We start from the raw sequence: 288,358 nt of genomic DNA, 5'->3' as shown, positions 1-288,358 counted from the left end.
AACTTATTGGGTATGCCTGGTGCTGCTCCTGGCATAATAAAATGTGAGGCTGGATGAACACAGCAGGCCAAGCAGCATCTCAGGAGCACAAAAGCTGATGTTTCGGGCCTAGACCCTTTGCTCTGATGGAATACAATTTTGCTGTGATGGCCCAGTCTGTCCCATTTAACAGAGTGTCGCACAAAATGATTATAGATTATTATTCAACGTGAAATCTACTTGCATTGATGTTTTGATAATTTTGGTTTCATTGTTTTACTGTTTTTATTCATGATGCAAGCACTTTTGCAAAATCATTAGGAGCTGTTGGTAGCAACCTTGTGCACGTTGCTTCATGGGATTGTCATCTTTTTGCCAAGTGTTCTTGCTTATTGCCGAGAATGAGAATATTATGAGATACGACATGCCGACTTCTTGCAACAAGTGTTTGGGTGAGTTCAGGTTCGCTAGAACTTATCCTTAACTATTCCACCTGATTCAGATTGAAAGCATTTGCAGGGAGTCAAACCTGTGGTTCTGACTACAGGTCATTGAATCAATGTTGCCACTTTTAGTTTTACATGTTTGGAGTTAAAAGGATATTTATATCTTCTATTATCTCTCCAGTTCAGACTCTGAAATTATTGGCTATGCACTGGACACTCTTTGCAATCTGATCTCCAATGAGGTTGAAGAGGAGGAGCCAGGTACAGTAGAACATTTCAGTACTCCCGTCACTTGCCAGCAAAACTTGCTGATTATACCTTTTGTAGCTCTTTATTTTCTGTGAATTCAATGTGTAATTTCCTTTGCAACTTACTTCATTGTAAATTTTGGAAAATAGACAATTTCATAAGCCTTTAGCAAAGATCTGCCACATGAAAGGTTAAGAAGTTGGACTAAGATTGTTAGGCCTGTGTTATCAATGGCTGAAATTAGGATGAAACCAAGCTGAAACAGAATTTGGTTATTTTTATCTCATACATCAACTGATATCAGCTTCTTCATGCTTTCCTTAATATAATAAGGCAGGCTGCTGTGGTGTAATGTTAGTGTCCCTACTTCTGAATTAGGAGGCCTGGGTTCAAGACCCATCTGCTGCTGAAGGGTTTATTAATAACTCTAAACAGGTTGATGAGAAAAAATATCTTAATATAACTGAACGTGTGGAAGAAAACTTTGTGATAGAGCTGGGTGAAGTATGGCTTCTTTAATTGGACGTTGCATAAGAGAAACTTGCAGGCAGAATATGCAGTTTGTTAAAGTTGAATACAATGAGTAGATATGCATGCTTCCAGGTGGGCTGGCATTTTTGTGTCCATCTAAAATCATGAGGCAATGTATGACTAACATTATGAGGGGTCATCTAGACTCAAAAACATAGTTCTCTTGCGCTCGCTCCCTCTCCATGGATGTTGCCTGACTGGCTGTGAGCTTTAGCATTTTTATTTTCAGTCTAGACCATTTGACTAGTCTGTGTCAGATGAAAGAATGATCCACAATACTGTCACTTCCAGACACTTACACCATACCCTTGTAGGTTATAGCTCTATAAATGTGTAACCGAGTTTTTAAGAACTTAAGGATTTCTGCCTTACAAGCTGTAAGTTCCAGACCTCCACACTGTGTAGATGATCCCTGGTGTAGATTTATGCAGTGCCCACAGGGATATAGGAGTCAGCCTTTTAGAAGTCACTTCATATTGTGATGCAAAATGGTTCTTGGATTAACAAATTCCAGATCAATACTGTACATCTGTTTCCCAAATATGATGCAGCAAGGCAGAATTTGTGCTTTCTACAATTCAATGAAAGGCAAGTTTAAAGAATGTCTTTCCATCAATTTTTAGGAAATAATGTTCCTAAAGAACAAGGGATTATCATACCCAGATGTAGTGTTGTGCATTATACAATTTTAAATTTCACTCATTACATAACTTGCACTAAGTTTTGGAAACTGAGGAGAGCAGAGATGGAAGCAGCACCTGAGAGTCACAGTCTGTGAGTAAGTCCTCACAAAGCGGGATGAGATGTATCGAAAGGGAGTATGAAACTCTGTTTAGGTGAGTGTTGGGAGTCTGCTCTAAGGTCTCTTCTACAGCATTTGGGCTGGATTGGGTGAACCAATCATGAAATTTGTAGCCACACTTGACCTAAATGAGGGCTGTTAAAAAGGACCAGAGTAAACTTGTCGAAACAAGTGGGAGAAATTCAGGGATTAAAAGCCAGGCAACTGTTGAAATTTTGGTTTTTCAGTTTAAAGGTGTTAAGCTGTATGTATTGATAAAGTTTATAAACACAAAAACTGTAGTATAAAGCAATGACTCAACTGTGATGCAAAGAGTAAGAAAATGATTAGCATTATGTTGACCATTTTAAGCATAACTGTCTTCTAACAGTAAAATAACAATGGTGTGTAACCTGACCACATGGGAAAAGCATCACTGAGTGTATGCAGATATTCAAAGACAGACCCTTTGAGATATTTTGTTTGTGGCATCTTTGTACACAGGCAAGATCTTATTCATCACAACCTTCTCTTTTATTTTGTTCTTCAAATCAGTTAGGTACGGAGCATCATGATTTGCTTGAAATTCATGATCCCTGTACCGTTTGCCCTGTTAATTGCTGACATGGAAACCTGGTCTTAAATTGAGAACTTTTGTATATAACTACCAGTGTATTTTGCCACCTCATTAATAGCTTTGAAGACTCCAGTTTCATTAAGTATAGTTTCTTTTCTGACTCCACATCACCACTCCTTCATCAAATTGAATTTTTTGAGTGTTTATTTTGGAATATGTCCATTTTAGTGCAAGAAATTTCCTGCAACAGATGTTAGTTACGTGGTGTAAAATATCTGGTTTATTAATAAATTCTACAGAAGGGAGATTGCTGTTTTTGTTTGATATTGGGATTTCTTGCTCGCCGACATAATAGCAATCCAAAATCAGTGAAACTGGAATGAGGGGTAGCAATAACACCGCCGCCCAAATTACTTTGAGATTGTGACTGACCGAATTTGAACGTTTCTTTTGGGTTTAATTTTGCTGCTGGGAATCAAAGGATGGCCAAGTTAAATGTGTAAGAAGACTTGAGCCAATTGATCTCTTTAGGGTAACCTTTTGTCTCAAGCAAAAGACCTTTGAAAAATCATTCCCTAAAGAAATGTGTGCTTAACTGTACTATATTCTTGGAACAGCATGTCCAGGTGGTTCCTTATGTGGATAAAATTTTCATGTCAGAATAAAAGTTGATCAGAATTTTTTTAATCCAATGCATCTTTTTTAAAAATTTGTATTATGGCATGCTTGATCGCCATATTTTGAGCATCGATGCTTTAGCATGTCTGTTACGTACAATGCTTTGCATTTGTGACAATCTATTTGTCTCAGTTGATCTTTCTTCTCTTTCATGTATGATTCAGCAGATGAATCTGAAGGTAAACTTTTATTTTTGTATGACACTTCAATTAAATTTACAAACAAAAATGACACTTCAAATTTAACAGCCTGCTCAAAACTTTAATGTGCACTCATTTGCTGGACTAATTGCATTTGTTTTTGAAGGTGAGAATGCACTTAATCCTTAATGTATTGAACTGTTAACAACCACATGTAAAACAAATTTTAATTGGCATGCATGTCACAGACAACTTCTGAAAATGCTTGTTTATTTCCTCATAACAAAATAATATTTCTGCACTGCAAGTCTGATCAATTTAACCAATAGTTTGGAAAGCAAAAGCAGCTTAATCACTAATGCTGAAGCAGAACAAAACTTTCAACACAAATCAAAGCAGATATAGTTTGAGAATTTTGCCTTTGCTTTACTGGCACACTGCGTATGATGGCTGGCTGCTTTCAATTTTCTTTTTCATTTTTCAAGTATATGCATAGGGTGGAAAACAAACTGAGCAAGAGAAGTGATAATCGGAACTGCAGATGCTGGAGCATCCAAGATAACAAAGTGTGAAGCTGGATAAACACAGCAGGCCCAGCAGCTGAGATGCTGCTTGACCTGCTGTGTTCATCCAGCTTCACACTTTGTTATCTTGAGTAAGAGAAGTACCTTTTTAAGTTTGAATAGCTATAAAACTGAAATATCCTAGCAGCACAAAACCAAGAGAAAGCATGGAGACTTTGAGATTTAATGCCTTTGAAATAAATTTTGATTTAATATAGAAATTAGGAATAATTCATGGAATTTAAAAATCTGGTTGAACAGAAACACTAACATAATCGGTTTCTGGTGGATAAAAGCTATTCAGTTGCCGGTTTATTTTTCTTACCTTCTCATCTTTTGTTTTCTCTCTTCTTTTAACCTTATTATTTCTAATCCTTTAAATAGAACACAATTACTGCTGCTGAGTGTTAAAATTGTTGGCTTTAACAAGATTACCTTGTTTTTGATCAATGACAAGCCAGTAAAAATGATGAGATTTATTGCTGGCTTGTGGGTAAATGGTACATCTCTATGTTGAGATGGAAAGTTTGGAACAATGTAAACCTGAGCCAGAGTATCCTTTCTTTAGAATACAGGGGAGTTGTTAGAATTGCCTAAGCCTGTGCAATTGTCCTAATGCTGGTGAGACCAACCTTTGATTATGTCCCTATACAATTGTATACAGTAAAAGACTGGAGAAGCTAAAGCTCTCGCTAGTTTTGCTTTTGTCTATCCACACTCCATGATAAATCAAAGATCAGGTTAGTTGATGGCATATGATGTGTGGAGAGTTAGAGGACATGTTTCACGTGTGGCTGCTGGTGGTTGGTGAAGAGCAAGAACAGGGAACCTAACAACATCATTGCCCAGTCTAGAGAAGATTTCTGTTGGGGATGTTGCTTACCAGGGTTAGGATTCAAGGAATGGGATGAAGATTTCCATTGGAGGAATAGGATATGGATGGCATTGGAAGGTGGTGAGATGATGAAAAAGTGTGGCAAAATGATGGAGAGGATTTTTAATGCAACCTATTCAAAAGCTATTTTGTGTTTAAAAATGAAGATTCATTAGACTTGAATGAAAACATTTGAGGACAGCTGTCGAGTGAGTTAAAAGAATACATCAGCATTGAGTCTACTGATGACAGCATTAATGATTTATACTCCAGAGTTCCTACACCATTTAACTCCAGTGAGCATGTGGACTCGAGGACATAGCAGATAGAGTTCCTACCAACATGAATCTTAAACCAGAACTTTATTATGGAACAAAATTAACAGTTAGCAGTTTTCTATATACGGAAATTACAGCCAGAAGATTTTAGGTAAAGTGATTGTTCCTCAATGTTGAAGCCACCAGATGAAAACCCTCCTCTTCAATTCAGAAGAAAACTGTCACGATTAAACTTTCATATTGTTTGGCTGTAAACAAGTTACAAGGCCAGACAAAATTTGTCTGTTTTACTCACAGATGTTATTAGCTTTTCCAACAATAAAATGTTTTGATTCAGTTTGCACCTTTGAAAGAACAAGTGCAGCAGTATTTCTTCAAATACTGTAAGTCTAATATGAGCATAGAACATTACAGCACAGTACAGGCCCTTCGGCCCTCGATGTTGTGCCGACCTGTCATACCAATCTCAAGCCCATCTAACCTACACTATTCCATGTACGTCCATATACTTGTCCAATGACGACTTAATTGTACCTAAAGTTGGCGAATCTACTACCGTTGCAGGCAAAGCGTTCCATTCCCTTACTACTCACTGAGTAAAGAAACTACTTCTGACATCTGTCCTATATCCTTCACCCCTCAATTTAAAGCTATGCCCCCTTGTGCTCGCCGTCACCATCCTAGGAAAAAGGCTCTCCCTGTCCACCCTATCTAACCCTCTGATTATTTTATATGTCTCAATTAAGTCATCTCTCAATCTTCTTCTCTCTAACGAAAACAGCCTCAAGTCCCTCAGCCTTTCCTCGTAAGACCTTCCCTCCATACCAGGCAACATCCTAGTAAATCTCCTCTGCACCCTTTCCAAAGCTTCCACATCCTTCTTATAATGCGGTGACCAGAACTGTACACAATACTCCAAGTGCGGCCGCACCAGAGTTTTGTACAGCTTCACCATAACCTCTTGGTTCTGGAACTCGATCCCTCTATTAATCAAAGCTAAAACACTGTATGCCTTCTTAACAGCCCTGTCAACCTGGGTGGCAACTTTCAAGGATCTGTGTACATGGACACTGAGATCTCTCTGCTCATCTACACTGCTAAGAATCTTACCATTAGCCCTGTACTTTGACTTCTGGTTAGTCCTACCAAAGTGCATCACCTCACACTTGTCTGCATTAAACTCCGTTTGCCACCTGTCAGCCCAGCTCTGCAGCTTATCTATGTCTCTCTGCAACCTACAGCATCCTTCGTCACTAACCACAACTCCACCGACCTTAGTGTCATCTGCAAATTTACTAACCCATCCTTCTACGCCCTCATCCAGGTCACTTATAAAAATGACAAACAGAAGTGGACCCAACACCGACCCTTGCGGTACACCACTGGTTACTGGTCTCCAGGATGAACATTTCCCATCAACTACCACCCTCTGTCTTCTTTCAGCAAGCCAATTTCCGATCCAAACTGCTATATCTCCCACAATCCCATTCCTCTGCATTTTGTCCAACAGCCTATTGTGGGGAACCTTATCGAACGCCTTGCAGAAATCCATATACACCACATCAACCGGTTTACTCTCACCTACCTGTCTGGTCACCTTCTCAAAGAACTCAATAAGGTTTGTGAGGCACAACCTTCCCTTCACAAAACCGTGTTGACTATCCCTAATCAATTTATTCTTTTCTAGATGATTATAAATCCTATCCCTTACAACCTTTTCCAACACTTTACCAACAACTGAGGTAAGGCTCACTGGTCTATAATTTCCAGGGTTGTCTCTACTCCCCTTCTTGAACAGGGGAACCACGTTTGCTATCCTCCAGTCGTCTAGCACTATTCCTGTAGACAATGACGAGTTAAAGATCAATGCCAAAGGCTCGGCAATGGTATCAAGTTGACTGTATGTGTTTTGTGGACTTCTAGTTTGAAATAAAAACTAAAAATATTGGAATCACCAGAATTCAGGGCATTATCTGTGAAGAAAGTCTAACCATTCAAGTAAATTATCAGAACCCACTTTTGTATACCCTTGCTATTTATTTCATTTTGTTTACATTATTTAGTTTTAAATATATCATGAAATAAGTATGCGCATGCGCATACACACACACCCCACTCCCTCTGCCATTTCTCTGTCCAGCTTTCCAGCTGCATTCTTTGATATCCTTCCTTGCTATCTACAACTCCGTCAATTTTCATGTCATCTGCAAAAATACGAATGAGACCAGTGCCATTTTTGTCCAAATCCTTCTTTGATACATATTATCAGCAGCAGGTCCCAGCACTGGTCCTTGTGGCAGATCACTGATCACAGACCTCCAGTCAGAGAAATACCCCTCCACAATTGTTCTCTGTCTTCTATGATCAAGCCAATTTTGTATCCAACTTAGCAAGTCACTGTGGATTCCATGTGATTTGATCTTCTGGACCAGTCTTGCATGAGGAACTCCCTCAAATGCTTTAATAAAGTCTATGTAGACAGCATTTACTGCCTTATCTTCAGCAATCATCTTCGTCACTTCTTCAAAAAAACTCAATCAAGTTTCAAAGACAGGTCTTCGCCTGCGTAAAGCCAAGCTGACTATCCCTAAATAATAAAATGTGAGGCTGGATGAACACAGCAGGCCAAGCAGCATCTCAGGTGCTCCTGAGATGCTGCTTGGCCTGCTGTGTTCATCCAGCCTCACATTTTATTATCTTGGAATTCTCCAGCATCTGCAGTTCCCATTATCTCTGACTATCCCTAAAGTCCATTCTTCTTCAAATGTAAAGAAATTCTATCTCTAAGGATCATCTTCAATAATTTCCTGACCACTAACTGTCAGGCATACTGGCCTATAATTTCTGGGTTATCCTCATTGCCCTTGCGCAAAGGAATAAAGTTAGCTATTCTCCAGCCTTTGAAGACCCTGCTTGTGACTAAGGACGATATAAATATCTCTGAAGACCTCAGCAATCTCTCCCCTTGCCCCTTACAGGACAGACCTGAGTTATAGACTGGAATCTGATCAAATATTTGGGGGAGTTAATGTATAGAATAACAGATCCTGGGATTGACTGATAGATCACGGTCTAATCAATGTGGTCAGAGTGTTCATGCATCAAATGTTGGGTACCTGGGAGTGTGATTTGGTCTATCTAATCAAAGGGTTCGGGGGTTTATTCTCTCAATTCCAGACACCATCGTAGAAAGGGTGTGTAGGTGTTAGAGTATACTGAGCAGATTTTCTGGAACAATACAAAGGATAAGGGAATTCAATTGTGTGGAGAAATGAGCCAAACTGAGATTAACATCCTATAAAGAAGATAACAGGCGGTTAACATATGCTTCAAAGTTAAAGATTTACATAAGAGTGAGTAAGGAGATACTGTTTTTGTTGGCAAGAAGATTCTGGTCAAAAAGTAAAATGGTGAAAATGAGAATTTGTTTTATACAGTGCAATATGATCTGGGATGGGCCACCTCCAAGCTGATTCAATATTAACATACAAAGGAAATTTGAATTTATATACTTTAATTGAGACATTGTCTCTTCCTCACAGCAATACATTGTTTGGGGGGCGTGGTGTGGGTTTGGTGGTATGGAGAGAAAGCAGGATGAATCAGTTCTTATGAAGAGCTGCCTCAGGCTGAATGGCCTTTTTCTGTGCTGTGATTTTGATGCATGTCACCCCCTGGACTGGTAGCTATTGTCTTAATAATTGATCACTGGTAAACGAGTTCAAACAATCAGCATCTTTAAAAACATTGAAAACAATTTTACTGTACCATTTAGAGTTGGTACAAAGTTTGTTTTCATTTTCCTGGTGCTTGTTATAGTTAATGTTAGAACTGCTAACTTTCTACACCAGAGATTATAAATGTAAGAATGTTTTAACACAAGCTTGACTTCCTCAAACTTAAAAGTTCAGACCTTCATTATTACAATCTGGAAGACTATTGTGTATTGCCCCTATTTATTGAAATTGCCAACTTTCTGGGCCTTAATATTCAGTATTTTTCACATTGCTGTCACACACTTAATTTTTTTTAAATAAAACAGCTACATTCATCTCATTCCTTGTGGGATCCAATATAGTGTTCTAGCTCAGTGTGATTCAGATTTATGCATTTGGATTTCTCCCCTTTGTTTTGCAGAGGAGAATGTTCAGAAGACCAATTCTGAAGATCTGGCTGGACAGTTTGCGGAGATTTATATCAAACAACAAGACAATCTTGCCTTGCTGTTATCCTTGTTGGAGGTCAGTTTCTGTTTTGATTTAACTCTGGATTAAGAAAATCAAATGTATGTGAAAATACTAGGGAATTTGGGCTTGCACTGGGAGAATTGGCATGGCGAAATAGGTCTGACCAATTGTGCGCGGAGAATGGAGGAAAGTGAACTCTGATGTCTGCTAAAGATAAAAACTAACAAATGTTAAAATAAATGAGAGTAATGGAGAAAGGGCAGGAAAGTAGGATTAGTCAAACTGTACTTAGAGAACTGGCACAGACTTGGCAGATCAAATGGTTGCTCCTTTAATTATTCTGTTTCTGCAGGAAACCCAATAATCCCGAACATTACTCTGATGTGGGAGCATAGGAGTTAGGAATGGGGGTAGGCAATTTAGCCTTTCATCAGAAACATATCTATTTCTTTCTTGAATCTGTTGACTTGATTCTGCCTCCACTGCGCTCTGGCAGTGAGTTCTACAGATTCACAACCCCCAGCGACTTTTGGCAATAAATCCTGGTGTTCCACTTGCGTTATGTGCAGCACTTGCGTACTCACCTCCAGTGATTCTCACACAGGTATGCCCAGATCTGTCTGTACTGACACACTTTGAATCTGCTTCCCGTTTTCAATAATAATTAGCCCCTTTCTCCCAGTCAAAATGGGCAACCTTGCACTAATCCGTATTAAACTCCAATTGCTATATTCTGGCCCATCAATATCCATCTGTAAGTTCTTGATCTCCACATCACTGCCTGCTTTCCCACCCATTTTAGTGATATCTGTGAACTTTGCTATGTTAGGACTTTGACTATGCTGGATTTATTTCAATTGCTTAGGTTTCTGCAATGTGGGTGTTGCTGGTTAGGCATCATTTATTGTCCATTCTGATTTACCCCTTGAGAAGGTGGATGGTGAGCTGCCTTATTGAGCTACTTCAGTCCATGTGGTATGGTAGACCCACACTACTGTTGGGGAGGAAGTTCCAGGGTTCTGACTCTGTGATACTGAAGGACTAGTGATAAATTCCCAAGTCACGTTAGAGTGTGACTCACGATGTGTACGTGGTGTTTCCTTGTACGTGCTGTCCTTGAAATTCTAGGTGGTAGAAGTCATGGGTTTGGAAGCTGCAGTCATGGGAGGCTTGGCAAGTTGCTGAATTATATGTTGCAGATCGTAGACAGCACTGCTGCTGCACTTTGGTGATGTGTGCCAATAAGTGAGGCTGCTGTGACCTGACGGACATTGATCTTCTTAAGTTTTGGAGCCGCTCCCATCCAGGCAAGTGTAGCATACTCCATCACTCTCCTGACTTGTGCCTCGTAGATGGTGGACAGGCTTTGGAGAGTCAGGAAGTCATTCCTAGGCATTTGCTGTCACTTAATGAACCTAAGCCTCTACATTTTCAGGTCTTTCCGAGTGCTGGCATGGTCCACTCTGAGAAGTCATGAATGGAATATTAACATCCACATTTGGGAACTTTATAACATGAAGCAAAGTCATTGATGAAGTAGTTGAATTGGGTTCAGCCTAGGATATCCTTCAGCAGTATCCTGAGACTGAAGAAATGTGCCTGCTCATCACTCTCCAGCGTCTGTGCTTTTGTCTATTTTGTGCAATGCCAACTCTTCAGTCTGTGCTGAATCTGTCTCCTTCCCTGAGTTTGTCTCACTGATTTTTTTTAAAAAAAGAGCATATTATAGCCTCAGCACGGACTGAACTCAGACTATACAAATCCGTAGATTTGGCCACACATCTGGATGGTGCTGAGCCATAGGTCCTTTGCCACCACGAAGTATGCCTTTCAGAGCAATTCCAAAAGCAGCCTCCACGATATCTTTAGGTCTTCTGGTAAGAATGTATCTCAAATATTGAAGTCCGAGAAACAGTCAACATCACCAGCCTCAAATCCATTCTCCTGTAAATCTAAGTAGCTTGGGTATTTTAAATTGCCCAGGTGTGTGGTAATCACCTGCTGCAACATGTGTTGTGTGGAGAGCTGACCACTTTTGAAGGGAACAGAGCCACCTTCTGCATGTAGTTCAGGGACTCACAGAAAAAATCCCTCTATGTGCCAGTTTTGACCATTGCCAGAAGGTAGGCCACAGATAGCGATGCGGCATTAGGTGTGCTTCAGTCACGATTGCAATTGAACTCGAGCTGGCATGACAGAAAAAAGAAAGTTAGGTCCAATTGTTCACAGCAGTGACTCCACCTTCACTTGCACCCGTTGAGGGAGAATCTGGCTGATCATCAAAAGACCAGAATATCCAGCACTGGATCTGCAAAATGAGTGCAAACTTCCTACAATCTTCATCTTATAAGGACCAGGTCTTTTTGATTTGGAGTTTTTAAAAACTGTGGACTGAAATGGGAGAACTATTCTAAAAGCCAGTGTTATTTGTTACTTTGAAAGCAAGTAACCTGAATTCATTCAGGCATCCTAAAAACAACTGTGTGAAGAAGCAGTAATTGGGGTATAAGCTGTAGAGAATTTGGAGCTAAGGTGGTGCGCAGATGCAACTTTTGCTTTCAGCACCAAGTTGATTTGTCAATGGACTAATGACCACTTCTCAACGGCAGAGGTCTTTTTTGCTTGCCAACGGTTGTGAGACTGGTTCTCGGGTAACTGGACAGCTTAGAGTTTGGAACAAGTTAACAGAGAAGTGTTCAGTTCGTTCCCTGCCTGGGAGCAGTCTCTCTGTTCTCAGCAGTTGAAAACTGACAGTATGCCTGAAGAAAATCAGTTTGTTCCCTACAACAGTTGTTGTAAGCTGACTTGTACTGATATGTCAGAGACCTTTTTAAGGGAATGGTCACCTGGTGTCTCTCATCGACCAGTTGAAGCATACAGAGAAAGCTTACTAAGACGACATACTGACCGGCAGAAGAGTCACAAAGCTCATCTTTCTAACAGAACCTGGGAAAAATGCGACTGAATTTCTTTCCAGTTTTCCCCTCTGACTATAACCTATTTATCCCTGTCTGTTTGTGTGCCCGTGTGTAAGGGAGAGTTTATAAGGGGATTAGAATTTTATTTCGTATTATATGCCAATAGTTTATAACTGTTCACCTGTAGCCAAAGTCTAATTTCATGCAACAAATAGGGACTCTTGTTCAGTACAGAAACCTCGTCCAAGTTTCAATCTGAGTCTGAAACTCTGGTCAGTTAAGGAAATTTTTGTACTTAAAATGTTTAACTTCTGTGATGTCTCCAGGAATTCGATTTCTGGTGCGTTACCTCCAGGAGGTGTGACAATCTGTAAAGGAATGCCCAGAAACAAAATTGTAATGCTTTTAATTGAGTATCCATTTAGTCTGTAACTCTGTGATCTGAAGAGGATACATAATTGCTTTGCTTCACTCCTGCCTGTTACTTTGTTCCTACTGTCTCATTGTTCAGCACAGAGCCCATTACTCCAGCTACTATTTGGTATGTCCTCAATTGGCTACAGTTAAAGCATCTTTAACCCTAGCCTGAAAATACTCACAATTTGTTTTATGTTACCTTCTTGAAAGATTTTCCTATCTGTGCTTCATTTTACCATTATACGCCACAAACAATTTTAAGCTTTTTGGCATGTTAAAATTAATTTGCTTGTTTTCAGGAATTTGATTTTCATGTGCGCTGGCCTGCAGTGAAACTTCTAACTGCACTTCTAAAAAATCAAGGTCCACAAGTTCAACAGATTATCCTTGTCAGCCCAATGGGTAAGGACATAGTTTGCTCTTGAGTACTGCATAAGAGGTTAAAGTTGGAACAAGTAAAGAAATTTCATAAACCCAGGATAAAATTAAACTGAAGCACATTACTAAAGTTTAATATTTTCCATATTAATGGTCAAAATCTAAATATTCCTTAATTTTGAAACACAGAATAATTGATAATTGTTAAATTCTCTGGAGGAAAAAGGAATTTTATGAAAGCATCAAAAAGGATGGCCAAACATTTAGTAAAAGCAGAAGTTGTTTCACTGTTCATCAAAAAAGTTATACATTCTAGATGTGGCACTGTCTATGACCTATTTTCATGCCAAAATTTTTTGCTAAATGGTACATGATATACTCAAATGTACAAATAACCCTAGATCTTGCAGCTGTGAAAATTGCAAGTTGTTGTAATCAGTCTCCAAATTCTCTGGTTCTTGACTCAGTAACCTTGGACAAACACCTCATGCCACATTTTGTCCATTCAGTCAATGCAACTGTATTTCCTTGCTAAATTCCTTATGTCCTCATCACAACCAGCCCTCCCACGTATTTTTGGATTGTCAGCAAATTTCTATACCTTAGATTCTGCAGCATCCTTCCAAGTCATGAATATAGAGAGTAAGCGATTGAGACACGAGTTGTTTTTCCAACCTGAAAGCTCTGCGGCTCATATTCCAGCTCATCAGATCTGAGCCCAAGTTCCTGCAGCAGCCAACACTTGCTGCAAATGTGATCACCGTGGATCACACCAGTGTACACCAGCTCCCACGTACAACAGATGCAAGATATCGCTGCCCAGGCATCTACATTCAGTTTAATTAAAATTTAAAAAGTGAATTTCTTAACTGCACTCTTGAGCATTAATAAATTACTTCAATCACAAGAGGCACAGGAGTAATACTCAGCTACCTGTTTTCCATTGCCTCTGACTGGTCGAAGGGACTCTCTGCCACTGTTGTTAATCTCTCAGGCCCGCTTCACGAGTCTCCAGAAAGAATCAAGAATTATTCAAGGAATTTAAGACATTTCTGGAATGAACAGAAGTAAAAGTATTGAATATCATCTTCTGTGCTTGTAAACGTTGCAGAAGGGAGTGTCTACGCTCAGTGTGAATGTGTTCAATCAAATATGAACTGGTTGGGAGAGCCTATAGTGTGCATTAGGTAATATTCATTTCTGAAGATGCTGCTCAATTTGTATGAGGTATAAAATTGCTAACTCTTTTTAGAAAGTTAGTTACTCTGAATGTTAATATACAGGTGTGTCCAGGATGATGGATCTGCTCGCAGATTCGAGAGAAGTGATTCGCAATGATGTAAGTATCATCTACTGAAGTCACGGCCTTGAACGTGACAGACAAAACTAAACATGAACTTTACCAAGCGTGCATTTGCTAATGTGGTTAGCATGAGCCCAGAGTCATGTTCCATTTCTAATAAATTATGACAGACATGTGTAACTTCAAAATGTAGGCAGCATGGAAATTATTTAGCAGCAAGATGACCTTGAGACTATTCCTAAATTTCTGTTTGTGGGTTTGAAATAGAAACTTGGTTTAGTTTGTTAATCTTTCCTTCAATGATGCAGGATCCATTGCTAACATTGCCTGCTGTCTTCTGTTTCTGAGGGGTCTGCCTTTGAAGGCACACATTCTGACCACAATGATTCAGTTGCACAGAGCCAGAAATGTCCATGATGAAAGCCAGTGACAATTTTGTATGTTTCCTCGAAGAAATAATGATCCACATTTAGTTTATCATATAACTGGAGTTTTAGTTAGCTTGTGGAAATAGGTACAGCATATTTTAAACTTCTTTTCAGGAAAGATGAAAATAATTTCATCACTCAATACAGGGTTTGCATGCTTTGGCTGTTTTGTGTGGATCATGCTGGAGTTCTGAATTCCATGTATGTGATGAGATGATTTGATGATTTTTGTACCATACTGGTGCACTGTAAATGCAGAGATTATAGATTGTTGGCTGTGCACCTTTTGCTACAGAAAGGCACAATGCTGACCTTGCAGAATACCAATGGCTATAGATCCTGTTTCTCTTTCTGTATTTAGAAAGCTCCTTTCAGCAGTGTTCAGTTGTGGCTGTGTAATGGCCAACATTGTAACACGTTTTGCTAATTGCAAGATTTCTGATCACCTAAAAGTTGTAGTTACTTATTGAATGTTAAATATTTTCGATAAAGCAACCAGTGACGGAAGATACTTGATATTTTATTCATTACCTTTTTTTTTCCAAAATATAGTACCCTTTCCCATGTTAGTTCATTTCTTGTCCATTCAAACTGTACTTTTCTACTATCTTATGTGGGATAATGTGCGGAATCACCTGTTACAAACGCTACACCCAGATTTGCTCATTTTTGTTCTAAATTTGGCTCAGAACCAGGACAAATCAATGAAGCAGATATTGTCATTTTGTGTCTCAGTTGATGGGACTGCTAAAATAGAAGAGGGAGAGAAGGAAGTAGTCAATGCATCTTTTTATTCCTCCCAGGGTCTCCTCTTGCTCCAGCAATTAACAAAAGCAAATGCAGCCATTCAGAAGATTGTAGCGTTTGAAAATGCCTTTGAACGCCTGCTGGATATTATCACTGAAGAGGGGATGAGTGATGGAGGTATTCCTGAATCTAAGCAGAAACAATTACTGAACAAGCAATGTTTGTTTTCCTGAAAATACAAATGGCGACAGATTGTTTTTCAGTTATAATTACTGAGTTTCTGAAGTTATGATGCATAGTTTGTTTGACAGTTTACCTTACATTTCAAAATTTAATTTAACAGAATAATTTACTGGAAGTCATTGCAATTCTGATGCATTCTTCTTTTTCCATTTTCAATTGGAATATTTCTGATTGAGAATCTTGAAATTGCTACAAAACAAGATTTGCCTTGGTCTTCTCATTTGCTGAATCATTACTGCATATTCTGTTAATGAATTGTAAAGTAACAACCTCGCAGAAAATAAGGAGATAGCAGACACTAAATCAGAACTTCTGCCTCGGTCTTTTCCAGAGGAATTAGACATTGCAATTGCAGAAACATTTGAAATGGGTGAGGAATTTAGTTGAGGCTTTAACTTTCATGGTAAATAGTATATTGCTGAAGAAGCTATTCAAACTTATCACGAGGATTTGATGCTTTACATCTGAAGGAATTGTGAGAAATGGAGGAAGGTCCAACTAAACTTTCCAAAATTCTGTCAAAAAGGAAACTTGTGACATCTCTCTTCACAAAGAACGGACATAATAGGCCAGAAAAGTTTAGCTATAAAATGACCAAGTATTTGGAGTGAAGTTAATCAAGCCTGAACATTGCTTTTGAAAGGAGTTTCACATTTAAGTAGCCGTACAGAAGCCTTCTAAAGAAAAGGAAGAAATGTAAAGAAATGAAGCTGTATTAATTTTCACCAAGTGCTTAAGATGTCACAAGATACTTGGTGACAAAGTCAATGCAATTTAGTGAAGTAGACCACTGAAGAATAAAAAAGTCTAGGATAAAATGACTGTATTGATGAGGGTCATTAAGCTTTGATTTCGATGTAGCTATTACCATTTACAAAATTGACCCAAACTTGGGAGTTGACAAAGCAGTATCAAAATATGTTGCTACTGTGTTGGAAAATTTTGTATATTGATTAGACCTGTAGAAAAACACCAATAGTGTAGCCAGATTGAATAATGGACGGCAGTTGAAATACTGTGCAGAGAAATTTGAAGTAATACTTTTTGCCTTGAAGAATACAAGAAGGATGTGCACTTTAAAGGGGATGGAGAAGCATGGAGTCTTCTGTAGATTCACAGTCTAAAGATAAATCTTAAAATCTTAAGTAGGTAAGGACTGTAAAAGAAAAGATTGATTTTTGTTTTTATTCATGGGATCTGGGTATTACTGGCAAAGCCAACGTTCACTGTCCTTGGAAAGGTGGTGATCAACTTCCTTCATAACTGACTGGATTGCTAGACCATTATAGGACATCATGAAGGTCAGCTATATTGTTATGGGTCTTGAGTCACACACAGGCTGAACAGCAGTGTGAGCTAGTCCTCAACTGATTCCATTACAATTCTATACATTGAATAGAGTATACTTTAGGACACTTTATAACTTAAACATACTTAATGACAGGAATTTTATTAATTGTCTTGCATATTTCAGGTATTGTTGTTGAAGACTGCCTTTTGCTGCTGCTTAACTTGATGAAGAACAATAGTTCAAATCAAAATTTTTTCAAAGAGGGTTCATACATTCAACGCATGAAGCCTTGGTTTGAGGTTGCTGAAGACAATTCGGGTTGGTCTGCACAGAAAGTAACAAATCTCCACCTGATGCTACAGGTAAAATTTTTTAACAAAAACCTCAACACTTCAAAAGTACTATTTCATTAATTGGTCACTTAAGTTGTCTCTGTCATTAAGTACAGCAGATTTCAGACAGTAATCATGCAAGTATGTAGTTACTCCCTTTGCATCATGAAGGATGAGTAGCAGCCAAGACTTTGGGGGAAAGCTCCTGGCAGTTCAGAAATGCCATGAGATCCTTTCTAACAGCCAGTTGAAAAGGCAGGTCTAGGTTGGCCACAGCCACTGATTTTGAAAACTAGCACTTCCAACAATAATAGAGCAGCCCATTGGTACTCTCCTGCAAGTTGGGTTGGTTCCTTCAGCCCTACCGTTGTTGAACAACTGGACATCTTCAATCCCCTGATTCATGCCTATTACTTTCCTAAAAACGAAACTGTTTTGACTGATACCTCATCTGCCACTTTGATCATGGTGACCTCGCATTCTGTTTCTGTTCCCTTTTTTTTGATCATTTTGCAGAGTAACAGCTCAGCTTCTCTTATAGGTCTCTTGATAATTCATTTGAGGTGTGTGGCTCTTTCACCGGCTACGTTGCCCATCTTGAAATCTGTCAAATAATCATCAGACGTTAATGACTACTGACCTGTTTTTTGTTTACATACTTGTGCTTTTTTTCAAAAAAGCATAGTCACGAGAGAGAAATTATATCATTGTCCTTCTATATTGATTTTACTTTGGCCATTGTTGGTTCTGTTACTTTAATTGATGTTGTCATTGGATAATTCCAAATATATATACCACGTTGATTTTTAAATTGATGCAATCTTGATGTGTTTCTCTCTCCATAAAATTCAGAACTGATAGCAAGCCAAAACTCAAACTATTTGAGTAACTATTTTTAATGTCTTTTTGAAGAGTTTTTTAATGAATTTGAGAATTCAGAACATAGCAAAATACCTTACAGCTGATTAAACATGAAGTGACATCTTTGTTATAATTTAGAAATCATGGCAGCTAACGTGCACAGGTAAAACTATATTGACAAGGTAATATTTTCATCATGTTAACTGCCCTGCTGGTCTTCACAATTGTGCCTTGGAATCTTCTGCATCTTCCTTGAGCATCAGTTTAACATCTCCTCTGAATGATGGCAGTTCAGAAAGTGCAGCACCCCTTCATACTTCAATGAAGTGAAACTGAAGTCCTGGAATGTGAATGAAACTAAGTAGTCACTGATTCAGAAGTTGGTTGCTAATATCTGAACTGTGGTTAACACTCATCATGTTACCCTGTCATCACAGTCCCATGTGAATTTAGAGCCCAGCCCTGACCACCAACTTTACTACAACTACCAAATCCATACTTGTACCTCTAGAACATAGTTCTTGAGTGACCTGGTAATATCTTCCTCCAACCAGTTGAAGTGCTGTATTTGCTAATATATTTAAGGATCAGATCATTTTGAACTTTATGCTTCAGTCAAGACATATAATTTAGACTTGTCATTTGCTTGGGAAATTTAGTCATTTTCGCATGATGGGATGCTGCTTGCAACTAAAATTTCAAAATATGTTTTCTGCATTTTACATTATGACTGGTTGAAGGAGCAAATTCTGTTCAAGAATACATTTTGTGAAAAGAGAACTTAGCACAACTCTCAAACTATCTTTCTGCCTGTGGAGTTAATTGGTGAACTTTCTTCTGCTTTTTGATCTTAGCTGGTGAGAGTGCTGGTGTCCCCTGTGAATCCACCTGGTGCTACAAGCAGTTGCCAGAAGTCAGCATTCCAGTGTGGTTTGTTACAGCAATTGTGCACCATCTTGATGGCAACCGGAGTTCCTGCTGACATTCTCACTGAGGTGAGTCAGTGCTGGTTTGAGTCACAAATGGCAGGACATTCAAACATAGCAGCTCCACGTAAACTTCCTCACATCCTTAAGTCATTTGATCAACATATTCTATACTATAATATGCAATCCAATAAAGAGGCAGCGTCAGCTAGAATTGGAGCCGAGCCTCTGCAATTATAGGCTGGTAAGTCGATAGTGATACATTCTATGTTGTGTACCTCCAAACCAGTGTCAGTCTGTAGCCTGCTCCTAGTTATAATATATAACCATCCTAGTTGAAGCCCAGCATTTAAATATAATTAAACACATAATTAATATACAATTCAGTTATGCATCTAACTTGCCCTTTTAGAAGCATCTATGCCATTTGTCTCAGTAATTTAATGTGGGCCTGACTTTCCTGTTCTCACCACACTCTAATAAATAAGTTTCTCCTGAGTTCCTTTATTGGATTTGTGTGAGAGTATCTAACTTTGATGGACTCTGAGTTCGCTCTCTCCCTCCAGTGGACACATTTCTATATTAACCCCATCAAGCATCTTCATTACTTTACTTTAAGGACCTCTATTAGGTTATAAAAGGTTGTGGTCCAAATTAAAATATGAAAATTTAAATAAAAACTGTACTCATAGGGACATTCCTGAAAATTGCCAGGATCTGAGTAGTTTACCAAAGGGTGATGTTGAATGAGCATTATTTGTCATTTGAGTATGGTACTAAAATGTTAACAACTGATTTAATGCATTACACACTGTGAGGAAGATACCTAAAACATTAAAAGCATAATATTTAGTAGTGGTGCAGCTGTAATATTAGATATGTTGCTGTTAATATTTTTGAACAGCTAAATTATTTGTAGGGAGGTGTTAGTTAAGAGTGCAACGAGTACAGAGAATGCTGCAGAAATTAGTCTGGCGGCATCTGTAGAGAGAAAAACAGTTAATGTTTCGAATCTGTTATGAAACGTCAGTTTAAAGTGCAGAAGAGTTCCTTGAATTTTCCCAAGGGAAATGTGGGAACACCTTGCGTATTCTACAGTTATGTATTCCCAGAACTTGGATCCCAGTTCCAGTCAGATGTAACTTATAAAATGCATATTCTATTTACCTTCGCCTCAAGGCAGGAGAGAGATGGGATCAGCTGGGGTAATCTCTTTCCATCTTGTAAAAGGAAGGTGTCACTTTCTAGGTGGGTGTTGGCTTTTGAATCCAGGCTAGACTGATGGGAACATAAACAGGAGTGGGAGTATATTGTCCTGCTTTTATAAACTTACTGTTCTGTGGGAGAGATTGTCTGGCTACAAGAAATAATTTTGGGAAGTCTTGCTTTCCATTGGTCAGAGCCAATGTAGAAAACTTGCCCGATTTAGTATTGTGCTAAACTCACTACTCAAGATCACTAAATTACTGGAGGAGGTAAATGGCATATCATGCTGGACTGTTAACTCTTCTCTTGTGATTGGAGCTATACTGTATTCTTAAGATCATGCCTGACCTGTTTGTGTTCCATATGCCACATTGCTGCAGTAATCTTAGATTCTTGTTATTCAATGGAATGAATCTCTCTCCACCTTTAAAAATATTTAATAATGCTGCCTCCACAGTCACCTTAGGCAGACACTTACAAAGATGCACAACCTTATTGAGAAAAATAAGCCCCTCATCTCTGCCCTAAAGGTGACCCCGAATTCTAGAGTCACGTACTTCTCGGCTTTTCTAGACAATAAATGTTTTTTCCACACATACCTTGTCAAGACTGCTCAGGATCTTGTACGTTGCATTAACATTGCTCCTAACTCTTACCTCCATCCTTAAATAATGAAACAAATTACACACAGTACTTGAGATGTGGTCTCACCAGTACTTTGTATCACTGAAGCATAACATCCTTCATTTCATGTTCTGTTTCTCTTAGAATAAATGATAGCTTCCCATTAGCCATGTTAATCACTTGCTGTTCCTGCATGCGAATTTTTTGAGACACAAACTTATAACACTTGCATCCCTCTGTACTTCTGAAATTCTGCTGTAGTTCACCTTGCAATTGCTAGAGGTGGTAAAGAGGGCAAATGGTATGTTGTGGCCTTCATAGCAAGAGGATTTGAATAAAGCAGTAGGGAGGACTTGCTACAAATACAGAGCCTTGGGTGAGACTGGACCTGGGACATGATGTACAGTTTTAATTTCCTTAGCTGAGGAAGGATATAAGATGCTAAGGAGAGGCCATAGCGACAGTTTACCAAATTGATTCCTGGGATGGTAGGACTGACGTGATGCAAAAATAAATTGGTTAGGATTATGTTTGCTGGATGATAAAAGAACGAAGGGGCTATCTCATAGAAATGTGTAAAATTAGACAGCGTAGGAGGAACAATGTTCTGATGGCGGGTGGGTTCAGAACCAGAGGCCACAGTCTGATGATATAGGATAAACCATTTAGAACTGAATGAGAAATTTCTTCCCCCAGACAGCCTGTTGAATTACCATGAGAAAAAGCAGTCATGGCCTAAGCATTATATGATCTCAAGGTGGTGGATATAGCACTTGGGTAGAGGGATGAAAGGAATTGAGGGAAAAGCGAGATCAGGCTGTTGAGTTGGATGATCAGCCATGATCACGATGAATGAGTGAGCAGGGTTGAAAGGCTTACTCCTTCTATTTTCTGTTTGCATTCAAATAATACTTTTTTTTAAAATTCTTCCTGTCAAACTTAGCAATACTCACTTAACTTTTTTTCTATATGATCTGCATCTTTGTTACATCATCTTCACAATATACTTTCCTACCGATCTTTGTGAAATCTGAAAATGTAGCCAGCATGTCTGTAATCCTCTCACCTGAGGTTCTTGGCATCTGTGTTGCATTTGACCAATGGATAGCTCATGTTGAGGTTAGAATTAAAAATGTACTTTAGTAGTGAACAAAAGCACATCACCTGCATCACAAAATATATTTAAAAATAGAGATGGCATTTAAAGGCTGGTTATTGGTGTACGCATTGCATTTATAGTACCTGTGACATTTTTGATTTTATTTATACAGACTATTAACACAGTATCTGAAGTTATCAGAGGATCCCAGGTAAACCAGGATTATTTTGCTTCTGTGAACGCACCCTCCAATCCGCCAAGGTAAGCAGGATATGGAAAAATAATCAAAATTTTAATTTTACCCTCATCTCATTTGTTGAGGTCTGCAGAGCTACTTACCATCTTGTAAACAGTTGGAATTTAGTTCTGCTTTGAACCTTCGCTTGCCGTGCCTGAAAATTATAAGTCAGAATACGTGTGTATGTTGTTGGTTTGACGAAATTCTAGTGACTGGACATTGCAGTGCATAGTGTTGTCAATAATGTTGCTATATCAATTGAATTCAGATTGAATTGCTTTTGTAAGTCAGTATTATTGATATCGTAGGCTTCTTTCAAAATGCAAACAAAGTTCTGAAATTGGAAGGGCACACTTATGCACGGCTCTGGCATATAGGAAAATGCACATTTCTGCCAGTAGCAATATGATTAAATCCCATTGTGATTTCTATTAATGCTGTGATCTGAACATGTTTTTTTGACACAAATGCAAGTTCTGGACATGTTGTAAATATTTAGAAAAAGCTCTGGACTGTTTGAACCTAGGCCCGAAATGTCAGCTTTTGTGCTCCTAAGATGCTGCTTGGCCTGCTGTGTTCATCCAGCTTCACACTTTGTTATCTCGGATTCTCTAGCATCTGCAGTTCCCATTATCTCCGGACTGTTTGTACCTCACTAAAGAGCAAAAAGCAGCAGATGAGCCCTAATGGGTGCAATTACTAGAGAGGTGCAATCTGAACTTAATGCACTGTTACCTTGTTAATGCCTAACTACATTTTGAATCAAATTTCCACCAACATTTGAGTTTTGAAAGCAGTGTTCTTAAAAGCTCCCTTTTTTATGAAGTTCATCTGATTTTAAATAAAAATTACTTATCCAACACAGGCCTGCAATTGTAGTGCTTCTGATGTCCATGGTGAATGAGAGGCAGCCATTTGTCCTGCGTTGTGCTGTGCTATACTGTTTCCAATGTTTCTTGTACAAAAACCAAAAAGGACAAGCAGAGATTGTTGCCACACTTCTGCCAGCAACTATTGATGGTAAGTTTCCACAACATACTATAGCCGAGAAACTTCAGTGTAGGTTGAGATATGCAGACCCTTGAAGTGAGAGGTCAAGTTACTGAAACTGTTTCCTTTTCTTGGGAGAGAATGCAGTGGATGGAAGAATTAAATGGCCATAAAGTAAAAAGCTAAAAGGAGGAGCAAAGTTGTTACATTAAATAATTTGTCTCCAGTTTTTGGAAGCATTCCTCTAGGCAGGATGTCAGAACAAAGGGTGGGTTTAGAAGATAGTCAGCTTGATGGTAACCATGATGAGTGCTCCGTTGTGAAGACACCGTAATAAACAGGTTGCTTACCTCTCGAACGTTGCAGTTCACAGAAGGTTCTTGGGAATGCTCAGAATTACATTGGGCTTTGGTAAAGTTATTAAGAACAAAACCATTTCCACTGAATCATAGAACCAAAGTTGGTAAAGTGCAGAAGTTGGCCATTAGGCCAACATGCCTACACTGGTTTTCCAAACAAGCATAAAAACCGAAAGTCCTGGAGAAACTCTCCAGGTTTGGCAGTTAACAGTTAAAGTTTTGAGTACAGTATGACTTTGTATCTTTGCTCCAAAGAAGAATCATTGGATTTGAAACATTAACGCTGTTTCTTGCGCCACAGATGCTACCAGACCTGCTGAGTTTCTCCAGCACTTTGTTTTTATTTCAGATTTCTAGAATTCAGTGTTTTACTTTTGTTGAGCATCATGACTTAATGCTATTTCCCACTCCATCCCTGTAACCATGTGCATTGCTTGTACGTAAATTATCATTTAATGTCATTTTGAATTGAATGTGCCACCTCATTTCTAGTGATGGACCCCAGATCATAACCCTCAAACACTGGTTCATAATTAGTTTGTTAATTTTGGGATTGACATTAAAAGAGCAGGTTTTATTACAGAGGATTATTTAGACCGAGGCCCTACTAGCAACAGTTATGTGAACAGATTTAAAAGGGAACTGAATGAATATATTTTTAAAAAATAAATTGAGAAAGACCAGAGGCTTAGGGTCATTGTGCTGAATAACTCCTATTTGTAAGAATTTCACTCTTTATACTACAGCACAGGAGCAGGTCTTTCAGTATTGGAACTAACTGGTATTTCTCCCTGTCCTATTTTTTATCTTGCATTCTTCTGTAGTTAATCATGTCATGGTATTTCAAGTGTTTACACAGTCTTCTTGAATATAAGTCATAGCCTCATCAGTGTGAGCAAAGTTTTTTTTTGAAGTTTCAATTGAAGTTTAAAAAGTTATGCATTCTGCATTTATAACAGCATTCTTACTAATAGTTATTTGCTTTAGTGAAGTTCTGATAATGTTTTTAGTGAAAAATATTTGCTAAGAAATATGTTGTCCTTCAAGAATTCCATTCTTGAGTATTACTTCCTTTCCATGATGACTTGTTCAAATTTGGGGCTTTTTTTTTGCTTTCTTTGTTTAGCCAATTCCATTTCAGCTGGCCAGCTGCTATGTGGGGGCCTCTTCTCTACAGATTCCCTCTCTAACTGGTGTGCAGCTGTAGCATTGGCACATGCTCTGCAGGATAACTCCATCCAAAAGGAACAGCTGCTCAGGGTACAACTGGCAACCAGCCTTGGCAATCCTCCTGTCTCTCTGCTACAGCAGTGTACCAACATCTTGTCTCAGGTATGAGATTATGGGAGTTACTGGCTGAAATTTGAAATCTGGTAGTGTGAACTATGGCCCATGTTAATGGCTGTGACAATATTCATCATTTTATGAAATGAAAGAGTCACTATAGCAGAGTGAAGTTGTTGAACTGTGTTCACTTCCACACAGTTTATAAAATCATGAGGGGTATAGATCAGGTGAATAACGAAGATCTTTTCCTTTGGCTTGGGGACTTGGGGGGTGGGGGGGGGATGTAAATGATGTGTTTAGGTAAATAGCTGAGTTGCATTTAATTAGAAGACTAAAAGGAAATTTACTTTATTAATTTAATCAGATGTGGGTATGCAGGCAGGACCGGTATTTATTGCCTATCCAAAGTTGGCCTTGAGAAGTTGGAAGTGAGCTCATATGAACCAAACAATCCACTTTGTGTAGATATACCGAAAATGCCTTCAGGGCCAGAGCCAATGCCACATGACCCATTCAGTTTCTTCTTCTTTATTTTGTTTTTTGATGCTCTTTAGCAGTTTGATACAGCAGAGTGGCACTTACGGCCATTCCAGTGAACTGCTAAGAGCTTGGATCTGGAATCACATTTAGGCCAGATTAGGTCCGTCCAGCAGATTTCCTTCCCTAAACAGCAATAGCAAGCCTGATGGGTTTTTTATGATGGTTGACAAGTGGTTTTATGGTCATCATTAGACTTTTAATTCCAGATTTTATGGAATTTAAATTCCACCACCTGCCATTAGAATTTGAAATCGGATTCCCAGATTATTGCCTTTGTGTCTGGATTGCAACAATAACACTGTACCATTGCCTCCTCTTAAGTGAGGGAGGAAGGGTTATGACCTTATTCAGAATTACTTGATACACGAAAGGAGGGAGCTCATATGGAACACAAGCACCAACATGGGCCATTTCAGATGAATGGCATGTTTTTGTGCTGTTAGTTCTGTATTTGTGGGTTATACAAAGTATAATTTGCAAATAAATCTCATCTGAAATACTGGATTATGTAATGTCACAATCACAGTGTAAGTAATCTATCTGATTAATCCATTTCCCTGAAGGATGAAGCTACCCATTGTATTAATGGAGCTTTTGCAAACACGAGTGTTTGTGACACAAGCTGCAGTTTATATCAAAGACCCCTGAGATTGAACTACTTGTCTTTTTGGAGAGAAATATTCCTGTTGTGCATTGATAAGGAAGAATAGTGTTCTTGGTAAATGGCAGTTTCTGAATGCATATAATGTTTGCAGTTTGAAGATGAGAAAAATTTGGAGTTATTGCTGATCATAAATTTAAGGTATGAAAGAAGTAGTAAAGGAATGAGTTGTGTTTCTCAGAACTAAACATGGAAAAGTCTGACCCATGCACACCTATTCGAACCCCACACACAGGTTTGTAGGTCTGAAATAAGAGCACCATCCTGTGCATTAAAGGTAGTTCCTAAGCATTCCTCATCTAATCTCTCTTTATTTTCTTACTGTGTAATCCACATGTTCAGAGATGCTATGACACTCCCCTGGAGCAGGTGGAAATTGAACCCAGGTCTCCTGAGGCAGAGGCAGGGACATTACCATTGTGCCGTAAGGGCCCCTAATATCTCCTTGTAGATATAGGGTGAATTGCTTGGCTTGTTCTGTTAATCTGACTGGCCAGGCACATGTTTATTTAACTGGTTAAGATTTGATTAATCAGCATTGAGGTAATTATTTTCATCAGAGTGACATGTTGCTGGAAGTCCGTGGAAGGTGAAAATCTGAGTTTGGTAACAGTAAGTGAATTAAGAAATAAAAGGACGGTAAAATCTATCAGCCAAATGCAATAAAAGCAGAAAGTTCCCAACAATTGAGTGAGGATGGAACTGGGAGACAGCAGAAAAATCCACTCTAGAGTGGCACCCAGTGGCCACAGGCTGTAATTGTTTGGTAGCAGAAAGATTGGAGAAATTGAATGGGAAATAGCATCAAGTCCATAATGGTAAAGGACAGGGGCTGATGTAGTGCCGTGGTAGTGTCCCTGCCTTCAAACTAGGAAGCTCCGTTTCAAGTCCCCCTGCTTCACAGGTATGTAATAATATCTCTGAGCAGGTTGATTTTGAAATAGCTGTAATGTAAAGGACAGTTGGGAAGCTTGGGAGAAGTGACCAGACAACAGGACTTTACAAGATAACAGGAACTGCAGATGCTGGAGAATCTGAGATAACAAGGTGTAGAGCTGGATGAACACAGCAGGCCAAGCAGCATCAGAGGAGCAGGAAAGCAGAAAAAAATTTCCTGCTCTGATGCTGCTTGGCCTGGTGTGTTCATCCAGCTCTACACCTTGTTATGTCAGGACTTTACAAGTACACTTTATCCACAATTCTAGACTATTCAATCTTAGTCAAAATATAATGGTTCAACCATTTGTTCCAATGCACCCACATTTCTTCAGCTCGTCCCTGTCTGATTCCAATGTGTAATAATCTGCCAGTTGTCAAGTTCCATTTTCACCTGAAACTGCCAATTACCCTTAAAACAGCTCAGAACAATTGAGCTCCTGGTAAGGTTGGAAAGTTTAATTTTATTAAATCTATTTGGACAGGTGGGGCAATTTTATGCCATCTACCAGTGCTAGTGTTGTTTGTCTATCATGGCAAAGTGTTCTAAAACAATCTTGTTAGGTTCTGCTCTGTCCAACCAGTCTGAGTCATCCCAGGTCCTGATTTCCAGCCGCTCCCTGTATCTTGCAATATGTTTCAGCAGCAGAGCCATCCAGTAATAGACAACTAGGTCAGGTTTGCTTTAACCTCCAGAAACAGGAGTTTGGTTCAGGTGGGAGGTTAAAAATTTCAAAAATCAAAAGCAAGCCAACTGATCATGAATAATTTAAATGAAGGTCAGTTGGCTGGGGAAGAGAACAGAGAATGAGTTTATTCAGAGGAGACTTTGTTTGTTGAATCTTTCCAATAGGCTGTCCATTGCTATTTTTAAGTGTTATTTAGACACTTTCTAACTCCCCATCCCTGTGTAATTGCACCCTGTCCAATCACTGTCTCCACTGTTTAGTATTCATTCTATCTAACCACCATTCTCCAATGTAACCTGGTAGCTCTGTATTCAGATTTTTTGTTCCACTCGGCATTGTGTTTCATATGTACCCCAATGATTATTAAAGAAAAGCTTGCATTGATATATCACCTACCCCACTCAAATTAAGGTCACTTGAAGTGTTACAGTTTCAAAGATGCTATGGCCAATTTTTGTGCACAGCAAGATCCCACAAATGACAGCGTTATGACATTGTTGGTTGTGCATTGTCCTAGCACAAATGTACCTGACTACTATTGGTGTTGTGCACTTTTGTCAGTTATAATCAATTTTTTTTGATGTAGATGTGATTGCTGAGGGCAGTGTAGGGCCACTGAACGAGGCAGTTGTACATTAACTACTCCAAGCAGCCTTGTTCTGCTTATACAGGAAGGATCTTCAATGGCAGTGTTACTGTCCCATGCTGCTGATGTTGACGGCAGCAGGAATCCTTCCAAACGGAGGGTTACTCTTGTTGTAGCCAAGTCTACAGGTGGTGGGAAGGGTCTAGGCCCAAAACGTCAGTTTTCCTGCTCCTAAGATGCCACTTGCCCTGCTGTGTTCATCCAGCTCTCCACCTTGTCTCAGATTTTCCAGCTTCTGCAGTTCCCATTATCTCTAAACTGTGACTGTTTGTCTTTCTGACCCAGACCAGTATGGCCCTTTGTAGCTCTACCCTACAGCCAGAAAATTAAAACACTTGTACAGACTAACAAATTCAGCAGTGGCATAAACTGCATGTATTTCCTTTTGAAAACTGGCCAAGACAATGAAAGTGGAATAAAAAGAAAGTGCTGGAGATATTCAACCAGGTCAGGCAGCATCTTTGGAGTGAGAGACTCTTTGAAAAACTGGCTCTGAGCCAAGATCACAGACCTGAAACGTCAATTCTCTCTCTTGCTGAATATTTCTAGCATTTTCAGCTCTTTGTTCTTTCAGATTTACAACAATGGATATATTCTGATCAATCTGTAATCAGTTTAAAGTGGATATGTCTTCTACGTGGATTTATGTGGTCTTTAGCTCACTAATTAGACTTTCAGTGTCAATGTATTGATAAATAAATCAGTAATTGGTGAACAAGCACTCATCTACTTTAATATTGACTGTCTTCAAGTTGAGATTACTTCCGGTCAGTCTTCCTTTTTGAAACAGGCAATACTGAATTCAGTTGGTACTAGATAGCTTCTGCTGTTTTGAGAGAATGGGACTGTAGCACAAGAATACTGTGGTGTCACAAGTATTAAAATATTCTGGGATGACCGTTTTTGACATTTTTGTAGCCAGGGTCAGTGCTAACAGAGGAAGGAAACAGTTGGAAATATTCCCAAGATCAGACAACATGCTTCGAGAAACAGGGCGATCAGTATGTGTTAGAGGTCGAAGATGTTCAGGCATGAGAGTGTTCAATCCTTAAATGTTAGGTGTAACACTACAAAAGTGTTTGACTGAAATGATTAAATAAATTATATTGCTCATTTTTGCTGTATGATTTACAGGGAGATAAGATCAACAGACGGGTAAGTTACTTGGCACAGAGACCATTTGCTTGTTGCAGCAGGGCTCTCTTCTTTTGCCTTGAATTGAGCTGTTTTCTCTAACTGCATTGAGTGATTGAAGCACTGTCCTGGGTTTCTCTCTGTTTCATGTTTAGGTTGTTTGGGTTCTCTGTAACATGGGAATTTACATTGTTTCCTTTTCTGTACTTATGAGCCAAAGTAGATTGTGAGAAAGAGGACTTGATGTTCTCACTGATCTTCCTTCCCTCAAGGGGTCAGTGAGCTACAAGAAATCTTTTCAGTTTTTTCCACCATTACTGTTGCTGTAGGGTGGAGCAACACATGGTTGTTGGTGGGGTTGGGGACTTGGGATGCAGGCTAATTTGGGCAAGGATCCAATGCAAGCGTGAAGGTCTGAGCAGTCCCCCTCTGCTCTAATGTTCCACTCTGTGGATGATGTCCCCACTCCTGAGCACCTCAGATAAAGCCTGGTGCTTGAAATTGATGCAGCAGTCTTCTTGTGTCTGTACATTGCAGACTTCACTTTACGAGCGATTTAAGGATCCATGGTCCTGTATGATTTGCTTAAAATCTACACCATTATCCATGTATCTGAACCTTTAATTGCTCTATGTGCAGTTCACATGCATTCTGGTTTAAAAATATGCAATGAATTAATTTTCTGATTGTTGATACCAATTAATATCCAGTTGATCTTCCTCTCCATTTCCCTCCCTCCCTCTTTGTGCGGCTGGTTCATTCAAGTTGCACCACTGCAGCCAAATTTAAGCATGTAGCTTGCTGATAAATTCCAGTGTTCTGCTTTTTCCAATTCCCAGCACAGATTGGCCAAGATTTGGTGTACCAATATTGGGGCAGTTTCACTCAATAGCTGTTTTGGGAAATGAAAGGAGGTTGCACTGGTACTGTCCTGGAGGTTAATGCATGTCGGGCTCATGTAGAGGGAGCAGTCCTCTACAACCCATCACATTATTGATGTGCAGTTGCTTGATACAAATGTGTAACACAAGCTGCAAAAAGTTACTTTCCTCTGCACTAACATCTCACTTAAGTCCAATTTTGAAAGTATTTGGTGACTATTTAATTTCCCCCTTCCCTGTGGCTGGGCATGCAATTGTATTTGTGACAGTCTGTGAGAAGTATGTGAATTTTGAGAAGTCTCTGCTTTAGTGATTGTAGCAATTGGGTGTGTGTTGCTTGTGACGCAGTCTTCCCTTCTGGGCAGCGAAGGGTAGCAGATTCATTGCTGCTCACAGTATGGTCAACCGACTGCAAACCACTGCTGCTTCAAATTGAATGCCATGCTTCACCTTCACATCAAAGCCAGTTTTGAGACTTCAAGCTGCTAGTCTGCTTGCGCATTCATATTGCTGGGAATAGGTGGTCATACTGCTTCACTGCTGTCCTCCACTGTGCTGTCCTTTCATTAGAAATGTGGGAAAATGTGAAGGAAATTGTTTATTGAGATTGAGACATTAGAATATCTGGGAAATTACCACTGCAGAAAAATCTGGGCCATAATATTTGGGTTTTAATGGCAGTGAGAAGCAAAAAGCTGTTATTGAGGGTTTAACTTGTGGTTGAACATTACGTAACTTCGTACACACCAGTCTTTTTGTAACTAGCTCAGATATCTCCAACTACTTTTACTCAGTTCTTGCGCAATAACTCTGGTATGATTAATGTACTTTCAAAAACATACTACAAGGTGACCTAGTTTCAATGATCCAACTGAACTTTTCTCTGACGACTTAACTTCCTGTGCTGCTCATTTTGCCGAATTAAAATGAATTTATCACTCAAATTGTTTTGTTTAGAAAAAGTCTTTCAGGATTGGACTACAGAAGCCTGAGTCAATAACAGAAGCATTTCAAAAACAGAAATTGCTGGAAATCAGCAGGTCTGGGAGCATCTATGGAGAGAAAGCAGAGTTAATGTTCTGGGTTGAGTGACCCTTCCTCAGAACTGGGGAAGAGTCACAACCTGAAACATTTAACTCTGATTTCTCTCCACAGACCTGCTGAGCTTTTCCAGCAGTTACTGACTTTGTTTCTGATTTACAGTATCTGCAGTTCTTTTGGTTTTATTATAGAAGCTGTTTCCACTATTTCAGAATCTTGCCAGCTAACATCTTTCAGTCTCATGTTTTGAAGCTCTGTTCAGGAGACAAAGCTCATGGCAATCTCTCGGAATGGCATATGGTATAAATTCTACAAATTTTCTGGCAAAATTAGAAATTTTTTGTCCCTGCTAATGTAAAATCTGCATCCCTGGGAGTGAAATTTATCTATGCTCTTATTGTATGTAATGTGCTGTTGTTTACCTTGCGCTGACAGACTGTGGATGAGCTCGTTCTCTGTGGCTGCATGTAGAGAAAATGGGTATAGGTAATCACAGACAAAAACAAAGTTGCTGGAAAAGCCCAGCAGGTCTGGCAGCACCTGTGAAGGGAAAAGCAGAGTTAACGTTTCTGACGAAGGGTCACTGGACTCGAAACATTAACTGTTTTTTCCTTCGCAGATGCTGCCAGACATGCTGGCGTTTTTGTTTGTAATTTACTGCATCCACAGTTCTTTCGGTTTTTATAGGTAAACCAGGGTTTCTGCATTGCTCAAGAGATTGGAACATGAGCACATTAATATTTTCAGGTTCTCCTGTTTCAACTATGACCTGTTTCAGTTCGAGCAGTGCCATATTAGGGTGCAGTTATATTGCATTTAAATGTTATTTTAAAAGGACCTCTACAAACTTGGTGATCCATTCCACTTGTGGTTCCAAGACTGGTCTGCACGTCAGCCTTGTAATGTACTATATAATGTATCAACAGTTAACTGTTATGATCTAATTCAAACTATTCAGTATAAGCTTTATTCAGCTTAATATTGGAATTGACAATTACATATGTGTTAACTGACTTGTAATCTCTTCAAGGATGATTGAATTTTACAACTGGCACAAGGTCACTAGGTCATCACCACCCATTATGGAGCAGAAGTAGATCACTTGTCCCTTTTGAGTTCACACCACCATTCGATAAGATTCTGGCTGAGCAGCTTGTGGCCTGAACACACACACTGTCCATTTCTAGTCCTCATAACTTCTGATGTGCTGTCAGTCAAAAATATCTCCAATTCAGCTTTGAATGTAATCAAAAAAAAAATCCTGCTTCCACTACTCTGTGGAGTTAAGAATTCCACAGGTAGATGGTCCTCATCCTGATCTTATATGGGAGACCCTTTAGTTTTTAAACTGTGTCCTCTATTTCTGGAGAAATTTCTCTGAGAAAATTTGAACGTCTGAATTGATTAGAATTTCTTTTCCTAGCCAAAAGAGCAGGAATAGAAACCTAAGCTTTTAAAAACTCACTTACAATTAATCAAGTTGTTTTTAAAATAGTTTGAAAGAGTGAGCAAGGTATTGATAATACAAAATTTAACTTGAAGATATGAAGAGTTAAATGAGGTCAACCTAAACTTATGGAGAAGTCAAAATCCAGAGGTCCTAAATATAAGACAGTCAATGATAAGTCCAGGAGGGAGTTCGGAAACTGTTCCATGCCGTGGCTGGGGGTGATATGGAATTTTCTGCTATAGGACGTAGTTCAGGTGAGTAGTGTCGATGCATTGAAAGGGAAGCTGGATGAGTATAGAGTGATGAAGGATTAGAAGGATGTGCCAGTGGAGATCGATAAAGAATGGTGGAAGGTGACTCACTTAAGTGCCAACATGAACCAGTTGGGCTGAGTGCCCTGTTTCTGTATTTACACTTAACCTCATTCATTTAACCTTGCAGCAGAAGATTAGAAAACCAAAGTGTCATTAGAAAAGAATTTATTTGCCAAGCAGCATGAATCTCTGTTAGTTGAATGCTTAGAGTGGTTTGTTAGCCTGGATTATTATATAAAGGTAAATGGTGTTATTTGACCAAAGTTAGCCTGAGCATATCTGATATTCAGCATGCTTGCTGATGTGAAATAAATCTGCTTAATTGGTGTGGTGAGCTTTGCTAAATTCTTCCTCAATCCAGATGCAATAACAGATTCTGAGCCTTCTGATTGTGGTCAGAGAGCTGCTGTTGCACCCTTGGATTACTCTTGTTCTTTAAGATATTGGCGATTTATGGGTGCACACCTATGAGCAAGGTCATTCGAGGAGAGACAGCTACATCTCCAAGGGTATCTAAAGTTAGGTCCAAACTTTCGATACACCTCCTTCCTTTAGGTTTTGTGCAGTTTGAAATCAATGTGTTTTTTACCGGACCAGCATCATTTGTTGTCTTCACAGCCCCGTAGCACTAAGAATTATGATGACATTCTTTGTATCACAGACTGAGATAAACACAAATAACATTTCAAAACTTCATTTCCAAATTAAACATAACGATGTAATGTCTAACTTTTTGCCGTTCAAATTCAGGGGAGCAAAGTGCAAACGCGGGTTGGCCTGCTGATGCTGCTGTCTACGTGGATGACCAACTGTCCAATTGCTGTAAGCCACTTCTTGCACAACCAAACCAATGTCCCTTTTGTATCCTTTTGTGGGTGTTTTCATAAGTTGGAGCTAATAATTGGCCTCTCTTGAGGACAAATATGGATGCGAATGGACTAGCAACGAAAGTACAATTCTCCACTGCATAGGAGATTAAACATAATTATTTGAATGCTGGTCTCTGAATTGTTTTCACTCATTAGATTTTTCAAGGTTGTACCTGTGAATGGAGGTGAGGATCAGTTTCTGAAAGGATTTTTATTTTTGTGTATTTGGTAGTTTTACGTTGAGTGTGAAATCTGTTATCCACTGTCACATACTGCTGTTTTTTAGTCACAAGTGTTTCATAATTTCAGTTTTTTGTGTCAGTTATCATTCAGAAGAAAAATGTGCATGACGTTTAAAACAGATAGTGGCAATGAAAATGGTTAACTGAAAATAGAATTCCAAATATATTTTGTATGCTACATTTGCTGATAAGGAATACTTCCAAAATAACCACTCCAATTTTTGGTCACTTACTTTGCTAACGACTTTGTTTCCAAGTTATTAGCTTTAAGGTTGCCTTGACAATACTATTTAGCTAACAGCACAGATATCGGAGAACCTTGGGGAAGAGGAACAACTTGTGCAAGGCCTTTGTGCACTTCTACTGGGCATCTGCATCTATTACAATGAGAATTCTCTAGAGAACTACACTAAGTAAGTGATTCTACAATTCCAGGGTATGTAGTTTCATGGAATAGTTGTAAAGAGATGATATGGAACACTTTAGGAACAAAATGGAGCACCAGCTACCACCTGTAAAGATTGTGGCCTGATAACCTAGTTTTTTAAAAACTGTGGCTAATATTGAAACATTTCTTTTGCATGCTGCTAATTATTTAATCAGAAGAATGGGGATGGTTGTTTGCTCTGCATTAGCTAGTTCCCAAGTCATCTTTCAAACCATATGCCTGATTATCTGCCTACTGCCGAGTGCAGCATTAATTATATTTTTGATTGTGGGATATGGGTGTCAGTTGCTAGGCCAGCATTTATTGTGTGCATAGTTGCCCTTTTGAGAAGGTGGTAGGGAGCAACTTGCTGGCTCAGCTTCATCCATGTGGTGTAAATAGATCCAAAATACTGTTAGGGAGGAAGCTCCAGGAGTTTGACCCAGCTACGCTGAAGGAACAGTGGCCATGTGCTTACAGGTCAGGATCATGAGTGGCTTGGCAGGGAAATGTAGCTGGCTATTTCTTCGTTATTCTTCTGTATTAGAATGCAGAAAGTTTCTAGCCTTACAGCATGCTGCAACTGCATTACCCATCCTGTAGACTGAATTTAGTGGACGTGGAAATTTAATTCCCCAAAATCCAAAACTTGCATTCCTCCCTGAGCCCTGAACTACTGGTAATTTCAGATGTTTGAGAAAGCTGATGTATTCTAGAAGTTATAAACTGAAGACTGACCATCAACATAGAAATAGTCTTCATGTGTCTTGGTAATTGGGTTATTGTTTCCTTCATGAAAGGTTTCCAGGTGTCGAATAGCTGCTGCTTGTGGACAATGTCAACAAAACCCAAATTTACAGGTTTTTAGTGGTCTTTAGCCACTTGAGGTTGAAGTTATCTTTTACATCCCTTAGAATCAATTCCAGTGTTGAAGCAAATGCACCATATCTGATACCCATTGTTTGAAAACCATCTTAGTAGTAAACAGCAGTTAGAGGTGGTGTAGTTCAGTCACGGTAGGTATCAAGTGGCCTGCTTACTGGTGTACTGCTTGTATGATTATGAAGTAGTCAGGAAGGAGGCCGAATAAATAGTCATGTGGATTTACAGAGTTCGTGGAAGTGCACTCTTGTTATCCTTCCCAGAATGGTAGTCTTTAGTAAGTGGTCTTCAATGTATTAACTACAAGGTAAGTTAAACTTGTGCTTCTCTCCAAACAGGGAAAAGCTAAAGCAACTCATAGAGAAGAGAATTGGGAAAGAAATTTTCATTGAGAAGCTGGCTTACATCAGCAAACATGAACTTTACTCTCGAGCTGGTCAGAAACCCCAGCCCAGCTACAACAGCCCAGAGCAAATGCTATTTGACCACGACTTCACCAAATTAGTTAAAGAATTAGAAGGTAATCTTCACAAACTGAATAACGAAGCTCACTGTTACTAGTATGAAGCTGTTCTGCTGGACATCTTCACTTCATACATAGCGCCATCGTCTCTTTATTTCATTCTGTCACCAAAATGGCCAATTCTATCTTTCTGCCTCAGAATTGAAGAAATGTTAACAAAGCTTCTAATGAACTCGACAAGTCCCCCTCACACACAGTCACACTTGTACAACACAAAATTACCAATCCCTGCAGGGATATTGAACCTTTCCAAAAAAGGGGAAGAATCAACTCCCGGGCCAAAGAATAACATTTGGTAACTTCTGAAATTTGAACATAGAACATTACAGCACAGTACAGGCCCTTCGGCCCTCGATGTTGTGCCGACCTGTCATACCGATCTCAAGCCCATCTAACCTACACTATTCCATGTATGTCCATATGCTTGTCCAATGACGACTTAAATGTACCTAAAGTTGGTGAATCTACTGCCGTTGCAGGCAAAGCGTTCCATTCCCTTACTACTCTCTGAGTAAAGAAACTACCTCTGACATCTGTCCTATATCTTTCACCCCTCAATTTAAAGCTATGCCCCCTCGTGCTCGTTGTCACCATCCTAGGAAAAAGGCTCTCCCTATCCACCCTATCTAACCCTCTGATTATTTTATATGTTTCAATTAAGTCACCTCTCAACCTTCTTCTCTCTAACGAAAACAGCCTCAAGTCCCTCAGCCTTTCATCCTCCTTATAATGCGGTGACCAGAACTGTACACAATACTCCAAGTGCGGCTGCACCAGTGTTTTGTACAGCTTCATCATAACCTCTTGGTTCCGGAACTCAATCCCTCTATTAATAAAAGCTAAAACACTGTATGCCTTCATAATAGCCCTGTCAACCTGGGTGGCAACTTTCAAGGATCTGTGTACATGGACACAGATCTCTCTGCTCATCTACACTACTAAGAATCTTACCATTAGCCCTGTACTTGGCCTTCCGGTTACTCCTACCAAAGTGCATCACCTCACACTTGTCTGCATTAAACTCCATTTGCCACCTGTCAGCCCAGCTCTGCAGCTGATCTATGTCTCTCTGCAACCTACAGCATCCTTCGTCACTCTCCACAACTCCACCGACCTTAGTGTCGTCTGCAAATTTACTAACCCATCCTTCTACGCCCTCATCCAGGTCATTTATAAAAATGACAAACAGCAGTGGACTCAACACCGACCCTTGCAGTACACCACTAGTAACTGGTCTCCAGGATGAAATTTGCTGAAATTTCTGGTTGATGTAGTTGAAATCCTTTATAACTATAGATCGATAAATGCCTCGTTCTGATTCTAGCCAACTTGGATTTCAATTTTTGAGAATTGATCAAATCCACTACTTTGGGGTTGACCAGATAGATAAAATACTGGTACTTGGAAATGCTGTCAGAGGAACTTCTCTTAAGAAATAGAATTTTACAAGAGACTATGCCTTCTGAGGTAACAAAGTGTGAAGCTGGATGAACGCAGCAGGCCAAGCAGCATCTCAGGAGCACAAAACCTGACGTTTCAGGCCTAGACCCTTCATCCTCTCTGATGAAGGGTCTAGGCCCGAAACGTCAGCTTTTGTGCTCCTGAGATGCTGCTTGGCCTGCTGTGTTCATCCAGCTCCACATTTTATTATCTTGGATTCTCCAGCATCTGCAGTTCCCATTATCACATCATCTGAGGTGTCTTTTCTACTCATTGATTTCTGGATCTGCCAAAACAGAGTTCTAAGACCTGAGAGGGATGCTGGATAACTATTAGCATTAGCCCCTTCTTCCCAGTTTTTACCCCCAGTCAACAAATCCCATTTCTTATCATCTTGCTTTGCTGTTTATCAAAACTCAGTTTTACTTTAGGAAAAGTGAACCTCAGAAGGCCTGCAGCCACGTGGCGCTTTTGACTTCAGTAATTAGCAGTTAGGTCACAGGTTACATAGTGCTGAATATACTTCCAAGTATTGCGATCCTATCCATCCATAAAATCTCGACTCCATCTGTTTCAGTTTTCTGCAAAAACTTTAAATCTAGATATGTATCCCCAATTATTATAGAAAAGAGTATTGACTGCATTTCAGCAGTAATTCATTGGCCGTGCTCTGTTTGGTGACACTCTTGGGTATGTGAAAAGGAGTACTGCATGTTGCAATCACGTATATTCTTTGTAGCAATGTAACTTTCTGCTTTTCCTGTTCCCAATCCAGTTCTTATAACAAAGGCTGTCCAAAAATCAAGTGAGGATGAGAAGAAGGAAGAGGAGGTGAAGAAGTCTTTAGAGCAACATGACAGTATAGTAAACCAATACAAGGAACTTATCCGTGAACAGGTAACAATCGTATATAACAAGGTGTGGAGCTGGATGAACACTGCAGGCCAAGCAGCATCTTAGGAGCAAGAAGGCTGACGTTTTGGGTCTAGACCCTTTTTCTGAAGATTTTCCGAAAAAGGGTCTAGACCCAAAGCGTCATCTTTCCTGCTTCTCTGCTGCTTGGCCTGCAGTGTTCATCCAGCTCCACACCTTGTTATATCAAATTCTACAGCATCAGTTCCTACTATCTCTGTAACAATAATAGTATACCTTTTTTAAAGAACGAAGTCGAAGACTGTCTGAAGGTTAGCCATCAATATAAAGTTATTGTGCCTTTTGACAGTTCTTAATAGATTTAACTGCTCGCAGCCAGTCCAAGATAGAATGCTTATCAAGGTACTGACAAATATACTAGAGTCATATAGCATGGGCACAGATCCTTTGGTCCAACCAGTTCATGCCGACCACAATCCCAAACTAAACTAGTCCCACCCACCTGCACTTGGCTTTTATTCCCTCCAAACATTTCTTGTTCATGCATTTATTGAAATGTCTTTAAACGTTGCAACTGACCCACATCCACCGCTTCCTTCCACGTGAACCATTCTCTGTATTTTAAAAAAAATTGCCCCTCATGTCCTTTTAAAATCTCTCTCCTTTCACCTTTAAAAGTATGCCACCTAGTCTTGAAATCCCCCACTCTAGGGAAAAGACACCTTATGTAGACCCCTCGTTTTCCAAACCTCTATTAGGTCACCTTTTCAACCTCCCAGCCTCTCCTTGAAACCCAAACCCCCCCCATTCCTGGCAACATTCTGGTAAATCTCTTCTGAACCCACTCCAACTTAATACCCTTCCCAAAACAAGTTGACCAGAACTGGACACAATATTCCAGGAGAGGCTCCCCAGTGTCCTGTACAACCTCAACATAATGTCCCAACTCCAATACTCAAAAGGTCTGAGCAATGAAGGTAAGCGTGCTAAACGCCTTCTTAACCACCCTGCCTGCATGTGATGCAAACTTCAAAGAATTGTGCGTTGTATTTTCTGAAGGCCTAAAAATCGTGGTTTTCCTATCCGGTGTGATAGTGGCATATAGAGCTCAGCAACCATGGGTCATGGATGTATAGGGAATGAGAAAAGAATGGCGGCAAAAGGGGTGGCACGGTGGCTCAGTGGTTAACACTGCTGCCTCACCGCATTGGTAACCCAGGTTCAATCCCACCCTCGGCCAACTGTCTGTGTGGAGTTTGCCCGTTCTCCCTGTGTCTGTGTGGGTTCCCTCCAGGTGCTCTGGTTTCTTCCCACTGTCCAAAGGTGTGCAGGCTACATGGATTGGCCATGCTAAATTTCCCGCAGTGTTCAGGGCCGTGTAGAGTAGGTGAGTCATAGAGCGTTGTGTCTGCGTGGAATGCTGGGAGGGCCGAAGGGCCTCTTTCCACACTAGGGATTCTTTGATCTATTCTATGAACCAAAAGTTCTATGAACCAAGTGAGGAGCAAACTTTCACAAAGCTCATGCTTCATATTATGACTGGCGGGGGTAATCCCAACTGATCATACCATACCATTCATGTAAATATTTTGATGTTGTCAGCAAGTTTGACATTGTCTCCTCTTTTATTCATACTACCTAGAAAAAGAGGATTTCATCTGGTTTTCTATAGATCTGAGAGAGGATTTTTTGATTAAAAACGAAAGTGATTCAAACTGGCTAACAACAATGCTGTATGCCTAGTTAAACTATAAAGGCAAAATGGGCAAATATCTTTGTGAGACACTCGATTAAACTGAGAGTAAATGGGATGTCTTCTCCTTGTTCCTTGAAATTCTGATCAAGAAGTTTGATATGTTGACAGCTGCAGAAAAATGGAAAATATTCTGACCAGCCATGAGGAAAGACAGTTAAACCAAGGTCTTTATTTAAAGAGTAGGGTTTGAGGGAATGAGACACTGATATTTGGAATGTTCCCAGAAGTACTTCAATTTTACTCTCTTACCCCCCCCCCACCGCATTAAAAAACACGATACCAGAGTCTCTTGGGGAAAAAAACAGAAACCAGCTCCACAGGAGCATTGCAAGACAGCCTCCAGCACATAGACCCAAGTTTGTCTAGCAGTTAAAACAATAAATCCCCCACCTCCTTATCTCTTAAAAACTTTGCTTGTCTTCTTTCCAAGGTTGATTTTTCGGTAATTCACAGGTGACTGCCAGTTCACATAACCTTGGACAGTTCCAAGATCTGCCTGTCCCTTCATACCTTGGTAAACCATTTTAATGTCAAACATCCAAGTAGTTCCATATTCCAGTCCCTTTCAAAAAAACACATGCATCCCCAACATTAGGATTTGGAAAAACTGCCTTTGTGATTGGAAGGAGCAGGGTTTGCAATAACTTTCAAAAGGAATTGCATAATTACTTGAAGGGAAAATGTTTGGTTGACTGTAGATCATGAGCAGCTAGGGTGGGTCTTGTTAGATAGTGCTGCTCAAGGCTGGTACTAGTACAGTGGGGTGAATGGCTTGCAGTTTTACACTATTACAATTCTCTACAATATACATAAACGTGTCTTCCTTCCGCTAAGATGGTGGAGTAGGACATCTGAGCCTGGGGTTTGTCTGCTCTCAGCTTTTCTTTTCGCTTTCTTTTCCTCTTTTTTTTTTTCTTTCTTCTCCTCTTTCTTTTCTTCTATTTCATTTTATCTACCTGATGGTGATAAACCTGGTCATGGTGATGGTGGCAGCAAGTCAGCACAGTAAAGACTCGCGCTGGTGTCGGAGACCGGGCGGCACCAGTGTCCGGTGCAGTACCTGGCAGCATCAGTGACGTCTGCATCAGCAAGGGCCAGCAAGGACTGAGTGGTGAGGGTATTGGTGAATGATGCCATAGGATGGCAAGTTTTGCTCCAGCAGCGGCAGCGATGGGTACTCACACCTGGCCACCAGGCCCCTGACCCACGACAGAGCACTTAACAAGCAGGACTGTAAAGTTGGACAGTTTCTTCATTTCTTCATTTTTCTGCCTTTACGTTCTATGTTTTGATTTATTTTTGTGTTGTAAGATGGTGCTGATAAGTGACAACACTGTGCAACACTTTTCACTGTATTTTGAAACAAGATACGTGTGCCAATAAATAAATTAAATCAATTCAAAATTATCCATCTGTTTCATTTAAATACAGGATCTGCAACTGAATGAATTGAAGAAACAAGTAACTGCCCTCACCAACCAGAATGAACAGAGTCAAACAACGATAACACAACAAATGTCACAGATTCAGCAGCTGCGTGACCAGTACAATCTTCTCAAAATACAAGGTATGAAGTATTGTGAAATATTCCATTCATCATCCTCGTTTTTTTCTACTTAAAATCGAAGACAACAAGTTGGGGGAAAAAAAAATAGAATTTCCAGAAATCTTCTCATTGACAAATTTAAAGTAAGATTCTTTTTGGACTGGGTGAGCAACAAAATTATGGAGATTGCATGACTTTTTTAAAAAAGTTATCACTGTTGCCAGTTGTTTGGTGCACGTTTTGAAAACTGTTTTTAGCGTTTGGTCAATAGTTGTCTAGAAAGTGGTGAAACGATCCACTGTTTACACAGCGCCTTCCCTCCAAAGATAATGTTTTCAGGATTGTATGACCATCGTTGGGAGGATGTTCGTCATTCAGGAGTGATATTTTTGAATTTCTGAGCTGTGATAGTTTTTCTTTGGCCTTTTTTTTAGTTGATCCCCATTTTCAAGGTGTGCTTTGCTGAAAATGAAACCAATCATTGGTAACAAAGGGTGAAGCTGGATGAACACAGCAGGCCCAGCAGCGTCTCAGGAGCACAAAAGCTGACGTTCCGGGCCTAGACCCTCCATCAGAAAAGGGGGATGAGGAGAGGGCTCTGGAATAAATAGAGAGAGGGGGAGAGGCGGACCGAAGATGGAGAGAAAAGAAGATAGGTGGAGAGGAGAGTGTAGGGAGGGGATAGGTCAGTCCAGGGAAGACAGACAGGTCAAGGAGGCAGGATGAGGTAGTAGGTAGGAAATGGAGGTGGGGTTTGAGGTGGGAGGAAGGGATGGGTGAGAGGAAGAACAGGCTAGTGAAGCGGAGACAGGCTGGGCTGGTTTTGGGATGCAGTGGGGGAAGGTAGATTTTGAAGCTTGTGAAGTCCACATTGATACCATTGGGCTGCAGGGTTCCCAAGCGGAATATGAGTTGCTGTTCCTGCAACCTTCGGGTGGCATCATTGTGGCACTGCAGGAGGCCCATGATGGACATGTCGTCTGGGGAATGGTTCGCGACTGTGAAGTGCAGTTGTTTATTGCGAACCGAGTGGAGGTGTTCTGCAAAGCAGTCCCCAAGCCTCCGCTTGGTTTCCCCAATGTAGAGGAAGCCACACCAGGTACAATGGATACAGTATACCACATTGGCAGATGTGCAGGTGAACCTCTGCTTAATGTGGAACGTCGTCTTGGGGCCTGGGATGGGGGTGAGGGAGGAGGTGTGGGGGCAAGTGTAGCACTTCCTGTGGTTGCAGGGGAAGGTGCCGGGTGTGGTGGGGTTGGAGGGGAGTGTGGAGCGGACAAGGGAGTCGCGGAGAGAGTGGTCTCTCCGGAAAGCAGACAGGGGTGGGGATGGAAAAATGTCTTGGGTGGTGGTGTCGGATTGTAGATGGCAGAAGTGTCAGAGGGTGATGCGTTGTATCCGGAGGTTGGTGGGGTGGTATGTGAGAATGAGGGGGATCCTCTTGGGGCAGTTGTGGCGGGGTGAGAGGGATGTATTGCAGGAGATGCCCAACCGTTGGTATGCAGTCTGAAGCTGAGCTGTTCCTCCACATTTGAACATAATCTGAGTACAATGACATCGGCTCCTAAAAACTGGATTGGTGCAGGAAAGAGAAAAGAGACAAATTAAAACTGGGTCATTCTATAAAATAAAAAAGCAGCTGGAATATTTCAATTTCTGCTGTTGAGACATTGCAAAACTTAACTATTGTCCTTGCTCTCAAAATTAACATCTGTTCCTGTACATTTCACCAGCATCAAGGTATCCATTCAAATATGTTAAAGACTAGTATAATAGACCTCACTTTGGTTAATTCAGGTTCAGAAAGTCTCTAACTTGTTTTGTTGCTTAGGTAAACCACTAGACAACCAACATCTCATTCATAATGAGGCAGCTCAGATCAATGGCATTCAACCTAAAGCAGACATGGAAGAAATTGGAAGGTTGCGAAAAGAAGTTGAAGAATTGAAGAAGCAGCATAATGTATTAGAAGGACAGCTGGCTGAAAAGGAGTCAGAGATTGATAAACTGGTACTAACTGTTTGATATTTTACCCATTAACTTTGTCTGTATGGGAGCCTGGTGCGATGAAATGGATCAGATTGCACACAAGCAGATGTGCAGCCCAGGACATCCTTCCAGAAGCAGTGATTTCATGTAGGCTGTAAACTGAGAATGAGTTTTTTCAGACTTGCGTAGAATTTTGAAGCATAGAAACAAGCCATTTGGCCCATTAGTCTTGTACAAGTTTTATTGCCCCAACCAAGCCTCTCCCATTTTTAATTTATCAAGAGTATCAATGTATTTTGCGATTCTACAACCATTTACCCTGCCTTCCCTTAATTGCATCTGTACCTGTTACTGCACCCATTCCTTGATGGTAGTTTCCATGTTCCAATCATTCTCTCGATTAAGTATTTTATGTTGAATTCCTTGATCACTACTGAGTCTAATGTTTTAGCTTTATGGTCCCTACTTTTGGATGCCATCCAGTGGAGGAGATACCTCTGTATCTACCAGTCAAATGATTTCATATTTTTAAAAGATCTCTGCCAGATTTCCAACAAAGAATCTAACTATCACCCTTTGACATTCAACAGCAGCAGCATCTTCACAGAATCCCCCAGTCAACATTCTGGAGGTAACGTTGTCTGGAAGCTAAACTGGGCGAGCCATGTAAATACTGTCACTACAAGAGCAGGTTAGAGTTTGGGGATCCTGCAGTGAATAACTCACCACCTCTCTCCCAAAGCCTGGCCACTGTCTACAAGGCATAAGTCAGGGGCTTGACATGTTGGAGCAGCAAGTGCGGAGTACAACACACAAGAAGCCTGACGCTCTCGTAGATAAAACAGCCTGCTTGCTTAGAAATACATCAACCAGCCTCACTGCCTCCACCACCAACGCTCAGAAGCAGCAGTGTGTACTATCTACAAGATACACTGCAGAAATTCCCAAAAGTTCCTTCCAAACTCCCAACCGCTGCAGTCTAGAAGGAAAGGGCAGCAGGTACATGGGAACACCACCCTCTTGCAAGTTCCCTTCCAAGTCACTCACCATCCTGACTTGGAAATATATTGCCGTTCCTTCGGTGTCGCTGGGCCAGAATCCTGGAATTCCCTCCCCAGGGCCACTGTAGGTCAACCCATAGCACATGGACTGCAACAGTTCAAGAAGGCAGTTCACCCCCACCTTCTCAAGGAATGGCCCATCTGGTCCAGCCAGCAATGCCCACCTCGCATGAATGAATAAAAAGAAAATGATCTACAGCTCACACGGCTGTGTTCCATACTGTAATCTACACTCATTGAGAGACTTTTTATTCACATGAGGGACATGGGCATTGCTGACTGTCCAGCCCTTTAATTATCTTTCGCTAGTTGCCCTTGTGAAGGTGATGGTGAAGGTGAACTGCTGTCTTGAATTGCTGTAGCCCACATGCTAAGGACTGTGCTAATAAGTGCGGTGTTAACATGGGAAACAGGAGTAGACCATATTCAAATCCGCTCAACCATTCAATCTCTGTGGGCTATTTTCTTTAATCAATTGCTTATACTTTCGAGAGAGCAGGTTGAGATTTTGGCAGCACTAGCTTCTCTGCATGCCTAATGCGTTCAGTTTCACTCTGGACAGTGCAATTTTAATTGTAACTAATTTTTCTCAAGTTTGGCCTGTTGACGCCTTGGAATATTTCAGCATAGTTCTGTAGAAAAGTTTTGAAGTACCGAACAGAATTGAAACTGAGATATCTAATTTAATGATTCTATAGAGGACTGCTCAGTCAACAGGAAACCTAGCTGAAGTCACCACGGATGTTGCTGGTGATCAACAAATGGATCAGCACAAGGTACGGTTTCATTCCTATGTCATGTGTTCAAGATGGTGCATATGATCATTCCAATGTGTTATATTTAACCAGTCATAATTCAGGATTTTAAAAAAAAGCATGCATGTTTACTCACCCCATATAAATCATTGGAGCTCTGTGGAGAACCTGTTAACAGTTGTACACATGATCAAAAAGTAGCTATTATTCTCTTCCTTATAAAGCATTCCTCAAAGTACAAGGGTATGATCTGAGCACAGTGCTCTGCTCCCATTACGTTCATTTTACCGATTTTATTTTCTCAGTACAAGTTAATGACTGGTGCTGCACAAACAAAATTCTTTGTTCATTTCTTCTTTCACTCGGCTGTCCAATAAAATCAGCTGAGAAGTCAAGTGGTCCACTGTAAAGTTTATGCTAGTCTCTCTGAGCTGGCCAGCATGAGAGTCGTAGGTCAGTGACTTTCTACTGCACTTATTTCAGTTTCTTGGGTTCCTCTTGGTCTTGGCTTGGTGATTTCAGAGATTGGGAGTGGAGGTAGAGGAAATGCATCTCAAAACCCATCCATTAGAATCCCATGGTAAGGTGCAGTATTTTACTCTTCCACCTGCTGTGGCAGTGTGCCCTGAAATGGAAGATTCTTGGAGAAAGTTCATTCAGGCAACATGACTACACAGAGCACTTGCACAGTGTTGCGTGGAATTTGATGAAAGTTCGAAGTCACGGCATGGCAGTCACATTTTGGATGCATCCCAAAAGTATTTAACCATTCTGTGAAAATCTCCTTGATTCCTCCTCTCGAAGAATTGTGGATACATTTTTCCATGTCAGCATTTTGTATTTGCTCAGTTTCTAAATGTGGAAAGAGCTTGTCAAGCAACTGTCAGCTATGTCCAGTCAGAACCAGTTTAAGAAATCTGAGGTTTTTACATGCAGCTGATTATTAACAGATGGCAGAGTTTGATGTGAAAAATCAAACTATCTGTATTTTGGAGGTCTGTTTGCTGTAATGGAACGTGACCAAGTGAAATGCTTGTCACTTTTTAACTATAAAAATTGTCACAGTGTTCATCTATCTCAATTTTGTCTTTCCGAGCTTGGGAAATAAATAAAAAGCTGCACAGTTGGTTAAGAAGCACTGAGAAAAGAAAGAAAATAAAAGTTAATATCTGATGTTAAACTGCTTTAGTTAATTTCTGGAGAGTCTGTGTTGACCATTGGCTATATTTGCTCGGAGCCGGGAGCTGGTGAATTAATGGCGTCATGAAGTGTTTTTATGCCATGAAAGGTGTGGGTGATCCATTCTGCATGATTGTCACATTATAAAGAGTATTGAATGGGATGTGAGCCACTCTTTGCCTGTTAGAGCGAATAACTGACAATATTTGTTTGAGCAGCCTAATCCTGTGCATTTTAACAGAAATTACTGATGATTCCTAGCAATAGTGATGACCGTTGCTATATTTAAAAAAGGCAGTTAGAGTTAGCATATTAAATTGATGGGCTTCTCACAAAGATTCAAAACCTTAAAACCAAGTGCAGAGATTAGCCAGCCTCAGGTTGAGACCTAAAGAATCTGGTAAGACAAACTTGGCAGTCTTTCCTTCAATTTTGTTTTTGCTCAGTTGGCTGTCACCTTTGTGGATGTCTAGGCCAAGCTGTCCTTGTGAAATCCTCTGCTTCAAAAACTAAACTTTAGCAATACGTTGTAGCAGCATGCCATGCCAGTTTTCTCCCTTGCTCTTTAAGATGCTTCCTCTGTCAAAAACATTTTTCGCAATTGTCTATTCAGTGTATTCAATCAGACCAAGTATTTAACTGGGAATGGCATCAGAACGGAACCAGTTTCCAACCCCCTCCTGTGCATTTTCCACCTGGAGCAGCATCATGAGAGAACTCATTCCCTTCCTAATTCCGGGGCATTTTCCTCAAGCAGCTGGCCATTCAAGTGGCACTTTGGTTTCCTGCAGCGCTTTTGCATGAATCTTTCACTTATTTGTCAACATTCACTAATCCTTCATTAGATCATATATCTCAGGGCAGAGGATTGTGTTGGCTTGAATGTATTTGAATTCCATTTGTGCCCCACATGATTTTCTCCTTTTCTCTCACCCGTCCTCCACATTTTTCCTGTGAAAACTGGTCCATGTTAGGACTGGCCAATTCATGAGCTGTGGTGTCACTCATTAAAATAAAACTCCTGTTACTGTGTCACCACCATTTAGTTAATATCCTTTAATGGTAAATAGGTTTCCTTGCATGTTCAACTCTACCTGAGGCAGGCAATTGAATATTTCTAACACCATTGAGCATAGGAGTTGCCAGCCACACATGGCAACATATAGAACTGATGCAACTGATTTTTAAGTGATTATGAATTTTCTGTGACTTCGAGCAAATTCTGTTCGATGTAGATAACTTTGTTTCTTTCACTGGGCATGAGAATCATTTGCATTTCACAACTACCTTTATTTTATTCATTCATTTGATGTAGGCATCACTGAAATTTTATTGCATTTATTGTTCATTCTTAATTCATGGTAAGACTAAGCTGTTGACCGTATAATTACGTACAGAAAGTGAACAGCTTTAGAACACCTTCCACCAAATGCAGTTGTTGTGACTTGTGCAAAAAAAAGTATATCTCGTGAAACTTTTAACTTTTTATTGATTTAGCTTATCTTCAAGTACAAACTCATAGAAAAGGATAATGACAGTATTTTTTGTGAATTAATCTGTGACAATCTAAATCTGTTCACTTGCACTTTGGCGTCATATTTAAAGCTTGTGGGCACAGCAGAAGCATCGTTGAGGGACAATGACAGTGATTCTGCAGCAGTGAAGATTGGGCAGCTTGAAAACAGACTATCAGTATTGGAGGATGAGAATAATACATTAAAGGTAAGCTATAAATTAGTCCATTGTGTCGTCATCTTACAGATATTCACTCGACTAAAGCTTTCAAACTGAAGGTGTTTGAAGCTTGAGCTATATGTTTTGGTTGTAGTTTAGTTTTAATATAATTTGTGCTAGGTTGCTTACTTATTTCAACCTGTGTGACTTTAAACCATGGTGTTATCCAACTGCTTAGCAACATTGCAAGATCAGGCCGTTATGGTGATAGCATGACCCATTGTGTTAAATGCATCAACTTCACAATCCATGATATGAACAGCATAATGGTTCACTCAGTTTTTTATGATGATTCTACTCTGGATCTCTACATTCTATACATACTACCACTAAATTATTCTGTATCAAAGATCTCTACCCGTGTCTTCAGAGTAACAGTGTGGAACTAGCAAAATCCATTTGGTTGCACTCAGTCTATTCCAGTTATTCTTTTGTTGTGGTTTTATTATTGGTACAAACTCTTCCTATCACTTTATTGGAAATAGAAGTTACTGGATTAACATCATCCAAACTATGAGAAACATTGCTGAGTAAATTTTATGCATCTCATCAGCCCCTTCTCTGACACAAGACCCTTGCCTTAGATCTAGTTATGCTGTATGCCCCATGCTCAACAGAAAATTGTTTTGTTTTGTTTGGTTTGATTTGTTGTCATGTGTCCCTGAGTACAATGAAGAATTTTGTTTGCGAGCAGTACGGGCAGATTATAGTAAGCAAGGACATACAGATCATAGGGTGCTTGGACAGAATGAGGCATATAAGGTTACACTGCACAGGAGGTGCCCAAAGCAAGGTAAACATGATTGCAGGCCATTGCTCACGACATTGCAGTACTCTGCTAGAGTGGACCCTCTTTTTCTCCCAGCATGTTCTTCATGTTTAAGCAGATATAGTACTGGATCTGCTTTTGTTAATTATCCATCGCACACTTCTTCATTTCACTGGTTTAACCACAGCCACCTGCTCAAGAACAGTTGGAGTTTGGCAATAAACAGTGGCCTTCCTCTAGATGCTCTAATCCTATGAATATTTTTAATATTCCAGATGTAACTTTTGAGCACCAATATCCAATCTCCTTTTTAATCATTTTGACTGAAGATTGCAGGGAATGTGACATGTTATAGGACTAAACTGAATGTCAAGGTTGCAGCTTCATTTGGGATTATTCTGTTTTATTCATATGTACAGGATCAGGTTAAGATCTTGACAGAGGAGAAAAAGTCCCTTGATCAACAGCTTGCATCAACAAACAGTACAATTGCCATTCTCGAAACTGATAAGAGAAAGCTCCAGCAAGAGTTGACAGAATCAAAGAAGGAACAGGATGATCTGTTGGTACTTCTCGCAGACCAAGACCAGAAAATCTTTGGATTTAAGAATCGGCTCAAAGAGCTTGGAGAGCCAGTATGTATGCCGTTGCAGTATTAATATTTTAATGACTAAGTGAGTTTTTGCTGTGCCACTTAATGTGGTTGCATTACAGTCTGTGTGCAAGTTTTATCTCGTTCTTTTTTATTTATGGTGGAAAATCTAAATTGCTCTAATTAGAATCAGGTAGGTATTTCAACATGTTTAGGCTAATACAGTATAATCACCAGAAACCCTAATTACCTTTAACTATTAAATACGCATCAAAATAAATTTGATCAGTTAATTGAGTTTTCTGGCTTTCATATTTGCACAAAACCAATTGGAAGTAAATTTGTTATTCTGATTCATAAATGAATTGCACTTAAATGCCTCTTGCATAGTATGGTCATCATTACAACAGAGCTAAAGGCTAAAGAACTTAAGGGGTTTGATTGGGCAGGATAGTGCAAGAAATGAGGGAGACCGAGAGCTGCTTGAGCGATCATGTGATGACATTGTTTGCTGAGATTAAAGTGATTCCTCCACTATTTAATCTGTAGAAGGGGCACTTCTCACCGTTTTGTTTCTCTTTGGAAGTGCCTAAGGAGGACTGTTCTGTTCCAGTGGTAGGGACTCTACAACTGTACCAGAAGACCTGAGTTCAAGTCCCACTGAGGTGGTAGAGGCATTTAAGATGTATCTAGACGGATACATGGATGGGCAGGGAGTAGTGGGATACAGATCCTTGGAAAAATGGGTGACAGGTTTAGATAGAGGATCTGGATCGGTGCAGGCTTGGAGGGCCAAAGGGCCTGTTCCTGTTCTGTAATTTTCTTTGTTCTTTGCCCCAGAGATGTCGTAGCATCCTTGAACAGGTTGATTTAAAAGTACTTTTTTTTTTTGCAGTGCATAATGGTTTTGCACTGAGGCCCCAGTGATAGAGGTTGGCTGTGTAGAGGCCTTGTCTTGTCCTGACCCAGTTTGGCAAAGACCACTCTCACCCTGTAGTTCACAGCCTGCCATTTGGTGGATGGGCTTTGTCACAAGAAGCGTGTTCATCTCTTCCTGTGATTCTCAATCCTTCATTGGAAGGAAGTCTGCTGCTGGATCTCACCCAGAAAGCTTGCTCGCTCTGCGGTACAAATATACTTAAATAGTACAGTGATTGAAGCAAAGAACATCTGTCTGTTAAAGGGAGGGCCTAGTTAACACATGAGGGAGAGAGCAAAAGAAGCATATGCAAACAGGGTGAGAAAGAAGGATAATAAAATGTGAGACTGGATGAACACAGCAGGCCAAGCAGCATCTCAGGAGCACAAAAGCTGACGTTTCGGGCCTAGACCCTTCATCAGAGAGCAGCAGCATCTCAGGAGCACAAAAGCTGACGTTTCGGGCCTAGACCCTTCATCAGAGAGCTTTGGCCTGCTGTGTTCATCCAGCCTCACATTTTATTATCTTGGAATCTCCAGCATCTGCAGTTCCCATTATCTCTGAGAAAGAAGGAAGCTGATTTGGAGAATAGACTAGTTGGATCAGTTGGCTTGTTGTGCTTTAAATTATTTTATTCACATCCAGAAAATGCAACAGTAGTATGTTAGATGTCATGTTTAGGATTGGGAATGTGAAGTTGACAGAACAAATCTTATTGATTCAAGTAAATGGCCTTTGAGGATGATTTTGAGCTAATTGGCAATTGATTTGAGAGTGCACAGTTTTATTAACCATAAAATATGATCTCCATTTCTTATCTAATTAGATATGGAGTGTGATGCTGAACAATGTTGTTTGGTCTCTCCAGGTTGAGGATGAAGATGACCTGGAGTCTGCTGACCAAGAAGATGATGATGATGATGAAGATGATCCAAACTAATTGCATAACGATGATATACAGGCAGAATGAGGAAATGTAAAGAAGGTCAAAGCTTCGGTTACCACAGGATGCAGAATATAGAAACAGTTCAGAATGTTTTGTTTTTCTTTTGGAAAGGGGTTTTGAAATAAGTTTAATTGTATCTTCTACCAGTTGCAGAAGTTTGCTTACTGGGTAGGAGAGAAACTTTTCATTTTTAAACTATTAAAATTTTAATAATGCAATGTTGTTTTTCTCCATTTAAGGGAAAAAAACATTCCCTCAAGGTACACGAAGCAGATACTTACTGTTGGAGTGAAGAGTAAGCTAACCACCCTTAGTCTACAGTTATGCCTGTATAATTTGACCTAGTGTTGCAATATCTAGAGAATGCATTATTGTGGGAGCTTGCAGACCAACCTGGAGTTTAAAAGCAGCCCTTAAGAACATGGCAAAATGTCAGGTCAAGAAACTGGGCAACTAGATGTCTTGCACAACTCTTCTGTGAGATCTGATTGAACCTTAATAGCTGCTGTTTACCAGCAATTTCATTGATTTACCTAAGCTGCTGTATCTGACAAGTATAAGGGCAGTGTGCTGCAGGAGATCAGTGTGGGCCATCTATTTTGCCGACCTTTGCATCAAGTCAGGGCATTGCCTCTTCAGTGAGGATTTCTAGGTAAATGAAAGTTCACTGGCCTTTCTGAATTGAGGCCGTGCGCTGGGAAGCAGCTGAACAGTTGTTGCCCTGATTCATGTTAGCCTGTCACACACAGAGGATCTAGTGTGCCTTTTACATTGTTCAGAAACTATGCTCTGTCCCTCAGATTCAACAACGCATTGAGATGTATGCTGTGAAGTTAATAACTGAACAATATTTAAGCAGTTTGGAATTACCGGTATTACATTAATGTTGATTATTCACTGACGATACCACAGACAGATTTATTTCTACGTCTATCAGCTGTATTGCAGAGAAATGAGATCCTGTATGATTTATATAATTTATTGGCTGTTATGCCAAATTGGAATAGAATGAGATAGTACACTTTATAGAGAGAGAATGTAATTGTGTTTTGGAAATAAAGTTCATATCTGAGAGAGTTCAGATAAATGTTTTTACTAGTTTCATGCAATGGAATTTTTATAACATTCTGTCCCATTAGAGGTTAAACAAGATCAAGTTATTGTTGTACAATAAACATTATCTGACTTACTGGAATGTTATTTACTTTTGGATGTGACCAGGAATACGAAGTGACTAACTTGATGTTGGTTGATTTCCAAACAGATTTTAATAATTGCTCTACCGAGTTGACTGTGCATTTCACTGTTTAAATGTAGTAACAAGAAGTGTTATAGCCTCTGACACATCCCTGATCTTCATTACTCCAACATGGGCATTCAGTTTCCTGAACCCCAATAACAGGAATTCCCAATTTCTCCAGCTGTTTGCCTCTCTGTCAAAAGTTGAATAATGGATCAAACCTCAATTCACCTGTCCTCATGTCTCCTGTAGCTTGGTGTTAATTTTTTTTAAAACCCTTCTCTCAAACTGCCTTGAGATGTTTTATTCTCACTATGATACAGCACAGAAGGAGACAATTTAGCCCATCATGATGTTGTGCTAGTTCTCTGAAGGAGCAATTTACCCAGTATAACTTGCTTGCCTTCTCCCTGTAACACTACACATTATCTCTTTTCAGGTAGTAATCTAATTGCTGCTTGAAAGTCTCTACCGCGTCCACCAGCACACCCTGGATCTCAAACGCTTGTTGTGTGATAATTAAGTGTTGTTGCTGCTCCTGCCAGTTGTTGTAAATCTGTGCCCTCTGTGTCTCACTCTTTTCATCAGTGGGAACTTTGTCCTTCTCTACTGTCTGGACTCCTTTTCTCATAACCTTAAATAGCCCCACCTTTTCCGATCTGTCTACATTTAATATCTCAGGACTGATCTATTAGTGCATCTGATTCAAACATCCATGATGTGCTGTGGGCCACCAGCTGCAGAACTGGTTTCAGTCATTATCTGATCTCATGGTGCAGAATGTAGCTATCTGGCATTGCCATTGAGCTGAACAAGAAGTAGGAGAGAATGCCAGGAGCAGCACCATACAGAGCACAAAGTGATCGGTCAATGTGATAAAGCTACTATGCAAGACTACCGTAAGGTGAGTTCTACAGTACACTGCAGCACTGGCATCCACCTGACGAAAGGGAAGACTGTACAAGTCAGTCCTCTTGGTTTACTGTCCATTACCAGAGAAGTGATGGAGGGTATCGCACTGAAAACACTACTTAGTGGCAATCACCTCTAACAGCTTCCTGCTGAAATTCTGCCAGAAATATTCAGTGCACACTTCATTACAGTCTTGACTCAAATTTGCATAGAAGAGTTAAACTCCAGAGATGCAAATCGTGACCTCCCTTTTATGTTTTTAACCAAGAATGAGACTAAGCAGCCCTAGCAAAACACAAGTCAGTGGGAATCAGGGGAAACTCTGATTGTAGAGGTTATACAAGGGATCATGGCTGAGACTGTTGGAGGTCTTTCCCATCAGCTCTCGGGTATAGCCATTTACACAGCTTAGCGAGGCTTCTCCAAGATCTTCAGCATCTTGCATACCAGCCATCTTATCTAATGGAAAGGTCAGGTCTCTACCAAAATGTTAGCATTTATAACAGCATTACTGGCTCGTCCACCTAATTGCTCTTGAGGATATGGTTGAACTGTTGCAGTCTTGGAGTGTAGAGTCTCATGTTGCTGTTTAGGGAGTTCCAGGATTTTGACCCTGTGCCAATGAAGTAACAGGTATATATTTCTAGCTGAGCAAGGGGAGAGACTTTGAACAATTCAAATGTGATGGTATTCTTATGTATCAGCTGCAAAGTTAATTTTGCCACCACATTGTCTGAGACATTGTGTTTTGCAGTGTATGTAATCGTTGGGCAATGTACTGAGCTGCTTCTACCTGTGCAAAGCAAACAGCTGTCTGCCAATGTAGCCACAGGAATGAGTTTATAATAGTTATTTCATTGTGCAAAATATGCACTCCTTCATGTCTAGACAAAAAGCATTTTGTGACTATCAACTGTTGGGAGTGGATAGATGTGCTCGCTATTACGGTTTACTCCTGAAATCGATCAGATTCATAAACATAAAGATTAGAATCTATATTAGAATATATAGAATCATAGAATCTGTACAGTGTGAAAACAGGCCATTCACCCCAACAAGTCCACACTGACTCACCTCCCTACCCTGTAACCTTGCATTTCCTATGGCTAATCCACCTAACCTACACATCCCTGGGCATTACGGGTAATTTGGCATGGCCAATCCACATAACCTGCACATCTTTGGACTGTGGGAGGAAACCGGAGCACCAGTGGAGAAAGGCAACTATGTTGAGTTTGCACAGAGGCCGGAATTGAACAAGGGTGCCTGGCACTGTGAGGCAGCAGTGCTAACCACTGAGCCACCTGACGTCTTTTGCTTAAGTAACTCTTAAATTCACATTTGCAAGGGGTATTTATTTGCAGGACTAGAATTAAGGTTATTTTTCCATCAATAGTTTTGTAAAAAAAATTAGTCTGTTGTAGTCTCCTCAGAATTACGTATGAAAATTTGGCGATTGTGGGTTTGCTTATTGGAGAGCCTGATCTTGGGTGTTGTGATAACTAGATGATATTCTGGATAAGTTGGCTTCCGGATCGAGACCCACCCTTTAAGACAAATGCCTATTTATGAAATAGGGGCAGAAGTAAACCGCTCATCCCCTTGAGTCTGTTCTGCCATTCAATAAGATTGTGATTGATCTGTTTGTGTTTTGAATTCCACTTTGCCACCTTCCCTCACTGACCATTGATTTCCCCTGCATGCCAAGAATCTGACCACCTCCACCTTTAGAAGTATTCCAGGACCCCTCAAACCTTGCAGAGGTGGAGCTCAGAAACTGGCGATATTACACCCTCAACATATGAGAGGCAAGATTGCAAAAGTGCTGACTGGGTTGAAGCTGAGTTATTGTCAAGGATCCCACTCTCATTAATTGTAAACTAGGTACAAGATAGAAAACAGCACTGAGTCTCTTGAACCAAATTCAAGTACGGATAGGTGGTATGCCAATGACTGCTGTGATGTAAGGTGTGAAATTTTGCATTTTTAACTCCTGGTCTCAGTTTTGGTTTGTGTGTAATTGGTAGTTTAACAATTAATATCTTAGTATCTGGAGCCAATTTTTTTTTTTAAGGGGGTGTGTGTACCTCAAGTGACATTGGAAATTTGCATTGTGAGATTGTTTCACCATCCCACTCAAAACAATGTAAAGCATTAGCTTGCTTTTGGTTTAGAAGGACTGGGAATTGTGTATTTTGCTTAGGAGAAATACTCATAGCTTGGAACATCTTAATTAAAGTTTGTAATAAGAACAAGAACAGAGATTGTTCAAAACAGTTGAAACATAGGTTAGCTTAGTGTAAGGGTTTCAGTTTTTGGTTAGAACTAAGTATTTGGTTAGAACTCTGAAGGGGTTATTTGAAGCTGATGATGTCAAAGCTCAGTTGTGTGAATAACTAAGAAGATGGTGTCAGACTCTTAGAACCAACATTGAAAGCAACAGAGATCATTGGAACTGCAGATGCTGGAGAATCAGAGATAACAAGGTGTAGAGCTGCATGAACACAGCAGGCCGAGCAGGGTCTAGGCCCGAAACGTCAACTTTTGTGCTCCTAAGCTGCTGCTTGGCCTGCTGTGTTCATCCAGCTGTACACCTTGTTATCTCTACCATTGAAAGCGACAGTTAAGTCGAGCCTTTAGATGTGAAAGATAATGTTACTCTCTCAACTATTTAATTACTGTAAAATATATCGTTAGAAATAAATGAAACTTTATTTACCATGTCTTTTGAAATCTTTCAAACTGTTTTGTAAGTAGATTAAACAAGCAATCATTTCTTTAGCATAATAAACTGGTTTTATCAATAAAATTGAAATCTGCATCAGTGTGCTTGTATCATCTCATTGAATAAAAGAAAACTAAATATGACCTAATAGACCAGATTTCAGTCTAGTACCTGACTTGTTCAATAGTAACATCATCTGGCATCGTAACATTACCAATTACAACGGGGCAAAAAATGTAGATAACCTTCGAGTCGGGGAGTGCAAGGGCATGTGTAACAGGATCAAATGGCACCAGGTCCATCAATGAAATAAAATGATACATAGAAAACAAAAGTGGCAGTTTCAACATTAATAGCAATAAATAGGGTGGAGGAATCAATAAAGTGACACCTTCAGATGTCCTAGAAAGAACATTCATAGAAGGAGTTCATAGAGCATGGAACCGTACAGGCCCTTCGGCCCACAGTTTTGTGCCAAACTTCTACCCTAATCCTAAGGTCTATCTAAGCTCCACCCCTCCCTTATGCTACCATCCACGTGCCTATTTAATAGCCACTTGAATGCACCGAATGAGGCTGACTCCACTACCCTCTCTGGCAATGCATTCCAAGTCCTACCACACTCTGAGCAAAGAATCTACCTCTGCCTCCCCTGTATCTGCCTCCACTCACTTTAAAACTATGCCCCCTTGTGTTACCTCCATGCTTGGAAAAAGTCTCTGGCTGCCCACTCTGTCTGTAGCTCTGATCATTTTGTACACCTCTATCAAGTCATCTCTCATCCTTTGTTGCTCTAAAGAGAAAAGCCCTAGCTCTCTCAACCTTTCCTCGTAAGACCTTCCCTCCATTCCAGGCAACATCCTGGTAAATCTCCTCTGCACCTTTTCCAATGCTTCCACATCTTTCCTGTAATGAGGTGACCAGAACAGGACACAATATTCCAGATGTGGCCGAACCAGGCTTTTGTACAGTTGGGGCATAACTTCACGGCTCTTGAACTCAATCCCTCCATTAATGAAAGCTAACACACCATACGCCTTCTTAACAACTCTATCCACCTGGGTGGCAGCTTTCAGGGAACTGTGGACATGAACCCCAAGATCCCTCTGCTCCTTCACACTGCCAAGGAACTTTCTGTTAACCCAGTATTCTGCTTTCAAGTTTGTCCTTCCCAAGTGAATCATCTCACACTTTTCAGGGTTAAACTCCATCTGTCACTTCTCAGCACAGCTCTGCATCCTATCAATGTCTCTTTGTAACCTAGAACAGCCCTCCGCACTGTCCACAACATGACCTGCCTTCATATTACCCATGAACTTGCTAATCCACCCTTCCACTCCTTCATCCAAAACATTTACAAAATCACAAATAGAAGAGGACCCAGGACAGATCCTTGTGGTACACCACTCATAACTGAGCAGAATGTTGAATATTTTATGTCCACTACCACCCTTTGTCTTCTAAGGGTCAGCCAAATTCCAAATCCAATCTGCCACATTTCCCCCTATCCCAAGCCTCCTTACCTTCTTCATGAGCCTACCATGGGGATCTTTATCAAACTCCTTACTCAAATCCATATATACCACATCCACTGCTCTACCTTCATCCACGTGTTTGGTCACCTCTTCAAAGAGTTCAGTAAGGTTTGTGAGGCATGATCTATACCTCATAAATCCATGCTGACTATCACAAATCAAACTGTGCCTATCCAAGTGATCATAAATCCTGTCTCTCAGAGCCCTTTCCAATAATTTGCCCACCACTGACATAAGACTAACTGGCCTGTAATTTCTGGGGTTATCCCTATTTGCATTTTTTAAAAAGGGAATGATGTTTGCCTCTCTTCAATCTTTGGGCACTATATCCATGGACAGTGAGGATGAAAAGATCATCGCCAAAGGCTCTGTGATCTTGGCCCTCTGTTCCCATAGAATCCTTGGATAAATCCCATCCCGCCTGGGGGACTTTTCTATCTTCAGCTTCCTCAGAATTCCTAGCACATCTTCTTTACTAACATCGACCTTCTCTAGCCTACCAGCCTGTTTCACTCTGTCCTCCTCTACAACTAGGTCCCTCTCAGTTGTGAATACTGAAGAAAAGTATTCATTAAGGACCTCTCCTATCTCTTTAGGCTCCGCGCACAAATGACCTTTCCAACCCTTGATTGTCCTATCCTTTCCCTGGTCATTCTCTTATTCCTCACGTACGTGTAAAAAGCCTTGGAGTTTTCCTTGATCCTATCTGCCAAGGTTTTCTTATGCCCCCTTATAGCTCTCCTAAGCCAGCCCTTCAGCTCCTTCCTGGCTAACTTATATCCTCCCTGCCTGCCAGGGACAAACATATCGAGCACACGCAGTGTGCATTCCTTAAACAATCTCCACATTTCAATAGTGCCCTTCCCTGACAGCATCTGTTCCCATTTTATGTTACCCAGTTCTTACCTAACTGTATGTAATTACCCTCCCCCCAGTTATAAACCTTACCCTGCTGTATGTACCTATCCTTTTCCATGAGTATTGTAAAAGAAACAGAGTTATGATCGCTACCACCAAAATGCTCTCCTACCAACAGGTCTAACACTTGGCCTGGTTCGTTGCCAAGCACCAAATCCAAAGTGGGGCCTCTCCTCATGTTGGTCTATCTACGTACTGTGACAGGAATCCTTCCTGAACACACTGGACAAAATCCGCTCCACCTAAATAATTACAACTAAAAAGTTTCCAATTAATATTTGGAAAGTTGAAGTCACCCATGACTACAACCCTGTGATCTCTGTACCTTTCCAGTACCTGCCTCCCAATCCACTCCTCCACTTCTCTGCAACTATTAGGGGGTCTGTAAAAAACCCCACCTAATGCGTTAGTTCCTAACACCTTAGCCTGCATTTCATGGCAGAGCCGGATATTGTACGCACAGTGAAGAGGTTTAACAAAGTTATCAACTCTTGGCATGGACAAAGCTGTAGCTTACACTCTACGCCAAATCTACTCAGCACAGCAACCTGACATGCGAACAATCAAAGAATTGTGTTCGCTGAAATCCGAAAAACACACACAATGCTGGAGAAACTCAACAGTTCTGACGACACTGTGGAGAGAAAACACTTGATGATTCTGGTCTAGTGAACCTTCTTCAGAACTAATTGTAGGTAGGAAAAGGTTGGTATGTAACCTGAAGATGGGTTGGGGGGAAGATAGGGAAGGGGGGAGGGAGGTAACAGTAAACAGATGGAGTTTGGAGAGAGAGAAAAACAGTTGGGAAGACAACGAAATGGCCAATGGTCAGCCTGAGAGAACAACTAGCTGTTAATGGGGATTATTAGTGGTTGACACTTGTGTTTGGTGGCAGCCCATGTGATGATAAGGCCTAGTGTGTGAATGTTGGGACAAGGACCTGAGAGAAGTTTGTCAACGCATAAAATTGTTGAACTTTTATATTTGTTACAACTTTATCCTGAAAGCTGCAGGGCCCCCAGGTGGAAAATGAGATACTGACATTCCAGCTTGTGCTAAGCTTTCCTGGAGCACAGCAGCAAGCCCGAGACAGAGATTTTTGCCGGGGGACAGGGTCACAGAGCCATAGAGGCATACAACACTGAAGCAGACCCTTCGGTCCAACATGTCCATGCTGACTATAATCCCAAATTAAACTAGTCCCACCTGCCTGCACTTGGCCCATATCACCCCAAATGTTTCTTATTCATGAACCTATCTAAATGTCTTTTAAACATTGGATTTATCCCCATATCCACCACTTCCTCTGGGCATTTATGCCACACATGAACCACCCTGTGTTAAAAAAGTGCCCCTTATCCTTTTTAAATTTTGCTCCTCTCACCATAAAAATATGCCCCCTAGTCTTGAAATGCCCCACTTCAGGGAAAAAAAAAATCTCCTGTCACTCACTTTATCTATATCCCTCATTATTCTTCAACCTCCATAAGGGTCACCTCTCAACCTCCTTCAGTTCAGTGAAACAAGGCCCAGCCTATCTAGACTCTCCTTATAACTCAAACCTTACATTCCTGGCAGCATCCTGCTCAATCTCTTCTGAACCCTCTCCAACATAATAATATCGGCCAGAACTGAACATAATGCTCCAGAAGAGGCCTCGCCAACATCCTGTACAACCTTAACATGACGTCCCAGCTCCTCTACTCAAAGCTTTAGGCAATGAAGGTATTCATGCTAAATGCCTTCTTAGCCACCTCCCCCCAACCAATTATATGTGATGCACACTGCGAAGAATTATGTACCTGCACCCCTAGGCCCCTCTGTTCTACAACACTGCCCAAGACTTTACTTTTAATTGTATATGTAGATCATAGAATCCCTGCAGTGTGGAAGCAGGCCCTTCAGCCCAACAAGTCCACACTGCCCTTTGAAGCATCCCAACCAGGCCCATCCCCCTATAACGCACACATCCCTAAACACTACGGGCAATTTAGCGTGGCCAATCCACCTAGCCTGCACATCTTTGGACTGTGGGAGGAAACCGGAGCACCCGGAGGAAACCCACGTAGACACAGGGAGAATGTGCAAACCCCATACAGTCACCTGCGGGGCAGCGATTGAACCTGGGTCCCTGGCGCTGTGAGGCTGCAGTGCTAAGCACTGAGCCACCATGCCATCTTGCCTTTGCTTACTTTACCAATATGGAATACCTTGCATTTATCCAAATTAAAGTCTATTTACCTCAGTTCAACCCAATGACCAAATTAATCAAGATCCCTTTATAATTTTAGATAGCTTTCTTCACTGTCCACTATACCACCAATTCTGGTGTCATCTGCAAACTTATTGACCATGCTTTCTATATTCTCATCCAAATCATTTATATAAATGACAAACAAAAATTGACATCGCACTGATCTGTGTGGAATACCGCTGGTCACAGACCGCCAACATGAAAAACAACCCTCCACCATCACTCACTGCCTTCAGCCTTTATGCCAATTTTGTATCCAATTGGCAAACTCAGCCTGAATCCCATGTGATCGAACTTTACTAATCCGTTTACCACATGGAACCTTGTCAAAGGCTTTACCTAAGTCTGAGTAAACAATGTTATCACTCTGCCCTCATCAGTCTTCTTGACTACTTCCTCAAAAATCTCAATCAAGTTTGTGAGACATGATTTCTCTCATGCAAAACCATGTTGCTTATCCCTAATCATGCCATACCTCTCCAAATACATATAAATTCTATATTTCAGAATCACGTGCAATGACATGCCCATCGTTGAAGTCACACTCACAGGTCCATAGCTCTCAAACTTCTCTTTACATCCCTCTTAAACAATTAGCAACTTTCCAGATATTCAGCACCTCACCTGCATTTATAGTTGATATTGCCCTGCAATTTCCTCCCTAACTTCCCACAAAGCCCTTGAATACACGAGGTAAGGTATTTTAAAGCTCAGAGATAACAAGGTGTAGAGCTGGATGAACACCGCAGGCCAATCAGCATCAGAGGAGCAGGAAGGCTGACGTTTCGGGTCTAGACCCTTTTTTAAAGCTCAGAGTCATTTTCGTAGGCAGAACGTAGATGTTCTACAAAGCAGTTGCACAGTCAGCCACTTGTCTCCGCAGTGTAGAGGAGACCACTTTGTGAGCAGCGAATACAGGAGACTAGATTGTGGGAAGTACAGGTAAAGTTCTGCTTCACCTGGAAGGTGTATTTAGGGCCGTGGATACTGAGGAGGGAGGGGGTAAACAGGCAGGTGTTACACCTTCTGGAGTTGAATGGGAAGATGTCATGGGATGTGGGGAGGTGTTGGAATGAAGGAGGAATATGGATGAAGTTGCCTGGAGGAAATCGTCCCTATGGAAGGCTGACAAGGGAGGAGAGGGGAGTATGTGCCTGCGGTGGCATCCTGCTAATGACGCTATTGATATGGATGCTGTTGGGATAGTAGGAATAGTAAATACATGACAGGAAGTGGGGTTAGGAGCTCAGCAATATCTGTCTCAGGTTTGCTGCAGTGCTCCAGTGAAACTCAGTGCAAACTGGAAGAACAAAGCCTCATTTTCTGCTTGGAGACCCCTGCAGCCTTCTCAGCTCACTATTGATTTCAACAATGTTTAGGGCTTGAGGCACCTTCTTCCATGTCCTTTCCCCAACCCTCACACACCAGCCTTCATCGTCACATCAGCTGCTACCGCACACAAGGAAATGTCAGTCACTAACTGTCTCCAGCAGCAGCTATTCTCCCAAGCTGACCTTCATCTCCCAACTGCTGTTCTCTCTCTATCTCTGTCTCTCTCTCTCTCTCTCTCTCTCTCTCTGTCTTTCTGACTTTCTGTCTCTCTCTCTCACTCTCTCCCTCTGTCTCTCTCGCTCTCTGCCTCTCTCCCTCTGTCTCTCTCTCTCTGTCTTACTCTCTCTCTCCCCCACTCTCTCTCTCTCCCTCTCTCTCTCTGTCTCTCTCTCTTTCTGTCTCTGTCTGTCTCTCTCTCTCGCTCCCACACCCCCCCTCTCTCTCTCTCTCTCTCTCTCTGTCTCTAGGCTCCATCTCTACCTGACATTTACTCCTCCCGCTGCCCACCCTCACTGCATCTTCAGCATATACCCCAAACTTTTCGTTGCCACAATCAGTTCTGAAGAAGTGCCACTGGACCGGAATTGTTAACTTTGTTTTCTCTCCACAGATGCTAACGGACCTGCTGAGTTTCTTCAGGGATCTGACTGTCGTGCAGCATCTACACCCAGCTCCCTACCTCCCTGCGGGACAGCAGGGTGGACAGGAGGCAGAGACTGACTCTGTATAAGAACAAGAGTATCCCCAGTGACTGCAGCAGGTCTGGAGGTATCTCCCTCTGTGCGGAACTGTGTGAGGCTGTTTCTGATTCTGTTGCTACGATCAAACTGCAGATCCCAGCTGAACATATCCACGTGGAATCTCAGGGTGGCTTCAGAACTGGGTGTTCTACAATTCCAAGCTGCCTCTCAGCACGGGGCACTTAAAAACAGAGCAAAACTGTTGATTAAGGAGGCTGATGTCCGTTGCCTTCAATGATATAATGGCATTTGATCATGTGAGCAGAGTTGGTCTATTGAGAGCTCTGTGGAGAATTGGCTCTCTGACAAGCAGGCCCAGTGTGGTCTCCTGCTTTCCTGACAAAATGGTGGGCGAGGTACAGGGAAACACCCAAAATTACTCAGCAATTAACAGCCACAACATCTCAGTCTTTTTAATGCAAGTAAATTCTTTAAAAATCTTCCCCAAGTCAGAATAGATCTTGCGATTAATCTCTGTGTTAACGACTGTCCTCACTTCTCCCATCCACAACCTGTTTGTCTTTCATTGCTTTTGATGTTCGTATTTTAATTTATTCTTTCATGGAATGTGCCCTGTCCCTAGTTGCCCCCTTGAAAATGTGGGGGCGAGCTTCCTTGTTGAACCGCTGTAGTCCATGTGCTGTGGGTTGACCCACAATGTCCCTTAGGGAGGGAATTCCAGGATTCTGACCCAAAGGCACTGAAGGAACGGCGATATATTTCCAAGTCAGTTTGGTGAGTGGCTTGGAGGGGAACTTGCAGGGGCTGGTGTTCCCATGTATCTGCTGCCCTTGTTCTTCTGGATGGAAGTGGTTGAATCTGAATGGTGCTATGAAACAAGTTGTCCGCATTCTCCTGTGTGGTGGAGAGTACCGGATCAGAATCGATCCAGGCAAGGGGAGAGAAATAAGGCCCAGGGCCTTGGCTATTGCTGTGACACTTTTGAAATGTGCCACTGTATTTAGTGGTTTGTGTAATGCTGGTCTCTGATCCCTCTGCTCCCCCACACTAGTTAGATCCTTCCATTACAGGTTGTATCCGAAATTAATCATTTCTTCCCAGATTACAATAGCTCATATTTATTGATATTGAATTTCATTTTCCAATTATGCACAAGTTCATTAATTTCCTCTTGTAATTTCAGTTATTTGTTGTTTGGGTGTGACTGTTGCTGACTCAGCAATATTATTGTCCTTGAGAAGGCCCTGGTAAACAGTCATCTGCTATCCATGTGATGCCTGTACAGCCACTGTGCTATCCTGTGCTTCACCCCTCACCACCTGAAGACCATACAGCGCACCTGGATAATATCCACAAATTTACCAACTGTGTTTTTCATTCCAAAATCCAATTGATCCTTCTGGGACCGTGCTTCCCAGAGGTATTGCCAATCATGTTTTGCTACTTGGTCAGGAACTGAGCAACATAGAATCTCACAACACGGAAGCAGGCCATTCAGCTCATTGGCCCTCCAAAGAGTATCTCACTCTGCTACCCTATCCCTGTAACCCTATATTTCTCTTGGCCAATCCACCCTAACCTGCACATCTTTGGACTGTGAGAGGAAACCCACACAGACACGGGGAGAATGAGCAAACTCCACACAGACAGGCACCCGAGGGTGGGATTGAACCGGGTCCCTGGTGCTGTGAGGCTGCAGTGCTAACCACTGAGCCATCCAACAGTTGACAACTTGACAACCTTTTCCCTTGTTAATAAAATGTGAGGCTGGATGAACACAGCAGGCCAAGCAGCATCTCAGGAGCACAAAAGCTGACGTTTCGGGCCTAGACCCTTCATCAGAGAGGGGGATGGGGAGAGGGAACTGGAATAAATAGGGAGAGAGGGGGAGGCGGACCGAAGATGGAGAGTAAAGAAGATAGGTGGAGAGGAGAGTATAGGTGGGGAGGTAGGGAGGGGATAGGTCAGTCCGGGGAAGATGGACAGGTCAAGGAGGTGGGATGAGGTTAGTAGGTAGCTGGGGGTGCGGCTTGGGGTGGGAGGAAGGGATGGGTGAGAGGAAGAACCGGTTAGGGAGGCAGAGACAGGTTGGACTGGTTTTGGGATGCAGTGGGTGGGGGGGAAGAGCTGGGCTGGTTGTGTGATGCAGTGGGGGGAGGGGACGAACTAGGCTGGTTTAGGGATGCAGTAGGGGAAGGGGAGATTTTGAAACTGGTGAAGCCCACATTGATACCATATGGCTGCAGGGTTCCCAGGCGGAATATGAGTTGCTGTTCCTGCAACCTTCGGGTGGCATCATTGTGGCAGTGCAGGAGGCCCATGATGGACATGTCATCTAGAGAATGGGAGGGGGATTGGAAATGGTTTGCGACTGGGAGGTGCAGTTGTTTGTTGCGAACTGAGCGGAGGTGTTCTGCAAAGCGGTCCCCAAGCCTCCGCTTGGTTTCCCCAATGTAGAGGAAGCCGCACCGGGTACAGTGGATGCAGTATACCACATTGGCAGATGTGCAGGTGAACCTCTGCTTAATGTGGAATGTCATCTTGGGGCCTGGGATAGGGGTGAGGGAGGAGGTGTGGGGACAAGTGTAGCATTTCCTGCGGTTGCAGGGGAAGGTGCCGGGTGTGGTGGGGTTGGAGGGCAGTGTGGAGCGAACAAGGGAGTTACGGAGAGAGTGGTCTCTCCGGAAAGCAGACAGGGGAGGGGATGGAAATATGTCTTGGGTGGTGGGGTCGGATTGTAAAATTCCATCCCCTATTCCCAATTCCTCAGCCTCCGCCGCATCTGCTCCCACGATAAGACATTCCACTCCCGCACATCCCAGATGTCCAAGTTCTTTAAGGACCGCAACTTTCCCCCAACAGTGATCGAGCACGCCCTTGACCGCGTCTCCCGTATTTCCCGCAACACATCCCTCACACCCCGCCCCCGCCACAACCGCCCTAAGAGGATCCCCCTCGTTCTCACACACCACCCCACCAACCTCCGGATACAACGCATCATCCTCCGACACTTCCGCCATTTACAATCCGACCCCACCATCCAAGACATTTTTCCATCCCCTCCCCTGTCTGCTTTCCGGAGAGACCACTCTCTCCGTCACTCCCTTGTTCGCTCCACACTGCCCTCCAACCTCACCACACCAGGCACCTTCCCCTGCAACCGCAGGAAATGCTACACTTGTCCCCACACCTCCTCCCTCACCCCTATCCCAGGCCCCAAGATGACATTCCACATTAAGCAGAGGTTCACCTGCACATCCGCCAATGTGGTATACTGCATCCACTGTACCAGGTGCGGCTTCCTCTACATTGGGGAAACCAAGCGGAGGCTTGGGGACTGCTTTGCAGAACACCTCCGCTCAGTTCGCAACAAACAACTGCACCTCCCAGTCGCAAACCATTTCCACTTCCCCTCCCATTCTCTAGATGACATGTCCATCATGGGCCTCCTGCACTGCCACAATGATGCCACCCGAAGGTTGCAGGAACAGCAACTCATATTCCGCCTGGGAACCCTGCAGCCATATGGTATCAATGTGGACTTCACCAGTTTCAAAATCTCCCCTTCCCCTACTGCATCCCTAAACCAGCCTAGTTCGTCCCCTCCCCCGACTGCACCACACAGCCAGCCCAGCTCTTCCCCCCCACCCACTGCATCCCAAAACCAGTCCAACCTGTCTTTGCCTCCCTAACCGGTTCTTCCTCTCACCCATCCCTTCCTCCCACCCCAAGCCGCACCCCCAGCTACCTACTAACCTCATCCCACCTCCTTGGCTTGTCCGTCTTCCCTGGACTGACCTATCCCCTCCCTACCTCTCCACCTATCTTCTTTACTCTCCATCTTCGGTCCGCCTCCCCCTCTCTCCCTATTTATTCCAGTTCCCTCTCCCCATCCCCCTCTCTGATGAAGGGTCTAGGCCCGAAACGTCAGCTTTTGTGCTCCTGAGATGCTGCTTGGCCTGCTGTGTTCATCCAGCCTCACATTTTATTATCTTGGAATTCTCCAGCATCTGCAGTTCCCGTTATCTCTGAACCTTTTCCCTTGGTCTTTATTTCTGTCTTAGCCCATTTGGCCAATCATCTTACCACTTATCCCTGCTTCAGTAAACTTTGACCTTCCACACTGGCCTATTATGTAATATATTGGCGAAACCTTTTTTTGGAATTGTACACGTATTACACCTTCTGTTTCACCTGTAACTATTGTGTTACTTCCAGAAAGAATTCAATGAAATTGTTCAAGCAAGATTTTCTATTTTGGAAATAGAGACATTTTTTTTAATTGCTAGAGGCAATTGCGCAGCTAGACCTAACCATCTCTATTGCCTTGTTGGAGAACATCTAAAATTGGCACAAACCAATTAACTTGGTGATACTGGATAATGCCACAAAGCTATGGACCGGTGTATTTGCCGTCTGAATTATTTTGTGAGTCCCGAGACCACACCATCTGAGTTTGTGTTACTTAGGCTTCCTGTGTGTGAAGGCTGGGATCTTTATAACAGTCCCAAACCACTTGGAGCCATATCTATAAAATCCAATCACTCCTGAGAAACAGGTTTGCCCAAAGCATTTTATTAGAAGTGAGTAGAGTTTATCAATTAGATTTAACAAGCGCAGACATAAGCGATCTACACAAATCAAATCAAGTTCCATTCATTACAGAGATGACTTTTTAAAAAGCCCACATACATCTATAATTATATCAATATTAATATATAAACTTGTCAAGATTGATGCCCTGATTGCTCCCTTTAACAGGGATACTCATGTCTTGGATGATTCTGTATTGATGCTACACCAAAGTGCCCTGATATTTACTAGTTAACGATGTTAATAATAGTAATTGATGTTAGTGATAGTTGCAGCTGAAATTCTTCCAGGTGTGCAGCCAACTTGGGAAAAAAATCACAATGATCCCTGAGCATTGGTCAGCATTTTGTATTACCTATTCTATATAACACCAGAAAGCCTTATGCCCCAGATGAAATGAACTTATTGAAGTTTCAAAAAGAAAGGGGTATTTTTCTTTGAATATTTCCAGTGATGAAGGTGACATTAACTGTCCATCGGTAGCATCTAGATAGATCAAAGACTGTCAGATACAGGAATCAACGTTTACATCCAAAACCCTCCCGAGTGTAGTTAGTCATCATCTTAGGAGGTAAAGTTGGGATTAAGATCCTCTGCAACAGAAAGAATAGCCAAGTTTCAATAAGAAGTTCTATTGGTTTCTTTCAATTCAATTCTAAACACCCTGAGCAAACCCTCTAACCATGAGACTATTTAATCTCATCTCAAACAGAAGATGCTAGCAATGATCTCACAGCTGCTGGAATACATTAATGGATTTGTCACTGATAAATTGACTATTCCAATGCTCAAACTAACAATTTCCCATTCTCCAGCCTCTGTGAGCTTCAGTTTGGCCAAGCTCCCAGTCTATGCCCAATCCAATCCATACTTCACACTCAAACACCACTCCCACCCACATCTGCTCCTTTGTGTCCCATCCACTTATCCTCATGTTCAAATCCAGATATAGCCTCAGTGTTCTATTTAAATTTCTACAACTTTCCACCATCTTCCACCCTCATGCCTCCCCCCACTAAATTATACAGCCCTTTAATCTATCTCCATCCATCTGTGTCCCATCCTCAACCTTGGCACACACAGGCACGCACAGACAGGTATGCACAGGCACGCACATCCATACCTTCTTTGATGCCGAAGCACGTGCCCCATTCTGACAGGGAGATGCCTCTGTCTCTGTTGAGGTCACAGCCTGTGAAAAAGTCTGATGAACAGTGCTCCAGGGGGACTAATGTGGTACGGAGAGGTGCCAGTTCAGAATGGGAAAGGTAACTGTAAAGATAAAGGCATGGAAAGTTTTAGAGGTAATGGGAACTGCAGATGCTGGACAATCTGAGATAACAAAGTGTGGAGCTGGATGAACACAGGAGGCCAAGCAGCTTTTGTCCTCCTAAGATGTTGCCTGATATGCTGTGTTCATCCAGCTCCAAGCTTTGTTATCTGGCATGAAAAGTTTTATCATCGTCCATTTCGATTGGCTGAATGAGGAACTGTGCTCAGCTGTGATTTGCCATCTGTCACTATCTAATGGTCAGGGCTTTGATGAAAGAAATATTTGAATAAACTTAGTTTTCATAATAGGCAAGCTGGCTATAAAGCTAAGGCAAGCAAAATACTGCAGATGCTGGAAATCTGAGCAGACTCGAAATTTTAACTCTCTCTTTCTCTCTGCACTCTCTGGTGTTTGGTTATAAATCTAAAGATGATCACAGTAAAAAGAAACTTGCATCAAATGGGCTGCAATTGTAAAAGACCAATAGATCTTGGTACAGAGACAACATTTCCAGCTCAAGGGCTTCACTCTCGGTCCTCTCTATTAATTAAGTGAATGCAATCAAGTTAGATTCATTGGATTGAAAACTAAAACAATGATACAGGAGGAGACTCCCTCCATACCCATCAATAGGGTGCTGATCCAGCTGTTGGAACTGCCAGTGAACTGGGTAGATGTACATATGGTAATTCCGATTGAAGTCATCAGAGAGCTGGTCAAGAGAGTAATCTCCAGGTTCGAGACGCTGCTCATCATTGTAGATTTCCTGGATCTGGGAAAGGAAGTACAGATATAATTGGTCAGCCTGGTCATTGTTAGGGCTTATCTCAATTGTTCATGAAGGAGGTTTGACTTGGAAGGGGGTCTTGAAACAGTGCGTGCTGGGGCTGAGTGCTTTAATTCCACGTGTCGGTAAAAGATTGAGCATCATAAAACCAGGCTTCAGTTGTCATCGCAGGTAGTGACAACATTGCACTGCGTCTGGAGTTACATGTAGGCCAGCAGATTTCTTTTCCTGAAGGGCACTAATGAACCTGATGGGTTTTGATGAGAATCAATGTAGCTTCATGTTCAGGATTAGTGACGCAAGTTCTCATTTCCAGGGTTTATTGAATTCCACCTGCTGACTTGCGAGGATTTGAACCCATTGTCCTTGGATCTTTAAGGCTGCTTTTACTGGATTACTAACCAAGTAATGTCACTGTTACAACACCAGCATTGACTGCCTGGTAAACAGTGCTGTGTGAAACAACCAGCACACAGAGTCAGGAAGCAGCTGTCTGGATGCTATCAGTGTGACAGTAGGTGGGGGCTGACCCAAGTGGAGCTGCTTTTGTACAGCCAGGAGGATAATTTCTCACCATGTCACCCAGAACTACCCTGAACTCAGTCATCATCTCGCCACCATATGTGGATCTGCTCCATCAGCCTGAAACATGCAGGGATCTCCGTCTCCTGGAGTAACAGAGTGACCCCATGACTATTACAGGATTTGTTCTGGATGGAAAGTACAGATGGATTTACATATTTCCTGGGTCTCATCTCCACAGTGGACAGTCTGCATTTCCCAAACATTCCAACCCACTCTGCAGTTAGAAAGCTGATTTTGTCAGAGTTTCAACGGATGGCCAAAACTAGGAGGAAAATATTTAATTTTTCTCACTAGGTTGAAAGTAATTGGGATTGCATTTTACCTAATCTTTGCCTGACTACTCCTGGTGTATAGAATGATACGTTAATAATGATAATGCAGATGGAGGCCATTCGAGCCATCCTGCCAAATGGCAGCTCTTTGAATGAGGTTCCCGATTAGCTCCATCACCTCTCTCCTTCGCCAGAACCCCAATAATCTATACTCTTCAAATATTTAACCAATTCATTTTCGAAAGTCACTATTAATTTTGCTTAATGCAATGCATTCTAGATTGTAACCATTAAGAACAATTTTCAACATTAGCATTCAGCACATGGATAAACATTGTATTGTTGTTTGAAGGATACATGTTCACCTACAGCTGTTCTCTCTTTCGGAGACAGTAGACCAGGAGATTGTTCATACACGTGTATCAGAATGTTTTTCAACCAATCACGCAAACGCAGAGGGAACTCAATCAGTTCGTTGTCCATGCATGGAGCAATGTCTGAACAAGACCAAAAGAAATCAAATTTCAGTTCTCTTTCTCACACACGCACACACAATGCAAAACAAAACTGCGAGTGAGAATGCCTCATCCTGCGTTAATTATTACCTTTACAAAAAATTTGGATCAATTCAATCCTCAGCCTGTTGTACAATGATGCAGATGCCAGCAGGTCTGTCTGATTCATGTTTGGATTTGTATCTCGCTGGTTCCTGTTTTAGCCAACTACAAAACTGTGGGCTTCGTCAGTGGAATATAAAAGAAAGATTTGCATTTATATAGTGTTTCAGTGTTGTCACTATTGTAATGCAGGAAATGTAGCTAATTTTCACAGAAACAGCACTGCGATAGTGACCTTATAATTGTTTCCAGTGATGTTGATTTCACAGTCCCAAGGTAAGACTCAAACATTGAGTACTAGCTCAGAGGCATGGACTCTACCAACTGTGTCTCAAGACCTGCTGTGATGTAACTCATGTGTTATTACCAACACCACAAATTTATTTTCTGAAATGAAAGTATCTGAATAGGACAAACCACACGGCACCATTAAAACCTACATTTGCAGGGTCCCATGTAGTCCAGGTGAATGTTATGTTCCTCCTTGGTTTCTTCAAGATGACACTTGGAAGCAAAGAATTCACAAGGGTTTCTGTATGTCCTGTTGTTAGTGCCACACACCTAAAGGACCAAATCAGACAATTAACTGGAAGCAATTTCATTATTTACTTGTGTTAAACTTCAAGCCAATGAGAGGTCATGGGCCTGAACAGTCACTCTTTCTCGCTCCATAAATGCTGCCAAAGGAGCACAGTACTTTAGGGACTTGCTCGCTCCCTGACGCTGCTGATTTATTGTCAGGTCAACAAAGTAGTGGCAGGGAGGGAAGGGCTTTAATTGTCCAAATATCGACTGGGATAGTAGCAGTGAAACGGGCAGAGTGGGGCAAGATTTGCTGAGGTAAGTACAGAAGGATTTCCTACGGCAGCTTATTGCCACAGTCATGGGACAGAAGGCTGTGCTAGACGAGACTCTTGGACATGAGGCGGCCGATAAATCAAGTGACCGAAAGTTTAGGGGACAGTGATTATGTAGCCGGAGGGTAGGCTCACTTTGGAACACAGCAAAGAGCAGCCCAGAGGAAGAATAAGGAACTGAGAGAGAGTCAACTTCAAGAGATAAATGATTCTGACCCAGACAAGTCAGATTCAAAGATTAGCAGCAAAACTAGAACTGAACTACAGGCTGCCTGTAAAGAATAGGTAGTGTGGGCATATTAATGACCTGGACCTCAGCGACCAGGATATAGGTTGTGAAAACTGTGCATAATACAGAACATGGAAGGGCTGTAAAGTGTGAGCAAGGGATAGTGCAAAATTTCACAAAGAATGTAGATTGCTGGTTTGAGCAACCATGTGGAGATACAATTTAGTGAAGAGAATTGAGAAGTGACTCATTTTGGTAAGAAGAACATGGGGAGACAAAACAAAACTAAAGGGCTAAGTTCTACAGGGAGTTCCAAGGCAAACAGACCTGGGTGAACCTGGGCATAAATTACTGGAGGTTGGAGCATGTTTCATAAAGTATCTAAAATGCTGCAATTTATTTAAACAGGACTTTGAGCAAAAAAGCAAGGAAGTTATGTTGAATGTGTATAAAACACTGGTTTGACTTCAATTGGAATATTCCTTCCAGCTCTGAGCATTTTAGGAAGGATATGAAAACATTAAAGAGCCTGCAGAAAAAATGCACAAGTGTGCTTTCAGGGATGAGGGACTTCAGCGATGTGGAGAGACTGGAGGAACTGGGATGGTCCTACTTTAGGGAAGAGAAAGTTGCAGATGATGTAACAGGAGCATTCAAAATCCTGAAGAGTCCTGATAAATGGGGAGAAACTATTCCCACTGGCACGAGGGTCAAAATCTAAAGGATGTGATGACAGAAATGTCAGAGAGGAAATTAAACGTTTTTATGGAACAAGAATGAACTGTTCAAAAAGCAGCTTTAATGACTTCAAAAGGGAACTGAATAAATATTTAATAGAAAAAATATATACAGGGCCATGGGAAAAATGTAAGCACAGTGGAACTTATTACATAAGTTGTTCACCAGAACAGCCTCCTTCTGTATGTATTGTTCCTTGTAAAATTGTTTTCTTTATTTCAACAAATATATCTCAACTTTCAGAGATAATGGGAACTGCAGATGCTGGAGATTCCAAGATAATAAAATGTGAGGCTGGATGAACACAGCAGGCCAAGCAGCATCTCAGGAGCACAAAAGCTGACGTTTCGGGCCTAGACCCTTCATCAGAGAGGGGGATGGGGGGAGGGAACTGGAATAAATAGGGAGAGAGGGGGAGGCGGACCGAATATCTCAACTTTCAATTCATTTTCCAGTCATTCATTGTCTAACTTGTCATGGCCTTCTTTTGAAGTGGACATGGGGTTGGCTCAGAAACAACCATGATTTTGCATTTCTTTATGAAACTAAGCCCATTCTGGGTGTGTTCTATCACCTTCCAGTGTCACCTTTTTCAATCACATAGTCAAACCATAGGGCCAAGGAACAAACAGCAAGAATGATGATGGTTTGAAATTGTTCTCTATCCTGGCTGTCTGGTTTTAACTGATGTTGAAAATGGGTAAGTATCCTCACCTGTGCAAATTCAGGAGTGTTTATGGGGCAGGTTGTCACATCCTGGCAAATGCAAGTGGGGGTTCCAATCTCATTGATCTTACAGACCCTGCCATGGCGACAGCGATTCTTCTTACAGGAATCTGAAAGAAAACATAATCAGGATTATTCGGTTCAATCAGGTTCTCTCTGTTATTGCAGGTATTTGGATGTGAGGTACAATGGTCAGACAGACATCCTATTCTGCACCATTTTTCTTTCCATAGTTTGGGAATGACCTTGTTTTCAAATCTCACCAATTAGTGTAAGCTGATATGAACATTTACATTTGATATTGATATCTCTTCTGCCTTGATGCTGGTCACTTTCAGACCATAGAACATAGAACAGTACAACACAGTACAGGCCCTTCGGCCCACGATGCTATGCCAAGCTTTTACCCTAAACCTAAGGTCTATCTAACCTCCACCCCTACCTTATACTATCATCCATATGCCTATCTAATAGCAGCTTAAATGCCCCTAATCAGGCCGACTCCACTACCCTCTCCGACAATGCATTCCACACCCCTACCACTCTCTGAGTAAAGAACCTACCTCAGACGTCTCCCTGATATCTCCCTCCACTCACTGTAAAACTATGCCCCCTCACAATAGCTATCTCCACCCTAGGAAAAAGTCTCTGGCTGTCTCCTCTATCTATACCTGTATCATTTTGTACACCTCTATCAAGTCATCTCTCATCCTTCGTCGTTCTAAAGAGAAAAGCCCTAGCTCTCTCAAACTTTCCTCGTAAGGCTTTCCCTCCATTCCAGGCAACATCCTGGTAAATCTCCTCTGCACCTTTTCCAATGCTTCCACATCTCTCCTGTAATGAGGTGACCAGAACAGGACACAATACTCCAGATGTGGCTGAACCAGACTTTTGTACAGCTGGGGCATAACTTCACGGCTCTTGAACTCAATCCCTCCATTAATGAAAGCTAACACACCATACGCCTTCTTAACAACTCTATCCACCTGGGTGGCAGCTTTCAGGGAACTGTGAACATGAACCCCAAGATCCCTCTGCTTCTCCACACTGCCAAGAATCTTTCCGTTAACCCTGTATTCTGTTTTCAAGTTTGTCCTTCCAAAATGAATCACCTCGCACTTTTCAGGGTTAAACTCCATCTGTCACTTCTCAGCCCAGTTCTGTATCCTATTAATGTCGCTTTGTAACCTAGAACAGCCCTCCGCACTGTCCACAACATGACCTGCCTTCGTATTATCCATGAACTTGCTAATCCACCCTTCTACTCCTTCATCCAAAACATTTACAGAAATCACAAATAGAAGAGGACCCAGGACAGATCCTTGTGGTACACCACTCATAACTGAGCAGAATGTTGAATATTTTCCATCCACTACCACCCTTTGTCTTCTAAGGGTCAGCCAATTCTGAATCCAATCTGCCACATTTCCCCCTGTCCCAAGCCTCCTTACCTTCTGCATGAGCCTACCATGGGGAACCTTATCAAACACCTTACTTAAATCCATGTACACCACATCTACTGCTCCACCTTCATCCATGTGTTTGGTCACCTCTTCAAAGAATTCAGTAAGGTTTGTGAGGCATGATCTATACCTCATAAATCCATGCTGACTGTCACAAATCAAACTGTGCCTTTCCAAGTGATCATAAATCCTGTCTCTCAGAGCCCTTTCCAATAACTTGCCCACCACTGACATAAGACCAACTGGCCTGTAATTTCCAGGGTTATCCCTGTTCCCTTTTTTGAACAAGGGAATGATGTTTGCCTCTCTCCAATCTTCTGGCACTAACCATTCATTCAACCTCTCTTGAGAACCAAGGCTCCCTCACTCGAGCGAATCTTCCCTGCCTGCTAGGGACAAACATATCGAGCACACGCAGTGTGCATTCCTTAAACAATCTCCACATTTCAATAGTGCTCTTCCCTGACAGCATCTGTTCCCATTTTATGTTACCCAGTTCTTGCCTAATTGAATTGTAATTACCCTTCCCCCAGTTATAAACCTTACCCTGCTGTATGTACCTATCCTTTTCCATCAGTATCGTGAAAGAAACAGAGTTATGATCGCTACCGCCAAAATGCTCTCCCACTAACAGGTCTAACAATTGGCCCGGTTCATTGCCAAGCACCAAATCCAAAGTGGCCTCTCCTCATGTTGGTTTATCTACACACTGTCAGGAATCCTTTCTGAATGCACTGGAAAAGATCCGCTCCATCCAAACTATTACAACTAAAATGTTTCCAATCGATGTTTAGGAAGTTGAAGTCACCCATGACTACAACCCTGTGACTTCTGCACCTTTCCAGTGCCTGCCTCTCAATCTGCTCCTCCACTTCTCTGCAACTATTAGGGGGTCTGTAAAAAAACCCCAACAAAGTGACTGCTCCTTTCTTGTTCCTGACCTCAACCTAAACTGACTCTGTAGACATATCCTTCTCAAAATGCCTTTCAGTAGCTGCTATACTAGCCCTGGCTAGCAATGTCACTCTCCCGCCTCTTTTTCCACCCTCCCTATTTCTTTTAAAGCATCTAAATCCCGGAACTTTCAACAACCGTTCCTGTCCCTGAGTTACCCAAGTTTCTGTAACGGCCACAACATTGTAGTTCCAAGTACTGACCCATGCTGTAAGTTCATCAGCTTTATTTCTGATACTTCTTGCATTGAAGTGTACACACCTCTAACACCTCTAATTATGCTCCATCGACCGCATTTCTTTATAAACCACCTCACTCCCTGTTGTGTCTGTTGGAAGGCTGAATACCTCATCCTCTGAATTACAAATCCGCTTCCCCACCCCCTGCCAATCTAGTTTAAACCATCCCGTACAGCTCGAGCAAACCTCCCTCCCAGGATATTTGTGCCATTCTGGTTCAGGTGTAACCCGTCCTTCCTGTACAGGTCCCTCCTTCTCCAGAATGTGCTCCAATTATCCACATAATGGAAGCCCTGCCCCCTACAACAGCCCTGTAGCCACGTGTTTAGCTGCACTCTCTCCCTATTTCTTACCTTGTTATCACGTGGCACTGGTAGTAATCCAGAGATAACTACCCTGTTGGTCCTGGGCTTCAGCTTCCAGCCTAACTCCCTGTACTCATTTCTCACATTCTCAGTCCATTTTCTACCTATGTCATTGATACCAATGTGTACCATGCCTGCTGGATGCTCACCCTCCCCCTTAAGGATCTTGAAGACACGATCGGAGACATCATGGACCCTGACACCTGGGAGGCAGCATACCATCCTTTCATCTCATTCACATCCACAGAACCACCTGTCTGTGCCTCTGACTATCAAGTCCCCCACTACAATTGCTCTCCTATTCTTCCCCCTTCCCTTCTGTGCCACAGGGTCAGGCTCAGTGCCAGAGACCTGTCCGCGATGGCCTTCCCCTGGTAGGTCCGCCACACCCCACTAATAACAGTATCCATAACGGAATACTCATTGAGGGGAACGGCCACAGGGGATCCCTGCACTGTCTGCCTATTCCCTTTCCCCCTCCTGACAGTCACCCAGCTACCTCGTCTCAGGAAGGAGATGGTAAGACTCATACCCTGATCCCACCAGAATTGGACCATTCAGCGAGAGATGTAAGGAAGCACTTTGATATATGAAGGGAGGGAGAGGTTTGGAATTCACTTCCACAAAGGCAGCTGATACTACATTTGTTGTTAATTTTAAATCAGAGATGGATAAATTTTTGTCAAACAAAGGTATTAAGGTATGAGCCAAAGGCAAGGTACTTAGGGAGTTAGTTCACAGATCAGCCAATATCTCACTGAATGGTGGAACAGGGTTGAGGGGCTGAATGGCCTACTCATGTTCCTATGTTTTTATTCCAGCATAAACCAGTGTTCCTGAGGAGGGCTATTTGGTGGAGAGAGGCTGCAATCTTTGAAGAATTTACAAGCATGTGAAATAAAAGCAATGTTCCCAGATTCATTAGAGCCCAATTTGCCTTGTTTACTTACAAGGCCCATCTAAGAAAATGTAAAATAGTCAATGATGAGGCTGAACACACAACCATCTCTGACCACTGTCAGAACGCTGCTGGGGGGTGTTGTTCATGAAACTTTAAGAACAAGAGTTGGTTCCAACCTCAATATCTTCTCATCAACCTGTCAGGTTATTAAACATCACTGCAGCAGTGGGCCTTGTACATGATCCTCCTGGTTCAGAAATATGGGCACTACCACGCCACCACAAAAGCTCATCCAGTCCAGCCTAAAGGTACAGAAAGGATTAGTACTCAAGTTATTACCAATAAATTTAGCCTGATGTGATACTTACCGACTTCATTTTGTATGTTATTGGTTATACTGCCAGCATCTTCATTGGCTCCATCACCATTTCCAACGGGATTGATACCAGTTCCATTGTTCTCACTGAAATTAATTCCATTAACCTCATTATCATGGAGATTGGAATCTGCAGTGTTCGCTCGATTGATACCAGTACCACCGTTGGTAAAGGAATTAATGCTGTTGTTATCTTCAAGGTCAGGGTCTTCGTCATCATTTGAACCTGGTAGATTAAACTCATTAAGATCTTCTTCATTGGACTGAGTGGTATCCTGTTCCTGGGCATTTACATCATTAAACTCATTAAGGTCTTCTTCATTGGACTGAGTGGTATCCTGTTCCTGGGCATTTATATCATTAAACTCATTAAGATCTTCTTCATTGGACTGAGTGGTATCCTGTTCCTGGGAATCCAGTTCATCCTCGTTGGCTTCTACTACGTCAAAATTGGATTCAAGTTCATCACCATCATTATCCTGGGAAGAGGCCAGTGGGTTCACACCCATTGTGTTGGTAACAATATCTTGGATCTGCAAATGAGAAGAAAATTTCCAACAGATTACAGAAAGGAAATGAAGTGACTGTGAATTCAACTTCTGTGTTGCTTGTATTAACAGCTATAGGTCTGCTTTTCTTTATTGGAAGTTTACACATGGTAATTTAACTCTTTGAGAAGTTGAGTGTAAATATAAAAACTCCAAAATCTGGAGAATGGAAAAGTTCCTCTTTGCATGGATGTCCCAAGGGGGAAACTGAAATATTTTAGCTATTTCATGTATGATCAGTTACTCTGCTGCAAAGATAGCATTTCATATCTTTAATAGTCCCTAAACTGAACAGTGTCAATAGAGCATGTGATATCTGGAGACTAATTCTTATCACAGAGATTACTAACTGCTTATAGTTGCAGCCTCTGGGTCAGAATAAAATGCATCAATGAAAACTGCTTTACATCTGTACCTAAACATGATGGACACCAAATTGTGAATCAGAATAGTTCTTCCCCTGACCACAATACAGTGTTATCAGGTGAAGGAGAGAAGGAGTTTTAGCCACTTATACCATACAACTTATTGATTAATCTTTTCAACTGTCTGCCTATCAATTGAAAAGAAAGGAAAAATACCTCATCCTGTTCAGCTTGATCACCTTCATCCAAGTTTCCATTTGACATTTGCTGATTGGCAAATTGCTCGTTATTTATGTATCCATCATGGTTAATGCCCAATCTGGTCGGTTCAGAGATTGTGTTGTGTCGGCTCATCCCCTTGTTGCTCTCACTGATTACAGAAGCACCTTCAACATCTGATCCGAGTGAGTCCACTCCTTGCACAGATTCGGAGTATGGGAGAACAGGTTGCTCTGGATTCGAAACATCAGTAGCTGGTTCCTGGGAGTTCAGCTGGTCAACCCCGACATCCAGAGTATTGGTGTCAACACTTGGTGTGACAGGTCCCACATTATCTGGTGAATGGGAGTCTTCATTACCTGGGAGAAAGGGGTCTTCATTATCTGGTGTGACAGGTCCCACATTATCTGGTGAATGGGAGTCTTCATTACCTGGTAGAAAGGGGTCTTCATTATCTGGTATAAAAGGTCCCACATTATCTGGTAGAAAGGGGTCTTCATTACCTGGTAGAAAAGGTACACCATAATCTGATCCATCAAAAGGCACATTTCCAAAGGGCATGGTGATCAGATTATCTTCCATACTGGTTGTGTCCTCCATACTCATGCTGGGAGCATCCATTTGTCCGACATTTACTCCCAAAACATTTTGTCTCGTCACTGGATAAGTAGGGAAGAAGTTCTGATAATAAGGAAATCGCTGATTAGGATAATTGCCATTGTAAGGATATTGCTGGTTTGGATTGTAGAAGGGAAATTGTTGCCCAGGAAAATAGTGAAATCGCTGGTTTGGATTGTAGAAAGGAAATTGCTGGCCATTAAAGTTATAGTATGGTAACCTGGTGTTTAAGAAGCGATTTATAGAATTGTGTCTTCGCCCATAGGGCCCGAGATTTCTAAACAGAAAGGGGTCTCCAAGTGGGTTTAGTTGATTGAAGTTTTGGCTCTGTTGTATTTACAGAATAAACACACAGTTACAAAACCGTTCAATGCTTTTCACCAAAGTCTATTTCTACAAAAGGCTTAATCTATGTTCACGGAATAATAAACTCATTTTCATAACCCTTTTGTTTTAGAAAAACTTTACAAGCACTTCACTGAAACCGACAGACAGCAATAAGCCGGGTCTAGTTGCAGAGTTCCATCGAATGTTGTGTCGCATACATTCAACATTTTACTGCACCCTTTAGCTTGAAAGTTCCTTACACCCATCCGTTAGCAAGTGTGAGCTAATAATGACAAAATGAGGGTAACAACGCATCAGGAAACAACAGGCACTGATATTTAAGGAATGAAAAAGAAACAGGGGAATAATGCAGAGAAAAATCAGATGGATTAGAATTAGGAGATAACAAGGATTAGAGCTGGATGAACACAGCAGGCCAAGCAGCATCAGAGGAACAGGGAAGCTGACATTTCGGGAAGAAGGGCCTAGGCCCAAAATGTCAGCTTTCCTGCTCCTCTGCTGCTGCTTGGCCTGCTGTGTTCATCCAGCTCTACACCTTGTTATCTCAGATTCTCCAGCATCTGCAGCTCCTACTGTCTCTGGACTAGAATTAAATCAGATCCAAGAAAAGAGAGAGAGAAACACTATCAAGGAGAGAAAATAGGCATGGGAACAAAAAGTACGAAGAATGTTTGACATTTTAAAATGCTTACTTTTAAGTCTCTAACAACATGTTTGTAGAGTGTAGTGATAAGGCTGAACCACATCAATGCGCTCCTTTAAACAAACACAGAGAGTGCTGGAGAAACTCAGCAGGTCTGGCAGCGTCCGGGGATAGAGAAACAGAGTTAGCGTTTTGAATCTGATAGGACTCTTCAGAACTTCATATCAGTCCTGAAGCATTAATTCACTTTGTTTCAGATTGCCAGCCTCCAGTGTTTTGTCATTTCATTAATTTGCTCCCTTCTGGGGATTATCATTTTATGAAAAGGTATTCATTTGATCGGAAACATTTTGCTGTGTGTGTGTAATGCAATAACCATTCAAATTTGTAAGATTCTGAAAGGTAACAGAGGCAAGTGGAGAAATAGTGTCCGTGCAAAACCGATACAGTGGTGTCACTGAAATTAACATTGCTCTATATGTGTTCATAGTGCAACGTCTCTGCTCATTAGCAGGTCATCAACACATCACTAACAGCAAGATCCAGCTCATCATTGGTTTTTTTCCCCTCATCAGTCTGTTCAGAGTGATATTACGGCACACCTCCTGAGTGTGTGGAATTTAAACACAGGCCTTCTGGATCAAAGCTGGGGACACTACCAAAGCATCACAACAGCCCAGTCTATTATATTGTTGGCACCGTTCGTAATCTCATACCTGCCATCAGAACTATTTTGATATTAGTCTCTTAAAGGATCCTATGGCTAAACTGATTAGAGAAAAAAATTAACAGAGAAATAAGTGTACAAGATTCTTATGGGGCTTGACAGGGTAGATGTGGAGAGGTAGTTCCCCTTGTGAGAGAGTCTCAGACCAGAGGGTGTAATCTCAGAATAAGAGGTTCCATTTCAAACGGAGATGAGGAGGAATTTCTTCTCTCAGAAGGTGGTGAACCTGTGAAATTCTTTACCACAGATGGCTCTCGAAGCTGAGTTATTATGTTTAAGGCTGAGATAGTCAGATTTTTAACCCTTCTGAGCATCAGCTTATCCAAATCTCTGCTGCCCATACTGAACGTTTACCCAAGTTCCTCTCAACCATTGTGCCCTACTCATCCAATTTCCAATTTAAAGTTCTCATCCTGTAGTTTACATCCTTTCAGGCTCGCAATCCCTGAAACATCCTGCATTCTCTAAACGGCAGTCAGTCCCAGCATCTTCGTACCCCCGCTGTCTAACATGAGCTGGTTGTCTTTCTCTCTTTCCACACTCTGCCATTGAAGGCCCTGCCTCGAGCTGCCTAAGCCGCAAGCCACAAAGGAATTCCCTTCTGAAACTCCATCCCCTTCCACCACCGTCTCAACTTCTAGTTCCTGCTCCTTGGCCAGGCCCATGGTTTGTCACCATGTCTATTCTTGAGACTCTGTGAAGCATCTTGACACATTTATGCAACTTTATAGATTAATTGAAAAGCACTTTATGAAAGGAGCCATATTATTGGAATACTGGACCATGAGTGATTACCTCCATGCTTGTAGATACATCTCTAGCTTTCCGCACCTGTGCAAATGAAATGGAGAACAGTTGATGACATTATGAATTGTACAATGCAATGATTCCAATTGTCACTGTCACAGAGTAACATCTCTTGTTTTTAGGTTTCCCTGAGGGGTCACCTTTGGGATTTTGGGAGAAGAACCTCCCATCACCACATGCCTCTAGGGCTCTCCCTATTCTATTTAACGTTGGTCAGTCCCCTCGCCAGGAATCTCCTCAATGACCACCCTCCCCCTGTCTGTGTGTGCTCTGTGTAGGGGGTTGGGGTGGGTGTTGGTCTCACTCCATTCTGTTCCATAGAAAATGTTGTTTAATATGGACAAGTTTCTGCTTAAAACAAACTACCCCCTTCCCTTACATTACAACAAATTCCAAATCCTCAAGAAAGAGAGACTTTACAAACCAAAATCTACAAGTAAGGGTCTAATGATGATCATGGAACCATGTCAACTGTTGTAAAAAAACCATTTGGTTCACTGATGTCCTTTAGGGAAGGAAACTGCCATCGTTACCTGCTCTGATCTACATGTGACTCCAGACCTACAGCATTGTGGGTGATTCTAAACTGCCCACTGGAATGGCCTGGCATATGGTCCACTCACCCTTTACCATCAATCCAGGGGATCAACCCTGGTTCAATGGCGAGCACAGGAGGGCATGTCAGGAGAAGCACCAGGCATACCTGAAGATGAGAGATCAACCTGGTGAAGCCACCAAACAGGACTACTTGCACATTAAACAGTGGAAGCAGCAAGTGATAGACAGAGCTAAGCGATCCCACAACCCATGGATCAGATTTCAGCTCTGCAGTCCTGTCACATCCAGTGTGAATGGTGGTGGACGATTAAACAACTCACTGGAGGAGGAGGCTCCACAAATATCCCCATCCTCAATGATGGAAGAGCCCAGCATAACGGTGCAAAAGATAAGGCTGAAGCTTTCAGGGCAATCTTCAGCCAGAAGTGCCGAGTGGATGGTCCATCTCGGCCTCCTCCAGTGGTTCCCACAATTACAGGCACCAGTCTTTAGCAATTTCCATTCACTCCACATGATATCAAGAAACAGTTGGAGACACTGGATAGTGCAAAGCCAATGGGCCCTGACAACATTCCAGCAACAGCACTGAAGACTTGTGCTCCAGAACTTGTCGCTCCCCTAGGCAAGCTGTTCCAATGGAGTTACTGGTATCTACCCGGCAATGTGCAAAATTGCCCAGCTACTTCCTGTACATAAAAAGCAGGACAAATCCAACCTGGCCAATTAGCGCCCCATCAGTTTATGCTTGAGCTTCAGTAAAGGGACGGAAAGTGTCATCTCCGGTGCTATCAGGCAGTAGCTGCTCAGCAGTAACTCCCTCCCTGAGGGCATTTTGGATCTACCTACAGCACATGGACTGCAGCGGTTCAAGATGACATCTCTCAACTTTGGACCAGTAATAAATACTTGGCCAGCCAGCAGCGTCTACATCCATGGAAGAATATTTTAAAAATTACCTGCTTCACACCTTGTCCAAGAATGACAAATAAAAACCGAAAGAACTGCGGATGCTGTAAATCAGGAACAGAAACAGAAGTTGCTGGAAAAGCTCAGCAGGTCTGGCAGCATCTGTGGAGGAGAAAACAGAGTTAACGTTTCAGGTCCGGTCACCCTTTCCCGGAGCTACCCCAGTTCTGAGGAAGGGTCACCGGACCTGAAGCGTTAACCCTGTTTTCTCCTCCATAGATGCTGCCAGACCTGAAGAGCTTTTCCAGCAACTTCTGTTTCTGTTCAAGAATGACAAACATCCATTCAAAAAAATGTTAGCAGATTATTGATGATTTATTTTGAACAGCTTCTTATTTTGAAAAGGTGATACTTACAGGGTTGGCAAACGCCATGGCAACCAGGCACATGCTGAAAACTGTGGTTTGCATCTCTCTGTGCTGACTTGGATCTGAAAAACAAGAACTTTGCTCATTCGGGATCACAGCGTGGAAAAGTAATTGGACAAAGGTTCAAAGCAGCCTTTCGCCCTCGCGTTCTGATATTGTTCCGTTTATGCAGACTCTGGAACATAGCTCCTACTGAAGAATAGATTAATGTGGCAAGATGTCTGACAGTGGTAGCATCAAAAGACTCACTGAGAAGGAAATTTTGAGTGGGGTAGGGGCTGGAGGAGAGGGGAGAAATGGAAATGTGGGGAATAAAGAGGGGGAATGGGAAAATAGGAAATGGGAGCATTAGATCGGGGTATGGGGACAGGTCAAACGAAATGTTGGTGACAGAAGGTGAGGGCGTTAAAAGAAGAGTAAGATGGAGAGGTTGGGGCAGGGGAAGGGATTTGGAGTGAGAGAAATAGATGGATTGGAGAATGAATGAGGTTACAGAGCTGTAGAAGGTGAGGTCCTGAAGAAATTTAAACTTGAAGTGAACATTTTAATATGGGGTTATTTGGGGATTCTGGAGTCAGAACAATCCAGCAGGGGCTGGAGGTTTGGTTAAGAGGAGCTTTGTGACCACAAGGTGCGATGATATTTAATGACGATCGAAGGAAACTAGAAACAGAGACTTAAATCATCAACATCTATGGAGGCGGGAGGTGGGGGTCAGGGGGAGACAGGGAGGGAGAGAGGGAGAGAGAGAGTTAAAGTTTTGAGTCCAGTAAGTCATCTTTAGTTCTGAAGAACTCATACTGTACTCAAAATGTTAACCATCTCTCTCTCTCTCTCGCTCCACAGATCTGCCGAGTTTCTCCACCACTTTCCCTGTGTTTGTTTCAGATTTCCAAAATCTTTGGGATTTTATTTTTAATTAAGCCTGGAGGTGATAAGGTCATGATTAGGGGATTTATCAGTGCTTGGTTTCCCCAGACGTCCGGAGTCACAAGGTGATATTTATACACAACTTCAAACATAAAAAAAGTTTGTAGAATTCCCAACACAAGTTCATCCTCCTGAAAGCCATCGGTGCTAATTCCATAACAAAAATGTAGCCAATGATGTGGAGATGCTGGTGTTGGACTGGAGTTGGGTGGGGGGGGTGGGAAACAAGGTCAGAGATCACACAACATTGGGTTATAGTCTGACAGGTTCATTTGAAATCACATGCTTTTGGAGTGCTGCTGTACTGTCAGGTTGTAACAGTGCTCCAAAAGCATGTGATTTCAAATAAACCTGTTGGACTATAACCTGGTGTCATGGGATTTCATAAAAAAAGGGAATCAGGGAGGTATGTGAGGATCAAGACTTTAGTCAGTCATAGAATTATAGAGATATACAGCATGGAAACAGACCCTTTGGCCCAAATCATCCATGCTGACCTGATATCCTAAATAAATCTAGTCCCATTTGCCAGCATCCTTCTAAACTCTTCACATAAGATTAGATTAGACTCCCTACAGTGTGGAAACAGGCCCTTCGGCCCAGCAAATCCACACCGCCTCTTGAAGCATCCCACCCAGACCCACCCCCCTATAACCCACACACCCCTGAACACTACGGGCAATTTAGCATGGCCGATCCACCTAGCCTGCACATCTTTAGACTGTGGGAGGAAGCCCACGCAGACACAGGGAGAACATGCAAGCTCCGCACAAACAGATGCCCGAGGCTGGGATCGAACCCAGGTCCCTGGTGCTGTGAGGCTGCAGTGCTAACCACTGGGCCACTGTGCTGCCCCTGATCAGATCCAGATGCTTCTTATAGAGTCATACATAAAGGAGGAGACGTGGAACTAAATACAATTGCTCACTCTGAGCATAAACACAAACATGAAAAATTCAAAAACATGCGTCAGAATTACAATTTCTGTCATTCAGACTTTCTATTTTCATGCTGAAGTAGTGAATGAGAGGTGGAGCTAACTATTTTGCAGTTTGCCTACACACTGAAAGTCTGTCCATACCTTCAGGAGCCTGGAGATTGCTACACCCTGCGTCTGATCCTATGCTGTCATTAAGTGAATCAACATGGCCCATTGAAACCACAGCAGACGCTCAGCACACGCTGTGGTTACCACATCTTGGGTGTGAACAGTCACAGTCTGCAGAGAAGAGTGGGGAGTTACAGTGTATATACTAGATTACACAGCATTGATCGACTCAACCACCCAGAAGCTGTGCATTGGGTGAAAACACCATTTCTGACTGATACATGTCAATAATATGATCATTCCCAAGTTTTCCAAAACTGGTTAAACTTGGAGAGTAGATTAAGTTTCAGGAAATTCAGAAGACTGGAAATTCCTCATCATTGCTGATGTTGTTTGGAGTTGGCCAATCTCCCCCAGCTTGATTTTGTAAACTCATATACCCCTTCCCCAACAAAAACCTATCAATCTGCATTTTAACATTTTCAATTGCCCTCCGCCTCAACTGTTTTCTTTTGCCAGGGCTGGGGTGGGGGGAGTGGTCTGGGGAGAAAGATATCAGATTTCCACTCCCCTTTGTGTGCAGATGTGCTGCAGGACATCATATCTAAGTGACCTGGCTCGGGTTTTAAGGTTGGACCCACTGGTCTGGATTCCTCCCAACAGGAGCAGAGTGTTTCTACCCTAGTAACTCCTTCAATCGTCTTAGAAACCTTGATTTGATAACACCCCTTAGATTTCCAAACTCAAAGCAGGGAGCACAGGTCTGTGCAACCTCCCCTTGATATCACTTACCCCTTGTGGCCTATCAATCATTGCACCCTTTCTCAGCTGCACCTTACCTTATCATCCAAAAACTGAACCTTCTCACCACTGCCCTCTGATCCCATCTCCACTGTTACTGATTGTCAGGCTGTTTACTAATATCGAGGGCTGGATGCGCAGACATTTCTTCTGATCACATCTTTGGAGGACTGGAGCCATTGTCTTTCATTTCTTTCAGAAACTCAGTTTCTTCATCATTAACATGCCCCCTTAACCCACTCTCCAGCTACCCTCTGAGGTTACAATGCCAGGGATCTAACTGCCGAAGTTTTGCTACACTCTCTTTGGCCTCAGGCAGGGACTTCAATGCTTCCCAACATCTCATTATTTAAGGGACAGTTTGCATTTCTGTTTTCCTTTCAAAGTGCAAAAAATCAGTATTCCCATCTTGTATTCCAGCTGCCATTTTTTGCCCATTCTTTCAGCCTGTCTAAATCTCCTTGAAATCTCTCTGCAGTCTCCTCATAGCTGACAATCCCAACTAGTAATGTCTCATCAGCAAAAGTTGGAATATGACATTTAGTCCTTGTATCTGAATCATCAATTAGTTACAACCTGGCAATGACCCATTCATTCCTATTCTGTTTTCCATCTTTTAACCAATTTCTAATCCCTGCCAGTATAATACGCCGAATTCCATTTGCCTTAATCCTGTCCGTAATCCTTAACAGGGATGGGATCTTACCAAAAGTCTTCTTAACATCTCAATATACAACGTTCACTCACTCTTCCCTATAGATTCTCCAAGTTACATCAAAAAAAATCTCAGCAGGTGTCAAAAATCTAACTGCCCAATCTTACCAAAATTATCTTAAATGTTGAATATTACATCTTTTGTGATAGATTCGATCATTTCCCCATGACTGATGTCAGGGTAACAGGTCAATATTTTACCTGTCTTTTATCCCCCCTTTCTTAATCAGTGGAGTTACATTTGCAATCTTCCAATCTGCAGGAACTATTTCAGGATTGATAAGAGTTTGGAAAATTACCACCAATGCATGCACTATCTGTCCAACACTCTTTGGGATGTCAGCTGGCAGGTACAGAGTTGTCGTCAACCTTCAGTCATGTTAATTTCCCAAGTAGACTTTTTCTACCAAGTTCCTCATTCTTTCTTGTTTGTTTTCTAGTGTTCTGAGATTATTTTGTATCTTTCTCTGCTAAGGCACTGAGTGTTTGATTAGATTACCGGATGTTTCCTTACTCCCTGTTATATCGTATCTTGAGTACCAGAGGGCCTATGTTTGTCTTCGCTACACTTTTCTTTTTTGCATACTGGTATTTTTATAAACAGTTTCTTGGCTTTCCTTTGCTAAATTTTAAATTTTCTCAATTCTCAGGCTTACTTTTTTGGCAATGTTCTAAGCCACTTCCTTTACTCAAATTAACTTCATTTCTTAGCCATGGTTGGATGCCATTCTCTGCTGGATTTTTGAGCTGCAAATACAGGTATATTTACTGTAACACATCTTAATCATTTAATGCCTGTTATATTTTAGTGTAGCTTCCCAATCAACCACAAAGATTCGCTATCACAATGTTTTAAAAAGTCAATGAAAAGATGCACAAATTAAACAATCCCTGACAGTTGACAAATACATTTCTCTAACTAAATTCAGGAATATTTACAAATATTTCAAATGCAAGTTTTAGTGTAAATAAGCTTTCATTATGGCCAACGAAAGTCCTTTTCCTGAGGCAATCTCCAAAACACAGGCAGTCACCATGGTGCAGAAAGCTTTTAATAATTGTTTTAGATCAGTTTAAATATTGGAAGCTATTATTGTTCATTTGTTACAAAAGATGACAAATACTTTCAGTTCCTTCTTTAAAGATGCCACATCAGTAACATTTCTCAAACTGTTAAATTGACATCTCAGTAATTCAGTTATTGTATGTGAATAAACATAACATAAAGGAGATTAACTTATTTCTCTCGTTACCTCACCACTTCAGGAAGATGCAGAGATCACTGGAGTCAGATAGGATCTGTCACAAAGTCTTTCCTAGCTGTGAATGGGCTAATCAGTGCAGGAGAAGAAAGATCAGTCTCAGTGTCTGAGCAGTTCTCACCCCCTGGGAACTTATCCTCCTGGATTTTAGACCCTGCCCTAATCTCAGCCAATCATAGCTTGCAGGATCTGATGAAATGAGGTGTTACAATCGCTATTAACCCTCCAGACATTAGTCACTGGGAGGGGAGGGGGGAAGGGGGAGTGTGTGAAATAGCAACATTTACCCTCAGTTAAGCTTTGCTGACTGTGCACAGGCTCCCCAGAATTTCTTAACCCTTGCTTTATCGGATCCACAAAGACTTCAAACTTGGGAAAGGCGGATGCTGGAGATTTGGAAACAAACACACAGAATGCTGGAGAAACTCAGCAGGTCTGGCAGCATCTGTGCGGAGAGAGAAACAGAGTTAATGTTCCAAATCCAGTGACTCTTCATCAGAACTGAAAACAAGTCAGGAGTGTTTTGCAAGTCTTCCCAGACTCACAATGTACTTTGTCAATGCAGGCATTAAACATTGGATAGGCCCATAGATGGCACAGTGTTAGGAAAACTGACCATGTTACTGGCTGTGTAATACAATGGCCCCAGTCTAGCGCTTTGGGACAGAGGTTCAAATCTCACCTTAGCAGGGGGTGAAATTAGGATCCAATAAAATCTGGTGTAATAGAAAGCCAATCTAAAGACAGCCACTGTCAATTGTCATAAAACCCATCTGGCTCACTAACGTTCTTGAGGGAGCCTACACCTGACTGCAGACCCATAGCAATGAGGCTGAAACATAACCGTCCTCAGAAATGGCGAGTGAGGCACTCAGTTCAAGGGCATTTAGGGATGGGCAATAAATGTTGAACCAGCCGGCTGCACCCGCGCCCTGACAGTGAGTTCAAAACCAGAAACAGAGAGCTGGAGCATAACCTAGGCATACAGGTCTACAGTTCCCTGAAAGTGGCTTCATAAGGGGATAAGGAAGAAGGCGTATGGTGTGTTTACCTTCAGCAGCCAGGGTACAGAGTCTAAAAACTGATGTCATGTTGCAACTGTATAGAACTGTAGTTTGGGCACGTTTGGAATGTCATGTACAGTCCTGGTTGCCAGACTACCAGGCGGATAACAAAGTGTGGGGCTGGATGAACACAGAAGGCCAAGCAGCATCTCGGGAGCACAGAAGCTGACATTCCAGGCCTAGACCCTTCATCAGAAAAGGCCCTTTTCTGATGAAGGGTCTAGGCCCGAAACATCAGCTTTTGTGCTCCTGAGATGCTGCTTGGCCTGCTGTGTTCATCCAGCTCCACACACCAGCATCTGCAGTTCCCATTATGTCTCTCTACCAGGAGGATATGGAGACTTTGGAGAGGGCACAGAAATGGTTTACCAGGATGTGGCCTGGTTAGGAGGGTATTCGTTAAGGGGGGAGATTAGACAAACTGGCTGATAGAGCTTCACAGAATTTTGAGAGGCATGGATAGAATGGACAGTGAGAGCCTTTTTCCCAGGGTAGAAATGTGAATTATTAGGGGACATAGTTTGAAGGAGATGTGAGAGACAAGTATTTTACACAGAGGGTGGTAAGTGTCTGGAATGTGCTGTCAGAGGAGGGGAAGAGATGAAGGCAGATGCCATAGCAATGTTTAAGAGGCATCTTGATAGATCCCTGAATAGGTGGGGGGTAGAGGGGTACGGACAGCATAGAGGCTAAAGGATTTTAGAATAGAAAGACATCATGTGGCAGCACAGTCTTGGTAGGCCAAAAGGTCTGCTCCTGTGCAGTACTGTTCTTTGTTCTTTAAACTCATTATCACCTGAAAAAGAAGAATATTCCTTTCACCCCTTGCCCATACTCAACCCTCAATATGTGTAACATTCCTAATCTCGGCCCTTTTGTTTCTGTTGTGACTTTATCTCCCTTCACCTTTTTCATACTTTCAGGGGTTTTAGGCATTTCTGGCTGGGCCCAGCATATACTGCCCTGCCCCTAGTTGCCCCCTTGAGAAGGTGGGGGTGAGCTGCCTTCTTGAACCGCTGCAGTCCGTGTGCTGTAGGTGGACCCACAATGCCCCTTAGGGAGGGAATTCCAGGATTGTGACCCAGCGACAGTGAAGGAACGGAGATGTATTTCCAAGTCAGGATGGGGAGTGGCTCGGAGGTGCTACAGTTCTGATGGGAGCAGTGCATGCTCTAAACAAACCTCAGTGTTCCATGACTCACACCAAACATGTAAATGTTTTGTCAAATCACCAAAATGGTTCATTAGTTTCTTTCTTGTACTTATGCAGAATATAAGAAACTTTCACCAGGTTTCAATCATTAACTCAAGAAACTCATTTATTACAAGTAAACTGGTTATTACACTAAATGGTAAAACTGGCTGATAGTTAAGCTGCTTTGCAGAATTAAACCCTCAACCCTAAACACACACGTTCACGCAACAGGCAGGACAGTGCCGTTCTGGAAAGATGAAATGGGGCTTTCATACAAGGAAAAGATTGAAACACCCATGCCAGCCAACAGTCCAAACTCGAAACATGAATCCAGATGACTTTTCATAATCAAATGAATTTCCTGTCAATGAGATTGCAATGCCAACAGGTTTAAAATCAGATGGACCTTCAAATCAGACTTGAGTTCAGACAAGAATCGGTTGAAATCCTGATAGATGACTTTATCAGGCCCCCTGAATATTTTGACCAAGATTTTTGCAGCTCATTCTCCTTTAGGGTTTTTCTGCTACTTATCAGAGGAATCAAGCAATTTCTGAAAGCCTTTCTTTAGCTGACCCACCTAGGTGTGCTGGAAAACACAGCAACTGCAAACCAGAGGCTGTTGCTAGGTAACCTTCAGTAAAGGGCCTCTTACAAACAAATTTATCCAAAATTTAAATAATAAAACCCAACTCTTAAATCTCTTAAGAGCTTTGTATGCCTGCTTTCTACAAAGCTATCTGACTTATTGTGAACGCTGGATGAACTACACACTTTAACATTTTGATCTTTCAGTTCCAACAGTGACATGGTAGACCCAGAGATAATGTGAGCTGCAGATGCTGGAGAATCCAAGATAACAAAGTGTGGGGCTGGATGAACACAGCAGGCCAAGAAGCATCTCAGGAGCACAAAAGCTCTTGGTCTGCTGTGTTCATCCAGCCCCACACTTTGTTAACATGGTAGACCCTCTTCAAACCAGAACTTGCCCAATTCTTCCATCTCTTACAGTTTCGTTTCCATAAGGATTTTTAAGGCAACTGTATTCCTAACATTGCAATTTACAGGTGCTGGTGTTCCCAACCCTCTGCAGCCCTTCCCCTTTGAGATGGTAGAGTTTTTGGGTTTGAAGTTACAATTTATACAACATCAACTGACCAAGCCTCCCAACTCAGCACCTTTCAAACCCAGCTCTAGCACGCAGAAAGACACGGGCAGCAGATACATGGGAACACCACCCCATGCAAGCTCCCGCCTCCCTCCAGACTACTGACTTGGAAATATATTACCGTTCCTTCAGCACCACTGGGTCAAAATCCTGGAATTCCCTCCCTAAGGGACATTGTGGGTCTAACTGCGGCACCAGGACTGCAACAGTGCAAGAAAGTAGCTCACTCCCACTTCTCAAGGGACAGCGAGAGATGGGTAATAAATGCTGGGCCCAGACAGTGATGCCAACATCACAGTAATATATTGTAAAAGCCCCGAATTCTGTCATTTGATCCAGTCAGTGATGCAGAGACAGGTTTTGAGCCTGGGCTCATAGTGGTGTAACAATAAAAGGGGAAACAGTGATGTACATAGAGACCTGAATGTACTTGTACACTGATCATTGAGAGAAAGCATGCAGGCGGGACAGGAGGGGGACAGTTAATGGTATGTGGGCCACAGCTACACCAGGAGCACACACTGTTGCCTGCTCCCCAAGGACACTATTCACTGCCCAGCAAACAGCAGCACCGCAGTGTACTCCACACTAAGCTCAGGGTGGGGCTTGTCTCTGCTCTCGGGCACTAACTTGTTCATGTAAATAAATTGACCAGAATGTAGTGTGCTAGTGATGACAGCTGTGGCTCTGTTGGGAGAACCATCACATCAGACTTAGGCTTCAATACCAGTACTGGAAAAGAGCGAACACTCCCAGTACCGCCCTGACAGAGTGCCGTACTGTCGGAGGGTCCGTGCTGAGGGAGTGGGCACTGTCCGAGGGTCAGTGCTGAGTGAGAGTCACACTGTCGGAGGGTCAGTGCTGAGGGAGTGGGCACTGTCGGAGGGTCAGTGCCGAGGGAGTGGGCGCTGTCAGAGGGTCAGTGCTGAGGGAGTGCTGCACTGTCGGAGGGTCAGTGCTGAGCGAGCGCCGTTCTGTCGGAGGGTCAGTGCTGAGGGAGTGCCGCACTGTCAGAGGATCAGCACTGAGGGAGTGCCGCATGGTCAGAGTGTCAGTGGGTGAGTCTGGTTGGGATGGTTTTCGGAGGGTCCGTATGAACTTGATGGGTTGAATGGCCTCTTTCTGTGGATTTGATGATGATTTTAACAGCCTTTTGCTTCTATTCTTTTCCAGCTGAAGACATTGTAATGATCTATAGATCCACAGGGCTCCGGCTATTTCCAGCTTTTCACCAAAGTAGATCTCCAGTATAGCAGAGCAGGAGCTTGTGTTGTGGCTGTGGACTATATTGGTTCAATATATTGGTTTTTATTTGATATTTTACTCACTGCCACATCTCTTCCAGGCGTGCCACCTTGAAGCAGCTCTGCTCCTGTCTCCGACAGGATTTCTGTTCCAATCTCTCTCCTTGCCCACCGACATTAATCTCACTGTCACTCCTGGTGTTTGACCAGGTATTTGCTAAAACGCATTTCCACAGCCATGTCACATTCCTCCGCGACTGCCTCCGACTCAGACTCGCCCCACGTGGATCCCAACTCAAGTTCCATCCCTCATGTTTTGAATCCTCCCAGGATCACAGTTATCTCCGTGATGTTCAATATTCCATGGACAGCTGCTCTCGCTGCACCCTGAGATCCACACTCAGTGCCATGCAGCGTCACATGTACACCCTCACCCTCTCTCTCCGACAGCATCGTAACACACTGGCTCAGGGCTGCACCACTCTGCAGTTCCACTTCATCCTCCGGCTCATTCCTCGTGCTAACAAGAAACATTTCCTTTTCCTTTCAGTCATCAAGGCCCACAAGATGCACCAACTCAGAGATACCCACAGCCCTCTGGAACCTACCTTTCCTCCCCTTCCCTCTGACTCTATCCCGTCCCCTAAACCACCCCCACTCCTGTCGGGTATTCACCATCCCTCCTAAGCTTCCGCTCTCCGATGCTGAATGCTCTGTATTCAGCAAAGGCCTCAGCTTTATCCCTCTGTGTCCCCACCTTAATGAATTCCGGGCACGACATGACGCCGATCTGTTCTTCTGCCGTCTTCGCCTCCGTGCTCATTTCTTCAGACAGGAGTCCTCTCCCCGTCCCACAGACCCTCCTTTGCCCAACTCCAACACTCTCCCTCCACCTGGACCCTCCCTCCAGCCTTTTACCTGCACTCGATCTGTTCATTGAGAGCTGTTGATGTGACATTAGTCGCCTCAGTTTCACTGCCCCCCTCACCAAATCCAACCAATCTCCCTCTGAACTGTCTGCACTCCGTGCACTCAGGTCTAACCCTGACTTCGTCATCAAGCCTGCCGATAAGGGTGGGGCTGTTGTAGTCTGGCGTACTGACCTCTACCTTGCAGAGGCTGAGAGCCAGCTCTCAGATACACCCTCCTACATTCCCCTGGACCATGACCTCACCACGGCACATCAGGCCATTGTATCCACTATGGTTATGGATCTTATTTGATCCAGTGATCTCCCCCCGTCTGCTTCCAAGCTAAAAGTCCCCCAGCCCCGCACAGCTCATTTCGACCTCCTGTCAAAAATCCACAAACAGGACTGTCTAGGAAGACCCATTGTTTCAGCCTGCTCCTGCCCCACAGAACTCATCTCTTCCCTCCTTGACTCAGTCTTCTCCCCCCGGCCCAATCCCTACCCACACACATCCATGATTCATCTGACACCTTACGCTGGTTTCAAAATTTCCAGTTTGCCAGTTCTGGCCATGTCCTCCTTACCATGGACATGCAATCCCTTTACACATCCATTCCCCACCAGGAATATCTGAGGGCTCACTGCTTCTTCCTGGAGCAAAGACCCAAACCATCCCCACCCACCACCCTCCTCTTGGCCGAGCTCATCCTCACCCTCAACAATTACAGTTCGGAGGAAGAGTCACTGGACCTGAAGCGTCAACCCTGTTTTCTCCTCCACAGATGCTGCCAGACCTGCTGAGCTTGTCCAGCAACTTTGTTTTTGTTCCAGAGAGAAGGAAAAATGAATTTGTGATGACAACAGCGGGAATTCTTCCTCACTGCCAGTTCCTCTCATCTTCTTGGAATACAGTGCCTGATGAAAAAATAAATTGTGAAACAACCATTCACTGACAACACAACCACATCCAACAGATTCATATTACATAGAACATAGAACATTACAGCACAGTACAGGCCCTTCGGCCCTCGATGTTGTGCCGACCTGTCGTACCAATCTCAAGCCCATCTAACCTACACTATTCCATGTACATCCATATGCTTATCCAATGACGACTTAAATGTACCTAAAGTTGGTGAATCTACTACTGTTGCAGGCAAAGCGTTCCATTCCCTTACTACTCTCTGAGTAAAGAAACTACCTCTGACATCTGTCCGATATCTTTCACCCCTCAATTTAAAGCTATGCCCCCTCGTGCTCGCCGTCACCATCCTAGGAAAAAGGCTCTCCCTATCCACCCTATCTAACCCTCTGATTATTTTATATGTTTCAATTAAGTCACCTCTCAACCTTCTTCTCTCTAATGAAAACAGCCTCAAGTCCCTCAGCCTTTCCTCGTAAGACCTTCCCTCGATACCAGGCAACATTCTAGTAAATCTCCTCTGCACCCTTTCCAAAGCTTCCACATCCTTCTTATAATGCGGTGACCAGAACTGTGTGCAATACTCCAAGTGCAGCCGCACCAGAGTTTTGTACAGCTGCAGCATAACCTCACTTCCTGCCGAGGATACAAGTCAACCATTAATCACCTCTGGGAGGAGACAGTAGACTATTAAACCAGAATCCTAGGCTATTGTTGTGGGGACATGGGTTAAAATCTTGCCGTAGCTAATAGTAAAAAATGTCTGGAAATAAACACTCGTCATAAAAACCCATGGGTTTTACTAATGCCCTTTAGGGATGGAAATATGTCTGCTAGCCTACACGTAGCTCAAGGCCCATTGGAAAGTGGTTGACTGGGGGTTGGGAGAAAATTGTAGCTCTAAGAGCTGCCACTTTTTGCAGTTTTTTTCAGGGAAGGAGTTGATTTCTTGGGGCAATAATTACTGTTTTATGAGCTGAGGCATTCTTTTGGAAGTTCGGGAAAAAGAAATCAAAACAAAGCTATTTTAAAACAGGATGACTTGAGGGGGGCAGGGGTAAAAGAAAGAGCAGTGACAGTTCACAGCCGTGTGACCAGGCATTGACCAACCATGGTTGTGTGGCTGGACAGTGACCAATCACGGCTGTGTGACCAGACAGTGACCAATCACGGCCATGTGACCAAGCAGTGACAAATCACGGCCGTGTGACCAGGCAGTGGCCAATCACGGCTGTATGACGGGACAGTGACCAATCACAGCTGTGTGACCAGACAGTGACCGTTCATGGCCATGTGGCCAGGCAGTGACCGATCACAGCCATGTGACCAGACAGTGACCAAACATGGCCATGTGACCAGGCAGTGACTGTTCAGAACATGTGACCAGGCAGTGGCCAATCACGACCAGATGACAGGTAGCTAGGATAGTGAAGAAGGTGTTTGGTAGGCTTGCCTTTATTGGTCAGTGTGTTAAGTATAGAAGTTGTAGGACATGTTGTAGCTGTACAGGACATTGGTTAGGCAACTATTAGAATACTGAATTCAGTTCTGGTCTAAGATAACAAAGTGTGGAGCTGGATGAACACACCAGGCCAAGCACCATCTCAGGAGCACAAAAGCTGACATTTCGGGCCTAGACCCTTCATCAGTCTGGTATCCCTGCTATAGGAAAGATGTCGTGAAACTTGAAAATGTTCAGAAAAGATTTACAAGTGTGTTGCTGGGGTTGGAGTGTTTGAGCTGAATGGACTGGGGCTATTTTCCCTGGATCGTCAGAGGCTGAGGGGTGACCTTACAGAAGTTTATAAAATCATGAGGGGCATGGAGAGGGTGAACAGAAAAGGTCTTCTCCCCAGGGTAGGAGAGTCCAAAACTAGAGGGGCATAGGTTTAAGGTGAGAGGAGAAAGATGATAAGAGGGACCTACGGGGCAATGTTTTCACGCAGAGGGTGACGTGTGCATGGAATGAGCTGCCAGAGGAAGTGGTGGAGGCTGATACAATTATGACATTTAAAAGGGGCTTGGATGGGAACATGGATATGAAGGGTTTAAGAGGGATATGGACCATATGCTGGCAAATGGGACTGGATTAATTTAGGGTTTCTGGTCAGTATGGATGAGTTGGGCCGAAGGGTCTGTTTCCATACTGTACAGCTCAATGAGTCTAGAACTCATACTTACCCTCTGGGATGGATGTTCCATCCAGTGATGCTCACATCTCTATCAAATAAAACAGGTTTAAAATCTAACATTCTAAAGATTCATAAACTGCGCATGCTCCATCTCTCTGTAGCAGATGCTCTCTATTTTAAACTTATTACCTGTGTATGTTGTTGTTATATGCTCATTTTTTTCCCTCAGGATTAGTTAACTGTTCATTTACTGTAAGTTGTAGGAGAAATAGGCCATTCAGCCCACCAAATCTGCTCTACCATCAATGAGATCATGGTTGATCTGATAATCTGCAACTCCACTTTCCTGCCTTTTCCTCATATCAAATGCTCTAAAATCTCTCAGCCATGAATATACTCACTGACCCAGCCACATCAGCCCTCTGCGGTAAAGAATTCCACGGATTCACCACCTTCCCAGAGAAGAGATTCCTCCACGTCTCCATGTGAAATGTCTGACCTTTATTCTGGTGCTAAACTGTCCCACAAGGAGGAATAACCTCTCCACATACCAGTTGTAGGCGATCGGTCTGGGCTAAAAGATGAGGCAAGGCTGAGATGCTGTCAGCATCCATGTACTCTCAAAGTGAGTGAGAGCTAAGAAGGCAAATTCGGGCCCCCTGAGAATGGACACTGTTCTGATGCAAGAGTCAGGTGGCTGTCCCTGCAAACAACGTGGCCTGACATCTGTATTGCACAGTGAGATGTCAGTGAGTTCCTAAAGGCAGTACTGAAGTGCTGAGCTGTATCATATGTGAGCCCTGGTGATGCCAGCCTCTGGATGGAGGGTGCAGGCGGTCACTATCCTGATATGTTGGGGGTCTGCTGTCTAATGTGGAGGCCCAGAGGAATGAGTGTGAGCTAGAGTTATCGGTGACCTGCTGGGACATTTATGTCCCTGTTAATAAAGTGTGGGGCTGGATGAACACAGCAGGCCAAGCGGCATCTTAGGAGCAGGAAGGCTGATGTTTCAGGCCTAGACCCGTCATCAGAAAAGGGGGATGGGGAGAGGGTTCTGAAATAAATAGGGAGAGAGGGGGAGGCATCTCCATCCACATGTCAACGAATACCAGTCACGTCTGGACATCGAGCTGTTTATCCGCCGCCTTCGCATCCACACTTACTTCTCCAATCGTGAGCCTAACCTTCCTCCACTGACCCCTTCTCCCACTTCCAACACAAGTCCTCCTCCTAGACACCACCCCCAGGCCTCCTACCCTCCCTCGACCTCTTCATCTTCAACTGCCGTCGAGATATCAATCGCCTCAACCTCTCCACCCCTCTCACCCACTCCAACCTCTCCCCTACAGAACGGGCAGCCCTCCGCTCCCTCTGCCCCAACCCCAACCTCACCATCAAACCCGCAGACAAGGGTGGCGCAGTGGTAGTATGGCGCACTGACCTCTACATCGCCAAGGCCTAATGCCAACTCTCCGACACCACCTCCTACCGCTCCCTGGATCCTGACCCCACCCCCGAGCACCAAACCATCATCTCCAACACCATCCATGACCTCACCACCTCAGATGACCTTCCACCCCCAGCATCCAACCTCATCGTTCCCTAACCCTGCATCGCCTGCTTCTATCTCCTTCCCAAAATCCACAAACCTGCCTGCCCTGGCCGACCCATTGTCTCAGCCTGTTCCTGGACGACCAGTCCCTATACACCTGTAATCCTCATGCAGATGCCTCAAGGCCCTCCGCTTCTTCCTGTCCCGCAGGCCAGACCAGTCCCCCTCCACCGGCACCCTCATCCGCCTAGCCGAACTCATCCTCACCCTCAACAACTTCTCTTTCGATTCCTCCCACTTCCTACAGACAAAGTGGGTGGCCATGGGCACCCGCACGGGCCCCAGCTATGCCTGCCTCTTTGTAGGTTACGTGGAACAATCCCTCTTCCGCACCTACACAGGCCCCAAACCCCACCTCTTCCTCCGTTACATTGATGACTGTATCGGCACTGCCCTTTGCTCCCAAGAGGAGCTCGAACAGTTCATCCACTTCACCAACACCTTCCACCCCAACCTCAAGTTCACCTGGACCATCTCCAGCACATCTCTCACCTTCCTGGACCTCTCTGTCTCCATCTTGGGCAACCACCTAGAAACTGATGTCCATTTCAAGCCCACCGACTCCCAGAGCTACCTAGAATACACCTCCTCCCACACACCTTCCTGCAAAGATGCCATCCCCTATTCCCAATTCCTTCGCCTCCACGCACCTGCTCCCAGGATGAGGCAGTCCACTCCCATATATCCCAGATGTCCTCGTTCTTCAAGGGCCGCCTCATCCCCCCCTTGCAGTGGTCGAGAACACCCTCGACTGTGTCTCCTGCATTTCCCGTGACTCATCCCTCACACCCCGCCCCCACTATAACGCCCTAAGAGAATCCCCCTCATTCTCACATACCACCCCACCAACCTCCAGATACAACGCATCATCCACCGACACTTCCGCCATCTACAATCCGACCCCACCACCCAAGACATTTTTCCATCCCCACCCTTGTCTGCTTTCCGGAGAGACCACTCTCTCCAAGACTCCCTTGTCTGCTCCACACTCCCCTCCAACCCCACCACATCCGGCACCTTCCCCTGCAACCGCAGGAAATGCTACAACTGCCCCCACACCTCCTCCCTCACCCCCATCCCAGGCCCCAAGATGACTTTCCGTATCAAGCAGATGTTCACCTGCACATCTGCCAATGTGGTATACTGCATCTACTGTACCCAGTGTGGCTTCCTCTACATTGGGGAAACTAAGCGGAGGCTTGTGGACCACTTTGCAGAACACCTCCGCTCGGTTCGCAATAAAAGCTGTACCTCCCAGTCGCGAACCATTTCCACTCCCCCTCCCATTCCTTAGACGACATGTACATCCTGGGCCTCCTGCAGTGCCACAATGATGCCACCTGCAGGTTGCAGGAACAGCAACTCATATTCCGCTTGGGAATCCTGCAGCCCAATGTTATCAATGTGGGCTTTTCAAGCTTCAAAATCTCCCCTCCCCCCACTGCATCCCAAAACCAGCCCAGCTTATCCCTAACTCCCTACCCTGTTCTTCCTCTCACCTATCACCCCCTCCCACCTCAAACTGCACCCCCATCTCCTACCTCCTAACCTCACCCACCCCCTTGACCTGTCCGTTCTCCTTGGACTGACATATCCCCTCCCTACCTCCCTACCTACACTCCCCTCTACAGGCTCCATCCCCGCCCCTTTAACTTGTCTGTCTCCTCTCCACCTATCTTCTCCTCTATCCATCTTCGATCCGCTCCCCCCTCGCTCCTATTTATTTCAGAACCCTCTCCCCAACCCCCTCTCTGATGTAGGGTCTAGGCTCGAAACGTCAGCTTTTGTGCTCCTGAGATGCTGCTTGGCCTGCTGTGTTATCCAGCTTCACACTTTGTTATCCTGGATTCTCCAGCATCTGCAGTTCCCATTATCTCTCATTCATGTCCCTGTGTCCAGTTTCTCTCCAGTGACTGGGAGAACACAATGTCAATGAAGCAAGGTTGGGTAATAATGGCCAATGTTAATAAGATATCTGTTTAAACCTTAAACACAAGGCTATACCTTGTCCCAAAATGTGGCACATTTTCCCAACACTCTCAGCCTTGTTGACCTCGTCCAAGGACTGACTCTGAATACTATCAGGGAATGATCTCTTATCACAGACTGCCCCCTGCAGGAGGTATGGGGAATGCCAATCTGTCATCAGGGAGCAGCAAGTCAGTGTTGAACCCCTTCCTAAAACTCCCGCAAACTGGGGAATTGTGTTAATTCCAGAGCAGTGTTCCTTAGGAAAGGAAGGAGGGAGAAGGCTTCGAAGAAGATCAGACATCTCTGCCAAGTGGAAAGATTGGAGAAGTTGAGATTGTTCCTAGAAGAAAGGAAGTTAGGAGGGGGTTTATTTGAGGTGTTCAAGGGGCTTCTTGATGGAGAACATTTGGGAGAAGCAGTCTGTATTGATGTAAAGAAGGGATAACAAGGTGTAGATTGGGATGAACACAGCAGGCCAAGCAGGAAAGCTGACGTTTTGGGCCTGGACCCTCCTTCAGAAATGGGGGACGGGAATGGGGTTCTGAAATAAATAGGGAGAGGGGGGAGGCAGATAGAAAATGGATAGAGGAGAAGACAGGTGGAGAGAAGACAGACAGGTCAAAGAGGTGGGGATGGAGCAAGTAAAGGTGAGTGTAGGTGGAGAGTTAGTGAGGGGATAGGTCAGTCCAGGGAGGATGGACAAGCCAAGGGGGCAGGATGATGTTAGTAAGTAGGAAATGAGGATAGGGCTTGACATGGAAGGAGGGGATAGGTGAGAGGAAGAACAGGTTGGGGAGGTGGGGACGAGCTGGGCTGGTTTTGGGATGCAGTGGAGGGAGGGGACGAGCTGGGCTGGTTTTGGATGCAGTGCAGGGAGGGGAGATTTTGAAGCTTGTGAAGTCCACATTGATACCTTTGGGCTGCAGGGTTCCCAAGCGGAATATGAGTTGCTGTTCCTGCAACCTTCGGGTGGCATCTTTATGGCACTGCAGGAGGCCCAGGATGTACATGTTGTCTGGGGAATGGGAGGGGGAGTTAAAATGGTTCGTGACGGGGAGGTGCAGTTGTTTATTGCGAACCGAGTATAAGTGTTCTCTAAAGCGGTCTCCAAGCCTCCGCTTGGTTTCCCCAATGTAGAGGGAGCCACACCATGTACAGCGGATACAGTATACCACATTGGCAGATGTGCAGGTGAACCTCTGCTTAATATGGAAAGTCATCTTGGGGCCTGGGATGGGGGTGAGGGAGGAGGTGTGGGGGCAAGTGTTGCATTTCCTGCGGTTGCAGGGGAAGGTGCCGGGTGTGGTGGGGTTGGAGGGCAGTGTGGAGCGAACAAGGGAGTCACGGAGAGAGTTGTCTCTCCGGAAAGCAGACAGGGGTGGGGATGGAAAAATATCTTGGGTGGTGGCCACTGTATTGATGTAAACTCCAGTTTAATGCCAAAAAACATCTTTATTTCTATCCAATGCGTTCAACATGGCAGTTAATTGTGTTCGATTGGTGACCGGAGAATCAAACAATGTATTTTTCCAATGCATTGAGGCAGTATTTAAACAAAGACCTGCACTTATATTGCATTTTCATTCCTCCAGGTTTTTCAGGCTGTTTTACAGCCAATCAAGCCCATTGCTGCAGGACCTGGCACTGCTGTAAAGTAGGAAACAGAACAAGTTAACAAGGTGTGGAGCTGGATGAACACAGCAGGCCAAGCAGCATCTCAGGAGCCGTCTGATGAAGGGTCTAGGCCCAAAACATCAGCTTTTGTGCTCCTGAGATGCTGCTTGGCCAGCTGTGTCCATCCAACTCTACACTGTGTTATCTCAGATTCTCCAGCATCTGCAGTTCCTATTATCTCTGAAACAACTCCTATATCCTTCATTGTTTGTGAATCTCAAGCACTAATTGCATCAAATGATGAAATTGAAAGGAATTATATTTCACTCAGCAGAAATTTCACTTATTTCCAACACAAGGGGACCCATTCAGGCCTGGAGAAAGCAGCGTCCCAGCACTGGCTCTGTGCAGGCCCTGGGGAAGTGATGGCCTGGTCATATTATCGCTGGACTGTTAATCTAGAGGTTCAGGAAATAAGCTGGGGACCTGGGTTTGAATCCTGCCATGCCAGATGGTAGAAGTTTAATTCAATAAAAGTCTGGAATTCAAGGTCAAATGATGACCATGAATCCATTGTCAATTGTTGGAAAAACCCATCTGGTTCACTGATGGCCTTTGGGGAACGAAACTGCCACCCTTACCTGGTCTGGCCTACATGTGACTCCAGACCCACAGCAATGTGGGTGACTATTAACTGCCCTCTGGGCAATTAGGGATGGGCAATAAATGCTGCCCAGCCAGTGATGCCTACGTCCCATGAATAAATAAAAACACAATTTTTCACTGTTTAGCCTGGGCTTAGTGTGAAATATTCTGTTGGGAAATTTTAATTTGTGTAAGAATTAAATTATGTGTCATACAGTGTGGCAGTACAACACTCTGTTTCTCTGCTCACAAGTTTTCAGCTCCACCTTTATTGAGATTATTGGGGATCTACAGGAATATAAACCAAAGTTAAAACTAGATCAGCCATATTTTCATTGATAGCAAAGCAGGCTTGATGGGCTGAATGGCCAAAACTTGTTCCTTGATTGTTTGCTTGGCTGAGAGTTTGTGCTGCCCACGAGCAGAATTATCTCCTGGTCCTGTTCACTTTAATGTCAAGAGGGAAATGGCTGTCGGTAACTGGGGCATGAGAGGTGGGATTGCGTGTCACTGACGTCAATGGGATCAGTGTTTAATACACGCCAAACTAAAATCCCCTCATTTCCATATACCCCAAAAACATGAGAGCTCAGGATTTTCTCAGCGCTGAGGAGGCCACACAGCCCATTGTGTCATTGCTGGCCCAACAAATGGACACCTCACTTTGCACCAGACAACCCCTTCACCTTGTGGCTCTACATATTGTCAGATTTAAATAACCATCTAACTCCCTTTGCATTGGCTCAATTGAGTCTGCTTCCAGCACAACCTGTAACCTCATAGCTGACATATGCCCCACTCAAGCACTACCATCGAGCCAGGTCCAATGGACAGTGCAGGAGGGCACGCTGGGAGCAGCACCAGGCATGCCATAAAAATGAGGTATAAACGTACTGAAGCCACCAAACAGGGCTACTTGCACATCAAACAGCGAAAGCAGCAAGTGATAGACAGAGCTAAGCAATCCCACAACCAATGGATTAGATCTAAGCTCTGCAATCCTGTCACATCCAGTGTGAATGGTGGTGGACGATTAAACAACTCACTGGAGGAGGAGGCTCCACAAATATCCCCATCCTCAATGATGGAAGGGCCCAGCACATCGGTGCAAAAGATAAGGCTGAAGCTTTCACAGCAATCTTCAGCCAGAAGTGCCGAGTGGATGGTCCATCTCAGCCTCCTCCAGTGGTCCCCACAATTACAGGCACCAGTCTTTAGCCAATTCCATTCACTCCATGTGGTATCAAGAAACAGTTGGAGACACTGGATAGTGCAAAGCCAATGGGCCCTGGCAACATTCCAGCAACAGTACTGAAGACTTGTGCTCCAGAACTTGTCGCTCCCCTAGGCAAGCTGTTCCAATGGAGTTACAACACTGGTATCTACCCGACAATTTACAAAATTGCCCAGGTCTGTCCTGTATGCAAAAAGTACATTGGACAAATCCAACCTGGCCAATTACTGTCGCATTAGTCTACTTTCAATCATCAGTAATGCAATGGAAGGTGTCAGTAACAGTGCCATCAAGCAGCACCTGCTCAGCAGTAACCTGCTCAGTGACGTCGGGGTTTGGGTTCTGCCAGGGCCACTCAGCTCCTGACCTCATTACAGCCTTGGTGCAAACATGGACAGAAGAGTTGAATTCCAGACGTGAGGTGAGAGTGGCTGCCCTTGATATCAAGCCTGCATTCGACCAAGTGTGGCATCACGGAGTCCTGGCAAAACTGGAATCAATGGGCATCAGGGGGCAAGCTTTCTGGTGGTTGGAGTCAGACCTGAACATAGGAAGATGGTCGTGGTTGTGAGAGGTCAATCATCTGAGCTCCAGGACATCTCTGCAAGAGTTCCTCAGCATAATGTCCTCGGCCCAACCACCTTCAGCTGCTTCATCAATGATCCTCCCTCCATCATAAGGTCAGAAGTGGGGATGTTCACCAATAATTACATAATGTTCAGCACCATTCATGACTCCCCAGAAACTGAAGCAGTCCGTATTCACATACAACAAGATCCGGACAATATCCAGGCTCGGGCTAATAAGTAGCAAGTAACATTAGTGCCACACAGATGCCAGGCAGTGACCATCTCCATAAGAGACAATCTAACCACCGCCACTTTACATTCAATAGTGTTACCATCACTGAATCTCCCGACATCAACATCCTGGGAGTTACCATTGACCAGAAACTCAACTGGACTCACCACATAAACACAGTGGCTACAAGATCAGGTCAGAAGCTGGGAATCCTGCAGCAAGTAACTCACGTCCTGAGTCTCCAAAACCTGTCCACCATCTACAAGGCACAAGTCAGGAGTGTGATGGAACACTCCCCACTTGCCTGGATAGGGCAGCCCCGACAACACTCAAGAAGCTCAACACCATCCAGGACAAAGCAGCCGCTTGATTGGCACCACATCCACAAACATCCCACTCCCTCCACCACCGACACTCAGTAGCAGCAGTGTGTACTATCTACAAGATACACTGCAGAAATTCACCAAAGATCCTCAGACTGCACTTTCCAAACCCACGGCCACTTCCATCTAGAAGGACAAGGGCAGCAAACATATGGGAACACCACCCCTGCAAGTTCCCCTCCAAACACCCCACCCTCCTGACGTGGAAATATATCGTCCGTTCCTTCAGTGTCGCTGGGTCAAAATCCTGGAATTCCCTCCCTAATGCCATTGTGGGTCCACCTACAGCAGGGGGCCTGCAGCGGTTCAAGAAGGCAGCTCACCACCACCTTCTCAAGGGGCAACTAGGGATGGGCAATAAATGCTGGTTTGGCCAATGCCACAAATTCTGATGAACAAATGATAAAAACTCTCTCTTCATGCAAAAGGTGTACATCATCAAAGTTGCTTTTATGAATTATCTGCCCCTCATTTTCCAGCCTTTCACAAGTAGTAGGTCTTCCCCCGACCTACTCAGTCCAGACACCTTACGATTTTGAGTAATTTGATCAGCCACAACCATTTTAAATGATGCCTCCTGCTGGAGGGGAAGTTTCACCTTCTCCTGCTCCTTTTTTGTACAATTAGATCAACCCTCAGTTTTATCTTCCTTCAGGAGCACAATCCCAGAGTTTCCAATCTCCAGAACTGAAATTCCTCATTCCTGGAGCTGGTCTCATCAGATCATAAGACATAGGAGCAGAAATTAGACCATTCGGCCCATCAAGTCTGCCCATTCAATCATGGCCCATAAGTTCCTCAACCCCATTCTCCTGCTTTCTCGCCGTAACTCTCGATCCCCCTGATAATTAAGAACCTGTCTATCTCAGTCTTCAATGTACTCAATGACCTCGTCTCCACAGCCTTCTGTGGCAGTGAATTCCATAGATTCACCACTCTCTGGCTGAAGAAGTTTCTCCTTATCTCTCTTCTAAAAGGTCTTTCCTTTGCTCTAAGGCTGTGCCATCAGGTCCTAGACTCTCCTAGCATCTTCCCAACATCCACTCTGTCCATAAACACAGCAAAAATGGACTGATCAACCATAGCTCATGAAAGCAGAAAGGCAGCCTGAGAAACAGAAAGCAGAACAGATTGTTTTAGAACGCTTTGCCATGATAGACAAACAACACTAGCACTGGTAGATGGCATTAAATTGCCCCACCTTCCAAATAGATTTAATAAAATTAAACTGTCCAACCTTACCAGGAGCTCAATTGTTCTGAGCTGTTTTAAGGGTAATTGGTCACCTGCAGTTTCAGGTGAAAATGGAACTTGACAACTGGCAGATTATTACACATTGGAATCAGACGGGGACAAGCTGAAGAAATGTGGGTGCATTGGAACAAATGGTCGAACCATTATATTTTGACTAAGATTGAATAGTCTAGAATTGTGGATAAAGTGTACTTGTAAAGTCCTGACATAACAAGGTGTAGAGCTGGATGAACACACCAGGCCAAGCAGCATCAGAGCAGGAAATTTTTTTCTGCTTTCCTGCTCCTCTGATGCTGCTTGGCCTGCCGTGTTCATCCAGCTCTACACGTTGTTTTCTCAGATTCTCCAGCATCTGCAGTTCCTGTTATCTTGTAAAGTCCTGTTGTCTGGTCACTTCTCCCAAGCTTCCCAACTGTCCTTTACATTACAGCTATTTCAAAATCAACCTGCTCAGAGATATTATTACATACCTGTGAAGCAGGGGGACTTGAAACGGAGCTTCCTAGTTTGAAGGTACATTACAACATAAGAACCAAGAGCAGGAGTGGCCCATCCGCCCTCCAGCCCGCTCTGCCATTCAGTAAGATCATGGCTGATCTTTTCATGGCGTCAGTTCCACTTACCCACCCTCGCACCATCACCCTTAATTCTTCTCCTGTTCAAATAATTACCTATCTTAGCTTTAAAAACAGCCAATGAGGAAGCCTCAACTACTTCACTGGGCAGGGAATTCCACAGATTCACAACCCTTTGGGTGTAGAAGCCCCTCCTCAAGGTAGGGAACACTACTGCTGGACAACAGAGGGCGAACAAGAACACATCGCTTTGGTGCATATTTTAGAGCCTGGAAACAGTCACCTGCACTGAGGAGCAGCTTGTTATGGGCCTGGGCTTAGGGAGTATGTAAACCCCAAATGTAACACCCCTGTAAGGGTTTCCCTCCCTCCCTCCATCTCTAACCAAAAATAAAAGTAAGGAGGGGAGGTGTGCTGTGAGAATTTGTTGTAGTAAAGTGAGGCATAAGGTGCCAGCTTCAGTGAGCAGCAGCTCAGCAAATAGTATTGGGGAAACTCAGGTAGATCATTTTAACTTTCCTCTTTAGTCTTAGAGCATGTGAGATGGCAGTTAGGGCAGCATCATGCTCCTCCTGCAGGATGTAGAGGCTCAGGGGAGAACCCCATCATCCCCGATGACTACCCCTGTGGGAAGTGCACCCAGCTACATCCCCTGGAGGATCGTGTTAGGGAGCTGGAGCCTGAGCTGGATGCACTCAGGGCCATCCAAGATGCTGAGCACATCGTAGATAAGAGTTTTAGCGAGGTGGTCACACATAACGTGCAGGCAGAGAGTGGCTGGGTGACCACCAGGAAAGGCAAAGGGAGTAGGCAGAGTGTGCAGGAATCCTCTGTGGCCATTCCCCTTGAAAACAGACATACCATTTTGGGTACTGTTGAGGGGGTCAATGACCTTTCAGGGGAAAACAGCAGTGGCTGGGTTGCCGGCCCTACGACAGTGGGCAAAGGTAAAGGTAAACATGCCCTCAATGACTGGAGACTCGATAGTTCGGGGGACAGACCGGAGATTCTGTAGCTGCAGAAGGAACCCAGGATGGTGTGTTACTTCCCATGTGCCAGGGTCCAGATGACTCAGAGCAGCTGCAGAATATTCTTACGGGGGACGGCGAGCAGCCAGAAGTCATTGTGTCCTTCTCCATAACTGCAGGATGAGATGTGTTTAGAAAGACAGGGTTTGATCAGGAGTAGTCAGCATGGCTTTGACTGTGGGAGATCATGCCTCACGAATTTGTTAGAATTCTTTGAAGAAGTGACCAGGAAGGTTGATGAGGGCAGGGCAGTAGACGTAGTCTGTATGGATTTCAGTAAGGCCGTTGATAAGGTTCCACATGGTGTGCTGCTCTGAAAGGTTAGATCACATGGAATCCAGGGAGAGTTGGCGAAATGGATACACAATTGGTTCACATGGAATCCAGGGAGAGTTGGCGAAATGGATACACAATTGGTTCGATGGTAGGAAGCAGAGAGTAACAGTGGAAGGATGTTTGTCTGACTGGAGGCCTGTGACTAGTGGTGTACCTCAGGGGTCAGTGCTGGGCCCATTGCTGTTTGTTATCTACATCAATGATTTGGATAAGAATGTACAAGGCGTGATTAGTAAGTTTGCGGATGACACTAAAATACGCGGCATCATGGACAGTGAGGAAGGCTATCAGAAATTGCAGCAGGATCTTGATCGGTTGGGGAAATGGGCGCAGAAATGCCACATGGAGTTTGATATAGATAAGTATGAGGTGTTGCATTTTGGAAAGTCAAATCAAGCAAGAAGTTTCAAGATGAATGTTAGGGCCTTAAGGAGTGTAGTGGAACAGAGGGACCTTGGAGTTCAAGTGCACTGAAAGTGGAGTGACAGGTGGACAGGGCAGTGAGGACTGCTTTTGGCAAACTGGCCTTCATCAGTCAGGGCACTGAGTACAGATGTTGGGAAGTTATGGTGCAGTCGTACAGGATGTTGGTGAGGCCCCACTTGGAGTATTGTGGTCGGTTTTGGTCTCTCTGCTATAGGAAAGATGTTACTAAACAGAAAAGAGTGCAGGAGAAATTTACAAGGATGTTGCTAGAACTCAAAGAACGGAGTTATAGGGAGAGGTTGGACAAGCTGGGACATTTTTCTTGAGAGTGTAGGAGACTGAGGGGGGAGCCATATAGAAGTGTATAAGATCATGAGAACCTTGGATAAGGTGAATGCACTCAGTCTCTTTCCCAGGCCTGGGGAATCGAGCACTAGAGGGCACCAGTTTAAGGTAAGAAGGGAAGGAATACATGGGAACCTGAAGGGAAGTGTGTTTTACAGAGGGTAGTACACAGATGGACTGAGCTGCCAGCAGAAGTGGTTGAGGTGAGTACATTAACAACATTTAAAAGGCATTTGGACAAATACATGGACAGGAAAGGTTTAGAAGGATATTGGCCAAGTGCAGAGAAATGGGGTTAGCGAGGATGGACATTTTGGTTGGCACGGACCCGTTTGGATCGAAGGGCCTGTCTGTATTCTGTAGAGCTCTGTGACTTTACAACACTGCACTACATCAGCCCTTACTCTTTCCCATTCTGGGCTGATGCTATTTCCCATTCAACTTCTCGCATCTTTCTGTTACAAGACAATTACAGCCTGTGGCCACTGGGTGCCACTCTATAACAGATTTTCAAGCTGCCTCCCAGTTCCATCCTCACTTTCAAATACAGCTGGTTCTGCTATAACATGTGTTCCAGCAACAGGCATTGACTATAAGGTGACTAACGTGTGCAATGGGGAATGCTATTTCTAAAACACAAACTTGTGTTGGCCATGAGGTGATTCCGTTGGTGCACACTGACATCGGGCTTTGCACACGCAATGTTAGTGCTGAGAGTCTTCACACCAGTCACACGCAATCATCACACTTTCTGTGAGGGGTATAGTACTCCAGGTTTTCTTATGCAAATTCTGCCACGAAACCCACGAAAATGCAAGGACAAAGTGACAAAAATGTTAGTCGGAAGTGTCCTGATGATAAAATTGTGGATGGTGAGTGGAAAACAAATGCTATAACACTGAAGAGAAGCTCGATGTTATAAAGCGTTTTGAGGCGAATAAGAGAACATGTGATATAGTTTGCATTAACAGGAATGAAGGAGTCTACCTTACACACCATTACAGACAATGCAGAAAAGATTAAAGTAAACTGTATTGCTGGAACGGGTCTGAGTATGAACACATCTGAACTTGAGATGGAGCAGCATCTAAGTGTGTGGATAGAAGATCAAATGAAGCAGCAAACTGGGACCACCTTTCTCACATAAAGGAGAAAGGCTTACTAATTTATGAAGATCTAACAAAAAAAGCTGAAAACCCTGTAGATGTGCCTGTGTTTAGTGCTAGCAATGGCTGGTTTGCTGTTTTATAGAACCATTATGCTCTTCATGACTTAAAGTTATGTAGGGAAGCTGCCAGCACAGACAAGGAGCATGTGATGCATTTCCTCCCAAAGTAAAAAAAATTGATGAAGAATGCTACAACTTAAATCAAATTTTCAATTTGGATGAGACGGATTTATATTGGAAGCGAATGCCATCAAGAGCCTACGTTTCTATGAATGAAGCACGTACTCCAGGCTTTAGGGTGGCGAAGGATTGTATGACTGTGCTGCTGAGTGCCAATGCCAGTGAAGACTTAAAGCTTAAGCCTGTGGTGGCATACCACACTGCCAAGCCCTGAGCCTTGAAAGGTTACCATAAGTCTATTCTAGGTGTTCCATTTAGAAAACAGTTTGGACGACGGGGCAAATGTTTTCAGACCTTATTGTTGATGTTTTGGAAGATGTTTTGCAAAGTATTGCAGTAAAAAAAGAGTTTGGATTTCAAGAATCTCCTCATCCTGGATAATGCACCGAGCCATCCTCCCACCGTTGGTGAGCTTTCAGAAAACATCAAACTGCTACTTCTACCCCAAAATACAACCTCTCTCCTTCAACCCATGGACCAGGATATAATAGCAGCTTCTAAAGCTTATTATTTAAAGGTGCATGTTTAAGAGGCTGATTGCAGCACTGAGGGGGATAAGGACAGTAGTCTTCAATTTTGGAAGAGCTTTAACATCAAGAATGCAATAGACATTATCGTGGAGGCCTAGGGTGATGTCAGTGGGAATGCTTGTATTCAGTTTGGTGGAAGCTTCTCCCAGATTTTATTTTTCAAGATTTTGAAGGCTTTGATCCATCAAAGGAGCTCCCAAGAATCAAAGAACACTGTGTCGATGTTGCAAAACAAGTTGGATGTGAAGAAGTGGAGAGTGAGGATGTTGAAGAGCTGCTAGAGTCTATGAAGACCTCTCTCTACAGCTGTTCTACAACAACTTGTCACCGAGGGGGAAGTGGACACTGGAGATGAAGATGTAGTAGTCCAGGATGCAGCATCACCAGACCTTTCCACTTCTGTTTTGTCTTTAATCCTGAGGGAAAATGAGAAGCAGTTACAGCTCTTAAAGGATAACGGTTACAATGCAGAACACAGTAGGGTATCCGTTCTGGGAATAAAATCTTATTTGTCATCCTATGAACAGCTGCTTCATGAAAGAGACAGGACAAAGCAGCAAAAACTGGATGTCTTTTTTTTAAAGCCAACCCCCCAACAAACAGTCAGAAGACAATGAACCACAGCCATCCACTTCTGGATTATCTATGCTTTGCCCTAACCCTGCAAACACAACTGCACGTGCAGGTGATGATGATGATGATAATGATGATGACGACCCTCAGCCCCCACATCAACCACACAGCAACCTCAAAACCTCCTCCTCCATCAAGTCATCTTGACAATTTTTCAAGATAAGGTGTTAAATTTACTTTTATTTCATTATTAGATATGAATTAAACATTTGTTCAAACTGTGCTGTCCTTTGTGTTAGGAGTTTGAGTATTTTTTGAGTAATTTTGAGTGATATTTTATGGTGGGTCTGCTTCTAACTCTGTTTTGTCCATTAGGACCTGTTATTCCTGTAGCACAACTTTCTATTACACAATTATGTGCAGCAACACAGCTATCACTTTTTAGCAGAACCCCCTGTAATTAGAATCATAGAAACCCTACAGTGTGGAAGCAGCCATTCAGCCCATCAAGTCTACACTGACCCTGTGAACAGTATCCCACCCAGACCCATCCTATCCCTGTAACACTGCATTTCCCATGGCCAACCCACCCTAACCTGCACATCTTTGGACTGTGGGAGGAAACCCACGCAGACACGGGGAGAATGTGCAAACTCCACACAGACAGTCACTCAAGGATAAAATTGAACCTGGTCCCCGAGGCAGCAGTGCTAAATACTGTTGGGAGTTGCAATTATTGGGAGTTTTCTGCTTTTATTCCGCTTGGCTGATATATTTAACTGTCCTTATACTTCTTTATTCAGTTACTGATGTGGCAATGCCTATACCTCTGAGCCAGGAGGCCTGGGTTCAAGTCCCACCTACTCCAGAAGTGGGAAATTGCAAGTCTGAACAGATTGATTAGAAAATACCTATTAAGAGCATTTAGCAATGATCTTTACTGGACACAGAGGTGTTGTTGTTGAAAAGTGCATTTTACTTCAGGATATTTTACTTGGTCGGGAGGTGAACTGTGTTTGTGTGTGTGTTATCCTGCAATGTGAACAAGAAACAAACACTTTTCCACTATTAACTCTGAGAAATGCAAGTCATGTTCCTTGAACATAATTTCTTCCTTCACATTTATGACCAGTAATAACTCCAAATCATACACACACTCAAATATACACATTGCATGTTCCCAGAAATTGCCATTTACCAAAACCAATAACTTTCATTTCGAGAGCACCATTGCTGCAATAAATTTTCTGGGGATGTTTCATTGGAGCATTAAAAAGCTCAACTTGACACAGTGTCACATGTGGCAACGTTAGGACAAGTTTTTGAAATCTTGGTCAAGGAGACTCTTCAAGGATGGGAGAGAATTTCTGATGATATTCCAGAGCTTGGGCCCCAGACGACTGAAGCTGTCGAAATTTTAAATCAGGACATTATTTTTTTCTTTCATCTCTTGTTCCCTCTTTTTACTTCTTTTTCACAGTTTTGTCTCTAATTGTAATTCTGTTATTTGCCTGTTCCTTTCCCTCTCACTTGTTAAAGTAGGCAGGCCATGTTGTATATCTCTGTGACTCTATGACTGTTAGTTCCACAGATCGCTGAGGTCCCAGCCTTTGGGTCAGGGATTCAGGTGTGAAAACTAAATGGACTAGACTCAGAGGATCTGATATTGGAGAGGATATTGGGACTTAAAAAGCATAGAATCCCTGCAGTGTGGAAGCAGGCTATTTGGCCCATCGACTCCACACTGACTCTCCAAAGAACACCTCTCCCACCCTATCCCTGTAACCCTGCATTCCCCTGACTTGTGAGGTGACAGAGATGGGGGAGGGGGCTCTTGAGGAAATAAAGATGGATGAAGCTATAAAATGGAGGTGTATCGGGCCGGAAGCCAGGGGATTATTGGGGACGGGAGATGGTCTGAGGCAGGGCACTGACAACTGGGTTTCAGATGAGCTGAAGGTCACAGGGAGTAGAATGTGAGGATGTGACCAGAAACACAGCAGAATGTAAAGTCACCCCATCCTGCAGCCTGCCCTTCGTGGAATTGCTTATTCACACCAGCTCAGCTTCTCACTGATTGTGAAACTAATGTTTGTTTATACATGGGTTTAAAGAGGATGGAGCTCACACTCTGAGGAGCTGTACATAAGCTGTGTATATTTGTCACACACTGCACCATATGCAGGCCCATTAGTGACCCCCATCCAGCCCAGGAGCCCGAGAGAACCAGGCCTATGCTTTTAACTAGAAACAGGAAAGGGTCCTGAGTGAGGGCTTCAGCAGTGGATGAGCTGTGACAGGGACACATTGCCAAAGCATTGGTCCTTTCAGCACCATACAATGTCAACATTTTGGGTAACATTTTCTGCAGGAAAGGAGGGGCAGTTTGATTTAATGAGATATTTTTCTGAATCAATGCGTTGTCACAAACTTCTGGAATACCTCAGCCTCCTGGTTCAGGTCAAAGGACACACTACAACTGCTCCCCCAGAGCCTCCTGTCATCAATAAGTTTTGACCACCATGGGAGGGTGGGTCTTGAAGCCAGTCTGATAGAATTCCCAGGCAAGTGCGTTACCTACACACTGCCAACACACCAGCGCCACTAAATGATTCTTACTTGGAAACACCTGGATTCAACAAAACCTCCGCTGACAGGAGAATTTGCTAGAAGGAAGATTTATATTTATATAGCGCCTTTCACAGCCACCAGAGGTCCCTGAAACGTTACACTACAATCAAATGGCAGGTCGTGTTTTTGAAGTGCAGTCACTGCTGCGTTGTAGAAAACAAAATTAAAGAATAAACACCGCTGAGTTTAACAAATGTTAATTGTTATTTATATGCAATTTATCCGGTAACTTGTGACAAATGAGAGACTCCCTCGGTTCTGTAAATTGTAATAGATTGCTGGGTGATTTATGCATCTCCAATGCTAGACTCATGAAAACAGCTGTCCCAGGAGATTCTAACACTTGCTGTGTTTATATATTAAACATAGAAAGCTAGCTCTAGTCATTATCGGCATAAGGACCTTCTCAAGGCTGAAATAAGCACATACGAGGTATACATCATTTGGTCTTTGAGACCTGTTGTACCATTTGATAAGTTTGCAGCTGATATGCTAGTGGCCTCAGCTCCACGTTCCCAGCGAAACCACCGAGCCCCCCAAAACCCTTCGTCTCTCCTGCTGGTCAAGAATCGATCCATCATCACCTTAAAAATATTCAATAACCCGCCTGCCCCACCGTGTGGACGAGAGCTTCACATCGAAAAGGTGACAGAATTAGGGTTCTCGTCGTCACTGCCTTGAATGAGGGGGGCCCCTTTATTTCTACGCTGTGCCCCCGCCGCCCCGGCCCGAGTTCTGCTCCCTCTCACAGGGGCAGCCAGTGCCCAGTATTTACCCAATCACCTCTCCTCAACCCGGTCCTTCTCTGAGACTCTAATAGGTAGCTGCTAATGACGGCGAGCTAACTCCCTTTTCCCAGGCAGCAAACAATCTTTAAAAGGCAGTTTCACCCTTTTGTATGTGAATCATTTCAGGAAATATACATTTTAAAAAGGTAGTTTTTTTTGTTTCTTATTTCTTGCTGATGTTCCCGCTATCTCCCTTTGACTTTCTGATTTTGCTGTGACGCACTTAATTCATTCTGTCGTCCCCTGCTTTGTTTCCGATGTTTAAGTTTTATTTTTGAAGGAAGACAGACTGTCTGTGAGCCCCAGATTCTGCTCCTGCTGCTGTTTGTGTTATTAACTCCCTCAGTAAGCTCCTGGGCAAACTATCACCAAAACGTAACGTGCAGCCGCAGGTTAGCAAGAGGTGTTCCACCCCAGCAAAACCTGAACCAACACATTACCCACAGGAATTAAACAAGGGATTCGTTTTCAGACCTAAAGATAACATCAAGGTAATAGGTAATGAAGGAAGATTGAGATGTACCTCTCTCTTTCACTCTGACATTTGGTATACAGGCTTTATACCAGAATCGCACTATATACCAAGTCAAAGAGATAGACCCCAAGGCCCCACATTACATTACTTGTCCCAGTCATCTTATTGTACTGAGTTAGTCATCCCTAAAGCACCTTCAATTATTCAATCTAGGAAGACAGTGCATAAACTGGCCACGTATAATCTCTGGAGAGGAGCACTGCTCCAGCACTGCCCATACTTAGCTTCGGGGAGAGTTGGTGTAGTTTAAATACGGTGAGATCTTAGGCCAGGTTCTGGTCCCACTAATGGAATGGACAAAGTGACAACACGTTCTCTGTGTGGAAGTTTAATCTTTAGAGCTTCAGTGGTTTCTGCAAGCTGTCAGTTTATACCCAGTGAAGTCTCATTGGCATCAGAGCACAGTCACATGACTGTAGGATACCAGCTGCCTGGATGTTCAAGACCTTCACAGACTGGCCACATTTCCTGTAGATGGGGATTTTTACGGCTCTTCGAAGTAGGCCTAAAAATAGTTACCAAGACTGAACCTGAGCCCTGCTCCTATCACTAACTCACTGATTCACCAATGTCCAATGAAATAAACAAAACGCAGCAGCTTTATAACCCATGAAGTGTTGTATGAAGGTGATTTATTAACAATATATCCCACAAGCAGATGACTTTCTGACTGTAAATACATTTCCCATTCACCAAGGCTCCTTAGACAGTACCTTCCAAACCCACAACCACTTTCATCTGGATGGACAAGATACATGGGAACACCACCCCCTGCAAGTTCCCCTCCAACACCCTCACCATCCTGACCTGGAAATATATCGCCTGTTCCTTCAGCATCACTGGGTCAAAATCCTGGAATTCCCTTCCCAAGGGCATTGTGGGTCTCCCACAGCACCAGGGCTGCAGCGGCTCAACAAAGCAGCTCACACCCACCTTCTCATTGGCACAACCAGCTTCACTCAGTGACGGTGTTCCGTGTATCTGCTGCTTGTTAAGGACTCACTGCCACAATAAGTCTGGAAACGTTCAGTTCTACTGGAAGCAAACAATTATGGGTGAAAAGTTCTATTATGAGTGTGGAATGTATATATAAGTTTGAACCTCAGTCCCATGGTAGTTTTGTAACTTGAACTCAGTATTCAGAATAAGGTACCTCAGGAGAGACATTCTGTGAGTGAGGTAATGAGCACCTCTCAGTGGGAAAATTTCTGCCTGTATTTGTATAGACAACCCAAAGCAGCAGTGAAACAAGTCTGTAACTCTGCTGACTGGTCCCTCCAAACATGACCAGATTCTTACTCAATCAGTTTGCACCCATTATAATAATCCCCATTATTTCCTCCAACCTCCTCCCTCAATAGTCTCACAGCTCTGGAATTTGAATAAATATTGCCCACCAGATTCAAAATTACATCTCCACTCCCTCGTTAACAACACCCCAAAATCGTCAATAGATTTGCTGAAGCCCATTTCGAATGTCCCAGCAACATTTCCAGCCTCCTCCAATCAGACAAACAACTCTGTTCTTCCTCTTGTTCCAGTCTCAACCATAACCTCTTTTCCAAGCTCACAGCAGCTTTCAATAGCTCTGCTCAGCTGCAGAGGCTCCTGTGCACAGTTGGAGTAGTGCATAAGGGATCTAACACAGCCTGTCTGCCACCTGAAATCAGGGTGTTTAATGCTGCACACTCTGAATTCAGAACTGGGAGTCACATACTTGGGAGAATTTGAAACTTATTCTCTTGATTATCATCACTGGTTGGATTAATTAATTAACACATTCTAGCCTGACATAATTATGCTGATAAATTCATGCCTTCCAGACCTTGTCCCAGACATTGTCATCACTATCCCTGGATAAGTCCAGCCTCACAGGCAGGACAGGCCCAGCAGACGGGGCGGCACAGTGGGATACAGTCAGGAGGGAGTTGCTCTGGGAGCCCTCAGCATTGCCTCCTGACTCTATGAAACCTCATGGCTTCATGTTAAACCTGGGCAAGGAAACCTCCTGCTGATTACCACGTACCATCCTCCCTCAGCTGATGAATTTGTATTCCTCAATGTTGAACAACACTTAGAGGAAGCACTGAGGGTAGTAAGAGCACAGAATGTACTCTGGGTGGGGGATTTCAGTGTCCACCACCAAGAGTGGCTTGGCAGCAGTACTGCTGATCGAGCTGGTCGGGACATAGCTGCTAGACTGGGTCTGCAGCAGATGGTGAGGGAACCAACAAGCGGGAAAAACATACTTGACCTCATCTTTACCAACCTGCCAGCTGCAGATGCATCTGTCCATGACAGTGTCAGTAAGAGTGAGCATCACACAGTCCTTGTGGAGACGAGGTCTTGCCTTCACATTGGGAATAACCTCCATCGTGTTGTGTGGCAGTATCACTGTGCTAAATGAGACAGACTTCGTACAGATCTAGTAACTCAACACTGGGGCATCCATGAGCCGGAGTGGGCCATCAACAGCAGCAGAATTGTTCTCCAATACAATCTGTAACCTCATGACCTGGCATATCCCCCACTCAACCATTACCATCGAGCCAGGGAATCAACCCTGGTTCAACAGGGAGTTTAGGAGGGTATGCCGGGAGCAACACCAGGCAAACTAAAAATGAGGCACCAACCTGATGAAGCCACCAATCAGGAATAATTGCACACCAAACAGCGAAGCAGCAAATGATAGGCAGAGCTAAGCAAACCCACAGCCATTGGATCAGATCTAAGCTCTGCAGTCCTGCCACATCCAGTTGTGAATGGTGGTGGACAATTAAACAATTCACTGGAGAAGGAGGCTCCACAAATATCCCCATGCTCAATGATGGAAGGGCCCAGCACATCAGCGCAAAAAGTAAGGCTGAAGCTTTCAGAGCAATCTTCAGCCAGAAGTGCCGAGTGGATGGTCCATCTCAGCATCCTCCAGTGGTCCCCAGCATCACAGATGCCAGGCTTCAGCCAATTCCATTCACTCCACGTGATATCAAGAAATGGTTGGAGACGCTGGATACTGCAAAACCTATGGGCCCTGACAAGACTCAAACTGATGGGAGTCACACTTTGGAAGATGGCTGTGGTTGTTTGAGATCAGTCATCTCAGCTCCAGGACATCTCTGCGGGAGTTCCTCAGGATAGTGTCCGAGACCCAATCATAGAACATAGAACAATACAGCGCAGAACAGGCCCTTCGGCCCTCGATGTTGCGCCGACCTGTGAACTAATCTAAGCCCCTCCACCTACACTATCCCAGCATTATCCATATGCTTATCCAAGGAATCCATCGTCAGCTGCTTCATCAATGACCTTCCCTCCATCATAAGGTCAGAAGTGGGGATGTTCGCCGATGATTTCACAATGTTCAGTGCCATTTGTGACTCCTCAGATACTGAAGCAGTCCATGTTCACATGCAACAAAAATCTGGACAATATCCGGGCTTGGGATGATAAGTGGCAAGTGACATTCGTGCCACAGAAATGCCAGGCAATGACCATCTCCAATAACAATCTAACCACAACCTCTCTACATTCAATGGTGTTACCATCACTGAATCCTCCTCTATCAACATCCTGGGGGTTACCACTAGCCAGAAACTCAATGGGGCTTGCAACATAAACAAAGCAACTACAAGAGCAGGCCAGAAGCTGGGAATATAGCGGTGAGTAATTCACTTCCTGACTGCTCCGATCCTGTCCACCATCTACAAGGCACAAGGCAGGAGTGTGATGGAATGCTCCCCACTTGCCTGGATGGGTGCAGCTCCAACAACACTCAAGAAGCTCAACACCATCCAGGACAAAGCAGCCGCTTGATTGGCACCACATCCGCAAACATCCCACTCCCTCCACCACCGACACTCAGTAGCAGCAGTGTGTACTGTCTACAAGATGCACTGCAGAAATTCACCAAAGATCCTCAGACAACTTCCAAGCCCATTTTAACAATCTGTGGAGCTGGATGAACACAGCAGGCCAAGCAGCATCTTAGGAGCAGGAAGGCTGATGTTTCGGGCCTAGAGCCTTCATCAGAAAGGGTCTAGGCCCAAAACATCAGCCTTCCAGTTCCTCTGATGCTGCTTGGCCTGCTGTGTTCATCCAGCTCCACACCTTGTTATCTTGGATTCTGCAGCATCTGCAATTCCTATTATCTCTGACATAATTTTAACACCTTCCAAACCCATGACCACTTCTATTTTGAAGGACAAGGGGAGCAGATATATGGGGACACCACCCCCTGCATTTCTCTGAGCTCTAAATTTTGCTCAGCAGCACAAAATAAACACTGCTTATGGGCTTCCCCCTTGCTCTCAGCTGCACTGATAGATAAAACAGCTTTGTCTGAGGCCTAAATAGTATCAGAGATAATGGGAACTGCAGATGCTGGAGAATCCAAGACAACAAAATGTGAGGCTGGATGAACACAGAAGGCCAAGCAGCATCTCAGGAGCACAAAAGCTGACGTTTCGGGCCTAGACCCTTCATCAGAGAGGGGGCTAGGGTGAGGGTTCTGGAATAAATAGGGAGAGAGGGGGAGGCGGACCGAAGATGGAGAGAAAAGAAGATAGGCGGAGAGAGTATAGGTGGGGAGGTAGGGAGGGGATAGGTCAGTCCAGGGAAGACGGACAGGTCAAGGAGGTGGGATGAGGTTAGTAGGTAGGAGATGGAGGTGCGGCTTGGGGTGGGAGGAAGGGATGGGTGAGAGGAAGAACAGGTTAGGGAGGCAGAGACAGGTTGGACTGGTTTTGGGATGCAGCGGGTGGAGGGGAAGAGCTGGGCTGGTTGTGTGGTGCAGTGGGGGGAGGGGACGAACTGGTCTGGCTTCGGGATTCCACATTAAGCAGAGGTTCACCTGCACATCTGCCAATGTGGTATACTGCATCTGCTGTACCCGGTGTGGCTTTCTCTACATTGGGGAAACCAAGCGGAGGCTTGGGGACCGCTTTGCAGAACACCTCCGCTCGGTTCGCAATAAACAACTGCACCTCCCAGTCGCAAACCATTTCCACTCCCCCTCCCATTCTTTAGATGACATGTCCATCATGGGCCTTCTGCAGTGCCACAATGATGCCACCCAAAGGTTGCAGGAACAGCAACTCATATTCCGCTTGGGAACCCTGCAGCCATATGGTATCAATGTGGACTTCACCAGCTTCAAAATCTCCCCTTCCCCCACCGCATCCCAAAACCAGCCCAGTTCGTCCCCTCCCCCCAGTGCACCACACAACCAGACCAGCTCTTCCCCTCCACCCAATGCATCCCAAAACCGGTCCAACCTGTCTCTGCCTCCCTAACCTGATCTTCCTCTCACCCATCCCTTCCTCCCACCCCAAGCCGCACCTCCATCTCCTACCTACTAACCTCATCCCACCTCCTTGACCTGTCCGTCTTCCCTGGACTGACCTATCCCCTCCCTACCTCCCCACCTATACTCTCCTCTCCACCTATCTTCTTTTCTCCATCTTCGGTCCGCCTCCCCCTCTCTCCCTATTTATTCCGGAACCCTCACCCCACCCCCCTCTCTGATGAAGGGTCTAGGCCCGAAACATCAGCTTTTGTGCTCCTGAGATGCTTCTGGGCCTGCTGTGTTCATCCAGCCTCACATTTTATTATCTTAGATTCTCCAGCATCTGCAGTTCCCATTATCACTGTGGAGTGAAGGCTAGTTTTCAGGGAATGCTGTCTCCTGAACACAATGGGAAATGACCAAAATTCCGTCCTCCTCCAGAATCAATCAACGGACTGTAAAACACAGAGAAACCTTCGAAATGTCTCTCCTCTCACTAGACGAGGGGTTGATGATGTTGCTGATAGAATGAACTAACCAATGGGAATGATGTATGTGATCAGTTTCCTGTTGCCTGCTCTCGGGCCCAAGGCTGGGAAGGAGAAGTAGGAAAGTGGAATTTCTTGAAACTCATTGTAAACCATCAACAAATGGAATCCATGGTCTAACTGGTGTTCACTGCAGTATACAGAAGGAGCAGGGAGAGTTCGCTGACACTGATCCTGAAGAACATTCCTCAGGGGCAGCACATTGAGACATTGCTCTGGAATTTTACGTTACATGACACAGATCAGAATGTACAGTCAGCCCATACTCATCAGCAACTAGAGAGAAACCAAATGGAACCCACATCGATAGACTTCGAATAGTTAAATAAATGTGAAAATGACATATACAAAACAACAATATTGACATCTTTACCAAAGGTATCAACAATGAAATCTGACTGATCAATCAGAATATTGAACAATGGTCAGAGCCAAATGCTCACTGTGTTAATGAAAACAGAAACTCCTGGAGAAACTCAGCAGGTCTGGCAGCATCTGTGGAGAGTGAAACAGAGCTAACATTGTGAGTCTGGGAAGACTTGCAAAACACTCCTGACTTGTTTTCAGATGGGTTTTATGACAATTGACAGTGGCTGTCTTTAGATTAGCTTTCTATTACACCAGATTTTATTGGATCCTAATTTCACCCCCTGCTAAGGTGAGATTTGAACCTCTGTCCCAAAGCGCTAGACTGGGGCCATTGTATTACACAGCAGTAACATGGTCAGTTTTCCTAACACTGTGCCATCCATGGGCCTATCCAATGTTTAATGCCTGCATTGACAAAGTACATTGTGAGTCTGGGAAGACTTGCAAAACACTCCTGACTTGTTTTCAGTTCTGATGAAGAGTCACTGGATTTGGAACATTAACTCTGTTTCTCTCTCCGCACAGATGCTGCCAGACCTGCTGAGTTTCTCCAGCATTCTGTGTGTTTGTTTCCAAATCTCCAGCATCCGCCTTTCCCAAGTTTGAAGTCTTTGTGGATCCGATAAAGCAAGGGTTAAGAAATTCTGGGGAGCCTGTGCACAGTCAGCAAAGCTTAACTGAGGGTAAATGTTGCTATTTCACACACTCCCCCTTCCCCCCTCCCCTCCCAGTGACTAATGTCTGGAGGGTTAATAGGGATTGTAACACCTCATTTCATCAGATCCTGCAAGCTATGATTGGCTGAGATTAGGGCAAGGTCTAAAATCCAGGAGGATAAGTTCCCAGGGGGTGAGAACTGCTCAGACACTGAGACTGATCTTTCTTCTCCTGCACTGATTAGTCCATTCACAGCTAGGAAAGACTTTGTGACAGATCCTATCTGACTCCAGTGATCTCTGCATCTTCCTGAAGTGGTGAGGTAACGAGAGAAATAAGTTAATCTCCTTTATGTTATGTTTATTCACATACAATAACTGAATTACTGAGATGTCAATTTAACAGTTTGAGAAATGTTACTGATGTGGCATCTTTAAAGAAGGAACTGAAAGTATTTGTCATCTTTTGTAACAAATGAACAATAATAGCTTCCAATATTTAAACTGATCTAAAACAATTGTTAAAAGCTTTCTGCACCATGGTGACTGCCTGTGTTTTGGAGATTGCCTCAGGAAAAGGACTTTTGTTTGTCATCATAAAAGGTTGTTAATACTAAAACTCTCGGTCAAAATATTTGTAAATATTCCTGAATTTAGTTAGAGAAATGCATTTGTTAGCTGTCAGGGATTGTTTAATTCGTGCATCTTTCCATTGGTCTTTAGGCTGTGATAGAACGTTTTTGGGAAGTTTAAAAATAACCTGGAACAATTGTAGGAAACACAGATAGTAACTGTCAATGGCTGGGTCTCTGAGCTGTGTCTGGTGCTGTCTGGGTTAACAGCGATGTGGAGGAGCCGGTGTCAGACTAGGGAGGACAAAGTCAGGTCATAGTCCAACAGGGTTTTGCTGTGGTGTGACTTCTGACCTGGTTTAACTCTGGACGGATGGTTGTAATCCCAGTCCCCGGATTTTACCGCCTCTGTTCAGAGGCTATCACTCAGCTGCTGTGATTTACCTGTTGCACATTGAGCAGAAATATTCGACTGAACTAATTCTCCACAATATTTCGGTTGCATTTGTACAAATCGCTCCATGGCTCCTGACCTGCCTGATTAATCTCATAGCGTCCAGCGGATGGGAAAGCCAGGTCCTCATCGATATTCAACTAGGAGATTCTTACTTTAGTTACGGCACACTTTGCCACAACTTTCTCAAACTTGCTGAGGAATTCTACTCTTGGGAATTCAGTCACAAATTCAAATGCGTTAATTCTTTGTGAAGTTTTTTTTCAAGAGGATTAATATCGCACAAATAAATATTTATAATTTAAAAGGGAATTCTCAGCTGAGTATAGCACACTTTTGATTTATTTAACAGAGCACACCTTGGTCGGAGTTTACATAAAAATATCCTTTCAGACAGTGTGCAGTTTCTCTTATCTATACTTTTATTTGTTCCCATTTTGAACTACACAAATCTTGTCGATCTGATCGTAATAAGGATTTTAATGTCAGGTTTGACATAATTTGTAGGATCTTTGACATGGAACATTGCGTTTTTTTCTCCACCAACGCTGCCTAACAATGCTGAATTTCTCCAGACTTCCTGTCATTCTCATTTCAGATTTCCAGCATCTGTAATGTTTCTCATTTTATATTTGAATCGGCCTCCCTCGGCAGCAGAGAGTCTTTTATCCGATTCCCCGTTTTCTTTCCTTCAATCAATGCATTCTCATCTTGTGGGCGAACACCGTCCTTGTCATCTCAAGGCAGTCTGCTGGAGCATTGAGGAACAGGGTCATAGTAATAATGAGGGTCTATTCGGATCACACAAGAGACGGATATTGAAGAAAGGGCTTTGCTAGGAGTTGAGTTTCCACTTTGGCATCGGTTGAGAAGTTGGGTATAAAATGTTCTTAAAATTGCTTTGGTTTCAGCAACTGTTCAAATTTCCTTGAATCTTTCCATAATATCATGTATAAAATTCCCTGTGAGCCAGCAGAGTAGACAGCATTGTTTGTTTATTTTTCTTTAATTTAGTGAACATTCCTTTAATAGCTGGGGCGGTTTTATCGAGTGGGTGAAAAGTGAAGTAGTCACAGAAAGTAGCTTTTATTTCTGAGAGTGTTCCGTCCCCCTCACTGTGACTAACCTGTGTGAATGTTGCTGGAAATGACTGTTTTGGTAACTCTACTCAGTTATTTCACATTCCCACTGCTGTGCACCAGGTAGTTAGTTTGTAAATTTAACAAATGCTGAACACGGGTAACACTGTAAAAGGTGCTGCAGGTGAGCGCATTGGGAAGGGAGTTCTCGAACTGAGACAATCCGTGGATTGTGTGGGATTAAGCTGGGTGTGCAGTTGGCTTCTCCGATGAATTCAGATGATTCCATGTGGATTTGAGGTGGAAGCCTCCAGGTTAATATCTCAGCATTTAGTCTGCCTTGATGTGAGCTGGTTTGTAAGTCCTGGTCCATCCGATAAGTGCAATGGGAATTAGGCTATTTAAATTACCGTATTTGAAGATGTGAGAACACGACTTGAACTCAGACTCAGGCCCACAGGTGTAGTGACACGACTGCCACACCACAATACCCTGATGAAATTAGATTCAGTACAGGGAATATGTCCAAGAACAGAAATTTATTCTGATAATAGGCGAGGTGATAGCCTATTGGTATTATTGCTAGCTCTATTAATTCAGAGACCCAGGTAATGTTCTGGGGACACAGGTTTGAATTGTATCATGGCAGATGGAGGAATTTGAATTTGATAGCAAACTAGAAATAAGTGTTTAACAATGACTATGAGGCAATCGTTAGGAATAAAACTGATCTGGTTCATCAGTATTTGTTAGGGGAAAGAAACCACCATCCTGGTCTGGCCTATATGTACCTCCAGACCTACAGCAATGTTGTTGACTCTAGGCTGCCCTCTGGGCAATTAGGGATGGGCAATAAATGCTGCTGGTCTAGCCGGAGACACCTGCATCCTGTGGATGAATTTTAAAATAAAAAATATTAAATAAATACCACGAGGCTATCCCCTAACGGGACTGAACTGGTTCAGAGTTCAACTCCTGGTCTCAGTTATCTCCTGAGCTGTGGGTCACTTTCATTAACACTTTCCAATGATGTTGTTAATTGATTAACATTACCTTCAGCAACTCGTTATCAGTGAGTTTTAATCATAAATTTATTTCTTTTCTCTTACAACACAAATTGGTTCAAAATTACATGTCTTCCACATAAACTTTACCATTGCAGGGAAGGAGGCCATTCAGCCCAACACCATTTACTGGTGCTGGCTCTTTAGGCAGAGCTGTCTAAACTGATCCCATTTCTCTGCTGTCTCTCCACATGCTTTAATACCTGACCTCCCCCCTCTGTGTCAGTCCCCACTCTGGTGAAATGTCATGTTGTAACAAGCTGCTGGGTGAACAGGAAAAACTCTGTAAAAACCAGGCAGGTCCATGGTGTTGTGTCAGGAGGGTCCCCAGGCCTGGGGAAAGGAGCAGAGGGGACAGCGAGGGAAACCCCTTGTAAGGAGCATCCATGCAGAACCCTGGGGTCAAACACGGGGTGCGCAGAGAAAGAGCCAGCGTGTCCCAGCACATTCTGTCAGCAGGTTTTACCCCTGATGGTGCCCAGGCTCACTCTGTAAAGCAGAGGGAACTAAAGCTGAAAGCAGTTATTGTGTGATCTGAGAGTGGAAGGGATGTTTATTTGTTTGTTTGTTCCCAGGCAGAGACTGGAGCAGCTTCCTCTTCTGCTGTTCAGAATCACAAATTAGACAGGGCTGATCCCAACCACTAAACCCAGCACAGGGAAAGCTCACAGTGGCCTGAGCACTCCTGTTCCAGTGCTCAGTGAGCGATATTTAATTCAGGCTACTGGAAGACTGCATGTTGGTTGGGAGGGAATGGGCTGGTTCTCAACTCGTAACAGTTGGATAGTTTTAGGGTTAAAGGCTTCAAAGGGAATGCGGAGAAAGTAGAAACAAGGGACTGAGTTGGATGATCAGCTGCGATCCCGTTTAATGGTGCAGCAGGCTCGAAGGGCTGAATGGCCTACTCCTGCTGCTATTTTCTATGTTTCAATGATGTTGGATCCCTCCATCGGGCACCTTAACACTCCCCTGACCAGCACCCCACCCCCACCCCCAGCAGTGTGTTTAATTTTGGACAAGTAAACTACAGGGCCTAGTCCACCCATCGTTCCGTCACTATTCCCCAACCTGTCTCCCATTTTCCACCAATGGGACATGGGAGGGGCAGGTGGTGGGCATGGAGACGTCTCGTGGCCTTTGGTCTTTTAGAGGGTTTAAATGGTGGGATAACGAACAATCCTGCACCGAGAGTTTGGGATTATTCTCCCCGCCTCTCCCAGTTGTCACATTCCTGAAGCACAGGAGAGTCTAGTGGGTTCTCTCTGACCCGTCTAGTCAATAGAACAAATGCACATGGTCTCAGTGTGAGCTTAGTCCAGCCACTTCCAAATCTTTCACATGATCCACCCTCAACACCACATCAGGAGGTTTCTGTTCCTCGCTGTCTGGTTGCTTGCTGTAGCTCTCCTGTTGATGGTGCTCCACCCATTGAGGGGGGGGAGGGCGTAGGGCTCTGAGGGAGGTGCCAGCTGGATTTGAAAGGAGGGCACCAACATGGTGGCCAGACTCCCTCTTTGGTTCCAGGCCAGAGCTTGATTCAATCTGCACTCTGTATCCTGAAGGAATGGTGTTGATGAGCTGGGCAGTACTTGATCCCAGGCTGCATAGTCTTGTGGTAAGAGGAGGATTGGTGGTGCTCAGAGTGGATTGGACACAAGTTGATCAACAGTGGTTTTACAAACTGCAACATACTTGGCAATTGGTCGATGGATATGATAGGAGAACGTTGCGAGGGAACATTTTATCTCAAATCCATTCTACTTTAGGTTGTGTGTAATGGGTTATAACATGATTCCAACTTTCTTTCTCTTTAAGTTGAGCTGTTGTCTCCACCAGAATGTGTGAGATATCAGACATGGGCACTTTGCCTGAACAAAAACCTTCCCAAAACCAGGGGACATCAGAAAGCTACAGCGATAGTAGGAACTGCAGATGCTGGAGAATTTGAGATAACAGGGTGTAGAGCTGCATGAAGACGGCAGGCCAAGCGGTAAGTCTGACGTTTAGGCCCGAAATGTCAGCTTTCCTGCTCCTCTGGTGCTTGGCCTGCTGTGTTCATCCAGCTCCACACCTTGTTATCTCAGATTCTCCAGCATCTGCAGTTCCCACTATCGCTGAAAATTTGTGGTGCTGTGGATAGTGAGGACAGAGATTTGTTGGAAAGTTGGGTGGAGAAATGGCAGATGGAGTTTAGTCCAGGTAAATTTGAAGTGATACATTTTGGGAGGTCAAATGCTAGAGGAAAGTATACAGTAAAGGGCAGGACCTTGGGGAGCATTGATATACAGAGCGTGCTTGGGGTGCAAGTCCATAGCTCCCTGAGAGTGGCAACACGAGAGGATAAGGTGCTAAGGAAGGCATCTGGCATACTTCCCTTCATCAGTCATGGCACTGTGTATAAAGTTTGGTAAGTCACACTGCAGTTGTATAAGTCTTTAGTTCGGCCACATTTGGAGAATTGTGTGCAGTTTTGGTCACCACACTATTGGAAGATTTTGGAGAGGGTGCAGAAGAGGTTTACCAGGATTTTGCCTGGATTAGAGTACATTAGCTGTAAGGAGAGCTTGGACAGACATTGGATTGTTTTCACCAGAACATCGGAGTCTGAGCTTAAACCCACGTTCCTGCCTATCCCCGATAACCTTTCACCTTTTTGCTTAACATGAATCTGTCTATCAGTGATAATGGGAACTGCAGATGCTGAAGAATCTGAGATGACAAAGTGTGGAGCTGGATGGACACAGCAGGCCAAGCAGCATCTTAGGAGCACAAAAGCTGACGTTTTGGCCTAGACCCTTCATCAGAAAAAAGCTTTTTTCTGAAGAAGGGTCTTAGCCCGAAACGTCAGCTTTTGTGCTCCTAAGATGCTGCTTGGCCTGCTGTGTTCATCCAGCTCCACACTTTGTTATCACGAATCTATCGCTTCCTTAAAGCATTTAATGGTTCTGTTTCCATCACCTTTTCAAGAAGAGACTTCCAAAGAGTCAACCTTCTAAAGGAAAGAAAAATTCTCACCTCTGTTTCAAATGGGTGACCCCTGATGTTTAAACAGTGACCTTTCATTTGAGATGCTCCCATAAGAGGAAAAATCCTCTCCAATATCTACCCTGTCAAGGCTCCATAGTATCTTCTATGTTTCAATCACATTGTCCCTTACTCTTGTAAACTCCAGCAGATACAGGCCCAACCTGTTCAACCTTTCCTCCATAAGACAACCCACTCACACCAGATATTAGTCTGGTAAACCTTCCTGAACCACCAGCAACACACTGACATCCTTCCATAAATCAGGTGATCAATGCAGTACACAGGACTCCAGACATGACCTCACCATTGTCGTGTAGAACTGAAGCATAGCCTTCCTACTATACATTTATTTCCCCTCACAACAAATGATAACATTCTGTTTGCTTTCCTAGTTATTTGTCAGACCTGCGTACTAACCTTGTGTGATTTCTGCACTCAGACACCAAGATCCCACTGCAATCTCTCACTGTTTAGATAATATGCTTCTTTTTCTTTCTTCCTTCCCAATTGAACAGTTTCATGTTTCCCGCGTTATACTTTATTTGCCTGGCTTTTTTCTCCATTCCTATAATGTATCCAATCTTTCTGCCAACTTCCTTATGTCCTCATCACAACTGAGTTACCCGCCTATTGTTTTATCTAGATTGAAAGGAATTGAAGGACATGAGGGAAAATCAGGAACAGATGATTGGAGCTGGATGATCGGCCACGATCCCATTGAATGGTAGAACAGACTGAAAGGCCCAAATGGTCCACTCCTGCTCCTATTTTTATGTTTCTATGTGTCATCAGCAAATTTGACAAACAAAATCCTTCATCTCAACATCTAAGTTGTTTATAAAAACTGAGAATATCTAAGGTTCTGGTTCATCTCTTATTTTGTTTGCCACCTGAAAAATACCTATTTATTCCTACTCCCTGTTTCTTATGAAGCAGAGAGTTTTCTCTCCCTATCCCCAACATCACAAACTTTTATTTTCCACAACAATCTTTGATGTGCACCTGATCAGATGCCTCTTGGATGTCTACGCACAGTACAAACTAATATTCTCACAATAAAAAGAGGGCGAGAGGCTGCTTTGAACCTTTGTCCGATTACCTTTCCACGCTGTGATCCCGAATGAGCACAGTTCTTGTTTTTCAGATCCAAGTCAGCACAGAGAGATGCAAACCACAGTTTTCAGCATGTGCCTGGTTGCCATGGCGTTTGCCAACCCTGTAAGTATCACCTTTTCAAAGTACGAAGCTCTTTGCTCAGTGAAATAGGATAGAAGTAGCTGTGTCAGGCCATGGTTCTGAGGGGATTAACCATTAGACAGCATTGGCCCCAGCTGCCTGTTTGACACACACAGTCTGACTCTGTGAGAGGCAGCCCGAGGGACTCGTTGTCATTTTTTGGTAGCAAACTCCTTGCAGTCATTAACAATGTATTTCAAGGGGAGTTTCAGAGAGTCTTTGTTACATTTTCTTTCCCTGTCCCGGAATACTGGCCTTTCGACAGGCATTAAACATGAGACACAGTGCCTAATCTACTATAGCACAGCAGATGGAAGTTTGTCTGAGCTGGCTTCAAGTTCGAAATGTATGTAAATGTAATCTTGCACAGGTTAGAAATGTCTTTTGTCTGTTTGTTGGATAGAGTCAAACTCCAATGTTTGTTCATTCCTTCATATACTACCATACAGAACTGAACTGCTGGGTGACTATGAATGTATATAAAGATATTAGTATGAATAAAGTGTATTTCTGAAATGCAAAACAGACACTAATAATGGAGGAAGTGTTTGGGCCCGAAACGTCAGCCTTCCCGCTCCTCTGATGCTGCTTGGCCTGCTGTGTTCCTCCAGCTCCACACCTTGTTATCTCTAACACTAGAAATGGCTCTGTCGTTGAATCAAGGCCTTGTTGGTGGTATGTCTCCACTTTTCTGTGTCACTACCATTCAGCCCAGGCCTGTATAAGAGCGTGGTATCGAGAACTGTTCCGCATACCACGTCTTTGATTGATGTGGGAAAGTATTTGCTGTCAAACCCTGGTTGGAGTGGGGAGGGTAGGCTGACTCATGGTTCGAGTTTTTTTCTCATCAATGCAGGCTGTTTGAGGCTGCTGAGGGTCAGGAAGTGTTCAACATGCTCCAGATTTAAATGTAACCTCTTGATGGAATTTGTGGGTGGAATTCTGGTTAGGAAGGAAAACATAGGTCCCCAAACCAGGATCCTGCTCATCTGACCTCAAGACAAGAACAACCTGGTAGTTGATAACAGGAGAAACCACGGGGGTGTTCTCCCCAGAAATATTGGTGACAAAACCCAGGAGATTCTTCTCTGAAGTCCCAAAGGCGACCCTACAGGGAAAACGAGACAATGTTACTCTGTTGCAGAGACAATCCTAATCATTCCATTGTATGATTTACAATGTCATTGGCTATTCTCCATTTCATTTTCATAGCTTCGGAAAGCCAGAGACCTGGAGAGTGGCAGTCGGGAGGTAAATTCTCATTTTCCATTACTCATTACTCTGCATTTTAAAGCCAAGTCCTTTTCAATGAGTTTGCAATGTTTGCATAGATGTGTCAAGGCACTTCACAAAGACACAGGAATAGATTTGGAGGGCGGGAGGTTTGGAGTATGAGTAATTTGTGCGTTAGTTTTCTGAAGTAGTTGATTGTGAAGGAAACAGATACAAAGCTCTGTAAGGAACAGAGATGGGAGTAATGCCTGCCTCCACTATCCAATAAGGTGAGTGCCTGATCATTTACCTCAACTCAGGCATCAATATTTTCATTTAACCAGCCAAGCGATGTGGGTGATGTGCAGGGCCCACTGTTTATTACCCATCCCTAATTGCCAGGGGGTAGTTAAGGGCCACCCACATTACTGTGGGTCTGGAGTCACATGTAGGGCCAGACAGGCTAAGGATGATGGTTTCCTTCCCTAAAGGTCATTAATAAACCACATGGTTTTACTTAACAATTGACATAATTACACTCTTAATTCCGGACTCTTATTAAATTCAAACCCCACCACCTGCCGTGGTGGGATTCAAGCCCAGGTTAATAGTCCAAGCAAATATGCCCTCTACCGTATCCTGGCCTTGGGTCCTGGTGCCCAGAGATGAGCATTTCAGCAGCTGAGCTCAGGTTGAAGGCCGACATTCACTGTGGAAGCAGAAGTCTTCACTAAGACTGGAATAGAAAACCCTCCCCATGCCTTCTCACCCGACATATACCCCAGTCCCTAGACCTAGACATACCCCGCTTCCTGGATTGTGAGAAACAAATGTCTGCCCAGAGCTCAGAACGTCATTTCTCAAGTCATGAAAACTCTCTGAAATGTTTTGGGACCATTCAGAGGTGATTAATGTGGACATTTTGCTTCTTTCTTTTTAGTGCATCTTTTCATCTTAGTCAAGTTTTACAATAACATTAAAGAATGTTTGTTTGCTAATATTGTGCCCTTCTTTTGTAATTACAGAATTACTACCGTTATTATGGACAGTTCTATCCACCTATATACAGCCCTTACTATCCTTATCGGCCTGGATATCCTGGGCTACCATTTGGTCCCTATTACCCCATCTATCCCCGATTCCCTGGCTATTTCCCAAACTACAACAAACTCCCTCAATTTCCAAACGTTCCTCAGTATCCAAACTATGGACCTGTATATAATGGGTTTTCAAGGAATTCCAATTCCAAACTCTCCAAGATAAAGGAAGATAATATTGTGGGAGAGGGTGATCCTAAGGAATACTCTGTGCTAAGCAATCCTAGACCCCTCAGTATAAGTTCTGAGATTTCATTCGAAGATTCAAGCAGTATGGAAGATAGTGATTTCGGAATCCCCTATGAAGACGTGCCCTACGATGTGCCAGATTATGGAGGCCCTGGAGATCCAGATTATGAAGGCCCCTATTCACCAGATAATGTGGGACCTTTCACACCAGATAATGAAGATCCCTTTTCACCAGATAATGTGGGACCTTTCACACCAGATAATGAAGATCTCTTTTCACCACATAATGTGGGACCTGCCACACCAAGTGTTGACACCAATACTATGGATGTCGGGGTTGACCAGCCGAACTCCCAGGAACCAGCTACTGATGTTTCGAATCCAGAGCAACCTGTTCTCCCGTACTCCGAATCTGTGCAAGGAGTGGACTCACTCGGATCAGATGTTGAAGGTGCTTCTGTAATCAGTGAGAGCAACAAGCGGATGAGCCGACACAACACAATCTCTGAACCGACCAGATTGGGCATTAACCATGATGGAAACATAAATAACGAGCAATTTGCCAATCAGCAAATGTCAAATGGAAACTTGGATGAAGGTGATCAAGCTGAACAGGATGAGGTACATTTCCTTATTTTTTTACCACAATTTACACCAGAGATTTGAATAGGTTCATTAATTAATGACGCAATATAAGGGGATATATCTCCTCTTCCTTTTATGTAGAAGCACTGAAATTGGGGGAAGGGGTAGGCCATTTGGTCCCTTGAACAGCTCTGCCAATCAATGTGATCATGGCTGATCATTGAGCTCAATCCCATCTTCACCTGACCACACTATTGAGGATCCATTCTGATTCACAACCTTGTGCCTTTAAGAACACTGCTCTCCGAGGATGTTGGAATATCACTGCCTTTGACGACATCAGAGAAACAGGCCATTCGGCCCACTTGTCAATGCTGGTTCTACTGTTCCCACTGTAATTACCACATCCTACTCTGTCCCCTTTTCTCCGATTCACTTCTCTCTCTCTTGTGTTCATGATGGATGTATCTGAGTTGTACCCCACCACGTCCAGTACTGTGAAGCTATGCATATATCAAAAAAATAGTTATATAACAGCATGCCCTCAAACTTCCTTTCTCACATTCCCACAGGGCCAGTGATTTCTACTCCCGATACAACACCTAATATTTCCAGCTGTTAGCCACATTGTCTCCAATTACTTTCTCCCAGCCTTCCAGACAGACTGGATAACATTTCCAACCATTGCAGCAAGGATCCTCGCCAGGCAGTTGAACAGTGGTTTTGTCCAAATTCGGCCACTTTAGCAAATAATTAGAGATAACAAGGTGTGGAGCTGGATGAACACAGCAAGGCAAGCAGCATCAGAGGAGCAGGAAATCTGACGTTTCGGGTCTAGACCCTTCTTCAGAAATGGGGTAGGGGAAGAGAGTTCTGAAATAAATAGAGAGAGGGGGGAGGAGGATAGAAGATAGGTGGAGAGGAGACGGATAGGTTAGAGAGGCGGGTTTAGAGCCAGTAAAGGTGAGTGTAGGTGGGGAGTTGGGGGGGGGTGGGGATAGGTCAGTCCTGGGAGCGGAGTGGGGCTGGAGGGGAGTGTGGAGTGGACAAGGGAGTCACAGAGAGAATGATCCCTCCGGAAAGCAGATAAAGGTGGGGAGGGAAAAATGCCTTTGGTGGTAGGGTCGGATTGTAGATGGTGGAAGTGTCGGAGGATGATGCGTTGGATCTGGAGGTTGGTGGGGTGCTATGTGAGGATGAGGGGGATTCTGTTTTGGTTGTTATTGCGGGGACGGGGTGTGAGGGATGAGTTGCAGGAAATGCAGGAGTCACGGTTGAGGGCGTTCTCGACCACTGAGGAGACAAGTTGAGGCCCTTGAAAAATGTGGACATCTGAGATATTTGGGAGTGGAATGTCTCATCCTGGGAACAGATGTGGTGGAGCCGAAGGAATTGGGAATAGGGGATGGCATTCTTTGCAGGAAGTTGGGTGGGAGGTGATGTATTCTAGTGCAGTTATCTGCAGTTCCTACTATCTCCTTAGCAAATAATTAGTTGAGGGCCAGTCAAATCCTCATGTCCCTTGAAATTGGAGTTGAAGTGTCAAAACATCCTTCATCCTGGGGACTTTTTGGCACAGTGGTGCTGTGCCTACTGTTAATCCAGGGGACTGAGGTTGTGAGGTGGGTCCCAACGTATCTGAGCATGTGGGGGAAGGATACCTGTAACAGTCTGTACCGACTGAGTTGTCACATTTCTAGGTATCACATCTTGTTATGGATGCTTTAAAAAATTAGTTGATTTGGTTTGGCCCAGTCCCAGTTCTCCAATTTCAAAGAAGCTTCAAATCTCTTCTGTTATTCAACTTCAAATACTGATGGAATAATTTCCTTCTGTTCACAGGCTTGGAATGTTGGTTTCAGCATAGTGGATATGGACTCAGTTGGCCCTTCCAACAATTATGACGTTGATGGAATTGATGAAGCTGACTCCAATGAGGAGGATAATGATGAGGAATCAAATGAGGATGATAGTGAACAAAATGACGTCAGTAAGTATCACCTGAGGGTAAATTTACTGGTAAAAACATGAACAACTTGCATGCTTGGATCACACATTTCCTGGTCTGTTCTTGGTGTTCTTATGGCACAGTAGTAATGTCCCTATCTGAGCCAGGAGACCAGGCTCAAGGCCCTACCTGGTCTAGGGGTGTGTAATAATATCTCTGATAATGGGAACTGCAGATGCTGGAGAATCCAAGATAATAAAGTGTGAAGCTGGATGAACACAGCAGGCCAAGCAGCATCTCAGGAGCACAAAAGCTGACGTTTCGGGCCTAGATCTGATGAAGGATCTAGGCCTGAAACGTCAGCTTTTGTGGTCCTGAGGTGCTGCTTGGCCTGCTGTGTTCATCCAGATTCACACTTTATTATCTAATAATATCTCTGCTCTGTTCTTCTTAACTAAGTGGTAGTAACTTTTAAGCCAGACCAAACCTTTAAGCTAAAGAACATTTGTTCTCACAGGTCTTTTGGCATTGATAGAACTTGATCTTATTGGCCTGAGGTGATTGGTTTTGTTTTGTTTTGTTTTATTATTTATTCACAGGATGTTGATGTTGCTGGTTGGACCCAGCACTTATCACCTATCCCATGCTGCCCCAGAGAAAGTGGTAGTGAGCTGACTCCATTTGATGAGCTGCAAGCTTATTGGTGTAGATATACCCACAATTCCCTGCTGTGGGGACATTTGGCATTGATACACCCACAATGCCCCTTGTGGGAACGTTTGGCCTGATTTTTCAATCAACAGTTTTTACCTCCTTGCACTTTAGTAGTGATAAAATAAGGATTGTCTAGTTTAGAGATACTCATTCAAGATAATGATGTTAGTCCCCTGTATTTGTTGGGCAGAGGTCAAGGGGAGGATTCACTCTTTTGAGGTGACCTGAATTGGCCTCGGTGACAAAAAATACAGAAGTTGAAGACCAGCTCTGGGGTTGAGGTATAGTTATGAAGATTTGTGGCAATTCATTAATTGTGAATTATTCTTTGAGTTGCAGAGGAAAGCAATCCCTACATGATCATCCAAGATGCTGATCAACTGGATTGAAGAAGATGTTGGACCTAAGATTGGGTTTCTTATGGATGTTCCAGTCTTTGATTTATTTAACGTGGTACTAATGGATAGCTCTGGTCACTTTCATCACTGGAAATTTTACAGGAAGGAACACTTTTCTTTTTAAAGCTTAAAAACAGTTATTTGGGGCATAAAGTTTCTGGTGTTGTATAGATTATGTCATATAAAGTTCTGAAAGTTCCTCATCAACATCTTCAAGATTCTACCAAGCTGGTTCTACATCTAAAACATAACAAATAATAATTTACTTGCACACAAATATTTTTCGTCATTTTTGAGATGTGGGTGTTGCTAGCATTTATTACCCGTCCCTAGGTGCCCCCTTGAGAAGGTGGGGGCGAGCTGCCTTCTTGAACCTCTGCAGTCCGTGTGCTGTAGGGAGACCCACAATGCCCTTAGGGAGGGAATTCCAGGATTTTGACTCAGTGACACTGATGGAACAGCAATATATTCCCAAGTCAGTTTGGTGAGTGGCTTGGAGGGGAACTTGCACGGGGCTGGTGTTCCCATGTATCTGCTGCTCTTGTCCTTGTGGACGGAAGTGGTCGTGGGTTTGGGGAGTCCTGTTAAAGGAGTCTTGGTGAGTTGCTACAGTCAAATTAACTTCTAAATATTAGGGCACACCTGTTTTATGTAGCGTTTAACGGTAAGCCATCAAAGAAATATGATGTTGAGGACTTTGATGGTGTATCAAACAGCGTTGACCCATTGATCTGTATATGTTTATATAATATGTATATCAGCATATCGGTGAGAGATAAAAGGCTTTAAAAAATTATTTCCATTGAATAGGACTTGATTTTGTAGATTGCTTGTGTATGCTCTTGTTGAATCTATTTGATAAATTCTACTCAATAAAATGTTTTTGGAAAATCTTTTGTGCAGGAGTGATTTAACTGTATAGATGCTTGGGAATGTTGTAAAGATCCCATCATTTTAACACCATTGAAAGTCAGACATACACATACACAAGCTAAAGCTCACAATTCTACATGAGTCAGTGAATGATAGAATCCCTATATTGCAGATAGAAGTGATTCAGCCTAGCAAGTCTGCACTGACCCTCCAAAAGATCATCCACAGACCCACCCTATCCCCCTTAACCGTGCCCAATCCACCTAACCTACGCATCCCTGGATATTATGGGCAACTTAGCACGGCCAAACCACCCTTAAACTGCACAATTTTGGACTGTGGGCGGAAACCAGAGCCACCATAGGAAACCCACACAGACACAGAGAGAATGTGCAAACTCCACACAGATGGTTGCCTGAGGCTGGAATTGAACTCAGGTCACTGGTACTGTGAGGCAGCAGAGCTAACCACTGTAGCACCCCAAATTCTAGCCAAATAGATTGTGTTTGAAGATCCCACAATATTTCAGCAATTACTGAGTTATCTTTTCATCTCTCTCAGGCTGCACTCTATGCCATTCATTCTATTTCTCTCCCTCTGATACACTTCCATTTCTCCAAACCCCTATCCTCCCTCACAGTCTTTCAATTTGTGATCGCTACCATCATCCCTCAACTCTCTCTGCTTACTTTTTCTTCATTTCACATGGCTGTACCAGCCTGTCGTCAGTCTGTGGGATACAGCTTGGACCCAACTGACTCCAACAGCCCAGAACAAAGAGGTCCAGAAAGCACACCAACACCTCTACATCCTCAGGAGGCGAAGGAAATTCTGCAAGTTCACACAGACTCTTACCAATTTTTATAAATGCACTGTAGAAAGTACTCTATCCGGATGCATCACAACTTGGGGTGGCAACTGCTCTGCTCAAGACCACAAGAAACTACAGAGAGTTGTGACACAGACCAGTCCATCACACAGACCAGCCTCCCATCCACTGACTCCATCTAGACTTCCCACTGCCTTGGGAAAGCAACCAACGTCATCACAAGCTCCTCCCACCCTGGTTACACTCCCTTCCACCCGCTTCTGTCGCATAGAAGATATAAAAGTTTGAAAACACATACCAACAGATTCAAGAACAGCTTTTTCCCTGCTGTTATCAGACTAGTGAACAGACCTCTCATATAATAGAGGTGATCTTCCTCTGCACCTTCTCTGTCGCTGTAACTCTACATTCTGCGTTCTGTTCTAGCACCCTAATGTATTTATGTAAGGTATGATTTGCCTGGATGGCATGCAAAATAATACTTTTCACTGTATTTTGGTACATGTGACAATAATTAATCAAAACAAATCAAACATTCCTGCACATCACTTTAACAGAGTCTTCCCTTAGTCTCTGAGTCCCCATGATTTTTCCCCAGATTCTCTCATGGCTGAGTATTTCCCCACTTCTCTTTTGAAAGCTATTCTTGAATCTGTTTCCACTGTCCTTTCAGAAAGTGCATCCAGATCACAACAACACACGGTGTCAAAAGAAAGTTCCTCACATTCCTATGGATCTTTGCATATTGCCTTCAAATCTGTGCCCTTCCTGCAAATGGGAACAGCTTCTCATTCATTCAACCAAAACACCTCATGATTTTGAATGTCTCAGTTAAATTTATTGTAAAACTCCCACCTTGCTTTAGGGAGAATAATTGTAAATCCCTCAGTCTCTGGAAGGAACTGAATTGCCTCATTCCTGCTCTATTTCACATAGAGGGGCCCTCTCTGAGACATTCATCTGAAAGTGTGGTGTCCAGAACTGGGCACAAAGCTGCAGCAGAGACTGGGCCAGTCACTCAGTGGTGAGCTGAGCCTAAATGCTGAGCTGTGAATGAGGCCTGGGTTCAACTCAATGTAGAAATGCCAGAATTAAGAATGATGTTGGATTTGCAGGAGATGTTGGAGTTGGGAGAGACGTCAGAGTTGGGAATGATGGCGGTGTTGGGAGTAAGGGCAAAACTGGGAGTAATGGTGTTGGGAGCAAGTACTGAGATGGGAGTGATGGCAGTGTTGGGAGTGATGGCAGAGCTGGGAGTGATGGCGGAGCTGGGAGTGACGGTGGTATTGGGAGCGAGGGTGGTGTTGGGAGCGAGGGCAGAATTGGGAGTGATGGCACAGCTGTGAGTGAGGGTGGAGTTGGGAGTGATAGTGGTGTTGGGAGTGATGGTGGTATTGGGAGTGAGGGAGGAGTTAGGAGTGGTAGAAGAGTTGGGAGTGACGGTGACGTTGGGAGTGACAGCAGTGTTAGGAGTGAGGGTGGAGCTGGGAGTGATGGTTGTGTTGGGAGTGAGGGAGGAGGTGGGAATGATGGTGGAATTAGGAGTGAGAGAGGAGATGGGTGTGTTGGCGGAGTTAGAAGTGAGGGAAGAGATGGGAGTGATGGCGGAGCTGGGAGTGAGGGAGGAGGTGGGAGTGATGGCGGTGTTGGGAGTGAAGGTTATGTTGGGAGTGAGGCCAGAGTTGAGAATAATGTCAGTATTGGGGGTTTTCCTGCCTGAGAAACTCCAGCAGACTCAGAAGCGAAATGAACTGAGATCCTGTGTTGGTGAACAGACCTGGAAAAGATATACACTGCAGCTCTCTCAATGCATAGGAGATCATTTGCAGGGTTGCAGCAAGTTTGATAACCAATCCCATCTCATTAATCCCGCCATCACCCTTTAATCTTTGACACTTCAGCAGCACTCTGCTTCTGGAATCTGGGTATTGCTGATTAAAACCATCGCACATTGTCAGCGTCACAGTCAGTACTCCACCTCTCCCTGAGGACCATGCTGGGAGTGTCAGCTCAGTTTTATACATATTCTGTTGGTGTGGGTCTTAAAGCCACAAACGTCTGAGTCACATGTGAGAGTGTTCCTCTGCACACCGCAGAACTGAACACAGTCATAGTTTATCTAAGTCTCTCAAAATCATGATATCCCTGAACCCTCACATTAGTACTTCCACATCCCAGCAATACCCAGGGGATCAGTGGGTATTGTTTGGAATCTGCTGTGTTTATTTCTTTTCCCGAGTTGCACAATTGGTGTCTACTTTGTTGTGGTTGTTCCTTAGGCTGGAATAGCACAGATAGAAACAAGCAGCTCAAGTAACATAAATATGAGGCTGGGAATTGTTGGCACTCAGCCATAAACCATCAGTCAGATTTGGGCTGGGGTTAACAGCTCATCATCAGAATGCAGACAGCGAGCATTGCCTAACTCAGTGATCACCTCAACAAGCTCCAGATTTACTTTGAAATGCTTTCGATTCCTTCTGCATCTCCAGCACCAGGAATGGTAAACTTTAATTTTCTGTTCTGTTCTCTCCTTACCCCCCCCTCACTAAAATAAAATTGGAAAATGTGCTTCATAAGATTTTGGGCTCACACAACAGTCGCAGAGCAGAGGGGTCTATTCAGCCCATCATGTCCATGTTGGCTCTCTATGAGAATAATTTGGTTTGCCTCATACCGTCTCCCTTAACACTGCACATTCTTTCCCTTTCAGTTGCTTTGGCAATCTTTTGAAAGCTCAAACCAATGCCATCTCTGCCATACTCTCAGGCAGTGCATTCCAGGCTCCAACCACTTGCTCCGTCAACAAAATTATCCTTACTTTACCATTGGATCCTTCTGCCAATCACCTTCACTTGGTGTCCTCTGGTTTTTGACCCGTTCCCCAAAGGGAACACTTTCTCCCTTCCTGCTCTGTCCAGACTCCATATCATTTTGAACATTTACTTGCAATATCGTCTAGTCAGATACAATTGAAAGTGTTCCCAGCAGCATGTGGGTGCAAGCTTAGGTACTTGTGGAAATTACACCCTGGGTGAGCTGGCGAGGAATCACTGTCTCTCTCTCTGTCTCTCTCTTTCTGTCTGTCTGTCTCTCTCTCTCTGTCTGTCTCTCTGTCACTCTCCCTGTCTCTGTCTGTCTCTCTCTCTCTGTCTGTCTCTCTCTGTCTGTCTCTGTCTCTCTCTCTGTCTGTCTCTCTGTCTCTCTCTGTCTGTCTGTCTCTCTCTCTCTCTCTGTCTGTCTCTCTCTGTCTCTCTGTTTGTTTCTCTCTCTCTTTCTGTACCTGTCTCTCTCTCTCTGTCTCTATTCACAGAAGCTGCCTGATCAGCTGAGCTCTTCCAGCATTTCCTGCATTTTTGTCTTTATTCCTTTGTTGATTGTTTGGTGAGGACCTTGAAATATTTTACTGCATTAAGATGTTATGAAAATGTAAGTTGTTATATTAAGTACACACTCACAAAGCTGGCTGCAGGAGTCCAGTGCGTGAGGCTGGTCTACAGCAGCAACAGAAGCAGCCAGATTGTTGGAAACAGCCAGAAGATCCACTGTCCCACCCACCTCCACCGACACCCACATGCTCACCGGCGTCCCGCGTCCACATCCCCCATTTCCACACAGCCACCCCATTGTGTCATACAGCCACAGAGCTGTACAGCACGGAAACAGACCCTTCGGTCCAACTCGTCCAATACCAACCAGATATTCTAAATTAATTTAGTCCCATTTTCCAGCATGTGGCCCATAACCCTCTAAACCCTTCCTATTCATGTACCCATCCAGATGCCTTTTAACTGTTGTAATTGTACCAGCCTCCTCCACTTCCTCTGGCAGCTCATTTCATACACACTCCACCCTCTGCGTGAAAAAGCTGCCCCTGAGGTCCCTTTTAACCCCTCTCACCTTAAACCTACCCCTTTAGTTTTGGACTCACCTACCTCTGAGGAAAGACTTCGTCTGTTTACTTTATCCATGCCCCTCATGATTTTATAAACTCTATCAGATCACCCCTCAGCTTCCAACACTCCAGGGGAAATAGCCCCCAGCCTCTTCAGCCTCTCCCTGTAGCTCAAACCCTCCAACGCTGGCAATATCCTTGTAAATCTTTTCTGAACATTTTCAAGTTTCACAACATCCTTCCTATACCAGGGAGACCAGAATTGCACACAATATTCCAAAAGTGGCCGAACCAATGTTCTGTACAGCCCCAAAATAACCTACCAACTCCTATACTCAATGCACTGACCAATGAAGACACACATACCAAACACCTTCTTCAGCGCCCTGTCTACCTGAGGCTCCACTTTCAAGGAACTATGAACCTGTACTCCAAGGACTCTCTGTTCAGCAACATTCCTCAGGACCCTTTGATTAGTTATATAGGTCCTGGACTGATATGCCCGATCCAAATGCAGCACCTCACATTTCTCTAAATTAATCTCCATCTGCCATTCCTCAGCCCATTAGCCCACCTGATCAAGGTCTCATTGTAGTCTGAGATAATTTTCTTTGCTGTCCACTTCTTTGCTGAGGTCCTTATAGACCACATCCAAAATATCCAAGATGGTAGACAGGAGGAAGTTGTGACTGTAAGAGTTGCTGCTTGTTCTGAGGATTTTTCAGTGCTGGAGCTGATTTCCTCTATTTCTTGGAGCAGTAATTACTGTTTTATAACCTGTCGCTTTGCTTTGGAAAAAAAACAGATCAAAACAATGGTACATCAAGGCAGGAGAAAAGAGAGAGAGAGCTGAACTCCACATGGGAAGTTGAGGAAAAAGAGCAGTGAACTTTCACAGCTGACTCTCCATCTACACCCCCACTGCCCCATATCTCTACCATCCGTTCACAACCTCCCCCCTGCCACCTCCCAACCTGCATCCTCCCCAACATCCTCAATGAATCGTATTAGTAGATATGCATGCGGTTATTGTCAACGGTTGGGTGTCCTGCTGTATCATCTTTCTTCCTTGTAATATTATCAAAAAAGCAATTTGCCCACTGACTGGGATGAACTCGGTTTTGGAAATTCAGCAAAACAACTTCAGTTCTTCACCATCTCTGAGAGTGTCCCTTATGTTCTGATCACCAAAAATTGATCTGTATGATTCCCTGACAGTTGGTCTTTCTGAGCCTGAGAAATTGAAAGGAATCAATGTTATCACTCCAGACCAATGTGAAAATTCTGGGCACTTGGCCTTTAGGCTGTCCAGTATCCAGCACAGTTCTTGCTGCCACTCCCTGGAAGTTCAGAGGGCAGTGTGCTGCAGGAGGTCAGCGTGGGCCATCTATTTTGCCGACCTTTGCATCAAGTCAGGGCATTGCCTCTTCAGTGAGGATTTCTAGGTAAATGAAAGTTCACTGGCCTTTCTGAATTGAGGCCGTGCGCTGGGAAGCAGCTGAACAGTTGTTGCCCTGATTCATGTTAGCCTGTCACACACAGAGGATCTAGTGTGCCTTTTACATTGTTCAGAAACTATGCTCTGTCCCTCAGATTCAACAACGCATTGAGATGTATGCTGTGAAGTTAATAACTGAACAATATTTGAGCAGTTTGGAATTACCGGTATTACATTAATGTTGATTATTCACTGACGATACCACAGACAGATTTATTTCTACGTCTATCAGCTGTATTGCAGAGAAATGAGATCCTGTATGATTTATATAATTTATTGGCTGTTATGCCAAATTGGAATAGAATGAGATAGTACACTTTATAGAGAGAGAATGTAATTGTGTTTTGGAAATATCTGAGAGATTTCTGATTTAAGCAACAGTTGACTGCATTTCCATAGTATTTTTATGTGGTGAGATGGGCCAGGATATCACAAAAATGACTAGCAAACAAAAGCTGATTGAAAAACAGGTACGTGTGTCTGAAAAAAGGGAGAAAGATTTTGGGAGCGTATCAATACTTCAGCTCAAAGCCAACTGAACTCACAGCCTGTATTGAATTGATTAAAAGGTGGAATGTGTAAGAGTGCAGAGATGTAAGGGTTATCATGCTAGAGATCATTCATGGGGGGGGGCGGGGTAGTTGAAAACTGAAAGATAGGAATTTTAACATCAAGGTATAGCCAGGCTGGGAGCAGGTGTCTGAGCGTTAGAGTGCAATGGGCGAATGGAGATGGAATGTGGAATATTACTGAGAGTCTGGGGTGAGCTGGTAGAGGTTTCCACTAAATTCATGGGATGAAATTTATTTCAATTTTCCAGTAAGAACTCTAATTCAGTACAGTTATGATTTAATGGAACATTAGTTCTAGTTTGTACATGATGCAAGGATGTCCACGGAAATTTGGAACTGAGATTGGTCGCTTTTCAAAAAGATTTTACAAAGAGTGTTAAGGTCCCCCAAGCTCCCCAGACAGCAGCTTTGAAACTTAGTATATAGTCTTGGGGCAACCTTCTTGATTGAAGCAGGTAGCAGTCTGCCAACACAGCCACAGGAATGAGTTTATAATGCTTCCGGAATCGTTCATTAGCCTTGCAAACATGTCTTTAGTCTAGACACGAGGGAGTGCAGATGTCGTGTGACCTGCATTTTCTGCAACTTATACCTGGATATGACACGTTTTCTGAGCTGCCCACTGGAAAGTTAGCCTGGTGCTGAATTCAAATTGCCACATTGACAAAGAGGGACAGGATCAGGCAGTCACCCAGAGAACAGTAATAAAAACCAAAAGAATTGTGGATTCTGTAAATCAGTTTTCAGGAAGGGTCACTGGACCCGAAACGTTAACTCTGAATCTTTTCTTCCCAGATGCTGCCAGACCCAGAGAACAGTGGCTGGAACATCACTCACAAACTGTAGATATACTAGCTTTGGTTGGATTTACTCCTGGAGGCTTTGTTCACATGACAGCTTGTTTTCAACCACCTCAATCAATCAAACTACCCTTTATTCATTCTATTCAGAACATTCTTACAGCTAGTAAATCAAAGCCTTTAGAGCAAACGAAAAGTAAAGCCTCATTGTTCAATTCTAATTCCTTTATTTCACTGTCTGTCCCATTGCATGGAGCAATAAGAGTAAATAAGAAAACCGAAAATGGATTGTAAAAGCTTCTTCTACAAGTACACATTCCAAACCCATGACTGATATCATCTAGAAGGACAAGGGCAGCAGATACATGGGAACAACACCCCCTGCAAGTTCCCCTCCAAGTCACCCACCCTCCTGACTTGGAAATATATCACTGTTCCTTCACTGCCGCTGGGTCAAAATCCTGGAATTCCCTCCCTAAGGGCATTGTGGGTCAACCCACAGCACATGGACTGCAGCAATTTAAAAATATTCTAGAATGAGAGGTCGTGGTTTTAGGAGAAGGAGTAAAAACACAGATGAGGAGAAATTATTTCTCTCAAAGAGTTGCAAATCTATGGAATTCACTCCCCCAGAGAGCAGTTGTTGCTGGGACATTGAGTAAATTTAAGGAGAAGATAGACCGATTTTTAATTAGTAATGGGTTAAAGGGTTACGGAGAGTGGAGTTGAGACCAAGATGAGACTGCATTTTTGAAGAGGTGATTAAGGTAGTGGACAGGAGAATGTCCATGCATGTTGTCTATATATACTTCTAGAAGGCATTTGATAAAGTGTCACGTAAGAGAACTTCATCTAAGGTAGAAGCCCATGGAATTGAAGGCAAATTACTGACATGGCTGGGAAATCGGTTGGGTGGCAGGCTACAGAAAATGTGGAAGATGAATAGGTGCTCAAAGTAGCAGGATGTGACCAGCAGTTTCCTACAATGATCTGTTTTTGGGCCTCAATAATTCGCATTATTTATTAACAACTTGGATAGGGACACAGATAACCATACATTCAAATTGGCTGTTGACATAAAGTTAGGCAACATTTTAGACAATGTGGTTGATGGCATCAAATTACAAAGGGATGTTGATAGCCTAAGTGAATGGTTTTGAAATGAAGTTCAATGCAAGTGAGTGTGAGGATATTCATTTTAACTGAAAAAGGATAGATCAATGTACTTTCTAGATGGAATGAAGTTAAATACAGTAAGTGTTCAAATAGACTGGGGTTTCAGGAGCATAGATTTTTAAAATGTCATGAACAGTTGCAGAAAATAACCCAGAAACCTAATGGAACACTGGCCTTTATATTGAGAGGACTGGAGTACAAGGATCCTGAGGTAATGTTGCAGGTATACAAAACTCTGGCTCAACTCCCCTTGTAGCACCAGACCTTAGACAGTCAGCTTTGGAGAGAATACAATGTAGGTTTACTAGAATGATCCCTGGACTTCAGAGGTTGTTATGAGGAAAGATTATATAAATTAGGCCTGTTTTCTCTAGAATTTAGAATGTTAAGGGGTGATTTGATTGAAATCTTCAGGATATTAACAGGAAAAGACAGTTTAGATAAGGTGAAACTATTTCCACTGGGTGGGGAATTCTAGAACTAGGAGGCATAATCTGAGAATGAAGGCCAGATTCTTCAGAAGAGATGTTAGGAAGCATTTCCACATGCAAAGGCTGGGAGAGGTTTTGGAACTCTTTTCCACAGTGGGTGAAGGATCTGAACTGGATAAATATTTGTTTGCAAAGATATCAAAGGATATGTGCCAAAGTCAGATATATGTAGTTAGGCCACAGATCATCCACAATCCCACTGAATGGTGGAACAGGCTCAAGGGGCTGAATGGCCTACTCTTGCTCCTAGTTGGTATGTTCTAAGGCAGCTTAGCACCACTGTCTCAAGGGGAAATTAGGAAGAGGCAATAAATCGTGGCTCAGCCACAATCACATGAACAAATTTTAAAAACATAAAAAGGAAAAAAGTGTGGCATTGGGTCTTTAGGAGGTGCAACGGAGTTTAATAATAATTTAATAATCATGAGAAACAAAATAGCAGGAAGCATTATACAATGAATTTTACAATAGAAAATGCAAGAACAATCTCAAGGAAAGCAAAATAATCAAGAAGCAAAAGGAAAAGAGAAACTTTAAAACAGTCACTGGATCATGGGCAGCATCAGTGACAAACATTCACCCAATACCCTTTCAACCTCCAGGTCACTGGGAGGAGAGGGGACCTTCAAACAACCCTTCACATGATTGAGTCATGTGGATAAATGAAGCTGTGTGAGTAGAGGGTGGTGGAAGAAGGCAGCACTGCAATTGGAGGGTTGGAGTGAAGGGGTGGGGCTTGAAAGGAAGCCCTGTGCAGAACCTTCTAGAACTCCTCACTGGCGAGGTTGCTTCAGTAACCGTGGAGCTGAGCAGTTTATCAACCAGAGCATACAGATAACATGCATTTTGACAAAAATCATTTAAAAGCACAGACTGTTGTATGTATATAATGCTTAACTTTAATCTTGAACCAAATAATTAAATATTTGTTTTGTTCTGTTTTTGTCAGCATTTGGGATCATGCTAAATCTGAAGTGTCAAAATGGGGTTACAGTTGGAAAAGTATTTGGTTTTTAAGCTGCCTTCAGAAATGACCCATAGTTGTTGAAACTGCTGGCTCTGGGGAGAGTACATTGTCGTAATTCTCCAAAATTTACTGGATTCACTAGATGTTGGGAAAGGTCCCAGAGGATTATAAAATCTCATGTTACATCATTTTCCAAGATAAGGAAGGTGATAGAAAGCAGGAAACTATAAGTCAGTTAACCACACACACATGGCTGAGTCAACATGGTTTGGTGAAAGGGAAATCATGTTTGACAAATTGATTTTGAGAATGTAACAAGTTGGGTCAATGAAGGGGAGCCAGTCAAAAAGACATGTAATAAAAGGTTATTGCTCAAGAGCTCATGGTGTTGAGGGCGGTATGTTAGCATAAATAAAATATTGGATGCACAACACAAGGGCAGGATAAGTGGGTCATTGTTTGAGTTTGGAGAGCCACAGAGATCGGTGCTGGGGCCTGAACCATTTGGAAGAGTTTGTAATGATTTAGCTTAAGGAGCCAAGTTTCCCGCTGACATGAGGATAGTAGGAAAAGGAGACAAAGAGACAGCAAAGGTTAGGCAAGTTGGTAAAAGTTCAGCAGGTTCTGTTTAATTTGGGGAAAATGTGAAATTGTTCACTTTGGTAGGAAGAACAGAAAAGCGGAATACTATCTGAATGGAGAGAAACTGCAGACTGTTGTGGAGAATAGGGATCTGAGGATCCGTGTACATGAATCACAGAAAGTCAGCTTGCAGGCAGAGCGTGACATTGGGAAGGTAAAGGGAATTTCAGGCCTTTATTCCAAAGGGGATGGATGAGAGTGAGGGGGGCAGCTCACTGCAGCTGTACAGGACAATGGCGACACCACCCCTGGAGAAATATGGACAGTTTGGTCTCCTACTTGAGGAGAGATCTTCTTGCATTGAAAGCAGTTCAGAGATTGGTCGTTGGGGTTTGAATAAGGGGTTTGTCTTGTGAGAAGAATTTGAGCAGGTTGGCCAATGCTCATTGGAGTTTATAAGAATGAGAGATATAAGATTCTGGGGTTGGGGGTAATAAGGTGGATGCTGAGAGGGTGTTTTCCCCTTGTGGGAGCCCAGAACCAGAGGGCACAATTCCAGAATAAGCCTCCCCCCCATTTAAATGGAAGTGAGGAGAATTTTTTTTCTCTTAGAGTCATTGATAGCTGGAATTGTCTTTCCCAGAGAGCAATGGAGGCTGGGTTGTTGAATGTAATCACAGTTGAGTGAGACAGATGTTTTGATTGATGAGGGAATCGAGCGTAATGGAGGGGCACAGGCAGGGAAGGGGAATTGAGAACATAATCAGATCTGCCATGATGGTATTGAATGGTGGAGCAGGCTTGAGGTGGCAAAAGGCCAATTTAGAAACACAGAAACATACAAAATAGGAGCAGGAGTAGGCCATTCAGCCCTTCAAGCCTGATCTGCTATACATTATGATCATGGCTGATCATCCAACTGCTTTTCCCCACATCCCTTATCCCTTTAGCTGCAAAAGCTCCATCAACCTCCCTCTATATAACGCACAATATTTTGGACTCAATGACTTTCTGTGGCAGAGAATTCCACAGGCTCCCCCGATTTCCGGGAGCAGACATTTCTCCCATGTCAATCCTAAACAATTGACCCAGTATCCTTAAACTGTGTTCCCGGGATTTTGTGGTCACCATGGTTGAGGTGAATATTGCGATACATTTAAAGAGAAAAATGATGAAGGTGGAGAAGAGCAGGTGGATGTCGATACAGTGAAGTGACAGACCATGGAAAAACCCCTAAAAACCTCTTCCAACATTCTGCAATCTAATTCCAGGTAATGACTGCAACAAAACAAAGAGCTGCAGATGCTAAAGATATTAAACAAAAACAGAAATTTTTGGAGAGACTCAACAAGCCTGGCAGCATCTGTGGAGAGAAATCAGAGTTAAGGCTTTGAGTTTGATGGCAGCTGGAAAAACTGATATTTATTGCAGAGCCCAGAGAGAGAGAGAGAGATGTATGAAAGGGTTAGGTAAATGAGAGGATTAGGATGGCAGGGTAGGACAAAAGAGAAGCTAAATCAATGATAATGAGAGCTGAGGGTAGTAGAGAATGAGTGGTCTGTACTGAAAGTAACCCATGTCATAACAGGTTAGAGACAAACAAAACTGCAGATGCCAGAATCCAACTTAGGCAAACAAGAGGCTGGAAGAACACAGTAAACCAGGCAGCATTTGAAGGAAGGGAGCTGTCACTGTTTCCGGTATTACCTTTCTTTAGGACCCAGTCATAACAGGGTTGGGTTAAAAACAAAATCAGGGTCTCTAAGTGGAAAAGGAGACGCTATTCTTCCAGTTTGTGCTGAGCTTCACTGGAGCAAGCCTGAGGCAGACGTTGGCCTAGGAATAAGGTGGGGTGTGAAGTGACAGGTACTGGAAGACAGATAATCACTGTAATAAAAATCTATCAAAATCAGGTTCAAGTCTGGCATCAACTGATGTTTGCAAACTTGTCCCATCCTATATTTGTGTTCTCGCAGACCTTGTGGCCGCAGTTTGTGTAATGTGACAGCTCTCACCTCTCGTCATTGATTGGCCGAACGGCCAACATGTACTGAGCATTTCCTCACAATTTTGGAACCTTTTAGATCCTAACCCCTTTCCCTATTCTTGGCAGCTAGTGAAGCCAGTTTGCTCCTTTGTGTTGAGCCTGATTTGTCAACATGAACACTCTCCAAGGATTGTTCTGAAAAGGATGCACCAGGAATTCTGCCAAATACCTATCGCTGGATTCCCAGCTGGTCTGGGATGTTGTCCCATCGTGTGAAGTACTCACAGATCACCACACATTGTGTGAAGATAGAACTTACATTTATATAGCACCCTTCCCAACCTCCCAACATCCCAAAGGGTTTCCCAGCAAGGTTTAGACTTTTACTGCAGGTTGAAGTGCAGAAAAGTCAGCATGTGCACAGCAAGATCCCACAAGCAGGCATGTGATAACCAATCTGACTAAGGATAAATACTGGGAAGTAGTCGGGGAGTTTAATGGGCAAAAAGCAGAAAATTTCTGAAACTCACGGGGACATAGAGCGGTTTTCTATTGAGGTGCATAGCTCTAACTGTCCAGTATCTAGTGGCCCTTTACATTGATGGGGAGTGGCTCCCTCATCTCTATTTGCTGGACAATTTAACCTAAGATAGCGAAGAGCTCTATCAAACAGAGAGATTACTTTGACATCAGATTCTGGGCCAATATCTTGCACTCGAGATTGAGTGAGCAATGCTTCATGAAACAGCAAGGGAGGCTGTCAGATTGGAAAGTACTCACTGATGCTGAGTCAAGGAGGACCTGGCTGCAATAGGGACTACTCCATGATGTGCTAATGATCTGTCTGGTATCAGTCACTCAGGCACTGAAAGCCAATGGCCCAACATGTCAACTGGGAAGCTGACAGAGTTAGGCACTATTCCAGTTTTACACTCAGACTGATTGGAGAATCCTTTGCAGTTGCTGGAGAATAATTTTGTGCAGATGTATTCCAATGTCCCAGCCATCCTCCTCCAACAGGATCTGTTAAAATGAGTCCTTATGACTCACTTTTCAAACATGCACCCCTCTTGCTATTCAGAGCATTTAATGGTTTCATATATTTAAACAGCTTCGCAATGTTATTTTTTTCCTTCTCCACTTGGCCCTGGCTGAAAGTTAGACGTGGTGCCCAAGCTGTCCACAAAACAGATTGGGTTTATTTTCCCTGTGACCAAGTATAAAAAGTATGCACTGCCATGGCTGTATTACAGACCAAGCTGTGGGAAACATAACATTCTGCAAAACAAATGAGAACACACCTACGTTGTTGGAATTTGTTTTTTTTTCTGCTGTGGACGAGGATGTTAGATAAATAACCCTAACCAAACTTCAGCAAATTTTCGGAAAACAGTGCTTGGTCTGAAATTAAAAACCCTGTTTGTTCCAACTATTTCTGAAACCCTCATCAGTGATTTTTCCTGGTTAGTTAATGTAAACATTTGGAATCAAACTATCCAAACCTTGGCTGAAAATGCAGGTGTGTAGCTGCTGTCCTCATGATGAATTCCCACATCCACACTTATCAGAGGTTTTGTGAGTAAACATGTCACGTTGCAATTACATTTCTGTTCATTAGGGGCACTCCTGCACTATTGACAAGCGAGAATAAATAAAGTACATAAGCATTTACGGTGAGAAAATTTAAAATAAATTTTTAAAATATGATTTTGCCAAAAGCAAAGTACTACAGACACTACAAACCTGAAATCAAAACAGGAAGTGCTGGAAATACTCTGTTGAGGTAGAACTTAATAGAATCATTGAATGCCTACAATTGGAGGCAGGCCATTTGGCCCATCGAGTCCACAACACTCTTCCAAACAACATCTCACACAGACCCACCCGCGCACGCCCCTGCCCCCCACAACCCTGCAGAGACAGAGAGAGAGAGTTATTGAAATGATCTTACAGCAGAGGTTGGTGCAGATAATTATTTAGACTGACACCCCAGGGCAGTACCAAAGGAGTGCTGCGCTGTTGAACATAACAAAAACAGAAATTGTTGGAAAGGCTTCGCAAGTTTGGCAGCATTTATGGACAGCAATCACATTTAACATTTCGGGTCCAGTGACCCTTCCTCAGAATGATTGGATATGTCGGTCTTTCAGGTGAGATGTTACAATGAGGTCCTTTCTGCTATCAGTTGTGGTTGTGCTCAGCAGGTACCATCTGAGATACTTTGGGTAGGTTCAGTGCCAGCAACTCTCCTGAGTGGTGTTAGTCTAACTTACCAATACCAAACGAGAACGGGATTCCACACAAAGTCTTCAGGAGGAGAGAAGCTCAGTCTTGCTGAATGGAATAGGTTTATTACACAGTACTTAACAGTTAGTTACATTACATTGCAGTCTCTTGTGAGATGTCCAGCTAGGTTAAGCGTTAGTCTATATTGCTATTAGCTGCACAGACTTAGAAGCTGAATCTCTGTTACACATACACTGGTTACATCACGATGTGTGGAGCTTATCTTGTGATATCAGTTAAAGTTTTCAAATGCTAACTGTTTTAATAGGACTTAATTCTCTCTTGTTGACAGCGGCAGCAGCGTGAGACAGAGTGCCAGGGGAAGGTCAGCTGGTTTCTGTTTCTCCCTGTATAAAAACTTACCTCGTGCAGTAGAGGCCCGCTTGTTATTAGCGATGGGTGTATGGAGGGAACGCGAGCCAGGAAGGAACAGATGAATTCAGGCATTGGCTAAACCCGAAACACTACACGTGTGGTGTCTCTCGCCCATCCTCCTCCTCCTTCTGGAACCAAAAAAGACTGCGTGGCAGTTCAGTAAAGTAAGGCTTTTTAAAAATTCTTCTTCAGGAAATCTCGAGTAGAGGGAATGGAAGCGAGGGCAATTGCATGCTTCTCTTGCAGTATGTGGGAGGTAAGGGCCACTGCTGGTGTCCCCTCTGACTTCACCTGTGAGAAGTGCACCCAACTCCAGCTTCTCAAAAACCACGCTCGGGAGCTGGAGCTGGAGCTGGATTAACTCTGGATTATTCGGGAGGCTGAGGGGGTGATAGAGAGGAGTTACAGGGAGGTGGTCACACCTAAGGCACAGGAAAAAAGGTAATTAGGTGACTGTCAGGAAGGGGAAAGGGAATAGGCAGACAGTGCAGGGATCCCCTGTGGCCATTCCCCTCAATAAGTACACCATTTTAGAGGCTGTTCGGGGGGGAACCTACCAGGGGAAGGCCATTAGCGGACAGGTCTCTGACACTGAGCCTGACCCTGTGGCACAGAAGAGAAGGGGAGAGAATAGGAGAGCAATTGTATTGGGGGACTCGATAGTAAGAGGCACAGACTGGCGGTTCTGTGGATAGACAATTGACAATAGACAATAGGTGCAGGAGTAGGCCATTCAGCCCTTCGAGCCAGCACCACCATTCATTATGATCATGGCTGATCATCCACAATCAGTATCCTGTTCCTGCCTTATCCCCATAACCCTTGATTCCACTATCTTTAAGAGCTCTGTTTATCTCTTTCTTGAAAGTATCCAGAGACTTGGCCTCCACTGCCTTCTGGGGCAGAGCATTCCATATATCCACCACTCTCTGGGTGAAGAAGTTTTTCCTCAACTCAGTTCTAAATGGCCTACCCCTTATTTTTAAACTGTGTCCTCTGGTTCTGGACTCCACCATCAGCGGAAACATGCTTCCTGCCCCCAGAGTGTCCAATCCCTTAATAATCTTATATGTCTCAATCAGATCCTCTCTCAACCTTCTAAACTCAAGTGTATACAAGCCCAGTCGCTCCAATCATTCAACAAATGATAGTCCTGCCATTCCGGGAATTGACCTCGTGAACCTACACTGCACTCCCTCAATAGCAAGAATGTCCTTCCTCAAATTTGGAGACCAAAACTGCACACAGTACTCCAGGTGTGGTCTCACGAGGGCCCTGTACAGCTGCAGAAGGACCTCTTTTCTCCTATACTCAATTCCTCTTGTGATGAAGGCCAGCATGCTATTAGCTTTCTTCACTACCTGCTGTACCTGCATGCTTGCTTTCATTGACTCATGTACAAGAGCACCTAGATCTCATTGTACTTCCCCTTTACCTAACTTGACTCCATTTAGATAGTAATCTGCCTTCCTGTTCTTGCCACCAAAGTAGATAACCACACATTTATCCACATTAAACTGCATCTGCCATGCATCTGTCCACTCACCTAGCCTGTCCAAGTCACCCTGTATTCTCATAACATCCTCCTCACATTTCACACTGCCACCCAGCTTTGTGTCATCAGCAAATTTGCTAATATTACTTTTAATGCCTTCATCTGTATCATTAATATATATCGTAAACAGCTGCAGTCCCAGCACTGAACCTTGTGGTACCCCACTGGTCACTGTCTGCCATTCCGAAAGGGACCCGTTTATCACTACTCTTTGCTTCCTGTCAGACAGCCAATTTTCAATCGAAGTCAGTATTTTGCCCCCAATACCATGTGCCCGAATTTTGCTCACTAATCTCCTATGTGGGACTTTATCAAAGGCTTTCTGAAAGTCCAGGTACACTACATCCACTGGCTCTCCCTTATCCATCTTCATAGTTACATCCTCAAAAAATTCCAGAAGATTAGTCAAGCACGATTTCCCCTTCTTAAATCCATGCTGACTCTGACCTATTCTGTTGCTGCTATCCCAATGAGTCGTAATTTCATCTTTTACAATTGACTCCAGCATCTTTCCCACCACTGACGTCAGGCTAACCGGTCTATAATTTCCTGTTTTCTCTCTCCCTCCCTCCTTTCTTGAAAAGTGGGATGACATTAGCCACCCTCCAATCCGCAGGAACTGATCCTGAATCTGTGGAACCTTGGAAAATAATTACCAACGCGTCCACAATTTCTGGAGCCACCTCCCTAAGTACCCTGGGATGCAGACCATCAGGTCCTGGGGACTTATCAGCCTTCAGACCTAACAGTCTATCCAACACCATTTCCTGCCTAATATAAATGCCCTTCAGTTCGTCCATTGCCTTAGGTCCTTCAGATACTATTACATCTGGGAGATTGCTTGTGTCTTCCCTAGTGAAGACAGATCCAAAGTACCTATTCAACTCTTCTGCCATTTCCTTGCTCCCCATAATAAATTCACCCCTTTCTGACTTCAAGGGCCCAATTTTAGTCGTAACCATTTTTTTTCTTTTTACATAGCTAAAAAAGCTTTTACTATCCTCCTTTATATTTTTGGCCAGTTTGCCTTCATAGCTAATTTTTTCTCTGTGTATTGCCTTTTTAGTTATCTGCTGTTGCTCTTTAAAACCATCCCAGTCCACCAGCTTCCCGTGCATGTTTGCTATGTTATACTTCTCTTTTATACAGTCCTTAACTTCCCTCGTCAGCCACGGCCACCCCTGCCGCCCCTTAGGATCTTTCTTCCTCTTTGGTATGAACTGATCCGGCACCTTCTGCATTATATCCAGAAATACCTGCCATTGTTGTTCCACTGTCATCCCTGATAGGGTATCGTGCCATTGAACTTTGGCCAGCTCCTCCCTCTTAGCTCCATTGTTACCTTTATTCAGCTGCAATACTGACACTTCCGATTCTCCCTTCTCCCTCTCAAACTGCAGATTAAAACTTACCATATTATGGTCACTACCTCCTAATGGCTCCTTTACTTTGAGGTCCCCGATCAAGTCCGGTTCATTGCACAACACCAGATCCGGAATTGCCTCCTCCCTGGTAGGCTCCAGTACCAGCTGTTCTAAGAATCCATCTCGAAGGCACTCCACAAACTCCCTTTCTTGGGGTCCAGTACCATCCTGATTCTCCCAGTCTATGTGTGAATGAGATGAAAGGTTGGTATGTTGCCTCCCAGGTGCCAGGGTCCATGATGTCTCCGATCGTGTCTTCAAAATCCTTAAGGGGGAGAGTGAGCAACCAGCAGGCATGGTACACATCGGTATCAATTAACATCGGTAGAAAATGGACTGAGAATGTGAGAAATGAGTACAGGGAGTTAGGCTGGAAGTTGAAGTCCAGGACAAACAGGGTAGTTATGTGTGGATTACTACCAGTGCCACGTGATAACGAGGTAAGAAATAGGGAGACAGTGCAGCGAAACACATGGCTACAGGGCTGTTGTAGGGGGGAGGGCTTCCATTATGTGGATAATTGGAGCACATTCTGGGGAAGGAGGGACCTGTACAGTGAGGACGGGTTACACCTGAACCAGAACGGCACAAATATCCTGGGAGGGAGGTTTGCTCGAGCTGTGTGGGATGGTTTAAACTAGATTGGCAGGGGGTGGGAAAGCAGATTTGTAATTCAGAGGATGAGGTATTCAGCCTTCCAACAGACACAACAGGGAGTGAGGTGGTTTATAAAGAAATGCGGTCGATGGAGCATAATTAGAGGCGTGTACACTTCAATGCAAGAAGTATCAGAAATAAAGCTGATGAACTTACAGCATGGGTCAGTACTTGGAACTACAATGTTGTGGCCGTTACAGAAACTTGGGTAACTCAGGGAGAGAAGTGGAGGAGCGGATTGGGAGGCAGATACTGGAAAGGTGCAGAAGTCACAGGGTTGTAGTCATGGGTGACTTTGACTTCCTAAACATCGATTGGAAACATTTTAGTTGTAATAGTTTGGATGGAGCGGATCTTTTCCAGTGCATTCAGAAAGGATTCCTGACACAGTACGTAGATAGACCAACACGAGGAGAGGCCACTTTGGATTTGGTGCTTGACAATGAACCGGGCCAATTGTTAGACCTGTTGGTAGGAGAGCATTTTGGCGGTAGCGATCACAACTCTGTTTCTTTCACGATACTGATGGAAAAGGATAGGTACATACAGCAGGGTAAGGTTTATAATTGGGGGAGGGGTAATTACAATTCAGTTAGGTAAGAACTGGGTAACATAAAATGGGAACAGATGCTGTCAGGGAAGAGCGCTACAGAAATGTGGAACATAGAACATAGAACATAGAACAGTACAGCACAGAGCAGGCCCTTCAGCCCACGATGTCGTGCCGACCATTGATTCTCATGTATGCACCCTCAAATTTCTGTGACCATATGCATGTCCAGCAGTCTCTTAAATGACCCCAATGACCTTGCTTCCACAACTGCTGCTGGCAACGCATTCCATGCTCTCACAACTCTCTGTGTAAAGAACCCGCCTCTGACATCTCTGACATCCCCTCTGTACTTGCCTCCAACCAGCTTAAAACTATGACCCCTCGTGTTAGCCATTTCTGCCCTGGGAAATAGTCTCTGGCTATCAACTCTATCTATGCCTCTCATTATCTTGTATACCTCAATTAGGTCCCCTCTCCTCCTCCTTTTCTCCAATGAAAAGAGTCCAAGCTCAGTCAACCTCTCTTCATAAGATAAGCCCTCCAGTCCAGGCAGCATCCTGGTAAACCTCCTCTGAATTCTCTCCAAAGCATCCACATCTTTCCTATAATAGGGCGACCAGAACTGGACGCAGTATTCCAAGTGCAGTCTAACCAAAGTTTTATAGAGCTGCAACAAAATCTCACGACTCTTAAACTCAATCCCCCTGCTAATGAAAGCCAAAACACCATATGCTTTCTTAACAACCCTGTCCACTTGGGTGGCCATTTTAAGGGATCTATGTATCTGCACACCAAAATCCCTCTGTTCCTCCACACTGCCAAGAATCCTATCCTTAATTCTGTACTCAGCTTTCAAATTTGACCTTCCAAAATGCATCACCTCACATTTATCCAGGTTGAACTCCATCTGCCACCTCTCAGCCCATCACTGCATCCTGTCAATGTCCCGCTGCAGCCTACAACAACCCTCTATAGTGTCAACGACACCTCCAACCTTCGTGTCGTCTGCAAACTTGCTGACCCATCCTTCAATCCCCTCATCCAAGTCATTAATGGAGATTGTTTAAGGAACGCATACTGCGTGTGCTCGATATGTTTGTCCCTAGCAGGCAGGGAGGATGCAGGGAAGGTATAAGTTAGCCAGGAAGGAGCTGAAGGAAGGGCTTAGGAGAGCTATAAGGGGGCATGAGAAAACCTTGCCAGATAGGATCAAGGAAAACTCCAAGGCTTTTTACCAGTATGTGAGGAATAAGAGAATGACCAGGGAAAGGGTGGGGCCGATCAAGGATTGGAAAGGGATTTTGAGCCTAAAGAGATGGGAAAGGTCCTTAATGAATACTTTTCTTCGGTATTCACAACTGAGAGGGACCTAGTTACAGGGGAGGACGTTGTGAAACAGGCAGGTAGGCTAGAGGAGGTCGATGTTAGTAAAGAAGATGTGCTCGGAATTCTGAGGAAGTTGAAGATAGATAAGTCCCCCAGGCCTGATGGGATTTATCCAAGGATTCTATGGGAAGCAAGGGCCGAGATCGCAGGGCCTTTGGCGATGATCTTTTCATCCTCACTGTCCGTGGGTATTGTGCTGGAAGATTGGAAAGGGCAAACATCATTTCCCTTTTAAAAAATGTGAACAGGGATAACCCCGGAAATTACAGGCCAGTTAGTCTTATATCAGTGGTGGGCAAATTATTGGAAAGGGCTCTGAGAGATAGGATTTATGATCACTTGGAGAGGCACAGTTTGGTTTGTGACAGTCAGCATGAAATTGAGGTGTAGATCATGTCTCACAAACCTTATTGAATTCTTTGAAGAGATGACCAGACACGTGGATGAAGGTGGAGCAGTAGATGTGGTGTACATGGATTTAAGTAAGGTGTTTGATAAGGTTCCCCACGGTAGGCTCGTGCAGAAGGTAAGGAGGCTTGGGATAGGGGGAAATGTGGCAGATTGGATTCAGAATTTGGCTGACCCTTAGAAGACAAAGGGTGGTAGTGGATAGAAAATATTCAACATGGTGCTCAGTTACGAGTGGTGTACCACAAGGATCTGTCCTGGGTCCTCTTCTATTTGTGGTTTTTGTAAATGATTTGGATGAAGGAGTGGAAGGGTGGATTAGCACATTCATGGATAATATGAAGGTGGATCACATTGTGGACAGTGAGGAGGGCTGTTCTAGGTTACAAAGCGACATTAATAGGATACAGAACTGGGCTGAGAAGTGACAGATGGAGTTTAACCCTGAAAAGTGCGAGGTGATTTATTTTGGAAGGACAAAATTGAAAACAGAATACAGGGTTAACGGAAAGATTCTTGGCAGTGTGGAGAAGCAGAGGGATCTTGGGGTTCATGTTCACAGTTCCCTGAAAGCTGCCACCCAGGTGGAAAGAGTTGTTAAGAAGGCATATGGTGTGTTAGCTTTCATTAATAGCGGGATTGAGTTCAAGAGCTGTGAGGTTATGCTCCAGCTATACAAAAGCCTGGAGTATTGTATCCAGAACGACGAAGAATGAGAGATGACTTGATAGAGGTGTACAAAATGATCAGAGGTATAGATAGAGGACACAGCCAGAGACTTTTTCCTAAGGTGGAGGTAGCTATTACAAGGGGGTATAGTTTTAAAGTGAGTGGAGGTAGATATCAGGGAGACATCAGAGGTAGAATCTTTACTCAGAGAGTGGTAGGGGTGTGGAATGCATTGCCGGAGAGGGTAGTGGAGTCGGCCTCATTAAGGGCATTTAAGCAGCTGTTAGATAGGCATGTGGTTGGTAGTGTAAGGGAGGGATGGAGGTTAGATAGACCTTAGGTTTCAGGTAAAAGTTCGGTTCAGCATCATGGGCCGAAGGGCCTGTACTGTGCTGTACTGTTCTGTGTTCTATGTTCTAAGAGATCCCATGGCCATTAATTTGAAGACAATCAGCAGGTTCCTCATGAGATCTTCAGTCAATATTTAACCACCAACTAAAGTGACACAGAAAAAATGATCTGTTCTGTTGCTGCCTTGCTGTTTGTGCTTCTGGTTGTGTTATTCCTGGTGTACAGCTACCAGCACATTCCAAACTCCTACACTATTGGCAGTAAAGCACATCAGGATGTCCAGCTCTCTTCAAAGGCCCGAAGCCAGTGCAAGTTTTTTTAATTAGATGGAGGCTGAATTACTTCACTGCATCTGGGTTGTATTTATCACTGCAACTCTTCATCTGTCTCACCCTAGATCGAGAGCTCCTATCACCTTCAGCAGGGGGTGTGCAATTATATACAGCCTCAGGGGAAATTCAGTGCAGAGGGCGGGCTGGGTGAAGGATGGCAAAAACATGTACGATACCAGACCTTTCACTGACATTACTGAGTAAGTTTGCCAAAGCTGACTGTTCCTGGTTAATGGACCTAGTAAGTAATGTGTGATTTGGGCAGAGATCAGTTGTTCTCTATTTAGTGGGAAAATTACTCAATTCCCCGAGCACGCTGTATTAAACTCATTACTCTAGAAATGATTCATTAGCAAGAACTTCCATCTCTCATCAATCTTACTCATGAAAGTAAACTACACCCACTGGAACAGGAGTGCTTAGGCCACTGTGAGCTTTCCCTGTGCTGGGTTTAGTGGTTCGGATCAGCCCTGTCTAATTTGTGATTCTGAACAGCAGAAGAGGAAGCTGCTCCAGTCTCTGCCTGGGTACAGGCAAACAAATAAACATCCCTTCCACTCTCAGATCACACAATAACTGCTTTCAGCTTTAGTTCCCTCTGCTTTACAGAGTGAGCCTGGGCACCATCAGGGGTAAAACCTGCCGACAGAATGTGCTGGGACACTCTGGCTCTTTCTCTGCGCAGCCCGTGTTTGACCCCAGGGTTCCACATGGATGCTCCTCACAAGGGGTTTCCCTCGCTGTCCCCTCTGCTCCTTTCTCCAGGCCTGGGCACTCTCCTGACACAACACCATGGACCTGCCTGGTTTTTACAGAGTTTTTCCTGTTCACCCAGCAGCTTGTTACAACATGACATTTCACCAGAGTGGGGACTGACACAGAGGGGGGAGGTCAGGTATTAAAGCATGTGGAGAGACAGCAGAGAAATGGGATCAGTTTAGACGGCTCTCCTAAAGAGCCAGCACCAGTAAATGGTGTTGGGCTGAATGGCCTCCTTCCCTGCAATGGTAAAGTTTATGTGGAAGACATGTAATTTTGAACCAATTTGTGTTGTAAGAGAAAAGAAATAAATTTATGATTAAAACTCACTGATAACGAGTTGCTGAAGGTAATGTTAATCAATTAACAACATCATTGGAAAGTGTTAATGAAAGTGACCCACAGCTCAGGAGATAACTGAGACCAGGAGTTGAACTCTGAACCAGTTCAGTCCCGTTAGGGGATAGACGTTTCTTCTGCAGGCATAACAGTGTAAATTTGCCTCTGTTGTGAATGTTATAGAACTGCAAACCCTAATAACTAAACTACAATAATTTGTATTTTATTCCATTCACTCATCAGATGCGATGTTGCATGTATTACCCGCCCCTAGTTGCCCCTTGAGAAGCTGGGGGTGAGCTGCCTTCTTGAACCACTGCAGCCCATGTGCTGTGGGCTGATCCACAATTCCCTTAAGGAGGGAATTCCAGGATTGTGACACTGAAGGAACGGTGATATATTTCCAAGTCAGGATGGTGAGTGGCATGGAGGAGAGCTTGCAAAGGGCTGGTGTTCCCATGTATCTGCTGCCCTTGTCGTTCCAGATGGAAGTGACCATAGGTTCAGAAGGTGCTATATGAGGATCTTCGGTGAATTTCTGCAGAGCATCCTGTAGATAGTACACACTGCTGTGACTGAGCGTCAGTGGTGGGGGGAGTGGGATGCTTGTGGATGTGGTGCCAATCAAGAGGCTGCTTTGTCCTGGATGGTGTCAAATTTCTTGAGTGTTGTTGGGGCTGCCCCCATCCAGGCAAGTGGGGAGTATTCCATCACACTCCTGGCTTGTGCCTTGTAGATGATGGACAGGATTTTGGGGAGTCAGGAGGTGAGTTACTTGCTACAGGATTCCCAGCTTCTGGCCTGCTCTCTAGCCACTTTGTTTATGTGGGAATCCAGTTGAGTTTCTGGTCAATGGTAACCCCCATGATGTTGATGTTGGGGGATTCAGTGATGGTAACGCTATTGAATGTCAAGGATGTGATGGTTTGATTGTCCCTCACTTGAGGTGGTCACTGCCTGGCATTTGTGTGGCGCGAATGTCACTTGCCACTTGTCAGCCCAAGCCTGGATATTGCCCAGATCTTGTTGCATGTGAACATGGACTGCTTCAGTATCTGAGGAGTCACAAATGGTGCTGAACATTGTGTAATCACCAACGAACATCCCCACTTCTGACCTTATGATGGAGGGAAGGTCATTGTGAATGGTGTTATGGAAGACCGTTAACATCATGAATTGTAAAAGCTGGCCATAACAAATTTTGACACCAAGATTAACAGGGATTGGATGACCAGGAATTTGGTCAAAGAGGAAAGATTTCAGCAGCATCTACAAAGAGGAAAGAGGTTGAAAGGTTCAGCAAGTGACTCGCAAAACTTGGCATGCTGGCCGTAGTGGAGTGATGGTAACTGGATGGGCCACAAGGGGGCAGGATTGAATGACCACAAATCCAAAAAGGATGTGAGCCTGGAGGGGGTAATGGAGACAGGGAGGGTGTGTAGGGGGTGGAGGAGTGACGGAGATAGGGAGGGGGTGTAGGGGCTGGAGGAGTGACGGAGATGGGGAGGGAGTGTAGGGACTGAAGGGGGTGACGGAGATGGGGAGGGGGTGTAGGGGCTGGAGGAGGTGACAGAGATAGGGAGGGGCATGTAGGGACTGGAGGGGGTGACGGAGATGGGGAGGAGGTGTAGTTGCTGGAGGAGTGACGGAGATGGGGAGGGAGTGTAGGGACTGGAGGGGGTGACGGAGATGGGGAGGGGGTGTAGGGGCTGGAGCAGGTGACAGAGATAGGGAGGGGCATGTAGGGACTGGAGGGGGTGACGGAGATGGGGAGGGGGTGTAGTTGCTGGAGGAGGTGACGGAGATGGGGAGGGGGTGAGGATTTCTCAATACAGTATTACAGGATACTGAGGATGGGAAGACAACATAATTCAGTCTGAGAACAACTCAATACAAGAATCAGAACAAAATATGGGTCAGCTGACTGGTGACCCAATCACCATGCCTGACATCACAATGTGAGCTCCAATCATGATTCTTGGCTCTGGGGGTTGGGGGAGGGATCTCAAAGACAAATAAGTTCCCCGAGTTGGACTCCTGTCACCAGGTAAGAGCTCCCAGGTATAAGCCCCCACCTGGACTGAGGGATGCAGAGACATTAATCATCTCCCTGGAGATGCAAGTAAACCCCTGTTTCCAGTATGACTTTGGGAAGTGATAAGACACGCTGCTTTCTTCAGTTCTCTGTTTCGTCAAAGAAACTGACCCTTAACCAGTGAATAACACACTGATAATCTGGTCATCATTACTCTGCAGGTCGGAAATATTACTTTGTACAAGTTGTCTGTCCTTTTCTTTGAAAGCAATAACCACACTTCAGAAACGTTTCTTTAGCCACAAGACTCTTTAGGTCACTAGTTCTGTATTATTTGAAAAGATTGGCGGCTCAATGGTAAGCACTGCTGCCTCACAGCGCCAGGGACCTGAGTTCAACCCCACCCTTGGGCAACTGTCTGTGTGGAGTTTGCACATTCTCCCCGTGCCTGTGTGGATTTCCTCCAGGTGCTCGGGTTTCCCACAGTCCAAAGATGAGCAGGTTAGGGTGGATTAGCCATGCTAAATTGCCCGTAGTGTTCAGGGATGTGTAGATTTAGGTGGGTTGATAGGGGAATGGGACTGGGTGGGTTGCTGTAAGGGGCAGTGTGGACCCGTTGGGCCAAAGGGCCTGTTTTGACACTGCAGGGATTTTATGATTCTATTTTGGCAATGGGAGGAGCATAATTATGGAAAGTTTCTAATCTCTTAGTGTGAAGGCTGCATGAGTACAGCAGCCGAGTGAGGTTCACAGCTGAATGACAGGTTTGATCACTGTAAACCAGGAAACTCCAGCTTGTATTTTCCATAAAGACATTGTAACACTTGCAGTGAGAGCTGGCTGGAGAACTGTGACAACAGCTTTACATCTTTCACTCAAACTGGGCCTGGATCAAGTGAGGGCCATAAACTGGCTGGAACACCACCTCACTGTGTCCGTCCGACAGTGCAGCGCTCCCTCAGCACTGACCCTCTGACAGTGCGGTGCTCTCTCAGCACTGACCCTCCGACAGTGCGGTGCTCCCTCAGCACTGACCCTCCGACAGTGCCCACAACCTCAGCACTGACCCTCCGACAGTGCGGTGCTCCCTCAGCACTGACCCTCTGACAGTGCCCACTCCCTCAGCACTGACCCTCCGACAGTGCGACGCTCCCTCAGCACTGACCCTCCGACAGTGCGGCGCTCCCTCAGCACCGACCCTCCGACAGTGCGGCGCTCCCTCAGCACCGACCCTCCGACAGTGCGGCGCTCCCTCGACACGGACCCTCCGACAGTGCGGCGCTCCCTCAGCCCTGACCCTCCGACAGTGCGGCGCCCCCTCGGCACGGACCCTCCAACAGTGCGGCGCTCCCTCATCGCTGACCCTCCGACAGTGCGGCGCCCCCTCGGCACGGACCCTCCGACAGTGCGGCGCCCCCTCGGCACGGACCCTCCGACAGTGCGGCGCCCCCTCGGCACGGACCCTCCGACAGTGCGGCGCCCCCTCAGCACGGACCCTCCGACAGTGCGGCGCTCCCTCAGCACGGACCCTCCGACAGTGCGGCGCTCCCTCGGCACGGACCCTCCGACAGTGCGGCGCCCCCTCAGCACGGGCCCTCCGACAGTGCGGCGCCCCCTCGGCATGGACCCTCCAACAGTGCGGCGCTCCCTCATCGCTGACCCTCCGACAGTGCGGCGCCCCCTCGGCACGGACCCTCTGACAGTGCGGCGCCCCCTCAGCACGGACCCTCCGACAGTGCGGCGCCCCCTCGGCACGGACCCTCCAACAGTGCGGCGCTCCCTCATCGCTGACCCTCCGACAGTGCGGCGCCCCCTCGGCACGGACCCTCCGACAGTGTGGCGCCCCCTCGGCATGGACCCTCCGACAGTGCGGTGCCCCCTCGGGACGGACCCTCCGACAGTGCGGCGCCCCCTCGGCACGGACCCTCCGACAGTGCGGCGCCCCCTCGGCACGGACCCTCCGACAGTGCGGCGCTCCCTCGGCACCCCTCTTACAGCGCCCACTCCCTCAGCACTGACCCTCCAACAGTGTGGCACTCCCTCAGTTTTGCTCCGTTTTCCAGATTGGGTCATTTCCAGAATTTTGGGGTCTAACATAATGTGTCTGCACACTTGTGCTGGGATGTTAAATGGTGAAAGGAATTGTAAAATGTTTGCTTTAGTTTGGTTGGAATTGTTAAGTTTTTCCTTCCCCTGTGCATTGGTTTGAGGGTTGATAAGAAGCATTCTTGCCCTTGACATCTTGTCATCTTGGTCATTCTATGGCATCCCTCATATACATGATCAACCTTTAGAAACGGGAAACGCTGTTGTTAATCTTTCTTGTTGATCCTCCTCGTGTGGGATATCATTTCCACATCTTTAATTTTTTTCTCTTCCTGCTTCAAGGAGTTTCATGGCATCATCATCTCTGAATGCAAAGGTCAAATCCATTTTGGCTGTTGGATGCATTTCCTTGTCTCTGGAGCAGATGCACCAACTGTTCTGAAGTGAGTTTGTCTGTCTTAATCCATTCCAAGGTGATGTGAGAGGGTCAGGACGGTGGAGGGCAATGACAGCCTCGAATTCACCTCAAACTGAAACAAACATACGTTTTGAACCTTGTCACAATCCATAACAGAGAGACAACATTATCACGTACCCCCCTTCCCTCATGTTTTCCCATAAATATGTCATAGCCTTTCACCTCATCACTCCATCCTCTGGATGAAAACATTTCTCCTGAATTTCTGATTGGATCTGTTAGTAATTGTTTAATGTTGACAGTCTGTTACTTTGAACCTTCTCACTTGTGGACAAATCTCCACTGCATCCCGCAAAATTCACCAAACACCCTCAGATGCCGGACTTGAAACGTTAACTCTCGTTTTTGCCAACACAGATGCTGCCAGACCAGCTGAGCTTTTCCAACATCTTTATTTTTGTTCCTGATTTACAGGGTCTGCAGTTCTTTCAGGGTTTTATCCTCAGGCAGCACCTTCCAAATCCATGGCCACTTCCATCTGGAAGGACAAGGGCAGCAGATACATGGGAACACCACCGCCTGCAAGATCCCCCCCAAGCCACTCATCATCCTGACTTGGAAATATATCGTTGTTCCTTTGCTGTCACTGGGTCAAAATCCTGGAATTCCCTCCCTGAGGGACACTGTGGGTCAACCCACAGCACGTGGACTGCAGCGGTTCAAGAAGGCAGCTCAGCCCCACCTTCTCAAGGGGCAACTAGGGACAGGAAACCAAATGGTGGGCCAGCCAGCGATGCCCACATCCCACAAATAAATTTGTAAAAATCCACCCTATCAGACCCCCTTTACTTTAAAAGATATTTGTTTACTTTCCCTCCCTAAGGGCTCTGTGGGTGTCTCTACACCACTGTGGACTGTAGTGGTCAAGAAGGCAGCTCACCACCACCTTCTCAAGGGGCATTAAGAATGAATCGTAATACTGGCCCAGACAATGATGTCTATGTCCCATGAATGAACAATTAAAAGAAACCCCTCAGTATTCTCTGGACAAAGGAGTAATGATTGGTAATAGCTTTGCCTTCAATACCCTCAGTTCCAGCCCCAGATGACTGTGAGGTGACTGTGAAGGAGCTGGGTTTGTGGGTGCTGCACAGTGCTGTTTCTGTGGGAAAGTGGTGCTGATGGAGTGGTTGACTGTTCTAGTTGTTCAATGAGGCACTGATTAAGCCTAAATCTCAATTCAATAGACAAAATTAGAATAGTGACCATGTAACTCCTGTCAATTGTAAAAACCCATCAAGTTCATTAATGGCCTTTAGGGAAGGAAATCTGCTGTCTTTACCCTGTCTGGCCTACATGTAACTCCAGTCCCACAGCCATGATGTTGAATTTTAACTGCCAATTCAACATTGACAATAAATGCTGGCCTAGCCTGTCATGCCCACATCTTGTGAATGAAACAACTCACCATTTCCTGAAGGTATTGAGCTGCTTGGGCCTGGTTGGAGATGGATCTGTTGCGCAGGTTTTGCTGAGCCAGGAGCTGAAATTCTCGTCGTTGAACCCATAGCTTCAGAGCGATGTGACCCTAGAGCCGCGGTGTTGTGTGGCTGTTCCTGCTTAATTTCTGATCAGTGGTAACTCCCACACCCCCTGAACTGCCAGGATGCTGATGGATTTTTTTTCGGATGTTCTTTTTGCACACAGATGACAAATGGAAGGTAAAGATTGAACAAACATGGACAATTTCACCAAAGATGAAACACCGCAAGGTGCTGCAGCGGAGACTGAGGTGGATGTGAAAGCTGATGGCATTGAAAAACCAATCATTGAGCAAGAGCCTGTTATGGATAGCGAGCACAAAGTAACTGTCACGGTTCCTGATCTGATGCTAACTGCATCAAACGAAGAAATATTGAGCATGACAGTGTCTTCAGCTGAGTCATCAGAGAGTACGTTAGACCTTGCTGCAGAACTACCGAGTACAGCAGACAAACTGGTGGGCACTGACGAAGTGATAATGGAGGAAAAACCTGCCACCTTGAAAATTCACAACAATCTGATTACGTCTCACGCTGCAAGATATGATCTCTCTGTGCTGTCAGCAATGGGCGATGGTGTGAATCCTGATTCAGAAATGAGGCTCTTCAGCATTGGACAACACGAACTCAAACCTAATCTCATGGAATATTCCCATGGCATGATTGTCAGTTTCTTCAATGTTTCCTATAAAGTGAAAATAAAACACGGTTACTTTTATCGATGTACCAAATCCACTAAGGATGTCTTAATTGGTGTCAGGTAGCTTCCTTTCCTTAAGTTTGAATTCATTAAAACCCTTCTTTACGAGGGGAGATTGGAAAATTTGGGATGGGGTGGTCAATGGAGAAGGTAGTTTTATTGGTTAGCTCTGCTGCTTAGAAAGATATAAGGAACCAAGAATCTAGTGGGAAAGAGGATTTAAAAAAGAAATATATTAGTAAGAGAAAGAGTTCTGGAGAAATTAACAGGACTGAAAGCTGGTAACTCCCCATTGTCTAATCATCTGCACCCCAGTGTACTGAAGGAGGTGGCCGTGGAAATAATGAATGTGTTGGTCATCCTTCCAAATTTCTGCAGATTCTGGCTCAGTCTCAGCAGATTGGAGGGTGGCAACTGTAACCCCACAGTTTTAAAAAGGAGGGAGGGAGACAAGGTAGTCGAACATCAGGAGGAGGGGAATGCTGGAGTCTATTATAAAGGATATGGTGACGGAAAAATAACAGAAGTTACACAAAGTCAACTTGGATTTATAAAAGGGAAATGATACTTACGAAACCACTAAGCTGGAGCTTAGTGAGGATGTAACCAGTAGATAAGGGAGAACCAGAAGATATGAGGTATTTGTACTTTAGAAAGCTTTTCTCACTGTCCCACCGCAGTGGTTATTGTATAAAATCAAAGCACGTGGTTATACACTTTGGGAGTAAGCATAGAAGGGTAGACTGTTTCCTAAGTCAGTAAGGGCTTTGTAAATCTAAGTGGGAATATACTGAGAAATTTTGAGAACTGGTTTGCAGGTAGAAGAGAGAGTAGGAATAAATGGGTCATTTTCAGAGTTGAAGGCTATGAGCAGTGGGGAACCACAGGGGTTAGAGCTTGGGCTCACCTATTCACAACACACATTGACAATTTGGATGACGGAATCAAGTGTACCATTTCAAAGCTTGCTGTTGACAGAATTAGGTCAGAGTGGTGAAGCAGACATAAAGAGGTTTCAAAGTGCTTTAGACAAGTGAGTGGGCAGATACAGTACAATGTGGATAATTGAGAAGCTGCCTACTCAGAAGGAAGAAAGTGACCAGAGTATTATTTAAATAGGGATAATTAGGAAATGTTAACATACCAAGGACTTTGGATGTCCTTGTAGATTGGTCACTGAAAGAGGTAGTGGTATGTTGGCCTTCAGTGTAAGTGGGTTTGAGAACAGAAGCAAGTCATGCTCACTGCAGCTGTCTATCCCTGATGGGCTGTAGGGCCTGCTTGCTTTGTTATCGTGGGCCATGGTTCTAAGTAAGAGCTGGACTGAATTTGCTGTGTTGTAACCGATGTTTCCTGAGTTTGGAGCAGGTACATGAGCGCACACGTGTGTCACTGTTTCTGTGTTTCCTTGTTTTGCAGTGGTATCATGAAGCCTGGATTGAATGCCATCATGGGACCCCTGGGGAGCGGGAAAACTGCGTGAGTGTCTTTGGCACTGAGCTCACCACTAGCTTTGTGTAAATACAGATGTAGGTTAGCTGCTTGCAATGACCACTCACAGTTTGTCTCCCCCTCCCAGGTTATTGGACATTTTGGCAGCGAGGAAGGAGCCCTCAGGGTTTAGCGGAGAGGTCCTCATTGATGGTGTGCAGCAACCAACGAACTTCAACTGCATTGCTGGATATGTCATATACGTGAGAATTTCACACTCTAACTACCTCGTTATCAGCAGGGGGTCCGACTGGACCTAAAACACTAGCTTTGTTTCTCTATTTACACATGCTGTCAGATCTGCTGAACTTCTCCAGCACTTTCTGCTTTTCTTTTATATCTTACCTTTCGGTGTCTGTGCTTCCATAATATTATGAATTATGTTTTTTAATGCATTTCCACTAACTTTTAGGTGGATAGAGCGGGGATGGACTGGATTGCCATACACAGTCATCGTGGACTGGCTGGACCAAATGGCCTCCTCCTTATGCCACAAAGGCTCCATGATTCTAACCCCAATGTACGTGCTTTGGAACATTGATACTGGCTGGGTACTCAGCCCCCCTCCCGACTCCCCAAAGTCTGTCCACCATCTACAAGGCACAAGGCAGGAGTGTGATGGAATGCTCCCCACTTGCCTGGATGGGGGCAGCTCCAAAAACACTCAAGAAGTTTGACACCATCCAGGACAAAGCAGCCACTTGATTGGCACCACATCCACAAACATCCCACTCCCTCCACCACCGAAGCTCAGTCACAGCAGTGTGTATTATCTACAAGATGCACTGCAGAAATTCACCAAAGATCCTCAGGCAGTACCTTCCAAACCCACGACTGCTTCCATCTAGAAGGACAAGGGCAGCAGATACATGGGAACACCAGACCCTCAGAGTGACATTAGCCATTAAGACATGCAGTATGTACACAGGCACAGGCACGGACACACACACACACACACACACGCACACACACACACACACGCACACACACACACACACACACACACACACACACACACACACACACACACACACACACACACACACACACACACACACACACACACACAGTCTAGGAGTCCAATGAGGTTTTAATTCTGATTTATTCTAATTCCCCAGGGAGGGAAATCTGTCATCCTACCCAGTCTGTCCTACATATGATTCCAGACCCACAGAAATGTGGTTGACTCTTAAACTGCCCTCTGGGCAATTAGGGCAAAGAGCAATAAATGCTGCCTAGCCAGAGATGCCTTCATCCAATGAATGAATAAGAAAAAATCCACCAATATCGACAGACACAAATTCATCATTTCAGCACATCCCTCTTTAGACAGCTCTCAACGTAATAGTTTCATGATTGGCTTTCCTTTAGTTTATGAGATGCAGTAATCGGTGACTCTGAATGTCGTGTTGCTCACATAATGAAAAACTCTGTCATTGTGCAGGATTACATGATGACTGGGACACTGACTGTGAGGGAGAACTTGGAATTCTGTGCTGCATTGAGGCTGCCTAAGAATCTCACCAAATCTGAAAGAACAAGAAGAATCAATAACCTTATTGAAGAGCTTGGGCTCAGTAAAATAGAAAACTCTCGGGTATAGCTTGCGACCGAAGCTTGGCAAATGTTCTGTCTAAAATGGTGAAACCCCTCTGGTTATTTTGCTGCCCTCTGTTATAATACGTTACTGTTCCTCCTGTCTGCTGCATGGACTCATGTTACCAGAATCTATTTTGTAGCTACTTCCTTCATGTGTTTTCTGACGGAGTTGTTCTCACCATTAGCTGCACCGTTAGCATTGATAAAAGCATCTTCACTGGGGCCACTCCCCAGCTCAGGCTGTGTGTCCTCACACCATGCTTCAGGGACTATGATGCCTACATCTCCAGAGTGGACCTGTACTTGCTGAGACTTTGCTCCCAGACATCATCAACTGCCTCCCTTTTCCTTCACACTCACCGCAGGTAGCCAGGCCTTCAGCTGCCTGAACCCCAAACCACTCACCATTTCTTTCTGTCCTCTCCGCCAAGATGCAGTTTCGCAAAACATGGCCTTTAGTCACCTGCTCCTTTCTCCCTCGTGTGGCTCAGTGTCAATTTTCCTTATGCCCCCATGGAGCACCTCAACATGCTTTGCCATGTTAATGGTGCACAGAAATGCACATTGTTGTTATTCCTGCATTTCAATGGGACCTACTGCAGACCGTGTGGTCCACTGGGATGAGGTGAACATCAGTGCAAATAGCCAGATGTGCATCAACATTGTCCTGTCAGGCTGTGCTGGGGGATCTTTAGATCAAACCGAATTAAATTAAATTAAATTCCCTCCATCCGGTCAGAGTATATCTTGCGAGTTTTGAGAAGATTTGTAGCTCAGGTTGAGGTTCTGGATGTGAGTTTGCTCGCTGAGCTGGAAGCTTAGTTTTCAGACATTTCGTCACCATTCTAGGTAACATCATCAGTGAGCCTCCGACGAAGCGCTGGTGTTATGTCCCGCTTTCTATTTATCTGGTTAGGTTTCCTTGGGTTGGTGATGTCATTTCCTGCATTGGTGATGTCATTTCCTGTTCTTTTTCTCAGGGGGTAGTAGATTGGCTCCAAATCAACGTGTTTGTTGATGGAATTCCGGTTGGAATGCCATGCTTCTAGGAATTCTCGTGCGTGTCTCTGTTTGGCTTGTCCTAGGATGGATGTGTTGTCCCAATCAAAGCGGTGTCCTTCCTTATCTGTATGTAAGGATACGAGTGATAGTGGGTCATGTCGTTTTGTGGCTAGTTGATGTTCATGTATCCTGGTGGCTAGCTTCCTGCCAGTTTGTCCAATGTAGTGTTTGTCACAGTTCTTGCAAGGTACCTTGCCTCCAAATCAGGAAAGGTAACCACTGAGTGTTGGCTGCCACGTCACTAACCACGCTGACGGCAAGGGCAAAATTAACAGAAACTTGGAGAAATGTAGATTCTTAGAGGAAAGCCAATGTGGATTGACTGAGGGCAAGTACTGAGCTTAACTAATTTGACTGAGTTTTTTTGATGAAGCAGAGAGCATTGATAAGTGTAATTGGTGACTTTGTTGTATGTAGACTTCCAAAAGGCATTTGTTGAGTTGTCACATCATACACTTGTCTCAGCAAAGCTGAAATCCTTGCAATAAGAGGGACAATGGTGACTTGGCCATGGAATTGACAGAGTGATGGGAAACAAACAGTTATAGTGAACAATGTTTTCTCGGAGTGGAGTGATGTGTATAGAGTTTGCCAGATGCCAGTGTTAGAACCATTGCTTTCCTGGATTTATATTTGTGACCCTGTGACCCAGTGACCCTAGCGATTTCAGGGCATCACTTCAAAATTTCTAAATTACTCAAAACACAAAGATGTTGCGGAGAATAGTGATTGACTTCACAACATTTGCAAGTTAGTGAAACACACAGTTATGTGTCCAATGGAAGCTAATGCCGTGAGGTTTGAATGATTCATTTTGGTAGGCCACAGACAGAGGGACAATCGTGGATGAAATAAAATGTAAAAACTGAATCTCTAAAATTAAAGGTAGAATTCCAGAAGAATAAGGGTGGTCTTCTTTGAAACCCATAAAATTCTAACAGGACTCAACAGGTTATATGCGGGAAGCATGTTTCTGATGAGCAGGGAGTCCAGGGGCTCACAGCCTAAAGAAACGAGGAGGCCATTTAGGACTGAGATGAGGAGAAATAACTTCACCCAGAGAGTGGGGGGCCTGTGGAATTCTCTGTCACAGGAAGCAGCTGAGGCTATAACATTGAATGTTTTCAAGAAGGAAGACAATGTAGTCCTTAGCTCTAAAATGACTAAAGGTTATGGGAAGACAGTGGGAACAGAAGACTGAGTTGGATGATCTGCCATGATCATACTGAATGGGAGAGCAGGTTTGAAGGGTTGAATGGCCTACTCCTGCTCCTGTTTTCTGCATTAAAGCAGGTGCAGGAGCAGAAGGAGCGTGTGGTGAATGCACAAAACAATGAAGATAGCATAAAAATGGTTAATAAAGCAAATAAAACCCCAGGCTCTGTAAATTGAATATATTCTGGAATAAACTTAGCTGGAGGATCACATCCAATTCTGGGTGCCACTCTTTTGGAAGAATATGAATTTATATTTTACGTTTCCATGAAGGCTAGAGTGGGGATTATTGAATGTATTCGCAGGAATGGTTCAGGGATAAATCACTTCAGTAATGTCGATCACTTGGAGAGGCTTGGGCTGTATCTTCAAGAGAAGAGGATAGGGAAGAGATTTGATTGAGGATTGAGAAGCAGAGGACTCAGATTTAAAGATTGTCTCAATTTGAATAAACCCTAGTGTCACTAGTTAACATTCACATCACGGAACATTCTGGTTTGCTGAGGCCTGGGGAGGGTCACTGGATTGATACACCCTTCCTGAGAGTGAGGTATTGAGCATGACCCTTCCCAACACCATCCCCCACCCCCACAGCCACCACACACACATTCCTCTCCAGTCAAACCTCACCCAGCTGATACTGTCACGATGGGCTGAACTGCCTCCTGCTCTTCTGCCTCAACTTTGCACCATGTACCTTGGGAATTAGGTTTTTTACAAATGATTTATTTATACACAGAATGCAGCTGTTGCTGGTTAGGTCAGTGTTTATTCTTAAATATTGTGATGTTTTTGCTAGGTTGGAACACTGTTCACTCGCGGCATCTCTGATGGAGAGAAAAGGAAAGCCAGTATCGCAATGGAGCTGCTGAAGGACCCTGGTGTTCTCTTCCTGGATGAACCAACAAGTGGTTTGGATACCAGTAATGCAAACACTATCCTGCACTTACTGAGAAGGTACTGCTGTAAAATGAAAGCTGTTTCTCTTGAGGAACTCTTCCCAAGAGTCTCAGCTGCTTGAGCTGCTGCCTAAACAAATTGTGGCCCACAGCTATTGATCTGAATGATATATCTCATAGTAATATGAATGATCTGGACCTTGGAGTGTAGGGGACAATCTCACATGTTTTCAGATGACACCACAATTGGAAGATGTGTAAACTGACTGGAGGACAGTGTGGAGCCCTGAAGGTCATTGGGAAGGTGGTGGAGTGGGCAGAGTGGTGATAGATGAGGTTCAATGAGCAGAAGTGTGAGACAATGGAGTTTGGTTGGAAGAGCATTGAAGACAATATAAAAGAGCGGGTACAATTGTAAAATGGGTGAGGAAACAGAGGGACCTGGGTGTATATATTCTTGGAACATTGAAGGTGGCAAGACAGAGAGAGACAGCAGTTAATAAAACACACAGAGTCCTTGGTTTAACTAACAGGGGCAGACAGTACAAGAGCAAGGCAGTGATGCTAAGCTTATTAAAGACACCAGTTAGACCTCAGCTGGAGAGTCATGCACAGTTATAGCCACCATATTACAGGAAAGATGTGAATACTTTGGAAAGAGTGTGGAAGTGGATGGTTCCAGGGACGAGAAGCTTTAATGTTGAGAATAGGTTGAAGAGGTTGGTCTTGTCTTCCTGGAGAGAAGGCAGCTCAGAGGAGATTTTATAAAGGTTTTCAAAATCATGAGTGGGCCGGACAGAGTAGATGGGAGGAAGCTGTTCTCACTTTTAAAATGAGCAAAAACAAAAGGAGCATCAATTTAAAGTGATGTACGATGTGAGAAAAGACATTGTTTCCCAGTCGATGGCCAGGGTCTGGAATGCTGTGCCTGGGAGTGTGGTGGAGGCAGGCTCTATTGTGGTCTTCAGTAGGACATTGGATGGTTATTCAGAGAATAATGCTCTGCAGGGAATACCAGGAAAAAGCAGGAGAGTGACACTACATCATAAAGAAACAAAAGATAGAAAACAGGGGCAGGAGTAGGCCATTCAGCCCTTCAAGCCTGATGCACGATTCAGTATGATTAAGGCTGATCATCCAATTCATTGCCGTTTTCCTGCTTTCTCCCCCATACCCTTTGATCCTTTTAGCCCAGATACTACATCCACATCCTTTTTGAAATCAAACGTTTTCTGTGGCAGTGCATTCCACAAGCTTGCCACTCTCTGGGTGAAGTCATTTCACCTCCTGTCAAATTCTCAAAGGTTTACCCTGTATCCTGAGGGTGTGACTGTAAACCATGCCTGGTTTTGGTCTCCCTGACCATTAGGAACATCCTGCCTGCATTTACCCTGTCTAGACCTGTTAGTGTTTTGCAGGTTTCCATAAGATCCCCCTCATTCTTTTGAATTCCAGGGAATATAATCCTAACCAGTTCAACCCCTTTTCATACGTCCATCGTGCCAGCCCAGAATGTTTGGGAAACCTGGCCATGATAGCCAGAGCACCCTTTCTCAGAAAAGGAGACCAAAACTGGCACACAGTATTGCAGCTGTGGTCTCACCGAGGCCCTGTGTAATTGCAGCAAGAATCCCTGCTCCTGGCCTCGAATCCTCTCACTTTGGAGGCCAACACACTATTTGCCGTCTTCATCCCCTGCTGCATCTGCAATGCTTACACTTAGGGCGTGGTGTAAAAGGGCACCCTGATCTTATTGCAACCCCCACCCCCACCCTCAACCCCGCAATCTATTGTTGTTCAGACAATAAGCTGCCTTCCTGTTTTTGCTCTCAAGCTCATATTTATCCACTCCCTCGGTTTACTCAAATCACACTGAAGCGTCTCTGTGTCCTCCTCACAGCTCATCCTCATGCCCAGCTTTGTGTCATCTGCAAATGTGGAGATATTACATTTAGTTCCCTCATCCAAAGCATGAACTTATCCAGCTGGGGTTCTAGCACTGCGTTAGTCCATGGATCACTGCCTGCCAAATGGAACAAGATATGTTTATTTCTACAGAGATAGTAGGAACTGCAGATGCTGGAGAATCCGAGATAACAAGGTGTGGAGCTGGAGGAACACAGCAGGCCAAGCAGCAGCAGAGGAGCAAGAAGGCTGATGGCCTAGACCCTTCATCAGAAAACGAAACGTCAGCCTTCCTGCTCCTCTGGTGCTGCTGAGCCTGCCGTGTTCCTCCAGCTGCACACCTTGTTATCTGTGTTTATTTCTATTCTGTTTCCTGTCTGCCAGCTGTATATTGTTTCAGCCAAACCTCCTTCCTTTTATACTCCATTCCCTTTAAATGAATCAGGGTCGACACTGGGGGTCAGATGTATCAATGATTGCACTCGAGGGAATGTAAGAGGAGTCCTCAAAATGAGACCGTCACTAATCAATCCAATTGGATATGGAGGAGAGATCGTGTTAGCCCCAGAGGGGTGAGAATGGGGAACCCGAGATCTCCAGTAACAGTCAAGGCACCGAGTGCAAGATAGGCAGAAGGGGAAAGTAAAATAGGAGGTGAAGGGATGAGGATCGGGATGATAAGTGGTGCATAAAGGGAAGGAAGGAGTCACCTTCGCTGTTGGGTCACAGGGCCTGTTGATGTGCTGTAAATCCAATGTAATGTTAAACTATTTATACATAAAGGCACATAGAGGTGTATACACATATGTAATGTCGATAGCCATGTTCCTATCTGCGCATAGAAAGAGGAGCTCCCATTAGACCACAATGAAACTCAATGTAGTATATTTAATGCAAACACTTAAATGACGTATAATTCAATGGCTACATCTAAGTATAAAGTTTGAAAATTTATAATTATTTGATAATTTTTTTTAAAAAGATTTAAACTTTTATATTAAATGTCAGCAATGTAATTGCCGAAAAAAGTGGGTGTTTTTTTTATCAAACCCCAGAGTGATTTGGCACAGTTACAGTGAGAGATGGCCACGCGATAAAGCAGAATAAATATCAAAGGATTTCAAATGAAACAAAGTTTGAGACAGATGCAGCAAAGGCATGAGCAGGAAGTCTTCCACCACTGTGAGAGTATCAGAGCAATGTTTTTATCCATGTGCTGGGTGTATATCCCCCACGCTGTGAACTGTCAGCTGGTAGCTTGTTGCAATTATAGGCTGTGATGGGGCTGGGAGAGTTTCCAGTCATTTAACTGCGCCACCCCCTAGTGGCCAGATTCTGTTGCTCCGGTTGATCAGGAACATTCAGCCCACACAAGACAATGAATGCCCAGTGTTCCCTCTAACTTTCATTCCAGCTGTGTGGATCTCCAAGCTCCACGAGTGGCAGGAACTTGTGAGCTGGAGTCAATTCCGCAATTGGTGTACGCACAATCTTGGAATGGCTGCTTACGTACACAAATTAGAGGGAACATTGGCTATGACCATCTCCAACAAGAGACAATCTAACTACTGTCCCCTTGAGTCCCCCTCTGTCAACATCCTGGGGGTTACCACTGATCAGAAGTTCAACTAGACTTACCTACATAATCACAGTGGCTACTGGATCAGGTCAGAGGCTGGGAACATTGAGGCAAGTAACCCACCTACTGTCCCACCATCTACATGACACAAGTCAGGAGTGTGGTGGAATGCTCCCCACTTGCCCTGGATGGGGGCAGCTCCAACAACACTCAAGAAACTCAATACCGACCAGGATAAAGCAGCTGCTTGAATGGCATCACATCCACAAACATCCCACTCCCTCCACCACCGATGCTCAGTAGCAGCAGTGTGTACTATCTACAAGATGCACTGCAGAAATTCACCAAAGATCCACACACAGCACCTTCCAAACCCACAACCACTTTCATCTAGAAGGACAATATCAGCAGATACATGGGAACACCACCCCCTGCAAGTTCCCCTCCAAGCCACTCACTCTCCTGACTTGGGAATATATTGCTGTTCCTTCAGTGTCACTGGGTCAAAATCCTGGAATTCTGTCCCTAAGGCCATTGTGGGTCTCCCACAGCACATGGACTACAGCGGCTCAAAAAGGCAGCTCAGCCCCACCTTCTCAAGGGGCAACTAGGGATGGGTAATAAATGCTGGGCTCAGACAGCGACGCCCACATCCCATGACAGAATGAATATAACTAAGTAGTGATTGTTGACAGAAGAAATCTGAAACGGAAATGCTGACACAGATATTTCCTGTGATAAAGTTTGATACAAAGATAGAACATAGAAAAGTACAGCTCAGTACAGGCCCTTCGGCCCACGATGTTGTGCCGTGGAATAACCCTAATCCAAAAATAAAATAATCTAACCTACATTCCCCTCAATTCACTGCTGTCCATGTGCATGTCCAGCAGTCACTTAAATGTCACTAATGGCTCTGCTTCCACGATACCACTGGTAAACTATTCCATGCGCTCACAACTCTCTGGGTGAAGAACCTCCCTCTGACGTCTCCTCTATACCTTCCTCCTAACACCTTAAAACTATGAGCCCTCGTAGCAGTCAATCCTGCCCTGGGGAAAAGTCTCTGGCTATCGACTCTATCCATGCCTCTCATGACCTTGTACACCTCGATCAGGTCACCTCTCTTCCTCCTTCTCTCCAGAGAGAAAAGTACGAGCTCAGTCAACCTCTCCTCGTAAGACAAGCCCTCCAGTCCAGGTAGCATCCTGGTAAACCTCCTTTGCACCCTCTCCAAAGCCTCCACATCTTTCCTATAATAGGGTGACCAGAACTGGACACAATATTTCAAGTGTGGTCTCGCCAGGGTTTTGTAGAGCTGCAGCATAACCTCGCGGCTCTTAAACTCGATCCCCCTGTTAATGAAAGCCAAAGCACCATATGCTTTCTTAACAAGGTTACCCACCTGGGTGGCAACTTTGAGGGAGCTATGCACTTGAACACCAAGATCCTGCTGTTCCTCCACACTGCTGACAATCCTGCCTTTAATCCTATACTCAGCATTTAAGTTCGACCTTCCAAAATGCATCACTTCGCATTTATCCAGGTTGAACTGCATCTGCCATTTCTCAGCCCAGCTCCGCATTCTGTCAATGTCTCGCTGAAGCCTGCAATAGCCCTCGATACTATCAACGGCACCTCCAACCTTTGTGTCATCAGCAAACCCACCCCTCAACCTCCTCATCCAAGTCATTTATAAAAACTACAAAGAGCAGAGGCCCAAGAACAGAGCCCTGTGGGACACCACTCAGCACTGACCTCCAGGCAGAATACTTACCATCTACAACCACTCTCTGCCTCCTGTCAGCCAACCAATTCTGAATCCAGACAGCCAAATCACCCTGTATCCCATACCTCCTGACTTTATGAATGAGCCTGCCGTGGGGAACCTGATCAAATGCCTTGCTGAAGTCCATGTACACCACATCCACTGCTCGACCCTCGTCAACCTGTCTCATGACTTCCTCAAAGAACTCAATAAGATTTGTAAGGCATGACCTGCCCCTCACAAAGGCATGCTGACTCCCTTTAATCACGCTATGCTTTTCCAAATAGTCATCAATCCTATCCAACAGAATTCTTTCCAAAACCTTGCTGACCACAGACGTAAGACTGACTGGTCTGTAGTTTCCAGGGATTTCCCTATTCCCTTTTTTGAAGAGAGGAACAACATTTGCCTCGCTCCAATCTTACGCTATGACTCCCGTGGAGACTGAGGAAGCAAAGATCTTCGCCAGCGGCTTAGCAACCTCCTTTCTCGCTTCCCGGAGAAACCTAGAATAAATCTGGTCTGGCCGTGGGGACTTATCAATCTTAATGTTTGCCAAAATTTCCAGCACATCAACTTCCTTAATCTTGATCTGTTCAAGCCTGTTTTCCTGCTCCTCAAAGTTCTCATTCACAACAAGGTCCCTTTCCTTAGTGAAAACCAAAGCAAAAAACTCATTTAGGGCTTCCCCTATCTACTCAGACTCCACGCACAAGTTCCCTATGCTATCCCTGATCGGCCCTATCTTCTCCCTGATCATTCTCTTATTCCTCACGTATGAGTAAAATGCCTTTGGGTTCTCCCTAATCCTTCCTGCCAAGCCTTTCTTGTGCCCCCTCCTGGCCCTCCTCAGTCCACTTTTGAGCTCCTTCCGAGCAAGCCTGTAATCCTCTAAAGCTGTGCTAGACCCTTGCTTCCTCCACCTTATGTACGCTGCCTTTTTCTTTTTGACAAGAAGCACCTCTGTTCCCGTCATCCAAGGCTCCTTAATCTTACCCCTTCTTACCTGTCTCAGAGGAACAAATTTATACATCACTCACAACAACTGCTCCTTAAACAGTCTCCACATGTCTGCTGTACCCTTTCTGTGGAACAATTGCTCCCAATCTGTACTTCCCAACTCCTGTCTGATAGCGTCATAGTTTCCTTTACCCCAGTTAAATATCTTCCCCTGGTAACTGCTCCTTTCCCTTTCCATGGCTATGGTAAATGTGAGGCTGTTGTGGTCACTGTCGCCAAAGTGTTCTCCCACCACGAGATCTGACACCTGTCCTGGCTCATTGCCGAGCACCAAATCCAAAATGGCCTCTCCCCTCGTCGGCCTGTCCACATACTGAGTCAGGAAACCCTCCTGGACACACCTGACAAAAACAGCTCCATCCAAACCATCTGCACTAAGGAGGTTCCAATCAATATTGGGGAAGTTGAAGTCACCCATAACAACAACCCTGCTACGTTTGCACTTTTCAACAATCTGCTGGCCAATGAGTTCTTTGATCTCCCAACTGCTATTTGGGGTTTGTAGAAAAGCCCCAACGAGGTGACTGCTCCCTTGCTGTTCCTAACTTACACCCATACTCACTCAGTAGACAAACCTTCCTCGGCAACCTCAGCCCATACCACCGCAGGAGACGAGTCCTCATCAAAAGTTCTTTCAGCCACCGTTATACTGTCCTTGACTGACAAAGCCACACATCCCCCTCTTTTACCACCTTCCCTGATCTTAATGAAAGATCTAAACCCTGGAACCTGCAACATCCATTCCTGACCCTGCTCTATCCATGTCTCCGAAATGGCCACAACATTGAAGTCCCAGGTACCTATCCAAGCTGCAAGCTCACCTACCTTATTCCAGATACTCCTGGCATTAAAGTCGTCACACTTCAATCCAGCTTGCTGTCTGCCAGCACACTCCTGTGACAGTGAGGTCCTGTCCATATCCTCCCTACGCTCATCCTCCTGTGTACTAGGACTACACCTCAGTTTCCCATCCCCCTTCTGAGCTAGTTTAAATCCAACCGAATAGCACTAGAAAATTTCCCACCCAGGATATTAGTGCCCCTCTCATTCAAGTGGAGACCGTCCTGTTTGTAGGGGTCCCACCTTCCCCAGAATGAGCCCCAATTGTCCATGTACCTGAAGCCCTCCCTCCTGCACCATCCCTGCAGCCACGTGTTCAGCTGAAATCTCTTCCTGTTCTTTGCCTCGCTATCACGTGGCACGGGTAACAAACTAGACATAACCACGCTGTGTGTTCTAGCTCTCGGCTTCCACGCTAGCTCCCTCAAATCCTGCCTGACATCCCTATCCCTGTTTCTACATATGTCGTTGGTGCCTACGTGGATCACAATTTGGGGCTGGTCACCCTCTCCCTTCAGGACCCCAAAGACACAATCCAAGACATCACGGACCCTGGCACCTGGGAGGCAACACACCAACTGTGAGTCTCTTTTGTTCCTGGCAAACTTTCTATCAGTCCCTCTAACTACTGAGTCCCCAGTGACTATCACTCTCTTCCTATCCCCCCTTCCCTTCTGTGCAAGAGCGACAGACTCTGTGCCAGAGATTTGCACCCTACTGCATGCCCCTGCTAAGTCCCCCCCCGCAACAGTAACCAAAACGATACACTTGTTTTTCATGGGAACGGCCACAGGGGATCCCTGCACTGACTGCTTTCTCCCCCTTCTAACAGTTACCCAGCTTTCTTCACGCTTAGGAGTAACTACTTCCCTGTAACTCTTGTCTATCACTGACTCCGCCTCCCGAATGATTCAAAATTCATCCAGCTCCCGCTCCAATTCCCTGACGCGGTCTTGGAGGAGCAAGAGTTGGGTGCACTTCCTGCAGACGTATTTGGAGAGACACTAATGGCGTCCCTCACCTCATACACCATGCAGGAGGAACATTCCTCTACCTGCACTGCCATCCCTGCTAATCCCCTAAACAGAAGGTTTAAAAAAGAGAGAAGCTTACCTTGATTTGTCCCTGGTGCATAAGGTTAGAGGAGGTGGATGGGTGGGAGGCCCTACAAGGGTACGGTCTTGGGTTTACACAACGATCACTTATATAGCTGAGGGATTTTTAAAAAAGTCCCTCCTTTCCCAGAAACCTCTGCTCCGAGGTGCTGCTGATTGAGGTAAGCTAATTAAAGATTTAAAATCTCTGACTCACCAGCTTCCCGACAGGCCCCTGGTCCAAGCTCCCACTCGAAAAGCTTTTCTGATGAAGGGTCTAGGCCCGAAACGTCAGCTTTTGTGCTCCTGAGATGCTGCTGGACCTGCTGTGTTCATCCAGCTCCACACTTTGTTATCTTGGATTCTCCAGCATCTGCAGTTCCCATTATCTCTCCAATGAGTATAGACCTAGTTTCCTCAAATGTTCCTCATACATTAAGCTTTCTATTCCTGGGACCATTCTCGTGAACCTCCTCTGGACCCGCTCCAGGGCCAGTACATTCTTCCTGAGGAATGGGTCCCAAAACTGCGCACAATATTCTGTATCAAAACAGAAAGGATGTGGACGCTGTAAATCAGGAACAAAAACAGAAGTTGCTGGAAAAGCTCAGCAGGTCTGGCAGCATCTGTGAAGGAAAATCAGAGTTAACGTTTCAGGTTCTGAGGAAGGGTCACTGGAGCCGAAATATTCACTCTGATTTCTCATCACAGATGCTGTTGGATATAATGTGCCTATTGCAAATATATGGCTCTATTATTTATTCTTTAATGGGATGTGGGCGTCACTGGCCAGGCCAGCATCTGTTGCCAGTCCCTATATATCCTTGACCTGAGAGACTTGCTGGGTCACTTCAGTTTGGAGTCACCTATGTTGCAGTGAAATCAGACTGTGTAAGGGCAGCAGATGGAAGGACACTAGTGAATCTGATGGGCTTTTACAACAGTGGTCATGGCCACAATATTGAGACTGGTTTTGTATCCCAGATTTATTAATAGAATTTAAATGCCACCAACTATTGCTGTGGAATTTGAAATTGGGCTCGTGGTCCGTAGCAGTGGGTCACCACTGGTAGAGGTTAACTGTCTTTCTCTACTCTCTGAGAAGGCTTCAGGGTTTTTTTTTGACACAAATATTCACAAATATACAAATGCATTCCTCCCAGGTTAGCACGGCAAGGGAAAACAGTCATTTTCTCGGTTCACCAGCCTCGGTATTCAATGTTCAAACAATTTGACTCCTTGACGCTGCTCACCAGTGGCAAAGTAACGTACCATGGACCTGCCAGGAGCTCCATTGATCACTTTAAAGCAATGGGTAAGGATTTTGAATGAATCAAAAGTGTATCAGGGCTTTTTTTTGAGTTTAAGTCTTTTTTTTCCTCATTGTTCACTTTCAAATTCCAAAGACCATGTCAAATAAAGGTTAGCTATCGTCTCAATGGCTGATATTGACAGAAAAGATTTTGTTGAGAATGATCCACTTTAAAAGAATAGAGTAGAATCCCTACAGTGCAGAAACAGGCCCTTTGGCCCAACAAGTCCACACTGACCCTCAGAGTATCCCACCTAGACCCATTACCCTATGACCCACCTAACCTACACATCCCTGGAGACTACAGTGCAATTTCTCATGGCCAATCTACCCATCTTTGGACTGTGGGAGGAAACCCACACACACACAGGGAGAACATGCAAACTCCACACAGACAGTTGCCTGAGGGTGGACTCAAACCCAGGTCCCTGGTCCTGCGACGCAGCAGTGCTAACCACTGAGCCACCGCGCAGCCTGACTTTGAGGAAGCACTTGCATTTTGACACAATCTTTCGCAAGGGGACATCCCAAGACCATTTGAAACTAACCATCAAGTACAGTCACTGTGAAATGTGGCAAACAATTTTTACACAGTAAGATCACACAAACAGCCATGGGCTAATAACCCGATAATGTGTTTTGGCGATATCAGTTTCAGGAGAAATATTGACCAAAACGCCAGGGAGAACTCACGATAATAAAGTGTGAAGCTGGATGAACACAGCAGGCCAAGTAGCATCTCAGGAGCACAAAAGCTGACGTTTGGGGCCCGAAATGTCAGCTTTTGTGCTCCTGAGATGCTGCTTGGCTTGCTGTGTTCATCCAGCTTCACACCTTATTATCTTGGATTCTCCAGCATCTGCAGTTCCCATTATCTCTGGGAGAACTCACCTGCTCTTCTTCAAAATGATGACCAGAAGACCATGAAAAATTGGAGCAGGTTTCAGGCCTTCAGCCCATTGAGCCTCTTCACTGATTGGTTATAACCAATGTGTTCTTAACCCCATTTTCCTGCCTTCTCCCCTTAAGGCTAAAGGATACAGGATGAATCCTGTATGTATAATGATGGGAGTGATATACTGTGATCAGGTTTTGTTAAAGCCAAAAGAATGGCATTTTCAATTTCTTGAGATAAGTTGAGAAAATGTAGCTCGATATTCTCTCACTGAACCCTTCCATTCATCTCTCTCCTCCTTGGTTTATCTATGTTTTATTCCCTGATGAGAACACTGCATTTACAGTCTGGCAAGAGTCCAATAGCTTTCTTTATGAAGGTAGACAAGGTTTGAGATTCCAGATACTTACTGAAAGAAATAAGCAAATCTGATTCTGTGAGCTTGAACATAGGATTTTATTATATAGTGCTAGGAAAGTAAAATGGTTTTCATGTACAATTTATTTTCAAACATTTATAAATTAACCTGAGTTAAATTTTTTTAATGGACGAAATGTGGTCAAACACCCATCAAAGCACAAGAAACAGAAAGATATAGTAGAGGTGCATCCATTATCGCTGCAAGTCTAAGATTTTCACAGGCAGCTAGCTTCACTAAGCTGGCACCACCCCTGGGTTTCTCCAAAGACCAATATTTCTCAGGAGCCCTAAGCAGATACTGCTTGTGGGTTTCCTCCATTCCCACTCACAGCTGCACTGAATAATCGAAAGCTTCCAAACATTGGCCCCAATCCTAGTTACACTGATTGTCTGCCAGGATTCGATGAACCAGATCGTCAGAGTCAAATGGAGTACCTTCATTTTACAGAAGCACTATCTTTGACTGCCCGTTTCAATCCAATGCAGTGTTAGAGGTTTTTAGCCTGGCTTCTCCTGGGAACTGACAGCCTGGAGCTGGCTAACCACAGAATCTCTCCTGCCAGGCTCTCTCTTTCTGATGCTCTTACCCAGGCTCCACTCCTATTTGGTCCCTCATCCCTTTGTCTCTTTTTCTTTGTACTACACTTCACCACAGCAGTGCACCTTTGTCTTAACAGCTGGGTCCTTCAGCTGTTTGAAAAAGAAATGGAGTCAGAGTTTGTGACAAATCCCGCACACACTCCTGAAATCTGGGGACTAATGGGAAACAGAGAGCTTGCCGGGGCCTGGAACAATAACATCCAACGTCATCTTCATCTCGCTGCTGGGTAAATTAACATAAATTCATTTAAAAATACTAATGCACCTTATACATGATCATAGAATCATGCAGTAGTAAAAATAGGCCATTCAGCCCATTGAGGCTATACCATCAAAAAAACTCTATTACAAACATAATGGAAAGAGATTTTTGTAGGTTTAAATGAAATCATCCTGTGTGGCCCAGATTGGACTGAAATCCTTTGTTTAGATGTCATCTGCATAAATTTAATTTGAATGTTTCTCACTGTGTTGTTATCCGTTCTTTTCCTCTCCTGGAATTACTTGTTCTGTGTTTTTTTTCCTGAAGATACAGAATGAAATAACTCCACAGAGGCCAGTATCCCATCACCAAGCCCACATTTATTTACACATGGAATGTCCTGGACACTGATCCAACTCCCTCTGAGCCAGTCTCTGAGTGAGCAGAGCCTCTAACACTCCTGTTTATATCTGTCAGCCAGGGCTCCCTGATTGGATCAGATTAACAGCCCCAATCAGGAGACTCATCTTCTATGAGATCCAGCTGGCTGATCTCATTACAATCACAACATCTAAAACTGTAACAAGCATCGATAGCATTGATCACAAATGTGATCACGCATTGTTGCCAGTGATTGAGTTTTAATCTATTTTTTCATTTGCAAATATAGGATATAAATTTCACGTGCGTAGCAACCCTGTTGACGTTGTGCTTGATATCTTGTGCAAAGCTGCAGAAAATCAAAAAGAGAATGGTACGTGTGTGATCATATTTCTAATATCAAGCAGTGTTCAATCATTTCTTTAATAATTCACTGTACTGCTGTGTAAGACGTAATATCCCTGTGTCACACACTTCTTGCCTTCCAATCATTATTTATTTCATCCAAATAAACACAATAAGGGGTAGTTTGAAAGGTTTAAACTTGGTTCAAACTAATTCAAAAATTTGTGAGATAACAAAATGTGGAGCTGGATGAACACAGCAGGCCAAGCGGCATCTCAGGAGCACAAAAGCTGACGGTTTGGGCCTAGACCCTTCATCAGAAATGTGGGAGGGGAAGGTGGTTCTGAAATAAATAGGGAGGGGGGGGAGGCGGACCGAAGATGGAGAGAAAAGAAGATGGATAAAGGAGAAGATAGGTGCACAGGAGACAGACAAGTTAAAGGGACGGGTGTGAGCCAGTAAAGGTGAGTGTAGGTGGGGAGGTAGGGAGGGGATAGGTCAGTCCAGGGAGGACGGACTGGTCAAGGGGGCGGGATGAGGCTAGTAGGTAGGAGATGAGGGTGCGGCTTGAGGTGGGAGGAGGGGATATGTGAGAGGAAGAACAGGTTAGGGAGGCGGGGCAAGCTGGGCTGGTTTGGGGATGCAGTGGGGGAAGGGGAGATTTTGAAGCTTGTGAAGTCCACATTCAAACCATTGGGCTGCAGGGTTCCCAAGCGGAATATGAGTTGCTGTTCATGCAACCTACGGGTGGCATCATTGTGACACTGCAGGAGGCCCAGGATGGACATGTCATCTGAGGAATGGGAGGGGGAGTTGAAATGGTTCGTGACCAGGAGGTGCAGTTGTTTATTGCGAACCGAGTGTAGGTGTTCTCCAAAGTTGTCCCCAAGCCTCTGCTTGGTTTCCCCAATGTAGAGGAAGCCACAATGGGTACAGCGGATACAGTGTACCACATTGGCAGATGTGCAGGTGAACATCTGCTTGATGTAGAAAGTCATCTTGGGGCCTGGGATGAGGCTGAGGGAGGAGGTGTGGGGTCAGGTGTAGCACTTCCTGCGGTTTCAGGGGAAGGTGCCGGGTGTGGTGGGGTTGGAGGGCAGTGTGGAGCGAACAAGGGAGTCACAGAGACTGTGGTCTCTCCAGAAAGCAGACAGGGGTGGGGATGGAAAAATGTCTTTACTAGTGGGGTCGGATTGTAGATGGCGGAAGTGTCGAAGGATGATGCGTTGTATCTGGAGGTTGGTGGGGTGGTATGTGAGGACAAGGGGGATTCTCTTTGGGCGGTTATTGCGAGGGCAGGGTGTGAGGGATGAGTTGCGGGAAATGCGGGCAATGCGGTCAAGGGCGTTCTCGACCATTGTGGGGGGAAAGTTGCGGTCCTTGAAGAACTTGGACATCTGGGATGTGCAGGAGTGGAAGGCCTCATCCTGGGAGCAGATGCGGCAGAGGCGAAGGAATTGGGAATAGGGATGGCATTTTTGCAGGAAGGTGGGTGGGAGGAGGTGTATTCTAGTTGGTGGGTTTGAAATGGATATCGGTTTCTAGGTGGTTGCCTGAGATGGAGACAGAGAGGTCCAGGAAGGAGAGGGAGGTATTAGAGATAGTCCAGGTGAACTTAAGGTTGGGGTGGAAGGTGTTGGTGAAGTGGATGAACTGTTCGAGCTCCTCTGGGGAGCAAGAGGCGGCGCCGATACAGTCATCAATGTACCGGAGGAAGAGGTGGGGTTTGGGGCCTGTGTAGGTGTGGAAGAGGGATTGTTCCACGTAACCTACAAAGAGGCAGGCATAGCTTGGGCCCATGCGGGTGCCCATGGCCACCCCCTTTGTCTGTAGGAAGTGGGAGGAATCGAAAGAGAAGTTGTAGAGAGTGAGGACGAGTTCGGCTAGGCGGATGAGGGTGTTGGTGGAGGTGGACTGGTCGGGCCTCCGGGACAGGAAGAAGCGGAGCGCCTTTAGGCCATCTGCATGGGGAATGCAGGTGTATAGAGACTGGACGTCCATGGTGAAAATGAGGTGTTGGGGACCAGGGAATTGGAAGTTCTGGAGGAGGTGGAGGGTGTGGGTGGTGTCACGGACATAGGTAGGGAGTTCCCGGACCAAGGTGGGCCAAGCTCTTTGCAGGAGCTAGTTGATTGTCCCACTCACCCCTCCCATTTCCCTCAGCCATACCTTTTTTGATGGAAGGATGTAATTGAGTTGGAGGTTTACTGGATTTCAGCTGAAATGATTGGGTTTCTGATGAGGAGCACTGGGACAAACTGGGCATGTATCCTGTGGAGTTTTGAAGATTGAGGTGCGACCTGATTGAAGTGTCTGAGATTCTGAACAGTCGTGACAAGGTGGAAGGATGTTTCCTGGTTGTCGTTGAATCCTAGAGCTAGGGGGTATGGTCTAAACGTTAGGGAGCTCCCTTTTAACACAGAGGTGAGGGGACATGATTTTCTCTCAAGAGTCTTAGGCAAGTTTAGAATTCTCTGGCTCTGATGGTGATGGAGGCTGGGCCATTGAATAATGTTGCTGACAGATGCAGATAGATTCCCAAGGCAGGGAATCGAGGGTTAGCAATGGAGAAATAAGTAAATGGGATTCCAAGCATACAGATTGGTTGGGAAGTGGACTCTGGTTGAGGTGCTGCTATGGAGAATGTACCAGTAATGTACTGAATTATTTTTTGACATTTCGCTATAGGTTTTGGACCCACTAATCAGCAAGGTGATTCTACTGTCTACGAGACATTGCTGCAGACGTACCATGCTTCGACACATTTCAGTCAGCTAATGACACAGTTAGAGAAACTCTCTGATTATAGCAGGCTGCATCAGATCCTACCCTCCCCAAGTCACTTCACACAGACAACACCATTCTCTCACCAGCTGAAGTGGTTGGGAAAGCGGATATTCAGGAAGTACCTGGGGGACCCACGTGTGCCAATTTTAACGGTAAGGCTCACAGAGGAACCTAGGTTACAAAGGGTGGAGCTGGATGAACACAGCAGGCCAAGCTAGGCTAGGCCCGAAACGTGAGCTTTTGTGCTCCTAAGATGCTGCTTGGCCTGCTGTGTTCAACCAACTCCACACCTTGTTATCTCAGATTCTCCAGCACCTGCAGTTCCCATTATAAATATAAAATATTATAAAATAATCAGAGGGTTAGATAGGGTGGATAGGGAGAGCCTTTTTCCTAGGATGGTGACAGCGAGCACGAGGGGGCATAGCTTTAAATTGAGGGGTGAAAGATATAGGACAGATGTCAGAGGTAGTTTCTTTACTCAGAGAGTAGTAAGGGAATGGAACGCTTTGCCTGCAACAGTAGTAGATTCGCCAACTTTAGGTACATTTAAGTCGGCATTGGACAAGCATATGGACGTACATGGAATAGTGTAAGTTAGATGGGCTTGAGGTCAGTATGACAGGTTGGCACAACATCGAGGGCCGAAGGGCCTGTACTGTGCTGTAATGTTCTATGTTCTATGTTCTATCTCTGATCACGGAGGAACCTGTGTGTTTATCAGGGATCTACATTTTGTAATTTCAGCATTTGTAATAGGATAAGGTTTAATTAATCTGTAGATGAGTCCTTTAGGGAAGGTGTGATAGTTTCCTCCTGAGGTCGGGGGTGGGCTTGGGGGCATCGGCAGCTCAGGACATATTGTGCTGTATCTCCGATATCATGTACTAGAGTGACAACAAACAGGAATCTCAAAACCTGACCTGAATTTGTGTGATCAGCTGGAACCTGATACAACAGACAGATGACAGCACTTAAGAATTAGGAGCAGGAATAGGCCATTCTGTCCCTCAAACCTACCCTACTATTCCAAAAGATCATAATTGATCTGACCCAGGCCTCACCTCCTTTTTGGTATCAACTCGTCATTGCCCTCATCTCCCCCATATTTCAAAAATCTACTGACCTCTGCTTTATATCATCTCTGGGTGAGAATCCACAGCTCTCTGGGCAGAGAATTCCAGACATTAATAGACTCTGGGAGAAGAAATTCCTTTGCTTCTCAGTTTTAAATGAGCATGTCTTATTCTGTAGCTGTATTCCCTAGCCTGAGACCCCCCACCACCACCACTGTTCGAAGCATCATCTCACCCTGTTCCCTGGCAAGCCCACTCAGAGTCTAATATGTTTCAATAAGGTCACTGTCAACTCTTTAAACTCTGAGGAATGAAGGCTCAGCCTGTTTAACTGTTCTTGATAAGTTAACCCCTGTGTCCCAGGAATTAACCAAGTGAAGCTGTTTTGAACAGACTGCAATGCCACTATGAAAGGAAAAAAAACTGTGGATGCTGGAAGTCTGAAACAAACACTAAGAATGCTGATCAGAGATAATAGGAACTGCAGATGCTGGAGAATCCAAGATAACAAAGTGTGGAGCTGGATGAACACAGCAGGACAAGCAGCATCTCAGGAGCACAAAAGCTGACGTTTCAGGCCTAGACCCATTCTCTGCTGAAGGGTCTAGGCCCGAAACATCAGCTTTTGTGCTCCTGAGATGCTGCTTGGCCTGCTGCGTTCATCCAGCTCCACACTTTGTTAACAAAGAATGCTGAACTGTTTTGAGTCTAAATTCAGAACATCTGAACAAAAGTCATTTATCTTTGTGTGAGTTTTATCCCCACTGCAGTTCCTACTATCTCTGAACAAAAGTCAGACTGGATTCAACACATTAACTCAGTTTCTCTCGCCACAGATCCTGCCAGGCCAGCTGAGTTTCTCCAGCATTCTCTGTGTTTGTTCTAATGCCAGTGTATAAGTTTTGAAATATTATTCACAGAGGTGGTTTTCAAATTGTATTCAAAACACTGCAAGAACAGTTATAGTCCAATAGGAGTTGGACTGTGACACTGTCCCCTTTGAGTCAGAGCATCGTGATGTTTAACCCAGTTCGAGTGACTGAGTAGAGAATCCAGACCAGCTTTCTGAGCCAGCATTGTCAGATCCCTGCCCTGCTGCCTTCTCGGTGAAAAATTAAATCAATAGATCCCTTCTCTTCTCCTGGAGAGAGCTGAATATTCCTTTGGTGATATTCAGATATCAAGAGGAGTATTCTCCCTGTCAATAAGCACATCTGTCAACCAACCTGCTTACAGGGTGTGGTTCTTGCCAATGGTGTGAATCTTGATTACATAATAGGTTGCCCTACCCCCTCCATCCCTTTCCAGCAAATAACCGTGCATTCAGAAATGTTTCGCTGTTGGTAAAGCTGTGCTAAGGGTAACCTGGCACTGTAATTGCTGGGGGTCACATGTCACTTTATACTGATCGCTGACCAGAAACCTGAGGTAGTATTGCTTCTCTTCTTGCAAAGTTCCCTGGCTTTCTACAGTAACTGTTACTTTTATTCCTGGACATGCATGCATACAGAGAGTGAACAGACCACCTTTGATCAGCAATGGAACACTTTGCCCAGTCTCCCACTCTTGTTATCTTCTGCTATCCAATGAAATTCTGACCAAAATACCCCAACCAGGAAGTGAAAGTCTTTGTGCTGAATCTCTCAGGCATGTTCCAGCTCGGAATTGTCAACATTTTTTAAAGTTTAAAAGAAAGTATTATGAGCTGCAAATTTACACAAGTAATGTGTGAGGCAGTGAAGTTTTTGTCCTGTAGCTATTCCCTGAACTGATTCATTATTATTGATTGTTTAATTAGGTTAAGAAACTTTGAAATACTACACAATAGTCGCTGAACCAGGTTAAGCTTTCTTAATCAATAAACAAATAACATTTAATTCTGAAAGAACTGCGGAAACTGTAAATCAGGAACAAAAACAGAAGTTGCTGGAAAAGTTGAGCAGGTCTGGCAGCATCTATGAAGAAAACTGTCTGAGTTAACGTTTCTGGTCTGATGGCCCTTCCTCAGAACCCTCTTCCTCAACGGACCCAAAACGTTAACTCAGGTCTTTTCCAGTGTCCATATTCCTGTGGACTCAGGCTGTACACAGCCCAATAATCCCTGTCCTGTCTTTGGGCTCTCCTGGGAACCTCTTGCATCTGAACCTATGTTTCATCCATTTAAGTTAAACCCTAAGCACAACCCAGAGCTGCGGCCCCGTGGAACTCTCTTTCAGGAGGATATTCCCTGTCTGTTTTATAAAACCCTCTTTAACACAGGAAGCCATTGGGAGTGCTCCATAGGGGTGCAGACTGTCAGAATTTAACACAAAGCCACAGAAGGAAATATTAGGATTAGATAACTAGCAACTCAGGGAAAGAACAAAGAGTTAATGAATATCTCAAAGGCGAAGAGAGAGAGTGGGTTGGGGAAGTTGGAGAGAAGAGGGAAGGAGACGGGGAACTTGGTATGTGTTTGCAGAACTAACCACTTCCAGCTAACTGTGAGGCTAGAGTCTTACCACTGGTCTTATCTTTGAAGCATTTCTAATCAGAGATGGCGGGAACTGCCGATGCTGGAGAATCAGAGATAACAAGGTGTGGAGCTGGATGGACACAGCAGGAAAGCTGACGTTTCGGGCCCACACCCTTCTTCTGAAAAGTATTTCTAATCAGCCTGTTCCAAGAAGTTAAGAGATACTCTGCAGCAGGCCCGGGGTACAGATACGGTCCTGTGCGACACAATTCCCACACTGGGAACTCGCATGTACCTGATTTGATTTGATTGATTGATTGCATGTGTCCCGGAGTACAGTGAAAAGCTTTATTTGTGAGCAGTACAGGCAGATCATAGTAAGCAAGGATATACAGAACACAGGGTGAAAAGAATCTAGACAGAGGCATACAGGTTACATCGCCCGGCAGCGAGCAGCGTAAATGCAGTCCATGGATGGAAGGTTGGCTTCTGTGATGCTCTGGGCTGTGCACATCCACCTTCTGTAGTTTCTTATGGCCCTGGACAGTACTGCTTTTCATTACAGCATTCCTTTAATGCAAGCACATTTTAATCAAATTCCAGTTTGTTACCGAAAGCTGAAAGGTAACATGATTAATGAAAAATAATTAACAAATTACTATTCAACAAAACCACTGATTCCAATTGCTCTGTTCATCCACGTGAGGGGAATCAGGTTTGCTGCGTGCACAAGTTTTCCATGGTATCATCTCATGACATTGAAACATAGAGAATAGGAGCTGGAGTGGGCCATTCAGCCCTTCAAGCCTGCTCCACCATTCATCCGTCATGGCTCATCATTCAACTCAGACCCTGCCTTCTCCCCAAGATCTTTGATGCCTTTAGCTGTAAGAACGAGATGCACCTATTTCCTTTTGACTGGGGGAGGGAGCTGCTAGGGTCCAACAAACAATTCCGGGGTCACATAAATGTGTCAATTTGTGTAAACCTGGAGGGCAGCATTATCAGATACATTATGAATTCAGCTAGACAAACAGGAGGCTGGAAGAACACAGCAACAGCTGATGAAGGGTAATACCCAAAACATTGACAGCTCCTTTCCTCCTGTTGCTGCCTGTCCTGCTGTGTTCTTCCAGCCTCCGGCTTGTCTGCCTTGGGTTCCAGCATCTGCAGTTTTTTTGTCCCTAACTACATTAAGAATTAATACTGACAGCCCCTGGAAACACCACTAATGGGGAACTTTAAAAGCAACTGTGAGTGTAGTCAACACATTTAGGGAAAGACTTGTACTTCATCAGGATGTCCAAACCTGTAAACCAGCCAATAAAACAATCACAACGTACAGTCATTGTTATGGTAAAGGAATGCAATAGCCAAGTATCACACAGCAAGATCCCACACACCGCAATGGGATGATGCCTAGAAAATGTCTTTTTGATCCAGGTCAGCAGCTGTGACACCATTAACATCACCCTGAGAGAGTAGGCAGAGCTTTGGGTTCATGTCTGATCTGAAAGAGGGAATTTAACAAGTCGAGTTACATCACTGGAGCATCGGCCAGTTCTAGTTTACTGCAATCGTCCAGAAAGTTCTCTCTGCACTGACCTGCTTTTTGCTTGGCTCTAGGTGATAATCGGAGTGATACTGTGCCTGATTTTGGGATGTGTCTTTTACCGAATGAAGACCAATCGCACTGGGCTGCACAACCGGTCAGTATGAGTCACACTCACAAATCGTTCTGGTAAGGTGGGCAGGGGTAGAAACTATAGCCTGGAGCCCCAAAGCAGTGCTGGCCTCTAAATGTCAAGTGGCAGAACACAAGCAGTTAGGAAGTACACCACTGCTCCCTGCTCCAATGATGCTGAAGTGCTGGCGATTACTTCTGCGTCAAGGTGGTGTGTGGCTCAATGACAGGATTCAGCCCCTCCATACCGTTACTCAGGAACACAAGGAGGCCATTCAGCCTCTCCAGTCTGTGATACAGTAACATTCAGCCCTTCCGCTCAGTTAATCTACAAGTGGAGCTGCGACTGAGTTACAGTCGGAGGTCAAGAGAGATTCCTGTGGTTTTGAAATCGACTAGATCACCAGGTTCTATACTGATCTTGCGTGATAATAAGGACTAATTACTTTATTTCTTTTCTTTACAGATCTGGTCTTTTGTTTTTTATTGTTAATTGTCAGATGTACAGCAGTATCTCTGGTATTGAACTTCTGGTCACAGAAAAGAAGATTTTAACGTAGGTAATTTTGAATAAAAATAGTGTGGAAACTAGACCAGTACCAGAAGGTCTCAGTGACAGTTATTTCCATCTAACTTGCAGCCAAAGAATTTTCAAAATATTATCTCCCAACATGGAAAGAGGCCATTCATTTCATCTTACCCATTCTAGCTCTTTCCATCAGTCCCAGTCTGATGCTGTTTCCCCATGGCCCTGCAGGCTTTTTCCTTTGGAAAGTTCTTATTGAATCAGCTTCCACTGGCCTATTCCTCCTTTTTTATACTTGAGGCTGAGACAGACAGATTTTTAATCAGGAAGGGAAACAGAGGGTTATGCGAAAAAGGCAGGGAAGTGGAGATGAGGACGATCAGATCAGCTACGATCCCACTGAATGGCAGACCAAATAGAAAGCGGGACATAACACCAGTGCTTCGTCGGAGGCTCACTGATGTGTTACCTAGAATGGTGACGAAACGTCTGAAAACTAACCTTCCAGCTCAGCGAGCAAACTCACATCCAGAACCTCAACCTGAGCTACAAATCTTCTCAAAACTCGCTGGCAGATCAGTCTCAATGGGCTGAATAGCCTATTTCAGCTCCTGTGCCTAACGGCCTTCATTGCATCCAGATTATCTTGAACGCCTTATTTAAATACCCCTAATCTTGAAGGAGAGTGGCCCCACTGTTTAAAAAAAATGCTCACTTCCCTGTCAAAGGTTAGCAATCTGACCCAAACCAAACCGTTTATTGAGAGTTTGCTGATGAACAGCTGGATTTCCTTGATGTCCTCAAACTTTACCGACAGCTAGTCAGAAAAATGCTGTAAAGCATGTTAAATGAGATAAGATGGAAGTTGTGAAATCATTACAGATAGTTTTATGACACAATTTTGGAGAGTTTGTTTCTGAAGTAGCAGTAAGAAATATTTACTCTGTCATTCAACATCAGTGGGACAGACATTCTCTTCCAAATCGATAGATTTGTGAAATCGATAGAATGTGAGCATTGCGATTTAGCAGTAATAACAGTAAGTTAAAACTGTGTTTATCGCAGTGCAGAGCTGAATATGTCCGAAAAGACATTCAAGGACTATTTAAATGAGCACTTGAAATGCCATAGTAAACAAGGCAATGGACCATATGCTGGAAAAAGGGGTTCCTCATGACCTATGTGGGCTGAAGGCCCTTCTTCCATACTGTCAAAACTGTATGACTGTCAGTAACTGAAATGATGAGCATGTGCTACTGAAACATTTTGGGATGCTTTAATTGTGGTTAAGGGTCTATATAAATGCAAGACATTGTGGTTTAATTATTTTATAAAAATGCTATTGAATATATCTGTATTATAAATGTGGTGTATCAGTGAAGAGATTCTACACAGGTAGAGTCCAACCATAATTTATCAGAACCTCACCAGTTCAAGAGATTCTTGATCTGTCGGGGAATCGAGGATTATGGGGAAAGGGTTGGAAAGCGCATGAGAGGAACATCGGATCAGTCATGATCCCAGTGAGTGGCAGAGCAAATTCAAGGGGCTGAATGGCCCACTCCTGTTCCTGTTTCTTATGGTCTTGTGTATGAAAGGTTTAACGTGCTTCAGTCTGTGCCACTAAATCTCAGCATAATCCTGAGATAAAACTGTAGCAGGTTACTGCTGGTAAAGCCAGTAACATGTTACTCAAAAAGGTCACCAGGTGATCACATTGGATTACTGTGTTGTTGGGTGTTTTCTGAAAGATTGTGATGAATCAAACAAATTGTACCGCAATGTGAAATTGAGCCAGTCCAGCAGAGTTTAGATACAAATAACATAGTGTGGAGCTGGAGGGACACAGCAGGCCAGGCAGCATCGGAGAGAACACAGTGTGGAGCTGGAAGAACACAGCAGGCCAGGCAGCATCAGAGGGAACACAGTGTGGGGCTGGAGGAACACAGCAGGCCAGGCAGCATCAGCGAGAACACAGTGTGGAGCTGGAGGAACACAGCAGGCCAGGCAGCTTCAGAGAGAACACAGTGTGGAGCTGGAGGAACACAGCAGGCCAGGCAGCTTCAGAGATAACACAGTGTGGAGCTGGAGGAACACAGCAGGCCAGGCAGCATCAGAGAGAACACAGTATGGAGCTGGAGGAGCACAGCAGGCCAGGCAACATAAGAGGAGCAGGAAAGCTTATGTTTCAGGTTGGGACCCCTACCTGCTGTGCTCCTCCAGCTCCACACTGTGTTCCCTCTGATGCTGCCTGGCCTGCTGTGTTCCTCCAGGTCCACACTGTGTTCCCTCTGATCCTGCCTGTCCTGCTGTGTTTCTCCAGCTTCACACTGTGTTCTCTCTGATCCTGCCTGGCCTGCTGCGTTCCTCCAGCTCCACACTGTGTTCTCTCGGACTCCAGCATCTGCTGTTCTTACTATCTCACAGTTTAGACACATTTTGGTAGCAATTTCAAAATTTGTACCTTCAGTAGAATCTCAACACTGTGATTTATTTCACCCACTAATATTTGATGATTTCTTTTTCCTTTAGTCATGAATATATCAGCGGGTACTACTCATTGCCAGCATACTTCATTTCCAAGTTATTGTTTGATCTGATCCCCCTGAGGACAATTCCAGGTGTTATTTATAACAGCACAACTTATTTTCTCGCAGGTAAGTTGAAACTAAAATACTTCTTTAGGTTTCTGAATTCTCACCGCAAACTTGGAATCACAGAATTTTTTTGTTACAGCACTATAGGTAGCCATTCGTCCATCATGCCTGTACTGGCTCAGCAAACGCAGTGCCAGTCTCCTGCCTTTTTGCCCATATCCCCCCACACACTATTGCCATCCAAATAACCATCCAGTGTTCTCTTCCAAGTCTCGATGGAACATGCCTCCATCACATTTCCGGGCAGTGCACTCTAACCACGCTCACTGTGTGAAAAAAGCTTTTCTCACTCCCTTCCTTCTTTTGCACATCAGTTTAAGCCCATGCCCCTCTCTTTCTTGACCCTTTTACAAGCAGGAACAGCTTCTCCCTGGCTACTCTGTCCAGCTCCCTGATGAAGATGAAAACTTCCATCAAATCTCCTCTCACAGCCGCCTGCTCTTCAGGAAGAACGGTTCCAACTTCTTCATTCTGTCATTTCTCATTCCTGGAACGATCCTGTAAATAACTTCTACACTCTCTCCAACACAGTCACACCTTCCTACCATGTGGTGCCCACAATGTTGAGGTCTAATGAGTGTCTTGTACAAGTTCAGTATTACCTCCATACTCTTGCACAAAGACACTCGATAGTTTTATTAACTGCTCTCTCTACCTGTCCTGCCACTTTCAAATACCTTTACACATGTACACCCAGGTCCCCCCTTTATAATTGTACTCTCTATTTTATGTTGTTTTTCCATGTTCTTCCAATTAAAGTGCTTGACTTCGCACTTCTCTCTACACTGAGCCTCACTTCCACCTTTCCACCCATTCCAACGGCAACACATCAAAGCGAGAACGTTAGGTAAGATTAGACAAGTGTCATCACCCGACTGTTACATAGTTATTATGACATGGAAAGAGGCCATTCGGCCCATCAAGTTCATATCATCTCTTTGCAGAGCAATCTGGGTAGCCCCATTCCCTCCTCCTATCCCTGTAATTTCACAGATTTATTCTCAACAAGATCCTATTCAAATTCAGCAGGCAGCTACTTGTTGTAAATATTATTTTGTGATTGTTGGCACCAGGTCTGCAGGCAGTGGTATGCAGGCCATCACCATTTTGCTGTGTGTAAAAGTTTGGAATTCCTTCCCGCCCATCCCTGTCCTCCTGCCTTGCTGGGACTGGTGTTCAGACATTTGTCATTATAGAGAGCAAGTAATAATCCATAGACTTACAGGAAAGATGTGGAAGCTTTGGAAAAGGTGCAGAGGAGATTTACCAGGATGTTGCCTGGAATGGAGGGAAGGTCTTACAGGGAATGGTTGAGAGAGCTAGGGCTTTTCTCTTTAGAACGATGAAGGATGAGAGGTGACTTGATAGATGTACAAAATGATTAGCGTTATAGATAGGGTAGACAGCCAGAGACTTTTTCCTAAGGTGGAGGTAGCTATTATGAGGGGGCATAGTTTTAAAGTGAGTGGAGGTAGATTTCGTGGAGACATCAGAGGTAGGTTCTTTACTCAGAGAGTGGTAGGGGCGTGGAATGCATTGCCGGAGAGGATAGTGGAGTCGGCCTCATTAGGGGCATTTAAGCGACTGTTAGATAGGCATATGGATGATAGTATAATGTAGGGGTGGAGGTTAGATAGACCTTCGGTTTAGGGTAAAAGTTTGTTTCAACATCGTGGGCCAAAGGTCCTGTACTGTGCTGTACTGTTCTATGTTCTATGAATCTCCAGCAGATTTCTAGGGATCTCTGATATTATTAAAATACTTAATGGACAGAGGGCCTGGAGAACTGACCCTAAGGGTGAGGGCTCATACTGTTTGAGACTCAACCCTAAGAGATTGGCAGCCATGTTGGTGGATCAGGCCAAGTGGGGAACATGTCTCGAGATGAACTCCAGCTTTGAGTAAAATTCCCATGAAGTAATGTCCTGCAGAAGAGAATACAGGTACAAAATAAACTCTTCAATGGTACAAAAACAGAAGTTGCTGGAGAAACTCATCAGGTCTGGTAGCCTCTGTGGACAGGGAAGCAGAGCCATTGCTTCAGGTCCAGTTTGACTTCTCTTCAGTTCCAGTGTTGAACAGTTGTTGGGTTTTGCTAAAAAAAAATCTGAGGAGAGGCTGGACCAACATGGATATTTTCACCAGAGCATCAGAGGCCGAGAGGCCACCTGATAGATGTATATAAAATTATGAGAGGCATGGGCAGGGCAGACAGTCAGACTCTTTACCCCAGGGTGGAAATGTCAAATTGCAGGGGCCATTGGTTTGAGGGGAGAGGGGGAAATTTTAAAGGAGACATGCAGAGGCAAGCTTTTTACACAGAGGATGGTGGGCGCCTGCAATGTGCTGTGACAGGAGATGGTAGAAGCAGCAGCAGATATGATTGCAATGTTTAAGACACATTTAGACAGTTACAAACGACTGGAGGGGTGTGGACCATGTATAGATAAATGATAATAAAATGTGAGGCTGGATGAACACAGCAGGCCCAGCAGCATCTCAGAAGCACAAAAGCTGACATTTCGGGCCTAGACCCTTCATCAGAGAGGGGGATGGGGTGAGGGTTCTGGAATAAATAGGGAGAGAGGAGGAGGCGGACCGAAGATGGAAAGAAAAGAAGATAGGTGGAGAGGACAGTATAGGTGGGGAGGTAGGGAGGGGATAGGTCAGTCCAGGGAAGACGGACAGGTCAAAGAGGTGGGATGAGGTTAGTAGGTAGGAAATGGAGGTGCGGCTTGGGGTGGGAGGAAGGGATGGGTGAGAGGAAGAACAGGTTAGGGAAGCAGAGACAGGCTGGACTGGTTTTGGGATGCAGTGGGTGGAGGGGAAGAGCTGGGCTGGTTGTGTGGTGCAGTGGGGGGAGTGGACGAACTGGACTGGTTTTGGGATGCGGTGGGGGAAGGGGAGATTTTGAAGCTGGTGAAGTCCACATTGATACCATTGGGCTGCAGGGTTCCCAAGCGGAATATGAGTTGCTGTTCCTGCAACCTTCGGGTGGCATCATTGTGGCACTGCAGGAGGCGCATGATGGACATGTCATCTAAAGAATGGGAGGGGGAGTGGAAATGGTTTGCGACTGGGAGGTGCAGTTGTTTATTGCAAACCAAGCGGAGGTGTTCTACAAAGCGGTCCCCAAGCCTCCGCTTGGTTTCCCCAATGTAGAGGAAGCCACACCGGGTACAGTGGATGCAGTATACCACATTGGCAGATGTGCAGGTGAACCTCTGCTCAATGTGGAATGTCATCTTGGGACCTGGGATAGGGGTGAGGGAGGAGGTGTGGGGGCAAGTGTAGCATTTCCTGCAGTTGCAGGGGGAGGTGCCGGGTGTGGTGGGGTTGGAGGGCAGTGTGTAGCGAACAAGGGAGTGACGGAGAGAGTGGTCTCTCCGGAAAGCAGACAGGGGTGGGGATGGAAAAATGTCTTGGGTGGTGGGGTCGGACCGCAGACGGCGGAAGCGCCGGAGGACGACGCGCTGTATCCGGAGGTTGGTGGGGTGGTGTGCGAGACGAGGGTGACCCTCCCTGGGCAGTCGTGGCGGGGGCGGGGTGCGAGGGACATGCTGCGGGAAATACGGGAGACGCGGTCGAGGGCGTTCTCGGTCACTGTGGGGGGAAGTTGCGGTCCTGGAAGAACTTGGACATCTGGGATGTGCGGGAGCGGAATGCCTTATCGTGGGAGCAGATGCGGCGGAGGCGGAGGAATTGGGAATAGGGGATGGAACCTTTGCAGGAGGGTGGGTGGGAGGAGGTGTATTCTAGGTAGCTGTGGGATTCGGTGGGCTTGAAATGGACATCAGTTACAAGCTGGTTGCCTGAGATGGAGACCGAGAGGTCCAGGAAGGTGAGGGATATGCTAGAGATGGCCCAGGTGAACTGAAGGTTGGGGTGGAAGGCGCTGGCGAAGCTGATGAACTGTTCGAGCTCCTCTGGGGAGCAAGAGGCGGCGCCGATACAGTCATCAATGTAACGGAGGAAGAGGTGGGGTTTGGGGCCTGTGTAGGTGCGGAAGAGGGACTGTTCCACGTAACCTACAAAGAGGCAGGCATAGCTGGGGCCCATGCGGGTGCCCATGGCCACCCCCTTAGTCTGTAGGAAGTGGGAGGTGTCAAAAGAGAAGTTATTGAGGGTGAGGACGAGTTCGGCTAGGCGGATGAGGGTGTCGGTGGAGGGGGACTGGTCGGGCCTGCGGGACAGGAAGAAGCGGAGGGCCTTGAGGCCATCTGCATGCGGAATGCAGGCGTATAGGGACTGGACGTCCATGGTGAAGATGAGGTGTTGGGGGCCAGGGAATTGGAAGTCCTGGAGGAGGTGGAGGGCGTGGGTGGTGTCACGGACGTAGGTAGGGATCCCAAAACCAGCCCAGTTCGTCCCCTCCCCCCACTGCACCACACAACCAGCCCAGCTCTTCCCCTCCACCCACTGCATCCCAAAACCAGTCCAGCCTGTCTCTGCTTCCCTAACCTGTTCTTCCTCTCACCCATCCCTTCCTCCCACCCCAAGCCGCACCTCCATTTCCTACCTACTAACCTCATCCCACCTCCTTGACCTGTCCGTCTTCCCTGGACTGACGTATCCCCTCCCTACCTCCCCACCTATCTTCTTTTCTCTCCATCTTCGGTCCGCCTCCCCCTCTCTCCCTATTTATTCCAGAACCCTCACCTCATCTCCTCTCTGATGAAGGGTCTAGGCCCGAAACATCAGCTTTTGTGCTCCTGAGATGCTGCTGGGCCTGCTGTGTTCATCCAGCTTCACATTTTATTATCTTGGATTCTCCAGCATCTGCAGTTCCCATTATCACTGATATATTATAGATAAATGAGATTGGTTTAGAATGGCTTCGTGGTCCACACAGACATGAGCTGAAGGGCCTGTTCCTGTGCTGTAAAGTTTGGTGTCTGCAGTAAACTTGCCATAGTCTTACCAGACCATGGGGCTGCAGCCTCATTACAGAGACACAGCTGGTGGTAGTTTAACCTGAGGGTCACCAGGCCCCAGGCAATGGGAGAGTCCTTCGCAGGAACACCGGCCTGACTGACCCTGAGCTCACCTTTCTGGTTTACTTTGTCCTAGGTTTGAAACGAACGGTTCCTGCAATTTTTGTATCGATTCTCACCTTGAACATGGTCTCCTACACCTCTTCAGCTTTGGTCTTGGCAATTGTAGCCGGAGGGAATTCTGTAACAGTTGCGATCATTGTGCTATCACTCACTTTCGTCTTGATGACGGTAAGTCAAATCAATAAACAAGTCACATGAGCTTTTCAAGATAATGAAATGTGAGGCTGGATGAACACAGCAGGCCCAGCAGCATCTCAGGAGCACAAAAGCTGACGTTTCGGGCCTAGACCCTTCATCAGAGAGGGGGATGGGGTGAGGGTTCTGGAATAAATAGGGAGAGAGGGGGAGGCGGACCGAAGATGGAGAGAAAAGAAGATAGGTGGAGAGGAGAGTATGGGTGGGGAGGTAGGGAGGGGATAGGTCAGTCCAGGGAAGATGGACAGGTCCGGTTCCGTAGGCAGGTCCGCCTCCCCCTCTCTCCCTATTTATTTCAGAACCCTCTCCCCATCCCCCTCTGTGATGAAGGGCCTAGGCCCGAAATGTCAGCTTTTGCGCTCCTGAGATGCTGCTTGGCCTGCTGTGTTCATCCAGCCTCACATTTTATTATCTTGGATTCTCCAGCATCTGCAGTTCCCATTATCACTGATACAATTTTAACCTCACTGCGAAGCCTCTTCCAGGGATGCCTAACCTGAAGAAGTTACCCTCCTCCCTCCGGACCGACCTCAGAGAATCTCTCTCCCACTGCAACTCTCTTGTAATCTCTTCAGCCTTGAAACTGCTCGACCATGTCCTGAAGCAAACCAGGTACCACAGCCATATCACTTTCCTCAGCACCTGCCTACGGAACCGGACCAGTCCGTCTTCCCTGGACTGACCTATCCCCTCCCTACTTCCCCACCTATACTCTCCTCTCCACCTATCTTCTTTACTCTCCATCTTCGGTCCGCCTCCCCCTCTCTCCCTATTTATTCCAGAACCCTCACCCCATGCCCCTCTCTGATGAAGGGTCTAGGCCCGAAACGTCAGCTTTTGTGCTCCTGAGATGCTGCTGGACCTGCTGTGTTCATCCAGCTCCACACTTTGTTATCTTGGATTCTCCAGCATCTGCAGTTCCCATTATCACATGAGCTTTTCAAGTTCTTTAGAATGTAAAAGGGTGAAATTTGACTGAGTTACCCATAGAGAATGTTGGATGTAGGGGGAGGATCCTGTATGTGACAGTGGGAATGGGATTGTTTGGAGAAGCTAGGGGCTAGACACCATACCTCATCGTGAGTGTTGGGTTGAAGTAACACTCATTCCCGTTTGTTGTTGTCTTCTATTCATTCTTCATCCCCCAACACCCTAAACACTGAATTCTCGTGCTTCATGAAATCCTCCCTCTAGGCTTCCTGTCAATTGCCTCTCGAGTGGCTGTTCTCTGGGCACATGTGGCAGCACAGGGTCCCGCAGAGCAGTGGGATCCAAAGGAACAGGGTTAGCACCCGTGCTGCCATTAACTCTGCCTCATCATTCAGGCCATTGGCATGCTCAGAGAGACAGACTGCGCACGGACGCTCCATTACTATTTTGAATGATTGGAAGCAAATTTTTTGTCATCATTAGTGCCAATGTCGCTGTGTCATGGGGGGAGTTTCATTCTGTCCTGGTAATGTTTTCTTTCTCTGCTCTGGGTCACTGCCTGTTCAAGAAGCAAAAAACACAATGGGGAGGGGTGTGGTGGGGTGGTGGTGTGGGGAATGGGGCATGAGGGACTTGGGTGGTCCTGCAGTGTCTGCCTGGGTCTTTGTATGCAACTCTGTGACTCAGCGGCAAAAAGAACTGACTGAACCATTAGGGAGCAGAATATAGGAGTAGGCCATTCAGCCCCTTAACTTTGGCCCTGATATCCTGTACCGGTATTGAATGGTCTAATTGTAGGAGTAATATTATTTGTGGTCTATCTGTGAAAAAGACTAACTCTGAGTAATTACACTTAGATCTATTCCGGATTATTGGTGCATCTGCCAGGAGTTGTAAAATGGCTCAGCTGGTTACGGTATATCAGTATCCCTCGCTACGGAGTTACTGTAAGTCACTATTGTCATGACTGCACACAATTCCTCACACATATATATGTAGAGAGAGAGGGAGAGGGAGACTTTAATCTGGGAAAACCTCCCTACACACTTTGCAGAAGCACTGATCAAACACCATCCGTCACTGTGCCAGGCTGTGCAAACATGCTGCTATTGACCAAGTGGTTGGTGAAGGGAAATGAGTAAACGTCTGTGCCCAACAATGTTATCGCTACAATCAGGAAGGACAGTACAAGGGCTCCGCTGAGGTAAAGTTAGAGTTTAGAAAGAGAGCTGCAGCCAATGGATGAAGCAATGTAGGATTTTTCTGAGCACATGGAGAACAGTTTGAGGAGATCAGGCTTTTGAGTATTCAGATGGAAAACCAGATGGTGCAGGTGAGATTAAATCTGAGATGATAAAGGAGGGTTTGTCAAGTAGATTTTCTTTCAGAGGGGTGCAGGCTCACTGGCAAACTCCCAGGCTGGCTCTTTGTCATTCAACAACAATCATTGTCAGCTCGAAACATCCCCAAATCAAAAACTAAATGTTGTGAGGGCTCTTCCTGGGAAAGAGATGGCTGTGAGGAGATTTGACCATGGTTTTCAAAGATCATGAGGGGACTGGGCAGAGTTGGCAGAGAGAAACTGATTGCGTTGTCGAAAAGATCAGGAACCAGACGGCATTACTTGGTGAAAATTGACAAAAGAAGTGATTGATGATTGGTGGATAATCTGTTTCAATCAGTGCGTGGTTCAGGTCTGGGCACTGTCTGAGAGTGTGGGGGGGGGGTCAGTGGTTAGGGTCTGGGCACTGTCTGAGAGTGTGGGGGGAGGCAGTGGTTAGGGTCTGGAATGTACTGTCTGAGAGTGTGGGGGGGCAGTGGTTAGGGTCTGGAATGTACTGTCTGAGAGTGTCGGGGGGGCAGTGGTTAGAGTCTGGAATGTACTGTCTGAGAGTGTCGGGGGGGCAGTGGTTAGAGTCTGGAATGTACTGTCTGAGAGTGTGGGGAGGAGGCAGTGGTTAGGGCCTGGGCACTATCTGAGTGTTGGGGGAGGCAGTGGTTAGGGTCTGGAATGTACTGTCTGAGAGTGTGGGGGGAGGCAGTGGCTAGGGTCTGGAATGTACTGTCTGAGAGTGTGGGGGGAGGCAGTGGTTAGGGTCTGGGCACTATCTGAGTGTTGGGGGAGGCAGTGGTTAGGGTCTGGAATATTCTGTCTGAGAGTGTCGCGGGGGAGGCAGTGGTTAGGGTTTGGAATGCACTGTCTGAGAGTGTGGGGGGAGGCAGTGGTCAGAGTCTGGAATGTACTGTCTGAGAGTGTCGGGGGGGAGGCAGTGGTTAGGGTCTGGAATGCACTGTCTGAGAGTGTGGGGGGAGGCAGTGGTTAGAGTCTGGAATGTACTGTCTGAGAGTGTCGGGGGGGAGGCAGTGGTTAGGGTCTGGAATGCACTGTCTGAGAGTGTGGGGGGAGGCAGCGGTTAGGGTCTGGAATGTACTGTCTGAGAGTGTCGGGGGAGGCAGGATCAATCAAGGCTTTCAGGAGGGAATGGGATAATCATCTGGATTGGAATAGTGTGCAGGATTATAGGGAGAAGGTCATGGAGGTCATGAGGTGCATTGCTCCTTTGGAGGGCTATCACAGCCACAATGGACTGAATAGTCTCCTCCGGTGTTGCTTTGTCCCATTACTTCCCCTCGCTGAACATTTCTCCTCCTTCAAACCTGCTTTATGTCTGACTTGAGATTGTCATCTTGACTGGTGTCATTCTGAAATGCTGCTGAAGTGCCTTGGGATGTCTTATCATTTTTAAGGCTGCTTTTTAAATGAAATTGATTGTTGTTAGAGAGTTTCAGTGGAAGCCTGTTATGGAATGAATATGGTTATTGATATTACACTTTGTAACTCGGTAGTCAGAGCTTAGCAAAATGAGAGATTCATGATATATTGGCTGGTGCCCTGAAAAGTGAGAGATATATAAAGCATATATAATATAGATATATACACACACACAATGTGTATCCATGAATACATAGGCAGTCCCCCTCTCTGGGTTTGCAGAGTAGGGTACTCTCTGTAACTTAGCCCATCTGTGTGCCCAGCACTGCGCTGATATTAAATTACCTTGATATCAATGAACACTCTGTCCGGACACTGAACAGATTATTGTTGATAGAACTATAATACAGCATTATTGATTTATGGCAAACTGTAGAAGAACCTTTCTGTCATATATTCATCTTTCCTGTAATACATTCACGGCTGCAAAAGACTCATTGTTGTTCAGAGGCTGAATGATGGGAACGTTTTCTGGAAGTTAGTGTGATGAGGTTAAAATCCCACTGACATGGAAATGCAGGCAGCATTCTGAGAAACAAGGCACTGCAAGATGTTCTTTATTCATCAGGGAGGTGGCTGTTGCTCTAGTTGGCCCTTGAGGAGGTGGGGGTGCGCTGCCTCCTTGAACTGCTGCAGTCCATGTGCTGTAGGTTGGCCCACACTGCTGTAAGGGAGGCCATTCTGAAAGAGTACTGTACTGTCTTCCAATGCAGTGGTTTCCCGATGTAACTCCTGATCTGTTCCATCTCACAGGCTCTCATGGTGAATGAATTTGTGGGCTTGAAATTTTCATATAATGTGTCGGATATGGGGATGGGCTGTCACTGCCCAAACTCAACCCCCGTTCAGATCTCGTAAGTAATTTCGAAATGTATTCACTAGCAGGGTGTGGGTGTCACTGTCTGGGCCCAGCATTTATTGCCTGTCCCTAGTTGCCCCTTGAGAAGGTAGGGGTGAGCTGCCTTCTTGAGCCGCTGCAGTCAATGTGCTGTGGGTTGACCCACAATGCCCTTAGGGAGGGAATTCCAGGAATTTGACCCAGCAACACTGAAGGAACGGCGATGTATTTCCATGTCAGGATGGTGAGTGGCTTGGGGGGGATCTTGCAGGGGGCTGGTGTTCCCATGTATCTGCTGCCCTTGTCCTTCCAGATGGAAGTGGTCGTGGGTTTGGAAGGCACACGAGGCGTAAAATTTTCCCAGACAGCCAGGATTTTGGGCTCTGATACCAGAACCAGCTGCTAAGATCAGTGTGACGGGGGATTTTCCTAGGTCACCCATTAAAGATTTTAAAATTCATTGCTGCGGTAAACCAGCAACCATCCCATACTCACTGTGACCTAGACTAGTTAAAGAAAAACTTGTACTTCTATAGCACTTCTCACAACCGTTGAACACACCAAATCATTTCTCAGCCAATGAAGTGCAGTCTCTGTTGTATTGTAGGAAATTTGGAAGCCAATTTGCATACAGCAAACTCCCACAAACAGCAATGTGAGAATCAATGTCATTATTTTTTATATTCACCTGTGGGAACAGATGGGACCTCAGCTTAACAACTCATCTAAAAGTCAGCCACTCTGAGTTGTAACACTCCCTCAGTATTGCAGTACATTTTCAGGGTCCAACTGTAACACTCAGGGTCTGGTAATGGGACTCTCAGAGACAACAGAGTGAACTCCCCAGTCAGAGCGAGCATACAGATCTGTTCTCCAAATTCCATAAAAGGATAAGCACAGAAGGTGTAGAAAGGGCCATTGGAATGATAAATGAACTGAGAAATTATATTGTCTGAGACTAGGAACTCTTTAGTGGAAGGAACACAGAAATGACCAAATTGAGGGCTTTCGAAAAATGCTGTGGGTTGAATAGGGAGGGCAGATTTTTAGAAATGGGGGCCATAAATAAATAATAGTTCCATTAATAAATCATGGGGAATGGGAGCAGGAGGAGGCTGTTTGGCCCATCAAGGTTTCTCTGTTATTCTATGACCAATGGTCTACTTCAACAACATTTTCCTGTATCATTCTTCAGTGTTTTGAGGATGAAGAGGTCTACTGATCCCTGAATTGGATCATCCTCAGTTAATGCGCTCCCACTGCTCTCCAGGACTGAAAAGCCCGCATGTTCACCACCCTCTGTGTGAGAAAAAGTTCCTCCTCATCTCAGACCTCAGGGGAGACTGTGGTCTTTGATTCTAGTCCACTCCAGCCAGGGGGAAGCTCCCTTCCTATAACTATAGAGAATGCAGGAGAAACTCAGCAGGTCTGGCAGTATCCCAGAGGGAGAAAGTTAATGCTTTGAGGCCACTTTGAAGAGTCATATCAGACTGAAACATTAACGCTGCTTTTCTGTGCACACACTGCCAGATCTGTTGAGGTTCTCCTGCATTCTCTGTTTGTTTCCAATTCCCTGCCTCTGCAGTATTTTGTTTCTTTCTTTCCTACATCTAGCCTGTCAAGTGCTGTAAGAATTCTGTGTTTCAGTGAGATCTTCTTCAATCTCTCCCGGTAGGCGAAACCAGTGAACCTCCCCCATGCACTTTATGGCAAGTACTGAGACTAACAACACACACATAAAATCAAATAGACATTCAGGAGAAATGCCTGGAAACTTGGAAAATAGGAGCAATAGGCCATTCAGCCCTTTGAGCTTCCCCATCCAATATGATCATGGCTGATTATCCAACTCAGTCCCCGGTCTTACTTTCTCCTCATATCTGACTACCTTTTGAAAACTTCCAATGTTTTGGCTTTAACTGCTTTCTACAGCAGAGAATTCCACAGGCTCACCACTCTCAGGATGAAAACAAATCCCTTCATCTCATCTTAAATGGCCTTCCTGTTTCCTTTGACCATGGCCCCTGGTCCTGGGCTCCCTGGTCACCAGGAACATCTTTCCTGCATCTACCCAGGTCTAGTCCTTATAAAATTTTACAGGTTTCTGTCAGATTTCCCCCTTGTTCTTCTGAACTCCAGCAAATATAATCCTAATCGATTAAACCCTTCACAAATGTCAGACCGACCATCTCAGGAATCTCCCTCAGTCACCAGAACACCCTTCCTCAGATACGGAGACCAAAACTGCACCCAATACTGGGAGAGCAGAGAGAATGTGGGACTTGTTCCCGCGAGGAGGTGAATAATGTAGATACAATGATGGGGAAAGCTGGATCGATGTGATGGGGAAGGAATAGTGTGTGCTGAAAGGGAGAGAGATAGAGGAGTGGAGTACAGACAGTACCATAGACCAATTGGACTGAAGCATCCGTTTCTTTGTAGTAAATACTGTCCTATGTCATTTTAAAAATCCTTTTGTTAAAATCCTGATTTGATCCTTTTACTTTTGCATTACAGGTGCACAGGAACTCAGCACCTTCAGGACATGGAGATTGGCACAGCAACATGGGATTTGTGGCTGAACCATGTGGGATTAATTGCACTGATCACCTTCTTCCTAAGCATTGCATATTTGAAACTCTTGTACATGAAGAAATTGTCATGAGCTGTAGCTCAAGGATTGACTTTAGTTCTGTAGGTTAAGAATGAAACAAATAATTTGTAGATGAACTTTAAGCCTCCCTGTAGCTGCAGAGTAGGGTCTTCGCCTGCTCTTAGCTGAAAATCATGTTTATATTTATTCAAGCTACCAAAATCCAAGGGAAGTGGCACAAACTTTGTTGAATTTACTTCATTTTTTTGAAATGATTTACTTGCACCTTAATAAATTTATTTATTTTGTCCATGCTTCATGCTCTCTGTACACAAAGGAGCTAATCTCCCTAATATAGGTCTTGGCATCCTGTATGTAACACCATTCAACATGTAAAACACACTCAATAGGGATTAACTGTAAACATTTTGGTGCATTCACATGCTGTCAAGTTCAAGCTGCACAAAATACTGGTAATTTAAAAATAGATAACAACGTCTGGGAGAATGGATTCTATTCAGTAACATTCTCCACCCAGCTACATAATCCACCTGAGAGGGAACTGTAATACAGCAGTTAAAGAAGAAAATGCCAGACAACGCAGCACGTCAGCAGTATCTTTGGCGACAGAAATAAAAGTTAATTTGCAGTTCAGTGACCTTACGTTGAACATAATATAAATGTGAAGGGGATCATAAATTCTGATTCAGATTAGCTTGACCCCAAAATCCCCAAGACTCTTAATGAGGCAAAGAGTGCGATTAGTTGTCAGCTTCAATGGAGAGACAATTATAAACATATGCTCCCTGTTTTGGGGGACTGAGTTTGGAGACAAGGAGCAAGAGAGAGAAAGAGAAGGATAGACAGAGAGAGAGTCCCTGATAGCTCTGGTGGACATTGGAAGCACTTCTTCACTCAACATGGCCAGGCTTGGACAAGGGACAAAACTTTATCATTCAGGTGGGCCATTCAGGGGTGATGGCAAAAGCCATTTCTTCACACAAAGGAAAGTGGATACCTGGAACTCACTGTTTCCCCAACCTTTCCAGAAAAAAACAGGGACTGCATATTTATAGATAACAAGGTGTTTATCCAAGTCTACACCTTGTTATCTCAGATTCTCCAGCATCTGCAGCTCCTACTATCACTGCATATTTATCATTTTCTTCCTTTTGTTACTGACAATTGGTACCTTGTTTGAATAAGAAATTCAGCTCCTCAGGCCTGGCCCACTGACCTATAAGATCACAGCTGGGAGTTCCAGGCCAGCTCAGTTTAGCCATTAACTCTCTGATACTTCAAAACCGACCTCCTCTTTAAATATAGTGTGGAGCTGGAGGAGCACAGCAGGCCAGGCAGCATCAGATGGTCAGGAAAGCTGACGTTTCAGGTCGGGACCCTCCTTCAGAAAAATCCTTCTTTTTCTGAAGAAAGGTCCCGAACCGAAATGTCAGCTTTCCTGATCATCTGATGCTGCCTTGCCTGCTGTGTTCCTCCAGCTCCACACTGTGCTATCTCTGGCTCCAGCATTGGCAGTTCTTACTATCTCCTCTTTGAATATTCTGAGAGTGAGCCTCCACAACTATCTGGAGTCAAAGATCAAGAATTCCACACATTGACATTGGGAAACGAAATTCCTCCGCATTTCCGTTTTATATGAGTGACACTTATTCTGTAACTATGTTCCCTAGCTCAGGGCTTCTCCCAATAATGGAAACGTCGACACTGTCAAGCCCTCTCAGAACCTGTTTCAATAAGATTTCCACCTCATTCTGCTAAACTTTTATTAATAAAGTCCTAACACATATAGTTGTTCTTGATAAGTCAAACCCTTCATCCCAGGAATCTTTTCTACTGCCTCCAACAGCAGTATGTACTTTATTTGATGTACTGCAGGTGCAGTTTCACCAACACCCTATTTTTACATTTCAATCCCATGGTAATAAAGGCTACAATTACATTTTACATTTGTTACGTGCTGCCCCAAAATGCTAACACTTGTGTTATAATAACACACCAGGCCATCTGTGCTGTACCTTATTACTTACTTCCCACTGGAAAAATAGACAGCCATTCAGTTGTGATCAGAGATAATGGGAACCGCAGATGCTGGAGAATCCAAGATAAACAAAGTGTGAAGCTGGATGGACACAGCAGGCCAAGCAGCATCTCAGGAGCACAAAAGCTGATGTTTCGGGCCTAGACCCTTCATCAGAGAGCTGGTGGGGAGGTAGGGAGGGGATAGGTCAGTCCAGGGAAGACGGACAGGTCAAGGTGGGATGAGGTTAGTAGGTAAGAAATGGAGGTGCGGCTTGGGGTGGGAGGAAGGGATGAGTGAGAGGAAGAACAGGTTAGGGAGGCAGAGACAGGCTGGGCTGGTTTTGGGATGCAGTGGGGTGGGGGGGAAGGGGGCGAGCTGGGCTGGTTTTGGGATGCGGTGGGGGAAGGGGAGATTTTGAAGCTGGTGAAGTCCACATTCAAACCATTGGGCTGCAGGGTTCCCAAGCGGAATATGAGTTGCTGTTCCTGCAACCTTTGGGTGGCATCATCGTGGCACTGCAGGAGGCCCATGACGGACATGTCATCTAAAGAATGGGAGGGGGGAGTTGAAATGGTTCGCGACTGGGAGGTGCAGTTGTTTGTTGCGAACCGAGCAGAGGTGTTCTACAAAGCGGTCCCCAAGACTCCGCTTGGTTTCCCCAATGTAGAGGAAGCCACACCCGGTGCAATGGATACAGTATATCACATTGGCAGATGTGCAGGTGAACCTTTGCTTAATATGGAAAGTAATCTTGGGGCCTGGGATAGGGGTGAGGGAGGAGGTGTGGGGACAAGTGTAGCATTTCCTGTGGTTGCAAGGGAAGGTGCTGGGTGTGGTGGGGTTGGGGGTCAGTGTGGAGCGAACAAGGGAGTCACGGAGAGAGTGGTCTCTCCGGAAAGCAGACGGGGTGGGGATGGAAAAATGTCTTGGGTGGTGGGGTCAGATTGTAGATGACGGAAGTGTCGGAGGATGGTGCGTTGTATCCAGAGGTTGGTGGGGTGGTGTGTGAGAACGAAGGGGATCCTCTTTGGGCGGTTGTGGTGGGGGTGGGGTGTGAGGGATGTGTTGTGGGAAATGCGGGAGATGCGGTCAAGGGCATTCTCGACACTGTGGGGGGAAAGTTGCGGTCCTTGAAGAACTTGGACATCTGGGATGTGCGGGAGTGGAATGCCTCATCGTGGAAGCAGATGCGGCGGAGGCGGAGGAATTGGGAATAGGGGATGGAATTTTTGCAGGAGGGTGGGTGGGAGGAGGTGTATTCTAGGTAGCTGTAGGAGTCGGTGGGCTTGAAATGGACATCAGTCCAGTTGAAATGGTTACCTTGTTGCTATCTCAAATGAAAACATTTTTGAGGTTAGAAATAGCATGCACTTCAATTTTTATTCAAGGAGAGTTTGGGAAACAATTTAAAAGCTACATGACAGTTGTTGGCTATAGTGCTTCAAGTGCATTTTGTTTCATCCTCATAAGGGGCACTTGTGATGTAGTGGTATTGTCCCTATCTCTGGAAAGAGACCCAGATTCAAGATCCACATGTTCCAGAAGTGAGTAATAACATCTCTGAACAAGCTGGTTAAAATATATTTCTTCCTCAAGCCCGCTTTGACACTGACTACATGAAAAATACAGGTTGGCAATTAATTGTACAGAAAATTTTCTTTATTAAGTAAAGTGCTTGAATAAAACAGACTCTGACCTATACAATCCACAATTAAAATGGAAGACTTGTGATCTAAAATTAAGTTGTACCTCTATCATGCAGTTCCAATAAACCTAAAAACAACTGTTACATGATACATGAATAGACAATTAAATTGAAGCTGATATGTGAAATTATAAATTGCAGGGAATATAAAACCCAAATTCTACAAAACTACGCACTTTATGCATTGGTACGCACAGCGTCAAGACATAACATGGATACCCCATGAAATTATGCACTCCAAAATGAAGTTTGTTAAAAGTTCCTACACATCACATATTAATAGGCTTTATTTGGCTCATAAAAGTTGTGTGATGCATTAATAGGTACAAAATTCTTATTCAACATCACTTGCATAATGTTACATCTAGGCTATTTAGGAAAAAGTATAAAATAGGTAAGATGACATTCTTACAAGTTTTCTCCCCCCCCTCCCCCATTTGACATAGGCACTTTCCTTCTCCATTCGCAAACGTAATTGCTTAAATAGAAATATACCTTGAAAAAGATTTAGATTTGCTCTGGTCTCTCATTTGGAAATTGAATTGCTTTTAATCTAATACAACAAATATTTGCATTGGACCCATAAACAAAACAAGTTTCCAAATAATTTTATAAAATATTCACACATACGATATGTTTACTTTGACTGTTTACATGCAATTCCAGTCCCCACTCAGAGGCTCAGCAATGAAGAAACACATTATACATCTGACATAAGAAAAGTAGTACTAAAGGCAAGTCCCTTCAAGACCCTTAGACTGTAATTGTTTGTAATGTTGGATCAGTAATGAGGGATTTTTAAAAGTTCTTATAATCAACTTGTAAGAAAGCATCTAGTTCACACATTTGTCTGAAATGGATTCGGCCAATTAATTTTTGTTGTGTTTTGAAAATTCTTATTACATTCATTTATGTCTTGCCAAACTGAAAAAGTTGTGTTAACAGAAGCCTTGTTAACAGCTTTCAACTGTGAATCTCTCTTTGAATTCCAGGACAAAATGAACATTCAATTCCTTTAGTCTGAATGAGGAGTGTGCAAAAATACATGATTACACATTTTGTGATTCATCCCAAAGAGTGTTGCATACATTATTCAAGCTCAGCTTATCAAGGCACGATGGGGTAAAAAACAGTGATTTGAAATTAAAATGTAAAAATACCGATATGCTGCCAAACTGCCATGACAATGCAGGTTTGGGGATAATCTGACCATGGCATTAACAGACTAAACGTGGCTGCCCCCTAGCCCCCCAACTTCCATGCCATCAGTAGACTGAGACGAGGATGGACGAGAACTGCGGGATCTCCCATTTATTCCCAGAGGCGTCCCGAGGTGTTGACTTAGCTGTGACACCGTTTCATCGGACTCCCAGCGTTCCAACTCCTCCCGGACCAGACGCTCCATCTGCTCTCGATGAATGTCATTGTCACGACCCAGCCGCTCATCCTACAAGACAATTCCTAACTTTTATACAACAATCTCACAAAGCTGCCTTACCCAGAGTTCCAGCCCCTTCCACCATAAACAGAAAGGAACATCTAACAATGTCACAGAGGTTCCTTTTATCACATTTCTTAGACGTGTTTCCAAATGAAATGCATAGCTGTCATTTACTCACTGAGTGCAAAGTAGTATACGGAGAGTGGAGTTGGATATAAAATAAAAACAGAAATTGCTAGAGAAACTCAGCAGGTCTGGCAGCATCCATGGAGAGAGAAACAGAGTTAAAGTTTTGAGTCTGAAATGACTCTTTGGGGACACAGATGCTGTCAAACCCTGCTGAGCTTCTCCAACAGTTTGTTTTTATTTCAGACCTCCGGCATCCACAGTATTTTGCTTTTATTCAGATACAAAATGTGAGATTCCTGCAATTCAACTCCCATTTATCAGCAGATTTTTCTACATTTTAAATTACATTTCCTGAACACAGAGGAAGCCATTCAAACATCTCAGATTCATTCTGCCATTCAACTAGATCATGACTGATCTTCAGCTCATCGTGTCTGCCCTGGTCACCAAACATCATTTGATTCCAATCTAACTTTTTCCACTCTGGGGTTTTCAGCCATTTGGAATCCATTGCCCAAAAACAGGGTAGACGCTGGTATCCACAAGACATTTAAGAATTTATCTAGATGAACACTTAAAATGCCATGGTACGGAACACAAGCTTGAAAACGGGATTAGAATAGATGGATATGTGATGATCAGTGCAGAAATGATGGGCTGAAAGACCTCAGTGCATGAAGTAAAAGCTCAATGAATCTAATTAAAAATAAAACCCAGTACCCTAGCCAAAACAGTAGTGACCATCTGCACCAACTCACCTGTTAACATCAAATAAATCCCCTTATGCCCCAAATTATTAAATAGATTCACCTCTGTAACACCATCAAGCAATCTGCCCAGCACATCTCTCCTTTTCAGTTTGGCTCTCTCCATGGCCTCCAGCTTCACAATCACTGCATCGATCTTTGACACTATGCTTCCAATAGAATGTTCCATCCGATCCACACGCCTCACCAGCCTGAACACAAGGAAATCAGGTTATTTGGTAGAAATCAACTTTAGAAACTGTTTCTCAGGCCACATAATCGCAAAATAAGTCTACTCAACTTACTTGGATGGCCTCTAACTTATTAAATAAAGGCTTTACTGCTATGTTTCATATGAGCCTCCTCTCTCATCACATATCTCTTTTCTCACTACATTTTTTCCGTCCTTTCTCCCTCACGTGCTTCTTCCTAAGACAATTTAATAATCTCAAAATGCTGTTTGGTAAATCCTAAAATCTATTCTTACAGGAATTCAAAATCCAGGTTGGAACATTTGAAACCAACATCCTTTGAAAGTTAGCAAAGTTTGTTTGTTTTCAATTAAGGGCAATTCAGAATCACCCACATTGCTGTGGGTCTGGAGTCACATGTGGGCCAGACCAGGTAAGAATGGCAGTTTCCTTCCCTAAAGGACATTAGCGAACCAGATGGGTTTTCCTGACAATTGACAATGGATTCATGGTCATCATTAGATTCTTAATTCCAGATATTTTAGTGAATTCAAATTCCACCATCTGCCATAGCAGGGTTCAAACCCAGGTCCCCAGAACACTATCTGGGGATGTGGATTACTACTCCAGCGATAATACCACCAGGCCATCCCTACCACAATACACTACCACAGTATCACAGGACATCTTCCTTTTTAAAATGTATCATTTAGCTAACAATTTTTCTCATTGTTCACATAAGTGACAGAATCACTTGAATTTATGGAATAATTTCAACTTACATTAGTCCATCCATACCACAAAAACCGGTGGCAATGGCTGGTAAATTACAAAAGTAAAGACATTACTAAGTTTATTAAAGGTTAAGAAGCAGCAAACGGAGGCTAGTAACTGCCTGGTCACATATATAAAAGAGGTAGATTCATACTGATTAGAAAATATATGTAGATAGTGGCTAGCATCCCTACCTCTGAACCATAGAGCCAGGTTCAAGTTCCATCTGCTTCAGAGCCCCATAATACACTCGGAACAAAACTCTCTGATCAGAAAATATCTACACACAGAAAGAGAGAGATCTTGTGGTGCAGTGGTAATATCGCTACCTCTGTGGAGAGGGATCAAATCCCACCTGTTCAATACCAGTACCTGTGAACAGGCTGACTAGGGAATTATCTCCATGTTTCTGTACAGGTAGCACCTGAAAAGTTCAGGTAAAAGAAGCTGTAGCACTGAGCAGTCAAAAACTCTATTCAAATATAAACAGTATCTTTGGTTTCTTGTTTCACCAGCTATCCTGGATCCAAACTGGCATATGCCAACCCAAAATCTGTTGCTATTCGCCTCAACTTACTACCTTTGTATTTATTTGTTCATACATGGGGATGTGGGCGCTGTCTGAAAAACAAGCAATTGTTCCCCATCCCCAACTGATTAGCTCTCTAGGTAATTTTAAAAGGGTGAAGGGTCTGGAGTCACTTGTAAGGCAGATTGGGCAAAAGAGGTAGATTTCCTTTATGAGTGAACGAGTTTTGTTTTACATAATACATCAAAAATGGTTACATGGTCACTATTAGAGGTTTTCTGTTTTAAAATTTAGACTTCACTGAATTAAAATGTCACCACCTGCCATGGTGGGTTTCAAGCCCATGTCCCCAAAGAATTAGCCAGAGGCTCTGAACGCCAGTACAATGACATTAACACAGCACTGCCAGCTCCCTGAATCTGTACAAAACCCTCACATATGTAAATTATGCTCTAGTTTGGGTACATAAATGAAGTTGACATCTAAATGCTCACACTTGAAACTCTTCATACGATACCCCACTGGAGCTGCTGCCTCTCCTCCTTGAACTATGGCCACTGTCTTCTTCATCTTCTTCCTCAGAGTCATCCATGCTCCGTGGGAAGCTCCGGCCACTGGCTGATCGAGGCAGCGAGCTCCTATCCAAGTCCAAATCATCCTTTAAAACAAAAGTTGAATATTTGGAGGATAGATTTGTACGCTTGCTCTGATTGAACATATCCAAACATAGATATTTCACAAACACAAGCAGTGTACACTCATTTCTTGAATTTTACACTAGTTTGTAAATTGATGCAGTGAAACATTCTTCTTACACACATAAACAAGGCATCTTTTCTAGTTTGAATAGATTTCTTAAAAGACATGACATTGTCTCATGATTTTATGGGATCCCAGAAAATGGCAAGAACGTTTCATTTCCTTCATGTCAGTTAAGAATAAAATAACATTAGTTACTGGAATCTGTCCTCAGATCAGTAAGAATAGCAAGCTCAGTTGGCTGCTTTGCAATGCAAAATGACACCAACTACGTGGGCTCTGTCCCCTCATTGAAGGTCCCACCTTCTTGGTCTTTCCCATTGCCTGAGGCGTGGTCACCCTCAGGTTAAATCACCAGCCAGTTCTCTAATCAGACAACAGCTCTATGGTCTAGTAGGACTATGGCAACTTTAGCTAATATCATTCACTTCATTACTTCAGTATCTGAAATTGACTTAACCAATCATACTAAATTACAAGCAAAGGACATTTGTACATGTTAGCACCACAGCCTATTGACAAATTAACTAACATAAAAAGTACACTGCAACTTACATAAATGAAGCAAAGATAATGATTAACTCACCCTCTCCCTCTCCAAGTCATCCCTCATCTGCTGCCGTTCATGTTCCATCAGCTCCTGATCACCATCCTGATCATACTTGGCAAAGATTGCTTCTATCTCTGCATCAGAATGACCCTTCCTACAGAGAGTGAAAATTGCATTTTCTTGTTTAAATAACTGTGTATCAACTGAGATAAAGAAATTTTCCAACATGACAATTTTCACAGTACCCCTTCAGATCCTGACGTAACTCATCAAAGTTTAGTTTTCCTCCAGCTTGGCGCAGACTTTCGGTAATGTCATCTACTGTGGTCTTCCTCAGCCGCAGTTTCACCATGGCCTTGCTACATCCCTGGTTTAGACAGAGAGTTGTAGTAGGATGAACTTTCATAAACTAAGATAATAAGTCAGAAACCAATTGGATTGAAGATCAAAACTTTATAAGCACCCAAGACTTTGGTAATCAGACAAGCTGTGCTGTACTCAAGTTTCTGTAAAATTTTGTGCATGGCTAGAGTTTTTTCTTCTACATAGTGAATATTTCTTTTTTAGGCACAAGTGATATTTATTGCGTGTACAAGTTAGCTGAAATACTGACTACACTGTTGAGTATTCCAGCCACAATGGAGGCCACTGAACTAAATATCTTTGTGACTGCTTTCCTAATATTTGTTTTTAAGCCATGCTCATGCAAGTCAATCCAGGATTAAATTGAGTTGCGGTAGCACAAGGATTCTGCATATTAATTTGCCTACGAAAACGTTGTCAACTGCAGAGACAGAATACAAAGGTGGGTGTCTGTGGAAAAAAAATTGTGCTTATTCAGAATAAAAAGAAGAAATGCATGCAGACAAACCTTTTCTATTGATGGCTAAATTAATTGTTGTGTTTGGAACAGAATCAAGGCAGAACTGTGCCACAATTCATCAGTGCTCCAGGACAGGTACTACTTTGTATAAAACATTTAAATAATTCTGACTGAATTAAACTCTGAATACATTTGGTATGTGCTATCAAAAGTCACTGGCTTCATAAACAATTAGTGCCACAGCATCTTCTTAAAATTGCAAAGTAATAACCACACAAGTAATGAGCCAAACCTATGGCAACAAACCTAAGTAATCTTCAAATCAGGACTGCAAATGTATGGAATAGACTCAGTGTGTCATTTATTGAAGATTAAATCTGTAGAATGCAAAATACCAGTGAGTGGAGCAGTTCAGAGTGAATTTTAAGCAGCCAAGAGTGTGGTTCCAGAGCTTTTTATGGTACAGATTGCACTGTGGTGCTAATGATGTTTCTTGTGAAATATTTAACTGAGTATAATTATTTCTAATAGCAATTAAACATTTTGTCTGAAACATCTGTTACCAAATCAGACCAATAATCATTACCTCATAAATAAAAAAAATGACTGCAATTATAAGTTTTTCTTTGTTCACTTGTGGAAAACACTGTCTGGGCCAGTATTTATTGCATGTCCCTAAGTTCCCCTGCGAAGGTGCTGGTGAGCTACCTTCTTGAACCAGTGCAGTCCATGCATTGTAGGTTGACCCACAAAGGGAGAGTGTTCCAGGATTTGGACCCAGCAGCAAAGTAGTAATGGCAACATATTTTCCAGTCAGGATGATGACTGGCTTTGAAGGGATCTTGCAGGGGGTGATGTTCCCAAGTATCTGCTGCCCTTGTCCTTCTAGATGGAAGTGGTCATGGGTTTGGTAGGTGCTGTCTAAGGATCTTTGTTGCATTTCTAGGATAGGGGAATGACAAGTTCTGGAGCACAAGCCTTCAGTACTATTGCTGAAATGATGTCAGGACACACAGTCTTTGCAGTATCCAGTGCCTTAAACCATTTCTTGATATCACTTGGAGTGAATTGAATTGAATTGACTAAAAACCAGCATTAGTGATGTTGGCACCACTGGAGGAAGCTGTGATGAATCATTCACTTGGCACTTCTGGTTGAAGATTGTTGTAAGTGCTTCAGTTTTATTTTTCGCACTAATACGCTGGGCTCTTCCATCATTGACGATGGGGATATTTGTAGAGCTTCTTCCTCCAGTGAGCTGTTTAATTGTCTACCACCATTTACGAATGAATGTGGCAGGACTGCAGAGCTTGATCTGATCCACTGGTTCTGGGGTCCCTCCAATCTATCACTTGATGCTAATGCTATTTGGTATGTAAGAAGTTGTGTTTGGTGCTTCACCTGGTTGAAACCTCATTTTTAGGTAGTTTGGCTAGCCCTTAGCATTCCCTCCTACACTCTCTATTGAGCCTGGGTTGATCCTTTGACTTGATAGTAATGATTGAGTGGGGGATATGTGCAGCCATGATTCTGCAGATTGCGCTGGAATACAATTCTGTTACTATTGATGGCTCACAGTACCTCAGAGAGTCACAGAGATGCACAGCATGGAAAAAGGCTCTTCAGTCAAACTTGCTGATGCCAACCAAATGTCCTAAATTAATCTAATCCCATTTGCCAGCATTTGACCCATATCCCTCTAAACCCTTCCTATCTGTATACCCATCCAGATACCTCTGCGTGAAAAAGTTGCCCCTTAGGACTGTTTTAAATCTTTTCACTTTCACCTTAAATCTATGTCTTCTAGTTTTGGACTCCACCAACCCAGGGAAAAGACCTTATCGATTTACCCTATCCATGTCCCTCATGATTTTATGTTTCACAACATCCTTCCTATAGTAGGGAAACCGGAAATGCATGCAGTATTCCAAAAAGTGGCCTAACCAATGTCGCGTACAGCCACAACAAGACCTTCCAACTCCTATACTCAATGCACTGGCCAATAAAGTCAATCGTTTCAAATGCCTTCTTCACGACCTTCTCTACCTGACCTCCACTTTCAAGGAACTATATATTGCACCCCTAGGTCTCTTTGTTGTGCAACATTCCCAAGGCCCTACTATTAACTGTGTAAGTCCTGCCCCAGTTTGCCTTACCAAAATGCAGCACCTCATATTTATCTAAATTAAACTCCATCCACCATACCAACACATTAGTTAATCTGATTAAGGTCCTGTTGTACTCTAGGATAACATTCTTCGCTGTCCACTACACTACAATTTTGGTGTCATCTACAAACTCACTAACCATACCTCCTTTATTCACAACCAAATCATTTACACAAACGACGACGAACAGTGGACCCAGCAGCGATCCTTATGGCACACCACTGGTCACAGGCCTCCAGTCTGAAGAGCAACCCTCCACCATCACCCTTTGTCTCCTACCTTCGAGTCAGTTCTGCATCCAACTGGCTCGTTCTCCATGTATCCCATGTGATCTAACCTTGCTAACCAGTCTACCATGAGGAAACTTATCAACGCTCAATGAAGTCCGTATAGACCATGTCCACTGCTCTGCCCTCATCAGGCCTTTTCGTCACCTCTTCAAAAAAACCCAATCAAGTTAGCGATGCAGAACTTCCCACCCACAAAGGGATGCTGAAGATCCCTAATCATCCCTTGCCTTTCCAAATACATATAAATCCTGATCTTCAGGGTTCCCTCAAACATCTTGCCCACCGCTAACGCCAGGCTCACTGGCCTATAGCTCCCCAGCTTTTCCTTATCACCTTCATTAGCCAAATTCCAGTCTTTTGGCACCTCATCTGTGGCTATCAATGATACAAATATCTCAACAAGGAGCCCAGCAATCACTTCCCTAGCTCCCTACAGAGTTCTAGGGTACACCTGATCAGGTCCCAGCGATTTATTCACCTTTATGCATTTTAAGAATTCCAGCACCACCTCCTCTGTAATATGTACATTTTTCAAGGTGTTGCTATTTATTCCTCCACTTTCTCTATCTTCCGTATTATTCTCCACAGTAAACACTGATACTTGTTTAATATCTCCCCCATCTCCAGTGGTTCCACATTTAGGTAGCCTGGCTGATCTTGAAGGAGCCCAATTCTCTCCCTAGATACTCTTTGTCCTTAATGTATTTGTAGAATCTCTTTAGATTCTCCTTAAACCAACTTGCCAAAGTTATCTCATGTCCCTTTTCTGCCCTCCTGATTTCATTCTTAAGGACACTCCTACTACCTTTATACTCTTCTAGAGATTCGCTCAATCCCTTCCTTCTTATTCTTAACCATAAGACATAGGAGTGGAAGTAAGGCCATTTGGCACAACAAGTCCATTCCACCATTTAAATCATGGCTGATGGGCATTTCAACACCACTTCCCTGCACTCTCCCCATAGCCCTTGATTCCTTTTGAGATCAAAATTTGTCGATCTCTGCCTTGAAGGCATCCAACGTCCCGGCCTCCACTGCACTCTGTGGCAATGAATTCCACAAGCCCACCACTCTCTGGCTGAAGAAATGTCGTCTCATTTCAGTTTTAAATTTACCCCCTCTAATTTTAAGGCTATGCCCACGGGTCCTAGTCTCCCCGCCTAACGGAAAAAACTTCCTAGCGTCCACCCCTTCTAAACCGTACATTATCTTGTAAGTTTCTATTAGATCTCCCCTCAACCTTCTAAACTCTAATGAGTACAATCCCAGGATCCTTAGCCGTTCATCATACATTAAACCTACCATTCCAGGGATCATCCGTGTGAATCTCCGCTGGACACGCTCCAGGGCTAGTATGTCCTTCCTGAGGTGTGGGGCCCAAAATTGGACACAATATTCTAAATGGGGCCTAACTAGAGCCTTCTAAAGCCTCAGAAGCACATCGCTGCTTTTATATTCCAACCCTCTTGAGATAAACGACAACATTACATTCGCTTTCTTAATTACGGACTCTACCTGCAAGTTAACCTTTAGAGAATCCTGGACCAACACTCCCAGATCCCTTTGCACTTCCAAAACCTCAATTTTTCTACTCATTCAGCCTTGCCCTTCACCTTAACGGGAAAAAAGTGTCTCTGGACTCTCGTTATCTCATTTTTGAAGACTTCCCAGCTTCTAGCCACCCCTTCACCAGTGAACCTCTGCCCTGAATCAGCTTCTGGAAGTTCTTGACCTGTAGCTCACAGATGCTCAGTCTTGAGTTACTTGATCTGTTCTAAATTAATCCCATTCAGCACTGTGATAATGCCACAGAACATGATATTCTCACTGTGAAGGCAGGATATTTTTTTCAAATTCATTCACAGGATGAGGGTATCACTGGCTAGGCAGCATGCATTGCCCATCCCAATTGCCCAAAGGGCAGTTAAGAGTCAACCATATTGCTGTGGGGCTAGAATCACATATAGGCCAGATGAGGTAAGGATGGCAGTTTCCTTCCCTAAAGGACATTAGTGAACCAGACTGGATTTTCCTGACAATCAACAATGGATTCATGACCATCAGTAAACTATTCCAGATTATCGTTGAACTGAAGTTCCAGCATTTACCATAGCAGGATTCTGATCTAGGTCCCCAGAACATTGCCTGGGTCTTTGGATTAACAGTTCAGTGATCGTACCAATAGGCCATCGCCTCCATTGTGTTTTATGAATTATTAGTAGGACTGCAAATTTAAACTCATAAGGCAGCGATAAGTTAAGTGGTCAGATGACATTCTTAATCACAAATGCAATCACTGAACCCCACAACTATGCACCCTAGTGCAGAGTGTACAAAACAATGTTGTCTTCTGCAGAGGCAAAGCCACATCATATCAAAAAAAAGAAAATCAATACCTTCTTGATAAGGTCAGTGAGTTCCATCTCATTTTTCTGCTGGGCCATATCGGATTTCACTTCAGAGTAGGTGTCGTTAATAATGGCCAAAAACATGTTCTGGTAAAATGAACAGAAATCAACTAAAAAACAGAACATTAAGTAGAAATAAAACTAAATTTTGATTGGAAATAATTTGTTCCACAATATTTTAAGCAAATTGCATATGGCGTGGTTCATAGGAAGTCATGACATTAATATATTAGGGGTATTATGAGCAGTTTTCCCCCTAGGAACCTGAACATTTGAAAACCTAAGACTGCTGCCCATTCTCCAACAAACAGTAGAAATGCATTTTAAAGATTTGGTCATTTTTACAAAGAGATACTAAGGAGTTAATAGACCAGGTCTTTGTAATAATCTTGATTGTTCTGAAGTTTCAAGCTCAAGGCAACTCTCGATGGAACTGCACTTGAATCCAGTGCGTGAGTACTAATTCAGATGGAATGATGGTTCTTATGAACTTAACCACAACTAACTTCTGCTGACTGTAACAGCAGCCTAAAGCCACACACAGTCAGTCTTTCAGCCAGCATCAGAAAGTAAACACCCACTGTGAATGTGAGTCTTGTAGCAACAGAAAATAACAAAAGTAGCCAAGAATGGTGGTTTCATGTTACAAGTAGCATTCCTGGATATTTTTTATAACTCCTTCAGGGATGATTGCATTGAATACTCACCAAGAGAATAAAGAAAACGAAGAACACAAAAGTGACAAAATAGACTGGTCCCAGAATCCGGTCAGCTTCTTCAATTTTGGCAAAATCAAAATCGCCCAAGATAATTCTAAATTGAGTAAAACTACAAAAAGGAATTAAAAAAAAAGAGAATGAGGAGAAAAGTATTAGTTCTGTCACTTTTATTTGTCTGTCATCCACCTACATTTAAAGTCAATAAGGAATAGATCATTTATTCCATAAGAAAGACAGAGATGTTCTTGACAAAGGAGATCATTTCTCCATTGTTGTAGTTTATTTATACAATGAGTTTTATTGAGTATTACATAGTTGAAAATTGACATTTTTTGTGACAAGTATTCCAATCTCAACATCTACACAGGCTACATGAGTGCACACAATGCTCCTGTCCAACCTAATTCTTGCAGTATCAGGGAATGTTACTGTGAGTCTCAGCTAGCCAAAGTGTCCTCTTTTTAAAATGTTCAGGAGAAGTAGACAATAGTCCCATTTTTATTTCCTGTCAAAAACAGCCCTGATTAAGAGATACAAAACAGATAGATATTTACAGATGGAAATGGAGAGAAACCTGACGGAGGATATAAAAATGTGGAATAAAATACCAATCATCCTTTTTTTATTTCTGGGCATCTTGTTACTCAACAAATCAATATTAATGTACTGCATGAAAGAACTGTGGAGAGCTTCAAACTTGCATAAAAGGAGCAGTATGGAAATAGAAACAAAACATGATAATAGTGAGAGTGTCCAGTGACCAGTGTCAAATGAGTGAAAGACCAGTGGCTAAGAGATCCTATATGCACGTATGCAGAAGAGTGTGTGTAAAATGGTAATTACTATGTTGCATTTCTAGATGGCTTCACACAGCAAAAAAAAAACATGTAACATGGACAACACAATACAAAAAAAGTTATGATTTTGCAGTCACCATACAAGTAAGACTCAAATTCCCATACTTGGCTAAAAATAAGACACTTACATGCAAGTGTGGAAAGTATTGAAGTCATCGACCTGAGTGCCAAAGACAAGGTATGCCAACTGAGCATAAGCCAAGAAAACAATAAAAAACATAATGGCAAACCCTATAATGTCTTTGGCACAGCGAGACATGGTAGAAGACAACTGCGTCATGGTCTTATTGATACTAATAAATTTGAAGATCTGCAAAAATAAAAGTTTAGGTCATAAATCCATTTCACTTAACAAATTCAAGTCCATCTCAGATGTTAAGTAGTGTCTCCCCATTATTAACTGATCTTGTCAGCAAACGTTATAGGATAAAAGGTAGTATATCATTACATTGATGTGGAGGTGCTGGTGAAACCTGTTGGGAGTATAACTTGGTGTCGTCTGATTTCAGACCATTTCATTACACTGTCAGGCGTTCCAGAGATGAATGGTAGCGTCCCTACTTCTCAACCGAAAGGCCCAGGTTCAAATCCCAGAGGTGTATCAAAATATGGCTGAAAAGGTTGATTAGAAATTTCCCTAATCGCCATTCCTTTAGTGTCACTGGGTCAAATACTGGGATTCGCTCCATAGTGATATTGTGGGTCTGCAGCAATTCAATGCCACCTGCTCAAGGGCAACTAGGGACAGGCAGTAAATTTGGACACACCAGCAAAAGCCCACACACTCTGAATTAGTGAAGAAAAAGAATAAGAAACAGCCATTCTTTCCCCAAGCCTGCTCTGACATTTAATCTACCACTTTAACTCCAGACCTTATCAAACCCTTAAAATAAATTAACGAAAATCAATCTCAGGATTGAAAGTTTAATTGCTCTCCAAAGCTGCAACAGTTCACTGGGAGAAGAGTGTTCCAGATTTTCATTCCCTTTCCCTGACATCACCCTTGGAAATAGTTTCTATTTTCTCTACCAAATCATGTAATTATCTGAAATACTTCAATTTAATTACCCGCTACCCAGTTACCAAAGTAGCATAGTACTATCATCATTGGACTCAAATTTGAGAAATCAAGTTAAAACACTGGGTTAATAGGAACTACAGATGCTGCAGAATCCGAGATAACAAGGTGTTGAGCTGGATGAACACAGCAGCATCAGAGGAGCAGGAAAGCTGACATTTCAGGCCTAGACCCTTCATCAGAAAATCTGATAAAGGGTCTAGGCCCGACACGTCAGCCTTCCTGCTCCTAAGATGCTGCTTGGCCTGCTGTGTTCATCCAGCTCAACACCTTGTTATCTCTTAAAGCACTGGGTAATCTGTTAAAATCCCACAGCAGCACAACAAGAAATTTAAATTCAATGAATAAATCATGTCTCTGTGACAGTGACCATGAAACTATTACATTTTCTCCTAAGACTCCTCTGGTTGACTGGTGTCATTTAGCAAAAGAAATCTGACATCTTTCCCAGGTCTGGCCTACTTGATTCCATGCAAACAGCAATGTGGTCAGTGCTTAACTGTCTTCTGCTATGGCCCTAGTGAGACACTCAGTTCAATCAGAAATGGGCAATAAATACTAATAAATACTAGCTTTGACAATGATAGCAATGTCAAATGGAAGAATAAGTTTAAAAAATACAGTATTCATCCAGCTCTGTGAGGTATCCCATTCTTTCAGTAGCAAAGACTTCTGCATGAATGAAGACACAGTCATGAACTGGGGTTAGCAACTTATTGGTATGAATTGAAGGCAAGGTCTTTGGAAGCATAGCGAGTAGTCACTGTAACATGGAGGCCAGATTACACTTACTTGTGTTTTACTACCTTATACCCATCCTATCATGCAGTTCACTACCCATATTTAAACTTTAATCCTTACTACGACTAAATCTAAAAGAAATGAAATCAGGAAGTTAGGAGTTAAAAAGATTTGACCAAGGAACTTAATCTGGATGCACAGGCTGCGTACCTACCTTAATCCATACAAAAAATACAACCACTGCAACCATGTTGTTAAACTGAATCTGCCAATAAGCTAGAGGCTCAAGATTGGGGTATGAATTCTGGCTCTCAAGCGATTCTCTCATGAGTTCATTAACTATTGATGTGCGATAGATATTGATGCAAATTGCTATCAAGGACAGCTGAAAAACAAAAAATTAAAACAATTACTATACCACTGAGTGAACATCACAAAGTTATACAACTTGAGTCAAGCAGCACTTAACTGGGATTAGAAGAGGGTACAAAGGTTGTGGTAGTGTTCACAGACCACTCAACCAACACAAGACCCAAGTCTACAGTACCACAAGATGGGGAATCTTGAGTGAGGAAGAGGAGTTAATTGCTTTCCTACATTAAAAGTGACTGCACTTTGCCTGCTGTAAAGTGATTTGACTTCCTGAGGTCATGAATGGTGCTATTAAAAATGTAAGGTTTTCTCTCTTCTGTAAATAGTGCTGCAGGCCTAATGTCTTTCTTTAATTGCTAATATTAGTCAGTAATTTTGGAGGTCCCAACATGTAACGCAGCAAAAATAGTCTCAGCCTTTTCACAGACGGACACTTACCACAATAATTGCAACATCCAAACAGTTCCAAACACTCTTGAAGTAATGCAGCTTGTGAATATAGATCTCCAGAATCTCCTCAATTATGTAGTAAAATATGAAAATACAGAAGGCAAGTTCACAGGCTGCCAGGAAATAGTCAAATGAGGATACATAACGAATAAGTTTCACTGTCTGAAACTGCCAAGATGAAAGAGCACCGCCTGTTGCGGGGAATTCCACCACCAACCTAGGCAAATGGGACAAAAAACACTTTCTAAAGATATGACCAACATCATTCAATTCTTGACTTGACAGAGATTATAATAAAACATAATATAAAGTACCTAAAACAAACTGTAAATGGTCAAGATTCATCACAGAGTTCGATATCAGATGAATAAAAGTTAGAAACGTCCAAAGCAAGTTTCTGATTTCCTCTCAATTATTCTGGAGTCTACAGTTTTGGTTCCCTTACATTAGGGAGGATAAACCTGCACTGGAAATAATTCAGCGAGAGATAACCAGGCTTATTCCTGGGATCATGGGTGGCCTTATCGTGACTAAACTCATTGGATGTTAGAAGAGCCGGGGTGATTTATCAAAATGAGCTTCCAAGAGGCTGAGATAGGATAGAAGATGGAAAGATGTTTCCTTCCAGGGAAGAATCGGAAATGGGGGGCTTAGGTTGGAAATAAGGGGTTTCATATTAAAGACGGCAATGAGGAGGAATGCATTTCTATCAGGGGATTGATAATCTTCAGAATTCTCCTTCACACATTGAGCAGTTGAGGCTGCATCATAAAATACATTCAAGACTAAGTTAGACAGACTTTTGACTGACAAGGAAGTGAAGGGTTATGGGATGCAGACAGGAAAGTGGGGTCAATGCCACAACTGGATCACGTTGGTACCAACTACAGAAACAGGTTCAATGGGATCAATAACCTACTCCTGATCGCTTTTCTTCTGATCTTATGACCTTGTAATTAGACACACTTTAATTGAAAGAATACACTATCAAAATTCAAAATGCTCTCTGGCAATTTGGTGCATTGTCAATTCAAAAGCAAAAAAATTTCCTACAAATATCATTTGCTGCTTTCAGTTAAAATGACAAATGGCTGAAGAACTGTTGTATGAGGGAGAGGTTTGTCACAATGAGAACTTCATTTTCATTGACAGGTTGGAGCAACTCCTAGAAAAATGGTGCCAACCAGCTATTTCCAGCCAAGAGATTGGGCAGTCCTGAAAAATAGAAGACTTCAAAATCATGTTACATTGTAGACACCAGTCTCATTCGTCCATCCTCGATAATTTTATGGAAGCAAACAATCCTGCTTATGAAGCACCTAAGAAAAATATACAGAGTTCTGAAGAAGAGTTACTAGATGTAAAACATTAACTCTGTTTTTATCTCCACAGATACTGCAAGACCTACTGAGTTTCTCCAGCATCAATTGTTTTAGATCTCTAGCATCCACGATTCTTTATTTTTTCAAAAAAAGAAACATGTACCACAGCATTGCCAATAGTTTCATCATTTCATCAAGATTCCAATTGTGCTTGACAAATATTCAAATCTTTGTGTTTCTTCACATCTGTCACTTTGATTACTCAAATTTCTAAATATTAAAAAGACCTACATTGTATTTAGTACTTACTTGAGGTCACACGATTAACCTGTAATTAGATGAATGTTAGTCTTTTAAAAAAGGCAGAAAATGTTATGATAATTTAAATTGTCAGCTTTTAAAAATATCCAACTTCTGCTTTGACCTCTTCCCTAACATCAGAAAGTCATGATGAATGTATATCTCTCTTCAAAGTTTGTTATTTATAATTCAATTGTGCAAAACAGACTTCTTTTGTGAGTTTAAATTTTTTCAATTCCTAATAAAAGGTGAGATATCAGACTTGACTTCCTTTTGAGCAATAACGCAGAGCAGGTGACTGAAGTAAAAGTGGGGGATCACTTTGGGTCTATAGTGATCGTCATTCAATTAGTTTAAACATGGTTATGGAGAAGGATAAGCCTTCAATAAAAGTTAAAGTTTTAATAGCAGTAAGGCAAATTTTAATGGTATGAGACAAAAGCTTTCAAAAGTTGATTGCAGTAGACTGTTTACAGGTAAAAGGACGTCTGACAAGAAGGAAGCATTCAAGAGTGTGATGACGAGAGTTCAGAGTCATTATGTTCCTGGAAGAGTGAAAGGTAAGATTAAGGAACAATGGATGAATAAAGATGTTGAGGTTCTAGTCAAGAAATAAAAGAGAATCTTATTTTACATATAGACAACTTGGGTCAATTGAATCTCTTAACTGATATAAAGGAGGGTAGGGGCATTCTTAACAAAGAAATCAGGAAGGCAAAGACGGAATATGAAATAGCACTGGCAGGTAAGGTTAAGGATAATCCAAATAAATTCTACAAATACAATAAAAGCAAGACAGTAACTAGAGAGAGGGTACAGCCTCTTAAGGATCAAGGCGGTCATCTTTGTGTTGAACCCCAGGAGATGGGAGAGATACTAAACAAACATTTAGCATCAGCTTTTACTGTGGAGAAAGAAATAGAGTATGGAGAATGCATAGAAATAAGCTGTGATGTTTTAAAAACAGTTCACATTATAGGACAGAAGGTTTGGGAGATCTTACTGATTATAAAGAGGGATAAATCTCCAGAACCTGATCTAATATATCTCATAACATAGTGGGAGGTAAGGAACAAAATTACAAGACCCCTTACAGGGATATCTGCATCATCTATAATGACAGGTGAGGTGCCTGATGACTGGACAGTGGCTAATGTTGTACCTCCATTTAAGGAAGCTTGTTAAGGAGAAACTAGGGAACTACAGACCTGAGAGTTTGACTTCAGTTGTGGGTAATTGTTGAAGGTGATTATAAAAGATAGGATTTAATCGACATTCAGAGAGGAAAAATACGATTAGGGATGGTCAGCATGGTTTTGTGCAAGGAAAGTCATGTCTCACAAAGTTGATTGAGATTTTAGAGGTAGTTATCAACAAGATTGATGGAGGCAGAGCAGCAGACATTGTTTATGTGAATTTTGGTAAAGACCTAAACGAGATTCTGCATAGTAAACCAATTAGTAAAGTTAGGTCACATGGGATTCAGGGTGAGCTTGCCAGTTGGGTACGTAACTGGTTTATCAATAGGAGACAGAGAATAATAGAGGAGGGTTGCTTTTCAGACTGGAGGTCTGCGACTCGTGTGTGTTCCCACAGGAACCTGTTCTGGGACCTCTTTTCAAGACTAGGGGGCATATTTTTAAGGTGAGAAGACACAGATTTAGAAAAGACATAACAGGCAAATTTTTTTTACACAGCAGGTGGTTTGCATGTGGATGACCTTCCTGAGGAAGTGGTGGATGCGGGTACATTTAGAACTTCTCAAAGGCATTTGGATAAGTACATGAATATAAAAGGTTTGGAGGGATATGGGCCAGGAGCAGGTAGATGGGGCATAGTTTAATTTGCGATTATGTTCTGCATGGACTGAAGGGCCTGTTTGTGTCCTGTATGACTCTACAATCACTTATGGCAATTAAGACACGTACAATGACATTTCCTTTCGGGCCACTGCTGACTGTCACCTAAAGTAAAAGCTAAGATGTTTTCTTTTACTAAAAGAAAAGCCAGTGAGTTTGAAGTTGCCAGCATGTATGTCAAACAAAAACACATTTTAAACTTGTCATACCTGATCACACAAAACAAGTTAATGTTAGCATTGTAGACGGAGAAAGTAATAAACACAACCCTGGTGCCTCGATCAAGCCAGAGGTTCTCTTTCAGCACTTTTAACTTTGTTGCTGTCTCTTCTCTATTCCTTGCCAGGTCCAGGTAATATCCAGCTCCACTGTAGGTAGCGATTAACCCCCAGTAACTGGTCTCTTTCAAGTCTTCCTCACTTGTATAAACCCAGCTAATTTATTTTGAAAATAGAAGGGAAATAATTACCTCAGAAAATTTTTCTGATTGCAATAGAACATACAAAACTTTGAGTACAGTTTCACATAATTCATTCAAGCAGCCAATCTTTGCAAGTGACCGAGGATTCTGCATTCCAGGCTATTTGGCTACAGAAAATATCACAATTGACTCTGATACCGCCTACAACTAGCTGTCACAAAATCATTCTTCCTAGAGTGATGAAACATAAAATAAAAGCAGCAATGTTTGTTAATTATTTTTGGTGCCCTAACTGCTTTCAGCATCACAATCGCAACTTCTGGTGCCTCAACTATTGCCTGACTGAGATTAGCCAATTCAGTCCAGGCCCAAAAATCAAATCTAGAAGTAAACAAAATGTGGTCACACTGACTCAATGTGAAAACCAACTCCAATTATTTGTAAGTAAAACAGTGAATTATCTTCAATGGTTCACTGGAAGAATTGGAACCAGCTGATAGACAGTAATATAATGGAACTTGTATGTCAGTGGAGCCCATGCTTAGATCCACACAAAGGAAGCTGAAATGGGAAGTGATCCCATGCTCCCAACAGACAGCGAACCACTACAGGAGTGGGTCAGTAACAGGGCAGCAACACAGTAAACCCAATTCTCCAACACATTCAAATTAATATTACAGACTACAGCATTTCCCTAGGTTTCCTTCTCTGAAATATTGAGGGCATCAACTCACTTTGTTGCAAATGCAGTCAAAGGACAAAATTAAATTCATATCCTAAGCTGAAAACCCCTCATGCCAGGATAATGCTGACAGGGAAAACAGTTAAAGTGACTGCATCACTGCTGTGAAAATGCCAAATGTTCCATTAAGAAAATAAAAACTCAGATCCAAACAACTCCACATAGGCTGCCCAGAATAGACATCATTGATATTTTAAGATTATGCTGTCGTGCAGTACACTATTCTAGAGGGTCAACACTCATTATGAAGAATTTTCAGCAACTAAAGCAGGAATTAAAAGTAAAATGATACGTACGCCGTTTTATCCATAAGGCCAAATGATGACGTATCTTCATTTGCAACTGAGTAGACATCATAGCATTCTTTGATTTCATCTTTTAGATCTTCATGTATTTTACAAGATTCATTCTTCACTTTCAGCTGCCTGATACGAGGCACTCCCAAAAGCAGATTTTCATAGTAAATGAAGCTTCTATTCTCAGCCAGTGTTTCATTATTATACCACATATCCCAATAAAGCCCATCTAACAAAGGGCCTTCTGCAAACTAGGAAAAAAGACATTTAACAAACAAACGCACATTGGGTTTTCCCAATTGTCTGTGAAATGTAACAACACCAAAAGGGTCTTTTCAAAATATATTTGCAAGCTTTTCTTTTAAAAATGAATACACACACACACACACAAACTATTATAAATCATGTGGTGTTGTTGACCCAGAGGCTGTTGGAGAGTGAATTTAGGTAGATTCAGAATGCTGTTGGGGAGCAAATTTGAGGATTTTAACCCAGCAATGAAGCAACATAGTTCCAAGTCAAGATGGGATGAGGGAACTTCCAGGTACTGGTGATCCCATGCACCTGCTGCTTTAGTCTTTCTTCATTTTTATGTTTTTCAGACTCTTTCAGATGGGCCTTCCTGATGCAGACTCGATTACAGTTTTTACAGGAAGTTACCAAAAAGGTTGATGATGGCAGTGCAGTAGATGTTGTTTATTTGGATTTTAATAAAGCCTTCGATAAGATTCCACTTAGTAGGCTAATTAGTAAAGTTAAGTCACGAGATTCAGGGTGAGCTTGCCAATTGGATACATAATTAGCTTAATAGCAGGAGGCAGAGAGTAATAGTGGAAGGTTGCTTTTCAGGCTGGAGGCCTGTGACCAGCGGTGTTCCAAAGGGATTCGTTCCGAGTCTTCTTTTGTAACTTGGATGAGAATGTAGAAGGCATGGTTAGTAAGTCTGTGGACAACACCAAAATTGGTGGCATAGTAGACAGTGAAGAAGGTTATCTAAGATTACAAAGGGCTCTTCAACAAATAGGACAACGGGCTGAAAAAAGGCAGATGGGCCTCAATCTGGATAAACGCGAGATATTGCATTTTGGTAGAACAAACAAGGGTACGGCTTATACAAGTAGCGGTAGGGCCTTGAGTAATGTCATAGAACAGAAGGACCTAGGGGTGTAGGCACAAAATCCTTTGAAGTTTGCATCACATATAGATAGGGTGGTTAAAAAGCTGTTTGACATGCTTGCCTTCATTGCTCAGACATTTTGAGTATAGGAATTGGGGAGTGATGTTGTAGTTGTATAGGACATTGATGAGGCCTGTTCTGGAATACTGAGTCCAGTTCTGGTTGCCCAATCATAAGGAGGATATTATCAAGCTGTAGAGGGGTCAGAACAGACTTACCAAGATGTTGCTAGGTATGGAAGGTTTGAGTTATAAAGAAAGGTTGAATGGGCTGGGATTTTTTCACTGGAGTGTAGGAGGTTGAGAGGCAACCTGATAGAAGTTTGTGAAATATTGATAATTTTACAGGTACAGGTAATGTTAATGGTAGTGGTCTTTTCCCTAGGATGGGGGATTTAAAGACTAGGGGGCACAAATTTAAGATGAGAGGAGATTAAATTTAAAAAAGAAATGAGGTGCAGGTTTGCTTATGAAATGAACTTCCCAAGGAACTGGTGGATGTGAGTACAATTGCAATATTTAAAAGATATTTGCATAGATACATGAACAGGAAAGGTTTGGAAGGATATGGGCCAGGAGCAGGCAGGTTGAGCTAGTTTAGTTTGGGATTATGTTCACCATGGGCTGGTTGGACCAAAGGGTCTGTTTCCAAGCTGTATGACTATGTGTTTTGTTATTTAAATTCCTTAACCCTTCTCTACATGTCTCTCAAACATCCTCCAATTTTTAAAAATTAATTTAAGGGAGATGGGTCATCATTCTGTAAAAACCAGTCCCAACTCCATTTTCAATAATCAAAAATCCTTTGATTATTCATAAAGGCACTACAAAAAGGTGTCTAATATTTTGATTTATCCAACTTATAGTAACTTTAAAACTAAGGCCACCAGACAATTTGCAATGCAAACACATGCAAGCACAAGAATATGACTTATGGCTCATTTTGCTTTGTGGTTGTATTTCTACACCCGACATTTAAAGTATTCAAATAGCAACAGTACCTTCCAGAAATCATCCATGTCAGACACACTTTTGAAGTTGGTGTTCTCGTTTTTGGAAAAGGGTTTGTCTAGGAAGAGACTAGCCATGACTTTGGTGTAGTAGTACATATTGGAGCTGACCATTCCATAGGTCACTGTAGCAAAAATGTAAAAACATGTGGAAACTTTGTTTTAATGTTCATTCTGGAGATTTTTAAGGTAGATGAACATCTTCAACCAGTCGGAGTCCTTGTGACATAGCACATGAATGCAGTGGCGTACAAGCTTACATTAGTGGACTGTTGAATTGGACTATTTGAGTGGCTCAGCATCAGACTGTAAGAAATTAACACAGACGTAGGCCGAACACCCTCATCACATCAGCTGAGATTCAAATTCATGGCTAATTTTACTGATTTACCTCCAGGACAAAGCTCAGATGGGGCCATAACCTAATTTAAAGGCTGCATGTAGTGATACCATAAGTCCCAGCTAGAATGGAGGCCATCCTTATTTGTCAATCACAAACAAAATTTGATGTGAAATGTAAGATGCAAAAGGTTGGATATAATTTGCAAATTAAGCTTAATTCTACTCATCCATTCAATTTCTTACTTCAAATGCCCAGACACAAATGGTAATGTTTAACCCAATGGCTTGTGGTCATATTTGGTTATTCTAAGAGCATGTGTAGTTTGGAGTTTGCAAACTGGGTAACAGGAATTACAAACATCCTGAACTTCTTAGAATTTCTTAGCTCTTTCCAAAAGACAAGCTTAGGACAGAATTCCAAAATGTTATTTTATGCAAAAGATTAGATAGTGTTAAATACTCTTCTCTATTAAAAACAGCTCAGGCAGACAGTAGTCACCTTGGTTTTTCTATTCATAGGAAGGAAAATTCATTGTTTACTGAGAATTTTTTTGGTCATTCACCTTTATATTGGTTTTATAACGAGTTAGAAATGATCCCCAAACACACTCAGGCCTGAGGTAATTTTACGTTTAAACTTAAACAGCAGCACATTCAATGACCTTGTGTGCTTTACCATGTAATTTACAGAAATTTATGTTTGCTATAAATTGAATAGGTCAGCAAACTCACTAGCAGAGCACAAAGTTACATTTAACATTTCCATGCTTCTGATCGCAAAAACCCAAGTTCTCAAAGCTCAGTAATGACAGGCCCCTTTCAAGTGCTTTCAGATCCCAAGACTTCTTCAAGTTATGTCAGTGACCCAGCTCATGCTAAATGGCATAATACCTATTTCTTACAGAAACCTCACAAGCAATTTGGAGTAACACCATCAGAAATTTCTCTTTTTAAATATTCATTGTGAACTATTATCTATTTAACTGTTCACATAAGGGGAGGTGATGGCCTTCTGATATTAGCACTGGATTATTAATCTAGAGACCTAGTGGCAGATGATGGAATTTGAATTCAATAAAAAAAAAATCTGGGATTAAGAGTTTAATGATGACGATGAAACCATTACCAATTGTCGGAAAAACTATCTGGTTCGCTCATGTCCTTTAAAGGAAACCTTCCATTCTCATCTCGCCTGGCCTATGTGTGATTCCAGGCCTACAACAATGTGGGTGACTGGCCCCTAGGCATTTAGGGATGGACAATAAATACTGGCCTGGCCAGTAATGTCCACATTCCATGAATGAATAAAAACTCAATGAATAGCTGCAGTTAGTGTTATTGCTCTTCCCTAAATGCCCACAACAAGGCCATCCATGACATCCAAAAGTTCCAGCAAGCCACCAATTTCATACCAACAAAAGGCTTTGGATCCACAAACAATGAAACAAAGAAATTTGGTAAAGAATGAGGAAACAAGGAAGAGATGTCAAACCTTGTAATAAAATCAGCAGTTAGATCAGAGAATCCCTTACAGTGTGGAAGCAGGCCATTAAACCTATCGAGTCCACACAAACACTCCAAACAACATCCCACTCAGACCCACACCCTAGACCCTTTAACCCTGCATTTCCCATTGCTAACCCACGCAGCCTGCACATCCCTGGACACTATGTGCAATTCAGCTTGGACCATTCACCTAACTTGCACTTCTTTGGACTATGGGAAGAAACTGGAGCACCCAGAGGACCCATGCAGACACAGGCAGAACGTGCAAACTCCAAAGACAGTCCCCCGAGGCTGGGATTGAACCTAGCTCCCTGGCACTGTGAGGCAGCAAATGCTAACCACTGAGACATTGTGTCATGTTGAGTTAGGACTCAGCTACAGCACTGATGATATTTCTGGGTACTACAATTTATAAGAAGGTCATTGTCTTGGAGAAGCTGTACAGAAGATTAGTAATTACTTGGGATGAAGGACATCATCTGGACAGACTACAGAAACTGGGATTGTAGCCTTCAGAGCACAGAAGCCCAGGGATGAATAAATAATCAAAACTATAGGAGTATTAATAGAGTCAATGGGGAAAAACTTCACACAGGGAGGTCATTTTTTTTAAAAAAGCACACAGCAAGTCACTATGGCCTGGAATATACTTCCTTAAAAGGATAGTACAAACAGCTTCTATAGTAACTTTCCAAAGGGAACTGGATATCTACTTGAAAAGAAAAAGTACTGCTGGGCAACAGGGAATGAGGAGTGGGACTGATTGGATTGCTCAGGAGTCAGCAAAGACAAGAAATGGTCTCCTACACTGTACAATTCCATAGTTCTAAGCGTATTCCTAATCCATACGATGTCAAATCATTCCCCTGAATCTGACCAGGTCATTTTATCAGCTGGTTACATATTTCAAGATGAACAATCACAGCCTATACAAACTCTACTGAATCCATCCTTAATGGAAGTGAAATTAGTCTTTTTGCAACCAGACGGCAGGGTTCAACTCACTGTAATAGAACTCCAGAGGCCCAGACTAATGCACTGACATGGATTCAAAACACACCGTTTCAACCAGCCGGATTTAAATTATACTAATATATTTGGAATGTAGTTTCAGTAATGAAGGCAATGTAATTCACTAATGTCCTTCACAGAAGGAAAACTGCTGTCCTTACCTGATCTGACTTGAGAATCATTCCAAAACCACCGCAGTGGGGTTGACTCTTAAATGCCCCCTGAAATGGCCAAACTACTCAGATCAAAGACTGTCAGAGATAAACAACAAACGTTGGCTTTGCCAGTGATGCCCATATCCCATGTAAGAATTAAAATACACAGCAATTTCTGTCCACCTTCAACAGCACAACTCGTTCTTCAAAGAGAGGAAAATGCTAAAGCATCATAATTCCCCTCGAAAAGTAAACACTTCTAAAATGCTAAAGAAAAAAAGAATACAAAACAGCAGATGCTGGAAATCAGAAATAAAAATTGAAATTGCTCGAAAAACTCAGCAGGTCTGGCAGCATTTGCAGAGAGAAATCAGAGATAATGTTTTGGGGCCAGTGACCCTTCTTCAGAACTGAACCGAGCTCAGAAGGTGGGTCACTGACCTGAAACCTTATCATTCATAGCCATTTAGCAGAGATAATGGCAGGTTGACCTTTAAAGAGGTACAGGAGCAAGTGTTTCTTCAACTTTGCAGAGCCTCGGCGAGACCTGAGGTACCGTGTGCTGGTTTGGTCTTCCGAAATAAGAAATTATATACTTGCCATAAAGAGAATGGAGACAAGGCTCACCAAACTGATTCCTGGGACAGCAAATTTGTTGTATGAGGAGAGGTTAGATAGACTGGGCCTCACTGGAATTTAGAAGAATGAGAGGGGACTGCATTTCAATGTATACAACTCTGACAGGGTTGGAAATACTGAATGCAGAGATGATGTTGCTCTCTGGCCAGAGGTTCAGAACGAGGAGTCACAGTCTCTGGATGTATGGCAGGCCATCTTTGGACTAAACTGAGGCGAAATTTCTTCACTCAAGTGGTAACCCAGCAGGATTCTCTCCCACAGAAGGCTGTGGAAATGAAGTCTTGGAATATATTTAAGCAAGAAATATATAGATTTCTAGAAGCGAAGGATGTCAGTGGATACAGGGAGAGAGCAGGAGTATGGCTCTGAGTCAAAGTATCTATCATGATGGAGCAAGCTTGAAGGGTTCAATGGCCTAGTCCTGCCGTTATTTTCTACGCTTTTATTGCACGTTCTTTAATTTGGTCACTTGTAGGAGGATGCATCCGTCTTGGTTAATTGTGATAAAGATAATCAATTGTCTAATCTAATGTGCATTCAAACTTCTGTATGTTGTGTATATTCAACATTTTCTACTTGCTCGAACACAAACCACTTCCACTTCTCCCTCTAACCCTAAGACTAAATCTCTACAAATGGAAGAGTATTAGGAAAATCCCAGGATCAAGCAAACAACTGATCATCCAAGCTGATCTGCCTCTCAGCTGTAAACTCATAATAACACTGCAGTTATCAAGTTAGACTTTATTGAATTGATTCACACTTGAACACTGCTACTTTGTCAGTCTGACTGGAATGAAATGTTGAATTTATAGAGAGAAAAATACTTACTTAAATCCGAAAGTGGAAGAAAAATACCCAAAAGAAAACCCGAGACCAAAAAAGCCCAGCTAGGATGGCATAAAGGTAAGTTCTGCTGCCTCACAGGACCCAGGCTCAATTCCAGCCTTGGGAAACTGTTTGTGGAATTTGTACCTTCTCCCCACGCCTGTGTGGATTTCACCAGGTGCTCCAGTTTCCACCCACAGTCCAAAGACGTGCAGGCTAGGTGGATCGGCCATTCTAAATTGCTGTGTAGCATGCAGGCTATGTTGGTTAACTTGGTAAATGTGTGGTTACAGGGATAGGTTGGGATGCTCTTTGGATAGTCAATATAATCTTGGTGGGATGAATGGCCTCAATCTGCACTGTACGGATTCTACAATTCTCTTCAACGATTTCAATGAGCATAACAAATGTAAGGCACACTCAAATGTGAAACATTGAATAATTAAAATTGTAGAAGCAGCAATCAGGACGTTCTTAGCCTTACTGAATTCAATCAACTTTTCCAAGTGTTGGTCACAATAATGGAAAGATTCCATCAGTATGTACAAATTCCAATGTTCTGAATTAAATGTGAACTCACAAAATAATATTACTATTCCTTTTTGCTCAGCCAAGCAACTAGTGGTTCCACTTACAGACACAGAGAATCACAAGGAAAATGCTGTATGTCACCATCTCCCGCAGCATGCTCTTCAGGTACCTTTCTCTGCTCACAGCATGATCCACAGTCAGTCGTGTCCCCCATAAAGCTTATGACAGAATAAAACAGGGAAGTGACATGAACTTTTGTAAAATCAGGCTAAAAAACATTCAGCAACATAAAGAATTTCAAACAGTTATAAGTCTGCACAGCATTTTAAACAAGGTTAGTGAAAAGCAAAACATTTAGATTTAGATCTTTAGAGAACAAAATATACATAAAAAGATAGAATTCCACAAAAGTTTAAAATGCCACAAAAGCAATTTTCATACCAAAACAATCACAGCACGACGCATGATGTAACACACTTTTGCTTTCGCATTTTGGATGAACTGCAAGACCATTTCAAAGGCTTCTATTAGCCATCAGCGTTCCATCAGGATATTGCACTCCATCAAGTAGCCTATAGTTATATGAGCAACACATCCACTGAACTGCCCCTTCAATCAGATGTTTAAATATATTATTTGTGCAAGGGAAATGGGTGCCGAAGGCTGAGCCAGCATTTATTGCTCATTCCTAACTGTCCCTTGCAAGGTGAGTCCACTAAAGTGTTTCTGGCCTGTAACAACGATATTTTTTTTAGGAGAATTTCTGGTTTTATTTAAGGAAAAGATAAATATTCAAGAAAGTAAGGTAAAGTCACTATAGTCTTACCAGACCACAGGACTGTTGTGTCATTAGAGAGAGAAGATTGGCAGGATCACCACACTTCAGGCTGAGAAACTGAGTCCTTCATGGTAACCTCACATGGTGCAGGCACCGAACCCATATTTTTAGCATCACTCTACAACACAAACCAGCTGCCCAGCCAACTGAACCAACCTAACCTTCAAACACTCAATATAACCACCTGTACAAAATGAGAAATAGCTGTGTCAGGGAGCTGAAACTGATCAACAAAGCAAATGTCATAAATTCAAAGTTTACATCGGCAAATCTCAATCCTACCAGCTAGGCAGACTGAATTGTTCCTAATAGAACCAAGCACATTTCAATTAAAACCTCAAAGTTGAAGTGATTCTAGTTTCTGACGAAATAAAACTTATAACACATTTAAATTAGTGCTCAAAGTCTAATTATCTGCTGCACCTACCTCAATATGTACCTGCCATATAAGTGCCAGTCAGGTGTAGATGATTATCGCTGCATTTGGCCTGACCTTTTCATTCACTTCTGCCTTTTCCTTCTGAAGTTTAATGGGGATTTGATGATGTTCCACCAACCAAACAAACTGCCAACCCCTGTCTAAATCTGTTCTCGATAAGTCTTAAAGGTTTACAACACAGTATAAAGAAAAGCTCATTGGCCCATCACATCTGTGCCAGTCAAAAACAAGCATCTGCATATTCTACTCCCATTTTGCAACATTTGACCCATAGCCTTAGGACAGCACGAGAGATTTAGAGAGGGAGTTCCAGAGTTCAGGGCTGCAAGCAACTGAAGGCACAGCCACCAATGGTGAACCGACAGGAAATGGGGCTGCTTGACAGACTGGGGTTGGAGGAAGACCACAATCTCAGACGATTATAGGAGGTTACAGAGACAGGTGGGATGTACAGGCTGGAGAGGTTAGACGGAAAGGAAAGGGTGTAAGACCTGGAGAAGGTTAGAGAGATAGGGAGGGAGAGAAACCATGGAAGAGTTTGAAAATGAGATAGAGAAATTTGAAGTCAAGCTACATACAGGTCTGGAGTGGGTAAGGCCAGTAGGTTTCTGTCTTAGAAGAGTCAATGCATTTATTTTTGTTTGTTAATAAGAGCTGCATGTCACTGTCTGGGCCTGTAGGTCCATTCCCCAACAGCCAGGTGCTTTAGGGTGTCATGGTGGCTCAGTGGTTAGAACGGCTGCCTCACAGTGCTAGGGACCCAGGTTCAATTCCATCCTCGAGTGACTGCATGGAATTTGCATGTTCTCCCCATATCTGAAGATGTACAGGTTAGGTCAACTGGCCATGCTAAACTGCCCATTGTGTCTAGGAATGTGCAGACCTGGTGGATTATCAAATGGAGGGATTGGGTGGGTGCACTTCAAGGGTCAGTGCACATTTGATGACCTTGTTCTGCACTGTAGGTATTTTATATTCCCTGGTGTTTGTTTTCCATTTGATGCAATCCATCTGGCATTTCATTTCAGATTTGGCATATCATGCAATACCTGAAGCCTTTCTTGAGACATTAGGCCAAATCCTGGATTCTCAGAAGTTGGGAAACATATTGCAAAAGATTGAAATTCATGCTGAGTGCTAAGTTTAAAGTATTCCCATCACAAACAAAAATCAGCAGAAATTATTTTTGTACTGATATCTGAACTGTTCACTACAAAGTGAATTTTGCGTAGGATTTTCTGGCGCAAAAATTTATTTTTCCTATCATTCTTCAGGAGAGATTATAACTGAAAAGTACATTCTTACTGTGCTAAAGCAGATTGCTGTATTACATCACGATTTATCAAATGCAAACTGATATCAGATCATGGCTAATATATTCGTACATCTCATTACAAAAATACTTGCTGTACAAACATTACAGCACTGTCCCTCGAATTCATAAAACTATGATCAATTATAACCAACAGTAAAGAAGGAAGATAAAGGTGCTGTAACTGTTTTATCAAGCAAAGACCAACATATTCAAGGACTTAGTGCTGGCATCAACAAATAAATCAGGTTTCCAAAATTGCATCTGTTGCGCTCTATCAAACAATATTAGAGAAGTAAATCAGAAGAGCTGACCGTATGACAACAGAACAGTGAGTCATTTCAGGAGTCAGAACGGATAGTCATGCATTTGGCTCTTTGATGGTCAGATTGGTTATACATAATTTTTCTATTGCTACATCTCTGTATCTTTGAAAGATACAGAATTCTGAAAGACTCGAACATACATGGCACAACCACACATCAACAACCATGATACACAGAGTCATAGAATGGTACAGCACAAAAAAAGGCCCTCAGTCCAAATCATCCATGCTGACCAGATATCCGAAATAAACCTAGTCCCATTTGCCAGTGTTTGGCTCATTTCACTTTCAACCCTTCCTATTCTTATACCCATCCAGATGCCTTTTAAATGTTCTAACTGTACCAGACCCCAGCACTTCCTTTGGCAGCTTATTCAATACACACACCACCCTCTGCATGAAAACACTGCCCCTCAAATCCTTATAAATCTTTCCCCTCTCACCTTAAACCTATGCCCTCTAGTTTTGGACTCCCCTACCCTGGAAAATAAGACTTTGGCTATTCACCCTATCAATGACCCTCATGATTTTTTAAACCTCTATAAAGATCATCATTCAAGCATCTGATGCTTCAGGGAAAATAGCCCCAGACTATTCAGCCTCTCCCCTTGCAGCTCAAACCCCCCAACCCTGGCGACATCCTTGTAAATCTTTTCTGCAACCTTAAGTTTTTAACAACATTTCCCACAGAAGGGAGACCGCAATTGAATGCAGTATTCCAAAAGTGGCCTAACCAATGTCCTGTACAGCTGCAACGAGACATCCCAACTCCCAGACTCAATGCACTGACCAATACAAGCAACTGTACCAAACGTGTCCTTCACTATCCTGTCTACCTGTGACTCCACCTTCAAGGAACTATGAACCTGCACCCTAAGGTCTTTTCGTTCAGCAAAACTCCCATGACCCTATGGTTACGTGCATTAGTTCTACTCTGATTCACCTTACCAAAATGCAACACTTCACATTTATCGAATCTGGAAGCACATGCCATTAATGTGTTTCTCACACTTATCTCTATATCTTAGTCACACCTAATCACGGTTTGTCAGTTCACTTCTCCATGTGAGATAGTAAAATAAATCATTCCCACAAGTAATGCAAGTGTTTTCCAGATATCCTTTCTACTTTAGCATCACCCTCTACTTTACATGCAACACCCAAACCATATGAAGCCATTTCTCTCTACTTGAGAGATAGTAGGATCTGAAGAAGGGTCTCGGGCCGAAACGTCAGCTTTCTTGCTCCTCTGATGCAGCTTGGCCTGCTGTGTTCATCCAGCTCCACACCTTGTTATCTATCACATTCTTGTAATATCTCAAATGTATATCACATCACTCCTTAGCTTTGAATTCAAACAACAGGCAGACACACACCTACTTAGAGGTCTTGCCTGACAATGCAGCAGTACTTATTTTCTACACAACTTAGGCTATCTGGTTAGATCCCAGGAACTCAAACCTGCAGCATTTGGATTACGGACCTTTGGTCTTTTGAATAACGTTCAGATTTCTAACATATGTGCTAAAATCCATCGCTATATAGAACAGTCACTAAACAAAGCCACCAATAAATCCACACAGAGTTTGTTGTCGATCACTCAAGTGTGCATTACTTCCACGAACAGATGAGCTGTCATTAGGACTAGAGTTTAAACTGAGATCCTGACTGGGCATTCAGACCTTCTGTGTTCAACAATCCTTCCTCAGTTATTACTATACGGTCATTATTATTACTGCTACTTATGAAATTTTGCTGTGCATGGCTATGCAAGATAAGCGACCGCACTTCAAAGTAACCGATTTTTTTTTTGTTAGGGTGTGAAAAGGCACACAATAAGGCAATTCAACCATGCAAGCTCTACTTTAGAACAAGAGCAGGCACAATTATCACGTTTTCAGATTCACTGCTTGGAACTTTCAATGTGCTAGGAATACATTATTTTTCCCATAAGCTCTGTAGCACAGCTTCTGTAAGCGAATAAGATTTTAAATGTTTGTGGCAATTATCATAGTAAACAGTGAAGTTTGATTCTACTGTACAGTAAAACCAACTCATGAACAAAGTGTGCAGCTGGATGAACACAGCAAGCCAAGCAGCATCTCAGGAGCACAAAGCTGACATTTCATGCCTAGACCCTTCATCAGAGAGGAGGATGGGGAGAGGGTTCTGGAACCTGTTCTCCCTCTCACCCATCCCTTCCTCCCACCCCAAGCTGCACCTCCAGTTCCTACCTACTAACCTCATCCCGCCTCCTTGACCTGTCCGTCTTCCCTGGACTGACCTATCCCCTCCCTACCTCCCCACCTATACTCCCCTCTCCACCTATCTTCTTTTCTCTCCATCTTCGGTCCGCCTCCCCCTCTCACCTTATTTATTCCAGAAGCCTCTCCCCATCCCCCTCTCTGATGAAGGGTCTAGGTCCGAAACGTCAGCTTTTGTGCTCCTGAGATGCTGCTTGGCCTGCTGTGTTCATCCAGCTTCACACTTTGTTATCTTGGATTCTCCAGCATCTGCAGTTCCCATTATTACTCACGGAACATACAACATACTTTTACAAACTTTGCTCCAATTTTCAAGACCAAATGTATTGTGACATATTTGTAAAAACTCTGGCAAGTAATTTTAGCATTTTTACCAACTTTTTGAAAAGTAATGACAGAAAAGGTTACATTACTATTCACAAACCTCACAAAAACATGTTACAATTTTTCAAGTCCAAACATTTTGCAAACGTCTTTATTGTTTGTTAAAGATGCTCACCATGAACGGTGGGTGTAGAGCCAGGGGACAATTTCAGGATACAGAGTAGACCATTTAGACCTAAGAAAAATTTATTTACTCAATGGGTAGGAAACCTACAGAATTCTCCCCCACAGAAGATGGCAGAGGTGAAGTCACTGAATGCATCCAAGAATTGTTTTTTCAGATTTTAAAGATATCAGGAGGTATGGGGAGAAAGCAGGCATATGGCATTGAGGCAGAGAATCAGCCATGATCATATCGAAGCTGACACCCAGTGCTGAATAGCCTACATCTGCTCTTAGCCTCTGTACATTCCTGTGTTAAAATCTGTTTTTCATACGTTTATGAAATCATGTTAAAAATTATTTTGCATAATGTTGCACATTTGGACTTGAAACCACATCACACTTCTACCAGCTTCAAAGAAGAGAGTGTCCTTTTAATTTTTTTTAAATTATTTTTTCATACATTTTGTAGAAGTGTATGGAGAGGGGTGTAGTGTGTATCCAACTTTGGAAATGGGGCCTGCAGTTGCTCCAGAACAGGAGGTCTAATCCCACAGCGATTACTGGCTAGTTTTGTTGTCAACAACATTGGCTGTAACATCCAGAGAAGGCTCACTAGGTTGATCTCAGGTAAGGAGAAACTTAATAGGACAAACTGAGTAGGTTGGACCTTTCTCATTGGAATTTAGCAAATGGAGAGATAACCTTATTGAGACATACAAAATTCTTGAGGGAGTTGACAAGGTAAATATGGAAAGGTTGTTTCTCTGTGCGAAAGATTCTAAATCCAGAAGAAACAATCTCGAAAATAAGGGGTGACACAGTTAAAACAGAGATGAGAAGAAATTTCAGCAGGTTTGGCAGTATCTATGAAGGAAAAAAACAAGAGTTAACATTTCAGGTCCAGAACCCTAAGGAAGGGTCACCAGACCCAAAATGTTGACTCTGTTTCCTCCTTTACAGATGCTGCTAGACCTTGCTGAGTTTTTCCAACAACTTTGTTTTTGTTCCTTATTTACAGCATCCGCAGTTCTTTTGTTTTTTATGTGAAGAAATTTCTTCTCTCAGGAGGATGGTGAATCAGTGGAATTCTTTGTCACAGAGGGCACTTGTGGCTGGGTCATCGAGCATATTCACGGCTGTGATAGACAGATTTTTAATCAGACAGGTTATGGAGGAAAGGAAGAAAAGTGGAGTACAGGATTTATCAGAGATAGCAGGAACTGCAGATGCTGTAGAATCTGAGATAACAAGAAACAAACAAGAGGCAAAAGTAGATATTGGGCCGCTCCAAATTGATGCTGGAAGACTACTTATGGTAGATAAAGAAATAGCTGAAGAGCTTAATAAGTACCTTGTGTCAGTCTTCACAGTGGAAGACATGAGTAATATCCCAACAATTAAGGAGAGTCAGGGGCAGAGTTGAGTATGGTAGGCATTACAAAAGAGAAAGTGCTATAAAAGCTAAAAGGTCTAAAAATTGATAAATCTCTTGGTCCCGATGGGCTACATCCTGGAGTTCTGAGGGAGGTGGCTGAGAAAATAGTGGAGACTTTGGTTGTGATCTTTCAAAAGTCACTGGTGTCAGGGAAAGTCCCAGATGATTGGAAAATCGCTGTTGTAACCCCCTTGTTTAAGAAAGGATCAAGGAAAAAGATGGAAAATTATAAACCAATTAGCCTAACCTCGGTTCTTGGTAAAATTCTCGAATCCATCATTAAGGACTGGATTTCTAAATTCTCGGAAGTGCAGGGTCGGATTAGAACAAGTCAGCATGGATTTGGTAAGGGGAGGTTCTGCCTGACAAACCTGTTAGAATTCTTTGAAGAGGTAACAAGTATGTCAGACCAGGGAAACCCAGTGGATGTTATCTATCTAGACTTCCAAAAGGACTTTGACAAGGTGCCTCACGGGAGGCTGCTGAGTAAGGTGAGGGCCCATGGTGTTCGAGGTGAGCTGCTGACTTAGATTGAGGACTGGCTGTCTGACAGAAGGCAGAGTTGGGATAAAAGGCTCTTTTTCGAAATGGCAACCAGTGACAAGTGGCGTCCCACAGGGTTCAGTGTTGGGGCCGCAGCTGTTCACTTTATATATTAATGATCTGGATTCTGGCGAAGTTTGCTGATGATATGAAGATAGGTGGACAGGCAGGTAGTACTGAGAAGTTGGGGAGGCTGCAGAAAGATTTAGACAGTTTAGGAGAGTGGTCCAGGAAATGGCTGATGAAATTCAACGTGAGCAAATGCAAGGTTTTGCACTTTGGAAAAAAGAATACAGGCATGGACTATTTTCTAAACTTCTAAAATTCGTAAAGCAGAAGTACAAAGGGATCTGGGAGTGTTGGTCCAGGGTTCTCTAAAGGTTAACTTGCAGTTAGAGTCCGTGATTAAGAAAGCGAATGTAATGTTATCGTTTATCTCAAGAGGGTTGGAATATAAAAGCAGTGGTGTGCTTCTGAGACTTTATAAAGCTCTATTTAGGCCCCATTTAGAATACTGTGTTCAATTTTGGGCCCCACACCTCAGGAAGGACATACTGGCGCTGGAGCGTGTCAAGCGGAGATTCACACGGATGATCCCTGGAATGGTAGGTTTAACGTATGATGAACGGCTAAGGATCCTGGGATTGTACTCATTAGAGTTTAGAAGGTTGAGGGGAGATCCAATAGAAACTTACAAGATAATGTATGGTTTGGAAAGGGTGGACGCTAGGAAGTTGTTTCCGTTAGGCAGGGAGACTAGGACCCGTGGGCACAGCCTTAGAATTAGAGGGGGTAAATTTAAAACTGAAATGAGGAGATATTTCTTCAGCCAGAGAGTGGTGGGCCTGTGGAATTCATTGCCACAGAGTGCAGTGGAGGCCGGGACGTTGGATGTCTTCAAGGCAGAGATCAACAAAATCTTGATCTCAGCAGGAATCAAGGGCTACATGGAGAGTGCAGGGAAGTGGAGTTGAAATGCCCATCAGCCATGATTAAATGGTGGAATGGACTCGATGGGTCGAATAGCCTTACTTCCACTCCTATGTCTTACGGTCTTACAACGCAGCGCGGGGCCGGAGGAACACAGCAGGCCGAGCAGCATCAGAGGAGTAGGACCCACAATCACCTTGAATGACAAAGCGAACTAGATGGGCTGAACGGCCTATTCCTGCTCCTGGGTTTTAATGGCCTCTTGTTGCCGGCTGGTTTTGGCGGAGCCGGTCTCTCACTCACCTCGGGCTTTCTGCAGGAGACTGCAGGGAAGGGCTGCCCGGACCTGTCGCTGCGGCTGGTCCTCGGGGACGGGGCTTGGGCTGGCTTCTCCCCTGGGCTCGGAGCCTCCCGCCCCGCCGCTGGACACCGACTGGCGGCCGGGGCTGATGCCGGCCCAGTCCAGCTCCTCGTCGCCGGGCTCGTACCCCGGGTTCTCCCGGCTCCAAGCCTGGCGTGAGGCCGCCGACGAGGCCGAGGCCGGTGCACGGATCCTCCGCATCTCCAGCTGATCGGTTTCCTGGGCGCGGGGCCCGGCGGCCGGTGTGAACCGGCCTCCCCCCGCTGGTGGTGGTGGCTGAGGCCGCACCCGGGAGCTCATAGCTCGGGCCCGGGCTCCTCACTGCTAGCCCCAGGCTGCGCGTTGCCCCTAGCAACCGACCAGGCCACAGGCTTCTCCTACTCCCACACTCGGCCTTTCTGTTTTTTTTCCCCCTTTGTTCCTGCCTCGGGAGCAAGTGGATCCGAGCCTGACAAACCCCACACCTCCGTCAATTTACAGATAACTATAGTCAATCACTCCCCTCCCCGTCACTGGAAAATCCACGCCGCGGCTCCCCATCCCGTTCACAGGCCCCCAAATCGGAAATGGACCAATCACAGCCCGGTTCAGCGGAGATGGGCTGGACCACCGTCACCATTAGCCAATCATTTTCAGAATGTCTGACACTTAGACCAATCAGAGATTAGTACCGCCCTCAAGGGGAATGGGTGGGAGGTCAAGCAGACTCACCCAGTTACCACCTGGTTATTGGGCAAATGGTACCAATCGTCATCTGACTGATGTGCGCTCCAACCAATGACGAATGGGTAGCCGCTGGAATTCCGTCACAGGCGGGCCAATGGTAGCTCAATTCAACACGACAACAGTGATTGATGGTTAGTCTGACCAATTGACTTGCAGTTGAACTTGTCCTAATGCGCAGGTGCAGAATGAGACCATTCAGTCCATTGTGTTTGTGTTAGCCCTCTGTAGTAAATGCTGTTCCTAGTCAGCGACGCCTGCATTCCATGAGTGATTTTTTAAAAAAATACCCGTCTTCAATACCTCAATGGAACCTATCACCACCATATTTCCACCTTTTGCTGACTGAAAAAGTTTTATTTTCCCTCACCTCACATTTGCTAGTTTGAAAAATACTTTAAAACTGTGCCGTCTAGTTATGAATTCATTCACAACTGGATATAATTTATTCCTGCCACTCTGTCCACACCCCTGATGATTTAAAAAACTCCATCATATTTCTCCTCTGCCTGCTCCTATCCAAGGAAATTAGTTCCAAATTCTCCAATTCCTCCCTACGACCGAAGTGTCTCATCCATGGAACCATTGTTGTAAATTGCTTCTACACTCTGTCCAATACATTCATGTTCTTTCTATAACAGTGGAGCCCTTGACAGCCTCTCCTCACAAGCCCAGCAGTCATTGGCTAAATATTTTGGGTTATGTTTCTAAATAACATTTATTGGAGGAATAAATTCTTGTAATATTTCAACTGACAGGAGCCCATGAATGATCTGCAGAGTAGATCCTATTTCACCTATTCTTATCACCATTCAAACTTCCCCTTTCCAAGAATTGATTAAATTCCCTTCTGAATGTTGTTGCTAAATCTGCTACAGCCGGCCCTTTAGAAGTTCATTAAGAATGACCATCACCCCCCTCCACTGGCTTAAATCTGTATCCCCTCATTATTGACCCACCCAGCAACAGGATCTGTTCCTTCCCCACATCAAATCTCAGAATTTTTCATAATTTTGCAGACCTTTCCAAAGAGAATTGGGTGAAAAATGCCAACATTTTGTGCATCTTGTGCAGAAGCATATGCCATGGGGCTAATTGGATAGAGTTTACGACAGGCCCAATGGCTTATGAAACCCATCAAAACTTCTGCTTCCAAATGTATGTGGGTGCACATGGAGGAGGGAGACTGGATCTGTTATTCCCTAGGGCTTAAATGAGTCGATGAAGTCTGGGCAGGGGGAAGGTGGGGCATGGTGATCACATAGAAACTTATGCATTCCTAACTGGACTAGACTGGAATAATGCAGGAATGATGACCAGGGATCACAGTCTAAGGATACAGCATAAGCCATTTAGCACTGAAGTGAGCAGCAATTATTTCATACTATCCCTACAGTGTGGAAACAGGCCATTCAGCCCAACAAGTCCACATGAATTCTCCAAAGAGCATCCCACCCAAATTCACCCCCCAACCTATCTTTGTAACCCTGCACTTCCCACTAATCCATCTAACACACACATCCCTGGATACTATTGGCAATTTCCCATGACTAATCCACCTAATCTGCACATACCTGAACACTACAGGACAATTTAGCATGGATTATTCACCACTGCACGTCTTTGGACTGTGGGAGGAAAGCCATACAGACAAGGGGAGAATATGCAAACTTCACACAGTCACCCGAGGGTGGAACCAAACCTGGGTCCCTGGCGCTGTGAGGCACCACTGAGCCACCGTGCCACCCAGGGAGTGGGAAGCCTGTGGAATTCTCTGGCACTGAAAACAGACGAGGCCAAAACATGAAAGTTTTTGAGAAGGAGCTAGATATAGTTCTCAGGACGAAAGGGATCGATGGGTAAGAGGAAAAAGTGAGAACAGGATACCTTTTTTTATTCATTCACAAAATGTCCATGTCCTTCTCCACAGTAAATACGGTCATGAAAGATACTAAACAAATATTTTGTATCTGTATTTACTGTGGGGAAAGACATGGAAGATTAGGGAACTTGGGGAAATAAGTTGCGTAATATTTTGAAAGCGTCCCTATTACTGAGGAGGAGGTGTTGGAGATCTTAAAACATGTCAAGATGGATAAATTCCCGGGTCCTTATCAGGGGAGAGGGGAAAGATTTATAAGGGTCCTAAGAGGCAATGTTTTCACACAGAGGGAGGTGAGTGTAGGGAATGAGCTGTGAGACAAAGTGTTGGAGGCTGGTACAGTCACAACATTTATCAGGCAACTGGAAGGGTTTAAAGGGTATGGGCCAAATGCTGGCTAATGGAACCAGGCCAGTTTAGGACACCTTGTCAGTGCAGATGGGTCGGACATAGGGCCTGTTTCCATGCTGTACAACTCCATGAGGGTGTCACTAGCCAGCATTTATTGCCCATCCCTAATTACCCAGAGGGCAGTTATGAGTCAACCACATTGCTGTGGGTCTGGAGTCATATGTAGGCCAGACCAGGTTAGGATGGCAGTTTCCTTCCCTAAAGGGCATTAGTGAACCAGGTGGGTTTTTCCTGACAATTGGCAATGAATTCATGGTCATCATTAGATTCCTAATTCCAGACATTTATTGGATTCAAATTCCACCATCTTGCCATGACAGGGTTCGCCCGGAGTGACTAGATTAGTTCTGGGTCCATGGATTAGTAATCTAGTGATAATAACATTGGGCCTTCACCTGAATTCAGTAATCAGCCATGATCATATCGAATGCTGCAGCGGATTCAAAGGGCAGGATAGTTTACTCCTGCTCCTATTTTCTATGTTTCTATGAGACATTGTGTATTATAAAATATATGTGTTTGCAGTTGAGTATGTTAGTGTGTGTACACACTTATTAGAGATTATGTGTATATTTGTCTGTGAGAGGGTGTGTGGATGCATGTATGAATGTGTGTGCCTGCATGTGTGTATGAGAGAGTGTGTGTGTGGGTTTATATGCATATGAGAGAGTGTTTGTGTGTGTGTGTTTATGAGTGCGTGTGTGTGACTGAGTGTATGAGAAAGAGAGTGTATGAGAGCGAGTGTGTGTATATGAGACTGAGTGCGAGTGTTTGAGAGAGAGAGTGTGTGTGTGTGTGTGTGTGTGTGTGTGTGTGTGTGTGTGTGTGTGTGTGTGTGTGTGTGAAAGAGAGAGAGAGTGGGCATGTGAGAGCCGTGAGTGTATATGAGAGTGTGTGTGTGTATGAGAGAGAGTGTGTATGAGAATGAGTGCGAGTGTATGAGAGAGAGAGTGTATGAGTGTGTGTGTGTGTGTGTGAGAGAGAGAGAGAGAGTGGGCATGTGAGAGCCGTGAGTGTGTATGAGAGTGTGTGTGTATATGAGAGTGTGTGTGTGTATGAGAGAGAGTGTGTATGAGAATGTGTGAGTGTATGAGAGAGAGTGTATGTGTGTGTGTGTGTGTGAGTATGTGTGTGTGTGTGTGTGTGTGTGTGTGTGTGTGTGTGTGTGTGTGAGAGAGAGAGAGAGAGAGTGGGCATGTGAGAGCCGTGAGTGTATATGAGAGTGTGTGTGTGTATGAGAGAGAGTGTGTATGAGAATGAGTGCGAGTGTATGAGAGAGAGAGTGTATGAGTGTGTGTGTGTGTGTGTGTGTGTGAGAGAGAGAGAGAGAGTGGGCATGTGAGAGCCGTGAGTGTGTATGAGAGTGTGTGTGTATATGAGAGTGTGTGTGTGTATGAGAGAGAGTGTGTATGAGAATGTGTGAGTGTATGAGAGAGAGACAGTGTGTGTGTATGAGAGAGAGTGTATGTGTGTGTGTGTGTGAGTATGTGTGTGTGTGTGTGTGTGTGTGTGTGAGAGAGAGAGAGAGAGAGAGAGAGTGTGTGTGTATGAGAGTGAGTGTGAGTGTATGAGAGAGAGTGTGTGAGTGTATGCGTGTGAGCGATAAATAGTAATTGCCTTCACTTACCAGGAGGCTGCACTATTTACTAAAATGTTTATGTCAGGGGTTCTCCCTTTTGCAGAGGCACAGTCACTGCATCCACATGACATTCAGAACTCAGTGAGAATCTCAGTGAGCACAGCTCTGCCGTGCACTCTAAACGGTCCCTGCTCTCCATTCAGAGTGGTAATCAGACAGATCTTCACCAAACACCAAACATTTGCTTATCAGTTAAAGGCCCATTTTTAATCAACAAAAGACTGTGATAACTGTGTCTTATGAAACACAATTTTTATTTCTCAAGGCAATAGTGATTTTGCCTGATCACGTCAGGATTTTCTATGCATCCTGCTGTTATCTCTTCAACGATGCTTTCTAACAATGAAAAATGTTAGACTCACTGACCTATAGCTTTCTGTTCCCTCTTTTCCTGAATAAAGGTGCTACATTTGTTATTTTGCAACTGAATCGAAGTAATTTTAGAAGATTATAACCAATGTGTTGATAATCTGTGCAACCACTTCTTTGAGGACAGTAGTATTGTGTAGTCCATCTGGTCTTGGGGGCTTGTCAGCTCTTAGCTCCAATAGTTTCCCAGCGTTGTTTGCCTGCTGATGGTGATTGTTTGAAGGCACTCCCTCCTGGTTCACATCATGATTTTCAAGTATCTTTGACCCTAAGATATAGGAGCAGAATTAGGTCATTTGACTCATCGAGTCTTTTCCACTATTCGATCATGGCTGATATGTTTCCCAAACCCAGTAACACTTGATCACCGTATTAATCAAGAACCTACCTATCTCTGTCTTAAATATACTCAATGACTTGGCCTCACAGCCTCCTGGGGCAATGAATTCCACAGATGCACCACCCTCTGGCTGAAGAAATTCCTCCTCATCTCATTTCTAAAGCGTCATCCCTTTCGTCTGAGGCTAGGCCCTAGTCTCTCCTTCTGGTAGAAACATCTTTGTCACATCCCACTCTATTCAGTCCTCTCAGAATTCTGTAAGTTTCTATAAGAACCACCTCATTCCTTCTAAATTCCATCAAGTGGAGACCCAGAGTCCTCAACCGCTCCTCATATGTCAAGCTTTTCACTCCTGGGATCACTTGTGTATCCCTCCTCTGGTGCCCCTCCAACACCAACACATCCAAGGCCAGCACTTCCTTCCTCAGATACAGACCAAAACTGCTCACAGTATTCCAAATGCTGTCTGCCCAGTGCCTTATCCACCCTCAGCAGTAAATCTTTGCTCTTGTATTCTAACCCTCTTGACGTAAATGCTAACATTGCATTTGTCTTCCTAAATGCCAGATGAACCTGCATGATCACCTTAAGAGAATCTAAAACTAGGATTCCTAAGTCTCTTTGTGTTTTAGATTTCTGAAACTTTTCTCCATTTAGAAAATAGTCGCTGTCTCTATTCTTCCTACCAAAGTTCATAACCTCACACTTTGCCACATTGTACTCCATCTGCAACTTCTTTACCCACTCTCCTGGCCTGTCCAATTCCTTCAGCAGTTTCCCCTCTTCCACCACGCTACCTGTCCCTCCACCTATCTTTGTATCATCTGCAAACTCAACAACAATGCCTTCAATTCCTTCATCCAGATCATTAGTGTATAACATGAGTAGTTGTAGTCCCTAATGCTGAATCCTGTGGAACTCTGCGAGTCACCAGCTGCCATCCTGATAAGGAGCCCATTATCCTGACTCTCTGCCTTCTGCCAGCCAGCCAATCCTCTATCCGTGCCAGTACCTTGTCCCTAAAACCATCTTATTTAGCAGCTTCCTGCTTTGGCAACTGGTCAAAGGCCTAATGAGTGGCTTGAAAGATGGTGCAGGAGGGAAGGGTTCAGATTTCTGGGACATTGGGACTGGTTCTGGGGGAGGTGGGACTATTACAAGTCAGATAGTCTATGCCTGGGCAGGACTGGAACAAATGTCCTGGGGGGGCTTTTGCTAACGCTGTTGGGGAGGGTTTAAACTAATGTGGCAGGGGGATGGGAACCAATTGGGGAGGTTAGTGGGCAGTAAGGGGGTAGTAACTAAAACCTGTAAGGAACTAGTTAATGAAGTCAGTGTGACTAAGGGGAAGAATAGGCAGACAGCAGGTGATGAACACAGAGGGACCGGTGGTCTGAGGGTGCATTTGTTTTAATGCAAGAAGTGTAGTAGGTAAGGCAGATGAGCTTAGGGCTTGGATTAGTACCTGGGAGTGTTATGTTATTGCTATTACTGAGACTTGGTTGAGGGAAGGGCAAGATTGGCAACTAAATATCCCAGGATATAGATGCTTCAGGCAGGATAGAGAGGGAGGGAAAAGGGGTGGAGGAGATGCATTACTGTCAAAGAGGATACAACAGTTGTGCTGAAGGAGGGCCCCATGGAGGACTCGAGCAGTGAGGCAATGTGGGCAGAAATCAGAAATAGGAAGGATGCAGTAACAATGTTGGGGCTGTACTACAGGCCTCCCAACAATAAGTGTGAGATCGAGGCACAAATATGCAAACAGATCATGGAAAGATGTAGGTGCAACAGGGTGGTGGTGATGGGAGATTTTAATTTTCCCAACATTGACTGGGATTCACTAAGTGTTAGGGCTTTCGATGGAGCAGAATTTGTAAGGAGCATCCAGGAGGGTTTTCTAGAGCAGTATGTAAATAGTCCAACTTGGGAAGGGGCCATACTGGACCTAGTGTTGGGGAATGAGCCCAGCCAGGTGGGTGAAGTTTCAGTAGGGGATTACTTTGGGAATAGTGATCACAATTCCGTAAGTTTTAGAATACTCATGGACAAAGGTGAGAGTGGTCCTAGAGGAAGAGTGCTGAATTGGGAGAAGCAAAATTCAACAGGAGCTGGAGAATGTGGATTGGGAGCAGCTGTTTGAGGGTAAATCCACATTTGATATGTGGGAGGCTTTCAAAGAGAGGTTGATTAGAGTGCAGGACAGACATGTCCCTGTGAAAATGAGGGATAGAAAGGGCAAGATTAGGGAACCATAAATGACAGGTGAAATTGTGAGACTAGCAAAGAGGAAAATGAAGCATACATAGGGTCTAGGCGACTGAAAACAGACAAAGCTGAGGAAGAATATCGGGAAAATAGGACCAATCTGAAATGAGGAATTAAGAGGCTAAAAGGGATCATGAGATATCTTTAGCAAACAGGGTCAAAGAAAATCCCAACGCCTTTTATTCATATACAAGAAGAAAGAGGGTAACTAGAGAAAGAGTTGGCCCTCGCAAGGACAAAGGAAGGAAGTTATGCGAGGAGTCAGAGAAAATGAGTGAGATACTTAATGAGTACTTTGTGTTAGCATTCACTGAGGAGAGGGACATGACGGATGTTGAGGTTAGGGATAGATGTTTGATTACTCTAGGTCAAGTCGGAATAAGGAGTGGGGAAGTATTGGGTATTCTAAAAGGTATTAGGGTGGACAAGTCCCCAGGTCCGGATGGGATCTACCCCAGGTTATTGAGGGAAGCGAGAGAGGAAATAGCCGGGGCCTTAACAGATATCTTTGCAGCATCCTTAAACACGGGTGAGGTCCCGGAGGAGTGGAGAATTGCTAATGTTGTCCTTTTGTTTAAGAAGGGTAGCAAGGATAATCCAGGTAATTATAAACTGGTGAGTCTGATGTCAGTGGTGGGGAAGCTGCTGGAGAAGATACTGAAGGATAGGATTTATTTATGTTTGGAAGAAAATGGGCTTATTAGTGATAAGCAGCATGTTTTTGTGCAGGGAAGGTCGTATCGTACCAGGTTTATAGAATTCTTTAAGGAAGTGACAAAGTTGATAGATGAGAGAAGACCTGTAGATGTCATATACTTGGACTTCAGTAAGGTGTTTGCTAAGGTTCCCCATGGTAGGCTGATGGACAGAGTGAAGTAGCATGGGGACCAGGGCGTACTAGCTAGATGGATAGCGAACTGGCTGGGAAACAGGAGACAGAGAGTTGTAGTGGACGGGAGTCTCTCAAAATGGAGAACTGTGACCGGTGGTGTTCCACAGGGATCCATGTTGGAATCACTGTTGTTTGTGATATATGTAAATGATCTGGGGGAAGGTGTAGACAGTCTGATTAGCAAGTTTGCAGATGACACTAAGATTGGTGGAGTAGCAGATGGTGAAGGGGACTGTCAGAGATTACAGCAGAATATAAATAGATTGGAGAGTTGGGCGGAGAAATATCAGATGGAGTTCAATCCAGGCAAATGCGAAGTGATGCATTTTGGAAGATCCAATTCAAGAGTGAACGGTACAGTACATGGAAAAGCCCTGGGGAAAATTGTTGCACAGAAAGAGCTGGGTGTTCAGGTCCATTGTTCCCTGAAGGTGGCAACGCAGGTTGATAGAGTGATCAAGAAAGCATACGGCATGCTTTCATTCATCGGACGGGGTACTGAGGACAAGAGTTGGCACGTCATGTTACAGTTGTATAGGACTTTGGTTCGGCCACATTTGGAATACTGTGTACATCTCTGGTCGCCACATTACCAAAAGGATGTGGATGATTTGGAGAGGGTGCAGAGGAGGTTCACCAGGATGTTGCCTGGTGTGGAGGGTGCTAGCTATGAAGAGAGGTTGAGTAGATTAGGATTATTTACATTAGAAAGACGGAGGTTGGGGGGGTCCTGATTGAGGTCTACAAAGTCATGAGGGGTATAGACAGGGTGAATAGCAAGAAGCTTTTTCCCAGAGTGGGGGACTCAATTACTAGGGGTCACGATTTCGAGGTGAGAGGGGAAAAGTTTAAGGGAGATATGCATGGAAGGTTCTTTACGCAGAGAGTCGTGGGGGCCTGGAACACGTTGCCAGTGGAGGTGGTAGAGATGGGCATGATAGCATCATTTAAGATGTATCTAGACAGATACATGAATGGGCAGGGAGCAGAGGGATATAGATCCTTGGAAAATAGGCAACAGGTTTAGATAGAGAATCTGGATCGGTGCAGATTGGGAGGGCCGTGGGGCCTGTTCCTGTGCTGTAATTTTCTTTGTTCTTTGTTCTGGAAATCTAAATAGATCAAGCCAACTGGCTCTCCGTTGTATGACTTGCCTGTTCCCGCCTCAAAGAATTCTAACAGATTTGTCAGGCATAACCTCCACTTGATGAAGCTGTGCTGTCTCAGCCCTATCTCACCAGGCACTTCCAGGTCCTCCACAATCTCATACTTAAAATCAATGACTGAGGTCAGGCGAAGTGGCCTGTGGTCTTCTATCTTCTGCTTCCCTCCCTTTTTGTTACGTTAGCCATTTTCCAGGCCTCTGGGACCCTCTCTGATTCCAGGGACTCCTGAAAGATCACCACCAATACCTCCTCAATCTGCTGAAGTTAGATTCCTGACCCTTTCCATTCTCTCGGTCCTATTACTTGTTGTGGAAACATTGCAATAACCTCTGCTGATCCCTCCACTCTTTTGAATTTTTCCATAATTATCTAAGGCACTGATGACCCTCAGCCACCCCCACTGCCTGAAACTATTTAATTTAAAGCTCTATCCCCAGCCCTAGTTATTCACCAGGACTCTGGTCCCAGTATAATTCAGGTGAAGCCCATCCCATTGGGAACAGCTCCCTCCTTCCCCAGCACTGATGCCATTCTCACATGAATTCAATCCATTTAGAATTAGATTCCCTACAGTGTGGAAACAGGCCCTTCGGCCCAACAAGTCCACACTGAACCTCAGAGCATCCCACCCAGACTCACCTCCCCAAACACTGCAGGCAATTTAGCATGGCCAATCCACCTAGCCTGCACATTTTTGGACTGTGGGAGGAAACCCACGCAGACACAGTGGGGGAGTTGGTGCAAACTCCACACAGGCAGTTGCCCGAGGCTGGGATTGAACCCGCGTCCCTGGCACTGTGAGGCAGCAGTGCTAACCACTGAGCCACCACGCCGCACACTAACCTTTAAGCCTTATGTTTACCTCTTTAACCTTGCTGACCCTGCGCCAATTAGTTCGTGGCTCAGGCAGTAATCCAGAGATTATTAACTGTTTGGTTCTGCTTTTTTTAAATTCGGCCCCTAGCTGCTCATATTCCCTCAGCAGAACCTCTTTCCTTTCTCTATTTATAGCATTGGTATGTACATGGACCATGACAACGGGATCTTTCCACTCCCATTCCCAGTCCCACTGCAGCCCAGATGAGATATCCTGCACCCAGGCACCAGGCAGGTAACACAGCCTTCAGGACTTGCGATCCTGGCCAAAGAGAACACTGTGTATTCCCATGATTGTACTATTCCGGATTACAACCACTTTTCTCTTTCTTCACTACTTCTCAATGGGCAGTTTGTTCTTCCTCCCTGCAGTCCCCACTCTCATTCACACAGGGAGCAAGAATCTCAAACCTGTTCAACAAGCTCAAGGGATGAGGCTCCATCAGCATTACCTCCTGGATCCCTCTATCTGCCTCAGTCATAGTCACACCCTCCTGTCCCTGACGGCTGACCGAATATGAGCTGGTTAATCTAAGGGGTGTGACCACCTCCTGAAACACAGTGTCTAGGTAACTCTTCCCCCTCTCTGATGTGCCGTAGTGTTTTAAGCTCAGACTCCAGCTCATCAACTCTGAGCTGGAGGTCTTCAAGTAACCAGCACTTATTACAGATGTGGTCACTGTGAACCACAATGGGGTCCCCCAACTCCCGCATCATGCAGTTACAGCACAATTTTCGGAAGTTTTCTATGTTTTTTACAGTGAAGATCAAGACAAACTAACTCAGTCATTTCCAGATGTTCCACTATCACATCTCCAGTCTCACTCTTTGAAGACAGTAATTAGATTTGTAGAGACATGGAAGCAGACCCTTCTGTCCAAATTGTCTGCACTGAACCAGATCTCCCAAACTAAACTAATCCTACCTGCCTGTGTTTGGCTCACATCCCTCTAAACCTTTCCTACTAGTTTTAGTAATCCTTCACTATTTAAATATCTGGAGAAATCCCTACTATCTGTTTATATGTTATTAGTTGGCCTTACCATATGTTCTGCTTCCTGCCTTTTTCTGCTCTTTCCTTGTTGACTCTTTAAAATATGACCAATCATCTGACCTGACACTATTTTTTGCAGATTTGTACAGAGCCTCTTTCTGTTTGACACTATCTGTAACTTCCCTAATCAGCCAAGAATGATGCAATCTTCTTAAAAAGCTTTTCTTTCTCACCAGAGTAAACCTTTGCTGTGAGTCGTTCAATATTTTCCTAAAAGTCTGCCACTTCATCTCTACTGTTCTACCTTTTAATTTGAATTCTCAGCTCACTTTACCCAGTTCTGCCTTCATTCTATTATAGGTACTTTTATTCAGGTTTAAAACTCTAGTCTTATAACCACACTTCCGACTGATGGTAAAATTTTATCATGCTATGACTGCAATCACCCACAGACTCCTCCACCAGGACTTTTTTTCCCCTTTATGGTCAGCATTTATTGCCCATCCCTAATTGCCCAGAGGGCAGTTCATAGTCAAACACATTGCTGTGGGTCGGGAGTCACATGTAGGCCAGGTTATGGAAGGACGGCAGTTTCCTTCCCTAAAGGGCATTAGTAAACCAGATGGGTTTTTCCCCACAATCAACAATGGATTCACGGTTAACATTACATTCTTAATTCCAGACATTTATTGAATTCAAATTCAACAACTTTCAACAACCTATCACACGTTACGGAACGAAATTCAACAAAACCCATACCTGCCATTCCTAACACACTATATTGCAATACAACGGTTCTGTCCAGCATAGCACCCAAGTTTCTAAATAATAACCATCAAATATCATCACCCCTACATCACACTGTATACCCTGTCTTGCAGTGAAACCCCTGTTAGGAGCCTCTAACCTATCCTCACAAGTGACCCCTAAACTTTACTATTTCTTATCTCCACCTAAACACCTAAACTAATCTTGTTTTTTCTGGCACATGCTATCTTTCACTGATGTGCCAATGACAGCTTTTATAAACCTAACCACCCCTTATCTCACTTGCTACACTTTCAGGCTATCAAATGCCCTTTAATATTCAGGTCCCAGACTTGGCCACCCTGCAACAACGATTTTGGGTTGATCCAATAATCAATTCCATTAATGTCGGACCTTTTTATTTCTGTCTGAGGGAACAGGGGAAATGTTTAGGGATCTGCCCAAAGTACCTCTGAGGAGGTTAAATATCCACCTGCCCACCCCCACACCACTCCCACCCTACGAGGTCACCCTGGCTTGTGATCAAGGCTTATTCAGGAGGGCACCTAGCACAGCAGGAAATCAGGAACACACAGAAACATGACATTGAGGCATCAGGACAAATCCCCAAAACCCTTATCAGCTCTGACCTCTCCACTTGAGGCAGATGCCTATGAATCACACGCATGCCACTCAACAGCTATCCCAGAATCCACTGGAATACGTCCTCTCCTGAGGCACTGCCAAGGAAGGAGAGGGATTTTAATCTGTACAAATTCTCCTTCAGAAATAAATTAACTAATTATTTGAGAATGCATCATATTCGATGCTTTGGGTTATTTCTCCTGGAAATCATGTTTAGTAAAATTTCTGCCAAAAATTAAAATCTCACCTATTGCAACCATGTGCTCCACAGACAGCCAAATGCAGAATTAGCCATGAGGTCAAAAGATACTTGGAAATGCAATAGTTCACATTCCTACTGTAAAAGTGAAGACGAGAGGTGTATCTACTCTCCACGAAACCTTATCAATGTGATGTGATCCTTTTTCCACAGCCAGCTGCACTGTCACATGTTTCTGATGTGTCGAAGTGGTAAATAAACAGCCCTTGGTTTGTCCAGATATCAATATCTTGTGGTCTGCATCCAGCACTTACTATAAATAGGTGAAGTGTGCTGAACTGAAGGAGTGGCTCAGAATCTCAGTCCTGTCTGTCTACCTGGGAACTACCGATGGACTCTCAGAAAGTTCCCATTAAAACACTGAATGTTGGATGTCCTTACAGTCACCTGTCGATCACAGTTTCAATAGGAAAGAACCTTTGTTTGAGGTGTCCGCCTCGTCCTGATTTTTTTTGCACAAGGTCAAGTTAATTTGTTGCTCTGTTTGAAATACCCAACAGTTGTCCCGTTTTGTCAGTGGTTTCTTGAGCTGAGTTGACAGTTACACTGACAGAATCATATCTGTTAGAGAAACTGAACACATCACAAAGAAAGATTTGCAAAGATTTTACAGAAGTCCTGAAACTCCCAAAGAGCTTCACGATACATGTTGATATGTACTCACTGCTGTAGTGTAGGAAACGCAGCAACCAATTTGCACACAAAATGATCCCACAAACAGCCATGTGGTAATATCCAGATAATCTGCTGTTTTTAAAATGATGTTAGTTCGAGGGGTAATTATCAGTAGGCAGGGCACCAGTGGATATCTCCACCATTACCCCACCCCTCCCAAAAACACACCATGGAATCATCCGCACCACCCAAGAAAATGGAGAGGGCCTTGTTTTCACTTCTCATCTGTTAGAATGACCAGCTACATATACCCACTAATCCACTGAGGGCCTACATCTTTGGGGGCATAATGGGATTGTGGTAATACCCCCTGGACTTGTAACTCATAGCCTTGAACTAATGTCCTGAGGCCATGGGTTTAAATCTCATCTCGGCAGATGATGAAATTTAAACTTAATGTGTTTTTTTAAAATTAGCAAGCCTTATAGTGACCATATTGGTTAGAAAACCCTCACTGACATCCTTTAAGGAAAGAAATCTTTCATCCTTGCCTGGTCTGGCGCACATATGACTCTAGATCCACAGCAACGTGTTAGACACTTAACCTCCCCTGGGCAATTAGAGATGGGCAACAAACGCTGGTCCAGCCAGTGACAACCGCATCCCATAAACAATTCTGTTTTTATGTCAGACATGAATATTTTTCTTGGCTGATTACTTTAATCAGAATTACGCCCTATTGTCTCAATATTGCCCTGGCAACAGGAATGTTTTCTATCTGAGGTTTTGGTGCCTGGATGTGATCAAGGAGTGATAATCAGTTTAAGTGTGGAAGGTACTTCTTCTCACACCCAAGAAATGCAGCCATCGATACATACACAAGATGCTGTAACATCGAGACAATGATAATTGTCAGAATCAGGCATTTATCATTAAAAGGGTTCTCATTTTGTACTAATATTTATATAGTGCCTTCACTGTGGTTACCAATCATCACTTTCCAGGAGTGTAATCATTTCACTGAGATTCATAGAGATATTGGAACAGGTTTAAACTTGAAAGGTACACAAAAGATTTACAGCGATGTTACTGGGGTTGGAGAGTTTGAACTACAGGGAGATGCTGAATAGGCTGGGGCTATTTTCCCTGGAGCGTCAGAGGCTGAGGGGGTGACCTTATAGAGGTTTATAAAATCATGAGGGGCATTGTTAGGGTGAATAGCCGAGGTCTTTTCTCAGCGTGGCAGTGTCAAAAACTAGAGGGCATAGGTTTAAGGTGAGAGGGGAAAGATTTACAAGGGACCTAAGGGGCAACTTTTTCGAACAGAGGGTGGTGTGTGTATGGAATAATCTGCCAGAGGAAGTGGTGGGGGCTGGTACAATTACAACATTTAAAAGGCATCTGGATGGGGACATGGATAGGAAGGATTTAGAGGGATATGGGCCAAATGCTGGCAAATGGGACTGGATTAATTTAGGATTTCAGGTTGGCATGGATGAGTTGGACTGACGGGTCTGTTTCTGTGCTGTGTTCCTCTATGATTCTATGACTAGGTTAATCTGATTGATTTTACTGAGCGGTTTTAATGTGGCAAGGAATGAAGAGAGGTGAAGGGTTTCACAGAGAAAAAAGAGGTGAGGGACCAAGCAGCTGGAGACATGGGAAGAGTGAGTGAAATCAGGGAACATCTAGAATCTGAGGAATTTGAGTTCTCAGGGGGTTGTGGCTCTGGAGGAGATAATAGAGAGACGGAGGACAAGGCCAGGGGTGAGAATTTTAAAGCTGAGTTATTGTCAGTCAGGAGCCAATGCCGATTCATGCCTCAATTGAAGATGGTGGTGGAGTAGCAAGGCTATGTACAGGGTCTTGTCCATGGCTCATCCGTTCCCACATACTTTCTTTCTTTTTTCCCTTTTACCTCTGCTCTTTTTTCTTCCTTTTGGAGCTTTTTGCAGTGGGTTAGTAGGTCTTTTATTTATTCACAGGATGAGGGTGTTACTGGCTGGGGCAGCATTTATTGCCCAGAGGGCAGTTAAGAGTCAACCACATTGCTGTGGGTCTGGAGTCAATGCAGGCCAGACCAGGTAAGTGACAATGGGAATTGCAGATGCTGGAGAATCCAAGATAACAAAGTGTGGAGCTGGATGAACACAGCAGGCCCAGCAGCATCTCAGGAGCACAAAAGCTGACGTTTCGGGCCCCAAACGTCAGCTTTTGTGCTCCTGAGATGCTGCTGGGCCTGCTGTGTTCATCCAGCCTCATATTTCATTATCCCAGACCCGGTAAGGATGGCAGTTTCCTTCCCTGAAGGACATTAGTGAACCAGATGGGTTTTTCCAACAATCGAGAAATGGATTCATGGTCATCATTAGATTCTTAATTCCAGATATTTTATTGAATTCAAATTCTACCGTCTATCATAGCAGGGTTCAAACCCAGGTCTCCAGAACACTATCTGGGGATGTGGATTACTACTCCAGCGATAATACCATGAGGCCATCAGCTCCCCTCTAATTGGGTAGAGTGAGCCATGTGCAGAATAGCAGCGGGCTCAGCTCCTCGCAGCGATTGCTGATAACACTGGCAACAACAACAGTGACACCCTCTCAGCACTTGGGGCTGGCAGAGACAGCGGCGACACAGCTCCTCCAGCCATTGGAGGTGCCAGAGGACAACGTTTCAAGATAGCGGCACCAGCAAGCTGAGGAGGACAGCCAGAGCAAGATGGCGTGTTGGGGGGCAGTGGCCCTGTGTGGCAGGGACCCCTGGTTGCAGTAGGTCCACAGCAGGGATCCCCAGCATCGGCTAGGCACTGGCAGGAGGGCCAGAGGCTCCTGGTTGCGGGCCAAGTATGGGCTCAGTACAGGACTTGGCATCAGCAAAGTGGGCCCAGTGGTGAAGAGATGGTACCGGCAGAGTGGCAACTCCTAGATTGATGGGTCTGGCACAGGCAGGGGTGAGCTGGTGGAGGAGGGGGCTGGCACATGTGTCATTGGTGAGCTGGCCCAGGGCTCAGGATACTCTTTTATTTATATTTTTTATCCTTTTTATTCTGAAACCATTCAAAATGGTGCTGGACTGTGGCACCAGTTGAAGCTCTTCACCGTATTTTCCTGTATTTTTCACTGTAAAATGCAAGGGACAATAAATAAATCAACGGTTCGGTCAGTGAGTACAACAGTAATAGGGGCCACTCCTGTACACTACCATTCAGGCAGCAACACTCAGCATCAGCACAAGGTAGTAACAGAAGCTGATACAGGCCTTTCTGCCCATCAGGTCTGCTCTGCCACTCAATGCAATCGTGGTGGGTCTCAGGGTCCAACTCCCTGAGAGACCACAGACTGAAGGACAGTGGGAGTGTGTTAGAATAGTCAGGTCAGGGGCTATACACAAGCATTGACTGGGGGTTGCAGCCACAGTGGAACTGAGGCCAATGCAGACCTCGATGAAGTTGCCGATGCGCAATTATTAAATATGCTTCATTTCCTGGGTAGTCGAGCACTGCCAGACTTGATACTTCTGTTTTTTTTTCCTCAAGATACATTTATTTTGTGTCGCTCAGTTGAAACACGTTCATCTGACAGAGTCAGAGTTGGTAAGTTGTCAGTGTGGGCCCGATCTTGAACCTGATACAGATAGGAAAGTGGAACACGTTGTAGCTCTTTCTGCAAGACCATCAGAGCCCAGGATGGAAGAGGTTCTTGTCTGTCATCTTGCTATTTCATCATATCCATTGTTGTGCCATTTTCATATTAACACACGAGCCAGTCGTAGGGGGTGGTGTGTGTGGCCAGAGCATGACATTCGATGAAGTTGCTGAGAGGTGAGAACGAACAGGACCTTGGCTTTGAGAACTGCTGGATCAGACAGTCTTTTCAACAAGTTCCAGCCCAATCAGCACCGAAACACAACAGACTATTCAGTCTGTGCTCCTCAACCCAGGCTGTACTTCTCACTGAAGGGACATTGTATTCTGCTGTTAAGAAAACCCAAACTTTGTTATGTTGCACTGGGACATTAACAAACCAAAAGCATGCATTCGTATAGCACCCATCACGATGTTCCAAAGAACTTCACAGACAATGAAGGAATTTAAATTGCAATCACTGTTGTAATGTAGAGAGGGCCACCACGTTTCACATGGTATAATCCCACAAACACTGAGGTGACACTTATACAAATGCCTGATCACTGTCATGTTTACTCAGGAAAAATATCAGAAGACATTCCAAAATAATCGCCCACAACAACATTCAGATTTGCATGATAGAACAAGTAGAGCCTCAGTTTAGTGTTTTGTTCAACAGATTACAACAGTGCGGCACTCCGTCAGCATTGACCCTCCGACAGTGCCCACTCCCTCAGCACTGACCCTCCGACAGTGCGGCGATTCCTCAGCACTGACCCTCCGACAGTGCCCACTCCCTCAGCACTGACCCTCCGACAGTGCCCGCTTCCTCAGCACTGACCCTCCGACAGTGCCCGCTCCCTCAGCACTGACCCACCGACAGTGCGGGCACTCCCTCTGCACAGACCCTGTGACAGTGCGGTGCTCCCTCAGCACTGACCCTCCGACAGTGCCTGGTCCCTCAGCACTGACCCTCCGACAGTGCCCGCTCCCTCAGCACTGACCCTCTGACAGTGCCCGCTCCCTCAGCACTGACCCTCGACAGTGCGGTTCTCCCTCAGCACTTACCCTCTGACAGTGCGGCGCTCCCTCAGCACTGACCGTCTCACAGTGCGGCACTCCCTCAGCACTGACCGTCAGACAGCGCGGCGCTCCGTCAGCACTGACACTGCGACAGTGCAGCACTCCCTCTGCACTGACCGTCTGACAGTGCGGCGTTCCCTCAGCACTGACACTGTGACAGTGCGGCGCTCCCTCCGCACTGACCCTCCGACAGCGCGGCGCTCCCTCAGCACTGACCCTCCGACAGTGCCCGCTCCCTCAGCACTGACCCTCGAGAGTGCGGTTCTCCCTCAGCACTGACCCTCCGACAGTGCGGGCACTCCCTCTGCACTGACCCTGTGACAGTGCGGCACTCCCTCAGCACTGACCCTCTGAGTGCTCGCTCCCTCAGCACTGACCCTGTGACAGTGCTGCACTCTCTCAGCACTGACCCTCCGACAGCTCGGCACTCCCTCAGCACTGACCCTCCAACAGTGCCCACTCCCTCAGCACTGACCCTCCAACAGTGCCCACTCCCTCAGCACTGACCCTCTGACAGTGCCCACTCCCTCAGCATTGACCCTCCGACAGTGCCCGCTCCATCAGCACTGACCCTCTGACAGTGCGGGCACTCCCTCTGCACTGACCCTCCGACAGTGCCCGCTCCCTCAGCACTGACCCTCGACAGTGCGGCGCTCCCTCAGCACTGACCCTCGGACAGTGCGGCACTCCCTCAGCACTGACCCTCCGACAGTGCCCACTCCTTCAGCACTGACCCTCTGACAGTGCGGCGCTCCCTCAGTACTGACCCTCCGACAGTGCGACACTCCCTCAGCACTGACCCTCCGACAGTGCCCGCTCCCTCAGCACTGACCCTCGAGAGTGCGGTTCTCCCTCAGCACTGACCCTCCGACAGTGCGGGCACTCCCTCTGCACTGACCCTGTGACAGTGCGGCACTCCCTCAGCACTGACCCTCTGAGTGCCCGCTCCCTCAGCACTGACCCTGTGACAGTGCTGCACTCTCTCAGCACTGACCCTCCGACAGCGCGGCACTCCCTCAGCACTGACCCTCCAACAGTGCCCACTCCCTCAGCACTGACCCTCCAACAGTGCCCACTCCCTCAGCACTGACCCTCTGACAGTGCCCACTCCCTCAGCATTGACCCTCCGACAGTGCCCGCTCCCTCTGCACTGACCCTCCGACAGTGCCCGCTCCCTCAGCACTGACCCTCGACAGTGCGGCGCTCCCTCAGCACTGACCCTCGGACAGTGCGGCACTCCCTCAGCACTGACCCTCCGACAGTGCCCACTCCCTCAGCACTGACCCTCCGACAGTGCGGCACTCCTTCAGCACTGACCCTCTGACAGTGCGGCGCTCCCTCAGTACTGACCCTCCGACAGTGCGACACTCCCTCAGCATTGACCCTCCGACAGTGCGGCGCTCCCTCAGCACTGACCCTCCGACAGTGCAGCGCTCCCTGAGCACTGACCCTCCGACAGTGCTGCGCTCTCTCAGCACTGACCCTCCGACAGTGCCAGCTCCCTCAGCACTGACCCTCCGACACTGCGGCGCTCCCTCAGCACTGACCCTCCGACAGTGCGGCGCTCCCTCAGCACTGACCCTCCAACAGTGCGGCACTCCCTCAGCACTGACCGTCTCACAGTGCGGCACTCCCTCAGCACTGACCGTCAGACAGCGCGGCGCTCCCTCAGCACTGACCGTCTCACAGTGCGGCACTCCCTCCGCACTGACCGTCTGACAGTGCGGCGCTCCCTCAGCACTGACCCTCCGACAGTGCCCGCTTCCTCAGCACTGACCCTCGAGAGTGCGGTTCTCCCTCAGCACTGACCCTCCGACAGTGCGGGCACTCCCTCTGCACTGACCCTGTGACAGTGCGGCACTCCCTCAGCACTGACCCTCTGAGTGCCCGCTCCCTCAGCACCGACCCTGTGACAGTGCTGCACTCTCTCAGCACTGACCCTCGACAGCGCGGCACTCCCTCAGCACTGACCCTCCAACAGTGCCCACTCCCTCAGCACTGACCCTCCGACAGTGCCCACTCCCTCAGCACTGACCCTCTGACAGTGCCCACTCCCTCAGCATTGACCCTCCGACAGTGCCCGCTCCATCAGCACTGACCCTCCGAAAGTGCGGGCACTCCCTCTGCACTGACCCTCCGACAGTGCCCGCTCCCTCAGCACTGACCCTCGACAGTGCGGCGCTCCCTCAGCACTGACCCTCGGACAGTGCCCAATCCCTCCGCACTGACCCTCCGACAGCACAGCGCTCCCTCAGCACTGACCCTCCAACAGTGCCCACTCCCTCAGCACTGACCCTCCGACAGTGCCCACTCCCTCAGCACTGACCCTCCGACAGTGCCCACTCCCTCAGCACTGACCCTCCGACAGTGCCCACTCCCTCAGCACTGACCCTCCGACAGTGCGGCACTCCTTCAGCACTGACCCTCTGACAGTGCGGCGCTCCCTCAGTACTGACCCTCCGACAGTGCGACACTCCCTCAGCATTGACCCTCCGACAGTGCGGCGCTCCCTCAGCACTGACCCTCCGACAGTGCGGCGCTCCCTGAGCACTGACCCTCCGACAGTGCTGCGCTCTCTCAGCACTGACCCTCCGACAGTGCCAGCTCCCTCAGCACTGACCCTCCGACACTGCGGCGCTCCCTCAGCACTGACCCTCCGACAGTGCGGCGCTCCCTCAGCACTGACCCTCCAACAGTGCGGCACTCCCTCAGCACTGACCGTCTCACAGTGCGGCACTCCCTCAGCACTGACCGTCAGACAGCGCGGCGCTCCCTCAGCACTGACCGTCTCACAGTGCGGCACTCCCTCCGCACTGACCGTCTAACAGTGCGGCGCTCCCTCAGCACTGACCCTCCGACAGTGCCCGCTTCCTCAGCACTGACCCTCGAGAGTGCGGTTCTCCCTCAGCACTGACCCTCCGACAGTGCGGGCACTCCCTCTGCACTGACCCTGTGACAGTGCGGCACTCCCTCAGCACTGACCCTCTGAGTGCCCGCTCCCTCAGCACCGACCCTGTGACAGTGCTGCACTCTCTCAGCACTGACCCTCGACAGCGCGGCACTCCCTCAGCACTGACCCTCCAACAGTGCCCACTCCCTCAGCACTGACCCTCCGACAGTGCCCACTCCCTCAGCACTGACCCTCCGACAGTGCCCACTCCCTCAGCACTGACCCTCTGACAGTGCCCACTCCCTCAGCATTGACCCTCCGACAGTGCCCGCTCCATCAGCACTGACCCTCCGAAAGTGCGGGCACTCCCTCTGCACTGACCCTCCGACAGTGCCCGCTCCCTCAGCACTGACCCTCGACAGTGCGGCGCTCCCTCAGCACTGACCCTCGGACAGTGCCCACTCCCTCCGCACTGACCCTCCGACAGCACAGCGCTCCCTCAGCACTGACCCTCCAACAGTGCCCACTCCCTCAGCACTGACCCTCCGACAGTGCCCACTCCCTCAGCACTGACCCTCCGACAGTGCCCACTCCCTCAGCACTGACCCTCTGACAGTGCCCACTCCCTCAGCATTGACCCTCCGACAGTGCCCGCTCCATCAGCACTGACACTCCGACAGTACGGCGCTCCCTCAGCACTGACTCTCTGACAGTGCGGCGCTCCCTCAGCACTGACCCTCCGACACTGCGGCACTCCCTCAGCACTGACCCTCTGACAGTGCGACACTCCCTCAGCATTGACCGTCTCACAGTGCGGCACTCGTTCTGCACTGACCCTCCGACAGTGCCCGCTCCCTCAGCACTGACCCTCGACAGTGTGGTTCACCCTCAGCACTGACCCTCCGACAGTGCGGCGCTCCCTCAGCACTGACACTCCGACAGTACGGCGCTCCCTCAGCACTGACTCTCTGACAGTGCGGTGCTCCCTCAGCACTGACCCTCCGACACTGCGGCACTCCCTCAGCACTGACCCTCTGACAGTGCGACACTCCCTCAGCATTGACCGTCTCACAGTGCGGCACTCGTTCTGCACTGACCCTCCGACAGTGCCCGCTCCCTCAGCACTGACCCTCGACAGTGCGGCGCTCCCTCAGCACTGACCCTCGGACAGTGCCCAATCCCTCCGCACTGACCCTCCGACAGCACAGCGCTCCCTCAGCACTGACCCTCCGACAGTGCCCACTCCCTCAGCACTGACCCTCTGACAGTGCCCACTCCCTCAGCATTGACCCTCCGACAGTGCCCGCTCCATCAGCACTGACCCTCCGACAGTGCGGGCACTCCCTCTGCACTGACCCTCCGACAGTGCCCGCTTCCTCAGCACTGACCCTCGAGAGTGCGGTTCTCCCTCAGCACTGACCCTCCGACAGTGCGGCGCTCCCTCAGCACTGACCCTCCGACACTGCGGCGCTCCCTCAGCACTGACCCTCCGACAGTGCGGCGCTCCCTCAGCACTGACCCTCCAACAGTGCGGCGCTCCCTCAGCACTGACCGTCTCACAGTGCGGCGCTCCCTCAGCACTGACCGTCAGTCAGCGCGGCGCTCCGTCAGCACTGATGCTGCGACAGTGCGGCGCTCCCTCCGCACTGACCCTCCGACAGCGCGGCGCTCCCTCAGCACTGACCCTCCAACAGTGCCCGCTCCCTCAGCACTGACCCTCCGACAGTGCCCGCTCCCTCAGCACTGACTCTCCGACAGTGCCCACTCCCTCAGCACTGACCCTCGACAGTGCGGTTCTCCCTCAGCACTGACCCTCCGACAGTGCGGGCACTCCCTCTGCACTGACCCTGTGACAGTGCTGCACTCCCGCAGCACTGACCCTCCAACAGTGCCCACTCCCTCCGCACTGACCCTCCGACAGCACAGCGCTCCCTCAGCACTGACCCTCCAACAGTGCCCACTCCCTCAGCACTGACCCTCCGACAGTGCCCGCTCCCTCAGCACTGACTCTCTGACAGTGCCCGCTCCCTCAGCACTGACCCTCGACAGTGCGGTTCTCCCTCAGCACTGACCCTCCGACAGTGCGGCGCTCCCTCTGCACTGACCCTCCGACAGTGCGGCGCTCCCTCTGCACTGACCCTGTGACAGTGCAGCACTCCCTCAGCACTGACCCTCTGACAGTGCCCGCTCCCTCAGCACTGACCCTGTGACAGTGCTGCACTCTCTCAGCACTAACCCTCCGACAGCGCGGCACTCCCTCAGCACTGACCCTCCAACAGTGCCCACTCCCTCAGCATTGACCCTCCGACAGTGCCCGCTCCCTCAGCACTGACCCTCTGACAGTGCCCGCTCCCTCAGCACTGACCCTCGACAGTGCGGTTCTCCCTCAGCACTGACCCTCCGACAGTGCGGCGCTCCCTCAGCGCTGACTGCGACAGTGCGGTGCTCCCTCAGCACTGACCCTCTGACAGTGCGGCGCTCCCTCAGCACTGACCCTCCGACAGTGCCCCCTCCCTCAGGACTGACCCTCCGACAGTGCCCGCTCCCTCAGCACTGACCCTCCGACTGTGCGTCGCTCCCTCAGCACTGAGCTTGGTTTTCTGAGCTCAGGTATCTGGAATGAGGCTTGACTCACCATCTTCTGTCTCCAAAAAGAAAAACTACCAGCTAAAAGAAAGGAAAACTAAGAACTGGGAGCTGGAAACCAGAAATAAAAACAATTATTGCTGGGAAATCTCAGTGGGTCTGGCAGCATCTGTGAAGAGAAAATATTAGCAGGGCCAGCGAATATTCTGCAGAAGGGTCACTGAGCCTGGAAGATTAATTCTGTTTGTTTTGTTCATTCACAGGATAAGGGCATTTTTAGCTTGTCGAGCATTCACTGCTTGTCCCTAATTGCCCTGAGGGCAGTTAAAGATTCAACTACATTGCTGTGGGGTTGCAGTGACAGATAGGTCAGACCAGGTACGGATGGTAGATTTCTTTCCCTGAAGATCACTGGTGAACAAGATGAGTTTTTCTCATCAACTCATGGTCATCATTCGACTTTTAATTTCAGAAGTTTATTCTAATTCCACCATCAGCCATGGCAGGATTCAAACCCAGGTGTCCCCACAACATTGGTTGGGTCTCTGTTTTAATAGTCCACTGAGGATACCGCTAGGCTATCATCTTCCCCTTCTCCACAAGCACTGCCAGACCTGCTGAGCTTCACCAATAATTTCTGTTTGTGTTACCAACTGAAATACTCTGACACAATGCAATTAATAAGACGGGCTGTTGGAGATCAGACCTTTATCAAAACAAATACATTGTATCTTGAATTCAGCAGTGAACCAGAACATTTGTTTCCTAGCCAACGCTAACCTTCTCTCCTGTTGCCCCACTGCACTGTCAGATGATGTTACTGATGGATCAATTTATAATTATAGATGGTTCTTCGTGATAAACCACAAACTTTGTTGTGGATTGATACATAGTTAATGGGCTTTTTTAAACACAGTTTGAACACTGGATTACTATCATAATGTCACACAATGTGGTTAAAGACAGGCAATAACAGTGTAATCCGATAGTGGGTAGGTGATAATAGTCTGCTCTGGAGTGAATTGCTGACAGAGGCATAAGACTGACAGATTGGAAGTAGGAGAGGTGTGTGATTTTGCCTGTTACATGTTGTCGGAGAGACAGGTGACTCACCTCTCGACTAGCGGCAGAAGCAGCAATGTGTAATTTAGTTGGAAAGAGAAATTATTTTATTTAAAGTGTAGCTCAAACAAATGACCAAAATTCATTATCTTAACATCCCATGATAAAATTAGTGATGAAAAGCTGCCTCATTTGTCTCAGCTAATTTATCCTACACTTTCTCTGTCTTTTAAATTATCCACCTTGTTCCAGAGATTTATTCTCCATGATTGTTTAAACCATCTCCACGTGAGATCCCATTCCGTGCCAGAACTTCTTGACAGCAGCTTTTCTTGTTTCATTTCAGGTTGGCTTTTCCAATTGGTCTCCCATCGGATAGCCGGCTCTCTGGTCACCCATCTCTTCAGAGCTGAAGACCCTAGATATGTCTTTCCTTGCTCAGGCCTATCCATGGAGAAATCACTCCCAATGTTCCCCTCTCAATCACTCCAGGGTCACATTTTCTCCCCGATCCTAACGTCGGCCGATAGATAAGCCAGATGTGACTGCACAGTTTGTCCAGCACTTGCAAACCCTGTTCTCTCATAGCTAAAGGCATCACCAGCGATGGGGGAGTGACCAGAAGCAAGAATACTCAAGAGCTGGATCTGGGAGAGCCCAAAGAAGGGGAACAGAATTCCAGAGACCTGGAGAGGTGAGAGAATAGAGAGATTTGAAAAAGTGGATGAGAATTTTAAAATTGAGACTTTGCTTAACCAGGATCCAATGTAGACTTGAGAGCACAGGGCTCAGGGCCTAAACATGAGATGGTGGAGGTTTTGAAAGGGCATCACAGCTTTGGACAACCTGGAACCCCATAAAGGGGTTGAATGGATGAGGCCAGTTCCAGTGGAGTCTGGTGCTAACAAAGGTACAGATGAGGATTTTAGTAGCAGATGAGCTGAGAGGAGGCAAACGCCAGAGGGGGTCAGTAACTGGAAGTATGTGCTCTCAGTAACACTGCAGAAATCTGATTGGGCCTTCAGCTCAGGGTAAATATGACACTGAGGGTACGGAATTAAACAAAGACCATCAAAGAAAATGAAGAACTGTAAAATTATTTTAAATTCCTCTAACATTTTGTTTTGCACAGGCAGTGGTGCAGATGTTTAATTGTAGGAGACATTGGGAGAATCCTGGGAAGGGCAGGCAAGTGAAATGTTGAGTCAGAATCCTGTGAAAATGCTCCCCTGAGCTCCCAAAGGATTTTTATCATCTGTTGAAAGACCAAGAAACAGTTGTGTGCGAGGGTAGACTTCAGGATTATTATAATAATAATCATAAAACAAGGAACTGTAGAGGCTGAAGACTTGAAACAAAAACACAGAGTGCTGAAGAAAATGTCTGGACTCAAAACATTAACTCAGTTTCTCTCTCCACGGAGGCTGCCAGATCTGCTGAGTTTCTCCAGCAACCTCTGTTTTACACTGCAGGATTGACCCGTTATATCCACAGAATTGTTTAGTCACATGCAACAAATTAAATTTGAATTAATAAATAATAAGTTTTGTCATTAATAAACCAGAAGTAACTAATTTTGGAGGTTCCAATGTGCCAAGAGTTCTTGCTTTTACATTTGTTGATGGTCAGGACAGCCTGGGTTGTAAAAGAGGGTGTTGCATCTTTAAAGTAGCTCTGTTTAATGTTAAGGGAAAGAGGTTGAACAAAACAGAGTGTAATTGTGTGTTTCATTGTGGGCCATGCTTGAGAAACTGAAGTAATTTGGAAAGCCATGGAAAAGAGTGCATTGTAAAGACGTCCATTTACCATCAGAGTGCTGGCACCCAGCCACCTCCATATCTGGGTTAGCTCAGTCCTGGAGATTGATGGAGCTATTTACTTCACTCCCTGGTGGAAATCAGAGGGAGGCTGCGTTCAGACCAAGTCAATGTTTGCAGACGATTATGTCAGTGCCAGTGAGCGGCTCTGAGAGCTGAGGTGTGCCACTCTGGAATAATTGGTGAACTAATGACACAGCACAAAGACTTTACTGTGGCTTATCAGATTGCTTTTAAAAAAAACAACCAGGAAAGCAGTTTAGCAAATCTGCCCCTCTGCGATCTGATCTCCAGGTCCTGCTCAAAGTTCCTGCCTATATTCTCCAAACTGGTATGGGTAAGGTCAGTGACAAAGAGATGGAGCAAATAGGGTGGAAATCTGAAATATAAAAAAAAACCAGGTACAAAACACAGGTTATTCATTTCCTGTTTGATTTTTATAGCATTAATCAGCCCTTTTCAGGGATTAAAGGAGGTTTGAACAAATACTCAGGAGCTTTAGGGATCGGGCAGGTGCAGGGGGCATGTGTGTGGTGGTGGCTATGTGTTAGGGTATGGTGGGATTTATTGGAGAGCTCTTTAGTACAACAGACACAGGTACGATGGGCTGAATGGCCTCCTGCTGAGCGTTTTCATTCTAACAATGGTGATTGACCTAAAATAGGATGTTTTTCATTTAACTGGTTGAGGTGGGCAAAAAAGCTCAGTTTTAGTAAAGAGCAGATAAAGAGTGTAAGAAGCCAATGATTGGCTCTATTAAAAACAGGCTTCTATGGCATAGTCTCTACCTCTGAGCTAGGAGGCCTGGGTTCAAATCCCATCAATTCCAGAGGTGTGTTGTGATGTCTTTGAGCAGGTTGATTCGGGGCGTGGGGGTGGGGGTGGTGGTGGGGGCTGCTGGTGGGGGAACGTCTAGATCTTTTAACCCAATTCACAATTTCTGACATCTTTGACCTTGTTATTACCAGGGCAGAAATGGAAGAAAAACTGAAACAAACCACAAATCTATGATATTTAGTTAAAAAAAAGCAGGCATTAGTTTTTAAAAACATGCACAGCACATGGGAGATGCTCAAGATCCAAAATTCTTACTGTTTTATTTTGATTCCTGTGACTACAAAGAGAATGGTCAAAATTCATATAAGATGAGGATGAATGAGTCACGCAAGTCAATGTGATCAAAACTCCACGCAAGTGGACAGCGAATGAAGAGACAAACAAATTGAGTTTCCACAGAAAAATTGTGTCTCATTGTATAAAGGACGATTCACACAAGTGAAATAACTCATTGCATTTTCCCTGAAAGCTCAAAGGCAATTGAGAGAATGTTTGATATAAATTTTGCAATAAAATCGCTGATGCCCAGTTTGGGTTCAGCCAGGGCCAGTCAGCTCTTTACCTAATTACAGCCTTGGTTCAAACATGGGCAAAAGAGCTGAATTCCAGAGGATAAGGTGAGAGTGACAGCCCTTGATATCAAGGCTGCATTTGACAGAGTGTGGCATCAAGGAGCCTTGGCAAAATTGGAATCATTGGCTATCAAGGGGCAAACTCATCGGTAGTTGGAGTCATTCCGGACATATAAGAAGCTGGACGTGGTTGTTGGAGGTCAAACATCTCAGGTCCAGGACATCTCTGCAGGAGTTCCTCGGGGTAGTGTCCTTGGGCCAACTATCTTCAGCTGCTTTATCAATGACGTTCCCTCCATCATAAGGTCAGAAGTGGGGATGGTCGTTGGTGATTACACAATGTTCAGCACCATTCGTGACTCCCCAGATACTGAAGCAGTCCATGTTCACATGCAACAAGATCTAGACAATATCCAGGCTTGGGCTGACAAGTGGCAAGTAACATTCATGCCACACAAATGCCAGGCAGTGACCATCACCAATAAGAGACAATCTAACCACCGCCCCTTCACAGTCAAAGACATTACCATCACTGACTACCCCCACTATCAACATCCTGGGGCTTCCCATTGACCAGACATTCAATTGGACTCACCACTTAAACACAGTGGCTACAAGAGAAGGTCAGAGACTAGAGATGCTGCAGCGAGTAACTCACCTCCTGGCTCCCCAAATCCTGTCCACCATCTACAAGGCACAAGTCAGGACTGTGATGGAATACTCCCCACTTGCCTGGATGGGTGCAGCTCCAACAACATTCGAGAAGCTCAACACCATCCAGGACAAAGCAGCCGCTTAATTAGCACCACACCCACACTCAGTAGAGCAGTGTGTACTATTTGCAACATGGTGTGCAGAAATTCACCAAAGATCCTCAGGCAGCACCTTCCAAACTCCCTACCACTTCCATCCAGAAGGTCAAGGGCAGCAGATACATGGGAACACCACCCCCTGCAAGTTCCCCTCCAAACCACTCACCCTCCTGACTTCAGTATCACCGGGTCAGAATCTTGCAATTCCCTCCCTGAGGACATTGTGGGTCAACCCACAGCACACGGACTGCAGTGGTTCAGGAAGGTAGCTCACCCCCACCTTCTCAAGGGGGCAATAAATGCTGCCCAGCCAGTAACACCCATGTCCCACGAGGGAATAAAAAGAAAGTTATGACTGAACAGGGTTTTGAAGTTTATAGTCAAGTTCCTGTCAGTAATCAGTGAGGCTGGAAGCAATTGAACTAACGTGCACTGCAACAAATTGAGGATTTTTAAAAGGAAGTGAGCTACACCCAGAAGCACTCTTGTCCCAGTTTCCTGCAATCTCTCTGCTGGCTCTGGTTACAGTGTGTCTGAGCCCACGTCCCAGCTACAACCCTGGCGAAAGGCCTGTGCTGACAAAGTCAGATGATATTGATTGTATCAGTTCAGGAAACCTCATTTTGTCAGATGCACAGCCTCTGGTCAGCATCACCTTTTAAACATTGTTACATCCATCCCCCAGGCGAGGTTCCAATTTGTTACAATTCCAGGTACGATACCCCAAACAGTTAAGCTTCTGAGTGAAGAGGGAGGAATGAGCTGGGTTCATCCTCATTGAACTCCACCCCACACTTCACCCTCCCTCCCAAATCAGTAACATCCGTTCACTCTCCCACCCAAATCAGCAACATCCCTTCACTCTCCCTCCCAAATCAACAACATCCCTTCACTCTCCCTCCCAAATCAACAACATCCCTTCACTCTCCCTCCCAAATCAGCAACATCCCTTCACTCTCCCACCCAAATCAGCAACATCCCTTCACTCTCCCACCCAAATCAGCAACATCCCTTCATTCTCCCTCCCAAATCAGCAACATCTCTTCACTCTCCCTCCCAAATCAGCAACATCCCTTCACTCTCCCACCCAAATCAACAACATCCCTTCACTGTCCCTCCCAAATCAGCAACATCCCTTCATTCTCCCACCCAAATCAACAACATCCCTTCACCCTCCCACCCAAATCAACAACATCCCTTCACTGTCCCTCCCAAATCAGCAACATCCCTTCACTCTCCCACCCAAATCAACAACATCCCTTCACTCTCCCTCCCAAATCAACAACATCCCTTCACTCTCCCTCCCAAATCAGCAACATCCCTTCATTCTCCCTCCCAAATCAGCAACATCCCTTCACTCTCCCACCCAAATCAACAACATCCCTTCACTCTCCCTCCCAAATCAACAAAATCCCTTCACTCTCCCACCCAAATCAACATCCCTTCACTCTCCCTCCCAAATCAACAACATCCCTTCACTCTCCCACCCAAATCAACAACATCCCTTCACTCTCCCACCCAAATCAGCAACATCCCTGCACTCTCCCTCCCAAATCCACAACCTCACTTCACTCTCCCACCCAAATCAACAATATCCCTTCACTCTCCCACCCAAATCAGCAACATCCCTTCACTCTCCCACCCAAATCAACAACATCCCTTCACTCTCCCTCCCACTCTCCCACCCAAATCAACAACATCCCTTCACTCTCCCTCCCAAATCAACAATATCCCTTCACTCTCCCTCCCAAATCAGCAATTACCCTTCACTCTCCCTCCCAAATCAACAACATCCCTTCACTCTCCCTCCCAAATCAACAATATCCCTTCACTCTCCCTCCCAAATCAGCAACATCCCTTCACTCTCCCTCCCAAATCAACAACATCCCTTCACTCTCCCACCCAAATCAACAATATCCCTTCACTCTCCCTCCCAAATCAACAACATCCCTTCACTCTCCCACCCAAATCAACATCCCTTCACTCTCCCACCCAAATCAACAACATCCCTTCACTCTCCCTCCCAAATCAACAATATCCCTTCACTCTCCCACCCAAATCAACAACATCCCTTCACTCTCCCACCCAAATCAACAACATCCCTTCACTCTCCCTCCCAAATCAACATCCCTTCACTCTCCCACCCAAATCAACAACATCCCTTCACTCTCCCTCCCAAATCAACATCCCTTCACTCTCCCTCCCAAATCAACATCCCTTCACTCTCCCACCCAAATCAACAACATCCCTTCACTCTCCCTCCCAAATCAACAACGGCAATTTATTAACGGATCCTTTCCCTTGCAGACAGCTTTCTCGCAAACCTGATGAATTTATGATTTTAAAAGGAGCCAATTTACTCAGGCTTTCTGGAGTGAACAAAACAGTGAGTCTATTAATTACTTAAGATTAGCAGAAATAGTAACACATCAGTAGGGTTAGGGTTAGAGTCAGAGTCTAAAACTCTTCAGTCTAACAAGATATTGCGCTGAAGAGATGCTGGATAATCTCAGTTGTTTTCTTTAGGGTAGAGAGGTAAAAGGGGACCTGATCGAGGTGTATAAGATTACACAGGGGCATGGACAGGGTAGAGAGAAGTCAGCTGCTCCCCTTAGTCAAAGATTCAATAACAAGGCGGCATCATTTTAAAGTGAAACGCAGGAGGTTTAGAAGGGATTTGTGAAAAATGTTTTTCATCCTGAGGGGGGTGGGGATCTGGTATGCACTGCCTCAGAGGGTAGTTGAGGCAGGAATCCTCACAACTGTTGAAAAGTACTTGGATGAACAACTGAAATGTCATAATATGGAAGGCTAAGGGCCTAGTGCTGGAAAGTGGACTTAAGTGTGGACAGGTCAGCAAAGACTTGATGGGTCAAAGGGTCTTGGCTGTGCTATATGACTGTATAATAATAGTTTTCACTGTATCTTGGTACATGTGACAAAAATAAATCAAATCAATTCAAATTGATAACTCTACAACTCTTAAGACTCAAGCTAAAAATCACCAGATCGGGCCACTGAGTTGTTTGTGAAGAATGGATTGCTGAATGTTGTGGATATTGGAGTGGAGATTAATTGCATTGATATTAATTAATTAATATTGACTTTTATAGTTGAACAGATTCTATGTTTTGCTGTTTGGTTGAGATCCTACCGTTCTGATTGCTGTATTCAGATTGAGATCTAGTCATTTCGATGTTTGCTTTTGTCTGGCTTTCTAGCTCGCTGGTTGCTATCGCACCGAATGCTAGAGTCCCTTTTACCTGCAACACAGGGGTGACTAAGGAATAAACAGAAATTGCCAGAAAAGGTCAGTAGGTCTGGCGGCATCTGTGAAGAAAAATCAGAGTTAACGTTTTGGATCTGTTGACCCTTCCTCAGAGTCCTGAGCTTTTCCAGCAATTTCTGTTTTTGTTCCTGATATACAGCATCCACAGTTCTTTCAGTTTTTATTTAGCGACTAAGGATGAGTTCTTCAATTGTGAACTTCATCCATACTGAGGCCTAAACCAGTCTAGTACACATGTGTATCAGAGATAATGGGAACTGCAGATGCTGGAGAATTCCAAGATAACAAAGTGTGAAGCTGGATGAACACAGCAGGCCAAGCAGCATCTCAGGAGCACAAAAGCTGACGTTTCGGGCCTAGACCCTTCATCAGAGAGGGGGATGGGGAGAGGGAACTGGAATAAATAGGGAGAGAGGGGGAGGCGGACTGAAGATGGAGAGAAAAGAAGATAGGTGGAGAGGGGAGTATAGGTGGGGAGGTGGGGAGGGGATAGGTCAGTCCAGGGAAGACGGACAGGTCAAGGAGGTGGGATGAGGTTAGTAGGTAGGAGATGGAGGTGCGGCTTGGGGTTGGAGGAAGGGATGGGTGAGAGGAAGAACAGGTTAGGGAGGCAGAGACAGGTTGGACTGGTTTTGGGATGCAGTGGGTGGAGGGGAAGAGCTGGGCTGGTTGTGTGGTGCAGTGGGGGGAGGGGACGGTCCCTCAACCAGCCTAGTTCGTCCCGTCCACCCACTGCATCCCAAAACCAGTCCAACCTGTCTCTGCCTCCCTAACCTGTTCTTCCTCTCACCCATCCCTTCCTCCCACCCCAAGCCGCACCCCCATCTCCTACCTACTAACCTCATCCCACCTCCTTGACCTGTCCGTCTTCCCTGGACTGACCTATCCCCTCCCTATCTCCCCACCTATACTCTCCTCTCCACCTATCTTCTTTTCTCTCCATCTTCGGTCCGCCTCCCCCTCTCTCCCTATTTATTCCAGAACCCTCACCCCATCCCCCTCTCTGATGAAGGGTCTAGGCCCAAAACATCAGCTTTTGTGCTCCTGAGATGCTGCTTGGCCTGCTGTGTTCATCCAGCCTCGCATTTTATTATCTAGCACACATGTGTATCTCAGCCCACTGGCATCATAGAAATGTTCAGTCCCACTAGCACATTCCTGTAGAGTTGAAACTGGATTATTAATCCCTCTCCTTGTGTGGTCTTCAGAAGGATAAATATAACATAGGTTTGCAGTTTGGGTCATAATCAATAAGGAATGCTTTGCTTTTGAGCAAGAGATTGTCAAACTCTTGTTAGCTTTCAGCACTAGAGATCACTGGCCAATCTATTTTGACTTGCCTCTTCCCCCTCCCCACCAACTTTGAAGGCCTGTGGTTTGAAGTGCCCTTTGCATCTTTAGATTTGACATTCCATGGGTCTCTGACTCTCTCTGTCTCTCCCCAGGCAGCCATTTAATTGACATCCGCAGCCATCTTTGGCTGGGTCAGCCCTCATTTACTAAATGTGGTTTAGAATTACAAGTTAAAGATGTCCACAGTAATTCAGGGCTCTGATGCAGGATTGTGGCAATGTCTTCTCATTTATTAAGAGATTGAATAATGGTGTTTCGATTAAATTATGAAATGGCTCAGTATAGTTTTATAAAGGAAGCTTCACTGGTTTTTAAATAGGTTATTGACAGAAAAGCTAATTCACAAATGCTTATTATTGGCAATAAAACCATTTCAGCGAAATCAATTACCAGGTCAACGCTTTTCAACACATCAAGGAATTCTTTAATGCAAAGTGTATTACACGGCAGTATTGTGCAGGCTTACATAAGATTTAATGGTAATGAGAGTTAGCAGGTTCTTGAACTGTAACTTAATCAGCTCAAATTCAAATGTATTTTGTATGTACCTTTCCAATCGCTTCCTACATGGAATCTCTACACCTGCAGTTCACCAGAATTTTCATATGGTCTTTAAACAAATAAATAACAAAAAGAACAACAGCTTTTAAGGAAAATCAATCCCTTTGATTAAATTTCACAACAAATAATTATGGGGAGATAGGTTATTCATCTGTGAACCTGGTTCATAAACTCATCATGATGGATAATTGGAATTCAAAAAGAGTCTGGAATTGACAGTCTAATGGTGACCATGAAAAAACTTTTGTTGGAAAACCCATCTGATTCAATAATGTCCTACAGGGAAGGAAACTGCCATCCTTACCTGGTCTGGCCTATATGTGACTCCTGACCCACAGCAATGTGGTTAACTCTTAACTGCCCCCAGATAATAAATGTTGGTCCAGCCAGTGATGTCCAACTCCTGTGACTGAATATAAAATTATTTGGCCTACTATCTTTCAATTAAATCAAAAAAAATTGTGTTTGCTGCTTTTGGGATCTTGCTGAATGGAAATTGACTGCCACATTTTCACTATTACAGTTGATGAGAAGATTTCAGAAGTACCCTGCTGGCTGTAATGCATTTTGGGATGCTCTGAAAGGTGCTAATGAAATGGAAATTCTTTCTTGCACTGTAGGGAGAGTCAGTGTATTCAGACGCTGTCATTTCTTGTCCTCTTACAGTTTGGCCTTGGCTGCTTTATATCTGCCAAGTTGAATTTATCACAAAGAAAGCAAACCTCCTTCAAAACACTGAGTACGACAATCAGAACGATCTCATGTGTATTAATCCAGAGATGCCCAGGTAATGTTCCGGGAACCCGGGTTTGAATCCTGCCATGGCAAATGCTGGAATTTGAATTCAATGCAAATCTGGAACGAAGAGCCTAATGTTGGCCATTGCTGGCTGATGATCAGGAAAAACCCATCTGGGCCCTTAGGGAATTAAACTATTATCCATATCTGGTCTGACCTACTTGTGGCTCCAGACCCACAGCAATGTGCTTGACTCTTAACTGCCCTCTGGGCAATTAGGGATGGCCAATAAATGCTGGCCGCATTTATATGCAGCGACACCCTCATTCTGTGAATGAACAAATGAAAAGCAATGATTTTATTGAATGATGGAATGGATCAAAGGGGGCTGAATGGCCTTCTAATTCCAATATATCAAAAGGTCTTAATTCTATGTAAAATGCTTTGGGGTGTCTTGAGGATGTGAAAGGTGCTGCATAAATGTAAGCTATCATTTTTTTTCTCCAACATCTTCTGTTCTCAATACCCATTCCCCCATGCGAATTAAAAGATTTCGCAATGAATATGGTGATCTCTACCCACGTTCCTTCAGGTCCCATTGGGCTTCTGTCTAGGCATTTAAGTTGTGTGTGATAAACTCACTGACAGACTGTTGGCTTGGTTAGATCCTCAGTCTCTCTCCTCATGCCTCCATTGGCGCAGACAGCAGTGCCCTGCTCCTGCTGCGAACCTTGTCCTGACACTCTCTTCCTGCCACATGACAGAGAACTCAAGCTGCCAAGGCAACATGACATTTACACAATGACATCAACCAGCTTTCTGCACATTCTTGAAACTGACTGTTCCTTTTGCAAATGTTCAAATCACAAGATTGCCTTGGCTCAGTTCCAAGTTTGGAAAAATATTCTCATGCAGACACAATGCTCTCCCTGCTTTTCAATTCTTTCTTGTGTTGCTGCCAGGCCGTCAGCTCTCATGTACTTTTATTCATACACATATTGCAAACTTTATGCGGTGAAATCAGAAAGCTTCAACTCTTGTTGCCATCCTGGCTTCCCCGGGTCACTTTATCTGAAGGATTCACTCCTCCTGCTGTTTCTGTTACTGTCAGGGTCACCTCAGGTACACTGGTGCTCACTGTAATCAGCATGAGTACTGTCCAACAGCCAGTGGGGAGGGGGAGATGCCTTGGGACAGGAGGGCTGCCACAAGTTCCTGGAAGATTTGTGTTCCTCCATTGATAAAGCTCAGAAAGTGACTGCTGATCCTCAGTCTCTGCTCGGATTTCAGAAAACTGCCGCATTTAGACCCATTAAACCCATCTCAGGGTGTTAGGGCTGGTACTTTGTTTTATCCATCCATGGGATATGGGCTTCCCTGGTAACCCAAGCTTTTACTGGATAGAAGCATAGGAAATAGGAGCAGCAATAGGCCATTCAGCCCTTTAAGCCTGCTCCCCCATTCAATACAATCATGGTTGATCATCCAACTCAGTGCCAGTCTTATATTGTCCCCATATTCTTTCATCTTTGCAGCCCTAAGAACTGTATCTAACTCCTTCATGAAAACATGCAAAGTTTTGGCCTCAACTACTTTCTATGGTAGAAAATTCCACAAGCCCTCATTCTCTGGGTGAAGACATTTCTCCTCAATGGATGGTGTCACCCATCCCTATTTACCCCTTGAGAAGGTGGGGGCGTGCTGCCTTCTTGAATTCCCGCAGTCCATGTGCTTTAGGTATTCCCACAATGCCCTGAAGGAGGGAATTCCAGGATTTTGACCCAGTGATATATTTCCAAGTCAGGAGGGTGAGTGGCTTGGAGGGGAACTTGCAGGGGGTGGTGTTCCCATGTACCTGCTGCCCTTGTCCTTCTAGGTGGAAGTGGTCATGGGTTTGGAAGGTGCTGCCTGAGGATCTTTGGTGAATTTCTGCAGCACATATTGTAGAGAGTACACACTGCTGCTACTGAATGTTGGTGGTGGGGGGGAGTGGATGCTTGTGGGTGTGGTGTGAGTCAAGCTTGCTGAATGTTGTTGGGGCTGCACTCATCCAGGCAAGTGGGGAGTATTCCATCACACTCCTGACTTGTGCCTTGCGGATGGAGTAAAAGCTTTGGGAAGTCAGGAGTTGAATTACTCGCTGCAGGACTCTCAGCCTCTGACTGTTTACAGGAATCGAGGAGGGTTGTGTTTCTGTAATCCCACTCAACCCATTTGTCCAGAAAGGGACCAATTCGAACTGCAGAGCCTCATTCCTACAGTGAATTGTTAGACAATAGACAACAGGTGCTGGAGTAGGCCATTCGGCCCTTCGAGCCAGCACCACCATTCATTATGAGCATGGCTGATCATTCACAATCAGTATCCTGTTCCTGCCTTATCCCCATAACCCTTGATTCCACTATCTTTAAGAGCTCTATCTATCTCTTTCTTGAACGTATCCAGAGAATTGGCCTCCACTGCCTTCTGGGGCAGAGCATTCCATATATCCACCACTCTCTGGGTGAAGAAGTTTTTCCTCAACTCTGTTCTAAATTGCCTACCCTTTATTTTTAAACTGTGTCCTCTGGTCCTGGACTCCCCCATCACTGGAAACATGCTTCCTGCCTCCAGAGCGTCCAATCTCTTAATAATTTTATACGTCTCAATCAGATCCCCTCTCATCCTTCTAAACTCAAGTGTATACAAGCCCAGTTGCTCCAATCTTTCAACAAATGATAGTCCCGCCATTCTGGGAATTGACCTCGTGAACCTATGCTGCACTCCTTCAATAGCAAGAATGTCCTTCCTCAAATTTGGAGACCAAAACTGCACACA

At 44.3% G+C, this 288,358-nt stretch overlaps 5 protein-coding genes across 14 annotated transcripts in view; 3 read left to right on the top strand and 2 right to left on the bottom strand.

Annotated features, from left to right (window-relative positions):
* uso1 (USO1 vesicle transport factor) overlaps window positions 1-52,916 on the top strand; it is a 73,261-nt gene extending 20,345 nt beyond the window's left edge. Inside the window, exons 4-25 of one of the 5 annotated variants that reach the window (XM_059647212.1) lie at window positions 607-686; window positions 3,406-3,420; window positions 9,234-9,337; window positions 12,918-13,020; window positions 14,280-14,335; window positions 15,531-15,651; window positions 17,192-17,370; window positions 19,056-19,196; window positions 22,229-22,317; window positions 23,160-23,314; window positions 24,770-24,975; window positions 29,537-29,557; window positions 33,973-34,083; window positions 34,628-34,746; window positions 35,981-36,162; window positions 38,381-38,502; window positions 41,666-41,801; window positions 43,615-43,793; window positions 45,532-45,609; window positions 48,373-48,489; window positions 49,690-49,905; window positions 51,650-52,916. In XM_059647212.1, coding sequence (XP_059503195.1) covers window positions 607-686; window positions 3,406-3,420; window positions 9,234-9,337; window positions 12,918-13,020; window positions 14,280-14,335; window positions 15,531-15,651; window positions 17,192-17,370; window positions 19,056-19,196; window positions 22,229-22,317; window positions 23,160-23,314; window positions 24,770-24,975; window positions 29,537-29,557; window positions 33,973-34,083; window positions 34,628-34,746; window positions 35,981-36,162; window positions 38,381-38,502; window positions 41,666-41,801; window positions 43,615-43,793; window positions 45,532-45,609; window positions 48,373-48,489; window positions 49,690-49,905; window positions 51,650-51,721 — 2,602 coding nt within the window. In that variant the 3' untranslated portion in view covers window positions 51,722-52,916. The remainder of the gene's footprint in view (window positions 1-606; window positions 687-3,405; window positions 3,421-9,233; window positions 9,338-12,917; window positions 13,021-14,279; window positions 14,336-15,530; window positions 15,652-17,191; window positions 17,371-19,055; window positions 19,197-22,228; window positions 22,318-23,159; window positions 23,315-24,769; window positions 24,976-29,536; window positions 29,558-33,972; window positions 34,084-34,627; window positions 34,747-35,980; window positions 36,163-38,380; window positions 38,503-41,665; window positions 41,802-43,614; window positions 43,794-45,531; window positions 45,610-48,372; window positions 48,490-49,689; window positions 49,906-51,649) is intronic. The other 4 variants (XM_059647244.1, XM_059647280.1, XM_059647315.1 and 1 more) reach the window with 4 other exon arrangements.
* A 15,118-nt stretch (window positions 52,917-68,034) lies between these two features.
* Window positions 68,035-89,336, bottom strand: LOC125456259 (SPARC-like protein 1). The gene is made up of 11 exons (XM_059651036.1): window positions 89,238-89,336; window positions 84,475-84,548; window positions 82,583-82,618; window positions 79,449-80,396; window positions 78,312-78,852; window positions 74,010-74,131; window positions 71,912-72,032; window positions 71,224-71,351; window positions 69,834-69,982; window positions 69,061-69,209; window positions 68,035-68,530 (listed from the first exon to the last, which is right to left on the bottom strand). Exons 2-11 carry the CDS (start codon window positions 84,526-84,528, stop codon window positions 68,502-68,504), a joined length of 2,277 nt encoding a protein of 758 aa, XP_059507019.1. The 5' UTR covers window positions 84,529-84,548; window positions 89,238-89,336; the 3' UTR covers window positions 68,035-68,501.
* Window positions 89,337-123,571: 34,235 nt separating this feature from the next.
* On the top strand, window positions 123,572-137,744 carry LOC125458697 (uncharacterized). 4 transcript variants are annotated; one of them, XM_048544180.2, is made up of 6 exons: window positions 123,572-123,685; window positions 130,703-130,776; window positions 132,007-132,045; window positions 133,032-133,913; window positions 135,720-135,867; window positions 136,879-137,744. In XM_048544180.2, the coding sequence occupies exons 2-6, from the start codon at window positions 130,723-130,725 to the stop codon at window positions 136,926-136,928; spliced, it is 1,173 nt and encodes a 390-aa protein (XP_048400137.2). In that variant the 5' UTR covers window positions 123,572-123,685; window positions 130,703-130,722; the 3' UTR covers window positions 136,929-137,744. The 4 variants fall into 4 exon arrangements, with proteins under 4 accessions (XP_048400137.2, XP_048400128.2, XP_048400146.2 ...); XM_048544171.2 differs by having other exon boundaries at window positions 136,873-137,744; XM_059651027.1 differs by having other exon boundaries at window positions 123,582-123,680; window positions 136,873-137,744.
* Window positions 137,745-139,736: 1,992 nt separating this feature from the next.
* Window positions 139,737-210,711, top strand: LOC125453793 (broad substrate specificity ATP-binding cassette transporter ABCG2-like). Its single transcript, XM_059650969.1, has 21 exons — window positions 139,737-139,981; window positions 148,705-148,834; window positions 153,186-153,218; window positions 153,461-153,524; window positions 167,681-167,765; window positions 168,382-168,501; window positions 169,861-169,920; window positions 170,021-170,135; window positions 171,377-171,529; window positions 174,608-174,765; window positions 184,077-184,228; window positions 187,013-187,096; window positions 189,757-190,007; window positions 193,425-193,508; window positions 195,013-195,095; window positions 195,537-195,626; window positions 198,129-198,253; window positions 203,324-203,478; window positions 205,293-205,382; window positions 207,962-208,062; window positions 210,564-210,711. The coding sequence occupies exons 1-21, from the start codon at window positions 139,737-139,739 to the stop codon at window positions 210,709-210,711; spliced, it is 2,526 nt and encodes an 841-aa protein (XP_059506952.1).
* A 3,622-nt stretch (window positions 210,712-214,333) lies between these two features.
* pkd2 (polycystic kidney disease 2) lies at window positions 214,334-251,032 on the bottom strand. Of its 3 annotated transcripts, none has more exons than XM_048531037.2 (15): window positions 250,427-251,032; window positions 241,653-241,766; window positions 236,528-236,661; window positions 234,351-234,601; window positions 233,101-233,325; window positions 229,399-229,627; window positions 228,803-228,973; window positions 226,898-227,079; window positions 225,901-226,021; window positions 225,182-225,280; window positions 219,750-219,871; window positions 219,541-219,658; window positions 218,690-218,853; window positions 216,766-216,913; window positions 214,334-215,832 (listed from the first exon to the last, which is right to left on the bottom strand). In XM_048531037.2, the coding sequence occupies exons 1-15, from the start codon at window positions 250,782-250,784 to the stop codon at window positions 215,611-215,613; spliced, it is 2,658 nt and encodes an 885-aa protein (XP_048386994.2). In that variant the 5' UTR covers window positions 250,785-251,032; the 3' UTR covers window positions 214,334-215,610. The 3 variants fall into 3 exon arrangements, with proteins under 3 accessions (XP_048386994.2, XP_048387001.2, XP_059503175.1); XM_048531044.2 differs by having other exon boundaries at window positions 219,771-219,871; XM_059647192.1 differs by lacking the exon at window positions 241,653-241,766.
* Between the last annotated feature and the right edge of the window lie 37,326 nt (window positions 251,033-288,358).

This window comes from Stegostoma tigrinum, chromosome 1 (genome assembly GCF_030684315.1).
Source record: "Stegostoma tigrinum isolate sSteTig4 chromosome 1, sSteTig4.hap1, whole genome shotgun sequence".
NCBI lineage: Eukaryota > Metazoa > Chordata > Chondrichthyes > Orectolobiformes > Stegostomatidae > Stegostoma > Stegostoma tigrinum.
The sequence above is the reverse complement of the archived record's forward strand: the minus strand, read 5'-3'. Positions and strand labels throughout refer to the sequence as shown.

Coding starts and splice junctions, on each gene's coding strand:
- LOC125456259 (XM_059651036.1), bottom strand. CDS start 84,528: ATGCAAACCACAGTTTTCAGCATGTGCCTGGTTGCCATGGCGTTTGCC. Junction 82,619..84,474: donor CCATGGCGTTTGCCAACCCT/GTAAGTATCACC, acceptor TCATTTGCACAG/GTGCGGAAAGCTAGAGATGT. Junction 68,531..69,060: donor GTGCTTCGGCATCAAAGAAG/GTATGGATGTGC, acceptor TTTCTGTTGCAG/AGGATCTTAATCCCAACTTT.
- LOC125458697 (XM_048544171.2), top strand. CDS start 130,723: ATGCAAACCACAGTTTTCAGCATGTGCCTGGTTGCCATGGCGTTTGCC. Junction 130,777..132,006: donor CCATGGCGTTTGCCAACCCT/GTAAGTATCACC, acceptor TCATTTTCATAG/CTTCGGAAAGCCAGAGACCT. Junction 133,914..135,719: donor ATCAAGCTGAACAGGATGAG/GTACATTTCCTT, acceptor TTCTGTTCACAG/GCTTGGAATGTTGGTTTCAG.
- LOC125453793 (XM_059650969.1), top strand. CDS start 139,737: ATGATGTTGGATTTGCAGGAGATGTTGGAGTTGGGAGAGACGTCAGAG. Junction 167,766..168,381: donor GAAATTCTCGTCGTTGAACC/CATAGCTTCAGA, acceptor CAAACCTAATCT/CATGGAATATTCCCATGGCA. Junction 169,921..170,020: donor CTGGGGAGCGGGAAAACTGC/GTGAGTGTCTTT, acceptor TCCCCCTCCCAG/GTTATTGGACATTTTGGCAG.
- pkd2 (XM_048531037.2), bottom strand. CDS start 250,784: ATGAGCTCCCGGGTGCGGCCTCAGCCACCACCACCAGCGGGGGGAGGC. Junction 228,974..229,398: donor TGGATGTTGCAATTATTGTG/GTAAGTGTCCGT, acceptor TTTGTTTTTCAG/CTGTCCTTGATAGCAATTTG. Junction 218,854..219,540: donor ATGACTTGGAGAGGGAGAGG/GTGAGTTAATCA, acceptor TTTGTTTTAAAG/GATGATTTGGACTTGGATAG.